This window comes from Natator depressus, chromosome 9, assembly GCF_965152275.1.
Source record: "Natator depressus isolate rNatDep1 chromosome 9, rNatDep2.hap1, whole genome shotgun sequence".
Taxonomy (NCBI): domain Eukaryota; kingdom Metazoa; phylum Chordata; order Testudines; family Cheloniidae; genus Natator; species Natator depressus.
Genome location: NC_134242.1, coordinates 80069948 through 80358305, shown reverse-complemented (window position 1 = coordinate 80358305; position 288358 = coordinate 80069948). Strand labels below are relative to the sequence as shown.

At 43.3% G+C, this 288358-nt stretch overlaps 3 protein-coding genes across 4 annotated transcripts in view; all 3 read right to left on the bottom strand.

Moving 5' to 3' along the window:
- CDX4 (caudal type homeobox 4) overlaps window positions 1–5655 on the bottom strand; it is a 9373-nt gene extending 3718 nt beyond the window's left edge. The window contains exon 1 of the mRNA XM_074963149.1: window positions 5229–5655. Within this exon, the coding sequence (XP_074819250.1) occupies window positions 5229–5655 (427 nt within the window). The remainder of the gene's footprint in view (window positions 1–5228) is intronic.
- Window positions 5656–14807: 9152 nt separating this feature from the next.
- LOC141993597 (homeobox protein CDX-1-like) lies at window positions 14808–30145 on the bottom strand. The gene is made up of 3 exons (XM_074963148.1): window positions 29698–30145; window positions 19530–19675; window positions 14808–15056 (listed from the first exon to the last, which is right to left on the bottom strand). The coding sequence occupies exons 1-3, from the start codon at window positions 30143–30145 to the stop codon at window positions 14808–14810; spliced, it is 843 nt and encodes a 280-aa protein (XP_074819249.1).
- A 72968-nt stretch (window positions 30146–103113) lies between these two features.
- Window positions 103114–288083, bottom strand: LOC141993114 (vascular endothelial growth factor receptor kdr-like). Of its 2 annotated transcripts, none has more exons than XM_074962420.1 (30): window positions 287361–288083; window positions 230305–230401; window positions 225571–225794; window positions 209601–209728; window positions 204004–204166; window positions 202147–202283; window positions 200197–200377; window positions 198896–199013; window positions 195939–196114; window positions 182527–182677; window positions 176536–176656; window positions 164714–164822; window positions 156554–156847; window positions 153085–153231; window positions 150902–151027; window positions 150020–150126; window positions 148571–148706; window positions 146934–147038; window positions 144360–144476; window positions 140326–140414; window positions 138183–138348; window positions 137405–137502; window positions 136282–136404; window positions 136061–136172; window positions 128612–128711; window positions 127901–128006; window positions 125654–125778; window positions 123270–123348; window positions 119936–120036; window positions 103114–108726 (listed from the first exon to the last, which is right to left on the bottom strand). In XM_074962420.1, exons 1-30 carry the CDS (start codon window positions 287422–287424, stop codon window positions 108522–108524), a joined length of 4005 nt encoding a protein of 1334 aa, XP_074818521.1. In that variant the 5' UTR covers window positions 287425–288083; the 3' UTR covers window positions 103114–108521. The 2 variants fall into 2 exon arrangements, with proteins under 2 accessions (XP_074818521.1, XP_074818522.1); XM_074962421.1 differs by having other exon boundaries at window positions 144360–144473.
- Between the last annotated feature and the right edge of the window lie 275 nt (window positions 288084–288358).

The following is a 288358-nucleotide window of genomic DNA, read 5'->3' as shown; positions in this document are numbered from 1 at the left end:
AAAATAAAGGCCCAGGTTTGCAGCGTACTGAATGCCTCTTGAGCTTGATATTATGGGTACAGAGTGCCTTCAATTGCTATTGGGAATTGAAGGCACATGGTAAAATGCTGGACCAGGCCCTAACATTAGTGTACAAAAACGATTTCAATGTCACCCCATCCCAAAACAAAATCAGACAAAAGATGCTCATAAGTATGCTGGATTAATATTATTACCATGTCTATTACTTGGTGTTTGGAAGATAAGCTTTCATTTTCTGTTGGTAAGATTATCAGATGTTAATACAGAGAGGTCATTCTGTAATGTATTTGTTCTCTTTAGCACTTTCCAAAGTTGATTGGGAAGGGTGGTGTGTTTGGTGTGTGGTGTTTTGTTTTGTTTTTTTTGTAAAATCCTTCTGATCTTCCCAGGTTGTTTTTGATGTGAGGGTTTTTTGGGACAAACTGTAGGACAAAGACTCCTTTAAAGTGGTTCCCTAAACTCCATTGAGGTGTTAAGATGAAGCACACGCCACACAAAAGAGCTACAAGAAGATCTTATCAAGAACCTCTTTCACATTCAGAAACACAGCCAATTGGTTTGGAATTTACAAGCCCTAAACAAATGTCAGACTCTCTTTCATCTCAGGAAAAAAAGAAAGGGACAGAAATAGATGAAGGAATATTTCTTTTGCTCATGGCTTTTTAATTTGTAGACTACAGCATGGCTGATTTGTACCTGGTGGTTTATTTAAAGTTACACAATTTAGGGTGATTCCCTAAACCCAATATTACTTTAAATAGGAAATGTTTCTATCACTAAAAGTCACATTTATTGGTGATGTTAGTTTGTTGAATATTTCAACCCATATTTTGCTTTTCTTAGGATGGCTAAAGTCCTGGCTTTGAAATATTTGCCTTAAGTGATGGGTGTTCTGTTAACAGTGGTCTAACTATTATGTTCCAATTACATTTTAAGCCATTAGTCTAACTTGTGAAAACAAGAGTTTCAACAGGGTTATTCTAACTTTTCCATAATCAGTAAATATAACCAAGATTCGAGGGGGTAGGATAGAAGGAACAGTTTATCCCATTCCACTTGGCCATAAAATTCACAGAGCATTTCTTCTGAAGACAATAAAGCTAGGAGAAGGCCTCTTTATTTGCTGTGAAAATCATCACCCTTTCCGGCAATATAACTCCTGAAGAAAAGAGGGAGAAGGAAGAGACAGGGCTGCATATCAAAGCAGAGAGAAGTGTTAAAAGGGTCTGTTGCCTCAATATGACAGATAGGCCTCAAAATCCAAGACAATGTAGCCCAGGGAAAAAATAGATGTCACAACTGGATTACAAAGTGAAATAAATTAGCATTAGAACTGGTACCTGGCCCTTTTCCTCATGGCTTCTTTCCTATTTCATTTTCCAACAGATTTTTATTGTGGTGACATCTGAACTAATTGTACATCGTGATCTATCTAAACACACACATATCTATATAACATGTGTATAATATGTCGAAACAGAAAACGTGTCTGAGGCTTGTTCCTGCAAGCCAGGCATGAATAATCTTTACTCTTAATAATCCCACTGAACTCCATGCTGATATTTTTGTGAATGTGGTTTGCCAGATTGCTCCCCCTACAATTTCCACATGCACTTCTTTGGCGGTTTGAAATACATTCTCTGGACCTCTGTACAAATGTGCCTTCCTTCCTCCCTCCGTTCCCCTTCCACCCCTCGCAGAATATAAGAGAAGGAAACACTGAGTTTCATTTTATACCATTACTTGAATTGGTTTAAAAATAAATTGGATTTAAGGTCTAATCCTACACCATTAAAATCAACAGGGATTTTGTTTTTGACTCCAGCGAAAACAGGATCAAATCTTGAGGAAATAGGGATGTGTTCCTTTTTGTTTGTGGCACCCTGTCTTGAAAGGCATACAGCTTGATTCAATTTGCATTTTTAAAAAATTCTTGTTGCATAATTCATAGATTCATAGATATTTAGGTCAGAAGGGACCATTATGATCATCTAGTCTGACCTCCTGCACAACGCAGGCCACAGAATTTCACCCACCACTCCTGCGAAAAACCTCTCATCTATGTCTGAGCTATTGAAGTCTTCAAATCGTGGTTTAAAGACTTCAAGGAGCAGAGAATCCTCCAGCAAGTGACCCACGCCCCATGCTGCAGAGGAAGGCGAAAAACCTCCAGGGCCTCTTCCAATCTGCCCTGGAGGAAAATTCCTTCCCGACCCCAAATATGGCGATCAGCTAAACCCTGAGCATATGGGCAAGATTCACCAGTCAGATACTACAGAAATAATGTGTTTCTTATTTTTAAAACCCCAACATAATTGCACTGTAGCTTTTGAAGAATGGAATTTAACATTTTCTTTGAAAATACAGTTTTAGAGGACTATATAATATGTAATTGTTTATACAAAAATATATTAATAATTACATTTCAAAGAGTCCATTATATTGGAAAGTATCAAATCATAATTTTCTTGCAGCATTTTTTTCCTGAGAATTGGTTTGGTGAGTTATCACTTTTAATGGTTTTGCTTTGGATGCAACTGAATTTAAAATATATCCAGCAAAATGTAGTATTTTGCTACAGTATGTACTGTACAAAATATATTGTCAAAATTTAATGCATTAAGTAGAAGAAGAGACTTTGACATTATTTTTGTAATCCCTGCTGATATCTTCCGCACTGCATTTAGGAAAGTTCCCGCATTTCATTTCATTTAATACATTTTGGCCCCAATCATGCAAAGACTTACATGTGCTGAAATAAAGTTGAGTTATATCAGACTACTCACAATGAGTAAAATTAAGTACATATGAAATCTTTGTAGGTCAGGGCCATATATTTCAGATATAGTTTCTTAACAATGAAATAGTCTTGGAAGAATAGTGATAGAAATCTTATTCCTAGAGTCATTTAAAACTAGACTGGACAGAGCTCTAGTTAATACATATGGGGGAGCAGTTCTACACTGGTAGAGGTGGATATGATGACTCAGCAGGCTTTTTCCTTCTTTGATTTCTTTAATTCTATAGAAGATGGAATGTTTTAAGTTCTTCTTATTGCAATATCTTCTAGAGAAAGCATTGAACAGTTAGCCTATATGATTCCCATTTAATTTTATCTCCTTTGCGTTTAGGTTTTTTTTTCTTTTTTTTAAATGTAGAGACTTTTTAGCAAATTGTTAAAACTGTATTTACATTTGGACTATTACTAGGGACATGTGTGGGACTAATAACATTAACTACCTTTTACATTCAATATTTTCCTTTTAAAAAAAAAAAAATCAAGCTTGGTGAAATCTTGTTTGGACTGTGTTATATATACATCTCACACGATATACTTCATTTTCCCAAATAGAATTTATTTTTCACAAGATTAAGACATTTTTGGACCTGATCCTGTTAGGTTCTGAGTGAACTCAAACTATTGAAGTCAAATGGGAGAGTTGAAGGTGCTCAACACCTCAAAAGATTGGGCCCTGGGAAGCTAAAGCCCTGATCAGGCAAAAACTTACCTGCTTAACTGTCCCTTAAATTGAGTCTATTCACAGGCCTCAATTCAAAGTCCATTTCTGTTCACAAAGCATGTGTTAGGTACTTTGCTGAATAAAGATGGCCTTAAGCATCTGCTTAAATGCTTGGCTGAATTGGGGCTTCAGTGCATTAAAATTAAGCCTGTGTATAAGTCTTTACAAGGTCTGGGCCTATTAATGGCTTCCGATGTTGGTAAACTTTTAAGTACTGTATGGAACTCGGCTTCCTGATTTTTTGTATCTATTTCATTCCTTAAACATACTAGTTCAATTAGAATTCAGTGGAGTTACATCAAGGATGAATTTTGTCCCATTGCCCTTTAATTCAGTCGCACCAGCTCTTTTGAGTCCATCCAACTCTTACATCCGTTTTACATGAATGAACTCTTGATTTGCACAAGAGAATGTGAGGAGAAAACCAGACCCTATTAATATGCCTAGTTTTGAGGAACCATGTACGTATGGACATATACAGGCTCCAAATGGACACTCTGTGATATCTGAAGACTGGCTTAGGTTTATTTTTAATTTTTAACAAAAATGAAATATAAAATAAACATGGACATTTTGGCTGAAAAACAATTGCAAAACTAATCTTGTTCTTGAGTGACTAGTAGCCATCTGTAACTGAATTTATGTATCCTGTAAGATTGTTCCAGTTGTAACTGCCCTTCTTTCCTTAGGCCATTTTCTTTGATGGTGTGTAACACACACTTACTATTTTTAACCTTAACAATAGATTTAGCAGCTGGCAGGCCTTGCTACACATAATCTACACCCAGCTGATCTACACAGAAAGGGTCTTCTGGCATGCAGCTTGTCACAAAATCGAGCACATCAAGCTCTGACAGTTTGAACAAGGGAGGTTTTTAAATGTCTAACTGTAACACATAACAAAATCCTGCTGAACAAGGAGATACTTTTAAAAACAACTAAAAAGAAAACCAAACCGAAATGAGAAGCTCTCCTTTTGTTGGGACTTGTCATGTCTGCAAAAAAATTTATACAATCAATAAAATCATAATTAAGGCTGATCGCTTGCCAGGGATGTATCTACTCAATTGATAAATCCACTAAGTGAAATAAAAAATATACTAACCAGGAGAAAATGGCTTAATCATCATAGTTGGAGGGGCCTAAACTGAATTCTCTTTTAAAGAATTGTTGAAAGAATAAAGCCAAACTGAAGATGTCAAAACATTTATTGCTCAATAGCTAGCAAGATAGTAACATAGTATTTTTGCAAATATGACTATTAAAAGTAAGTACATTTAACACTTTCTCATAAAACTTATTAAATGACTTTTCTTTTAGTTAAATATTTTTTGTTATGAATACTGTTTTCTGCATGTACATTAATAATATTTTGTCTACAATACATTTTATCCAAAAGGATCTTAAAGTGCATTACAGACTGTATGTGCAAAGATCATGTTATAGTTTGTGAAATGTAGCCAGATCTAAGGTAGAACACAGCAGCCATTCCACACAAGCAACATTAAAAAACATTTATAAGAGAAAAGTGAAACTAGTACGAATTCAGTTCAAACTGTATTTATAAAGTGCTACATTAAATATAATGAGCAATCCAGCTAGGTATGAGATCCAATTAAGACTCTCTATAAATGAGACCAGTGAAAGATAATAGAAAATGTTTTAGAGGGTTGAAAGTTCACTTACCTGCAGTAGTAGATTGCGTTTTTCTCATCCATTCATAAGAGCCGTGCTTTTGACTGTTGGGAGAGATTTGCTCTGCATTAATTGTATCTACAGGAGGTAAAACTCCAGATCCAGCAGGATGCAGGGAATTGTAATCAGTAGAGCTGTAGGAGACCTGCCCAGGAGACGAGCCATTGATTTGTGCAGCAGTAACTATGCTGGAGGGTCCTGGGCCATAAGTATTCCAGTCTTCCCTTTGCGTGCCATAGTGGGATCCCCAACCTCCTGAAGACTGTCCATGGTTGTCCATGCTTGGCACATGATGATATCCCATGTAATCTGAATAGGATGGAGTGGAGACAAAATTTTGCACTGGTAGGTTGTTGTTGCACCTTACGGATCCTGGATACATGCTGGTTTCTTTATCCAAAAGATAACTTACGTACATGATGGTTGCAACTGGTGAAAGAACTTTGTTAAGACATCCTGTTCATCAATGTTTTCTTTCACTCTTTAAAAAAAAAATTGTATTCCTGATCTTAATAAATGATATTCTACTTGGAATCTTCTAACTCATCCTGTATTATCAACAACTGTTTTTACCAGGTGCTGGTGGTAATGGTTTACCAAGATCTTGTCTGACGTCAGGGTAACTGCCTGCCTCATAATTACATTTGCATTCAAATGAAGGGCTGACCATGCAGGCAACCCCACCTTGCTGCTAGTTCTAGTGCTTCCTTTTTCACAGATCTTTTATGTATCCTACCCCCATTCCCACTCACCTAAAACAATTCCACCACAGCACAATGATGTTGAAATTGCTTGTGCTTCTAGAAAAAAAAATTGTTTTTTAAAATCTATATAGGTAACTATAATTGCAATTTATATGTTGCCAAAAGGATTTTGCCTCAGCTCTTTTAAAATGAGGACTTTTGTCTAAAGCATTTATTTATATAGTTTTAAGGGGGATAAAGTACACTGGTAAATATGTTTATTAAACCTTTATATTCTGAACTTCACAAATTACTTGTTTATCTTTCAACTCTTTTTAAAGGGATACTACCCACTTGAATATTTTGTAACTGTCCAGTTTCAGAGAAGTTCAATTTCTATAGACCAACCCTTTAAGTAGTATGTCTTGAATTTTTAAAATATAATTCTTTAAAAATGTGTGCTCATAGTGGTTTTTTCTTTTCTGGTGATATTTATTAGTCTTTTCAGCATGGGAGATGTTAATTCCCTAACCTTGCAATGAGCATGGCTAGACTTTTGCGCCCATATGGAGCCCCATTGACTTCACAGGGGTTTAAAGGGATTTACCGATGTAGAGTCCACTGCTGGATCAGGGGCTAACTGACTAACTTTTCAAGGTAAGCAGTGCAACAGATCAGACACAGATGGTATCAAAAGCAACCAAATGAAATAAGTGGAGTAAAAAAAAAATTTATCCAAATTTCTTTCAATTCTAGTCTTCTTGGGTGTTACTAACAGGAAATATACAATTCTGAGACAAATGTGATTTTTGAAGTTTACATTTTCTTTTCAGGTGAAATTGGTGGGACACATCTTAATTGTCAGCTCTCTGAATTTGACTTCATACCTGTATGTAGAGCACCTAGCACACCCTGGATGCTATAAAAGTAAATAGTAGTAGTAATATCAAGAAAGGGAATTTTACAAATGTTTTGATAAGGCATTGTTGAGTGTTTGTTAAACGAAGGGGATAAACCATGTCTTACTAGTTGAAAATCACCATTGTATTTTTGTATATGTTAGATTTCTGTGCAGTGGATTCCATTTCACATGTTTAGCTCAGATGCATGCCTAAATAATGAGCTATTTGTCGAGAGATATGTTTGCAAAAGAGGTGCAAATTATAATGAGATCTTTTCCTTTTCAGAGGTGTGGCTTTTCATTCAGAGCCCTTTGCACTTTGACACCATTCAGACTCACACATCCCTTCTAATTCCAGCAACCTACCTGTATACCTAATAGAGAGTGGGGAAGGGGGAGGGAAGAAAAAAGGGTTATTTTTCCAACAAATGAAGGAAAAGGAGTATACAGTATTTAAAGGCTTTAGTGGAAAATGTGTCCACTTCTTTATCAATGATTCTGTAATATTACATTTTTCTTTGCTTCTCAGGCCAGCAGAGAATACTGTGGAAAGCTGTGTCGTGGGAGGGGGTGGACAAAGATAGGGCCTTGTGTCACTAGAGCACCCGCTCTTCCTACTAAAGAGTGGTGATGATGGGGTCAGAAGGGAATCCTGTTCTCTTTAGCTGTGAGAAAGAAATATTACAACATAATCTCTCACTTTCAAGTACTATTTGCTGGTGATGGCTGGTGTTCAGTGGAGCATAGAAGGGATTTTCATGGATGTTTGTGAACATCTTTCAGATGAAACATTAAATGTTGATCAGACTGGAAATATGAGCAGACTGGAAATTTGCTCTATGCGTGAGCATCGTGCGAGATGTAACGTTGCTATACACTGCTACGTCTACCATGCTGTGCTATCAACTTAGACAAATCCAAGTAGTTGCAATTAGGTGTGGATAAAATTTCAGCTCTGTCAACTCAATTAGCACCATGGCCATAGACTTACAGTAAAAATGGGCTGTTTACAAAATTCAAGTCAAACACATTTTGCAAAGCCTGCTCCTCCTAAAAAAGGAATTTTCACACTCATATATAAATCAATGGCATTTATTTTTATAGCATGAATTGTACCTACATATGATTTTTCATTCCTGGCCTTTTCCTTCTTAGTGGCTCTATTCTCCCTTTCACACAATTTCACTATTAGCTAATCTTATATTTTTGTATCACAGAGCTTTACCCTTCTTTCTTTGTTCGTCTTTTATCTCTTGTTTTTGCTCCTCCTTTCCCTTTCTTGTTTTTGCCTGTTCTATTATCTGAATTTTCTTCAGATCTTTCAGTCCTCTCCAGAACATCTTCTTAATTAGATCAGGATATGCCCATGGCAGATTGCTGTACTGATTCGATATCAGGTTACAATAGCAGCTTTAGATAAGGCATTTTGCTTAAACAGATTTACATAAAGGATAAGATTTCTGGGTAGGACTGCAAATTTTTAGCATCCATACCAACATAAGATAACTAAACTGCCAACATACTATTGTTGTTCCACACACTGGTTCTTGTGTCTTCAACATTTCATGGCTAAGTGATGAGCATGCAGTAAAAATAAAACTAAAGGCTTCGCCAACAGGCTAGTAGCTTGAAGCCATCTAAGTTTTAGAATTTGCTGTTAATCTTGATTGGATTGGTAGGAAATTAACAGGAATCGACAGAAACCCTCCATGAGTCATGTCCTAGTCATGGGACAGTGAGGCAGCTACTGCGCTCAGTGGTATAGGGCGGACTGCTGGTTAGCTTGCCCTCTTTGTTAACTCAGTGTGTCCCTAGTGAGAACTATGGCTTACCAGCTCAGATCCAGCAAAGCACTTAAGTATGTGCTGAACTTTAACATGGAGGCTGAACTATTTGCTCACTTTTTACATTGGACCTTTCTGGAAAAGAATGGATGCATCAGGTGATGAAACTTTGCATCGGGAATTTTTGCATGTAAAATCTTTGTTAGCAAAGAGAAAGATGATGGAAATCAGCATGTCAGCTGTCCATGGAGATTTCCTGAAGGTGGCCATTCTGAATTCTATATACTTCGTTTTTTAACAACATTTCAAAAGAATGTTTCAAGCTATCAATTAGTTGTGAGAGGAGAGAGAGTGAGTGTAAGGGCCATGATAACCCTCTGTGGCTTTTCCCTTGTGTGCCTCTTTATAATAATGAATAATTTTTAGTGCTGTCTTTTCCATTTCATAAATCAATGGCATGTACATAATTCATGCAACCCAGAATGGATTTATATAAAGGGCAGGAGGGAGTGGTTCAGGACTGAAGGGGAGTCACACCATTCTAGAGTGTGGATGCTTTAAAGTACATCCTGGCAGCATGGGGTCCACCGTGTAACTGAGTGAGTATAGGTCACTTTGGCAAAGGAGATTATTTAACCCTAGAATGGAACATGCATGATATGTCCTAAAGTTACCTCTCCATTTTTTGTGACATCCAGTAGGAAAGGAGTCTTCTTCACTGCAGAGTGTACATGGAACTAATTGCACTCTTTAAATACTGGAGGAAAGGAGCTGGAATGCTTTTTGGTGATGATGCTTTGGTAACTACTTCTGCTGTCACTGTTCTGCGTTCATGTCATTGATGTTGGTGTCAATGCATGTGCTGTCAAGCAATCAGGCACATATGACCATATGACCAGATAGTGACAACTATTTTCAGTACCTAGAAAATGGGACTACATGTGATAGTCACTATTTGGCCAGTCAAGACAAATGTGGCTTTAGCATTTCATTGTGAATTACAAATGTAGAGATTTCGGTTTGGAACAAGTCTGTACTGCATTAATATATTTGAAAATTGAATAAGGGTTCCAACTGGGACCAAGACTTCCATCTCTATGCCCAGAGTAAATATATTTGCCCAAGGAAAAAACAGCTGGAATAGAAGGTGGCACATGCCTGAAATTCAACCATGTTTGTGCCTTATGCATTAGAGAATGTCCAGTTTACTGCAGAGATTGCACAGCTTAGTTTTTGAAAATCATTCAAGTTTGATGGTTTTGAATTTGCACATCTTGCTCATTTGTACCAGATCTTCCCTGTTTAATATTATTTATGCTTCCTGTTGAGCAGTGAGAATTCAAGGTTGTATCACTGAAATCATCTGAGCTTGGATTTATACAGTTTTGGGTCCAATCACAATAAAGATGAAGAGCTTCAATACCTTTGTGAAACAATCTGGTGTGTGATGATGATAATGCCTACATTGTGCTTTTCTTCAAGGCACTTTGCTAGCAACTAGTTCTTCACCACAATCTTATGGTGTTATCCACATTTTTACAGATGTGAGGAAAATGAGAGGCGATTAAGTCATCTGCCCAAAACCACAATGGAAGTTGGTGTCAGAGCTAAGATTAGCACCAGCAGTTCCTGGTTTCTGGTTCTTACTCAGCCGACTGGATCAAACCACCTCTATTGCTGATTGGCTCCGCATTTATCTGTCTCTTTTTATTTCTAATTGTGCTGATCACATATAATGTAGGCAAATATACTTGGCAAATTTCTTCATGAGAAATAATATTCCTTGTGCATTTGTGGGCAATCCATGTTATAATGAACAAAAGCACACTTAAGATATTTAGTTGAATTGATTACCTGTATGTTTTACAAAATGTTTATCGCTGGCATAACTAGAAGGTTAATGATCCCTAAAGTATTATCCCGGTTTATAGATACTGCATTTGGGGCAATAAATGTTAACCTTTGAACATTTGCTTCTGCAAATAAAATTCAGCCTCATTTTGTGTACTTAACAACCTCTGATTGGAAACGCATAGCAACCTATAGCAAGCAAGCTTTCAGCAAACTGGAACAGAAATGAGGTAGGTCTTCAAAGTGATCACTTATCTTCCTCAATAACTCTTCTGCATGTAAACAAGATAAAACAGGCTGTTTTGCCAGATCCCTCATTCTTTGAATGGCATGTTTGTCTAGTTATAAAGAACAAGCGATTGTGCTTGGGTATATTTTTCCTTTCATACAGAAGCTTTTGAGTTAGAGACTTGAATTTCTCTTCCTTTAATCCTGCAATGGAATTTTAAAGCACTTCACAGAGATGTGAAGAAAGAGTAGGTAACTATGAACTTGATCCTGCAGGGTGTGGGGCACCTTTTTGCATGATGCTGAACACCTTCATTTTCTGTTAGTATCAATAATAGTTGAGGGCAGTTAGGACCTTGCCTAAGTATCTGAGCACCTCATAGGATTGGTCCCGAAGTTACTCAATGGAGCCACAGTAGGCACAATGTTATAATTTTCAGATTTAGAATTTCAAAATGTTTTACTGTTTTGATCTCTATAGTTTGATTGTGTGTCTGTCCCCCACTTTCCTTTAGAAGGGTCCTCTTTTCTCTGTCTGTTGGAAATCAAGTGAGATCAAGCTTAAAATATAAAGAAGAAATACCATATACAGTGGAGTCTGTACACAGTGTATGTACAATTTTCCTTTAATTCAAAGTCGGATGGCTGTTGTTTGCAATTCTGATGGGCATATCTGGAAGATAATATGTCTTGATACGGTTGACATGGTTAGCAATGCAAATGATAAATCACTTTGGTAGCAAAATGCTGTAATCAAGAGCCTGCTTCCAAAGCACATTGAAATCAGTGGGATTCTTTTCATTGACCTCAGTGGACTTTGGACTCTGTCTCAGTATGCCAGTATAGACTGATTAGAGTAACTTCTTACATATTTCAATGGTAAGTGATAAATTCACCATTTTCAGGTACCAAATATTGGATATGAAATGCAAATCCAGATAATAAAATACATTACACGTAATTTTGTTAGCAGTATATGTGTCTTCATTCTGTGCCTCATTTGTGCCCAATTCTGACCATTATGGACCATGAACTTTTTCTCCATAATTCTCATAGACTTTAAGGTCAGAAAGGACCATCATGATCATCTAGTCTGACCTTCTGTACTTTGCAGGCCATGAAATCTCTCCTGTAATAGACTCCTAACCTCTGGGTGAGTTACTGAAGTCCTCAAATCATGATTTAAAGACTTCAGGTTACAGAGAATCCACCATTTATACTAATTCAGTGGTTCTCAAACTTTAGCAGCCCGAGGAGCCCCATTTTGATTTAAAATTTTTCACGGATTCCCCAAGACCCCCACTTAGCCCCAGGGCATGCCCCCACTCCACCCCTTTCCATAAGGCTCCCCTCCCGCTCCACCTCTCTCCACCCCCACTTCACCCCTGCCCCTCCTCTTCTCCGCCTCTTTCCACCGCCTCCCCCGAGCACGCCCAGTCCATGCTCCTCCGCCTCCCACCCAGCGGCTTCAGCATGCCACTGAACAGCTGTTCCCCAGCGTGCAGGAGGCACTGGGAGGAAGGGGGAGGAGTTGATCAGCGGGGCTGGCGGCCCTGCACATGATTCTGCCCCCTCCCCCAAGTGCACCCTGTCCCTGCTCCTCTCCCTCCCTCCCTCCCTCCCAGCGCCTCCTGTACACTGCTGAAGAGCTGTTCCCCGGCATGCAGGAGGCGCTGGGAGGGAGGGGGAGAAGTTGATCGGGGGGCGGCCCCCGGAGCCTCCCTGGAGTGTCTTGGGTCTGCGGACCCCAGTTTGAGAAACTCTGTCCTAGTTTAATCTGCAGGTAACCAATGCCTCCTGCTGTAGAGGAAAGCAGGATCAGTGCCAATCTGCCCTAGGCTCTCTGCCAATCTGACCCAGGGGGAAATTCCTTCCTGACCCCAAATTTAGCGATCAGTTAGACCCTGAGCATATGCGCAAGACCCGCTAGCCAGACTCCTGGGAAAGAATTCTCTGTAGTAACTCGGAGCCCTGCCCGTCATGGCAGTAGGAGCTTCCAAACCATCTCTAGGTGTTGATACAGTGAATTTGTCACACAGATTGCCATGGTGAATGACTTCCTCTTTGTGCGCTGTACCTCTCAGAACAGCAGCAGCAGTGCAGACTTCCCTCAGGCTGCCCAGCCAATCTGCCTGAACCTTGATACGGAAGGGCCACCTCTAAGGCTGAATTTAGTCTCAACACCTTATGTGGCTACTGCCAACCAGGAAGGCAATTTTAGAGGGCATTTAGAGGGCATTGTGATACAGACACATGCCCATTGGAGCTGGACTGGGACCTCTAACCTTATTTCACTTAGGCCATTGCACAACCATGAGGTATTAAAAAAAACTTTGATCTTTAATGATCTGAGCTGCACTAAAATTGGTGATTTAGACGTGACATTACCAACCGCCTGAGCCATCTTGTTCTCACCATAACACCTCCACCTATACTATATATTTAAATTTTATATCATAATTATATTAAATAACAGACTGATGATGAAAATCCTTTCTGCATTATCATTTTCTGCAGTAGGTTTAAACCACATTGGAAACACTTATTGAAAAGTCACTTTATTTTAGAGTTCTTTAGATACAAAGTAATTTTTCATTACCCACATTAGATCATCAAAATAATATTATGATATATAATTAAAAGGAAAACAAGAATGTACATACGCTTAGGCCAAGATTTGGGGTAAAATTTTCAAAAGTGCCTGTGTGACTTGGGAATCTATGTCCCGTTTCCAAAAGTGATTTAGGTACTTAAACAACAAGGAGTACTTGTGGCACCTTAGCGACTAACACGGCTACCACTCTGAAACCTGTCACCATGTTAGGTACTTAAGAGGCTTTGTCTTAATGAGAGTCAATGGGACTTAGGAGCCTGTCACTTTTAACAATGGGGCAGAGCTATTTAGGTGCTTTTGAAAATGTTACCCTTGGTGCCTAAACCTAAATAAGTAGCCACACTTTCAAAAGTGCTGAGTACCCAACAGCTCCCACTGAAGTCAATGAGATGGCACCACTTTTGAAAATCAGGCTACTTATTTAGGTGCCTAAATATGGATTTGGCACCTTAGTATTAGGGACCCATTTAAAATATTGGCCCGAGGTTTTATTCAACCAAGATATTGATTTGCTTAGTCTCCCATTAATCTGGCCTTTCTATTTTTTAATATTAATATGTCTGAAAACCAGACTAAATTTCAAGGAATTTAAACATTACTTGGATGCATTAGATGTGTCTTTATCTATGGTTTCATTGTCTCACAAAATGCAATTGTTCCCTTAAGTATATCTAAGTTTTAAGAATTTTTCTCCCTTCACTATTTCTTTAAGAAACAAAATGGACTGAAATGATCTCTTCCACCATGAGTGAAAATGGGCCAAGATTCACAGTTCCATAATGTTTCTCCGGAAACATTTATGGGATGATTTGAAGAGCGCGTGTTTGTTCTAGTATTATTTAGCCTTGGAAGTGATTTCTTTAAAAAAAAAAAAAATCAAGCTGGACCCTCCCCAACAATAACTCAGCAGTCTGTAGCCACCTTGATCTAGGTTTTCAATCAAGTCGTCCAAAGCATGAACTAGTTTTCCAGGGCCAAATCCTGGACCCATGTGCAAAGCTTGAGAAAGTGAAATTAGCACGTGGGACCTACATAAGGATGAGAAGGGGGAGGAATCTTCCCTCTTAATCCAGTGGCAGGGCACAGAGCACATGCACAGTCCCTGTTTTGCTCTCAGGAATGCAGCATTGCCTGTGGCCCACTTCATACATCTTTTGGCTAGTGGATCCACATAGTAGCAGAACAACTGGACACCCCTTGTTCCCAGCCCACCCTCTGCACTGCCATGGAAAATGCCTGCTTTGTGGCCCAGAGAGGGTCTGGCGTCCCCATGTAGCATCCAGCCAGCACACAGTAGTTCCATTGGCTTTGGGGATTTTCCACTGTCCTTTCACAGGCCCTGGGGATTTGGCCCTTAGTTGATTGTACGTGGAGCCTGTGCGCACAAGGTTGTTGTGATGCTGGAATTTCTTGCGAAACAGCTCTGGCTGTCCTGTCCCCTTTTGAACGGTAGTGCTCCATGTACTGTTGGTTTATAATGTTCTTTATAAAATAACTCTTTGAATGGACTTACTGAGAGGCCACAACCTGCTGAAGGTTCCCATTGTGCTGTAAGCTGTTCATTGGAAGCGGAGGAGGTGGCGGGGGAAATAAAGAACTGGACATTTCCGAATGAGTCTGTGGATTATGTACTGGGATGGGGCTCACTGAGCCAGAGTCACTCTGCATAGAGCCAAGGCTGGTGCCATCAAAATGAGTCATTTTCTTCTTCATTAACTTTCTTTCTTTGGCTCTGCGATTCTGGAACCAGATTTTCACCTGCAGAGGAACAAAGGAAAAGGTGTTTCAAGAGGTAACAGAATGCAGTCTGATAAGTCAGCTTCTCAGTGTTGGGAGATTTATTGTTTTTAGAGTCTTATTTTTTGGCCCTTTTATATGTAATATATTTAGGTTGTGTGTACAAAATCTTACTTAAATTCTTATGTTGCATGCGTCACTGTGATATCCAAATGCTTGAGACTGCTCTAATTAATGGTGTGGACTGACCTGGCATCAATAGCCCCAGAGATCAAGGGAGCATACAAGTAGTGTTACAGCCACCTTAGCCCCTGCCTTGGTTGTGCACTGAGTCCAGCTTGGCCAAATCAAAGGATCAGAGCCAATTTACCCAGGCCATTTTTCTCTTCTCACATACATCAAATTTACAGCAGGGTAACTCTGTTGGCTTCTGTGGAGCTGGTCCTGATTTATACCAGTTCCTCAATATGGATTTAGCTGTCTGTTTAGGCATACACATTTGAAAAGTTTGCTCATAATTTGTAAAATGACCCCAGCTCTTCCACTTGGGACAGAGAAAACAGCCTTTTTTAAAACTTACCTTTCAACCCTCTTTCTTATTAAAAATCATTTTCAGTGACCTATATTCCAGTTTAACTCAGAAATACATCTTTTAATAATTATTTCTTTACACTGGGTTGACCTCACCTTTTAGGTAAGGAGCGCTAGGCTGAGGCCTGCTACACGATTTGCATAGTATTCTGCTGTGTTCCAGAATAATGTTAATGGTTTACATTTCTGTTGTTTCTCTCAAACAGAAGGCCCCTAAAGTGCTTTACAAACAGATATGGACTAAATTCTGCCCTTCAGTATATATGTGCATACAGTCTATTGAAGTCAATGGGCAATGTGCACACATGTTGAAGGGCAGAATAACTACATACTCAATTCATTACTTCACTCTCAACTGAAATGCAGCCACGTTTGCGGTGAAATGAAGCAATGGTTGAAGAGCATGCTGCGATAACACTTACATTTTTTTTAGGGTAGGTAATAAAGAATCAGCAACAGTGTAGGATAGGTAATGAAGAATATTGTGTCCAATTGAAACTATGGGGGAAGGGGTATTTTGAGGCAGAGAATGTAATGGAATTTGACCAGGAATCTAGGGTTTACTCATTACTCTTGTGAAAAGTTCTATTGCATCTATAATGATCATGGGGCAGATCCTCAGCTAGTGTAAACTGACCCCAATTTATACCAGCTAAGGAACTGCATAAGTAGTTCTGTATGAAGTCTAATCTGTTTACTGAGGCAGAATTATCATGACAATTTAAAAAAATCTGCCATCCTTTTGATGTTCAGATCAGAAACAGAGTAGTGTTGCAACCAATTTTTTATAATCCTAGGAGAAATCTGTGAATTAATGAGAAATGGGATTCATTGAGCAATTATTTTTTGCCAACATCATGGAAAGACACAGACTGTGGTGAGCTGAGAGAAGGCAAAGCAATAAAAATGGGTGTTCTCCATAGGTGCTATGCCGAAGAATTTTTAAAATTCCAAACTTCTTTGTTTTAGAAAAACATTATATGGTGACAAAACCCAAAATAAGAGACTTATTCATTTTTAGGTAATGCTATAGCTCCCCCATTACCGTCCTGTCTAAGGGTATGTCTAAACTATATTTAAATACCTGCGGCTGGCCCATGCCAGCTGACTCGGGCTTGTGGGTCACGGACTGTGGGGCCGTGGGGCTGTTTTCCCTTGTTGAGTTGCTCTACAAATAGTTTTCTTTCTCCCAGTCTAATTCTCTCCTTCTTCTTCCTTGTTCCCCAGCATCCGCCTCAACACCCTCCACCCCTGCTCACTTGTTTCTGTCTTCCCCTAACAACAGGCCCATTTTGCTTACTACATTTCCAAAAGCAATTTCAGTTGGATTTAGTATTAATTTTTCTTGTCCAAACACTGTTCTGTAGCATTGCTGTCCCTAGGTAAATAATTGCTGTGTTTCATTTCAACACTGGCTATATTTGAGATGTGGGTAAAACAATACATATGCATCTGTGGTAAAGTTTGTAGAGTATTTTGAGATCCATCAAAGCAAAATGTTGTGTGCATGCTTTCTCTCTCTCTCTGTGTGTGTGTGTGTGTGTGTGTGTATATATATATATATATGTCATTATCATTCATTAATGTTAGTAGAGTCTTTAACCAATCACAATCACCTTTTTGTATTTTAATTTTTAATTTGCACGAAAGAACCCCTCCTCCCATCCATATGAGCTATTTCTGGGGTTATAAGAGGATCCATTTCTCCCAGTATCTCACAGGGTGAATGAATTTCCCTGCTTCCCAGATTATCAGCACCTACTGTACCAAAGCTACAAAATCTTGCCTACAGTCACTTTATGCAATGTGGCAACTATCACACACATTTTTCTCACAGGCACAACAGCCTGTCCAAAAACCATCAGTGTTATCACTGATCTAATCTAAGGTCTGTTGTACACACAGTTTTTGCACTGGTATAATTCTGTTGGGTTAGGTATGTTATTTTTTTAAAACCAAAAATATAACCTCGAATGTAGACACCGTTATAATGGTATAACAGATGCCTTATATTGGGCCTGGTCTACACTGGGGCGGGAGGGGGAGAATAGCGTAGCTGAAGTCGACGTATCTTAGATCGACTTAGAATCACTTACTTCGTGTCCTCGCGGCGCGGGATCGATGGCCGCCGCTCCCCCATCGACTCCACTTCTGCCTCTCGCCCTGGTGGAGTTCCGGAGTCGACGGCAGAGCGATCAGGGATCGATTTATCGCGTCTACACTAGATGCGATAAATCGATCCCTGATACATCAATCACTACCCGCTGATCTGGCGGGTAGTGTAGACATGGCCTTGGTACTGCTGATACCCCTTCCTGAATGGCAATAAGCTATATGAGTATAACTACATCCACAGTGGGTGGGGGTGAGGCGTTGTAACGCTGTAACCATACTGGCATAATTAAAGCCCTACATACAGCTTTTGTGATTAGAGGAGGCCTAAGATACAAGGTAACTCAAACATTACATGACTGGGCTGAATATTCACAGAAAGTGAATCTTGAATTAGTAATCGTGGGCATATCTAAATCCAGATATGAAGAATTTGTTTATCAAATCAGGGAATAAATATATATAATGTGACTCAAATGTCCAGTTAAAACAACTCAAATGTCTGGTAGTCAAATACGTGTAATGAATTACTTGCTAACTCGCTGCAGCTCAATACTTATTAATGAAATTTAAGCCTGTTTCTCCACTCCACCATATGTTGTCATTTACACCTTTGTAAATTGAGGGCAGACTGGATGTACAATGCTACCAATCTGATCTGGTAGCTTTTACATCCACTTTGCACATCACACGGTGCAAAAAAGAGGAGAGTCTGGCACATTATTCATTGAACAACTGGAGAAATCTTGATGTTTTTGCAGACAATTTGCAAACAAAACAAGGTGAAATTGTTGCATATATTACCCAACAAGAATTATTCAGAGAGCTCAATCAATAAAACTCATAATTCTGTATTTCATTGCCTAGTTTCAGTGCAATGATTAAAGGATCTCCCAGGTAACATGAAATAGAACATATTATGTTAGCCCAAGGAATAATTATATGCATTGCTCTGTGGGTGATCCAGCTAGACTTCTTATCTCAGTGTCTTGCTTCCTGGACCAGCTGGAGTTGGAGGTGTTTTAGAGCTAGAGGCCATGTTTCCAGCTCAACTGGTAGGAGGAAGAAAAGGCTGGAAGCACTGCAGGAGCAGTGCGCAGCCATTGCAAACACCTGATTTAGGAGTGTGACATTGATGGATTCCAGAGCAAACTTTATTCAGCTCTTGGCTAGAATATAGAACCTCAAGATTAGAGGATAGAATGGAGGAAATATTGAGGGAGGAGGGAATCGTCAACGTCAAGAGGAACCCAGGGGATAAATAAATACCTTCCTAAATATACTTGAGCTTGTCAACTGGACTTACTATGTCTAAACTAAGGATGAAATCCTGGCCCCACTGAAGTCAATAGCAAAACTCCCATTGACTTCAGTGGGGTCAAGATTTCACCCTAGGACTTTTTGCTAAAATTTCCCACCAGGTTAGACAAGCCCCCTGGCAGCTGCTGGTGTTTTAAGACCATCTCATCTGTCCCTATTCAGAGTAGGTCTAAACAACACTGCTTAAAAGGCTGCCAGCTGCCAGTGCCTTGTCTGTACTTGCACTAGCATCATTGCCACCACTGGTACAGCTGAGTCCATGTTAGCAATGGTGGGAAATGTGGAGATAAGGCCAGTGGGAGTAATCACACTTTGCTGAATAAGTTACTGGTTTGTACATTGCAAACAGAGTCCAGCCATGTTGTTTGGTGCTTAGAGACATTGGGATGCTTGTGTTTTTAACCAGTCTTGTCATCTCCTGATCAACAATAACAATGCATGGGAAATCCGAGTATGTGAGCCATACTCTACCTGTCTCTCGGAAAGTCTTAGGTTTGCTGCAAGTTCAGACTTCCTCCTGATTGTAATGTATCTGTTGTAATGAAATTCCTTCTCCAGTTCTAATCTCTGATGATCTGTGTAAACCACCCGGTACTTCTCTCTTGTTCTTGTTTTACCTGTTTTGAAAGAAAATAGCTTCAAGCGAAAGTTTTTAACTTCAATAGCATAAAATACCTGTTTTACATTTGAAAAAATGTTCCTGAAAATTCGAGGCGTGATTCTTCTTTCACTTACTCCAGGGTAAATCCATTGACTTCAGTAGAGTTAGTGTTGATTTACACCACATTTGAATCTGACCCATAGACTTTACTTTTGTTCTTAAGTAAACTGATGACAAATGGATGCTCAGATTTCTTTATCAACACATTTTGGGGAGGAAGTGTGGTTTTGTGATTAAGGACTGGTAGTTAGGAAATCTGAGTTCTATTCCTAGCTCTGACACAGACTTCCTCTGTGGACTTAGGTAAGTCACAAAACATCTCTATTGCTCGGTTTCCATAAACAGAGATGATACCTGCCTCAAAGAGGGATTTGTGAGGCTTCTTTCACTGTCTATAAAGCACACTGTCTGTCTGGCACTGTCTGGTGCTGTAAAAACAATCATGATGATGATTGATATGTGCCGAGTTTATTATTATAGTTTGATTGGTGGCTCTTTTTGTCCCTTGGGTTAAAAGATGGAGACAAACTATCTCTGCCTGGATGTCAGCACAAGGAATGGAAGTATGAAATATTTTCATTTGAAAATAGATAGAGATTGAGAGAATGATAATGCTTGATGTAGAGACCATGCTAAAGTTGCAGCATCCAGTGTTTTACTAATCTCATTACATCATTTCAAGTCTGGGTCCATGACATGGCTGAACATGGCTGACATGGACTGTTAAAAAGTAATTGTGAATATCAGCAGCCATTGAGGACAGATCCAGACATCTGGAATTTCTGGCCACGTGGCTGCAACTTTATTAATTCCATCAGGATAATTTCTCGAGGTAAACAGTCCTATTAGCAGTAAAAAGGGGGAGGACCATAGATGCTCCTTTTGTCACCTCCCTCCCCTCCCCTTTGTCAAAGCTTAAATCCAGTCAGAGCATCACAGACCTAGTGATTATTAACAGCAGTTTAAAACCAAGGCCTTATCAGAGTCTGCATTACCCCAACGCTAAACAGCTCCTTAAAACTAAGGTCCTCTCAGAGCCTGCATTACTCTCAAGGCCCATTATGGCCTGCAACCTGTCTGGAGAATGCACGTGCCTGGTAGGATGGCTCATGCTTACTCACAAACCCTTTTCCTGAGAAAGGTGTGTTAATGCCTGATTCTCAGGGAAAAGGGGGACTTCCCCAAAACCACCCAAAAGGCTACAACTTTATTAATTCCATAATAAGACAGCTTCTTCGGGCAGCCAGTCCTAGCAGCAGTAAAAAGGGAGAAGACCATAGATGCTCCCTTTCTCACTGGCCTTCCTCCTGTGTTAATGCTGAAGTCCAGATCATCATGGCCCCAGAACCAATCACAATGGGATCCTACTCCCTGACTAGAGCTCCTAGGTGCTACCTCATTACAAATAATTAATAAATTATATTCTGCCTATGGCTATGAATGATACCTGATATAATGAGTGTGACAGACTTGTTTTCTTCTGGGGTCTCTGTTCACCAGGATTGAAGAACACAAGGTCCTACTCTCTGAATTTTTAGCCTCCATGATACATATAGCTCAGCCTTGGGCAAGCACTATGTATTAATATGTATTTAAGTAATCTGGACATTTCTCATCAAATCTGTATAATTTGAAGACAGGCCTGAACATTTTGGTGTGGAAAAATATTTTTGTCCATGTTCATACTTATTATTCATATTTGTTTGTTTGTTTGTTTAAGAACAAGTCTGTCCATAAAGCCAAGAATACTTTCAGCCAAGTCTGACCCCTTCCCCAGAAAAGAGTCCCACTGATTCAGCTCTGAGTACATTGGTTTAAATCTATAGTAACTGCACTGAAGCCAATGTAGATAACACCAGTGTTATGCTGGAGTGAGAGCAGAGTCAACCCAATCATGCTTATTCCAATAGTCAAGTTAGCTGTGATGTCAATTCCAAAATACTACTGACAAAAAAATTAAAGAGGTCCTGAAAACCAGCAGTAATTCTCTTCAGCCTACATAGATATCAAGTACATTTGTTTTCATTCATTGGAAGTGTAAATTGTTTGTTTAACACATGGTCACCTGTGGTGCTTTAATGCCTTACTTGATATTTTTTAAACTTCTTTTGATCTCTCTGGCCTGTGTTTTTGTTTAGGTTTTTTTCCCCTTTAAATGTGAATTTGGGGTCATTCTGTGGAACAAAATGCCTAAAATGTTTCCCTAAACTCTCCATTGTGGTGTTAAGATGAAGTACACAAAAGAGCTACAAGGTGATCTTATCATGAACTCTATTCACATTCAGAAACCATAAACAAATATCAGATCCCCTTTTATCTCCAAATGTACTTGATATCTATGTAGGCTGAAGAGAATTGGAATAAGCATGACTGACCTCTCAGTTTCTGATTTTAAGTATTAAACTCTTATTATCCATCAGGAGGAATTTTTATTTGCTTTTTAAACTGAAATAGAAGCTAAATATATTTGCAGAACTCAGCACCTATTTGTCTATACATGTCTTGCTTGTTTATTATCATGCAAATACACTTCTGTTTCTTTTTAAATATGATAGTACTTTATGGTTCCTTTATTAAAGGCAGCAGAAATTTACAAATCTAGTTGAGATGGGTTGATTTTTTAAAAAGTAAATAATAAGAACAAAATTCTCTATGATTTGCCTGGTGTGGCTCTTGATTTAAATATTCTGCTTTTCCTACGTGTTCAGAATCCTTACGCACCCACTTGGAGAGGAGAATATCAGAGCTGAGGTCTGCCTGGCGCATCTAAGAAGACAATGTTTTATTGTCCATTTAAGTCAATGGGACTCTTTCCAATTCCTTTATTGGGAGCTGGGTCAAACCCCCATTATTCATACAGCATTTTATGTTGAGGGTGAAGGAATACATTTTTCATACACTTGCCAAAGCTAAATCAAAACAAACTTCCCAAACCAAAAGTTAACCCCAAACCATTTGCAAGATTATGAAAGCCCTGTAATTCCATTCATTACATTTAATGACATGTCTCTCATTCTTTCTGGGCCAAATCCTGAGGATCTTGCTCAGTTTTTACTCAGCCAAAATTCCAAGGCTGTAAAGATTTGGCCAATAAACAGCAAAGATGCTGCTGTTGGCTTTTTCACAGTCCTTTTGGAGACAATAATTACAATTTCCCCCTCTAAAGCTGAAAAGTAAATTTTAAATCCAACCTTTAGCCAACCCTCCTAATTTTACTCAGGTGAATAGTTTCACTGGAGTCTATGGAACTACACAGGTGAGTCAAGTGAGCAAAATTTGCCCTATTAGGCTTTTTTTTCCCCTGAGTCTTTTCCTGATGCCAGACTGGTATCGTCAATGTGTGGTATCGATTTAACTAGAGATGTTCTCTCTTGGGAGACTCTGTCATGGAATTGCACATGTTAGACTTGATCTAATAGGCTAGCAGAAGTCAGAGGTCTAACCTACTTTGTAATTTGCCCTCTTAGCGGTAATACATGGATAGCCTAGTACTGAAAAGCAGCTTAAGTGTAGGGAAGTTTGCAAATTCATTTGAAAATGCCTTTGGAAAAATTGGGTTCACCTGACATTTACGACTTAAACTGCACCTTGCAAAAGGGTTTTTAACAATTCCACAGAGGGAAGGCTAGTTACTCTAGCAATTTTTGTGACTCTGGTCAGGATCTAAGTGGGGGGAAGGGAAGAGCTTTCCCATTGGTCATAAAATTCACAGAGCATTTCTTCTGAAGACAATAAAGCTAGGAGAAGGCCTCTTTATTTGCTGTGAAAATCATCACCCTTTCCGGCAATATAACTGCTGAAGAAAAGAGGGAGAAGGAAGAGACAGGGCTGCATATCAAAGCAAAGAGAAGTGTTAAAAGGGTCTGTTGCCTCAATATGACAGATAGGCCTCAAACCCCAAGACAATGTATCCCAGGGAAGAAAAAAAATACTCTCAGACCTCACAACTAGTTTACAAAGCAAAATAAATTAGCATTAGAACTGGCCCGGGCCCCTTTTTCATTGCCTCCTCTCTCAGCTGTTTAGGAGCTTCTGTCTTATGTGAGCTAACATCCTTCATAAAAATCTAGCATCTACCTATGCCTATAGAGAGAGCTAGATCAATACTACAGTATCATATTAATTATAGAGGCTCATATTTTGGTCTCAGTTACATAGGTGCAACTTGTGCCAGAGGGGGGTAATGGGTGTACCTGATTAAACGGGAGGAACTGAAATTAGTAGAATGGAGAACACATTCTGGCACAAAATATGTTCAAGACACACAATTCACATCTGGATTCTTGTATAACCCACTATTTGAGGGTGACTGGATTGGAAGTATCAATTCAGTCCATTGCAAAGACAGAGGGCATTTTCAAAATTCAAATCCAAATCTGGGTTTTGATTTTGCTTGCCCTTGGATCCAGAGTTTTGCTTTGAGCCCGTCTCTAAATATGCCTGGGGTTACTTTGTAGAGTAGTGATAGAAAGGGCCAAACTCATCCTTGGGGTAACTTCCCTGACTTCAATAGAGTTATGAAATCAAAGCAGTTTTGAATGAATTAAGACAAGGAACACTTTCCCCCATTCTGTATAAGATATTCATTAATAGTTAAAATACAGGGTTAGCATCTTTCCATTTCAGAAGCATTACATTGTCCCAAACCTTCATACATGTGTATCAGTAACTTTACTCCCAGGAAAAGTCCCATTGAGTTAAGTGGGACTACACGTATGAGTAAAATTACTTATTTGCTTCAATGTTACCAGGATCTTGCCCCATGTTTTCAAAGTATAAACGAAATTCTGTCTCAGATCTGAATGGTGGGTCTGGGAGAAGAAGAGCAGCATACTGGAGTCAAGATCCATCATGAGACTTTAAGTGCAGAATTTTTCTTTTTGTTTTGTTGACTTCTGCCTGACTTGTAATACCTGGATTTTCTACTTTGAATCTAGTCTGTTGTTTTATGCTAAAACTCATGGGCCAAATTCTGTTCTTGGTTTTGCCAGTATAAACTTGGAGATACTGCACTAAGATAAACCAAATTAAATCAATTGAATCCAAAGCAGAATTGCTCTCCATTTTCCCCCCACTACCCTCTGTTGATTGAGTGGATTCCCTACCCAATATTCTGAATTTTGGCTATCAAACGTGTACAAGCTGTTGAAGGTGTGGATAGATTTGAAAGTGACCAGATAAGGAGAAATCTCCTTTTTGTGATTCTCTAAAGCCAAGGAAGCAAGGGATGAATTGAAATTCCTAAAAGTGTTACATATATTGTTTTATATGCAGTGTTGTAGCAGTGTTAGTGCTCTCTCATACATTCTTTAGACATTCAGCACCTTGCAAGATTGGGCTTTTAAAAGGAATGTGATTCTTTCCCACAATATTTTCCCCTTTCTAAAGATGGTAAGGGATGGGATTTCTATGCTCTTCAAAGATTAGATAATCTTTGTTGGTAGTGCATGTGCCAGTGATGTCATCAGCATCTCTCATCATCAGGAAGTGTAGCCTGTGTCTTAAGAAAGCTGTAATTAAACAAGGAAGATATGCAAAAAGAAAAGGAGTACTAGTGGCACCTCAGAGACTAACCAATTTATTTGAGCGTAAGCTTTCGTGTCTTCATGTGCAGGAAATTACAAGCTCTGCCCATAATCAAAGTTTCCCTCCTTCCCCTTCTTTACACCATCAGAAACCCTTCTTACCCCCTTTCTATTTAATGTCAGGTCTTCTCTTCCACCCTACAGACGTATGAAGAAATTCACACTGCTGGTGAAACTGCTGGAGAAGCAAGTTTTCACCAGTGTCACAGAAATACTTTGTTGGGGTATGGTTTCACTGCAAATTTGTTGCTATTTTTTCTAAAAACAAAAAGTGACCTTTCTTCCTCCTCAGTGAAAATGACAAAATATCTCTGTGAAAGTAGTGAAGCCAACTTGTGGTGATTTGTAATGTTTTCCAGGGTGGATTTTCTTCCACCTTCCATCAAAAATTGACCCTGTGAATACTTTTGAAAATATGGGGGGAGCTTCCATTTTTTTTCCACATAAAGCACCCTACAGTGATAGTTGGCCTGGCTTTGTTCTGTGCTCTGAGTGGTAATTTTTTGGAGGGCAGGGGGATAAGTGAGAGGAGCCTTGCTCCAGCTATATCATTGGATAAAAAATAGTAAATATTTAATATTCAGCATTTTCTCCTTGGAATTGCCCTTGAGCCTTTCTCTGAAGTCTAATACATTTTGTTTTCTTCTGCATGCTCAGCACCTTCATCCATGCAAAGACCAAGCACTCAATCCTGCATCCACTGCAGTCGATGAGAATGTTGGCATTGACGTTGGTGGGTGCTGGCTCAGAACCCAATCCCTCCAGTTCTAAAGCTGGTAAGAGAAGGCATTACAGGTCAAAATGAAGCATGTCTTCCAGCTTGAGAATGATGGACCACAGTCAGATATCTCCCGTATGGTAATGCATTCTAGCACCACAAGACTTATAGGCTGGCCTCTAATATTAAATACTAAAACCAGAGTTTCCATTGGTGTAGCATAGTTCCATTGACTTGACTTTACACCAGTAGAGGACCTGGTATTAATATTGCTTTAAAAAAAAGAAAGAAAAATGGCTTAAGGTAAGAGTATGTTGCATTCCTTTTTTTTCCTTTCCAGATCCATAGTAATGATAGGAATGAAGAACAAAAGGTGGAAAGATGACCAGGGGATAAGAGAAGAGTAGAGAATAGGTTAAACATTTTCCTTCCACATTCATCAGGGCATGAGTCCAGAAAACAACAAGGAAAACCCACCACAAAATCAGTGTAGGGCCCACACCTGTAGCCTTTACTCACATGTGTGGACTGCTCATGTGAGTGATCCTAATACAAGTAGCTCTGCTGACTTCAAAGGGAATTACTAATAGGAGTAATTTTTGCAGGATTGCAAGGTCATCTTGCAAAAATCATCTTGCTTTAATATAATTGTCTCAATAATTAAACTGTATTTTTATTGGACATGGCACTTAGCTGTATTGTTATAGTTTCACAGCATTTAAACAGCAAATAGTAATTTATTCATCTGATTCATTTCTTCCACTGGTTGAGGGACTGTAGGTAAGTCAGCCTCTGAGCCTCAAGTTTTCCATCTGTAAAATAGGGATAATACGCTTACCTACTTCACAGGTTGTTAGATTTCTAATTCAACAGTGGACCTGATCCTGCAGTCCTTGCTTAGGCAAAACAACTCTTGAAATCAGTGGTGATTTTAGCCTAAAGAGACTCCTGGATCGGGATCAGTGTCTGCACAGTACAAGGCTTTGAGGGTGCAAAGTGTAATGGATTCAATCCTACAAAGTGCTGAGCTTGCTGATCCCAATCCAGCAAAGCATTTGAACGTGTGTAACAGGACTACTCATGTGCTCAAGGGTAATAGGAAAACTCACGCTCAAAATTAAGCACATGCTGAAGTGCTTTATTGAATCATGGCCTATACGTGTTGTGTGCTGCTGCTGTTAATTTTAATCCTGCTGGAAAATGGGGAAATATTTGCTCTTCTGAAAACAAAGACAAGAAGAAACAGGATTAGGGCTAGAATCAGGGCCCCACTTAGACAGCTGTTGTATCTGAGCTGAGCATTCCTGGCTTAAAAAATAATTAGTAAAGGGAAGAGGAGGCAGGAAAGAAAAGCTGTTGTTTAGATACTATTGTTCAGAATGAAGCAAATCTTTGACAAGGACCTGATCCAATACCCATTAAGTCAATAGGCTCCCACTGAATATCAGTGGGAGTTAGTCCCCCATAGGCATTTAGGCCAGATCCTCAGAGATATTAAGGCACTTAATTCCCATTGATTTTAATGGGAGTTATGCTCCTAAATACCTTTGAGGATTTGGGCCTTGGATAATAATTATATGTATCTTTGCAAGGCTTGATCCTGCAAAGTGCAGAACACCTTCAACTCCTTTTAAGCACATAAAAGTTGAGGGCGCTCAGTGGCTTGTAGAACCAGGTGCTGTAGAGTGGAAATGTGTTAGCAGCACCCTGAATTCCTACTAGGTGCCCCATGCCTCAGATGAGTGTGATGCACCTTATAAGATCAGGCCCTGGCAGGATGAGTGTGAAAGAGCCTAAGGTTTGCTAGTTAGATGGGTGATCGGAATGTTATTGTTTGTTATTTATAATACAGGACCCACAGTATGTTTGGCACTGCACAGCCAGATAAGGAGACAAGTTCCTGTCCCAAAAAGCTTGCCGTCTAAAAAGACAGGAATAAAAATACAGGTGGGGCTCAGGGGAAGAAAGAAAAAGTAGTGTGGGGTCTGTCGGAGTTCGACAATTCTGGCTGGGGGTGGAGCAAGAGGGGATTATTTTATTTGGGATAGGTTTTCCTGCCATCTGGTGTGTTAGCGCCAACTCCCTGTAGCTCTATATTCTTGACAGCATTTCTTAGACTCCCACAGGGGCTTGTGGCAACCTGGGTTGTTACTTGGGAGACATAGTGTCACTTTTAGATTTGAGCCCCTATACTGAAAACACTTATGAGTAATCTCATTGCCTTCCCTGGGACTACTCACAAATAGGATGCACTATGCCAAGGCATAATGGCAGGATTAGGCCCCTGGTTTGCGTTTCAGTTGGGGAATGGTGAGTCAGAAGCAAATATGATTTTAAAAAAACCTGGTGCATATATTTATTTTTAGGGGGTGAATTGTGCTGTCCTTACTCATCCAGAGTAGTACCCTACTCCACAATTTATCCCACTGATTTCGGTGAGATTACTCACGGAATTAGAGACTATTCAGCATTAATAAATTTATCACAATCTGGCTTTAGGAAATGTGATGCACCATTTTAATGTATGATTTTCTGTATTTCTTTTGACTGATGATTTAAGATTTCTTTTTTGTTTTTACCCCAAAATTGACAGTTTTAATTCCTACTTTAAAAAACCCTCAACATTGCTTACAGTAGTGCATGGGGCAGAGATTGGGAGAGAAGAAAAGGAAATTTCGTGAACTGCAACTGATTGAAGGACTCTGAGCACCTCCAAGAGGTTCTGAGTGCCTCCAAGAGGTACGGAGGCCAATGGGAGCTAGGGGTGCTCAGCACTTCACAGGATCAGGTGCCTTCATAATTAACTTTTCCTTAGTTCTTTCCAGGCAGCCTTTTTGCTTCATTTTTGCTTTTTTGCTTTTCTGAATGCTTCATGACTTACTTTTACACATAAGATGGTAAATGCAACCTATTGCTTTTACTTGCTCAGTATTATAAATCAGAAATTGACCTGTCAAGGTATTTGACTAGCTGTGTAACCATGGATGTCTGTATTCCTGCCTTTTCTAAGACACCATCTATAAAGTGAAGTAAGCCCTTTCATCCACTCTCATTTATTCACTCTTGAAATGCTAATTTTTTTAAAAGGAGCTATGGTATTGACTCTGTGCTAGCGGCATGATACTGCAGATCTTATTGACTCTAGTGGGCCTATTTACCTGAGTAAGGTCTGCAGGGCCAGAGAGAGCATTTCTATTATAATCCCTGTTTCTGACACATTTCCAAATATATAGTTTTGGCCTGTATTTTTTCACGCTTACTGTGAGACCAGAGGAAAATTAATATGGAAAGTTACAAAAAAAATTCAATGCTTTTAAAACACTTGGGATCTTTAAGATTCTCACTGGAATCATATTCTTCAATGATCCACTTACTCCATTTCACATTTTATCACAAATGGAGTAACTTCCCTGCATTGAGCAGTTTTTTTACAGCCCAAAGAGGTTGCTTCCCATGTGCCCGAATACTAAAAATTAGGAATGGCAATGTAATAAATCAGCACGTGATCGAAGACATCATTCAAGAGCAGAATCAATATTTAACTGATAGTAAAAAAACCCATCAAAATGATTAGGATTCTTCCTCTCACTGCATACTTCCCAGCTTTTCTTATGAACTAGAAATGGGTAAAAAAAGTGAAAGCTCTTCTCAGCATAAACCTCAGTACCCACATACCTGTGGAAGTGGATTGCACCGTTTTCCTCATCCATTCATAAGAGCTGTGCCTTTGACTGTTGGGAGAGATTTGCTCTGTGTTAATTGTACCTACAGGAGGTAAAACCCCAGATCCAGCAGGATTCAGGGAATTGTAATCAGCAGAGCTGTAGGAGATCTGTCCCGGAGACGAGCCATTGATTTGTGCAGCAGAAACTGTACTGGAGGGTCCTGGGCCATAAGTATTCCAATCCTCCCTTTGCGTGCCATAGTGAGATCCCCAAGCTCCCAAAGACTGTCCTTGGTTGTCCATACTTGGCACATGATGATATCCCATGTAATCTGAATAGGATGGAGTGGAGACAAAGTTTTGCACTGGCAGGTTGTTGTTGTTGTTGTTGCACCTTACGGATCCTGGATACATGCTGGTTTCTTTATCCAAAAGATAACTCACGTACATGATGCTCATAGCCTGGCTTTGTCTTGCCAGGACATTCTGCTCCTCACAGTGTTTGTTTGATCTCTTCCTGCCTTCCTCTTTCTTTCTCTCTCTTTTCTAGCCCCAACTGGCTCTATAAATGACTCATGCTAGCCCTGATGTCTCTTTACTACACATGATTAACAATGGTGTTACCAGGTGCTGGTGGTAACAGTTTACTAAGGTTCTGCCTGATGTCACAGATAACTGCCTGCCCCAAAATTACATTTGCATTCAAATGAAGGGCTGACCATCCAGGCAGCCCCACCTTGCTGCTAGTTCTGGTGCTTCCTTTCTCACAGATTTTTTATGTATCCATCCTGGTCCCATCCCCTTTAATACACTCTGACCTGCCTTAGTCTTGGAGCAATGTTCCACACATAATTAACCTAAGACTTTCTTAGAAAGCTAAAGAAATAAGCTGGTTGAACACTAAGTGGTTTCTAAAGAAGTTTTTATATGAATACACTGAAAAATACAGGAAAATATGAGTAAGGAAATGCTCACCACTGTTGTTATTATTTGTTTCATGCCTGCAGTATGCTTGGTACTGCACACAGCACAGGGGAAGACAGGTCCGTACCATAAGGAGCTCACAAACAGAATTAGAGTCGAGGCTCCAAGGCTATGTTTACACCAGCGAGCTAACAGCGGCACAGCTGTATCGATGCAGCTGCGCTGCTGTAAGATCTCTCGTGTAACCACCCCCAATGAGCCGCCACCGACATAGCACTGTGCACGCTGCCACTTATGCCAATGAAACTGATATCACTCAGGGGTGTGGGTGTTTTTTCACACCCCTGAGCGACATAAGTTTTGCCGACATACGTGGTAGTGTAGAGATGGCCCATGTTACATTTGACTAAAACCAGATATCTGTCAGTTCAATAGTTCCTTCTCTGGTAAAGAGCCAGAATGTTCAATGCCAAAAATTCTCTTTTATATTGAAATCTAAGGGCTACAGTACACAACACTTACTCAGTAGCTGTGCACTTACTCACACAGGCTGTCTCATTGTCTTCAATCCTTACTCAGGTTGGTGAGTACTCACAAACCACAGCAGTTCTATTCGTTCTAACCCATATCGCATTGTTAAGGACATACATAAGAAGACACAGTGTTTACTCACAAAAAGAAAAGGAGTACTTGTGGCACCTTAGAGACTAACCAATTTATTTGAGCATAGGCTTTTGTGAGCTACAGCTCACTTCATCGGATGCATACATCATCGGATGTTTACTCACATGACTAGTCCCCTTGATGTCCGTGAGTCTATTCCTAGGTGTAAGTGCTTGCTGCTGTGAATAAGGATTGCGTAATCACACCCAGAAATTTAACAGAAAGACACTCTGTTAAGATTCAGAAGAGCCCCAAGTTTGCCGTCATCTCCACATAAGTTGTGATTGCTTATCTGTAATTTCCCTAAATAAACCCTGTTTCAGTTGGGCCATATTCTGCTACCATTACTCACAATGAGTAGCACCTTACCCCATAAGCATCAATAAGTGAAGCAGAATCTGGCCCTTTATCTTTGAAAAAAACTGTATGAGCAGCTCAACTTTCATGAACAACCCTACAATAACAAACCTATATGGTATTAATAGAGCAAAACAATGCAATTAAAAAAATTCCTACTTTTAAGCTTCTAAGGGACTGTTTATTAATCAACAGTGAGGAGAGAGGGGATAGATTTTTATAAATGAGGTGAAACACCTCGGCACTGTCCCTTATGAAAATGCATTGTATTTTAGTTTTTGGGAAAGCAGGGTCCCCTTTAATGATGTGATACTTAATTGCACCGTTATTAATGAGCTGACATGTTAAAGGGATATGTCTGTTAAACAGGTGCAAAGTATAATGATGTCTTCCTTTCTTCAGAGGTGTATTTTTTCTTTAAGGGTCTTTTGCACTTTGACACTGTTTAAACTTACAGGTCCCTCCTTCTGGTTCCCAGAAGGAAAGAATCTCATCACACACCTGACAACGCCTCTGCAGTTTCCTCTTATGAGAGATCAATAGCCTCAGGCCCTGGCCACATTAGGTCCTGGATCTGTGTTTGTGGGAATCTTTTTATAACATGAGAGTAGTGCTGGGTGAGTGGTGCAAACAATTTTCCATTACTATTTGTTAAAAATGTTAAATTAATTCACTTTGGCAGCCATGTGCCCCTTTGCAGTTTGCTTCCTGTTAGTGTGTGCATCACTGTTTTACTGACATAATTGTTGAAAAGGAATTTATAAAATCCTGGGGGTGAAAGTTTGCAGAAATTAAATTTTGCATTTGTGTATATGCATATTTATTTATCTATTTATTGTATTATCATCGCACCTAGGGCCCCAGTGATACACCAGACCCCATTGTGCTAGGTGCTCTACAATCACATAGCAAAAAGGCTCTTAAACTCATCCAATTACCTCAGGTACCCATGTGACTTATTTGGCCAAACAAATTTAACCAATAGGTATCAAATAGTTGCAAAGAACTGTTCTTGATCAATCTACAGAGTTAAAGAAAAACAGAGAGAAATGAATAATGAATACATTTGAGGAAATGGATCTGGATAATCCACAAACACAAAAAGAGGTTAAGCTTGTTAAATAAATGATGGCTTATGGGTCAAATCATTCATCTGTACATGGCAGAGTCCTGAACATGTTGTTATATGACACTTGATCCATCCATGTGAGCGGCAGGCATGTCAGTGGGGTGCCACACTGGTATAAAATCCATCTGGTTGGATTAGGGCCTTGGTTTAGAGTTCCTTGTATAGATGGGTTCAAGCTGTATTGTGGAACCATGCTACAGTCCTGGGCCATAAAGTCAGTGGAGCTGTGCCACTTCACACCATGGGAGAAATCGTCTCCTGTTGGGAGAGAATATTTTTATTATACAGTTTGGTTTTATCTTTACCAGCAAGATCAAGCCCTATTAATTTCTCTCTCTAATTACCTTTCTGGTGTTTCTAGGGTGCCAATCATTTTAGTGTCTACACATTTTGAGCCCAAAACATGATTAGGACCCTATTCTGTTAACTTCCTTCATGGATTTCTCTAGTATCTTTGCCTCCCCCTTCTAGCACCTTGGAAACAATTTTAGGATCTAGTCAATGAGAGTTGTGGGCACTTAATAGCTGTCAGGATAGGACCCTTAGCGAAATGGCTCAACAGAAAGATTGCTTGCTCTTTGCAGGAACTTCATTTAAGTTTCCTTTCCTCTAACCCCCCCCCACCTATTTTTGTACCCCTCCCCTTAAAAACACACACACAACATAACCCCCTCGAATGCAGGGGTAACAATAAATCAGTCAGAGGAAGGAGCAGCAGCTGGAGTGGAGCTCATTTACTGTAGCATTAGTCCCAGCCCTCCAGTTGCTTTCAGTATGTGTATTCAGCATTGTAGCCCTGTAACCCTTAGGAATATAATAAAGTAATGACCCACAACACCGCAGGGGAGGTTGGCCTCAGCAGCATAGTTTGGATCATGATCTGCTCTTCCCCAATGTTCTGGAATATTTGGTTTCCTAGACTGTAGCAATGCTAGAATTCTCTACACTACTGCCGTAACATTGTTGTAAGAGAGAATTGTTTTGGATCATACTGGTGGTAGCATGGCTGGCTTATTTGTTGTCCCATTTGTTATCATCATTCTGTATTTTTATGAGTAAGGAAATATAAAATTCTTTAGCTAATGCCAATCTTTTAAAGTAAAAGAGTTAAGGAAAAATGAGGTTTCCCATCAGTCTGTTGTCAGTCTTAAATCTGGAGTTCCCTATGTGGTGTAGTATAAAGATCATTGACTTGTATATAATGTTTTTTTTTAATCAATCACTTTATCTGTTATGATAATAACTCCCTGTTTTACAAGCTGGGGATAATGAGGCTTTCCACTTTCTGTTCTGGTTTTGCAACATGACTCCCAGAATCAGGAGCAAAGAGCAGCCTGTGTCTAGAAAAATACATTCCTATTGTTTATTCCTGCCTTTTTTCTGTGTCTTTGTTGTGTCACATACCCATCTTTTTATTTTCTGTTGGATTTTAGTTTATGTAGAGATGTGTAGACATATTTGTATATTTTTATCTTACCAAAAATTGCTCACATGTAGTATGACACTTCTTGAAAATCTGTCATGCTGAAAAAAATAGTTTTGGTTTAAGCTAAGAATTTTTAAAACTACAAATACTTAACATCAAAGGGATAACAGAAAGACAAAAGAGAATGCAGGAAATAGTCAGCCTGAAGGAGTTCCCTGCCACTACATAGTTTCTGTATGAAACAGTGTGTGAATCTATTTAGTTACGTTGCACTAATACAATAGATCTAAACATTGATAACATCAAGAATCACGATTCACTTCACAGAGAGAGTCAACGGATAATGTTTTTTTAGCCCCCCTGAGTTAGCCAATGTTTCTGAGGCTCTAAGACTTGATGCTATTTAGAGAGAGGCTCCTAACTGGGATCTGGAAATTGAACAGTCCAAAGTTTGGGAAATTTTGGATCCAGGGTTTTAGTTCAGGCCACTTGCAAATTTCAGATCCACATGTGGATTCTGAACTCCTCCCCTCCAAATTTGAGACCATTTGGATCTGGGGCTTTGCTTCAAGTGTTCTTTGTTCCTGTGATTTTTATATTGTTTTGGGGTGCTGAATGGCATTGATTCAGCTATATTTGACTCCTGAGGCTTCTCCTGATGAGCGTCTGTTCTCTGACACCATCTGGGAGTCCCTCTGTTGTGCTCTGTGTTGATGGGTGATCATGCTTTCATTGTGTCTGTTCCTAGGGCACTAGCTTCCTGCCCCCTACACATATGACTCAACCCAAAATAGACTGGTTAATCAAGCAGCAAGTCACCACGTTACTGTATGCAGTAACGAAGATCGCTTCAGTATCTCATCTTGAAAATAGAGCACCTTTCCCCTATAGTTTCCCACCCAAAACCCGCCAACCTTGATTAAACAAACAAAAAAAGAGATGAAAATCCAAAGCTGGTGCATTGTGCAATTTCTGGCATCTGTCCAGTTGTGGCAGGATCTTTAAGGGAAGCAGATACACTGCAGCCTCTTTCCAACCAGATGATGATTTATCCACAATTCCTATCAGAGCTGGGTTTGGCTTCTGAGGTGCCTGCAGCATAAGATATGAATGAGGTTTTTGCATTGAACCATGCTACTTCCACAGCTGGTGGATCAGGAACTAAGACTTAAACCTTCTAGGGACATATTTTATCCTCCGTCATTGTGAAAAACTCCCATAGATGATGTTAGGATTTCTGCACCAAGAATCAGGCTGTGATGTTTCACGCTTGTCTGGTAAAGTTGACCTGGGCCTTGTAAAATCTAGTAAAACATTGGTTGGTTTTTCCACTGATGAAAGAGCATGTCTGTTGTTTAGTATGGTGACCCTTCCAGCTATTCATAGCCATATCTCATCACTGGTAGGGCCTGCTGTTCTTCCTCAAAGCAGACATGGTTAGATTTAATGGGAATATATCATTAAAATCCCCTTTTTGCATGGGCAGTATTTGTTCTGATACTTTATATGGGGGAAGATATTGATCTGGTATTCCGGGGAAATGTGAGAGCAGAGAGGGACTGAGATGTTTGTTACTTGCTGGGGGAGGGGTGTCTGGGAATCTTTCTTGGTATAATTGATGCTGTATTAGCATATTTTCCATTACCGGACCAAATAGATGCTCCTTACAAGAAGCCATCCAGGGGTTTGAGGTACATGAGTGGGAGTTGCTGAGTGGAGAAAGTTCCTTCCTGAATGGAAGCTGAAGAAACTCAGCCCTTTACAAAATTGGGCCCTTCCTCCACTCCACTCCCTGTGAATATATTTTGAGGGAAAATATAACCCTAGTATTCCCTCGGTTTGTTGTCTTTGATTGGCTCTGCTAGGAAAGGGGCATATTCTGATCTAAACAATTTCATATGCTTCAGTGACCCAGACAGGCAGCTGGTATCACATCTACCTTTTATATGTGTACTATAGTGAGTAGTGGTTTCACCTTTTCCCTACTCAGAGCCTCAAGTGACACAGTGGGGAAAAAAGCTTGAGCCCTCTCTACAACACAGCTTTCACCATGCTGCCACCACACTGGAGCCGCCCTGGTTGTGAATTATGAGTCCTAATTTTACTATTGTAGACAAGGCTGTGTGTGTGAACAGCACAAGGGAGGAGAATTTGAATGTCGAGTCTGAATGTCTTTGACATTTTAGTATTTTCAAAGCTTCCAGAACCAGATTGTGTGATTGGATCAAATGCTCATCTTTCGCTCAGCATGCATGAATCTTCCCCCTGAGTTATAATATTTGTGTGACTGCTTCTGACACCCCAATACCTTTGTGTTTGGCTCTGAGAGTTGTTGACTAATTTTGATCACTGGATAGATTAGCCAATAATAGGACTGGATTGTGATGATCCACAAAAGCATGGGAAAAAATAAATCTCAAAATTAATCCGTTATTGCATTCAGTGAACAATGTTTGACTTTTTTTGTGCTTTTTAAAGGCATTCTTAAGCATTATAGCATAAAAGGACCTATTTCCTCTTTCATCTGTGGGTGTAATCCCCAAGTGTATCAAAGACAGTCTGTATTTCTCTGAGAAAACAGAAGCCCCATAGATCTAGTAAAGTGGGTAACAGGCCTGTGTTTTGGATTCATGCTGAGAAGCCAAAGTGCAGGTGGAAATGACAGATAGTCATAGAAACTGGAAAGAAAGGAATATTAAGCTAGAGATGAATCCCAAACAACCCCCAAATCCATACTCTCCCCAAATATGGAAAGTCTTAAATCCATATTTTGGAGTTTGATCATTGTCTCTCTCATTGTCATTCCTTCCCCTTCTCTGACCAAAGCAATGGCTTCTCTGCAAAACATTCTCAACTGCTTAGTTCTAAGAGTTTTAACAGTCTGGGGTTAGGAAGAAACTTTCCCCAGAAACATTTATTGAAAAAAAAAATCCTCTATGCAGGTTTTACATTTTCCTCTGCAACATCTGGTACTGACCTCTAACTGAGACAGGATACCAGACAAGATCATTACATTGGTCTGATGCAGGTCTGGCAGTTCCTCTGTTCCTAAATGACCGGGCTTCCACTGCTTCCTTTAGCTATTTCACAGTGTAATAGATCAGAAGAAGTGACTTTCTGAACCTCTGAAGTTGATCTCTTCCAAATCTCTAACCACATGAATACTCCTGGAGAATGCAGACATACACATGTTCTCCTGGGGTTCCACTTGGTTAGCTAGAAACTGGCAGCACTGTGGGATTTAAGGTGTAAATATTTATTTGTATAACTTTGCCCTCCTTCTGGTGATGTTTATATTTAGATTTTCTCCTGTCTCCTTGCCCCTTGTAAAAGAAGGAAGAGCTTTGATGCAGCTCCAATACAATAAGGCTGACATCAGATGGTGAGCTCTCTTCTGTTTCATTTTGGAAACATTGGGGCCAAATTTAACAGCAGCATAAATAAATGCAACTGGGGTGGCTCTGTGAATTTGGCCTTTATGTTCCATAAAACATTTTATAGTAGTCCTGGAAAAGCAGAAGTGACTGTCACTTTTTTTTTAAGGTGAATAAGAGAGAGAAAAATAGTTACAGGGTGTGCTGTCGGGGGGAGGAGGGGAGGGGGGAATACAACCATGGTATCTCCTTTTATTTTCTTATGAGCTGTTCACTTTCCCCAGGAGCAGCAGCAAGATGGATTTTGAAGACAGATGTTGCACTGGAAAACAAAGTCAGGGTTTCTTTCAACTGCAAGACATTGATCCTTTTACTTGTGTGAAGCAATGGGGACAGCTAGTGGTCAACTGTCTGAATCACAGGGAGACACCTCCCATGAAAGAGTGGAAACATCCCTTGTTCTGCATTTCAAAATTCTTGGTATGGTCACTGCATTCTATTCTGTTCTAATCTGTTCTGTTCTGTTCTTATACTGAAGTGCTCAGTATTATAGTGTCTGAGCACCTTGAAGTAGAGCATTAAGTAATGTGACTAACATCTGCCACTTGTTTGTTCTCTCATCCTCTTCCCCAAGGGGAGAACTATATGCAGTAGTGTTTTGTTTTGGATTTTTTTTTATTGTGGTGATTTTTGCCATGCTACTTCAGCTAAGCGGAACACGTATGTGCTGAAAATCTGAAGTTGTGCATTCAGAGAACATGGAAGGCTTTTTCAAGTTTGTCTCTATAAGTGCTTTTTTCTTCCACTAGGTGTCATCAGGTGTGAAATGTACCGAGACAGATTCTCTGATCCATAATGTCAAGCTGTCTGAGCTCCAGATATCTGCCCTGTGTGATGCAGGAAGACTTTTAAACACATAGGACTGGCACTCTCTTATCCTTCACCTTATGCAGTCATTTACAACAGTACAAACTGGGTATAAAGTGCAACCAGATGAGAACGCTAGTACAGCCACTGTGCTGTGCTGGAAATGGCTACACAAGGTGCAGAGTAATGGTGTGTGAGACCCACAATCCTGTTGCACCAGTGTTGTATTCTGTTAACAAGAAGTTGTGGTTTTGAATAATTTTTCTTCTGTTAATAGATATATACAGTTCAAAAAGGCTCTACTGTTGCTGTGTAAATGATTGAAACTTCAGAAGTCCATTGCCTCTCTCTGTTTTGTAAAGAGAGAGCTGAAATCTCTGAATGGATAGTCAGTGTGGTGTACTGGTTGTAAGACAAGAATAATCATCAGGATTCCTGGGTTCTAGTTCCCACCTCTGCCACTGACTTGTTTTGTGATATTGGGGCTGTCATTTAATTGTTCTTCAAAGTATTCATCTGTAAAATGGCAGTAAAATGGGTGTTGGTATAGTTTGATAAATGTTTATAAAGTGTTCTGAGATCCTTGGATGAAAGCTGGCGTAGAAATTTTATTGTAAGTAATTCTCTTTTTCGTTGCATGAGACAATGGGTAATAATTATATAACACAAATATTTATTGATGTAGCAGCTAGGATGCAAATGGGAAAAACAACCACATAACAATCCTCATAATGTTGCCATCTCTTTCCTTAACTGTTATTTTCAGGACATGCTGTGCTTTGAATTTTTAACACCTCATACTGGGCTGGATCTCCTCAGGCTGTGTGAGTCATGCCACTTACTTATGTGATGTGATTGAAAGTGACGGAACGCTTGCATTTGAACATGAGAAACCACTACCCAGTGTGACATGAAAACATTGGGCTCTGCCTGGTAAACTTTCCAGAACAAAGTACAGAAGGATTCGTGACCAGTGTCTGATGCCTTGTCAGTTTGTGTCTCTGGAGTCACGCTGGCCCTCCCCCAATCAATCTGATGCCCAGAGAAAGGGGTGGAAAAATCCAGCCCACAGGCAAGAGTCCCATGCAGGTCACTTTGTATCTAAAATGTCAACAAGCCTGAGGCATGAAGGCAGGCTTTTCCTCCATGTGAAGAATCTACATTCACTGGGGTGGGCTAATGGATGAATTCTGTGACCAGTGGAGCTAGGAAAAATGTGACTAACATTGTGTTGGACTGATGTATTTATGTACCCGTGTATGTGTGTGTAGCACTACTGTTGAGTAGAGGGAATGTCTCAGACCTGTGTCCGTATTTATCCAATTGGGAATAAAGCCACATTATTTTTCACATATGAGAAAGTGACACCTTGACTTTTAAATCCCATCTGCTGGGTGAAGTACTTCATGCCCAAAGTAATAGGTTGGTGGTCTCTATGAACAGGGGTATCCTTAAACCGTGAATTATGTCACCTGAGATGTACCATGAGAGCACATGTACCAGTCTGCAGTTAGATATTGGCCTTGAGATCCAAATGTGGATCGCTAGAACCTAGTTCCCAAATGCAGTGCTCTGGCACATGGAGGACCCCATCTCAGTTGCAATCAGATAGTACATTTTTTAAAAAGGGAGTAATGTCCAAAACATGGTAGTCTGCGATTAGGTGACCCACTATGATAAACTACAGATACATTCCCTATCACGGCCACTACAGAGTTACAAGGTGGGTGAGATAATATCTATTATTAGACCAACTTCTCTTAGTGAGAGATAAGATTTTGAGCTTATACAGAGCTCTTCTTCAGGTCTGGGAATCTGACTTAGAGTATCATAGCTAAATACAAGTTGGAACAGATTATTTAACATAAGTAGTTAACAGATACTTCAAGGGACAATTCAAGGTGAAGTGGTCCATTAACACCTGTCTAGTAATAAGGAGGAAAGGAAAGGGGAGAGGGAAGCAGTGGGAAGGGGTGTTGTTAGTGGGTTACAGATTGTTGTAATAAGCCATAAATCCAGTGTTTCTATTCATTCTATGATTTTTAGTGTTTGGCAAAGTAATGAATTTAAGCTCCCAGGCTCGTCTTTTGAAAGTGCTGTGCAGGTTTCCTTTGAGGATGATGACAGATAGGTCAGATATAGAGTGATGGTTTTGTGAAAAGTGTTCACCCAGAGGTGATATGGTGTTTTGTCTTTTATCATTTTCCTGTGTGAGTTCATTTGAGAGCATAATGATTGTCTGTCTGGTTTACACAGTTGCTAGTGGGGCATGTAGTACATTGTATGAGATACATCACACATTGTGATAGACATGTGGAGGACCCATGGATCTTGAAAAGGTGTGTGTGTGGGGGGGCGGAGCGGGGTGATGTTGATCATTGTAGTGTGGAGATATGGCTGCAGGTTTTGCAACTGTTAATCTGGCAGGGTCTGATGCCGCTTTAAGTAGTTGTCCTGGCCTGTGGGGAGCTTGCTTCTGATGATGGATTTGGTGAGGTTGTGAGATTGTTTGAAGGCCAGAAGAGAGGACTCAGGAAAGATTTATTTCAGGATGGGTTCCCCATCGAGTATGGGTTGTAGTAGTTTGATGATACCTCATATGAGTTCTAGTGTGGGATGGTAGTTGACAAATAGGGGTGCATGGTTGGAGGGGGTTTTTATTTCTGTACTGAAGCAGATTCTCTCAGGATATTTGAGTGGCCTGGTCCATGGTGAGATCTACTTCGCTGATGGAGTGGCCTTGTTTGGTGAAAGTGGTTTTGAGTGTGTTAAGGTGTATATCCCAGCCACTTCACCTTGAATGATCCCTTGAAATATGTGTTAATTGCGTGTGCTAAACAATCTGTCCCTCCTTGTATTTGGCTGTGACACTGAGGTCCGGTCTACACTACAGACCTATATCGGTATAACTATGTCACTCAGAGGTGTGAAAAATCCACCCCCCTGAACAACCTAATCCCCCATGTAGACAGTGCTATGTCCACAGGAGAGCTTCTCCCACCAACATACCTACCACCTCTCAGGGAGGTGGATTAACTAAACCGATGGGAGAGCTCTCTCCTGTAGGCATAGAGCGTCTTCATTAAAGTGCTACAGTGATGCAGCTGCAAAGATGCAGCTGTGCTGATACAGTATTTTAAGTGTAGACTTGCCCCAGATAAGTGTCCCAGACCTGAAGAAGAGCTCTGTGTAAACTCAAAAGCTTGGCTCTTCCACCAGCAGAAGTTGGTTCAATAAAATATTATCTTACTCACCTTGTCTCTCTAATATCCTGGGACAAATGGCAACAGCAGCACTGCATACTAGTCATTCATGAACTAAAGAACAGTCATAGAAATAACCTCTCCTTAACATAATGTTCTCCACTAGATGGCACTTTTAATACATAGCAGAGGCAAACACTCCACTTCCTATTAGGCCCCTAAATCACCTGCTCTTAGAATTAAGTAGATTACAGCTGGTAAGTGACCAAAATAAAGAAGGTTCAATTTACTGTGGCTCTGAAGCATCTTTCACAGCTGCTGGTACCATTTACATGAATCACTGATTAAATACCCAACCCAATGTTGCAGAAAGTTGAACTGACCCAAACATTAAAAACAGGGGGAAAATCATCTTGATATTGGAAAAATAAAAAAAATTGGTTCCTTCCTTCTCCACAAATCAAAGTTTGTAATGTTGTTTAAACAGCAAATTCTCTGCTGTGTGTCCAAGCAGCAGCCAAACCAGGGCACTGAGATTCTTTAGTGATGGAGGGTACATGAGCTGGCATGATATTTCACTGGCATGCTCCATGCCTCTGCTTGGCCTCTCAACCCAGCTCATTTCCCATGCTGTCTCGGCTCTACCTGCCCACTGAGGAGAGGAGGAAGGTAGAGCACGTATAAATAAAATGCTGCCCTCTGCCAAAAACTGACAGCAACAGCGGGCAGAGTGAAAAGGGAAATAAGGGAGAAAGAATAAACAACACAAAGGGAAATGGGAGGTTGAAAGGAGGAAAGTAAAAAGGAAGCCCAATAATAATAGCACATTTAGAAAGTAGTATTTTGTACTTACCTGATGTGTTTCATCCCAGTTTCAAAGCACTTTACAAACAATGCTCTCATGAAATAGACATGTATGATACCTATTTTATACATGGGGGAACTGAGAAGCAGAAAGACTAATTCATCCAAAGTCACACACCATAGAACCCAGGAGTCCCGGTTCTCTAACTCTTAAATTCCTATAATTTTCACCACTGCTGAAGCTGCACCAGTAGGAAATTTTACGAGAGAAATCAGTGAGGACAAGGAATGATTCCTGCTTTGTCTATGCTAGCCAGCCAAGCCGTGTTTGAAACTAATGTGGTTGCAGCCATGCTTAACCAGAGGACAAATTATGTTTTCAAACATGGGTCAAAGCAGAGTAGTGGACCTAGGACCTAATAAGGCTGTGTCTCCACCATAGCACAGGCACTGATCAATCTGGGAGACAGATAAAGCACAACGCTTTCACCTCTGACCAAGAGTCAAGTTTCATTGAAGTGAATTTAGTGGTAATCTTAAATCACTTTCTTGTTCCAATAAATACACCACCTCACTTCTGCCACTTAGCACTTTACAGATGATGTTCAGCGTCTTAAATTCTTTCTTTGCACAGGTACCTTAATGAGGTCAGGAAGGATGTTTTGGTGGTTAAGGAACTAAATAGTGATGTAGGAGAGCAGGGTTCAATTCCCAGCTCAACCGACAGACTTCCTTTGTATTCTTGGGCTAGTCACTTAATCTACCCTTTGCATCAGTTCTCCATCTGTCTCATCGGGATAGTACTCCCCTGCTTCACAGTGGTGGTGCGAGGATAAAATCCATTATGAACTGCGCAGAGATTACTATAATGAGGTCCATCTAAGTACCCAGACAGATAACTTCACACACACTACTGTACAATAACCGAAGAAGAATAAGATGAATTATATCTCTTTCAACAAGCTCTAGTTACAGGGGAAAACGTATTAAATTTCCAGGCCTTTTTAAGTGAAGAGTAGAGCCATGCAAATCCGCGGATATCTGCTTTATATCTGCGGACCATTTTGGCTAATTGCGGACTGGATGCGGATACAAATTTCGTATCCACGCAGGGCTTTAGTCAAGAGCTTTGCTCAGGGACTTCTACCTGAGTAGCCTGTGTAAGGAGCCAAAATTATTCATGAACCCACAAAAAGCCTTTAAGCCATTTATTTTGACAGTGTCTTTGCTGAAGGAAGCCATTCAGAGTTAGCAGGCTAGCAATTAACATGGTTAAAAATTCACTATGAATGGGATAGGATTATTAAAAATAAATCCAATACATTTGCTTCACTCATTCTGATCTGTTCAATGTCTTTCCGCAAATCCCAGGGTAAATGCATGAGCTGGAAGTATATGTGAGTTCAGTGTTGGAGTGAAATCTCCAGTGTCACCCCGAAAGAAGAAGCTGTGAAGTGTCTTGTGTAGGTGGTTTGTAAATGTACAGCTGTTGCTTAAATTGCACAGTATCTGCAAAATGAAGCAAAAGCCTGATTTAAAAATAGAAATGTGTGGGCGATGAGACAAAAATCTGCCTCTCTTGGAAGGTACCATACCTCTCTCCTTCACACAACTGCCTCTTTTTGTTGTAGCCTAAGTTTTCTAATTTTCTGGTAGCTTGGAGTCAGATGTTCAGTAACGTAGATCTAATCCTCAGAACATCAGGGGTGTCACACGAGCAAAAAAATACAGAGGCAAAACATTTTGGTTTTTTGGAAAGACATGTCCCAGAGAGCTCTCTGCTTTGCTTCAGAGGAGCCGAGAGAAGGGGCTGCAGCAGTTTTTTGCATAAGTACAATTAGCACGTAGAAGTCACTGCCACACGATAGTCTTCAGACCAAAAAGCTTAGAAAGATTCAGAAAAGGATTTGATAATTGTATGAATAATAATATTCACAGTTATTAAACACAAGTTTAAGGGATCTAAATCCTCATGCTTCAGACTTTAAGTTGCCTGGGGTTAGGTACAAATTTTCTGTATGTGTTGTGTGATTTTATTACTCATTCCTCTGGAATATTTGGTTCTGCGTTCTGACTGCTGTGAAGGATGGGATACTTGACTAAGTGAACCATTATTTTGATTGTGCAAGGCAATTCTTATGTCCACAGTTATAGGCTATAAAATAATACCTCACACTTTTATAGTACCTGACATTCCAGGATATCAAAGTATTTTACAAATAATTTTCATCTTTACACTTCCATCACCTAAATGAGTCTTTTGCTCAAACCTAATTGGTTACAGCAGAATTGACATGGCTGATGAATCAAGCATGTGATATTTTGGGAACAGATGATCACCTGCATAAACACCTCTATAAATAGCATTTATAAATAACTTGGTATAATAATATACAGCAAGGGTATTTTGGGAATAAAAAAATCATGGATATCAAAGTGTTTTTGCACATTTGCTGTGTTTAACATCCCAAATCCACTCTTCCTGAATCTGTCTAGTTACTTATATGGCCACCTTTGCTGTAGTATATGAGCACCTCACAGACACTAAGTAATTTATCCTCACAACACCCATGTAAGGTATGAAAGCATTATCTACTTTTTATGGAGGGGCAGTTGGGACACAGAGAGATTAAGTGGCAGAGCAGGGAACTCAACCAAATATCCAGAGCCCTGGTCCAATACTGTCACCACAAGTGTCTCCTCCTCTTTCACCTCCTCTCCTGCCCCCTTTCCTCCCATTGTACTTTTTTGTTATGTCACTAGTGGGTGTGTAACCATGAAATGGAGGACTTGAGCCAAGGAAGCTCTGGTGGGAGAAAATTCAGTAGCAGTTTCAACACTGCAAGTAAAAAGTAAATGTCAAAATTGCTCCACTGTATTCTACCTTCATTTTGCTGCAAACCCTTTTGACCACAGACACCACCATCCTGATGTACGCTTTTAGATTCCAGAATAGGGACTAGGGAATTCTACTTTGATAGGAAGTTTTTACTCCTGACATTGCATGAATGGAGATATCCACTAAAGATATAGGAATGAAATTCATGAGCGAGTCTAAACGATGTAACTTGCACCTTCTTCTGTTCCCCTTCAATATGTAAAATATGCCACTTTAGAATCCAGTTTGACTCAGTGGGCTGAATTTGAAGGTGATGTGGTTTTTGGGAGTCTGAGAAGTTCTAACTGAAGATGTGTCTACGCTACAGAGAATATATTAGCCTAGCTATGTCAGCATAGCTGTGCTGGCATAACCATATAGTACAGGCACAGCCTACACCGACGGAAGGGGTTTTTCGGTCTGTGTGGAAACACCACACCACCTCCCCAAATGATGCTAGCTATATTGACGCAAGCCTTGTTCCATCAATGTAACTAACCCTACGCTGGGGGTTAAGTCAGCATCTCTGTGTCAGTCAGGGGTGTGGTTTTTTCACATCCCTGACCAACGTAGCTATATTGACAAATGTAGCTCAAGTCTAAACTAATGTAATTTACATGGAGAGGATTCTAGATGAAGGCATAAATTACATCAGTTTACATTCTCTTTGATTAATTTCCAAATGTGGCCTGTAGTTCAGCATCTGAATTTAGGTTTAAGAAGGTGCTGTTTACAAATCACAGCAGTTAGCACAAGGTGGCTTTTCAGTAAGTTCTTTCTCTCTTGGTGTGTGTGTCTGCTCTGATGCTTCCTTGCCACAGAAGGGCTTAAAATTAAATGTTATAACCCCAAATCAGGCTCAGTCCCTTGCCAAGTAGCACAGAGATACGTTTCAGCTCTGTAACCAGCACAATATGGCTCTTGCCAACATGGCAGGATATCAAAGGCATTGTGTAATTAAACAGCACTCGATGTTGCTATGGCAGGCGTTTCTCAATAGCCATCAGTTTCATGGAGGAAATCTCATGAATATTGCCGAGTAAACAGAATTATTGTACCAGTGCTGTTAGTTCCACACAGCCTCCGGGGTTGAAAGGGCCGTTTGCAGCACGTGGCTGTCTCAGTTCATGAGATGCCCTCAGTGACACCACTTAGCAATGAGTCATAAATCTTAGAGAGAGGGAAGTGCAGTCCAGAGGGGGATTAAAACTTCCATACTGAGTTACAGAGTGAGGAGTCATCACAACTCAAAATGGGTATAGTGTTAAAAGCTGGTTATCAGTAAACCAGCACAGCCCAAAACAAGCTTGGAGGTCACAATGGAGACCTCTGGTGTCCTACTGCTAACTCTCCAGATATGTTCTTGGCTGTTTAAGGGTTTTAGTCTTTGGTGGGAATTATAGAAACTAGAACATGTATGCAGATAATTGCCCAGCGGGTGTTAAAACAACCATGTAATTCTTCTACTATGATGCTTACATAGCATAAGAATGCTGGTGCTTTGTAGGTGGTCAGCTGCATATACGTATGGAAGGATATACGGGTGTATCTGCAGTCTCCAAAGAGTTAACTGTGTGAGTAACAATGCTAATACATTGCAGTCATATAGCACCTTAAATCCAAGCATCTCAAAGTACTTTGCGAACATATGGAGAAGATCATATGTGTATATTTTCAGTCTTCAAAGAGTAAATACACAATAAACATTAATATTTTCACACCTCCATATTGTCTTAGATTCAAAAATGTCCAAAGTGCTTTTCAGTCATGAGTAAATTAAACCTCATAACACCCTTGTGATATAGAGATTAGCGTCATTTTGCAGATGGGCCCACTGAGTTGGCCAAGGGAACAGAGTGAATCTGTGACAGAGCCAGGAATTGAACCCATGAGCTCTGACTCCCTGCTCCTGCTAGCCACTAGACAATGCTCCTTGCTATATGATTTATTATATGCTTTACACTAGATCAACAGATGTTTAGCAACTATTCAAGCTTCTCCCATTCCCAGGTGATTGATGCCCTAGCTATTTCTCTCTGCAGGGCTTCTCAGGACCCAGCTGTGAACATCAGCTAGTGGCCTTGTTATTTTGAATTTCTGGGAAAACTAGCACATTGCAGTCCAGAATAGTTTCATTTTGAGGTGACATATCCTAATGTCATTCCTTCGCTAGTAACAGCATTCCGAATCTGCACAGCAAACCCGCCTGGACTGGAGAACTTCTTTGATGCCTGTTTGTGATTTAAACAGGCTGGATGGATTGACACTGTGTGAAGGGTCACGTCTGTAGAGTTTTCATTCCTAACACATTACAAATGACTGGATTTTTTGACCTTTGTTGTTTCTCAGACTAGACTGTTTCAGTTAATGAGGAATTGCCGTGTAATGTCTCCTCTTATCCTCTCTTTGTAGGTAGTCTGTGCTTTCAGTATCATGAGAAATTTCCTGAGCTAGTGTGGGGTCAGAAGAATGCTAACATATCTCTCTCTCTCTCTCACTCTCTCTCTCTGGAGGGGAGAGCTAAGTCCGGTCCCACAGGAGCCCCATCCATAATGATCTTTCATTGAACATTATGAAAAATGGATTATGAATATCTTAGCATCAGTTCGGTGCTGCAGTTCAGCTGCCCAAATAAATATGTCTGCTTTGATTTAGAACATATTCCCTGTGGGTGAGTTAATGAGCTCTTTTGTGAACCCCAAGGGCTCTTTCTTGTAGTCCAGCTTCCCATCATCTGACATACTTCTTGAACACCATGGGCATGGGCCATAGCAGATTCCCAACACTGCAGCCAGCTACTGTTCTCAACAACTGGGCTGAATCCATAAAATGTAGTTCTTGGAGATTATTGATCACTGACTTTATTTATTAAATACAAAGATTGGAAGCCCCCATATCATATACGTCTCTAATATGTGCAGCCATGTGTTCCTGCCCTCATCCTCTGCCTCTCTTTCTCCTTTGTTATTTTTCTCCCACTTGTCACACCTCATCCCTGTTTAACCTTAAGTTCTTTGGGGTAGAGACTCCCTTTTATTTTACACGTGAACAACTCTTGGGACAGTGGGGCCCTGATCCTGAATAGGACCTTGGAAAGCTTCTGTAATACAAATAATACATAATGATTCCACTCTGAAAAATGAATCTCTACCAGATTTGCTCCTCATGTGAGTTCAGAATCATACCTACTCATTTTAGTGACCAAAATAAAATAAAATAAAATAAAATTACAGTTTGATGTTTTTTGTCCTAGTCCTGCAGAGCCAATTTAGCTGTGGGAGAGGGAGCCGGAGTCTGTTCCTTCTTGGATATTTACCATCCAAATTGTTTTTTAAGTTCCAGTCAGTCGCACCTGTGCAAATGTTCAGAAAGCAATGAGGCTACTGAGGTGACAATGATGACCTAATCTGAAGATGATGGGATTGCATAGGTGCAACTAAGGTCCTTAATTTTGCTGCACAATCTCTATTGCTGGTGATATTGAAGTGAACAGAAAAGGACCCAGCTTGACTCTATGGGCCTGAGCTGAGTTTGCAGGGCTGTTGGTCAGAAAAAAACATATTTTTGGGGGGGAAACTCTGCACAACTAATACAGGAAACATTCAGAGACAAAGTTAGCACCCCACAAAGCCATTTTTAACAAATCACTTTTGAGAGAAGAATTGTTCTCTGTCCTGTTCTCAGGATCAATTATAGCCCTTCATTCAAAAGCTGTTAGGTTTAGACTACTATGGAGATTACTTTGGCTATTAACATCAAATGACATCTGGCAAATCTACCAACAAAAAAAAATCCATTTATTCAATACTCAAAGTATACCCACCAGCAAATAACCCAAAGCGGCACACCCGTCCAACTTTTTTGAATATTAACATATGATAGACATGCCTGATTTATTAAATACATGCAATCAGAGAGTTCACTCCATTTAATAAAATCACCAGAAACAGCGTGTTATGGGTAATGTAAAAAGCACACACTGTAATTTCAGTACCACCCTGTTAAATAGCCTGATGGATTCTATTACTGTATGTTCCTCTAAAAAAGAGCTCTCTATTGTAATGATTATTTGTGATAATGTGTAATAATGATTTGTAAATCTGTTAAAACTTCCAAAATAAATAAATAGTTTTTAAAAAATTAACATTTCTGATGATGCCATATTTAGAAAAAAGCCTATCCAAGAGGATCACCATTTGGGACGAGAACATTGTCAATATTTATTTAAGTGCTCCAAAATTATGTCAGCTGTTTGGGTCTGGGACTGTGTTTTTGTTCTGTGTTTGTGCTGCACTTAGCACAATGAGGTCCCTGTCCATGATTGGGGCTCCTAGGTGCTACTACAATAAAAATAATAATAGTAGTCCAGGTCTAATACAGAAAAGGGGCTCTCATATATAATATTTATAACCTTCCCTTTAAAAGAATAGCCATAATCATATATGTGATATTGATTCTTCAAGAACTTCATTGATCTTAACTCTCAAATGTTTTTCCTGCCATATTTCCTTCTTTGTTTAGAACAGTTTCTTTATTTCATTTAGGGCACAGGAAATAGTATTTGAGGCCCAAGTCTCTGTGGGTGTCTCTTTTTATAAAAGCCTTAAAACAGGATATCCCTTTTATCAAAATAAACATAACATTTTGTTTTTGGAAAACAGGAAGGGCAGGTCATGGACTGGATGGCAATAAAGATTGTTACTGAGATTTCCGAACCTGGATCTGAAATGTTAGCAAAAGCCGTACATAACAAAACTGTGAACCTTGTCTTTTGAAGGTTTGCAAGAAAAGGAAGCCCTAGCAGGAAATGTTAAAAGGAACCTGTTTTCTTTCCTTTGTCTAAGGATTTATCTTATCATCCACTACCATGGGCACTTCAAATGCAGACTAAGTTCTAAGCATCAGGACAATTCTTTTTATAAACCACAGGTTTAGATATTAAGTCTGCTGACCAGCACATAAATACAAACAAAACAATGTTTTCCTTTCGCAGTGACCAACCCCGTGCATCCGTTCCTGCTTTGAAAGATAAATAAATCTTATGAAAAAAACCCCAAACCAAACCAAAACTACTATAGTCTTGGTGCAGAAGTTTAATGAGCCATCTGTAGCTCATAATATCAACTCTTGGTAGGTCTGTCAAGTTGCAGGCGTATGCTCAGGTGTGGTTCTGCTCTGACAATTGACTAAAAACAGTAGCCTCTTCCTCGAGAAAGCTCTCTGCTCATGTTAGTGACATACATCAGCAATTGCTCCTTTTTCGTCCCGATTAGCTTTGCACAGTTATTGAAGAGGGGTATAGATTCCATTCTGCCTCCAGTGTCACCAATGGAATTATGCTTGGATTCCGTACTACTTCATGGATCATCAGTGGAATTTGGAGCTGGCATTTGATACATCAAGTCTCGTCTCAGGAAGGGGCTTTTGTATGTAAAATATTTTTGAGACCCATTTCCAGCTTCTAGACCCTTCCCGCTGGCTCCTCCAAAAATGGCTTGTTCTGGATCCTTTTTCCCTTTTAATTCCCTGTCCCATCCATAACTCCATCTATGTCTACTGAGTTTTGAGTATGGAGAGCACAGGGAGAGGCCACTGAGGGTTATGCGCTATTCTCTGAAAAAGTGATATTAGGAAGTGTGATGAGGAAACAGCAAGTGGATCCACCACTAAACAGATCTATGGGCCTAAACTATCCCTTTACAGGCCTCTGATACTACTACAGCCATGAGCCAATGTAACAACAGTAGGGCACATACCCACCCATGCACAAGACACCAGGTTTGGGCAAAAGATACTTTCCTCCCCAGCTCTGCTTAGATCGTCTCACACAAATCTACTTACTCAGATCTTACATAAGAATGGAGGGGTGTGGAGCATTTGACCCTAAAGTGTGGGTATGGAGTAGCGGGATGCCTAGAGTACTAGTCATAGTACATGTCATAGTGTTTGGGAACCAACTGCAGAGGAATTAAACACAGTAGTAAGTGCCATCTCTCTTTCTCTCTCTCTCTGTGCATGTGCACTGGCTGCTCCAACACAGAAACCCTAATAACATCAGTGGACTTGGTAATGCAGATTAAGAGTAGTACTGCACTTGTCCCTAGAAGAGATGAGATGGCCTGGTAATATTTCCATGCATGCAGAATATGCAGGAGTCCTTAGCAGAGAATTGAATTTGAGGGAGAGGAGGATCTTCCTTTGGGAAATATCAACTGTGACACCAGCAGGCCAGGTGCTAGCTCAGGCCAGAGACCCCATGCCTCAGTGGAGCTATGACAAATACATAGATGAAATCAGTCTGGCTCATCTGTGTGTTAGTATTGTTAAAATAGGTATTAGAATTATAAGAATGTGCTCAGTGTTTAGACTTTATTGCCGTTACATGCATTAATCTCACTTATAACCTCTATATCCCTTATTGTAAGGTAATATATGAGCACTTGTATTATGAGCCTCGGTGACTGTGCAAATCACCGGACAGGAGAGAGACATTAACTAGTGTGAAGTGGTGATCTCCAACGGAAGGTGTTATGTCTTGTCCAACAGGAAAGGTCCCTTGTGGTGGGACGTTAAAGAAGAGAGTAGACATTGGTTGTCTGCCTTCCCTGCCACAAAGATGAGTCATGTAGGTGATTCCTCTTCTCAGCTGAATTTGCAGCTCAGAGCAAAAGTGAAGAGGGGGGTAAAAACCCCTAACAAAAAGCAGTCTCTCTATGCTGTTTGGACTCTGGGGGCAAGGTTTACTAGGCATAAGCAAGAGATCTCCAGTAGCCTGGGTTAGTCCTAAAGGACATATAGATCTTGCTTATTATAGAAACTTCTATTACTTTTTGAAAATTAAGATTGTAGCTCATTTGTGTATATGTTTACCTGCTCTAACCTTGTAAATAACTCTTTTGTTTTCTTTTCCTATTTAATATATCTTTATGTCGTTTATTATAGGATTGGCTACAAACATTTTTGGTGTGAAATCTCAAGTGCAATTGACCTGGGGTAAGTGAGTCATCTATTGGGACTGGGAGTAACCTGAATATTGCTGTTTTAATTCTTGGTAAAGGACCATCTATCACAAAGGTCTGCTCACCTGGGTGGTGAGATAGATCGGAGTGCCCGAAGGGTCTGTCTGTGAGTCCATGTTAAAGCTGTTACAGTGCCTGATGAGTTTACACTTGATAATTGGTTGGTGAAATCTAAGTACAGAACTCACAACCAGTTTGGGGTTTATCCCTTGCTTCCTAAGAGTCTGCCCTGAGGTTGGCACTCATGCTTTCGAGTCACATCAGGCAGCTTTACATCAGCATCAGCTGGATGACTGATTGGTGAGGAGTCGCTAAAGAGAAAGGAGCGGGGAGTATTCATACAAACTTGGCATTCCTTATGATTCAATCCCTTTGCTGCTCTTAGGTAGCGGTAGCTCCCAAACTGGGTTTTAGGCAAAACTTACCACTTCTGTTTGTTGGGTACAACACAAAGTTCCATCATGGTGAGATTTACCTTGGCTCAAGTAACTGATGGGAAGGATGCAGCAAAGATGACTTGGAAGGCCTAGGTAGTCCTGGGGAATACTAGTGGAAAAGTTCACCTTCTTGTGGTTCTGGCTCAGTGCAGTGAATACACTTAGCCTAATATAAACAACCAACCACCCGTTCCTAACCGCTAACTAATTTACAAACACATTGCTGGAAAGAGATGCAATGAGATTTCAGGACATGCCAGAGTGCCTTTCTGGGACTGCTGAAAGCATTTCGATTTGCCTGATGAATAAGTGACACAAAAAGCAAAAAGTTCCAGCTGGCACCCACTGTTGCCTTTTCAGCAGACAATCCTGTCACTGAGTGAGGCAACAGGGAATCCCAGCTATTCACACTCACACAACTCAATCCAAACTCAGCAAAGTGGGTTTCTCATTGCCAGCTGGCATGCCCCAAGGTGATAGCAGATCTCTGAGCACTGACCGCACCTGTTGAAAGACTTATTACTGTGATTTATTTTCCATTGCATTGCCCGCGGAAATGGGAAGAATTGGCCTTGTCTGTTGATGTGGATCATGAAAAAGAATTATACTCCTGAGTAGCAGAATAAAGTAATCTCTTCCAGGGACCAAGTGGATTGTGCATGGCACAGAATTCCTGGAGTTTGGACAGGTCATCATGCAGTACTCATGGTGCTGAGAGAAAGGAACCTGTGTGCAAAGACCTGAAAGTCAGGAAACAAAGAGATGTTCCTCTGTTTATAAATGCTTCCACTGAAGTCCCCATATATGATGTGCAAAAGCAAAGAGACCTCAGGCTGGCCCAGGGTCACAGGAATTGCTGTGTCACAAGAGATCAATGGTTCTTTGAGTCTGGCATCCTGTCTCCAACTCTGGACAATATTAGATGCTTCAGAGGAAAGTGTAAAGACTCCATATGCACTAATTTGTGTTGCCTTTATACCAGCTTGAGAGTTTGTTTCATAGTGCTCCAAACACCAGCATATCATCTACAATGGCTACAACTTCATGTATCCTGGCATTATGTATGCTGTTCCATGTTGGTTATTAAATGTAGTAAGCACTGACATTTCTACATGTATTTATTTTCCAGTATTCAGATCCTCGCATACACTGGACATTAGCCAATTTACTTGTTACTGTATCAGGCATGTACCTGGTAGTATTCTTCCTTGATTCTCTTGTACATGTCTCATAGATCTAGCCACAGTCACAACTCTCCTGTGCCATGATTTCACCACTACCATCATGGAGTTTTTCTGCTCTATAGGAATTATATACCTTAGTAATTATCATCGACTTTTCCATTCTCAGAATATCTTTCATCATTTGGTCTCACAGAGCAACTGGGATTGTCCATGGAATGTGTACTATGAGATCCACAGTTGTACTCACTTTGTTCTTGTACTCCTCAGGAAAATGCTCCAAACCATGAAATGTATCTTTGTATTCTCTCATTTGGTCATCTGCTTTAGCAAGTGTTAGTGTAATATCTCCTACTGTCATTACCAGTTTGATCAGATGAAGATCCAACCACACTTTGAGACCAACTGCTGGTGGTGCCTCTGTGTTTACAATGTAGGATTTTAGACATGTTGCATCCTTGTGCTCGGACATTACAGTGTATCTGTTTCTACATCCAGTGGCTCACTTCTATAACAAAACCTGGGTAGTTGTTGTAAGGGCTTATGTGAGCTTTAACTCTTTATACAATTTCGTGGATACTACATTGACTCGTATGTTTTAGAATGTGCTTACGTCCTGGGTTAAGTGTAGTAAACAAATCTGAATAAATAAATATCTTGCAGCAGAGAGTTCTACGGGTTAATTGTAAATTACAGAAAAACAACTGATGGCTTGGTGGCATCATGCAATGGAAAAGCTGTATCCCTTTTGCACTCCCCTCTGTACACCAACTCCAGCTGAGCTAAGGGATGGACCAATGGTACTTCACTTTTAGTCAAGATGAGGTTCAAACAATGAAGAAGGTTGCTGGTCTGGGTTTTTGAACAGATTCAGCCCTTATACCTAGGTTTTGTAATACAAATAGAAATGGTATCATGAAATTAATAATAATCAGTACAAGGAGAGTATTTTTTTAAATGCAAACATCCTCCCGTATGCAAAGTTTGCAACCCAAACTCAACAGCATTGTACAAGTACACAGAAACAGACTAGGAACAAAAATGAAACTAGACCAATAAAGTGCTGTACAAAGGAAACAACACCTGGCTAACAGTAACCAGATTTTTAAAAAATATTTCCTTTTCACTATTCTGAAATAGTACAACCTGTGCAAAGAATATTTTTTAAACCATTTTTTCACTTGACAAGTTTCCTTAAAAAAATTAAATATAAATAAGTATGAGCTGCTTTAGGCTGCATGTTTCTTTCTTCTGCTTTTTTTTTTAGGGGTTACAGATGGTGTTTGGGATGTGAGAAGGAGAAAATAAAACCTCATCATGTGACCAGACTATTTTTAACTGTAATACTTTTACCTTGTCTGTTTTTGTTTAGTAAGCACATGTGATGATCAGCAAGGAAGAAGGATTCTCAGTATTCCCTGATGTCTCTGTGGTGAGAGGATTTTAATGGTGGGAATGGGATAGGGTAGAATTTATTTTCTTGCACACTCAATGTATCATGGAAGATATGGGTATTATTTTTACTCCCCTCTGGTGATTGTGGGCATAACATGAGTAACCTGACTTTCTGGACATAAGAGGGTATGCTCTTGTAGATCACCTGTAGCACCTGTAACATACAGAAAGATTGGCTTCTAGCTGGAGACTAGCTTGGCATAGAGCCCCTACAGATGTTAGTACATAGCAACATACACTATGTAAGTAGGACCATAGAGTGGGATTTCTGCTAAGTTCACTCTAATGTCTGGACACAACTTGGCAGGCTAAGATAGTCCTTTGTTGGCTTTGTAGGTCATAGAAAGGTTGGTATTTAGGATCAGAGGGATGAAACCAGGGTCCCTGTTCTTGGTTTTGTTTTCCCCAAAGGTTTGGAATGGAACCATTTTCATTTTGTGTAGGGGGTAGGGACAATAAATAGTGTCCAGATCTCCTGATCATTAGGGTGAGATTGGAAGTATTTTCCAGTTGGGATCCAGTGGATGGATCAGCAGAGTGGGTAAGTAGTTAGAGCACAAGTTTGGAAGCCAGGAGACCTCTCTTCTAGTCCTGACTCTGGCACTGGCTCATTCTGCAACCTTACACAAGTCACTTAACCTCTCTGTGCCTTAATTTTTCCATCTATAAAACAGGGATAATGATATTACATTCCTCCAAAAATTTCTTTGAGCTCTTTGGATGACAAGGGTTATGTAAATGTGAACAATCAGCATTACTGATGTATATAATAAGGAGTAATACAAACTAGAGGAGGCATGGATACTATTACTGTGACATGAAATTTCTGACGAAGACAGAGGAGTTGCAAAAGAAATCCAGGTTCTTGAAGGTACTGGACAACAAGCGCATCCCTTATAAGCTTCCAAAACAGGATTGCAAGCTCATCTGTGTGGTCATGAGCTAGGTACAAAATAATTTCCCTGCCTCAGGCACAACCACTAATAAATAAACCAACATGTCTAAAAGGGCAAAGACAGACTCTGTTTTGCAAACACTTTTCAGCTTGAATGTTTCCAAGACAGCAGTTTTATAGGTTGTGATTTAAACCTCAGGTCTGCCCTTTTAAAATCATTTAAAAAAACCCAAACTCTGTCTCCCTCAAGCTCACCATGTTGGCAGCTTCAGCCTGAGCCGCTCACTCTCCCCGTCAGCTTTGAGTCACCTCCACATCCACCCCCTCCTATCTCCACAACTAGGTGGCAGATGGTTGTTGCTGGAATTAGCGAGTCACTGGCAGTACCACCTGCTGCAAAGTTTCCTTGCTCTCATTAGCTTTGCAGTCATCCTTTCACAAAGGAGGAGCAGGAGGATGGACTTACAATGTTTGATGGGACTTCCTTTGTGCTCCCTTTCTACTGTGTGACACATATGAGGAATAGTTCCCTTTGCCATGCTCATTGGGCACTGTGGTTCACCCAAAGCAACAATGCTGTCAAGTTTCAGCTACAAGGCAGATCAATTAACGGCAGGGACAATGCATTTGTTCAGAGCAGAAAAGAGAATACAGGGGTGTGTACACGGGTGCCGGAACAATTTGTATAGTGGGGATGTTGAGAGCCATTGAACCAAACTGTACACCCTGTTTATGATGGAAACTACTTCAAGCCAGGAGGTGTGGCAGCATCCCCAGCACCTCTAGTTCCAGCACCTATGTGCTTCTTTAGTCCCACTGGAGTATGCAACCTCCTCTATAGGATGCAATAGTAGCGTTTGGACAGGGCAGATAAAGGCAATCAATGGCTGTAGTCATATTGCAACACAGGGCTTCCTTGCAGTCTCACCCTATGCCCACTTGGGGGGCAGCGGCATGGGACTCCCTTCTTCCCCCAGGAGCATTAGAATCTCCCCTTCTGAACAGCAACAGGGATTCCCTCTGCTCCCCAGAGAGGCAGGTGACCCCCAATAGTTACCCTAGCAGCCGGGTATATTGGCTTGGGTAAGTGGGTGGAGTTTTTCTCCTGCTGCCACACACAGAATTCTCTGCTGGAGAGGTACAGGCAGGGCTCTCCAGAGCAGTGGGTCATGGCATTACCATTCCATACCATTACTCTCCTCTGTCAGAGTTATTGTTTCAGGCTGTCTGCTGATGTGGGCAGACATCATTCTATCATCATGCTTTGTTCATGTTTTCAAGGTTATTTTTGAAACCACAAGGGGTTAGAAACTTTTCTTTATTAATGAAAAGGGAGATTCTGATGGGCTTATCTGACCTGAAGAGGCGGGCACTAGGCACGCACCTCTGTCTTAATCCGGCAAGATTTTATAGTAATTTACTACATTAAACAATTTGCACCCTCCCATGTGAGCTAAGTATTAATCCCATTTCACAGCTAGAAGAAACTGGGGCCCAGAGAGGGTTTGGGCATGTAACCACATAGTGATACAGTTTCAGAACCAGGATTAGAACTCAGGAGTAGAACTATGTGCAGTATTTTTGGTGAACAGTTTGCCAGAAAACGCAATTCTGGTTGACCGGCAAACATTCACAGATTGGCATCGACTTCAGCAAATATTTTTGACCAAACTGAAAAATCAAAACATTTAAAAAATGCCTAAAGAAAATGTTGTTCAACGCTTTGATTTGCTGAAAAATTTTGTTTTCGATTTGACCAAAAATGAAACTTTTTTATTTTTTGGTATTGCCAGCAAATCAAAAATCTGTTATTTCCCAGGAATTCCTGACTCCCAGCCCTTTGCTGAGATTACAAGATCACAAATCCCCATTATGCAGCTAGGTTGCAATAGTGTTCATGCTCGTTCATCTTTCTTTGAACAGACCCATTTAACATTGCAGTGAGATTGTGATAGTCTCTTCTCCTGTTTGTACAGTGTTTGTCTTAACTGTAGAAGATTGCGTTTTGTATCCAGGATGTAGACATATTTCTGAGCAGCTATTATCATTATTCTAAACACTTATTTGCCTTTTTTCAATTGCATTTCATTAAGGAATAATCCATGCACCATGTGGACAGAGCTCAGAAGAATAAGACTGTTAAAAATCTCTATTATGACAGTCTTTATTCTGTTACAATAACTGGTTAGTTTGAGACACATCCAAAAATATGAAAGTGGTTGCCAGTCATCTGAATCTGTGCAGCATTTTGTTGTTGTCCTGCCTCAGCACAGTGGGCTGGACTTGATCTGTTAAGGTCCCTTCCAGCCCTATATTCCTATGATTCTAAAGTGAAATGTCTTATTCTGTGTTAGGGGTGTTCAGAAAATACCTAGTAACTCCATGACACTGACAGTCTCTGCAGCATGGAGAGTGTCTACTATAGGTCACAGCTTTCAATATCTTTAACCAATCCTCTTGTGTGCAAGTTGTTTTGTGTGTCTTCTCCTCCCTGGTTTTACCAGAAATGACCTACCTTCACTTAGAGTGCTCCGCACTTGTACATACCCTGCCTTTATATCGATCAACCCTCCCCCAGGAGGTATTTATTATTTGTATTATAGCAGTGCCTAGGGTCAGGGCCCCAGTGTGCTAGGTACTGTACACACACAGGAAGGGCCATTGCTCCACAGAGTTTACAGTCTAAGCAGACAAGGCAGGAAAAGGGAGGGAGAGAAAAAAGAATCAGTGGCCGAGCTGGGAATAGGTTATCATCATTGTTGTAGGTAATTATTAATATTCTCATCCCCTTTTTAGAGTCTGTGCTAGGCCTCTTGGAGACAAAGCACACAACTCTCCACTTAGCTGGAGAGAAGCCTTTAGACCACCTTTGTGCCCTCCTGCTTCTGGGCTGCTCTGGGGGTCATGGTGATCCTTGGCATGACTTTGACAGCCTCAGAGGTGGAGGTGAGGGCAAAAGATCTATCTGGCTTTAAGATTAAACTCGATAAGTTTATGGAGGAGATGGTATGATGGGATAACATGATTTTGGTAATTAATTGATCTTCAAATATTCATGGTAAATAGGCCTAATGGCCTGTGATGGGATGTTAGATAGGGTGGGATCTGAGTTACTACAGAAAATTCTTTCCTGGGTATCTGGCTGGTGAATCTTGCCCATATGCTCAGGGTTTAGCTGATCGCCATATTTGGGGTCGGGAAGGAATTTTCCTCCAGGGCAGATTGGAAGAGACCCTGGAGGTTTTTTGCCTTCCTCTGTAGCATGGGGCACGGGTCACTTGCTGGAGGATTCTCTGCTCCTTGAAGTCTTTAAACCACGATTTGAGGACTTCAATAGCTCAGACATAGGTTTTTCACAGGAGTGGGTGGGTGAGATTCTGTGGCCTGCGTTGTGCTGGAGGTCGGACTAGATGATCATAATGGTCCCTTCTGACCTTAGTATCTATGAATCTAAGTCTAAGACAGGCTTTGGCATGATGAGATGAATGTTAATCTAAGTGTGGAGCAGTCAGTATTATGCTTTATTCCCACTTGGCAGCTGATCTGGAAGCTTTGTTGAAGTTGCAGTCACCCTCTTCATAGGGGGATGGATGTAGAGATCTCTGGTGCAGATCATGCGAAACCTTCAGGTAAGAGGGCCCATAGGAGAGGAAAACTCAGAGAGGCTCCCCTCACAGAGTTGCCTCTAAATTCTTATATCAGGGGTGGGGTGAAGGGATGTGTCTTGCCTCATACCTAGCTCCCTTGTAGAAGCAACAGGTCCGGCTCCCAGGCTCTACAGATCTCCCAAGTTCAGCATTGATGTCAAGGGATCTGGCAGAGGACCCAGGCATCTGAGTGGTTGCAGGCAAGAAGACAGGCTGTGAGAAATGGGCCTGGGGCTTGATACCTTTTGAGTGGCATTACTGTGGGTGCCAAGGGGATGATGCAAGTCATTTACACCATCCCTCCCCACTCATCCACATGCCTACATGCGGATCTACTCCATCACGCAGAGCTCTCCACGAGGCCCAGGCTGGGGGAAGGTGGAACAGGGCAATGTAGGCACCTGCGACACACACCTGACCCCCAGCTCCATCCCGCATATGAAAGGATGTATCCATGCAGAGGGCGGGGCATATCTTTGTGTGCAGACCTAGGGGAAATGGTCTGCTCCACAGTGACAGAAGGAAAAGGGTGGGTAGGGATATGGTCAGGGAAGGGATGAGGATCGTGTCACTCTCCCACTATCTTTGCTTCTTTGGGGAAAGGTTTAGCATTGTCACATGCCTGCGGGGCCCCCTCTCTGCACAGAACACGCCAGACCTGTGACCCCTGGGCAGAGGGGTGGGGTGGAGGACTTGTCTTTTGTTGAAAGCATGGAACAGATGTTTATAAAAGCCTCATGGAAATGCTTGTAAAAATAAAGTCATGGTAGCACCCCGACTGTGTAATGGGTGTTTGGGTGTCAGGGGCTGTAAAGGCCCATGTCACTTGGAGCTCTGCTGGTTAGAGATCAGCTGTGTAATAGCAGCATAACAGCACTCAGGAAAAAACAGTTCCAAGGGTGCTGTGTCTGGAGGGGCTGGGGTTTATATTTTTATAGTTTGACAAGCCCCATGCCTTCTTTTGGAATTCCCCCAGTGAGGAGCCTTCCCTCCCTTTTCCATGGCATCCAAGCCCTGGAAGTGATCTTCCACAGCTGTTTGCCACATTCACAAGAAATTTAATCACAACCCCAAGAAATGGTTTTTAAAGGAGAAAGAGGGGAATTCTTGGCTGTGCTGTGGGAGATGTCATATCTGGGTGGGAAAGCATCTGTAAGGCTCCCATGAGGAATGCTCATGGAGTGGGGGCACCTGCTATGCACAGCCAGCTCTGTGTCTTCCTACTGCAGGAGGCATGCCAGGGGCGCCTCAGGTGCAGAAGAGGGCAAACTTGAGGAGTTCTTACACCTTACTTATTCCCGAGTAGTGCACTGGTCCATAGGGGTCAGTGCAGTCAGGGAACAAATTAAGGCAGCTCTCAGGGTTGCTCTAACCTGCATTAGGGAATGAAGCAGCCCCAGGCTAGGGAAAGAGGTACCAGCCACCTTCTTGAGGTGCCTGCATTGCTGTCAGCACCACTACAGGGATGATTTTGCTCAGGTCATGAGTTTGTTCTATTTTTCTGTGGATTTTTTCTTCAATTCCGTTGCACCAGAAGTGCACCGGAAGTAGGCAGGCTGCCAGCATTTTAACCCCTGTAACATAGATTAACTACGAGCATGGCTAGACAATATGGTGGTTAAAAGGCCAGTTTACAGATTGTATCAGCGCTCCTGATGTTGCTACCCCAGTGGAGCTGCACCAAAGCTAATGCAATGATGTGAAATTTGAAGGAAAATGCTAGCATAGACAGTCTGGTGTGGGTGGGTGTGTTATGCAGAGATGCGTCTTCTTTCCCTTCTTAAGATTAACTTTAGCTTCCCCCTCCATTTCTCATTTTGACCACTCTTCTCTCTAATTTCACTAATATTAAATGGATTCACCTCAGCTTTTACATGACACATTGTAGCCATGGGTAGATATTTGGGGGGGGGGGAATTTGGTATAGATAGCACAAGCCAATTTAGAAATATGAGTTGTTCAAATGTTTTTATAGATGTGCATGTATATATGAAAAGCACAGTGTACATATATGGAAATACACACACACACACACACACACACATGCACGCATACAGTATGACCTTCTACCCAGTTCTCCCCAAGGGTAATGCTTGCTACTTCATCTCTCCCAGCATAACGCATAATGGAAAAAACTTGATTCAGATAGCGAGATATAACTAGTTTTGATACCTGTGGAAGGAAAGGAGAATGGATGGTGGATGCCTAGAGGATTGGTCCTCCCTGAGAAGATATATATACACACACACACACACACAGACAGTTTTTGTCAATTCTGCAGAAATTTAGGTCTTGCCCTCAGGAACACTCAGTATGACAGTGCTCTATAGCATTTCTAGTGCAGGTATAGGATGCTGCCTGATCCTTCCAAAGCAGAAGGCAAATGCTAGAGCCTCTGCCAAAGGAATAATTGACTCCCAGTTCCTCCTCCACTTATCTTCCAAGTCCTGGGTTTAGGGTGAAGCAAGAGCAGATGAAATCACTTAGGCCTAAGCCAGAACTTTTTCAGGTACTGCTCATAGAAGGCTGGGTTGTCATTCACTCTGGCTAGGGAAGGAGCCTGAATTCAATGATTACCAAATCCCTCTTCAAGAGAGTTTCTTTTATTGAGCTCTTGATTAATGTGCCCTTTGAATGCTCCACATTTAAAGTCCACATGACACAGTATGTTACTGATCTTGAATGCCGAATGAGCTCTGTGACAGAGAGTCCCTATGGTTGTAAGGAAACTCCAGGCCTGCATGTAACAGTCAGACAGCCAGATTTATCGCGGAGTTTCCTTGTTTTTATTAGTGGGTGGGACAACATTGAAGTTAATTCAAGATGTATTTTGGTTCTTGAACTTCCTCTGTTTTAGCTCATACTTCAGCAGGAAGAAAAAAATAAATTGTAGATTTCAGAATTACATAATCTTTGTTTTTTCAAATTTTTATGGTTTATCAAATGATTCAACATTTTGGGCACATGACTGCACAGACAGGCAGCATAACACACATCAGACATCCTGGCGGATGAAAATTGTAATCATAGCACACTCACCTTTGGCTGGTTCTCTCCTCCAAAGTACCTTGGCTATTTTACAGATTGAAACAAGCGAGTGGGAAGTCTAATTGTCTAGCCCCTGTTTTGATTTGCTCCTTTATTAATAAATACTGCAGCAATGGTCTGCAGTAATGCAACAACATTATGATGGTTGTAGTATTTTTACAACTGCACTATTAAAAATTTTATTTTGGTACCTTCAATGCCCAATGTAGCTCAGATTTAGGTTCTTATGATGTTCCCCTTCACACCAGTTATTCCATTAACCATCTAGCACATTTCTGTCTCCTACTCCTGCCTTCTTTCATGCTGCTCTTCTTCTACACGAGCTTTCCACGCACATTCCTCCTAAAGACTCACTTTTTCCACATAGTCAATAAACACCTATCTGAGCCAATAAAAACTATGTTCAGCTAGTGTAATGATAGTAACTGACGGCTCTGTGGGTTGTGGACTGCACTGTTACATCTCTAAAGGTGCTTTTTTCAAAGTGTCAAGCAGCAAGATTTTGAAAGACAAGTGAAAATTTCATCTCTACCCCCTGCTGTGTGAGCAGAGTCAGGCTTATGCCACGTATACTGCCCCCCAGGTGTGCTTTTGTTGAGAGGACTACAATGGACAAATGTTTCTCAGAAAATGTTTCTTTGGGTAACTGGCAGGTTTTTTTTGTTTTTGTTTTGTTTTTTTTAAATCAGGCAATTATCAATACACCTCTCTTCAGTCTGACTGCACTTGAGGTGTTAGCATTGATCATACTGTGGGTATGGGGGGAGGGATAGCTCAGTGGTTTGAGCCTTGGCCTGCTAAACCCAGGGTTGTGAGTTCAATCCTTGAGGGGGCTATTTAGGGATCTGGGGAAAAAATTGGGGATTGGTCCTGCTTTGAGCAGGGGGTTGGACTAGATGACCTCCTAAGGTCCCTTCCAGCCCTCATATTCTATGGTTCTATGGGTAATGGCAGGTCTACCATAGCTGGCTACAGGGACAATGAATCAGCACATTTCAGATTGCTAGCTATAGCAATGGCCAAAAACCAGGACTGACTTGCTCTCCAAGGGGTCCTGGGAGATTGGATTACCAGTAAATTGAAATGTATCTCCAGCAGGTAGTTCTAGTCAAACCCCAGTTGCAAGTATTTTTAAAAAGCACCTATTTCCCTTCCAGGAGCTTCCACACATTGGGCCAGCTGCTTGCCTTAATAACACCAGTGCACATGTAGTCCTTTATATTTATCTGTGTATCTACCACTGAAGTCTTATATAGATATCTGTATGCATGCATGTTTAAAAATTGTTAAGTTGCCTAGTTTCCCTTTAAATGAGCAGCCTCGGTGGCAGATTGGTGGCTTAAAGCACTGACATTACTCACGTTACAGCTGAATGCGTCCCGTGGAATTGTACTCAGCTTGACAATGGAACGCAAACAGGAGGCACGAAATGTAACAAGGGCAATGAAAAAAGAGTCCATCCCCCTCTTCTAAAATGGAGACCTGGGCCTAACAGAAAATGGAGTCTGTTGGTTAAATCATTGCGGGCTAGAGGCAAATGCTGCGGCTCACCAATCCCATACTGTGGTTTACCAGCCTCACCCTTTGGACTCTATACTGCAGCTGATAGTGACTGACATAAGCACCATTTACACTGAACTGTTGCCATTTCTTCTGGAACAAAATATCTTCAAGTTCTCTGGAAGCTGGAAATCCCAGGTAGCAGAGGGTGACCTCGGCCCAACACCTGCCTTTGAAGAAACAGTCATTCGGTCTGGATTACACTTTATTTGGTAATAGACAGACATTTCACAGATAAGTCTCATTTGGCATCCATCTGCCTTCCTGGCTAAAGCAGAGTAGTTTGTGTGAGGTACTTCTGCTGATTAAATGTTTCACTAAAGGTCCACATACAAATGACACTGTAGCAAAGCCCTGGCTATCTAGGAATGACTCACAGTTGCCACACTGCTGCACAGAGTGGTCACCTGGAACACCACAGAAAGAGCAGGCATGGAATGCAGACCCTTCTGCTCCAAAAGCACAGGCTCCGGACATTGAATTGCAGGAGAATCTCCATGAGCTGTTAGCAGTGTAGGGTTTACAACACTTTGGAGTAGTTCTGACTGTCATGTGGAAGTCCATGGCAACCATACACACTAGTCAGTACTTTACAATAGCAGAAGCAGTCTTAGACGTGGGCAAACTGGATAAGAAGTTTTGGGGACATTTTTCTCTACAAAATTCAGGCCTTCCCCTCCATTCCTACTGTTAAATACTTAGTCCATACCCACATGTCTCACTTCAGTTACTGCAACCTCCCCCCTCTTTCCTATCTCTGATCTGTGCATTACAGCCTTCAACACATTGCACTAAAATTTCTCTCATATTAGTGCTCAGACCACATTTCCTCCTCCCCCACACTCCCTGCACTACTTCCAATCTCCTTCCATATGCAATACAAATTCATCCTCCCCCCCGCCACCATCCCTGCCCCCGCAAAGTTGATTTCAGGCCTGGTCCTGGCTACATCTCATCTCCCACTACTTACTGGTTCATGCCATCTCCCCGCCCTGCTGTTTTTTTCCCCTTGACTGAATCTGCCAAGAAGTGTGGCTTCTGTGATGTGGAGACAGACTTAGACTCACCAGCTCATTTCACGTAGGACAAACAGCCCTCAGCTGTTAATGACTTTATGTCGCTGCTAACTTGCGATTGAACGGTTATAGTTAAACTGACCGAGCAACGTAGATGCCTGCTCAAGCAAGGACATATACCTTAGAGAGCAGAAAACATTACATGCATTTTTTAGACCTGTTTTTAGTTGTTCAACTTCAAATACAATTGTTCTTGGGCTATTAAATAAAGAACAAAGCTGAAACAAAATCAGTTGCTCTAAAATATAAAGTAAAAGGGGAGGAAGAAGGGTTTTGTGGGCAAAATCCTTATGACTGACCTTCTCAAAACATACACTTTGCATGTAAGTACATCCACATGTGGGACCAAGAGATGTAAACATGCACTAATTATAGGTCTTGAGAAATGCCACGCTGTATTAGTGATGCTGCAGGAACACAGGAAGGGACTACAGTGCCTCCCAGGGATAGATCTAAATTGTTATGTCTAATTTTGGCCTTGCTTGGTTTCCTGAGGTTACTGTTAGCAAGAGGCAGCAGAGCTGTGGGTGGAGCAATTCATGGGAGCAGCACTTGCTTCCCTTCTTGGCAGGTCAGCCAGAGAACCCTGCTGGACTGCACGTCATCTAGCCTCTCTCGGGCTGCCGTACAGGTGATCAGGTGTGCCAGCTGGATACTGTTCAAAAGAAAACCCAGTGAAATTTACCAGTGAATCTTTAAATAACTTTCCCTTATCCTGTTTTCTTTCGGTGTTTAGATGATGCAGGGGCAAGCCATGCTTTTCCTGCTAAGTCGTCTTTTGCCTTTCAGAAATGTCACAAAATCTCAGCCCTAAATGACCGTTATCCTGTTCTGTAATGTGTAGCTGAGGGGACTGGAAAAAGGGATATGAAGCTTTACACTCCTAGGTCACTATTTCAAACCTGGCCCAGGTAGCTAGTAGCCTAAGTGGTTGCCACCTACTAGCTGTAGAATGAGTTGGATCTCAATCCACTTGCTAGCGGTTATGAGCCCACCTAACAAGTTATTTAGCACCCATTTGTTGGTGGTTTTAGCAGATCTCTTAAGAACTGGACGGGGTAGAGAATTATCTCCCTCCTCTCTCCGAAGTAGGTAAGTCCCAAAAGGTCAAGGTGAAGGTTGTTGGGGCAGCATTGTGTGGGGGAAGCTTGCATTGCTATCAAGCCAGTTAAGCCAATACAAAGAGAATGTCAATTTCACCTTATAAGAAAGCTACATTCACTCTTTAAAATACAAAATCCTGGGTAAGGAGGGCTCTGGTTGTCTGGATGAGCGAGTTACCTCCTTTTTCTGTAGAGGTACCAGGAAATTTTTTTTCTGATAATCAGTTCTAACATTTGTTTTTTAATAAAAGAAAAAAGGACATTTAAAGGACATTCTCTAGTAGTTTTGGCCCAAAATGTAGGATCTTAAAATTCCATGAAATAATTGATTTTTTTTTTAAATTCTAACAAAAAAAAAAATTGTGTTTCAATGCAAACAATGCCAAGCATTGAAACACTGGGCTAGGGCAGGACTGCCAGGAAATGAAACAGACTGGAAACTGAGTTGAAACAAGAATGAAGACAAGTTGTCTGCTTTCTTTTTTTTAACCTTTTGAATTATTCTTATCTTGCTCCAGCTGCATACATTGGAAAGACTCAATCAGATTTTTAAAATTGTTTATTTTAGTAATCTTACCTGTTAGTAACACAGGTAAACACATTTTTTTTTGGTTTAACTGACAATGTACTTCACACTGTGACGTTAAAAATAATATACTTAAAAACACAGTTGCCATTATTTGCGTGACTAATAGCACCTGAGATTAGTGAAATAATTTTCCCTTTAAGGTGTTTTAGTTAATTGCATTGCAGTTTGTAAGTGAACACAGTTGTAGTCACCTGTAGCCATTTGTACTGTATGTGTACGTGTAACTACCTCTCCTGTGATAATCACCCAGAGCACCAGCACAGTTACAGCCTGAGAGAGTCCTTACATTCAGAAAAGTGCTTGCGTAAAAATGACACCTTTGCAGCCAACAGATCTTCTTCCTGCATGTACTCAGATTGGTATAGGTATCTGCTTACTTAACAGAGAGAATGTGCTTTTACTCCAGGTAGCCCTGCAATGTCAGCACTGCTAGGGCAGGGGTAAGGGGATTCTTAGTCTGGCTCACACATCAGCAGAATTGTTAATTACATTCCAATTGCAGGGCCAAATGCTGCCCTGAGACCTGTTTCTCCCCCTTGAAAACAATGGGGCTGCCCAATTGTACATGATGACTGAATTTGGCCAGCAGACTCTCTATTACTTGTCGCAGTGTATAAGAATCTCTATTATTGGTCATGAGAATTGACTCAGATCCCAGGCTGAGTTTGAAAGGCTAGTAGTTAAGAACATTATTTTACTTGTACATGGAGTGAGTGTGATCTTCAGATAGTGAGACTAAATAAACATGAAATCCCACTATGCAATTTTCAGACTAGAACTGCACTTTATGTATGTTTTTAAAATAATCTATATTCATGAATAAGACTATCAGACAACCTATGTCAGATGAGAGCTACCACCTCTTTACCTAGCTGGAGAGATTGTGCAGGTAAACGAAACGTACAAATTACCCACAAAAGTACACTCTGGAGAACACTTACTGATTGCTTGCAAAATGAAAGAAGTCAGTAGTTCGCTGAAGGCTGATATGAAGAAGTAATATGCTTTTACAGTTCCTATGTTTAAAGATTATACTTCTATGAACAGGTTTAAAGTCCCCGCTTCATCATTTTCCTGATTTAATGGTTTGAGTAATCTGTTTCTGCCAATGTTCATATAAACACTGACAAAATTACATTCCTGTTTACTAAGCTATAGAGTGATCATGGAGCTGTCTACATAGACGCTACAAGGTACCTAATTCAGAGACATGGGATGCAGCAAATACCATTCAGCTTTAAGGGGATGCAGACATCAAGCCACATTCTGAATTCAGTTACACTAATGTAAAAGCACTCAGTTGACTTCAGTGAGGTAACTCTATATTTACATCTACGTAACTGAAAGCAGAATATGACCAATTAACCTGTGAGAAGATCTCCATTGGCCTCAGTTGGCTGAGGTACCTATCTGGCAGTTTATAGTTGGGACTCCTGCATATTTCCCAGGTTTTCTGATACAGAACTGTCTTCTTGGATTGTTACAGATTTTTTTTATTCTATTAGTAATATTTATGTTACAGTAGTGTCCTCAGCCAGGTCAGCTCAAGACCCAGGAAGCTAAACATCTCTGTTTTGCAGCTAAAGGCTGCCCAGGCCTTCTCTGTTCTGACTTCTGCCAGTTCCCACCTGGGAGTGTGCACTGAAAAAGACTTTTATCCTTCCATCCTATTTCCCTTTGCACTGTCTTGGGTGATTTTTAGGGAAAAGAGTCCCCAAAGTAGAGGGAGAGTAAAGGACTATTTCCAGCTCAAGAACAGCAGGCACCACCAAAGTGCTCAAGGATAATCAAACCCTGATGCGAGATAGTGGGCACATTTGCCATGTTCTTTGCTAGATCAGCTTTGGTAGCATTTGCTGCCATGTAGGAAATCTGAGTATACCCCTGGACATGGGCTCATTTTGCAATCTGGCAGGGCTTGAAAGCATCCCAGAATTGGCCCAGGCATGTGGGAATCCATTACTTTGAGAGACCTGGCTACCAGCAGGTAGAGAGAAATTCAGTGACAGAAAAAGCTTGTTTCTAAGAAATTAACTATATATCTGGCTATCAGGAGGAGAGGGAGATCACCCCAGAAAAATGTTTCATGGGCAGATAAATGGTTAATATAAAAGATATAAGAAAAACACATAACCCAGACACAGTGCACTTGCTCATGACGGTCTTGAAATAGCAAGTGACAAGGCAACAGAGCCACTCAGCCACAAGTGGTGAGATCCCTCTTTGCATAAGAGCAAATGTCTTCCTCTTCTCACTGAGTAAGCCTGACCATCAGTGTAGTAACACTTTTTGTGTCTGCAATCTCAAACCCAAGCCCAATTAAATTCTGAAGGCTGAAAGTCTCTTCCCCGCACCATTGGAGTTTGCAAAGCACAGAGGAAAGAACTCATCCTACTCACAGCATGGCTCCGACCTTTCAGTGTGTTGCTACAGTCACAGCACTAGAACGTGGGATTGAACTGGGGGGAAGGGGAGAGTAGTGTTTCACTCTTGCAAACTCCACCCACAAAACCAAATTCCATCCCAAAGGATGCTAAAATGAGATGCCGCTCATTGTAGATTATTCAGATGTTCGAAGTTTGATCATGCTCTGCTGGGCTCCTTTGGCTTGCCTCCCCCCCTGGCATTGGCTACCCCTTTGGACACTGCTAAGCTCCTCAGTGTTCACTACCCTTTAGCAGGGCTTAGGTGCACCACTCGTTCTTCTGGGTTCCTTGAGTGTGCCCCAGGTGCAGATGCCTGTCTGGGCTCGTCAAGCTTAATTGCTCATTAGTGGGGTTTGGAGGCCATTCAAAGTAGACTGCAAAGATCTTCATAACCTGATCAGATTCCTTTCTTGCATGCTTTGATTTGCAGTGAATAGTTATAATTCAAACAGCAAAACCGTTAGTTGTTTGATTCCTATATTAACATCACTTTGGGATCAACAGAAGAAGCTCACACTTCTCTGAGCTATTGCTTTGGGCAGTCTGCTGACTGAATTCTCCACAAGTTGTTTAAGATTTTCTCGACTGTATTCATTATTTAAAACCATTTCCCAAACAATTTATGCAAATTCTGGTCTATAGACCAGTCATGAACAGTTTGTTGTATTTATTATTCGCCATTTGACAAAGTTACAGGTCTGCATTAGACCATTTCATTTTCAAAGTCCTTTCATACAGTTCCATCAAAATGTTGTCTTCACCCTCTAACAATCAATACCTCTTGTGATCCAAGCCTTTCCCTGTCTATAACACATGGTACCTGATGTCTGCAGTGTCTAGTGGTATTAGGTAAGCACAAGGACAAGAGAACACATATGTCCCTTTCTCATTACACTGAGGCTGGAGTGTATTTTGGAGAGTTCAGTATATAGGGTCAAATCCAGCCATTGTGTAAACAGGTGAAACTCTACTGAACTCAGTGGCCCACTTATGTCAGGAAGGGGTTTGTCCTATGATCTCAACACACACTCTTCTCAAGGAGGCTTCAAACAAACCCAGGGGAAATAAGAGAAATTTTTTGTTTTCATCTTGCTTAGCTGTTACCTTTTGTTTTTTTGGTATTATTATGGTAGCAAGTAGAGATCCCAACCAAGATCAGGACCCCATTGTGATAGGCACTGTATAGACACATAGGACAGTCCCTGCTCTAAGCTTACAATTGAAAAAGACAGATGAAGGATAAGAGAAAAGAAGTATTATCTCCATTTTACAAAGAGGGAAGTTGAGGCACAGATAGATTAATTGACTTGCGCAAAGACTCACAGGAAGACTGTGGCAGAGCTAAGAATTGATTTCCTGCATCCCAGCCTTGTGCCTCAACTACAAGACCATCCTTCCACTCTGGACTCAGCAAAAGGACTGTTCAGTGTCTTATACAGACCAGGCAGCAGCTGGTTTTGCTGAATCCTCGTTGGAAATGAGCCAGTGAAGGGAGAACCAGTAGCATATTGCTTCTGCTGCTGGGTTTAAAGTATGCACCTTTTCACATTCGCAAATATTTCCTCTTTTAGAAAAGGTTGCCTGGGTGAAAGGCCCGAGCCATTTTCTGTACAAAAGGGGAACAATGGTGGAAGAAACCCTGGGCTAGAGTGAGCACCTTTTCTTCTAAATGCTTTTATCTTCAGAGGCAAATTGCAGGCTTTGGGCTGTTGTGTGGGAACAATACTTAGGAAGATCTTGTTGAACCTTATCTCTACAGCTGAGAGCATTCAGCAGCCACATGGGTGACCTATTTTGATCTCACTGGGGTAGAAAACAACTGCATAATTAGGGCAAGTTTACCTTTAAATAGTAGTTTTCTGGATTAACAACAATATACGCGGCAGTGGATAGAATCAGGAATATATTACACTCGTGCCCACCACCAACTGAGGTTTGTTTTCTCTGTGGCAGGGTTTAATTTAACTACTCCCTGTGTTCCCAATTTAAAGTGTAGTTCAGTGGGTTTGAAATATAGAGACAATATACATCAGGGGAGTTTAGAGCAGTGGCCCATGGAGTTCTATAGCCAGGCCCATGGTTATTCATCTTTCATAGAGGGACTTCCCATGGGGGCACATGTCCCTGTACACAATCTGCCATCTTGTAACATGAAATACAGTCCTGGATCCTTCCAATTCCACCTGGCCTACAAAGAAAATGTCATTGAGTTGTACTGTACTGAGTTCCTGTACAACAGACATTTCCTTCTGGCAAGACAGGCAGAATGTGAAGGTGCCAGGACCTGCCTTCCCCTGAGGCCAATTCCTACTGGGAAAGCATTGCCGCCACAATACACCACCACAGTCGGCATTCATTGGCAGGAGCAGCAGAGGCCCAAAGGACAAAAGAAGCATGGACACCCAGCCTCCCTCTCACCCCTAGACTCGCCCATTGGATGCCCAGTACCATGGCCTGTTGGCTGGACAACGTGGGGTAGTGGGCACTGCCTATTTTGCACCTATTCTGCTGCAAAAAGAGAATTGACACTCTGGGACTGTTGGTCTGACACCGTCCACCAGCTGCAAATAAAAGAAACTGCCTGTGTCTCAAGGGAAAAGTCCCTCAGCCTGGCAGACATACTGAGTGACCCAGTCTTTTCTATCTGATGTACCAGTAAATAAGATTTGAGAGATATTTTGTGTGTTAATGTTCACAGGCTAGTTAAAGTTTTTCAGACGTCAATCCTCAAAATATGGAAGAAAAAAATACTGCAATGATGCACACCACACTGCCCTCTATTGAATAGAATCCACATTGTTCAACTCTGTGTCATAGGCCCTATGGCTAGCAGACAAAGGCGATTCTCCTTCATCTTAATTGCTAGGTATCAAGAGCATGTGAAATTCTGGGAGGCCACAGGATGCAGCACAGTGACAAACAATTTCCTGAGTGGGTCTTCCAGAGACAACAGCTTGAGCTAAAAAGCCAAGCTCTCTAGCTGAGAGCTTTAAGAAACTCATCCTTTGTGGATTGGGCACGGAGAATGGCACATAACACACTGACTGGAAGGTTACAGACTTCCCTCTGGAGAGAAGGAAGCTCATTCTGCGCAGCTGAGGCACACAACAGTTTTCCACTGAATGCATCCGATGAATTGAGCTGTAGCTCACGAAAGCTGATGCTCAAATAAATTTGTTAGTCTCTAAGGTGCCAGAAGTCCTCCTTTTCGCAAATACAGACTAATATGGCTGCTACTCTGAAACAACAGTTCAAAGTCCCTCCCGAGCTACATGTCAGGGAACTTAATTTCCCAGGAAAAAGGAGGGAAGGAATCTGTTTAAAGTAGTTCTTCCCTTAAGGAAGAGTCCTATCAAATTTTACAGGGATGAAACCAATAAAACTATACTATTGAAATATTTCTTAATACCTGTAGAGCTTCAAAGAAAGATCATTGCTATAGATTTTGTTTAAACCATCCTAAAGATAACAGATGTAGCTTTTCTTTGTCTTACACTTTACAAATTCAGGTGTTGTCTAGGCTGGAAAACTGAGGACTGGAAACACTAGTGAAATAGTGACTTCACAAGAGACAAAGTAAATGTTGAGCAATAAAGAGGGGAAATGAGTCTTAGTCACAGTGTTTAAAGTTCTTTAATTCTTTGTGTTTAACACCTGTTTAACATTAATGATGAATTAACATTGTAGATAAAGGAGGTGAGTTAAAATTCATCCCTTCAGTTAAGGGATTAGATCTCCTCATGTCTTTGAAGGTGTGTAGATTGTGTTAGCTAGCTTACTAACCAACACCTGCTATAGAGCTGTACTCAAGTCAAAGCAAGTTAGATTTTGCCATGTGTGAAACTTAGATTTTAGCTCAGCCACCTTAGCAGGAGATAAAGAATGACTAGACTTACCTTCCCTGGAGTTTTAGAAGGCTTTAGTTAGATCAAGCAACAGTCTAACATGAGACCTTTAAATCCTAGTTTAGACAAGGCTACAGAGCTCAAAGGCAAAGGAATTGAAGTATCTGATATTTCTAAGGTTAAAAAAATAAAGATGCAGAAAAATAATTTTAAAACTTTTCAGGCCTTCTTCATAAATAAGAAAATATGGTGGACGCTCAGTATTTCAAAAATCATCCCTTTAGACAACTTTTCAGAACCCACCCCCTTGGACAAAGCAATTGCGCAGGTATTGCAGACTCCCATTAAACAAATGAAGCCACAGGACCCAACTTGCAAAATTATTTTTCCTTTGGGAGCTCCAAGAGTTATTTTACTCTATGCCAAGATTTTCAAAAGTGATTATGGAGGGCAGATGTCTCAGTTCTTGGATACCCAAATTGAGACAACTTAAAAGGGTCTAATTTTTAGAAAGGAATGAGCACTCGCCCTCTGAAAATCAGGACTCTTTGAGATACCTTAATTTTTACTCCCCAAAACACAGGCTCCCTCAATCACTGGTCACTGCTGAAGATCTTGGCCTAAGTACCTGGGGAACCAGGTACCAGTAAAGAAGAAGCGCTAATGTTTTAAGAACATAGGTGGGGATAAAACTGCATAGCTCCCTCCAGTCTTTTACAGGAAACTATTTCCCTTCCACAGTAAGTGGCACAAGGAGCCCCAAATGCCAACAGGGGTTTTGTGATTTGACTTCTGAGATCTCCTATAAGTTTATGTAGTAATATAAGCTGCTCAAAACTAGAAGAAGAGGCTCTAATCTTAGACAGGAAGAGATTGTCTGAATTACCTACATGCTCAGTAAAGCACTTAGCTTTCTTGTGGACTGATGGATAGAGTCATAGACTCCATTTGCAGGTTCTGTTCCGAGGTAGCCCTAGGCAGCTTCCTCAGCTGATATGCCTTTTAAGGGCAGCCAGCTAAAGCACACTCCCTCAGGGCAGTGCCCTGCTGTTGAGTCAGCAGAATATGGGAAAGGGGAGTTTCCTCCCATACCCCTTCGTTTGTATTTATTTGCCTGAGAGTTTGGAGGAGAACAGTCAAAATGAGGAACTTTTGAAAGGAGTAAATCCCCATTTTGAAATAGAATGATGTATTGAATCAGTTTGCTTGCCTGTGCTGCAAAGCATTGTGGGAGGGGGAGGTTATAAATCTTCTGCCCCAGGAAGGGGGTGGTAGCATTATGAGCTGGGGTGTGGGGGGAGAAAGTGCTTAGAAGTTGGGTTGCTGAAAACAGAGACAAGAAAGTCTTATGTTTCCTTTGTGTTTGGTTTTGATGTGGAAATAACCCTGCCAATGATAGTGTAGGGCAAATTAGTACCAGCTGGGGGATGAGGAACCTTCTAGGTCTTTTCTATGATGCCTCAGACATCTTTATTTTTTTAGCTAAGGTCTCCATTTCATCACCAAAGGCCTTCAGTTCCCAGCTCTTGCCTTTGAACTGTCAAACACTCAGCCCTGTTCCAGAACACACTGACCCATGAAGAAAGATTTGACACTCACCTTTATATAGTTTGGCTAGCTAGTGACCAAGTGAGATGAGGGAGCACTATTAAAGGGGTGTTGAAGCATCATGAAAGGACAGTTATTATGTGGGGTAGTCCAAAGGGACTGATATAATGAAATTAAGCAAAGCAAATATAGACCTAGTATCAGGGAAATGTTGGTGCTGGTGAGGTAGGCTCAGGAAGCTGTGGAAAACTCAAGGGAAACGTTGAATTGTTTCGGACCAGACACAGCATTTGAAAACCTGCCATAAGGAATGCTTCTGCAATGGCTGGGTGGTGGAGTTGTGATCTAATAGGGTTTGTTTCATCTCTAATATCTGTTATTTATATATTCACTGTTGCCCTTTCACAGTCTTCAAGGGTCTGTAAAACTCCACATGTTGTCTATGAACAGGGTGGTGAATCCTACAACAGGGGCTCTCCTGTGGTTTGAACTGCAGACCTCTTTGGCTTTAAGCCATAGTCCTACCAGGTAAACTGCAGAAGCCCTTGCACCTCACACGCTTCACCATTAGATGTCTCTGTGACACACTGTTGCTCATCACTTCACTCAGCCCTGCATTTTACATTGCAAGCAGGGCTGGGACAGTTATTGCATTGGTTTGCGTTCCTTTTTTAGCAGCATACATGCATACAACCCTGTGGTGACAGCCACTTTAGAAATGCTGAGAGGTTAGAAGGAGGCTTTTAGAGTGGATCTTTGAAGTATTCTGCTGCTACATTGCGTGATTCAGGAGACTCTTTTCCAGTCCCAAATGTTCCTGAAATATGATCTTTGGAGATCAAATGCAATTTACTTACATTAATGAGTGAATCTCTTGGTGTAGTGCTTTGAATGTGTTAAGTGCTGAGAATGAAGATTACTGTAGCCATTGTCCATCCACCTCTCAAATCTAATATATTTGAGCTAGATTTATTGCATTTAGTGACTGCCTTCAGTATAGGATGATGCTGAGTCTCCCTGTCCTAATGGGAGTTCAGTGAGGAATTAGTCTCAAAGATACAGTCCATCCCTGGTGGGAAGGAGAGGTGTCGGGTCTGCTATATGGCAGTGGCAGTATGGGAAGTAGGTATAGGGCTTTCCCCATAATCATCGTGGGGAAATTTGCAGCTTCTGTGTGTAAGGGAGCAGTCTCTGTATTCTCATGAGTGCAGGGCCCCTGGGAAAATGCATAGAGTACATGAGTTGGGGAAGTCTAACTTGTGGTGGACCTAGATGGCTGTCAAGTTTACAAGAAACTGTTAACTTACTATAAATGCAGAAAGTCTTTTAGAAAATGTTTAGTATAATATCTGCTTTAGCCATGACATTGCATAAGGATCCATCTTCCTCCCCCGAGATTGCTGCATTTCTATGACTGGTGGTTAATCATTATAGTAATATTTATATACATACATCTTCTCTCTAACAATCTCAAAGCTATATCGATGTACGCATTATTTAAGCTCCTTGACAGCCCTATGAGGTAGATTTTATAATACCCATGTCAGAGTTGGGAACAGAACTCCAAATTCCTGAGTTTCAGTTCCTTACTCTAATCATGTATAACTACTAGATAACAACACAACATGATTCTTGTGGGTTTATTTATATATCTATATATATATCTCAAACTAGTCTGTGGGTGCTGTAGAATCCTTCTAGATGAAAAACACTCTACAATATATTATTAATTTACAGTAGTGCCATAGGGTGTACATAGAAGTGAAAGGTGTAATTATTATGTGGTCAATGAAACAAATGTGGTCCCATAGCTAACACACAAATTATGGATCTATGTTTGTTTCAATAGTGACCTATTAGCTACAGAACTACAGACACTTCAATGACAACACATTAGATATGGATCTGCATTCATTTGCATGGTGAGACATTAGCTGTAGACTTTGTTCAGTGGCCGTGGGCTAGCTAAAATATAAATCAGCATGGCTTTTTACAGCAGCTTTTTATTCTATGAAAAATATAGAAACAAATTCCTATTAAGCATTACATATAAATAAAAGAAAATTTAGAGAAATAGTTACAAAAGTCAGCAACATTATAGTTAACATAAGTAGCCTGAATAGATTTTGACCGTACTCTAACCCTACTGTGCACCTCAGTAACTAGGAATATATTTTCTTAACTCTGCAGTTCCTTGCTTTCATGTATTTTTATTAGAGCACTGCTATTTAAATAAGAGGATGTAAGTATGTATGTATATATAGTCACATGCATATCCAACTCATAAAATATTTGTGAATAAGATTTTCTGGGCATAAGATAAGAGCTCTGTTATTATTTATCTGCTGCAGTAACATGATAGCATGATAATTCAAAGAGAGGCAAATGCATTTTATTCCATATGCCTTTGTGCCATTCACCTTGGAGAAAATAAGATAGAAGACTTTGGTGGTATAAAAATAGCACACGGCTAAGGAGTAGGTGGTTGGAATTTAAACTTGGGACACTGTAGTTGATCCTGTTCTTTTTTCTTTTTCTTTTTCTTTTTCCCCCAGTCTTGCTCTGTAAATTGCAGTCCAAGTAGGATCAGAATAGTTGAAATGGTTTGTCAGTGAAGTCACTGCCAGAATGGGCACTCCATGGAATTTGTTCCTAATGAGATTATTAAGCCTGTGTTTACTCTGTGGACTCTGAATCACCGATGTAAACTAACACATTGTTATTTTGCTGCCAAGATTGCATCAGTTCATTTTCTTTTCTGAGAGTTTAAATCAGATGCAGCAGGGTCCCCCCAGGAATGTACAGCCATGGTGTATGGTACAGAATGTTTATAGCTGCAAGAGGCTGTCTTCTTGAGGAGGATCTTCGTCTTGCCCTGGGAAAATGGCCTTTACCAAATTGCCAGCCAAGTGAGTGCTTCATAATCATCAGAGGTTGGCTCTAACCAAAACCTTGGACTTTGAAATAACTGAATTTGGAATAACAGCAAACGTAGCAGGTTAGGCCTATGTCTGATAATTAAAATAGTAAATATGTTGCTATTCTTATCCCACAGAAATCTCATATAAGACCACACTGTCTTTGCTGTGTCAGTGCCGTCGGATGCTGCATGACCCAAATATCAAGTAGAAAACCCAGCTGTGGTTTAATACATTTAATTTTTAAATAAAGCTTAAGGAGTTTTAGCTTCACAGCTTCTACCTGAGGGAATAATTTCATCCACCACTGAAGTGGAGGCATCTATAGATGAAAAGGCTATGTAGGAGCTGTGTATTATTATTATGGGGAGGAATGAAAACTGCACTATGACACTATGCAGCAATTTAGACTCGGAAGTGAAGAAAGATGCTGTCTCCAATTAAAACCCCAGGGGAAATTTGAGGAAGGAAAATCTAATTACTCAAGCAGGAATTTGGCCAGGACACTGAGTTTAACATCACTATTCTTCCAAAAATGGCCATGGGATTTTAAATGACAATTGATCACTGCTGGTTTTACGTCTTATCCAAAAGATGGCACAGCACAGTGCTCCTTAACACTATACTGGGACTTTGCTTTAGCATGAAGAGCATAAGAATTGCCATACCAGATCAGACCTATTGTCCACTGCTCCAGTACCCTATCTCTGATAGTGACTGGAAAAAGATTCTTCAGAAAAGCATGCAAGAAACCCCCTGATGAACCAGTATGTAGTCAACTAGAAGAAATTGTTTCATTAATTCCAGGCAGTTAGAACAGGGGTGGGCAAACTACAGCTTGGGTGGCCGCATCCAGCCCTTCAGACATTTTAATCTGGCCCTCGAACTCCGGCCGGGGAGTGGGATTGGGTGCTTGCCCCACTCCAGTGCTCCAGCTGGGAAGTGGGGTTGGTGCCTTGCCCCGCTCCAGCTGGGGAGTAGGGTTGGGGGCGTGCCCTGCTCTGGCGCTCAAGCCGGGGAGTGGGATTGGGCTCCACGTGTGCCGTGGCTCCGCAGGGCTCCTGGAAGCATCGGCATGTCCCCCTTCCGGCTCCTACATGTAGGGGCAGCCAGGGGGTTCTGCATGCTGCCCCTGCCCCAAGCGTGGCCCCCGCAGCTCCCATTGGCTAAGAATCATGGCCAATGGGAGCTGCAGGGGCGGCGCCTGCGGACAGGGCAGCACACAGAGCCGTCTGGCCATGCCTCCATGTAGGAGACATGCTGCTGCTTCTGGGAGCTGCTTGAGATAAGCGCTGCCCGAAACCTGCACCTCTGACTCCCTCCTGTGCTCCAACCCTCTGCCCCAGCCCTGATCCCCCTCCTGCCCTCCAAACTCCTTGGTCCCAGCCTGGAGCATCCTCCTGCACTCCCAACCCCTCATCCGCAGCCCCACTCCAGAGCCCGCACCCCCAGCCAAAGCCTCCTCCCATGCCCTGAACTCTTCATTTCTGGCCCCACCCGAGAGCCCGCACCCCTAGCTGGAGCCCTCACCCCCTCCCACAACCCAACCCTCACTTTCATGAGCATTCATGGCCCGACATACAATTTCCATACCCAGATGTGACCCTCGGGCCAAAAAGTTTACCCACCCCTGAGTTAGTGGCTGATTTATGCCCCGAGAGGTTGAGAGGGTTTATATTCCATATACTTTTTTCTTTAATTTTTACTAGTATTACTGTAGATAGTCTCATTATTCATATAAATGTCCCTTTTTTGATCCTGCTAATGTTTGGGCCTCAAGAATATGATGGGACACTGAGTTCTGCAGGTTATTTATGCATTGTGTGAAAACCTATTTCCTTTTACCAGTGTTATATTTGTTGTGTGCAGTTTCATTGCATTATGAGAAGAGGGAATAGGACTGATGATGTTGGGAATAGTTAAGAAAGGGATAGATAGTAAGACAGAAAATATCATATTGCCTTCATATAAATCCATGGTACGCGTACATCTTGAATACTGCGTGCAGATGTGGTTGCCCCGTCTCAAAAAAGATATATTGGAATTGCAAAAGGTTCAGGAAAGGACAACAAAAATGATTAGGGGTATGGAACAGCTTCCATATGAGGAGCGATTAATAAGACTGGGACTTTTCAGCTTGGAAAAAAGATGAATAAGAGGGGATATGATAGAGGTCTATAAAATCATGACTGGTGTGGAGAAAGTAAATAAGGAAGTGTTATTTACTCCTTCTCATAACACAAGAACTAGGGGCCACCAAATGAAATTAATAGGTAGCAGGTTTAAAACAAACAAAAGGAAGTATTTTTTCACACAACGCACAGTCAACCTGTGGAACTCCTTGCCAGAGGATGTTGTGAAGGTGAAGACTATAATGAGGTTCAAAAAAGAACTAGATAAATTCATGGAGGATAGGTCCATCAATGGCTATTAACCAGGATGGGCAGGGATGGTGTCACTAGCCTCTGTTTGCCAGAAGCTAGGAATGGGCGACAGGGGATGGATCACTTGATGATTACCTGTTCTGTTCATTCCTTCTGGGGCACATGGTGTTGGCCACTGTTGGAAGACAGGATACTGAGCTAGTTGGACCTTTGGTCTGACGCAGTGTGGCCATTCTTATTGTCTTATGGGTGCCAATTTTTGCACTATTCATTCTTTTTTATCTCTCTACCATGTACCCATCTTATTCATCTCCTCTCTAAGCTACATAGTCCTGCCCTAATCTTTTTAATAAAGAGTGCTGTTTCTGAGGGAACAGTACTTCTTTCTGAATCACCCATACTACTTTTTGTAGGTTGGTGTTTTCCATGAGACGTTGGCTTTTATATATATATAATCTCCATAATCCAAAGAATTAAAGAGCAAGGTTAGTGTCTGTACAACGTATCAGCATTGTTATGTTCTGGGTCATTGCAGATTTATTCAGTCATCCATACAACTGGTTTATGCTTTAACCAGGTTTGATTTGGTCTATTAGGTATTAATTTGTTTTGCATCCTTGGAGGAAGTTTCACTGTCAGTGCAGGATGAATAGAGATTTTGTCTACTAGGAATTCACTCTTTAGGTCAGTTTATTCTTAACTCAATATATGTTATCTCACAGGAGCTCAAATTCCTGTAGCTTTATTAGAGAATCAAATTTACATTAAAACACAGCCACAGGTGATTTCTCTTACTTAATATTTTGTTTACAGACCTGGTTACATGGACATAACAAAATAAAGGCCCTTGGTATGATGTAGTTGTCAAGTAATAACTCAAGAGGAAATCAGCATCTCATCACAGGTAGCAGGCCCATCAATGCTAGTGTAACTCCAGGGATTTTAGCACTTAACACCAGGGCTAAGTTTGGCAAATTGTGTTGTAAGGCAGATAGTTTTCTCCACTTGTTATTTGACTGAAAATAATCTCTGTATCATCGGTGTAATTGTTTTCTCTAAGACTGAAGTAGGAAACAATTATTGCGTTTTTGTACCATGGTCCCTAGTGGACACAATGTTGTTTTTTATGTGCATACAGTTTAATTGTGGTGAGACTAATAGGCAGGAGAAGGAGATATAATAATGGATAACATGTTTTTATAAACTCTTCAGGGAAGCATGATTGAATCTATTAACCACATGGAAGCCATATGAAATGACTGCTCTCAAAATTAGAGGGAAACAGAACATAGAAACAAGAAATGTAGGGCTGGATGAGACCATCTACTCCAGCCCCCTGTGCTGAGGAAGGCCCGAGTATACCTAGGTCATCCCTAACAGGTGTTTGTCCAACCTGTCTTTAAAAATCTACACAGCCTTCCCTGGAAGCCTTTAACTGTCCTTATAGTTAGAAAGGTTTCCTAATGTTTAGGAAAGAAATTAAACCATCTCTTCTTGCCCTTTCTTCAGTGGACATGGAGAACAAATGATCACCGTCCTCTTTATAACAGGCCTTAACATATTTGAAGACTGTTATCAGGTGCCCCCTCAATCTTCTTTTCTCAGACAGGCCCAGTTTTTTTAACCTTTCCTCATAGGTCAGGTTTTCTAAACCTTTTATCATTTTTGTTCCTCTCCATGTTCTGTGGGTCGAGAGCAGTTTATGTATGAGTATAAAAAATTTCAATGGTGTGGCCTCTTAGAATGACTGTAAACAGGTGTCCCATGATTGCGGTGCTCTGCACTGAATTGATGGACAGGAGAACTAGGTTCCATGTATGATTCCTACTTTGCCTGAAGAGACAGTGTGTTCAACCTCCTGTTTCTTGGCAGTGATCACTTCCGCTGATCAAGGACTTTGATGGACTCCAAACAGAGTTCTATTTCATCCTCCTTTGCCAGAAGGAATGGGGTCTACATTGCAAAGACATCTAGGATGGAGAAAGGGTTAAAGTTGGAAGGACAAGAATGCTTGGAATTCTATCAGGAAGCAATCTCTCAGAAATAAACCACCAAAACGTTACAGCATTACACCAAACATCCTTCATCATCATCCGATGCTACAGGCACAGCTCTTCTAGTTGTTATGAAGTTTGTGGCTGAAGATGTAGTAGTTACAGGGAGCAGGTGGCCCAGTCTGCAGTGTTGCTGGAAGCTCTGTTGCTTCAGAAGGTTCTTGTTTGAGCCAACATCATGTATGTAAAGTCAGCAGGTGTTCTTCAAAAAAAGTATTATTTATTTCCAAGGTCTCTGCTCATGTTTAATCCCTGTTTTTTTGACCTGCCTAGAGTTACATAGGATTGTGTCATTGGATAACATTTTATATTTACAATAGATTTGGTACATCTGACTGGTATTAGAACCCCTTAGGACCTATCCATCTATTTTCTTTTCCCATCCAAACATACACATTGCTATGCTAAAATATGTGATGAAAGCCAGGACACTCTGAATTAAGTCTTGCACATCTAAGTTCCTTCACACAACGTGTGCTTGTATGATTTTTCAGAAAGCAACATCCCGCTCAGAAACACCCCCACCCTGAGGAACACGTAATAAAAATATGTGAGCACAGTGGGTGAGTTAAAAACTGAAGGCCATATTGCCTTCTCACTTACACCAGTAATTAATTTCCTCAGGTAAAATTGACTTAAGGAACTGGCTAAGCAAATAAAAACACAGGATGTGAGTCTCCTCTCATTTACACTGTTACTCCATTGACTTTAGATGAGCTACTCCTGATCCACACTGGTGTAAGTCAGAGGAGAATTGGGTCTTGACCTTTTATTGGTTTAAGCCAAATTCTTAACTCTGTTTTATCTGAATAAATTTCTTCTCTTAAATGGTACTTTAAAGTTAGTTTTTAAAAGAAGAAGAAATAGACCAGGGAAGCAATCTTTGCTGGAGGGGAGATGAGAATTTATGAAAGTTGAATTATTTATCTTACTCTGTATGATATACTAACAGAGCTCCATCTGAAAAGCAGCCACCTTCCCAAATGGAATGGTAAATAAAAATCCTTTTACAAGTCTAGTTTCAGAGTAGCAGCCATGTTAGTCTGTATTCGCAAAAAGAAAAGGAGTACTTGTGGCAACTTAGAGACTAACCAATTTATTTGAGCATAAGCTTTCGTGAGCTACAGCGCACTTCATTGGATTCCAATGAAGTGAGCTGTAGCTCACGAAAGCTTATGCTCAAATAAATTGGTTAGTCTCTAAGGTGCCACAAGTACTCCTTTTCTTTTTACAAGTCTAGTGCTTTCCAAACACTAACGTACTGAATCGCAATACATGCCAGTGAGGCAAGGAAGTAGTAATATCCATTTATTAAAAAGTGCAGTTATATCCCTATTTTTAAGGTGTGATAAACACAGTAATTAAACCTCACATCAATCCTTTCACATAGATAAGAATTATTATCTTATTTAAATATTTTTATTTTATTTATTTTTAGAATATATTTGAGGCTGAAAAAGGTTAAGGCCAAAAATTTTATATCATCTGCAAATCTGTCACCTCACTGTTCACACCTTTTTTCCTTTAATTTTTGAATACATTGAATAACACAGGTGCCAGCATAGATCCATGAGATCTGACCATTTATTCCAACTCTTTGTTTCCTACCTTTTAGCCAGTTATTGATCCATGAGAGGACCTTCCTTCTATCCCATGACTGCTTAGTTTGCTCAGGAGCCTTTTGTGTGGGACCTTGTCAAAGGCTTTCTGAAATCCAAGTACACTGTATCTACTGTGGTAGGTTTCTTTGGCACTTTTCCCTCTACAAAGATGTTAAATTTAATTGCATTAGGGTCACTATTACCAAGTATTTCAGCTATATTCACCTCCTGGACCAGATCCTGTGCTTTACTTAGGACCACTTATAAAGAGTACCATATGATCTTTACTTACCATGAGGTCCTTAGTTTTATAATTCTTTCAAATGAGTTGGAACGGTAAAGAAGATTAAAAAAAATATCTGGGGATAGTGGAGATCTTTCTTGCATTACTCACTGTAAATGGAAAGAATGCAACATAGTACCTTCTTATGTGGAAGAAAACCCTGTTTATGAGGTGCATTAGAATCAATTGCTGGAATATATCTTTTCCTTGTGAAAATATGTCCCTTACATAATTCCATCAAGCTGTTTGTGTTGTAGTTGTTATATAAATACCATCAAAGTCATTGCTGCTATTGAGTGTTTTGCTGCATGAAGGCCAACCAGAGGGGAAAAAATTCATTTTCATCTGGGACCCCCTAGTTTTTTCCAAATCTTGGAATATGATCTTATTTGTAACAACGTTAGAATGGAAATATCATATAATTTGCAGTGTGTGTCTGGGCCAGCGATGCTTACGGGATTCAGAACTGGAAGGAGATAGGGATAATAAACAGGACATAAGTAGCATGGCCATTTCCCTAATTGTTCATTGTCCACTGCAGGGGATTTTGATTTCAACACACCAAGATGATGAGGTTTAGAGCATTTCTGATGATTATCAAATAATTGATGAAGTCATGGCACAAACAGGTGCAGAAATTTCTGCAGGCAGTGCTCCTGGAACACTGCCAAAGTTTACATGACATTTCAGCAGAGGTAGCAAAATGGCCACTACCCACTTTGCCCAATAGACTTGCCCCATGATCTACCTCTCATTACCTTCTTCATTGCCATCTTTGGACTGAACACTCATCTGGCAAGTCTCTCACAAAAAAGCCCCACATGCTAGGCGGGAGGGATACTCATGTTGAATGTACAAGACAGGCAGTCATGTTTGGCTACATATATATTTTGAAAGCAAATCTGAGCTATACAGCATGGAAAGAAGCTCAGCTAAGAATGAAATGTTTTAAATGCACAGTGAAGAAGATGGTGGTTAAATGAGTTGGTGGCCCTGAGTCCTTTCCACAGTGGAGAGGTGACCTCATCAATGTTTGTCACTAACTGCCCTTTCTCCTCTTTGTGGTCAGTTGCAACAGAAAATCCTGGCTGGAATGGGCCATAGAGACTCCGCTTTCCCTAGAGTTGGTCCCTCCAGGACAGATTGGATGCATGTTGCCAGGGAGGCATAGCACTTACGACGTTGCTGCTATATTTTTTTCTCTGGGTAGAAAGATGGCTTCAGTTTCAAGGACTGTCAATCAGGGAACTTCAAAGCAGCACTGAATTCACTTGGAAAACAGGAATGCATGTATGTCTGTGTTCTTCCATAGGGAAGGAGAAAAAGACTATGCATGACTGTGATGCAGTTTCCCCCAAGAGAAGAGAAAAAAACTGTAATTAGAGACATGCTCCACCTATGGGGTGATTGATTGATTGCTTCCCCGCTACAGGGGGCAGATCTAGATAATCCTCCATGAGATCCCCGGGCCTTGTGAGGTGCTTGAGGGAGCTCAGTTGGAGCTGGCTATGTGGAGGAGAGTGGTTGTGTTGCATTGTGGCTAGAAAGCTGAGGCACAAGAGTGGAGCAAACTCCTATGGTGGGCTGCTGGCACAAGGGCCCAGGCACCAGAGAGACAGTCCAGGCACCAGTGTTCTGCAAGAGGAAAGCAGACTGAAGAGAAACCCAGAAGGGGCAAGACCATTGTGCTTTATGTTGTATTTGGACTCCCGGGGAAAAAGTCCAGGGGGACAGTGCCCTGAAAAGTGAGAGAAGAACTGTGAGTTGAGGCCAGGAAAGGCAACAGATCTTTTAAACTTGGGACTATGGTTGGTGGTGGAGTTTATTTTGGGCTTTGGAGTACCCTGGAATGGGACTGAACTTTTATATGACTTGGCCAAAGGGCCAAGCCTCAGAAGAAGATGCAGGCTGGGAAAGACAATAGCAGGGCCAAAGGAATGGCTGCAAGGGGATATGAAAAATTAGGACTTCTGGCAATGCTCCCTCTATATGCCAGGGGGGACTATAGCTGTATAAGCGACCGGTTATAATGACTTTTTAAAAAGAGGGGATATCTGCATTGTGAACATTCAGTGGGAATGAAGAGATTCCCCAAGTACCAGAGCGGACAGTGACGGAAAAAATTTCTTTTAGGGAAAGGTTCTTCCTATGTTCTATCAGTTTGCAGTTGGCTTATACCCTGAAGTGCAGGGGTTTTATATCCTTTATATTTTATGCTTTACCCTCTGCAGTGTAACACCGGACATTCTAATTATCCACAGATTCATAGATTCTCAGCTGGAGTCCAGTTCTAGGCACCACACGTTAACAAAGCTGTGGACAAACTAGAAAGAGTCCAGAGGAGAGAAACAACAACAACAACAAAAAGATAAAAGGTTTAGAAAACCTGACCTATGAGGAGAATTAAACACGTTTCTTGTCTTGAGAAAAGAAGACTGAGGCCTGGGGAGAAACCTGATAATGGTCTTCAAATATGCTAAGGGCTGTTATAAAGAGGATGGTGATCAATTGTTCTGTGAATCTGTGGAAGGTAGGACAAGAAGTAATTGGCTTAATCTTCAGGAAAGGAGATTTAGGTTAGATATTAGGAAGAAATTTCTAATGATAAGGATAGTTAAGCAGTGGATCAGGCTTCCCTATGCGTAGAGGAGGTAATCTGTAGAACTGCAATATTTGTCACCAGATTACCCTACCAGCACTATACCTCCTAGGAGTACATGGTACACTGGGGACAGCCTCTGCAAGCACTTCTCTAATGGCCACAAATGGAAACTACACAACTGCATGTTTGTGAAGCATATTCTGACAATGGGAGTCTCACTGCTGGGACCTGTTTTCTTCTCAGGAGAACAGGAAATGCAAGATGTTGTGGAGCTCAACCTGAGCACTCCAGTGGAGATGCCTCCTAATCCCATGGTCGGGACCCTTAAGGTATGCCTTCCTCCCCATTCTACTCTTACCTTGGGGTCTAAGGAAGATCCAGCAGGATGGAGTGGTGATAATCCTCATCACAGCCAGACTGTTTTTGTTTCCCAGTCTTCTCCAGATGTCAGCTCATACACTCATCAATATCCAATCTGTCCCATACCTCTCGACCCAGGAAACTGGCAAGGTCAGACAGCCCAATCCGGATTCCCTCTGCCTCATGATGTGGTATTTGGATGGGCATCAAACCTAGAACAGACATGTTTGGAAGCCATTCATAGCCAGCCTCAACAATAGCAGAAAGGAATCCACCAGAAAGTGTTACTTGGCTAAGAGAAAGATTTTCCATTTGGTCTTAGTGTCACCAGATGTCCCCAGAGAAATCTGTCTAAAATAGTGGGGATGTCCCTCTGCTTTCCTTTAAGACCTCAGATTTTTCCCTTAGATCCCTAGGAGTATACTTGGTGGCTATTGGTGCTTTTCACCCTCCAACTGACAACCACCCCATATAAACACATCTATTGATCATATATTTGCTAAAAGGCCTCGTTAGAACCTTCCTTCCAGTAGCTAGACCTGCTCTGATATGGGATCTTATGTTGGTCCTCTTGATGTTAACTGAGTTCATGTCTGAACCTCCAGTGACATGCTTGCTGACCAGTTTATCTATGAAGGTTGCCCTTCTAGTTGATATCACTTCAGCTAGAAGGATAGGGAAATTAGGAGCCCTTATGCCTGATCCCCCGTACACAATATTCCATAAGGATAAGGTTTTGCTGAGTCTGCATCCAAAAATTACCCGCAAAGTAATCTTGGACTTTCATAGATTTATAGATTCTAAAGCCAGAAGGGACGATTGTGATCATCTAGTCTGATTTCCTGTATAATTCAGGCCATAGAACTCCCCCTAGAGCAGATCTTTTAGAAAAACATCCAAGCTTGATTTAAAAATTTGTCATTGATGGAGACTCCGCCATGACCCTCGGTAAAGCGGCTGTGACTCACAGCTGGGACGCCAACAACCAGTATACAAACATGCAGGTTACACCCTGGCTTTTGCTGCTTAGTTACTGTTTGCAGTGTGACACCACCACTACTCTAATCTTGAATTTTCCCCAAACCATCTGCCTCTGTAGCGTCCAACCCTCTCCTGGAACACTCACAGAAGTTATTAAGTTGATTGGTCCTTTAAAGAGTCAACACACTGCAGCTTTTTAATTTAACTGGAGTTTGACAAACACTTTTATTTCAATCATAGCAATGGGTTGGTTTAGATAAAAAGTAAAAACAACTTTATTCAATTAAAAAGAGAATGGTTTTAAGTGAGTTCAGTTATAAGGGATAAAGATAGAAAGGGCTACAAACAAACAGAAGTAAAAATACGCTTTCTAATGGCTAAGACCTAACTTAACAAGCTACAGTCTTTTGTTCAAGGTAGTTTCCTCACCAATCTTCCCTTTCCAGCAATGGCTGACTAGCTTTTAGTCAGGATCCTCACAGAGTCCAAGGCACTGGTTTTCCTTGTCTCATCAGATGAAGGATAACTTAGGGGTTTGCTCCCCCTCTTTCTTTATAGTCAAGTAAGTCTTTGAAAGGTATTCTTCTCAGACACATCCCCAGATTCCTTTTTCCTGCTGGGTGTGGACACCATGGTCTTGGTGTAAACTTCACGCTGTCTTTTCCCATACAGGTGATTCTTACAATGTTTTGAGATGTTGTCCTGTTTCCTTTGTCTAGAGAAAACCTGTTTATCATCTGCCTCTGACATGCCTGGTTTAAACACATTGTAGTCACATAATTTGAGCATATCTGTATAATCCTTTGTGGGTTGATCATACATACGTCCCAGAAGAATGCTACTGATCAGCGAGTCATTAGTTTTCCAGTGATATATTACATGATGCCTGGGCCAGCTGAAACTCACTGTTAGATACCAGGGAGCCCCTTGCCTTCTGACATAGGGATGCCCTTAGGGTCACAGCCCAGTTTACCAAGCTATCTAGATCACTCTGTCCTTGTCATTTTTTACCACTCCCCCAATTTTTGTGTCATCTACAAAGTTTATCAGGGACGATGTTGTTTTCTTCCAGGTCATTGATAAAGATATTGAATAGCCTTGGACCAAGAACTGATCAATGGGCAGACACTTCTGTCAGTTACCTGTGAGACCATTTGTGAAGATACCAGGAGACAATTCAAAATTTTAGGACCTATGCTGCAAGCAGTCTACCCACCAACCCTTGTCAACACTATCCACCACTAATGTGCCTCATATCTGACCTGAACAGGACTTCATTGGGGTGAGAAGACTGTTCAATCTCCATAGCTCAGTCAGTCCTTGGCTTGTCTACTGAGACTGTCCAGAAGGCTGCCAATTGGACTCCTCTCACATGGCCACTTGTCAACCTTCTTTAAAGTGTCTTCACCTTTGTGAAAGGGTCCTCATTTAATTAAGGGTTAATTCCAGCTCCACTTCCCACTCCCTTTAAACAGAAGCTCAAAGGAACAACTATAAAAGTAGAGCTGGTTGGACAATAGCCTACATTCCGGGGGGGAAAAATCTCAAAAATGTGAAGTTGGTTTCTTTTTAAAGTGGTTGAAATGGACTAATTTTTCCCCAAAAAATGTTTATAGATTTTTTTCTATATTGTTTCTGTATGTCTATAGAAAATGTTACTGAAATGGTTATCCAAGTTTTTTGTTACCCAAGTTTTTTTCAACAACTGTACGTTTCTCTAGAGTTTTTCATCCTACAGGACCCTTCTTTATGAAATTATGTGTGCCAGGATCACTTGCTCAACCTTGGAATGCAGCTACTTCTGGGTTGGAATGTGGCTGCTAGCATCACATGGCAGATATTTAAGGAGATGAGGTGAAGAGAAATGTTTTAATTGAAAGTACAGAGAGAGTTTTGAACAGAATGTAACCCCTCATGCTTCCATCCTGCAATGGGCTCTATGAAGACCTTTGAAGTCAATGGGCTTCCATGCCAGGGTCTGCCCATGTAGAGATAATTGTAGAACTGGGGCCTGAAACTGGAGTTGGTCAGGACCCAACTGGATAGCTGTGATCCGTAGGCAAAGAAGAGCCTGTAAGGCAACCATCGCCTGGAGAACCTGTCAAAGAAGAGCCACGAGGATGATTAAAGGATTAGAAAACATGCCTTATAGTGATAGACTCAAAGAGCTCAATCTATTTAGCATAACAACGAGAAGCTTAAGGGGTGACTTGATTATAATCTATAGGTGTCTACATGGAGAACAAATATTTAATAATGGGCTCTTCAATGTAGCAGAGAAAGGTATAACACAATCCAGTGGGTAAAGATGAAGCTAGACAAATTCAGACTGGAAATAAGGTATACATTTTTGACATTAACCATTGGAACAATTTACCAATGTCAATGATTCTCCATCACTGACAATTTTTAAATCAAGCTTGGATGTTTTTCTACAAGATCTGCTCTAGGAATAATTTTGGGCAAGTTCTTTGGCCTGTGTTATACAGGAGGTCAGACTAGATGATCACAATGGTCTCTTCTGGCTTTGGAATGTATGAATGTCACTCCTGACTTGTGAAGAGGAGTTGGGTGGCTATTGGAGGGCAAGCTGTAAGTCCTTCCTTCCACCCAGGACCCAGCCAGTGCTAAGTTCACTGCGGCCATACTATCGTTCTGAAAACAGTGCAGATTTTGGTGGGAGCAAATGTCATCCAGCTTGTAGTTTCCTGTTGTGGCTCTGATGGGAGTATAGCTGGGAGGGTTGTTTGGGATTCAATAGAGAACTCATTTTCCTTGGCATTTTATGAGCTAATAACCTCAGCACATCTGTAGGAGCTATTTACTGCCAGAGGGAGATAAAATTATAATTTGTAGATTTAATATTTTTTTAAATGCTCTTTTTGTCCCCTCTGCTTTGCTGCCTTTTCATAGCATGTTAGGAATGATTTGGGTTCCCTTCCTTTTTCCATGGTAGTTTATGAACCTGCAGCTAATAAAATTTCAGGAAAATCAAATTCTATTGCAATTCATTCCTAATTCGGTTTTTTTTAAATGGGAATTTTCTTTGCACATCCTTGGTGTAACTTAGTTGACAGTGATGCGAGCTGCTTGTAAGGCTTGCTGCAGAATACATTTCATTTCTCATTCAAAGGACGTGCTGGATTTTAATAATTTCCAAGGGCAGGAGTTGGTACTAAAATAACAGGCTGCTGCTGCTGTTCCTGTCGCCTGCCCAAAGGCTTCCAGGCACCTGGACATAAATACTAGAAACATGACTGCAAACAAGGGCAGCATGCTTTAGAACCTCCCAAGAGAGGAACTGGAGAAAAACAGAAGTCCGCTACCCATCCCTGCTAAATATATAACAGCCTCCTTCAAGTTTATGAATAATGGGACCATTCCTCCATTGCATGGGGACCCATTATGGAAAAGGGGCAGAAGTGGCTCTCGGGGAATACCCCCAGAATAAGGAGTTTCTAAGTGGCTTAGGGCTGCAGCATCAGCTCTTCCCAAAGCTGCCACCATAGAGGGTGTGCTGAGGAGGGAGACAGTGTGCATATGGCATACTTTGGTCCAGCTAGTCTGGGCAGCTGGATGGTGCCTAAATGGCCACGGGAGTCAGAGTGTAAGTTAGAGCTCTGATGCTGCTCTAGCTTACCTGGGGGAGAAGGGGAGCAGACAGATCACTAAGTAGCCTGAGAATATGGAGAGTACAAAGTTGGCTCAGAGTTACTTTTGTCCCCGCTTCATTTCATGGCCTGGTCTGAATTGTTCAGGAACTGACGATGAGTCTGGAAAATGTGTCCCACAGAGGTGAATGTTCTTTGTTCAAGCTTTTCAGAGAATTCTGAGCCTGATAGTTGTTTGGGAAGGCGATGCTTCTGCTATTCAGTATTTGACATAAATGCTGTGTGGCTGGTTCCCTAAGACACACAAATGGGTGACTGCATGTTTTAAGGCAGGGTAATAACAAATGATAAGTAATGAACTTTTGCTATGTATTTTCATTCTCACCCTCCCCACCTAAGCACTGTTGAGAGATTAAATTAATGTTTGAAAAGTGCTTTGAGATCCTTGGCTATAAGATGCTATAAAATGTGAAGTGTTCCGTTTGGGGTTGTTTTTCACCCATTGTTACATTTAAGAGATGCATCCAGCCACTTGTCAGTTTCCTCTTTGTACCCATCTCAGCTCTCCAGATTAGTCTCAATAGCTGGCCAGGCTGATTGCTTATTGCCCTTGTTGCTGAGTCTGAACTTTGAATAAAACATTTCTTTGTTATTGTAGCTGATTGATGGCAGAACTTGGCTGAGGCTGGTGACTGAGAATGTTGATTTTTCCAACAAAAACTGTGTGCTGACATCATCAGTGATTTCTGCAGGGTTGAGCTGGAAAGTTCAGAGAGAATTTTCTTCTTCTGTAACATTGGTGAACTGGGACATGCTGATTCCTTCATTGGAATAGAATGAGTCATTGCTGGTTTTGTCTCTGCCCTTGGAATGAGAAATCAGATCAAGGGCCCTTTCACAAATATCTGTGTAGGTCGGAGTTAAAAGCCTAATGACATTAAAATAAACCATATAAAATATCCCAATTGTGACCAGGGTCCCAGGGGAGCCACACTGAGGTTACTTAATTAGGGCAAACTGCAAAGAATGTGGCAGACAATCCCCAAAGCTTTTGGTCATTCCAGTAATTAGATCCACCAAGCTAGCTTCAAAATAGCTTCTATAATTTGGATTAAAACATAAAATAAGTTTATTAACTACAAAAGTCTAGATTTTAAGTGATTATAAGTGATAGCAAACAGATCAAAGCAGATTACCTACTAAATAAACAAAACCGCAAACTGAGTTTAACATACTAGATAGGTAGGATATGAATTAGAAAATTCTCACCCTGAGCGATAAAGAGGCTGGCAGATTCTTAAGGCAAAGCTGCCTTGGCTTTTCAGCTTGGGTTTCTCAGGTTTTCATACACAGGCTAGAAATCTCTCTAGCCTGGGACCATCATTTCCCTGCTGTTTGGTCTTTATTTCTCAGGTGTTTCCAGGTGTATTGTTGTAGGGAAAGTGAGGTCCAGGTGTTAAACCCATACACTGGCCAGATTTGACCAGGGCAGGACGGTATTGCTCTGGGATCCTAGGCTGGGAGGCTGGAGGTTAGAGAGCCTGCGTGTAACTGCAGCTGGGTGTGTCCTTACCTGTGTGAATGTTGGTGAAAGTGCAAGCTTGGAGGGCTTTGCAACTTGCCACAGCAGCACGTGTGAGAGGGAGCCCAGGCTGGTGGGTCAGAGGGCTCAGTGGTAACCCAGTTCCAGGTGGCACCCTGCGGGGGGAACCCGTCACACCAGTAACCTGTTTCACTAAAATCAGTTTTCATGTCCACTCTTGTATGTGAGCTGTGAATGAGCTGGTAATGGCTGCTGTGCTTGTCTACATGGCTGCTATATTATTATTTATTGTTTGTGTTGTCCCATTGGTGGACATGATGCTTTACAGATTTGTAAAGGTCTAGTGTCATTCATTGCTTCATAAAGTGCTGTGAGGTACCTGGAGCAGGACTGGAATTCTCTTCTGTGTCTCTTCTCTGCATTCTGATCAGCCATCTTTCCACCCTCTAGATCACAGACACCCAGAGCAGTCATCTGGTGTATTGATTTTTGGCATGGTGTCAGTGAGCTCCCGCACTGGTTGTACAATTTTCTCATTGCCTCATCCTTGGCTGTTGTGCTTGATGAACAGACATCCGTTCACTGTAGTTCCTCTGAAAGAGGGATTGAAATGAGCCTTAGCGTTTACGAGATCATATGCCAGTGGGGATATTGTAGCATCCTAATGCAGAATCCTTTTCTCAGCTGTCTTTCTCTCTCTGCCTCCTCCCCCAACCTGAAGTGGTGAAGTTAGCACCACTGAATGTCAGAAGGCCTTGGCTGCCAGGATCTTTGCACCGTGCAATCTCATTGTTTGAGGCTGTGCGCAGACATTCCAGGGGCCAGTGTCCATTGTTGTCCTGCAGCCTCAAATTGCCCTTTTCTTGTTAGTGTGCCTTCTGGAGGATTTGGTTCAGCTTGTTCTTTCTGGTCTGTTGCACTCTGGGTTGTTACTAACTCTTCGTTGTTGGCTTGGAGATCACAACTCATGGCCTGAGGGTTCCTTTCCTGCTGCTGGTGTGCCTCAGATTCCTGAGAGCTCCTTAAAGCCATAATCAATGAGGGTTATTAGGGTACATCTACACAGGGATAAAAGACTCACGGCATGGCTGTGGCTGGCCCAGGTCAGCTGACTTGGGCTCACGATACTTGGGCTCTGGGCTGAAAAATTGCTCTGTAGACGGTCGGGCTTGGGCTGGAGCCAGAGCTCTGGGACCCTCTACCCTCACAGGGTCCTAGAGCTCAGGCTCCAGCTAGAGCCCAAATGTCTATACATCAGTTTTTCAGCCTGGAGCCCAAGCCCCATGAACCCGAGACAGCTGACTTGGGCCAGCCATGGGTTTTTTATCCCTGTGTAGATGTACTCTCAGTTATGCCTATATTGCAAAGGTATGCACACAGCACTGACCAAATGTCCAGCATCCTGTCCAAGCATGCACTGGACCAATGTGAAATCTGGGAAGAATTCTCTGTGGAGGGAGTCTCTTCTTTGGCTTTTCTAAAGTCCTGGATAGGACGTTACAATTGCCGGGTATATTTTCATGCCTTAGGCAGTGAGAGTGGGGACAGCAGCTATTGCAATGACCTCCAAGTTCCTTTTATTTACTATGTAATGTGGGTTGTTTTGTTTGTTTTTTTTTTAAATATGTTGAGACCCAGCCTGGGCCAGTATTATCCATGCCTTCCCATTAATATGATGGCCCAGGGATGTGCCTGCATGGTGCATGACAGTGTAGGAGATCTGAGTTTAGCCCTTCATTCCCTGTTGACTGAAAAGTAAACAACATGGAGCCAGCTATGTGTAAGCACATATTGTGATGGAAGTTCTGTGCTCATAATATATTCATCCCATGGTGCACTTGGGCTTATGCATTTGAGGAGTTGTGATGGGTGGTTTTATTTCTTTTGGTAAGAGTTACTTATGCATTCAACGATCTTTATCCACAAGACTGACTGTAAAAGTTAAGGAGTGTTGACTGGCAGGCCAGATTTGTACTAAGGCCTTCTGATGAACCAAAGTCCAAGATGCTTTGAGAATGCTATTAAATTGTTGTAGGATGTAGAAAATGCCAGATACTTAAAACTTTTACTGGTACCTGTTGTTTGATTTACTAAGCAATTTTTGCAAGGAATGTACTAATCACAAACATACAAACAGAAATATATCAGTAATGTACTAACAAAATAAGCTTATGAATAACCTTCTACTCTACTCCATGCAGTGAGGGTGAAGTTGCACTAATTCGTTTCTTTCTCTGCTGTCATTGAGAACTGAGGGCTGCTTGTTTCCTGCATTCTGGCAGCAGTGTGGTACCAGCCTGTATGTTTGCATAAATTCTTCTATACCATCCTTTAAGTACATTTCAATACCATGCATACTAACGCAAAAAGCCCTAGGAGGAGGTATCTCAGGATGCTTGCCTTTTGCCTTCACTTGACGTCAAAGGGCTTGTTATAGCAAATTGGGGAAGGAGGGCCCAAACTGGGAAGGAAATATCCAACTAAGCAAACGTGCCCTTGAGACACTTCTGCTTGTTTATTTCAGGTGATACAGCTTCCTTTGATCTGTGTCACTGCTGTTCCATCAGCTTTGGTTGGAGACACACTTGAATTCACCTGAGGTCCAGTTTTGAAACATGCCTTAGAGAAATGCAAGTGGCCTAGCCGCACAATAACGCCAGGCAGCAGTGCCATGAGGAAGAGTGGGTTGTAATCTGTCTGAAGGCAGCAGGATTTAACAGGATACTTGACACAAGCCAACCAACAAAATGTAACAGCTCCACATCTCTTTTCTCCTGGAACCCCTTCTTATGCTGCCCCATGTGTTCTAAACTACATCTTTCATTTTAGCCCTGCTGTTCTGTTCAGTCAGCATTAGGTAAAACACAGTGTGGTGATTTGAGGCACAGGAGAGAATGTCTCTGGATTAAAGCTGTGCCATACCCTCACTCTCCTTTTGGTCTTTCCCAGATGGTCCTTTGCCCCAGATATCTTCAGTGGGCTTCAGGGGAATTCCTATGGTTACAGATGCTAATAGAAAAAGGTGAATAGGGTTTCCCTGCCTCATCGTGTCAGGATGCTTTTCCCTCTGGTTATCACGTGGCAGTAGTTTTTTTAAAAGTTGTGAGGGCTGCTCCTTTGGTATGTCTCATCCATCATCGTCACACTCCACTGCTGAGCACAAAAGGCTTTCCACTCCAAATTGCACTGGCTCCGCCCGCCCCAGTCACTTTGGGGTCTCTGTATCCAGATTTAGTTTCACAGGTATCTCTAATGGGACTTACTGTCACCAATTATATGTCACCACTTCACAGTGAATATTCAATAAGACCCAAGTATGTTGCTTGTTTCGCTTCAGCCTATTTTAGCTTTAGTTACAAAATCAGAAGCCTTGCATCCTATTCTGCTAACTCCCCCAAGACCTCTACCAAGTAACCTCTCCCTTTTTCACTGCCAGCCCTCTGCCCTCTTCTTTGCCCTCTGGCTCTTCTAGGCATTCCCAGCCTTTCTCAACAGTTACCTAGCAATCTGTAATGCTCCCATAACCCAGCAGTTTGCCTCCTGTCTCCTTCCATGTTGACCATCCCTTTGATGTTTACCCAGACCTCTTCCATTCTTTCCCTGCTGATCTCATTTTGCTTCTTGGCTGCTGCTTCTCCATCTACAACCCTCTTTAATCTGCTACTGGCCCTTTTCTGTGCTACAGAAGATCTGATGCCTCTTCACCACTGTTCTATGCTACTTTAGATCTTTGTTGCCCTCCCAGCCTTCATATTCTCCACTGACTCTCAAGGCCCTTCCTAGATCTCTTTGGTGGTCCCTCTGGCATGTATCCACAACCTTATTTTGCTAACCTAAGCCCACTGTTGTCACGTTCTCTGCACTCACATTTGGTGGGTGAAGTTCATTTGAAGGTACCTAAAAGTATGTGACATTTCAGGATTAGACTGTGCCCTCTGTGCAGGGGCATGAGGGGAAACCATAGAAGGCATCAGGAATGCCCCAGTTCCCCAGTGTTGCACGCCCTACTCTGCAGTCTCAAGCAATCAGTTGTGTGAGGTACAGTCATCTAATCTCTAATAGATGATCCTCCCTCCATCCTCCTGAGGAAGTCACTAATTAATCCACCCTGCGGCAAATCCCATTTCTGCCTCTGAAGCTGGCGATCAGTTTATGCCTATGCATGTGGGCAAGAATCACTAGTGTTAAACAATCAAGCCTGTTCTTATTGCAAGGTACCATGGGAATCTATGTAACTATCCACATTTTTCTTGAATCCTGCTGGGAGGATGGGGTTATAATTTTCAGCCCCTGCAGGTGATGGCAAATCATGACTGCCCTATAGGCCAAAGTGTAATTCTTCTAGCTTGTCTGGCCCCTTCTTTGAGTCCTTACCACTTTGTATGAGGAATATGCAACTCCTGCTACATTAAGCACCATCAGAAATCACCCGGTATTATTCACACTTTGCATCACCAGATGAAGTGATCTTGAAACAGGAGACAGATGCAGATAAATGCTCTTAACTCCCTACCAAAATCATTGGCCTCTTGTAATTCCCCAAAGCAATTCTCCTATGCATTCTGTTAGTGGCAAATATGTAAACCTAATGCAAAAAAATCACCCTGCAGGGAGGGTGCAGGACTCTTGAAAAAAGGGCTGGATTAGCCTTGATTGAAATAAAACTTCATGAACTTCAGAGAAAACTGGAGAATTTATGAAAAGGATTACTGTCCAACTGTGCCACCCTTGAAATCAGTGGGATGGCGTTAGGAGAAAGGGACTGTTCCACATAAGGGTGGCACAATATGGCCCTTAGTGAACAAAGAGTTTGACATACTTGGGCAGCTGTATCTTGCATGAGTCCAGAGGAAACTACTGAATGTTCTTTACGTAGGGATGATCTGTTCTTGAATGTCTTCTACACCAACAGGCTTTCACGGTAACATCAACCATGGATGTTCTTGTGCCTCCTGGTCATGGTTTCAGAGAAAAACAGGTATATTGAGGTGGACAACACAAAGTCCATTCCTCTCCCGGTTTGTACTGGTGTTCCCCTGCAAGCTCCTATTACTGTTATAGGGATCTGATACAGCAGTGTAGGTGTAGGTATCAGAGAGCAGTAACTGCCTTACCCACAGTACAGCAAGTATTAATAATAGTGGTTAATAATTGCACTGGACTGAAATCAGTCAGAGCCAGCCATAGTGGCACATGGGAAAAACCCAGATTTGTCCTCAGGCCCTAGCTGCCCCTGTCTGGGCTGGCAGGAACTAGGTGTCCTGCATAGGCAAGGTGTTCTGTCGAGGAAGGGGGCAGTGCGTGTCAGATTGCCATTGTTCCTTGAAATCTTCAGGCCTGTCCTATTCATTACAGACCAAATAAATAATCCCGAATGCACCAAATCGTGGATCAGCATCATGGCACGACAGTGTTGCAACTTCTCTTACAACATTATAACTCAGCAACGTGCTGTTAGCCCAGGGTGATGCTGTGTCAATAGGTGTCATGACAATCAGAATCAGAGCCAAACAATCCCAGTGTTTGGGCAAGTGGTGGTTTGGGTTTAGCCCACTTTCCTCTCAGCCTGATGTGAGCACAGGGGCTAGAACTAGAGGTGCAGGGGGTGCTGCCACACCCCCTGGCTTGAAGTGGTTTCCATTATATACAGGGTTTACAGTTTGGTTCCATGGCTCTCAGCGCCCCCACTATAAAAATGGTTCCAGCACCCCAGGATGTGAGGCTGCTAAGTCACATTACACTTTATCTCAACCTCACAACATGCTGGTGGTTTACTGCTTGCCTCAGTAGCTCTAGGAGAGGTAATTGCAGATGTTCTGTTAGGGACAGGCAGAAAGACTGTTACCTCAGTGCAGCACATCCATGTTTCCCACTCCACACCTGCTCTCTTTGCCTTACCCCTGCTTGTCTTTGTTGGCTGCGCTCGCTGCTATGACAACTTGTGACATTCTTGCTTGGGGCATAAACAGTGGAGGACAGGATTTGAAAAATATACATGAATAAAAGGTCAAATCTCTCCCAGGAAAGAATAAAGTTTTCATTTCTTTCAATGCATAGTTATGAAAAGCAAATTAACCTTTGGATGCTTGAGGAATTCATGTTGACAACAGCACAGCTTAAAAATAAACAGGCGCTACTCCAAGCAGTGTGTCCAAAGATGCCCCAGTTTATTCTTCTGCTGATCCAGTCCTTGCCTCTGCAGATCAGAATATATAGTTCTGGCTTATAAAGGTCATGCTGGCATTGCTCATCCAGTACAGCCTAGAGGGGCAGAGGGCACAGCACTGGGTATGGGACTTGCTGGGGCAAAATTCTCCATTTATTTCAATGGGGAAATGGGGGCTGCTTTGTGCTATTAATTTTGTTCATCTTAAATCCACTGCCAGGTTTGAAAGTCTTCTCCTGCAATATTCTGGGGTGGGGTGGGGTGGGAACAAAAAAAGAGAAGAAAATATGTGTGGCAACTCAAAAAGGCAGGTGGTATACCCATTCCTGGCCTAGCTCAGAGACTGTGCCTAGTTAACAGCTGGGTTGTCCCCACTCTCCATCACTACTGACATGATGAAGTAAGGATCCCGGAGTCTCCTGCAGGGACTGCTTCCGTGTTTGACTTTAGACTTAGCACAAAGATTATGGAGACTGACAACAAAGACTTGGCCTTTGAGGATATTGCAACAGGAAAAGCCATTATGACCAGGTGACCCAGTTAGCAAATGCTGTATCATTTAGTGATGTAAATGGTGTAAGTGAACGCAAAATGATATAATTTATGTGCCAAGGAAGGAAGAATGGGTAGTAGCAAGAAAAAAACAGCCGACAGAAGATATTAGATAAAGCAGTCTCCAAGTCCACTTAGGGATGAATTTGACTCCTTGAGACCATTACCATGATGGGAGCAGGATCAGCCTAGTGTGCCTGCATGCCCTTCCTCTGTGAAAATGATTGATCCCTGTTTTCTAAAGTATCCTCTTCTGCTGTAGGTCCAGTGCTTCCTACTGCCATGTAGGGTGACCAGATGTCCTGATTTTATAGGGACAGTCCCGATTTTTGGGTCTTTTTCTTACATAGGCGCCTATTATCCCCACCCCCGTCCCGATTTTTCACACTTGCTATCTGGTCACCCTGCTGCCATGGCTCCTCTAATCAGACTCCGCCAGCAGATTTTATTCTTGTCCTAGCAGAGCTTCAGCATCTCTCACTATCCTTCCAGTCACCTTCCTTTGGTTTTGTTTCTCTCTGTTTTGAAACAACTCTGTATTTTTCTTTGGACTTTCAACTAAAATCAATCTGGTGAAATCAATAATGGGGGGGGTGGTGCAAGGCGGAGGGGGAGAGAGGGGAAGAATAAATAGGGCAGAGTTCCAGCCTAAATTCCAGTGAACTCCTTGAAGAATTGGCTGCCCTGGTTCAAGTTCCTCTAAGTTAATAAAGCCAGATACTTCAAATGTGTGGAGTATTTTCTTTCAGTAACCCTCTGAATGACATATTTATTAGGAAGACAAGGTGGATGGGTAATATCTTTTATATTTATTTATTCATGTTTATTATTATCTAAATTGACCCTACTGGGGCCTTGAACCGGAGACCTCTTTTTCTAAAACCATGAGATGCTAACACTTGAACTAAAGAAGTAAGTCTGCTAGCTGGAAGGAGTAGCAGGCTGATTTTCTCTTATGTGGGCCAGCCATTGGAGGAGGCCAAAGAGTCAGGTTCTCCTAGTATGGGTGTTGGGTTTTTTTTTTTTTTTTTACAGTGTGCTAGGTGCCTCTTACAACAGATGATCTGATATGATTCTACCCTGAGGCACTTACAAGCTAGTTAGGAACCAACAAAAATAAATACATTCTTTTGAGTCTTTGCGGGCGCTGCCTCCTTTGTGTCATCTTGTGAAGAAAATTCTACGTACCGGGGAGATGTACAGCCCTAGTCCGTGGACTAAGGACTTCTCTTTCATTGTATTCTACTACACGGAGGCAAAAGACAGTTTACTGGGAGAAGAGCTCAGATCCCTTAACTCCTTGTCTTGTGCTTTACCCACAAGACTATTCTTCCCGAAGGCAAGGCAAAATCAGGCACCTTGCAAAAGTTTAGCTGTAGCCGTGCATAATACCAGGCAATCAATAAATTATGTTATGAGCTAAAAATGAATCAAACCAAGTTAATTTTCTATATTTTCTTTCTGCCGTTTGATACATTAGCTTCATACAGGAGGAGGTGGTTCTATACTGCCTAGCAAAAGTATACGAGTGATGCATTATATAAGCCACTAAAGCATTTCATAGTTTACAGTGGAAGAGTGTTCCTGCTCATTATGTGAATAAGAGGAGACTGCTGCACTTCGCATGACATGTATCATTTAGACACATTTAGTTCCAGGACTATTTGGAACAAGGGATGGAGAGAAACTTTAAAAGGTTCCAAGTGACCGAGTGCTCTGGAGTTTTCCAAACCCAATTGTCTAGTGCAAGACCATGCCAGCTTTTAAAGTGCACAAATAGAGAAATATCTCTGGAACACAACGGATTTCTAATTAAATCCTTTGTGTGGAAAAAGAAACAGAAATGGATCTTGGCCAATCTGTCTGAAACTGGCAGATGTTCCTTAGCTGAAAAGCTATCAAATATAGTTCAGCCAATAACAGTTAACCATACCACTGAAAACGGACAGGAGACATTGGAATCTGTGATTAGAGGAATTTTACCAAATGTCAAGGCAAAGGACCTCATGTCATTTGAAGCTTTTCATTGAATTAATTTTATATATATAATTTCACATCTTATTTTTCTACATTTTAGAACCTGTCTGTAAGCTCGGTGTTCCAGATTCAGGAAAGAGCTCAGCATTTCAGTGGTCCAACTTTGGTTCAGGGGAGCCAACTTTTGAGGGTCTTTGCTGTTTATTAGAAAATACTTATTTGAATTAGATCTCTTTTGCAAAGCAGCTGTTTAAATGAAAGGGAAAACATCTTTGTGAAATGCTAAGCCACATCTCAAGAAACCCCAAATGCCACCATGTTCTGCAGTTGACTTGAGCTCTTTGTCACATAGCCCAATGTAACACATCTGAGTCTTGAAGAGCAGATAGCCATGCAGCCATGTTCAGCAAAACTCGTAAGCCTGTGCTTAACTTTCAGTCCCATTCAAGTCAGTGAGGTTTAAACATGTGCTTAAGTGCTTTGGTGAATTAGGGGTCTTATTGAGGGGCATATCTTCAGTCCCACAAAGACTTAACTTTAAGCATTTGAATAGTCCTATTGATTGGTTTGTAGGACCTTACAAAAAATGGTTTGTAGCCTTCATGTCTAATGAGTTGTAGTTATCAGCTGCCAGTGTCTATACCACACTGTGCTGTGATCATGTCAGATCTGTGGATTTACATCAGTGTAACTAAGATCAGAATCTGGCCAAGCATTTTCCCAGCATCATGAGCCTTTTAAGCAAATATGGCCATTAGACATCTTTGAGCTGTTACAATGTGGCAGGTTTATGTCCTAACCTTTGAAAACCATGAAGCAATTAATGCAAATTCCATTCCCTGTAAACCCTCTGAAAACACTGTTTCTTTATTTATTTATATTATGCTTCAAGGACAACTTCACACGAGACAACAGATGACACAAAGGAGTCCTGGGCTGTATAAATATAGAATCATTTTATTTTATTTTATTTTGGTTAATAGATACAATACAATTTTCGACTACGTAAGAAAGCGGAGTTTTCAGTGCATACATTCTTCAGCCAGACAGGGACAGGGCACCCAGACATTCCATAGTGATTTGAATAATACCATGGCACTTGCTTAGTTTATTTCCCTTAACTCCATAGTTATTGGGCTTTCCCAGCTTTCATTAACAGCTTTGACAGCTCAAGGTCTAAGGAAAAATGAATTGAATAATATAGCTGGGCTGGCTCTTGTGAAACAGGATTATCAGGCAGGCAAAGACACTATTTGGTTCCTGCATTCCATGCTAGTCTTCATGAGTAACCATATCTTTTGAGGCATCATATTTGGTTGGCATGCCAGTGAGCTCTTGCAGTTCAGCCAGGAACTGGGACTTTTTGTCCTTCTACACAATATGGAAACAACACTTGATACAAACAAACCAGAGCTGAGGTCGAATAAGGGAAATTCATACCTCTCCTCCTGTTTTCTCCCTCCAATTAATTTTAAGAAGAAGGCCCTATGTTTGAGCTCAGAATTGCATCATCTCCTACAGATCCAGTGCTTTGTAGCATTGTATCTTGTTATGGACATTTTGCTGATGATATTTCATCAGAGACGTTTTATTCCATGGGATTGCCCAGGTGGGACTTGGGAGCTAGAAACCATTAATCAAGACCACACCCTTGTAATTGTATTAAAAGCAGATAACACTTCCCAGGCGAGATGGGATGTGACAAGACAGTGCCACTGCTGAAGATGAAATGTTATTGAGAAGATTTATGTTTTAAGCTTTTGACTAGCTGGTTACGGAGTAAAGTGCCAGTGAACATTCTTCACAATAAATAGGAGGCAGAGAAGAAGTGATAAAGTGCCATGGCCTTTTGAAGGACTCCAGACAACTGCCCAACAAAGTTGCAAGAAAGAGCAGTGTTCACATTAGAGAGAGATCCAAACTGTGGAGTTTGGAGACATTTAGATTTGAATCTCAATACAGATCCAAATTTAACAGGATTTAATGTCCTCATTTGAGCCTACTACAGAGTAAGGCCTGAGACATGAGATTTTCATTTTGATTGGAGGTACCCTAGCACTCAGGGCAGGGGGAGATGGATCCAGTGTCTGAGTTTGGGCCCCCCATCTAGTTAAGATAAAGTGAAAGAGGCAAAGAGTGATCAAACTGTCTGAAAGAGACAGGGGAGACAGATAGACTTCAGCTATAAATTCACCAAATTTTAGCTTGCTGGAGAAGTTCGGTATTTAAATACCCAGAAGAGAAGAAACATATTTTGTTCAGGGAGATGCTACATGGACAGTTTCTGATAGAGATAAAAAAGTCACAGTCCCCAACTCTAGCCAATGTAGGAAGTCTTAGGATGGGAAAAGGTTAAAGTTAAAGGTGAAAAAAAAAAAGACCTGTTTAGATGATCTAGTCAATCCCCAGCAAGTACAGGATATCTGAGCAATATCAGACTGAAACCAGTTGTACATTTGATCTTAGCCAAAAGGCAGAGAAGAAGCTAGTGGGAGAAGCCAGGAGGGAGGCTAAACATGATCTGAACTTTCCATGGAATTAAGTGTTAAGATAAATGGAGAGTAAGGAAAAAGGGGAACCAGGGAATATAGATGTCAAGAAACACCAAAATAATTAGATGGGTCTGGACCACAATCAGGTACCTTATCTTTGGCCTCTTATCTGGCCCCAGGGTTCATCGGGGAGATTCTTGCCCCTGAATGCTCAGAGTCCCTTTGCCTGATACTTTGGGGTTGCTAGGGAAAAACAGAAGGGGAAAGCACCATAAAAATCCCAGCAGGTTTGCACTGGTTAATAACAGTTGTTGTTAAACTGAATCAGATTAGAAAGGCAGGCGGCCAACTGCCCTCTGGAGTCAAACAGGAATCCCTGAGACGTCTGAAAAATCAAACATTACATCACTTAGCAATTTGTCCTCCTCTCTTCCTCCTATCAGTAGATCAGCCTCGGAGTTAGACTAGAAGCTGTGAAAATCCCTCCCCTTTACCTTGAGCTGCACAGCTGATACCTGCAGGAGTGTTACAAGCCCACCAGATTCCTCCCAATCCCTGTTTTCTAACTGAAGCTACGTAACAAAGGGAATAAAGGAGAGCCAAAGATGCTAACAGCCAGAAGGAGAATCACTATAAACTGGAAATGGGAGGGTACTGTTAACCGAGCCTGGCCCGCAAGCATTAGTGAAATGTTTAGTAAAGATACTTAACTCCGTTACATCAGGGGATCTCCGTCTTTCTCTTGACTAAAATGTTACAGACATATCATATAGAGGAATTGCTATATTTGCCTCTACTGGGTAAACTATATACACCAATGTAAGGAAAAAACAATAATTAAATTAAGGGAGGAGAGGAAAGGACAAACAAAATATTAGTAAATAAAATACAAGACACATACGTGAATAATACTTGTCAGGTAATAGTTCAGCTGGTTGCATTTACCGTGAAAAAGAAAAAGAAACTTCCACTCAAATAAAAGTTGGAAACACATTTGTCCAAATCTTGGTCATTTGCAGTTTTGTTCAGGACACTTCTTAAGTGCGTTGAGGCTGACATAAAGGAACCAAACCCTCCCACCCACAGACAGGGATTAAGGGATTGTTGTCCTGTTTCTGATGAACTGGGCATCAGGCATGGCTAGCTCTAGATGCCTTCTGATCCTTGAATCACAAAGAGGTCCTCAGTTTTTAGAGGCCCCATCATGGAACCAGTGATTAAAATGGGTATAATTTTGCAGATCTCATGGAGAGTGCACAGGCCTGCATTTCTGTGTTGTCATGTGACATAAAAACAACTGTGATGGATGTTGGCTAAAAGCCATAATAAGACTCTAGATGCAGTACCCCCATAAATAAAAGCACTCCCTTGGTTCCACTTAGAACACAACCCCTGCATCACTTTGGTTTCATAAAAGCCTCTGCAAATTGTGTTCTGAAGAAAGGTGATGTGAAAAGATGCTGAGTTTTCTTGGAAGCAGTTAATTAGCACAGCAGTGTTTCCAATTTTATTTTAGAAATGGAGAGCACATTTATATACTTGCAACTGTTATTTTTTTCCCTAGGCCTCCTTATATTTAGATTTTGCAAGCAAAAGTTTTTTACACACTGTAATTTTCACAAGTTTAAGAGCAAGGTACAACAGCAAAAACTGTCTCACATTGACACTGTTAATGCTAGACCCAGCAGAGTTATATATTGGAGACATTTTTTTCCATTTCTCTTGCGAATAAATTATCTGCAAACCAAGTGCTTTATTATTTGACCAGCTCTATAGATGGTCAATTTAATGTTCACTGAACAACTGATCAAAAGAGCTTTTTGTCACTCTTTAGATAAATTATTCCCCCAATCAGTTTCTCTCATTATTTGACCAGCTCTAGTTAACACATAGTTACTACAATACAAAGAAGTGCAAAAATGACAATAAAGCAATTACAGACCACAACTTCCCAGCAGGTCAAATAGGAACAAGGGGCTTACTAGAGACTCATCTTTGTGAATTACTGCAGATCCCTTTTTTCAAATGGGAGCCTGCATGCTTTTTCCAGACTAATTCAGGAACTAAAGAGAACTGGGATTACAATCTGAGGATCCCCCCATTTCAAATGTTTTACCATTCACAGTTAAGAAGGTGCTGGGCTTGGGATTTTTTTATTTGTTTTCCCCTGTGATAATACCTGAGTCTTCTTTCATGCTTATTTCAATGTTATCAGGTCTACCTAGTAATTTGAAAATGATTCTAATGTTCTGAGAGTGTTTGGTCTGTTTTCATTATGCTGGAGGAGTTAGGGAAAGATGATCACATTTTTTGCCAGGTGCCTTTTCTTCTTTCAGTTTGTGATCATTTAAAAAGATCTGTCCTCTGAAGGAAAGAGGTAATTGCTAGTTCCAGACCTAGGAAGGGACTGGAGGGCTTTCCTAGGCCTTGGAAAAATCCCCAGGGAGAAAATTAATGTAAAGCTCCCTTTCCCAGGTTATAATTTAGGAGGTTACAGGCTTGACTGTCAATGAGCATCTTTCTCAGCCTTGCTTTAGACTTGAGATCCTAGTTGCTTTACTCCTGCCTAAATTTGTAATGTCAGCTGAGATTACTTCACAGTGCATTAAATTACAAGGATTACTTGCTTACTTGTGAGGTTGCTGAAAGGAGGACATGGGTGTGCATGCTGGCAAACCTACAACCCCCCTGCTGCACATAGCATGTGGGGGGTGAGGGGCAGGTCACTTTGAATTTCTCAGCTATATAGATCCGGGATCCAGCCAGGCCTGGATAAGCAGACTGCGAAAAGTTTTCATTTACCCGCTTAGGGCATTACACACCACACTAGCAAGGTGGTCAGGCTGCATGGGCCCCAGCAGTATGAACCTAAATGTCAGATTGCTCCTGGTGTGGTATAGGTTGGTATTCCAAAAATCAAACTGTGTTTGGCATCAGCAGTGGAATCTAGGGGAAGTGCTTTCTTTAAAGATGTGTCCAGAAGCTAAACAGAAAAATTGTGTTAAAGTGTTTGTGTCCCAGTGGTATATGGCCTGCATTGAGTGCACACAAACACAGGAAAATTTATTTATCTAAATTTATAAAGTCCCTATCCAAAGACCTAGGGTGCCGAACAATCATTATAAAATAGTGCACTAAAATAAATTGTTGTTCCCACAAAGGAAAAACCTGGGGAAATAGATGAGCTCTGTAGTGTGCCCAGAATGCAACCAAATCCAGGTTTTCTACAGGTACTCAGAGTGCCCATGCTCTGTGTATGTTGTATGGTTTCAAGGACGGATCCCAGAAGATGTACAAACACCATTAGAATACCAACCATAAGCAAAACAATTTGGATATTTCAAATACATTTTGGGAGGGACAAGGAGATCCCCATGTTTTTAAAATAATGTATGGTTTCAAAATCCACATATCAGTGTTTGGGGCTGCAGTTCTTAACTGCTCCCCTGACAGCATCTGAGTGTATAATCCTTGCAGGGTCTACGTGTGGCCAGCAGAATCAATATTGTTTCCACACCTGACTTGATTTGACCCTCAGTGACTTGTATGGAATGAGCAAAAAGGGATTGACATACCTTGCACGTCTGCAATTGCCACTGAACAGTCCCCGTGTGGGGAGTAAGGAGTGGGGGCACTTTTGGGCTGCAGCTCCTATTTTTGATTCTAGTCTGTTAACTAGATAAGCTGAAATATACCTTTAAGGTAGCTGCTCTTTAAGGGTTTCCATTCATATCAAGGACATTGTCAGTTTCCTTCTCCTCTTTTTACCCTAGTCCTTTTAAAGAGCCTGTACAAATGATGGAGGCATGTGAGAATCCAGCATTGTTGAAAGAGGTGCAAAGATGGAACTGGGCTGATTACACTGGAGGGGCAGAATAGTGGATGACGGAGTTGTAGTCAGGCGGTGGGCTGTGGCATTCCAGGTTTGGATCCATGGGCAGGAGGACTGAGTCTTCCAGTGTGAAGTCCATGGTGTCCTCATCAGTCTGTACTGCTGGCTGGTATTTCACAATCTCATGCTCTGATAACATGGATTCTTTGCTCTTGCTGACAGCTCTCTGCCTGTTTAAAACAAAGACAAACAATTCAGACCCTTTTCTTATAAAGCTTTGCTCTTATCTGTCATTGGCCTAGTATCTGTCGTTCCAGGATCTCAAAATGCATTACTGAACTGACCCTCACAGCACCCCTGACAGACACGTAACTGTTATCCCCATTTTACAGATGGGGGGACTGAGTTTGTGTCTTGCTCAAGGTTGCTCAGAGATTCAATAGCAGAGTCGGAAATAATATCTAGGAGTCCTTATACCCTGTCTCTTTCACTCACCACAAGCCACCCTGCAAGGTACTGTATGTATCTTGGTTATAAATGCTCCTGTCATTGTTCTGACATCAGGTCAGGGAATGTGACATTTTGAAAGCAGAATCATGAGCTATGGTTTTTCTTTAAGTACAGTAAAAACTGGGATTAATGAATAATCTATGACACGCTTTGATTTATAATAATGTGGAGAGCATGAGTGCACTTTACATACTTTGTAACCCTTTAAAACTACAGAACAGTCTTTCAGCTAAATTGCATGATGCCCAAACTGGTATCCTGCAGTTGGTGCTATTCAAGAGACCCCGTTTTGATTCCCAGCTGCCCTCTTTTATTCTAGAGCAGTGGTTCTCAACCTATTTACCACTGTGGGCCGCATATGGGCTCAAAATGTGTTATGTGGGCGGTATCCAATACTACCTGTATGGCCCTGAGGATGTCACCTGCGGTCTGTGCTGATTGGGCTGCAAGTGGCCCCCGGGCCACAGGTTGAGAACCACTGCTCTAGGTGATGGTGTGCGGAAATAAACAATTTATGCCGCTAAATAGCAACCCCTATTGGTAGAACTAGGAGAACTCCAAAGGGAGTGTGGACCAGTCTTCATTAGATGCCATCACATGGTGGCTTTGAAGAGAGGCTCACTTGAACCCCAAAAGGGTAATTATATGCAGCCTCAGGAATAATATTTTGCTCATCTATAGCACCTTCCACCCAAGGAATTCAAAGCATCTTTGTGGAGGAGATTTGGATAATTCAAAGATGGTGGTACTAAAGATCCAGATCTGGAAGTGGTTCTCTGAACTTGTCCACTGTTGTTAGGACTATATAACTAACTGATCTGAATCTCTTTGCAATAATCCATAATTGCAAACTGATTCTGATCACGGCATTGCTCGTGCCTCACTTCAAAATGACTCCTGAACATGCTAGGGAGAGTTTAAAATGAACCAATTATATAATGCTCAGACAGTAGGAGAACACATATCATGCGTACAGGTAAATAGCTACTTTCTAATGGCCTTGAAACAGAAACAGTCTTCAGGAGAGATTTGATTATTTATTATTATTTTATATATATTGCAGTAGTGCAGAGTGAGCCCAGTCATATTCCCAGATCCCGTAAGTGCTAGATACTGTACAAACACAGAACAAGAAGAAAGTCCCTGGCCCAAGGATCTTATAATCCAAGTATAAGAGACGGGCCAACAGATACATACAACAAACAGAGGGAGTGCAAAGAAACTATGAGATAAAACTGGTCAGTATGAAAAGCTCTAGTCACTGCACACCAGCTGTTTAATCACTGGTGCATGTTTTTGTAGGCATCGTGGTAGAGGAAAATATTGACCGCAGCATCATGAGTCAGCCTACCTCACACCCAGCACTCCTTCCCATTTGTAAACAGAGTATGGCTGATTGAGGATGGAGGTGTGACCCTGCTTTATAGAATCATAGAAATATAGGGCTGGAAGGGACGTGAAGAGGTTGAGGCAGGATTAAGTCAACATAGACCATCCCTGTCAGGTGTTTGTCCAACCTGTTCTTAAAAACCTCCAATGATGGGGCTTCTACAACCTCCCTTGCAAGCCTATTCCAGAATTTAACTATTCTAGTTAGAAAGTTTTTCCTAATATCTAACCTAAATCTCCCTTGCTGCAGATTAAGCGCATTACTTCTTGACCTACCTTCAGTGAACATAGAGAATAACTGATGACTATCCCCTTTATAACAACCCTTAACATATTTGGAGACTGTTATCAGGTCCCCCTCTGTCTTCTATTCTTAAGACTAAACATGCCGACTTTTTTAACCTTTCCTCACAGGTCAGGTTTCCTAAGTCTTTTATAATTTTTGTTACTCTCCTCTGGACTCGTTCCAATTTGTCCACATCTTTCTTAAAGTGTGGCACCCAGAATGGGACAAAGTACTCCAGCTGAGGCCTCACCAGTGCCAGGTAGAGTAGGACAATTACTGCCTGTCTCACATACGATTTTCCTGTTAGTACACCCCAGAATTATATTAGCCTTTTTCACAATTGCATCACCTTGTTGGCTCACATTCAACCTTTTCTGCAGTTGAGCAGATTTTCCCACTGTTTTCCTTCTTAAGTGTTTATGTTCTGGAACACTTGGTTGAAAAACAAACCAGCAGGAGACTCAGTTGGTCCAATGATTAGGTCACTAGTGAAGGACTTAGGAGACCTGGATTCAAGTCCCTGTTGTGCCCAACACTTTCAGTGTGACCTCGAAATGGAGATAATTGTACTTCCATGCTTCACAGGTTAAATTCATTAAAACTTGTAGGGTCTGTTCATGTACTATGGTAATCGGGACTATTTAAATATCTAAGATAGCTAGACCCAGCCAAGACTTAACAAGGAGGTTGCTGCTGGGGACAACACACTCATAATATTCCTATTTTTCATTTTCTGTTGTCCTCATTCTTCCTGCGTGTTTGTCGCCCTCTGTCTCTGGTTTCAGTACAGAGGGGAAAATGTCTTTTTCTCCAGAAAGGGAGCTAATATCTCTCAATAAATTATGATACGATAACCTTAGAAGATCTGGTCTCTTGCCTTGGAATCCTGAGCCTGTCCAGGAACTGAAGTTCGCTGTGAGCTACAGGTGTCACCAGCCTGGCTAGTAGAATCAGTATTGGTGTTTTCATTGTCAATGTTAATTGTTCTGAAGAGGTGCAGGCAGGCATGTCTTGTATATTGTATTGGCTCAGGTAATGTATCGGCTTGTGTGTATGTGCACCAGCCAGTTTATAATGGTCACTTTTGAGTCATTCAGTCCTGTAATTCTCCGTTGTTTGGTGAGTTTGTGTGTGTGTTGGATGATACTTTGCATATACCAATCTATGAAGGGATTCATTCTAAGCCAGTAGCACTTGAGATGTTGAGCCAAATTCAGCCATCATATGAAGAGGTACAACTCCCTTCGACTTCAATGGAAGATGCGCCATTTTACTGCAGGGTCTATCTTGGTCTGATGTGGTTGTCCTCCCCGAAATGTCAGTACATCCTGCTCAAACTCAAGACAGGAAAATGAACCCACGATTCCTGCATGGAGATGCAGAGATCTAACCACTAGGATGCTTCTTGCATCTCTTCAATAAACTCCAATCCTGAGACTTCCAGGGTACAGAGAAGTAAACTGTGCAGACAAACTCTGCTGTGCTGGCCTCTTAGATCTGGACTAGGAGTTGAACCCAAATTCCTTGCATGGCAATGCAGATCATTACTCACTAGGTTGCCGCTCATGGCTGAAATAAGCTATAACCCTGAGAGTTCCAGCAATGTGACAGTCTTTTATTAACAAAATCTAAATTCTCCTCTTTCTCATTGTCCAGAGGAAAACACCAGTGGGAATTTCTTCAAAATGCCATACGCTTGCCAGCTTTTCCATCCCCTCTCTTTAGATAGATTCTCCCTCTGGAATAAGTGGCAGAACTGTCTCTCTGCTCTACTGTTTATTTATGTACTTTTCTTTTATTACGTAGCCCTGTTGACTCTTGTCAGCTGACTCCACAGACATTCTGGCTTTTAATTTCCAGGTATTAAAGTTGTCAATGGAGACAAGGAGAAGCATGAAAGTATCTGTTTAACTTGGCCCCCGGCCTGTGTGCCTTGGAGTGCCAGATAAAAGAAATTTTATTAGGGTTTAGTTTGGCCACACAATGAGAAACTTTCAGACCCTTGCTGGCTTCCACCAAGTGTTCTCCTTGTGTTTCTGTCCCATCTACAGCAGGGGACTGCATCTGGGAATGGCTCTGTCTGTCACCTAAATCACACTGATGTTTGAAGAGAGACTTAAATAGTGACATTTAATATTCGCTCCCAAGCCAGAGAAATGATGAGTTTGATCTGAAGTGAGTTCTGTGATTAACCATCTATGGCAAATTGAAATGCAATTAACTTTCAAAAATGTTCCTTTCATGCAAAATGCATGTCCTAAATTAAAACAATCCAGAGGTCTTTACATTTTACCTTTTAATGCTCTAGAATGAAATGTCAGTAAATATAGTCTTTTCTTGCTCAGCAGGAGGGAAATGTACATATGCTTGGAATATATATCGTAGTGGTAGGCTGCAGCTTCCTTGTTCTGACTGTCCTTGAAATCTCATTTGCTACATAGAAACTGCCACATTGGATCAGACAGTTGGTCCATCTAGTCTGGCATCCTGCCTCCAGTAGTGGCCAGTACCCATTGCTTCAGAGGAAAGCAAAACCCCTCTTATAATTATGCTCCGAGTCAATTGTGCAATGTTGCATAGGAGGGAAAAATCCTTCCTGAGCCACACAGGTGAATAGTTTAAGGCCCAAAGCATGATGAGATTTAATTACCCATAGTATTACGTAGCTACAAATGTTAATAATGGTTCATACAATGACCTAATCCTGTTAAAATTCAGCCACAGTATTTACCTCAGTGAATTCCACAGGTTGACCTTTAAGTTGGCTGCCTAAAGAAGTATTTTCCTTTATTGATTCTGCCTTCACTAACCTTTACTTTTAAATGACCTCTTCTCCTATGAAAGGAGAGAGTAGAAAGAAGGGACTGGTTAGTTTTCACTGTGCCCTTCATAATGCTGAATATCTCAATCAAGTCCAGTGGGGAGGACTGTGTGGGGAGGGTGAGTTCCACCCACATTTTGAAATTGGCCCAAGACAGTAACATCTTATACAGGGACCAATGCAAAAATTCTTGAATTTGTGCCTGCAGGAATTTGTTACATTTTGAGAAGGGTGGTGGTGGAATCTGAACATTGCCATTTCCACACTCAAAACACGAAAAGTGCCACTTTTCTCAGGTGCAAGTTTGTATTCAGTGCTAGTTGGGGAAACGCCTGTTTCACACCCACATGATACACTTGTGAGACTGTGCCTAGCTCACATTACACACTCAGTTCTGGGCTCCTCTGCACGAGGAAGATGGCTACAAACTGGAGAGGTTTAAGTGTAGAGCAACAAAAATGATTAAGGCACTGGAGGAACTAACTTATGAAGGAAGATTAGAAGAAAGCAAATATATAGCTTGGCTAACCAGTGACTCATGGGGACATGCTAATCATGCCTTCAGGCTTTCTTTCTACAGTGCCCATACCCTGGTGCCTAAACCCTCTTTGTAAATTGTAAATACCCACAGAGGGAGTTGATAGGTTTGGTGTATAATTGTGTGTATAATTAAGGGCCTGTCTACTCTATTAATAGAAACTTGTCAGAGGACCATACTACAAAACACTTGTGTCCTGTGCCAATTACAATATAGTTAAAATTTGTAGAGAGGATGGGAACTTAACAGGGTTAATACTAGGTCATATGACTTGACAAAAGACTTGGACAAGTCCAGGTTAGCTTGATAATGTGACATGGTTAAAATATGGTTAGGTCCCTCCACACTACAGATTTTTACTGTATTCTACCTGGGTCTCCTGGCATGGTGAAGACGGGCCTTGAAAGTAGTGGGATGAAACCAAGCAAAGGAAAGTTTAGGTTGAATATTAGGAAATGTTTCCCAACGGTGAATGTATTAGGTTGGGCAGGGAGGCGGGGGAGGCTGTGCAGACTATACCATAGGGGACAATCTTGCACTAGCTACAGGGAAGTGGACTAGATGACTGAATAGGTCTCTTCCATCTCACTCTTCTCTGAACCATTGATTCTGGTTTGAAGGTAAAGAACAATTAAAACACCCCAAGAACTGGAAGCTCATTACTGGGGCTGTTTATTTTTCTGTAAGAGGGAGCCAGTTTCTAATGGCTCAGAGCTCAGTGAGGAATGCATGAGTGATGACTGGAAGAGTATTTCTTAGGGGCAGGAGACAACAGAGCTCTAAATAATTGAGGACTCCCCAGGCTTGAGGTAGAACACTCATTCCCAGTGCTGTGGAGCTGTTCACGTTGCTCTACCCAAGCACCTAGTCTTAACCAGGTAAGCCTCTGTGGCCCTTAAAAATCCTGGATGTGATCAGAGGCCTTGTTTAAGGAAAGACAAGCAACTGAGCTGTGCAGCGGCAAGTCCACCAATTTATGCCTGATGCTTACATCTTGTAATAATAACAAGTGAACTGTGGAGCCTCCTGATAGCTTTTATAGGGACTTAAGGAGACACTTTTCCGGAGTAGTAGTAGGCATTATTTCATTGAAAAAATACCAGAGGCTTTAATCACTAGGGTTGTTTTTTCTCTAATAGTTGTGAGTCTGGTTCAGAATTTGCTTCGATGAATGAGTGAGCGCTGTGCAGTAGAAATCCAATACTGCTTTCCCTCTGGCAGGATCAGTATCTCACTGGTCAAGTGGCAGAGAAATTTGAAGGGTTACAGTCAAAAATTCATGCTTTTGAAACAATCATAAGGTACCTATCTATAGGCTGGACAATAACCAAATGGAAAACAAAGCTAAAAGGAAGCCACAAGAAGACCAATTCACCACTGGAATAAGTGATTGCAGCTGTTTTGGCATCAGTGGAGTTGTGCCTGATTATGCCAGTGATGAATTTGGCCCAACCATCTCAAATATACAGCCAACTCAAATGAAAGGCTCTGGCATAGGCTGCCCCACACCCAAGATGGTCAATTCCCACTGAATACAAGGAATAGAGGGCTGAGAGGCAGTGCAGCATACCATAATGAGCACAGGAACCAAGAATATCTCAGTTCTAGGGACTCTTGCCACTGCATCACTGTGTGACCTTGGACAAGTTACTTAAGCCAAAATTTTCACTGATTCTGAGTGGTGCAAATTTTGGATAGTCCCAGTCTGGGTCACTGTGCTAGGTGCTGTACAAACATAGAGATAGGTGTAGTCGCTACCCCCAAAACATATGTACGAGTAACAAAAAAAAAAAGTCTTCAGCTGTAATCACATACATCAGCCTGGAGCAACCTTATCTCCCACCTCTATTCACCAGAAAACAGGGTGTGGCACTAGGAATTCTGTCCGACCCTTCGGAGCCACTTTCTCTGGGTGAGCAGTGGCCGCAGAGCAGGGAAGATCCCAGGGCTGCATATGAAAGCCTTCACTGTGCAGCTGTCTCTCTAAGGCTATGCCTACACTGTAAGCGACAGCTGTGATGCCCCCAGGTCAGGAAGCCATACTCGAGGAGAGCTAGCCTGAGTATAGATAGTAGTGTAGCCATGGTAGCGTGGGTGAGAGCAGTGGAGCCTTAGCCATGCCGACTCGTACCCGCGGGGTTCGGGAGGGTTTGTCCTCGGCCCAGCTAAGCTGTGCTGCCGTCGTCTGTGCTACCAAGGCTACACGACTATTCATACTCAACCGAGCTCTCCTGGAGCTAGTGTGACTATGGCCCCGTGAGCTGGGAATCACAGCCCTAGCCTGTAGTGTAGATGTGGCCTAAGGGTCGCCATTTCCTACGCTCTTTCCCCGGACACGTCATATCTGAACAGGAACGCCAGACGCTGCCAAGCGCGATTGTTTGGTCTGAACCCTGTGCACCGAGATTGCCTAAGACCAGCTCAGGCAAAGGCACAGCCCGCAGCGACAGGAGCTGGATGCTGCGTCTCGGAGCCTGCAGCACATCAGCTGAGACCCAGTCAGGGGGGGTCAGCGTGCTCAGCCAAGATTAGCCCGACTAATTGTTTCAGAGCAACCGAGCGTCATTCGATCAGACAATAAAAACCCCAAACAAACCCCATACCCAAGCAAAAGCGAAGCCTGCTATAGATCTTAATAATAACTTCATTAAAGAGTCTCCAGGAGGATTTTAAAGCAGTGCTTGGTGCTGGCATATTAATGTTACAAGATGAAACCTGACACTCTAGCCTCATCCTTATGTCCCACACTTCCTCGAATGCTGATTTAGATGTAGTCCCTCTTTTGCTCTCATAAAGCCAACGAAAAATGCTTCTGACTTCAGAAATAGTTATTACTTGTCTAACAGGATTCCCAGGCCCAAGGTATCAGACTCAGCCTCAGTAAACTCTTGACACCAGCAAGTAGTGTTGCCAACTTTTCAACTTGACAGAGCAAGCAAATGCAAGACAAATAAACAGTGAGATTTCGGCAAAAAATAATAAACGCAGCCACCCTGGTTTAGAAAACATGCTAAGCCTTTGAAAGATTTTGGGTAAGAAGAGGATGACTGTTTGAAATGGGCCCAGGGTAAATGTTTTTGATAGAGAGAGATACACAATTAACAAGGGTGACATTATCTCCCCCCCTAAACTAACACTCTTCTCTGACCTCTCCAAGCCATTTGGAGAATATTACAAGTGCTTCTCAGGGATGTTTTTCATGTTACGGGTGTGTAGGATCAAGGGATGACTTGTCCTGAAATGAAAGGATGCCAAGACCTTCCATAATTAATATCTAAATGAACATACCACTTGGGCCACAGAGATTCTGCAAGATAGTTTAAAAAAAGAGTCTGGCAAAGGGATCTTCTCAGCTGGGGTGAACTTCGAATGTTGAATGGAAAAACAGGCCAAGGACAAACACTCCTCTGTCCGCCATGAGATTGCTGGAGTCCTGAAAATGAGGTGGGTATGGATGCTGCTTGCTGCAGGCCTTGGCTCTAGATTAGATTAGATTTCTATTCAAATGCCCATGTGTGGACTGGCTGGCACAGGAAGTACCTGGTCTACAGTTACAAATGGAATACCAAAAAAGATCTGGATTTAGAAGACCAGATATCCAGCTGGGGATATTTAATTGGAGCATATATTAAATGAAGTCAGTGGAATTAAACCAATTGACACTAACTCAGGATCTGGTCCAGTGTCCGGTTCAGAAGTTTTATTTGAGGCTTGAACCTCTACAGAGCTGGGCTGGAAATCTCACAAGAATAAATTCACTTCTGGGGTTTCTAATGTGTTTGCTTCTGAATGGCAATGCCATTAGAGAGCAGCCTGGCGTGTGGGAATTTGGTGCTTCTGATGCCTGCTGAAAACCTGAAGGGGCAGGAAAGAAAAATCCACCAGCTACTCATCTGAACACTTCTGAATCTCAGAAACAAAAAAGTTTCATTCAAACATGATTCTAAAAAAATGGGCAAATGTCATCAAGGGAGGAAGGGTTTTATTTGAATCAGTGCATCCACCTCTTGTGTGCATGTAGACACAGAACTTTGTGAGGATGCCTGCTGTCCCTTTTTAGGTACAATATTGGGTCCTTAATTCTCCCGCTGTCCTGCAGAATGAATTCTGCTGAACACACTGAGTTCCTTTCCTGCAGGACAAGCGGAATTTGAAAGCTTACATCAGTTCTGCAAGGATAAAATGAGCCTGCTCTGTAACTTTTATCACATATCACAGACTGAGTCTACTCCTCCGAACGATAACTGGGGACTTCATGGAGCTGAAGTGTGAAAAGCCAAGGCAAGCTTCCGTCATCCTTCCTCTCTGTCTGTCTGTCAGGAGCAAGTCAGTAGTCCCTCTCAAGTACTGACCGTTGCGCTCCGACTGTGCACGCTCTGAAATGAGCCTGCTAACACTATACAGAAGCAGTGCAAGCTTCTCCCGATATACCACACCTCACAAAGAAGGTCAACTGTGTTCTGTGGGGAATTGTAGAAAATACCATTGTGGACAAGCTGTGTTGAATTTAATAGGGAGAAGCCAAGTCAATAGGGTTCTATCTGTCTTAGACACTACAGTATAGGTCTTACAGAAAACTCCAAGCAGTTTGGTTGAAATTCATTGTCAATTCCTAACTAACTGAACAGAGAATGAGATCCTTGCCACAGATTCTTTTGAAGAACTCTGTAGCAGAGATACTATTCTCTATTAGATTCTGTAGGCTGACTCCAAAAACCTATATAAGGGTTAATATTTTCTATAGGACTTTTTTTATAAGAGTGGAGATGGAAAAGACCTGTTCAGTCCCCCAGCCGTGCTCCCCCCCCACAATGCCTGATTGTTCTTTGCAGGGAGATGCAGAGCTAGAAGCCAAAGGCTGTTTGCTTTCTGAAAAATACCAATTCTAGTGTGATCGGTTTTAATGGCCTTTGCTACGGGTGGACAAACACCCCCTGTTCCCCCTTGGCCCAATCCCTACGTGGAACCCAAATCTGCAAAGACTGATCAATAGGCTCCTGATAGTAGCAGACGGGAGAGTGAGAGGGTGTTGGGGACTTGAGTGGGAGACCGTGGGAAGAGGGAAGGACAGGACGAGGGGATTGTCATGGAGAAGGAAGTCTGGAGATCTTGGTTCTGAAACACATACAAGCCTTTTAGTGCTTATCCCAATTTCCTCATTTTTTCATCACTAGTGTTCTGGAAAGATCCATCTCATCCTTTACATCCGCAGTAGGCTGACATATGTCTGGTAGGCACTGACATATTTATAAGGGCTTTTCCTCTGCTTGTCTCTGGTACTATAAAGTTTGGCTAGTTCTCGAAATTGTCCCACCCGTAAATAGGAACATTAGAAAGAGGCAGGGAAACGTTAACATACTCTTAATATATTCACTATCCTTATACTCCCATATTATGTTTGCCACTTGCACCACATTTGTGGCTCTTACGGGTTAGACCCTGAAATAAACCAACTTTATTTGAAAGCCTGACCCCTCTTTGAATATGATGATTCAGAAGCATGAGGCAGCTTCTCCTTTGGAAAAAGAGTTAATTTGATTAGTGGCACTTCCTGTGCTGAGGTTGATGAAATTGGTTTTCGAGCTTCATCAGACTAATTAATGTTCACACTGTGTGCAGGGAAACACATGTAGGAAAGCCCCGCTAGAGGAACAGCTTTCTTTTCAGAAAAACTGGTACCTCTTTTCTCTATGCTGTGACCAAAACTGAACTGCGCCTCTTCAGTTTGAACTGTATTAACCATCCTCTTTCTGTTGTAATCCTGAAGCCCCGAGCTGCTGGCGCTGCAGACTAAGCGTTCCATTTGGAATCAGAAGCTTTTTTTTTTTTTTTTTTTTTTTACAACCTTTTCTGGACAGGACACTGACTCCAAAGAAATGTTCCCAAAGTACTCACGCTAGAGCCATAATCCCATAAGGCCAGGAGCGGATTTCCAGCCTCTTCAGGCTTTTCATCTCATCCGATGTCAGCACCATCCCGCTATCCGACTCGCTCTCCTGTACAGTGAAAGGAACGGGACATCAGTAACATGGTAACTGCAAAGGACAGCACTGCAGCTCTTCCGCATTCACAGCAAGGGGGGAAAAGCGTGATGGAGAACTTGTACTGGGCAGCAATGAAAGCCACCGGACAAGGAAGAGCAAAGGGGCCAGTTCAAACACCAAGGTCCAGCTGGAGTCTATCCTTCTCTCACTTACTCTTCTGAAGCATTTTTTGTGCTGTGATAGGAGCCAGACTCTCAGTCCTGCAGGCTGAATTCCCTCATTTGTCCACAGAGCAGGTGAAGCCCAGGAAGGAGCAGTGCCAGGTTTCCTCATCCCTGGAGAGGCCACCCCTAGGTAGGGTTGAGGCTCCAAGGCCAGTTCAGTTACTGGCCCCTCAGGCACTGACTGCCAACAAGGAAGCCATTTGTAGAGATGATTCTTTTTTTTTTTTTCTTTAGGTACACACTAGTGTACTAGGAGCTGGAGTGAGACCTACCAACACATTCCACACACAGCACCAAAGAGTCTTCACATGGGCATTTGCTAAGCTGGGTTGGACTCAAATCAACAACCTACAGCACTAACACTCTGTATTATGGCCCCCAGTCAGCAAAAGCACCAGCACACGTACTTTAAAAACTCACCTCTATACAGCAAAGCACTTAACAACACACACAACTTTCAGCTCTTCCATAACGCCCACTGATTTTGAAGTTAAGTTCATGTTTGTGTGCTTTGCTAAATTGGGGCCTATGTTATCATTCCGCTTAGCCATCTGGGCCCCTTGGTACTTTTTGTTTGGCCTTTGAAAATTTGCCTTGTTTTTATGGAGTTAAAAATGTTATTGATCAGTTCTAAAATGGCCATAAAATGCAATGATATGCCCAGGGCTCAAATAATGTATACAGACAGAAAGACATTAATAGTGAGGGAAGATTGTGTCAAATAAAAAAAGCAAACATAACTGACGATTCTTCTTTCCTATTTTGGCTTTCTGGTATTTTAAAGAGAAATTCTACGTACACATATCACAGGAAGAAGCTTTTTGCCATTTTAAACTTGAAATCTGTTATTAAACATGATGTAGGAGTACCTTCTAGATTGTGGAGCTGAAATCTGAATGAAGGTTTATAAAGTGCACATCCATTTATAGGTCTCCTGAGATAAACGCTATCTTAAATACCTTCTAGAATTGCTCTCCCTATTAGAAACACTTCTTACTGAACTAAAGAAACTGTAAGTGTGGTACCAGATTAGACCACACGAACTCCTTGCAAGGAGTATGGCACAGTAAACATATCTTGCAGGGGTCCTTCTTTGTACTCAAGTGGACAAAAAAAATCTTTCATCTGTCCTGCGGAGTTGTGAAGTTTAGGTCTAAAAGATAAAGTGGTGTTAAAATAAAAGGGAGGGGGCTCTGATTCAAAAGCTATGATTGTTAATTATTATTCATTTTTATTATCTGCACTAAGCTTATGTCTAGAGGCCACGAATAGGGCCAGTTTGCCAGTGCGCTAGGCTCTGCATAAATTGACAGGTAGACACGGTCCCTGTTCCAAATAACTATAAAAATTTTAAAAATTTTAAATGAAAACAGGTGGGTTTTTTGAGGGGGGGGGGAGAAATTCTTTACAACTTAAATACTCCCCTTCAGTTCTGAAAAGTGGCACCAACAGCAGCTGTGCTGTGCACCTGAACCAAAAACGGAAACTAACTAGAAATGGGAATGAACCTGTGATCAGTCTGCCATCTGAGGAAGTGGGAAAGTGAACAAGTGGCATTCAGAGTGAACAGAAAATCAGACTGTTCTCGGGGGGTAGTAACACAAGTCAGAAAACGTGATTGTTTTTATTTTTTTAAATTTATGGGGTGAAATCCCAGCCCCACTGAAATAAGTGGCAAGGATTTCATGCCAGGTTTATATTTTAACAATAAGTGACCCCATAATTTATTTCTCAACCACATATTTATCTGAATTGCCGCTTTCATAGTATCTTTAAACAACTACAAGAAAACGAATAAAAAAACTACAAGTCACGAGCACTAATGCAGGACAGATGTGGTTGTGCACTTTGAACTATTTGAAATACTGACCTAATCAGTATTAATTCCTTTGGCATTTAATGTACTGGCACTAATCCTTGTGCACTCAGTAGTAAAGCGGATGACACAAGGGCTATACGTATCTAAGATACCCACTGCAATACCACTTTAATTCTGCCATTATTTTAATGTCACCCTCTTTCCTATATGTAGGAAATATATTACCACCAAATATGTACTGATTTTAGACATGCCCCTCATGATGAGGTCTTTGAAAAAGGGATGCAGATGCAGGCCGTTGGTCACCTATTTGTGATAGCTGTCTGTCCAGTGAAAGTACTTGTGTGATACAGAGAGACAGATCTGTAGAGGGAGCATATAGCAGCTCGCAGGAATTCTTATCCTACAGATCCCTAAGACTGTGGAATAGGGATGGAGGTCTAGAAACTGAATATGGCAAAGGAATAGGAAATAACAGGCAACAGTTCTGCACTGGCAAGAGGGTGGACTAGAGATCTGCTTTCTAGGATCAACTGTAGATGGACACCTCACCCTTCCCAGGAGAATATATATTCATCAGTTGGAGAAGAAACTCCCGCCCAGGGGACCATGCAGGCTGGGGAGAGCAAGCAAGCATGAGAGCACTCCCTGCCTTGGAGAGCATATGGGCCATAGGAAGAGACAAAAATGTGTGCATCCTCCCTGACCTTTACTTGCTCCACAGCCTGTGGGTGCTCACCCTCTCCCTCAGCCAGATGTTCACCTGAAGGCTTATTGCTGTGGAGTTTTTGAGCAGACAGGAGTTGCCCCATGGTGCCAGTGGCTCTGGCTCTAAGGCAGGAAGCATGGGGAGAGATTATACTGAAGTTCACAGGGAGCTGAACTACAAAAGAAGCTCTTGAGTTATTTTATATGGACGGAGAAGAGAGACAACTAGGTGCTTTGTGACCCCAGAAGAGGCCACGTGAAGTTCCTGGCACTGAGCAGAGCTGCAGTAATCATGCTTTTAGCCTTCATGTGAATTGCTCCATGAAACAAAGTGCAGGATCCCCTTTGCCCTCCTGGATCCGGGGCCAAATCCCCATTGGGGTTTCTGTCCCCTCTCCCAGAATGAAGCACACACATGCTCCAGAAACTCTTTCAGTCCCTGATGACAGCAGGCCTGCAAACCTGCTGGAAGGGGACGTGTTCACCTCGCTTACCTCATTCATTACTTTCTGCTTCTCCACTGGCACCTCATCAAATGTCTTCACACTCAGCGGTCTCTTCTTACTGTTATTACTGAAAAGGAGAAGGGTGAGAGATCAGCACACAATCATCAGCCTTGGCTGGGATGATTTAGTTGGTGTTGGTCCTGCTTTGAGCAGGGGGTTGGACTAGATGACTTCCTGAGGTCTCTTCCAACCCTGATATTCTATGGTTCTATGAACCATTCATGATGACCCTGTAACTTTCCTTCTTTCCCAAGTGGCTGCTGACCTGGCTCTGTAGCTCAAACAATATCCCTGACCCGAAGTGAGGTTCCTTCTTCAGATTTTCTTCTACATCTTGTAACCAGTTAGTAGGGCTCCGACAAGCAGCATCCATATATGAGTTATAAAATGAGACCCCCCACCCTGGAGCTGCTGACAAAATCCACACTATCAGGACTTCAGATAAAAAGGGACAGTGACATGGACAACCCATAGTATTTTAAATTATAGGATAAGGGCTAGGTTCTGGATTCTCTTGGCCTACCAGGGGAAAGTCATATGGCCATACACCACCATCATTAGCAGACATCACAAAGGACAGGACAGGGATATATATATATGTCCCCTCCCTTTCCTGATCCTTCCCTTTCTATACGGATGGCAGACCATGGTCAATGCTGGTGGGAGCGCAAGCTGCACCACCTTAAGTGCTATAGCAGTTGCGGTGTACACTTCCACTGCACCCAGCAAGGCATGCCAGCTGCCTGCCTCCTCCACACACAGAATGCAGCGCCCATCCGAGCCAGTCTGCGTCCCACAGGACAGTGGCTTCTAAAGCCGCTAGCCAATCCCGAGAGTTTATTAAATACAAAACACTGAAAACCAGTTAAAGAGCCAATCAGACCTAATATTTATTAAAGCAAAATGAGAGCAGGGCCAGAACTGGAAGCTTTGCAAAGTGTTATTATAACTCCCCGAAACCTTGGTGGTTCAGATAAAAGAGAGGCTGGATCCAACTATCCCTAGCTTTGTTTCTGAAAAACCCAATGTCCAGCTTTCTTGATCCATCTTTAGACAGGACCAAAGTTTAAGGCACAGAGGGAAACTCAGTGACACTCAAAGCAAACCCCTCTTCCCCAGAAAAGTGTTCAAAGCCAACTGATAAAAGCATGTGGGGGACTGAAACTGAAATCACAGGAGTGGGAGCTTCAGGAGAGGATGGTCCATCTAAAACACATGGGATTGAAAGCCTGCCCTAAAGGCAGCCAATGTGGCAAATCACTTTGGGGAAGGGGCAGGGGTCGGCAACATGTCTTTAGACGGACACAAGTGTCCATCCATGGTAAAATTTTTGAGGTCCGTGGGGGGCGCTCACCTCGGGCGGCTCCCCATCCCTGCTGTTGCTGGTGGAGGCGAGGCCAGGTGGCTCTACACGCTGCCACTTCCCCTCCTCCCCCGCGAGCGCTGACTCTGCGGCTCCCAGCCCATTGGCCAGAAACCACGGCCAATGGGAGCTGCGGGGCCGGTGCCTGCAGACGGGGCAGCGTGCAGAGCTTCCTGGTCATGCCTCTGTACGAGCCTGAGGGGGGACATGCCGCTCCTTCCGGGAGCTGCTTGAGGTAAGCCGCCACCTGGAGCCTGTACCCCTGAGCCCCCCTCCCGGGCCCCAACACTCTGCCCCAGCCCTGCTCCCCTTCCTGCCCTCTGAACCCCTCAATCCCAGCCCACAGCACCCTCCTGCATCCCAAAAACCCTCATCCCCAGCCCCACCCCAAAGCCTGCACTCCCAGCTAGAGCCCTCACCCCCCCCACACCCGAACCCCCTGCCCCAGCCCAGAGCCCCCTTCCACACTCTGAACCCTCATCCCCGGTCCCACACCAGAGCCTGCACCCCAAGCCTGAACTCTCACCCCCTTGCATCCCACCCCCTGCTCCAGCCTGGAGCCCCCTCCCGCACCCTGAACCCCTCATTTCTGGCCCTACCCCAGAACCTGCACCCTCAGCCCAGAGCCTGTACCTCCTCCCACACCCAACCTCCTGTCTCAGCCCGGAGCCCTCTCCCATCCCCCGCCAATGTCCGTCACTAAGTCCAGTAATTTTGTCAAGTGTCTGTTGTGCAGCATGGTGGTGCTGACCCCTGGGAAAGGGTTTCATAGCCAAGAGCCCTCAACCAGGGAAGGCCCTGCCCCTAGCCTAGTGCTGACTGAACCCAGGAACCATAAGCAGACCTGTTCCACTCCACCATAAATGCTGGTAGGCAGAGAAGACAACACATATGCCAAACTGTGGTGATCCATGCACTTACCTGCAGGCTTAAACTATTTTCCAGCTTTGACTTTCTAAATTGTCTAGAGTCTTAACTTGAAACCAAAGTAAGAAAGCAGTGTCCGTACCCTATTCCCAATGCACTCCAGCGATTAATGCAATTGCTCAAGTTTTCTTCCACTGGGCAGGTCTTTGGGTTAGATTCTCCATCAGGGCATAATGTGATGTTCAGTGGAATATAGTCTTTACCATCCTAAATAATTAACAGAAGAAAGAAAAAACCAGTCAGGATCAGTTCTTCTTCCTGATGTCCTGGACATTAGTGGCTATCAAGCTCTACTGGAACTATTTTCTGAGCAGGGCTCTGCACTACGAAAGCCATGTGGCTATTTGTTTTATTTTTGATTATTTCTTTAAGGCAGTCACGAAGTTCTTTGCAATACACTAAATCCAGCGTTAAGGGCTTTGCTCAACATTCACTGTCCTCTTATCTTTCCACAAGGCAAATCTTTCATTTTGGGGAGATCCACTATGAAGAATGGATGAAAATTCCAGTGCTGGTTGCTCTTTGTGTAGATCCTCCCTTGGAGGCATCTGAGCACTAGCGTTGCTTCATCAATCATGGCAGCAAAGTGCAAGACCTCCAGGTGCCCTCGCATTCTAGGCCATCTTTTTCAAGCTTCTTCCCTCATAGCAACAACAGCTCTGCCTATGGTGCTAATGCGTCTGCTAGGAAAACTAAACTTTTTGAGCATGCAGCAACACTGGTGATCTCTGGCTTGGGGGACACCAAGATGTTCACATCCATTAGAAAGCAGCTGGCTTTACAGGGATCCCCTGTTGCATCCTGGACAAACCTTCAGCCGATTATTTCCTATGAGTATTATTTATTATTATGCCCCAATCAGCCTCAGTTAAGTTGGGCACTCAAAAAAGAACTAGATAAGTTCATAGAGGAGAGGTCCATCAATGGCTATTAGCCAGGATGGGCAGGGATGGTGTCCCTAGACTCTGTTTGCCAGAAGCTGGGAATGGGTGACAGGGGATGGATCACTTGATGATTACCTGTTCTGTTCATTCCCTCTGGGGCACCTGGCATTGGCCACTGTCGGAAGACAGGATACTGGGCCAGATGGACCTTTGGGCTGACCCAGTATGGCCGTTCTTATGTTCTTATAGGCTCTCTCAGTTAGGCACGCAACTACATTTTCAATGTCTTGGCATCTTTGGTGATTTCCATGGGCTCAGTGTAATGGGACTCAAAACACCCAAATCCATGTTAAAGCCCCATGTTTATGTTTGGGAAAGGAGAGACCCAGACCCAGACCGCATGTGTGGCTATCACAGAGCTGGGAATTTGAAATGAGTAATGCCTATTTATAGCCTATGAGCTTCTGTTCAAATTGAGCAGTTGCAGCTAATGACAGCCATTCCTTATTATTGCAGCCTTAAACCACTTTATTTCCTGTGCTTTCATTACAGCAGTTGCCACTGCATCCTTAATATAATTCAGCACCTACCTAAGTAAGCTATGAATTCTCAGCAGCAAGTGCTAATTATTACAATTATCTGTAGAAGTGGCTCCTTGTCTTCTTAAATCCATTTATCAAAATTCCCTTCCCTTGATTTTAATTCTGAGGAGTAATTAACTGCCTTGTCCCTTATCACGATTCCTGAGTTCCCTTTAATTTCCTTTGCTTGCAGCATAAGGCTCACAAACTCTTCCCAGCTTTTGCACATTGCAAAACAAGTGTCTTTCAATGTCGCTTCCCTGATTTATGAGTTTCCAAAAGGGAAGGGGCCAGCGGAGAGAGCTTGATTTCTTCTTATAATGGAATTGACAGTTACATAACGGAGGTGTTGGGGTTTTTTTAAATGGAGAGAAAAAAGTTGATCTAACTATTATGAAAGTGACAATTATGTAATTGACTCTTTGAGCCTTAAATGGCTTCATTTTGAAGTTCCTAAAAGTAACAATGAGCTTAAATACAGAGAAAAATGGGGCCGGGGTGGGGGTGGGGGCGAGAGAGAGAGAGTTCAGACCAATTGTAGGAAGAGAACTATGCTACTGGCAGTTTGCAGTGTTGAAAACTAATTAAAATGTTTTGTGAGATAAAGAGCTATTGTTCCTCTAGGGGCAACTAAGCCTTTTTAAAATCAATGTACTGTAAGTTTCTGCTAGTTGTGGATGGATAAACGTCTCATTTTCTAACCCAAATCCCCTTTGAATATGTAGCATTTTCCGCTCCTACCCTCACACCAATAGCCGTTTTCACTGTGTTCTTTGTGGTGATGTGAAGTCATGTCTTATATTGGTGCTTAACCCTGGGATATCATCTCTGCACACATGCGACAAACCAGTCGCACAGCTGTACCTGTTGCACGTTTGCCTGGAGGAGGTCTCCTAAGCGTTCAACCAGCTCTGTGAAGGTGGGCCGCTCGGTGGCAACTCCATGCCAACAATCCAGCATAGTCTGGTAGCTACGGAAAAACACATGGATTTTAAGAGAAACTCAGTCTGTGTTTCCAAACCATTTCTTTGTGCTGCGGCTTGTCTCCATCCTCATCTAGATGACTTCCCACCTGATACCTCCAATGGAGGTGACAAATCAGATCCCTGTGTTCAGAAGCATTGCATTACACTCCCAGTCATGTCTTTTCACTCCATACTTGTGTTTCAATCAATTCTCTAAGTTGTTTACGCTGAGCTAGTTTAACTTTGGTCGCAGGCCCTGCTGATGTGGCTGATAGCAGGTTACAATTACAGCTACATAGACACTCCCACAAAACTGGAAATCAGACAAACATGATAGTTCCTTGAACTGAGATTTCATACACCACAACTAGCCTGAAATGATCTGTTAACCCCTTAGCCCTATCGACAGATTGGCCCTGCAGTTGACTTGGTGGTTTGTTATTGGTCTATGGTATCAGGGAGCCTGGGGTAGGCACAACCCCAAAATTTAATAAATGGGGTACAAGAAAGAGAATATGACAAACCCTCCCCCCACCTCAACACACAAATCAAAGTCCCTGTTACGAAGGTTAAATTCTCTGTTGTCCATGGCCGGGAGTAGAACTCTTACATTTCTGGAGTGGAATATTCTGGTGATCTCATCCGTGTTCCTTCTTTGAGGCGGCGGCAAAAGTCCTCATCAATTTGCACTCCTGGGTATGGCGAGGCACCTGCAGGCACAGACAGAGAGGGTGACCTCAGCTGGCTTGGTCACTGTCCATCTGAATTCAAAACAGCAATGGTGATTGCTGAGCATTCCAGCCTAGCTGAAAATTTGGGGCCTGATCCTAAAAGGTGCTGATGCAATGGGAGTTGCAGGTGCTCAGCATCTCTCGAGATAAGGCTCTTTGACTGTAGAAATAACATTGTGGGCCAGATTTACAAAAGAGATTTGAATTGCTTAAAACGCTTATGTGTCTAAGTCCCACTGAAAGTCATCTTTAGGCTCTTCACAAAAAATACATGAATTCTAGGTCCAAAGCCAATAGCATCCATCTTCTAAATATCAGCCCTTCATGATAATAACTTCAACTAAAGCAGTACATTGTCTGGCACATTCTGATGCTCCTAAAGGATCACAATACACATATATTTTCAGGGATGTGCGATGAAACCTAAATGGGTGTGGAGGTTCAGCTCAGTTCACAGTTGCACCCAATAGGACTTTGTTCTAGAAATTTCATTAGAACAGGAGCTCCCTCTAGCTTCAGGCTTCTGGTCAAGTTGAGCAATACATTCATACTAAAACCAGCGTCAGAATCACCCAGAAATGAAACATAGCAGAACAAAAGCAAAATGCATGTCAGTTTCATGCCTTAAATAATCTCCTGGGTTAAGAAGAAAGGTTCCTTCTAGTTCACCTAGATACATTCTGGTTTCAGAGTAATTCCCCATTCAGTCCCTGTGACATCCATGGAACTAGCTGCTCCGGCGAATAAGGCTGGGCGGTGCTGTAGGCTTTTAGCCATGTGACACAAAGGCAACAGGGACCATAGGTCAGCTAAATCCCCCCCAAGACATGCAACTGAACTCTTCTTCCTCTTGTTCAAGCCAAGTTAGTGTTGCACATGTTGGGCCGAATCCTGAAGTCCTTAGACAAAACTTCCACCGAGTAATGACCAAGAACCCTCAGAGTTTGGCCCATTATAAATACAGAAGGGGAAAAATTGAAGGTTAGGGTCCCCCTGGGAACTGGTGGAAAGAAAGTAGTTTACTCTTCCCCTAAGAACCTCAGGTACTTCAGCTTCCGCCTCTTGAGATCCCTGCATCAGACCTAAGTGGATTAACCTTTCTGGAGCCAGAGGGCTGGGTATACATCCCTGTGGGGTCTATCAACAGCCCTACTGGTGAGCTGGAGGAATTGGTAGAGGTGCAAGGCTCTCACTCCCCACTTGATGATCTCATGCCACTAGCTCAGGACCAAAACCCCAAGCAAGGTTGCTGGGCAAGGCCCAAACCCTTGTTACGTTAAGTTCCGATTGGTTAGCAGATGAACCAAACACACTGTAGGTAAAATGCATGGAAACATGTCTGTGTCAACTCACCACATTCCCCTTGTTCTCATTAGAAGCCTGTGAGGCTGTGCCTCCAATAATGACATCTGTACTAATGTGACCAGGAAACCAATGCACACAAATAAATCATGCTCCTTAATGCAACTGTCAGGGCAAGGAGAGTATATAAGTGAGCTGAGCTGCCCTGTAATAGCCCTTGTTTTCCCTGTAGAAGTTAATTCTATGTCAGAACAGCAAGCACAGCAGAGACATGCTCCTGCTGTGAGAAATGTTCATTTTCTTCCAATAGCACCTAGGTTTTCACCCCTGTTTTCTGTTTCAGTGTGAATGTAATACTAGTTCAATTTGCTGGTCTGACAGCCTGGAGACGGAAGGCCTTTGTTTATCCACAGAACAGGGAAATCACAGCCCGCAGCAGGGCAAACTCCCCATTCCACCTCCTTGCCGTTCCCTGTTTAATGTGCCTCAAACATAACCCGGAAGAACCACTTCTAGGGGAATTCTGTCTCCAGGCCCATCCAATCCTTAACCTCCAGCCAGGGGAGGGAGGCACATGGTGCCAGTTGTGACTGCATTTTTGGACGTAAACGCACTAGGAACTGGATTGACGCCACCAGCTTATTTCACATGGGTCGCCCAGCAGTCATCCGACAGAAAGAGTAATCCTCATTTTGTCCTGTTTTACATAATACAAATCATCTTCAGTGCTGTTGTATTACACCACAGACATAGGGATGGAGACTCTCTCTATATATGGTGGGACGCATCCTATTCCCTCACTGAATTGGAGAGTGGGAATTTTTAGCCAGCTACAGCCTGTTGTGTGGCATTTGTGATTGAAATTACAGCCAAAGACCACATACACAGATTGCAAAGGGACTCAGAGACCTTTCTGGGCTGAAGAGGACTATAAATTAGTGGGTATCCCTCCCACTGGAGTCAATCTGAGTTGTGCCTGCTTACACCAGAGTTTAAATTGGGCCTAGAGCTCTAAAAAGGTCCCTAGTTCATTATTAAGGATCCAGGCCAACTGGGTGAAATTCAGTGTTGGAACAAAGTCAAGGGAACTATGATAGTGGAGTAGAAGCAAAGGTCCAGAAATCAGTGGGAGTTAGGCACCTAAATATCTCTGAGTATCTGGGCCTATGAGCCTTTTTGGACATCATAGATTCTACAGCCAAGGCCCTGTAGGGTTCTCTAAGGTTTTAATCCATTTGGGGGGAAAGAAAAGGGGTGTGAGAAAGAGGCTGAGTTTACCTTTAAAAAAACATTCCCATCCCTTCCCTGAAAAAGAATATGAAATTCGCCTTCTCCTCCTAGCACCTCTGAATTCCCTCCTCCCCAGCAGAGGCTGTAATCTGTAACACAGCCATTTCTTTTCATAGTCTGGCATCCCTGAGGCTGGCTGAAGAGTTTGGAAGAACATTTAATCAGTTTTGAACAGCAGGGATTTAATGGAATCTGAATCTGGGTCCAGCTCTTGAGGAATCTGTATGTGGTTTACTTTCTATAACTTTCTATTCCTGCCTGATCTCCTGTTTTCTTCAACCTTGGGAATGCCATCATATAGTGCATGCTTGTGGGTGGGAACAAGCCATGCAGAAATATTAGAAATTGAGAGAGTACCAAAAAGTGACTATTCCCCAAATAATTTAACTGCATGGGCCTTGCCACTTGAACCCTGATATCATGCACTGCAGGGCTGGCACTGTGGAAGTAGCAAAGAGCTCACTGAATAGGCTTGGAAGGCAGTCTATGGCAGCTTCGAGTCACTTGGCCACAGTTATCTGAAGTCCTTTGGTCTGTGAATGGGGACAGAAATCCCATCAGCAATGTCACAAAACAATCAGTTCTTGGGTTTCCCTGGTTTTAGCTGAGTTGGAAATATTGTGAGACTCGTTTCTGTTGCGTATCTATAGTGCCCTTCCCAGTTTTGTCTGACATCAGGAATAATAAGAGTCATAATCAGAATGATAATGTTTAGCTTGTATGGCAATGTCATGCCAACAGACCCGGGTCGCTGGGATCAAACCTGGGACCTCTGGAGCTTAGTGCATGAGCCTCTACCAGATGATCTAAAAGCCAACTGGCTGTTAGCTAAGGCTATAGAGCAGACTCATTAATTGCACTCTAAGTGGTCTCAGTGCCACTAGATGGGCCAGAACACCACACCCAGGAGGTGTGTGGGTTACAGCAGCACCTTTCATCCACGGATCTCAGAATGCTTTTGAAGTCTTTAGCGTATGAATTAACTTGCTTACCTGAAATAGGTAAGAATGAATATACCTAGACTGAGACATGCATTGGTATGCAAGTTTTCTGAACTTCGACCCTCCGAGCTGTCATGCTAGCTGAACTGTCCATCTTCACACAGTCCATCTTGTACTTCATACAGGGCAGCTCTGAGGACTACTAATGCCGGTCTTCAGTATCTCTTAGACTGTGGAGTAGTTTCCCAAGAGAAGTGGGTAGAATCCCATTGCTTGGGAGATTTAGCACTAGCATGGACAATACACAGGACAGCATGCTGCAGGCAACAAACCTGCATTTGTGAAAAGAGGGACTACGTGACCTAGAAGTCCTTTTCCAACTCCGATTTCTGTGATTCGACACTATTGTAAGCAGAGACCTGTCCACCCAGCAGATTTTCACGTGGAGGAGCCGCATATGGCTGAGATAGTGATGAGTCATCCCAGCTGTTTTACGCTGCAAGTTTAGTACATTCCGGCATGCAAAAGAGCAATCCAAACAGACCGAAAGTCAGCTCCGCTTTGCTAAACTGCACTGGCTGCCTTATGCTAATTGTCTCTGCAGCAGAGTTTATCATAAGAAACTAGGCCTTGGTGAAGTGCTGGATCATGAAGGGCAAGATGAAAGCCATAGCCTGGTAAGTAAGCGCTGTGGACACTGTTTTGGAATATTTGGGGTCATTTCCCTGTTTTTATTTACATACATTGATTGGGGCTTGTGGGAGGTGGGGAGTTTCACTTGGTCTGGAAATCTCAGCTACTCCAGCTGGTTATAATGTGCAAAGTGAACCCTCAGCATTTGAAAGCTTGCCATTCTTGGGCACCCACTGTAGGACAGTGGTGAGAAAGAGTGGCAGGAAGGCAGGGAGGAGTGATTCTTGATATGCAACCTTTTGGCCAAGGTTGACCTCCTACCAAGTGGGGCCAGTTCAGAGCTCAAATGTATGGAGCAAAACACTCCTGCATATCATTATGGTGCATCTGGACTCTGGTATTGGTGTAATAATTTGGACTGTGTCTGCTAGGAAAGGCTGGGAAAAGTGTGGGTTCGGATGACATGACATTTCCCTTGGGGAAATTCTTCAAAACATTCAAAGATGTGGCTTGCACTGGATATTAAATAACCCTCTTTTTGAGCTCACTTTTATTTTAGTGGGCTAATAAGATGCTGATGTTACATTACCAAATGCTGGTTGTTTACATAATTACCTTTGATTGCTTTTTGAAACCCCGCAAATTTAAATTCCAGGCGAGACTGACATTCTGTAATGTGCCATGTAATTGATTTCAAAATACATTATCTGCCACCAACTGTGCTGACCCCATTTAAATAAATAGTAGCAAAACCAGCTACAATATCAAGATAAGCAATTCTTCCTCTGCAGGTTCACCTGTGCATCAACAGAACTAATGCACTCTGCCTAGCCTTTCAGAGGAATTTTGTAGGGCTTTATTTCCCGATTCAACTTTTGGCCCTGACAGGACCTATGTCCAAACCAAACTGCATTTTTTTCTAGTCAAAATCTTTCTTTTTAAAAGGTACGGAATCTGTGGGACCCAGTAAAAGCAGTGACTGTGAATGGGAGCCAAAACATTCCCTGCAGCAAAGACAAATAACTTTCTGTTCTCTGGCCCTCAATGATCTGTAAAACTTTTATATAAGAGGGTTCAATCAGTGACAGAAACCCTTAATTAAAATTTATCATGTGAGCTGCAAATGTGACTAGTGCCAAACCATGGACATGCCTGGATGATCCTTTTGAAAACCCCTCTTAGGGAAAACAACCGGCTTTTGAATCAGTGCCATGAAAAGAGGAAAGTGGTTTGTGATCTACATCATAACAGGATTATAGGAAGTCCTAAGGATGGACAAATCGTGGTGTAATTTAGTGGATTCCTCTGGCTTCAGAAAGGACAGTCTAAATTTATGTTACTTTCAGACTGTTTGTTTTAAGTGGCCCCAATTAAGCAACTTAATTGAGTAAAGGGGCTACTTAAACCAAGCAGTCTGAAAGTAACTTAAATTTATTTTTAAAAGCATTGTAAATAAAAACAGAAGAATAAAAATCTACTCACTGAATTTTGTTATTATTACTCTTGACTTTCATTTGGCACTTTCTGTATTAAAAGGCCAGTGAACAGAATTTCACGCCTGTTTCAACACCACTCTTGGGAGTGGCTGGATGTGTTTCCAGCCCAGCATCATTGGGGCTTCCTGAAGCATTTGTTGCCATTCACCAACAGCCAGTTCACTTGGGTCTTTGCAGATACCCCTATAGCGTGACTGTCCCCATTAATTGTGTCTCTACATGCTAATATACTTCCCTCGGTCTGCTGGCTGGCTGCCACATCTGGGTCATGTAGAGTTCAAGGATCTGAGTTCTAGCCTTCCTCTCACTGTGACGTTCCCAAGGGTATGTAGCAGAATGACCCTTGTGAAGCCCCTAGGCAGCCATGGATGTGTTACACTACAGCACCATAATTCTAAGTCGATACAAGGGCAGAGACATATCCAGACTCTGGAGAAAGCAATAACTCCTGGTCCTGACTTTAAACAGTGAAGTGTCTCTTTTGCATGTTAATATAAACTACAGATGAACCCGAACCAAAGCCGGAGTTCCAAAACACTCCTGAGCTTCAAGGAAGTTCAAAACAGGTTCTGAGCACTGCAGCCAGCGCTCAGTCTCCATAATGAGCTAAATCAAAACCCTGAATCTGAATAGTCCCAAACTTTGGGGAATTCTGCATCCAGCTCTGAATTTGGCATCTTGGGCTCAACGTTAATCCCAGCCAATCTATAACTTGGAGTCATTGGAAGGTCACCCAGGACTGTTTAGAACTAAGGAGCTTAACTATATGGGGTTACTGATTTCATTTGTTTGGAAATGCTTATTAGGAAGCCACTGGACAACACTGAGGAAAGAGAAGATGCCCCGCTGTGCGAGGTGGATTTGGGAACAGAGGGATCCCACTGGCTGTAAGCGACATTGTGTGGTTCAGTTTTAGCAGCCTTACCTGTTGGGTAAGGACCAGATCCCAGACTGAGCTTTCTCAGAAGTCTTGTCCAATGGCAGGATGAAGCACACAGAGCACTGATGTCCTCATTCCAAACATTCTGTGCCTTCTCAAGCGGCGTACACACACAAATACGCATTCCTACCTATTTGCTGCCAAAATGACTAACGGAGGCTGGCAGGGGCTCTCATGTCAAGATCATGATGGCTGCAGCCAATGTTTGATTTTACTCATCAACATTTTGAGGGGAAGCAGAATCAAGCCTGGGGCAAGAGCTGCCATTGTAGCTGTTAGCTCATACACAAAAATTCCCTTGTGGTTCACTGTCTACACTAGCAATGTCAGACCCTTATGTCAACAATAGCTTAATTCTCTGCAACCTATAGGTTGTGTGGTTTCTGATCTGAAGCCAGACTTCTCATGGGAAAATATAGTTTGACAGGGAAACTTTCACCACTTTAAAAAAAAATGTTTCAATCTAGAGCAGCACTGCTTTGTGTTTGCCACACACTCTCCTGGTATCGATTGTTACAAATTTAAAATCTGGGATTTTTTTTTAACATGCATTAGGAGCCAAATGTTGTCAGTCTAGACTCTAGAGTAACTGCTATTTTACATTGAATTGCTGTTAATTTACACCAGACCAGCTGAGATCAGAATGTGACCCTGTATCCTTTGCTCTTTTGTTAAAGCCCTTTGCACAATAATATCATATTAAAAAAAAGTGTAAAATGATCTTACCCAGAGAAAATATTTCCCATAGTAACACGCCAAAAGACCACACGTCACTCTGCGTAGTATAAATTTTATCAAAAATAGCCTCTGGAGCCATCCATTTAAGTGGAAGTCTTGCCTAAGAATGAAAAAGATGTGGCCCATGGCCAGTTATTCTGGTTGTTAATCTGCCCATTCCCTAGGGGGAGTAATATTGAAGATTGGCAGGTCAGGTCCTTTTCACTTACATCTCCTTTCCGTACATAGTCAGGATCTTTGTAAATATCCCTAGCCAGTCCAAAGTCACAGATCTTAACCACGTTGTTTTCCGACAGAAGGATGTTCCTTGCTGCCAAATCCCGATGAATACACTGCGAGGAAATGCGGACAAGTGAAATCAGAGGTTTTGCCTGAACATCAGGCTGCTAATGGAGTAAAAAGCCTGGAGACTCTTTGAAAAGTGAAAGAAAAACGAGCTCTTGTTGGACCTGGGTGGAGTGGGAAAATGTGTGTGGGAGCCTGCCAAAAATATACTGTCATATGATAGAAAGAAAATAACTCAGCACAAGAAGTAGATTGAGAAACATGGTGGCTGGTCATTTCTCAGACTCTTTTCATGTTAAATAAATCCTGCTCGACCAGCTAAGATCAGAATGGATTTGCAACCCCCACAGTTAAATATTAAACCCTATGGGCCAAATTTTGAAAGGAGAAGGCCCAGGGGCCAATACACCAACATTTGCATATGCAATTACCATAAGTGAGTGATTGCACATATGCAAAACTGTGCACACAATCTGATTTCTGGGTACTGTCATGATAATCATCTGACAGATCCACAATTATGAACACATTTTTGCACATGGCTTAGACTCAGACTTCTTCAAAAACCTATAGACTATGGACTGAAATGACAGTGAGGCATTCAGTTACCAACAATTACCGGCAAGCTAAACGATTAGAACTACATTCCTCCAAAGTTATCAGAGAGTTTTTTCTCCATTGTGGAAGGATATTTCCTTCCTGGAGGCAGGAGGGATTTCTTCTATATCCGTCATGGAATTCAGATGACATTGCCCGATTTTTCTTCATGCCGTCCAGCTATGGTCCCATGTCATAGTTGCTGTGTTTCCAGCCAATGACTGGTGGAGACTCCCTTTGGAGGTCTATCAATGGCACTCCTTACTTGACCAGAAGATTCAGTGGAGTTACAATAGTGTGAAATAAGCACAAGTGACAGGAGAATCAGGCCCAATAATATACTTAGTCTTTATCTCTAATAGCTATGGCTCTATGAAAGAAGCTCATCTCTTGTGGTTTATTGAATGACAAAGACATAAGAAGGAGGAGTGGTGCAGAAATAGAACTCACTTTTCTGGAGGCCAGGAACTCCATGCCTTTTGCCACCTGGAAGCTATAGCAAATCAGATCCTCCAAGGTCAGGGGTCGCTTTTGCAGATCCTCACCATCTACAAGAGAACACAGAAACATGAGAACCTAGAGGGAGAAGGCTAGACAGCTGAAAGACCTCTAGCATTAACCGTACCTCTCCAATCCTGGAGAGCACATAAAGAGGGATATTTGGGGAGGAAAAAAGGGACATTCCTTTTAACTCCATTAGATGAAGAGTTTTCTGGAAGGGCAGATTGGCAACACAAACATTCTGCTAAAATTTTGCTACCGTCCCTCCTCCATAGAAGAAGCAGCTGGTGTGTGTATGTGTGTTATTGCAGACCTTCTGTAGTGAGCATGAGGGGGAATGCATAAGGTCTACACTAGCCGTGCTTTGCCAGGATAGCTAGTGAAAGTGTGCCTATTGAGCATTCAGCTTCTATTGGCCCCAGCCGCCACAAGCAAAATAAGTTATTCCAGCAAAAGTGCAGTGTTGGTGGCATAACTGTGCCTACATTAGTGGTTATTGCTGGCCCAGATATGTAAGTCACAAATTACCCCTCATCCTACCCCCACCGGACATAGCTATGACAGTAAACATTTGTAGTGTAGACCTAGTTGGAGTCTGCCATGACCTTCAGGACTTGTCAACAAGCGAAGAGACTTTATAAAGCAAGTGACCCTTGGGGCAGGGCTTAGTCAGAAACAATGGAACCCTTTAAGACAAAGGACTCAGGAGTAGATAGGTTTCTTTTACCTTCTTCTTCCTCTTCGGAGTCACTGTAACTCTTATCTTCAATGAATCCTGAACTGGCTGAGCTTCCTGTGCTGGCCACACTCTCAAGGCGCCTCTTGATCAGCTCTGTTAAATCACTGTTGGACTCATCCAGACTTTTCTCTGCTTGGTCAGAGTTCTCCTGGGACTAAAATTCCAATAGAAATGATTTACCTTGGTGAAGTAGGATGCCCAGACAGTTCAGGGTATTTAATGGAACGACATGGCAGAGGCTGGGACAGGATCTTATGGCGACGTCCCTATAAGTGTTTTGTAAAAGCACTTTTCAAATAATACACAGGGAACTGCACTGGGTAGGGAACCAAAACTGATCACTATAGCACACAAACAATAATGGGGAGAGGAGGAATTGTGGCATCAGGGAAAATTCCCTTCTCTTACATGAGGTATGTAGCTATTTATTTTATTTAAGTGAATTTAGTGACGTGCTCTTACACCACCATGAGTTTGCTGCAGTTTCAAGCTCAACAGAGTGAAATTGCCTGTGGTGCTTTTCTCAAATTGGGAGGCTCTAGGAACATACAAAGTCCAAGGGTAATGACCACAGACACAAACATAAGTACAAAGTTTTATCTGTACTATAAGTTTTATTAAAGTCACAAGCAAGGTGATGATTACCCCTGCACATAGAAATCCTAAGAAAACCTATGCAATAATTATAACCATAGTCATCCTCAGAGATATTCTAGTGTCCGATGGACCTCTCGAAAGACCATCACTAGAGGGACAGTTCCTGCTGGGTTGTCTCTTGGGTTTTCCCACTTTTATCCAACCAGGGAACCCTCTTTTATACCGTAGTTTTGACTACACTTAACACTCTATGTATGTGCATGAAGGTGTCAACCCTCTTTTTCCTTATCTATATTTCCACACCCCATGAATATTGGGGTGCCCTATTCTTCATAGGTTGGTTGTAGTTCCTCTTATTCTCATTAGCATCTACACACAATATGTACCCTGTGGTCAGGACATATGTTGTAAAAGATGTTGCAATAAGGTATCTTGTGATCTTGTGGTTGATTTTCCGCCACATTACCTATTGGCACATCTTTCCAGTAGTCTTGTGATCTTACTGGCAAAGAGTCATTCTCTGGTCACTTACATTTGTCAAGCATTCTTAAGTCTATGGCTTGGTGTGGCTAAGCTGAAATCTTACAGGCCTTACTTGTAGGCCTTGTGTTTAAGCCCTGCTTTACTTAGATACACATTAAATACTTATCACTCGTAAATACTTAATAATCTTATACTTCTCTGATCCTACAACCTAAATCTATTTGACATACATGAATAATATGTAACATAGCATATGAGTTAATCATAACATCACACAGCACAACAATAAATGGATAATAAAATGAACTAATTGCCTACAGTTACCATATGTGCTTTAGGGTCCATGAAGAGCAGATGTGACCACAAATATTAGAGACATCTGGAAAACCCACACACAATAACCTGCATCGTACCTGGGAAGGATCAAAGGCTGCACTGATCCTGCTAGGATTTGAATCAGTGGTCCCTGTTTTTAGACAGACTGAGATTTGAAACAACCAGGCTCCCAAAGCTGCTATCCGAGTGTCGTATTTAGTCTTCTCGTGGAAAGAGGGGACTGACCTCACCTCTCCCATAACAGTTCTGGTGGCTAATCTGTGTAGCCCTCTGTGGGACAACAAGACTAGTGAGCTGCTGAGGAGGGAGATGGGATTGGGGAACCAGTGTTTTCATACCTAATGTAGAGAGACCATCCACCGCTCTTTCAAGCAGCTAGTGGCTGGTGGTGAGGAAGTGGAATCAGAGCAGTTTTTTTCTCCTCCAAGTCACATAATGGTGAATGTGCTGTTTCCATGAGCGTTTGCAATTGATTATGCAGTATGGGCTGGAGGTGAGGGAGAGGCAGGGACTGAGACCCTACAGAGGAAGGAGTCCATTCTTCCTTCTCCTCTTACAGGTTGGAATTTGGTGGGCTGATGAAGTGCCAGCCTTCAGATATAACTGAGGCCCATCTAAGGCAAGTAGAGAACAAATCCTAATAGTAAGCAGCTAGCCTCAATGATCATGAATGGCCCATCTTGCAACTGCATAAAAAGCCAGTTGTTTATTTTACCTTATATGCAACAAAGTCCCCTCGTTTTCCTCTCAGGTAATTAGACAGATTTCCATATTTGCAATATTCTACGATAACCATTAAAGGACCTGCAAAGAGAACAAAAGCAAAGTGACCTTCACAGATGTAAAAGTGGAACATACGCATAGTGCTTTTCTGCACTCCTGCCATGGAAAGGGTCTAGAGAAGGACAAAGTGTTTAACATTAATTCAGCCCCATGATTTCCCTTGTGAAGTAGGTAAATATTATAAGCCCCATTATACAGATGAGGAAATTGGGTAATAAAGTAGTGAAGTGATTTTCCAGGCTCACACCATGAGGCAGTGGCAGAGGTGGGAAACTGAGAATAGAACCCAGGAGTCCTAGCTACTACCTCCCTCTTTACCTGTCAGACACCAATATTAAGAAATTGTTTCTCGTTTCTAGAAAAAGGAACATTAAAGAGGCTAGACCAGAACATACAATCCCCCATATTACTAAATTCTTTTTTTTTTTCTGTTGGGATCCATTTCGTGGAACAGCCCTCTGGGTTTTCTGATCTCTGTGTAAATCTTTTTGTATTGTACAGGACCTCATGCCAGGGGAGGCAACACAAACACAGATTTAGATTTGTTTGTGACACCAGGTGAATCAAAAGTTTGCAAAGATATTCGATCTAAAGGCTTTGGAAGCACAAAGGGGCATGTCGATTTCTTCCTTTCTTATTCCTGGGCAAAGTATTTTTTAGTTTGATGTATTTGTTGATTTTATACAACTATGGATGTTTTTAGACATCTTTGCAACTGCTTTTGCGTTTCAGCCCAAGCCAGGAGAGAATAAAATCTGCATTTCTGTGCAATTAGCCTCCACTGCATGGTTGCTGGGTTTTAGAAACCAGCACACAAAATGCCTCAAATGTAGGGGAAGGTGAAGTCATGGGATTAGAATGTATGTAAACACCTATTATTATCCATCCTAAGTGGTCAGCCTTTCATCTCTGTAAACCTTGTTCCATCTGGAAACTTCAGATTCAGACTCTTGAGTTCAGACTTCAAAGGAAAAATGCCAAGAGCTGCATCAGGCCATTCAGTGAACATGCAAACCCTAAGCAATAAGCTCTTATCTGCATGTGTCAGAAATACACACACACAGTCTTGTGCCGTGGTGTACCTGTTTGGCTCAGTTTGACATAAATAAGTCTGAGAACATGGGATTGAAAACAGAGCAGTGGGGAAGAGTTGATGGGGAGCAAACAGGGAAGAGAGACATTTTATTTGAAATCTCTCTACTGGCTCAAAATGAGGAAGAACCGGGTTGCAATCAGCACCGGGGAATGGGTAACCCAGATAAAGGGGAGAAGATGAGGTTTTTTACTTAACTATAATATCACTGTATTATATTTCAATAGGGCCTTTCAGTTGTAAGGATCCTAAAGTGCTACCACGTAGGCACTATACGCCGTGGGCCTGGTCAGTACATGCCACTCCCATTGACTTCAGTTACAGCTGTGGGTGCTCAGCACCTTTGAAAATCAAGCCCAAGGTTCATATAGCACTATACATACACAGCACCACTCTTTGCATAAATGCAGTCACCTCTGTGGTGCCAGCTGATCTAATGTGGATATCAATGTCACCACCACAGCCTGTCTAAAGAGGGTATGGGCTGGAAGGCTATGACTGAGAAGCAGTCAGAACAGGAACTGACACACTGCAGCAAGCAGTCAGCTGCTCTGAAGTCTGCAAGCTGGGGGAGATCCAGGTGACTAGAGCTATGCAACTCATCTTTGATCCTGCCACTGGTCTTTACTGTCTCTCCTGTATCACTATGGTGCCTCCGCCACAGCGTTAGGTTACTCCCCCAAACCAGTGCTGGCTTCTTCCAGTGCAAAGAAAAGATCAGACGGAACATTGTCTCAGGAAACTAAAGTCAAATCTGGCTAGTGGATTCTCGGAAGAAATGCAGAGTCCGGCATGACTTTAAAGTGCCACCAAGTGCTTTATTCATGCCTCTGAAATGTTTCCTAGACGCAGCAGCTTCATATTTTAGTTCCTTATTATAAAGCATATTAGAGCATGCATTAGTGCTAACTGCTTAACATCAGATGCTCTGACAAGGTGTTTCAAAGTGACGTTGCAAGGGGCAGATATTGTTAAAATAATGTATAGTGCATGTTTAATGGGAGCAATTATCAAGAGTACTATTACAAGCTATATAAAACTTAACAAAGAATGAGAAAGCCCTGTGCTTAGAAATGGTATTTTAATGGAAACTCTTATCCCAGTGTCTATCTTGTGAGCTCTAGGCTATTTTTCTTCAGTTTCCACCGGCACCGTTCAAAAGCAAACAAACTAGAGCTTGCTTGTAGGCTACGCAGTTAGTGCTCTGTAATGCCATATGGGAAACCTGCCTTCCACATCCAGTCTCTTTCTTCTCCAGGTTTTAGCAGTGACTTCTTTGAGCAACTAGTAAGGTAGCACTAAAAGGGCCTATTCACCCAGAAGGATGCAGGGCAGGGAAAGAGGCTACTGAATGCTCCAAGAGGGATACTGAGGACCACCTGGGGACAAGTACACTCAAGCAATGGATAGTCACAATAGGCAAAGGATCACGTTCACTTACATGGACCTTGCTATGATTAGAACTCAATAAGGTGCAAACATTAGGGTCATATTAGTGTTCAGGTTAATGGCTAGTGGCTACAGTTGCATGCGACTGTTCTGGGCGTCTGGTTATGACAAGCCATCACACTGATATTTTACTAAGTATTATTTCCCAGTTTTCTTGGCTTGATTTGGTAGGAGGCACTACCACCATGGCTCACAACTTCCCTCCCCCCTTAATCACAGGTCAGCAGCCCAGCGTCAGGGATTGCTTGCCTGTTCCTCTGAAATCCTCAAAACATTTCAGACCAATGTGACTGTCCAGTCAGTTGTAGTTTGCAAAGCTACTGGTCTCTTGCCTCAGCGCTCCTGTGGATTCCAAATCCATGGCTTCCAGATTAGGGCAGGGTCTGCCACTTGCTGTCTCCTGCCTGTTCTACTGTGAACTGTGAATGTCTGGTTTGCGGGATAATTTATCTCCTGTCATCCTGCCAATTATCTTAGTAACATTGCTTTTTTTCCCTTTGGCTTGGCAACTAGATGTCCCTTGGGAAAATGATATCTTTAATTCCTCAGACAGTTACCAATGTGGGCACCATCTCTCTGTCTCCATTTATTTCACCCTGGTTTCTTTGTCCTCAACCCTTCTCCCTCATCGTTTGGAGATTGTTTTCAAGGTTCATCATAAACACTGAAGATACATCGATGGTAGATGTTACCCTGTAATTAAAAGCATAAAGCAAAGAGAGCCAGCACTGTTTTAAAGGGCAGGCTAAGAAGGGGAAGGATTCTCCACTGGTTAGGCAGTAGGCTAGGATCCTGGAGACCTGGGGTCAAGTCCCTGCTCTGTCAGAGACTCTTTGTGTGACCGTGGACAAGCCACTTAGAATTTCTGTGCCTCATATTCCTTTCTGTAAAATGGAGATATTAGTACTTGCCAGCCTCACAGGGGTGTTGTGAGGCTAGATACATAAAAGATTGTGAGGTGCTCAGATATTGGGCCACATAAGTACCTTAGATAGATAGAAAAGTAGAGAAAATGAAGGGAACGTATGTGTTAGGAAGGAATTCAAAAGCCATCAATTATACATTGCCAAATTCTCCCCCTACACAACTTCAGTGGCAGCTGCCAGGTTATACTGTATTGTACTGGGCACCAGCTCATGTGTGTACACTGCTAGTGCTCTATTGGTTGGAAAGTTAGACATGCATGTGTGTGCAGTATAACACCCAGTAATGGAGACCCTCCCCCAGGACATGAGCCCTAATAGCTAACGAAGATTCTCCTTTTTGCCTGAAGAGTAAGGGCCTATGTTTCTGAAGCAGAATATCCTTTGTTCTGTCCCTGCTGATGACCATGAAGATGACATGGCTGCAGAATTGCTATTGCAACCGAGCACAATTACTGAGCATGGATTTGCTGAATGCTTTGTGGGAGGATGGTTTCTTACCTCCTGCTTTGGTGCAGGCTCCCAGCAGGTTGACCACGTTCAGATGGTGTCCTATGTGGATGAGGATCTTCAGCTCGGACATTAAAGCCTTGCACTCATTTGTAGTTGCGCATTCTGCTTAAGATAAACAGGACAAAGCCATCTTTACACAACAGGATATTTGTAACAGGACACAGAAAATCCTGTTTATACTTGAAAACAAAACCCACCGAGGTTACTTGTGCTATCTCTGCCTCTCAGACTCCTAAATAGATAAGAACTCATCCGCCTGCTGTGACCTTTCTGCAATGGAATAACACTTTGCCCTCTGGGTGCCTCGTCTTCTCTGCAGTGGGTCACCGTGGATTATTATCCTGCAGTAGAACCTCTCTAATGCTACCTAGATGCTGGGAGAACCTTTGCAAAGAACTAAATTTTGCAAATTTAGCAAGTGAACAAACACATCCAAAAAAGCAAGGAGATAATGCAAGAGAAAATGTTTTTTTTCAGTGCTTGTTGGTGATTGCAGTTTAGTAGCAACTCTTTGCAATAATACTTCACAGGATCTACTTTTCAGAGGTGCTCAGCTCTCACCACTGCAAGTAATGGGAGCTCTAGTTGCTCACACATCTGAAAGTCAGGCCCCATAGTGTGCTACTCAGTGCACCCCAGAACTTTTTGTAAAATAACCAAGTCTCGGTCATATGAGACTTCACTACAGTGCTGTCGCTGGTATTAAATCATCCTTAACAAGTGGGCAGAGTGGCCATGTCTGTGTGTGAGTTGTAAAGTATGTGAAACACAGACTAACAAGATTCTGTTGTATTTCACAAAGTCAGGAGAGGGACCATAGCTCCTGAGTACTAGGCCTTGTCTGAGTTACATGGACATTTCCTCAGTATTGATCCTACTGCTGACACCATATATTTTCCATATGGTTGGCACTGTAACTAGTGATTGTCCACTATCGTCTTTGTATCATTTCCATGATTAAAACAAACAAAACAAAAAGGGGTGGATAATGCCGGGTTGTTGCGTGTTTCCTACCACTGCGCGCAGTCTGTGTGTCTGATGGTTGGGGGTTAGCTTTAGAGCTCAGTGAATAACTTAATCATTTATTTTGACAAACTTAGCCTCTTTTTCTGGTTGCAGAATTGTCTATGAACAGATTTCCCAGCATCTTTGCATTTCTTATGCCTCATAAAGAGATAAGTACTCCAAGCCTGAGTCTCCTTCAGCAGGCACCAGTTTTAACTCCATTGACTTCAGTGGAGTTCAGCCTGATTTACATGGCTTTGAGATGGGAACCAGGCCCAATAACATTTAAATTGAACATTGTCATAAAGAATTTCAAATGATCTATTACATTTACATTCTGCCTTCTATTTTGAAGGAGATACCAACAAGCTTCATGGAATTTACATTCATGGAATCACTTTAATGCTGCCACCTCTAGGGCCTTCTCCTTTCTGAATGAATAGATTCTTACCAGAGGTTCTAGTTTATTGATGGCTGCATTCACGGTGGGGATGGCATTTTGGGTGGTGATGGGGGGCCATGGATGAAGCAAGAAGGATGCAGCAGCAGCCAGGAGGAAGGTGTAAGGCACTGCCAGAAGACATACTGGGCAGGGTTAGCTGGGAGGCAGCCTGGGGGAAACTGTGGGGGGTGGAGGAGCCAGGGGAGAGTTGGGTCAATCAAGGGCCTTTGGGAACTTCAGGTCAGGTCTTGAAGAGGGGTGTAGAGTGGGACAAACAACAGCAGAGAGAGGGGGATCTGAACTCCCCATTGGCCCAATGCAGGTCCAGAGAAGGTACAGAAAGCTGGTACTGGCAAGTAGAGGAAATCTGGCACTGAGGGGAGGGGTGGGTAGTGGAGGAGCAGGCGAGGCAGCTGGCAACAAAAGCCACATTGTGGAGCTGAAGGTGTTAACACTATCACACAGCAACACTATACGGCAGGTTGGGCTAGCGAGTGTAGCCCCACCCAAAGAAAATCACTTGTATATTTGAAAAGAAACCAAGTGACCAGTTAAAACCCACAAACCCATGCACCCAACATGCCCGATGATGTATTTATTCACAAACTGTCTGCAGAGGCTTTGTATGTAAATGTCATTTGGAAACAACATATGCTCCAAGTTCACCAGCCCCCTCCCCCCTGGCTGGATGGTAAAAGCATTCCTTCATTTTAATAACTGCAAGAAAGTTGTCCCTAATTCACTCCCTTGGCAGCGCTCCTTTTCAACCCCTTGAACTGTTCCACATCTGGAAGGGCTGGGATCGATGGTTTCGACACAATTTCAGACTAATGCAATTACAGTCTGTAATCTGTTTCCCTCCTAACCCCACAGACATGGAGGCTGCTGTTTTCCTCCTCTAGGAATATAAGGCTACATCAGGGGCATAGCGTGGAGCCCACTTGTCATTTCCCACACATTGACATCCCCTGTACGGCGACTAATTGTCCCCATGTGGCAAATCCATTTCCTTCCAAACCCAATGTCCTCAGGACTGGTTTAGAGCTGAGCACTGGAAACCTTGTTACCCACATATGTCCAGAGGAACTGTCTGAGAAGCTCTCAGAGAAATGTACCTTTAAGCATTTTAACGGCAACTGTTTTGCAGGTTGAAGATTTATCGATACCAAAAGCAGATGCCTCCACGACCTTCCCGAAAGCACCGTGACCCAGTGTTTTACCTAGAGAAGAAAGAGTCAAGAATGAGCCGTAGGGGGCTGAGGACAGTCTGCATCAGGTAAGAGAGAAACATGCATTAATCTTAGCTTTGCAAAAAATATAGGACACCAGAGCCCAGGCACAGCACAGATGAATAGTCAATAATAGATGTATGTACACGTGATCTGCCCACGATACAGTATGTAATATACTTCCCAGCTAAAAATGGCTTTAAACTGGAGTTGAGGCTGATATAAGAGAAAGGTAAAAACATTACGTGCAATTATCCCCAAATCAACCCTTCCCAACCCAGAGTTCAGGTTGAAGGAGAAATCTAAAGATATTAAGGATGGAAATGCACAGTGAGGGCACCTAAAGAACGTCCACTCTCCCACCCTGCAGTTATTGACATGTACTCAACTTTAACTTCACGGCAATGTAGCTTTTATCTGGAAGCTGCTTGTTTTGAATTATTAAAAATGTCAGACATGAACACTATATAAGAAACACAAAGCGAATGGTCCCATTTGGGTTTTCCCCCTAGCCACTAGAACAGGGGTTCTCAAACTAGGGGTCAGGACACAAGGTTATTACATGGGGGGTCGCGAGCTGTCAGCCTTCACCCCAAAACTCGCTTTGCCTCCAGCATTTATAATGGTGTTAAATATATTAAAAAGTGTTTTTCATTTATAAGGGGGGGGTCACACTCAGAGGCTTGGTATGTGAAAGGGGTCACCAGTAGAAAAGTTTAAGAACCACTGGACTAGAAGATATATAGTGTGCATCTTTAAATCTTTATTTGATTTGAACAGTTAGGGTCATTTTCACCAGGACACTCTGACTGCTTCCCCTGCTCTGGAGCTGCACTAAGCAGGCAGAGCAAACTGGCCAGTTTCCCCCAGCTCCTGCCACCCACATTCCTCTGAACTCCCTTGCCTACCCCTACACTTCCCTGAACACACACCATTTCCTCCTCCCTCTGCTGCCACATGCCCCCCCCAGCCCAGTTTTCCCCTCCCTCCTAGTCTCTAAATTCCCCTGCTGGCCCCCAGGATTCCCCCCTCCCCCCTGAGTAGATTTTGTTCAATGGGTAGGTTCTGAAAAGAATTTTAAACATTAATCATAATTTTTTGGTCAGTTTCTCTTAATGGAAAGTTGTTTTCCGCCAACAAGGTGAATAACGTTCTTCTACAAACTATTTCATGAAGACCCGCCTTCTTTCAAAATGTCTGCCTTCTTCCCGGGGAGAAGAGGGTGGCTGCCAATCCTGCCAAGGGACACTGCCTTCACTGAGGACACCTTGGTTTCACTTCCACTGAGAACAACGGCAAGCGATAGCCATTTTGTAAGATGCCGTCTGTATTTTCGAAGGAGACCTTTAGCACCACTCCCATGGAGAACAATCCTTGACTCTGGAACCACTGTCAATTCTCCTCCAAGGATGGAAGAGCACTGGCCATGGGGGCTAGGGTAGCCTCTGTCATCTGCTATGGTCCAACATTCAAGGCCATAGGATATCACCATCCTTGACATTAATAATGTCTGTACTGCTTACCAAGCCGCAGCCTGTCTCTTGGGAACTCCCATTTACTGCTGTCATATGGCAGACGGTCACACTGCTCATCAAGGGGCATTTCCTCTGGGTCCATTATGATTGACAGGTATCCTGTTTTAATATCTGTGGCATCCGGCTAAAAACAGGAAAATAACCAATTCACAGGCTGTAACCTGAGAGAAAGGTGTGATCTAGTGGAATTTGCGTAGGCTTGGGTGCCAGGCCTCTCTGAGTTCTAGTCCTGGTTCTGACACTAATGCCCATCTGTGGCTTTTGAACATGTCTCGTCAACACCATGCCTCAATTTATTCATCAGTAAAATGGGGAAAATAACACTTATCTATGCTGGCCTTATGTGCGTGTTGATTGGATTAACTAATTAATGCTTGTAAAATTCCTTGAAGATGTAAAGTCCCCTAATATTATTAGTCTCTACATACATTAGAGAAACCCAACACTGCTACTACTTGTGGGAAATCCTTGAGATTAAAGCTACATTTATGAGTGCCTTATTGGACAGCTCTCCCATTCCTTAACAACTCAAGGCATCGTGCTTTAGAAACAGGCTTACATGTCAACATGGGTGCCACTGAGGGGAAAAGTCTGATTTGGGCTCCCCTTATGGCCACTTTATGCAGGTGTAAATGATGACACAAGATCTATTGGGTCTAGCACCTCTGCTGTCCTGGAGAGAGACAGAGTAAACTTGAACTTGAATGATTCTTCCCAGTTCTGTTGTAAATGTGGTGAACACTCATACAAATTACAGAAGATCAACATTAAGACTGTGGTTTGGGCTGCATCCAAACAAGAGATCTAGTATCTTGTACCATATTTTTTGTTTATATAAGCAAGAAAGAACAACCCTAAATATGATTTACTTTATCAAATACTCCTTGGACCTAATTTAGGGCCCACTTCTTTGGAGTCTCAGGAGAGAGGCCAAGGAGTAAATGAGACATGGAAACATAATGAACTTTTGTGGTTTGAGCCCAGCTTGAGAGCAAACAACAGACTGTAACATCCTACAACAATACTTAAACCAGCGCTCCCTTCACTAACTACGTTTTAGGGAAAACCTTATTTGAGATGGGCTGAAACCAGAACTGTAAGGGGTTTAGGATTTGAATGCCTGTCTCCAAACATTCTTGGACGCTTCTGAATCCATGTCAGATCCACAAGAGAAAGGGGCCTGTTTTCCTGATCTGATTGGATGCTGACCAAGATGGCAGAAATCTCATAAGTACAGCTGATCTCACAAGATGTCAAGTAATTAATCAAGAGGAATGTTGGCCTGAAATTTCACGAGAACAGCTCATACAGTTTTGTCACCATCTGTCCCAGGTTGACCTCAATCCTGAACTCTGAAGCTTAGTCTTAACTGGATCCAAGCCCAGAGCTCAGCTCTAGTCCATTTCAATTCCATGTACAATATGGAAGCTCTCTTACTTTTCTCAGTTTCCGAATGAAAAGGGTCAGAAGAAGCCAAAAAAGGGTAGCTGCTAGACCAGTGCAGACCAAAATGATAACTTCAATATTAGACTTTTCTTCAGAGCCTGTAAATTAAATGCATCGGATTTTAAATTCAGTGCGAAAATTAAATTATAAATAAATAAATAAAACGTGTAATTCCATCAACCATGCTTCATTTCAGAAAAATGGTAGCCATGAAATGCCATGACATGTGGTGGGAGCCTTTTCATTCACTTGCTGTAGGCAACGATATAGGAAACCATCTCTAACCAAGAGACACAGAGACAATGGTTTGGCAGAGGTGGGCAGGATATCCACTGAGTGCCATTACTTTATATTATCAATGCCAAGTCTTCAAAGTATGATACTATGGTTCTCAACCTATGGATCATGAACAGGTGTCACTGGTTGCAATCACGCTGTTCTTTTCCTATGGCTAATTGGAAGGTGGTCGCAGCTAACTCTTGGCTAAATAGGAGGGGACCTTAAGGAGATTCCAGTGTGAAAAGGCTGGGAACCTCTGTACTATATGATTCCCCACGAAACATTCAAGTTATATTGACCATATCTCACTTTGTGTAGCATATGTTGTGTCTGTGATAGAGTTGTTCTCAAGGTGTTCCAGACATGAAGACATTTTGACCTGCTTCAGGTCCTACATCTTTATGTGACCATGTAAACTTCCTGGAACTCAAAGGGGATTCACTTTGAGTTTTGAGCAAGGGATTAAGTCAGTTCCTACTTTATCCAAGCCTGCCCTGTATGTGTGTGTGGAGCGGGGGTGGGGGTTGAGGGCGTGGGGGCTGTATAATGTCTTTCCCCCAAATTAAGCCTGTTTCACCAAGCTTGTGAACTCACCTTGTATTTTAATAAATGCTGAAGTGCTGTCATTGCCCATTTCATTGGAAGCCCTACACTCATAGAGGCCTTCATCATCTTTTTTCACTCGTTCGATGACCAGGGTGTTATTTTCCATGGAAATTCCTGTGTTAGGGGGATACAGTTTCATTTGATTGCAGAATATATTTGTCAAGAAAGAATGTCCAACAGCAGCTGGGTTGAAAATGGCCTCACTGGCCACTGCAGCCCTGCTCTGGTAGCAGCCACAAGAGATCTTCTAGTGCTGGTATGTTATATTCACCTTCATTTGCGGTACCATGCTGCAAACCCCTCCCTGGCCACCTGCTCTCAATGCACTTGTCATGTTAACTCCACAGTGACAACTGTGCAGAACAGGTGTATTTTACTCATGCAGCCTGATACTGCTCCCATGGAAGGCAATGGGGGCATGACTGGGCCCAGAATGAGCTCACTGGGACAAATGCTGCTCTCCGTTACACCTGCAAAACTCCCAGCAGGATTTGCCTCTCCCCTTCCCAGCCCAAGAGTTGCACTGCATTTGAGGAGGTGTCATTAGAACATATTAAATACAACTCTCCTATTAACCCAGTATGCTTTTCAGGCCAGGCCGGAGGGGCACAGAGGGGCTGCACCTCACTGGGTGAGGAGTTCAAACTGAGTCCCCACCCCCACACCTGGAGCTTGCGAGCGACTGAATTGCCTGCTAAGGCACAATGCCTCTCCAAGAAGTGACCCCTCTCCTCCTCGGTGGAGGGCTGTGCCTACCTGGCACAATGTAGTGCTCAGTAGGGAAAGGAATTATGTCGATTGATCCAAGGTGGCCTGGCCAGGGCATAACGGGATACAATGAAGGAAAGGAAAACTGAGGCTAAATGTCAGTGAGACAGCAATGTCTAAGACTACAGCACTGCCTCCCAAGGGAAACGATGAGCACCCTGTCTCTTGGGACATTTAAAATGGGGACAAAGCCCTGAAGAACCCACTATTTGGCTCAATCTTGCATTCATGAGGGAGGAGATGGCCTACATGTGGCCTAACTGAGCCTTCGCTAGCTTCAATTTCTCTGATTCGGTGACACACGATTCCAGGCTCATTTGGTTTACTAAGAAGATGCCATTAACAGAACAGGGGAAATACACTGGGCCTTGAGTCCAAAGGTTTTAAGTTTGCAGTGTGTTCTGCCCATGAATTCTGTTGTTGTTAACAAGAGCTGTGCACATAACTCACCATGCACAGCGCTGAAATATTTACCCTGAGGTGGTTTTTTCAGATATATTTTTTATGTGTTCATCAGTTGGATGAGTTACATGCTTGTCCCTCTCGAATTATTTATAAAACTTCACTAGCTGTTAAGAGCTTCTGCTCAGAACGGTCTGATCTGAGTTATGGAGGATTCTAGATTTCCTAACCCAAGAAGCAAAATTAAAGTGAGAGGAACCAGTTACTAACACTGGTTTCTCCATGACATAAAGGGTATTTCAGGATAGAGGGGCCTGGAAAGAATTCCAAGCTCAGGCAAACATTCCAAGCCTGTGGCAGCACGGCACGTGTGTGTGTTGGCTGAGCTGACAGCTGTTTCTCATCATTGTTTTATGCTGAGGGAAATAAAGACACAGTATATTATGCCCTGCAGCCAGCTAAGTGATCCTTAGTAGAGACACTACCATTGACTTCAACAAGCTCCGGATCAGGCCTTAAGAACATCCAGCAGTTCAGGCTCACATTTTTAGATACTGCTTAGCAAGCGGCGAAGCGCCCTGCTTTTTGTACGCATAAAGAGCCATCTTGGACATGCCTGATGGGCAGCTGGGTGCTCAGCACCTTGATTTCCCTTGCCAGTGTCAGTTCTGCACATATATGGTCAATTCTGCAGGCACAAGCAGTGACATGTGCAAAACTGGGCACGTATAATCAAGCACTGGTTTGAAGCTAGTTGGTTATTTTGGCCTCTGTAATCCCATTTGCAAACCACATCAGCAGCCAGATGTAGATAATGTGGTCTGAGTCATTTACAGTGTCCTGGGTTGATAGCATTTGGCACTCATCATGCACTGCTGTTAACAACTCCACCAAATGCCAGGCAGGGGAGAATCCGGGACCAACACGGTTTGCAAATCTGTGCACGTTACCATTGTTTCCCTTTCAGCACCTGTTGTGGTGCAGCATTGCTCCACACTCACCTGAAGCAGGTGAAATGGGATAGCCATTTTTCCACCACGCAATATGAGGCGTTGGGGTTCCATTTACTCTGCACTCCAGCATGATCTTGCCACTGATGTTAACCTCCCGGTCTGCGAGGTTCTGCATAATATATGGCACTGCCTTTGCTGCATTCACAAAGGAAAACAACACACAATCAGTCTGAGGGCAGGTCTATACTTAAAATGCGACAGCAGTGCAACTGCACTGGTGACGCTTCAGTGAAGAAGCTACGGGAGAACCTCTGCCATGGGCATAGTTAATCCACCTCCAAGCAAGGTGGTAGCTATGTTGATGGGAGAAGCCCTCCTGTCAGCATAGCCCTGTCTACACTGGGGCTTTGGTCGGTATAAGAGCATCACTCAGGGGAGTGGGTTTTTCACACCCCTGAGCGATGTAATTATACCAATGTAAATCTATAGTGTAGACCTGGACTTAAGGAGGCATCTTCTAAAGACTTACATTTTCATCGGCACATAAAGGCCTTGTCCTAATGTGTTGGCTGCAGAAAGGTTTATTAATGAAAAAGGTGTGTGGTGAGCAAAACCAACAAACAGAGCATGTCTTTCACTAGGAATGGGCAAATTCATTTTGCTGAATTTCAAACCCACTAAGGGTATGTCTACACTACCCGCCGGATTGGCAGGCAGCGATCGATCCAGTGGGGATCGATTTATTGTGTCTAGTCTAGACGCGATAAATTGACTCCTGTACTCCAGCTCTGCGAGAGGCGCAGGCGGAGTCAATGGGGGAGCGGCAGCAGTCGACTCACCGCGGTGAAGACACCACGGTAAGTCGATCTAAGTACGTCAACTTCAGCTCTGTTATTCACGTAGCTGAAGTTGCGTAACTTAGATCAATCCCTTCCCCTTCCGCCCCCCCTGTGTAGACCAAGGCTAAGTTTCACTCAGAGTTGAATGTTACTTACTCCCTGTGAACAAACAAAGGATCAGGTTGGGGGCAGAGCAAAAACACACAAAGGGAGCATAAAGAAAGGAGCAAAGAAAAGAGAGGAAAATGCTAGGATTCTCTGTTGCCCAGTACCTTGTGTGCAGTCATTTACACCACTGCAAAGTTCAGCACGGAAGCGTTTTACCCACCCTTTGTATTCATTTTACACTGCTGTCAATGACTGCCAAAGGTGCAGGACCCCAGAGAACAAAGCCCAGAGTACACTGTAAAAAACAGCCTGAAACATGGAGAATAGCCAGTGCGCGGAGGATAAAGAGGAAGATCCAATACACGCAGAATCGGAAAGGGATATTGAAAGGCTTCATGGCTGGTTTTATATAGTGGGAGGAGAAATGTTTTGGGGAAAGTGTGCTCATGTAGCATGCTCTCAGGATGAATTTCCTCCCAGCCACTACAGACAAATAAGAAGAAACTGGTAACTCACAGAAAGACATGTTCAAAATCCCAGCTCTTCTGTATGTGTACTAATAGCCTAGCTGTTGTTCCCCCCACCCCCCGCCACTGTGTGTAGGTGTCTGTGGAGGTGGAAATCTGACTAAGTGAACAAAAATATCTGCAAGGGGAAAAGAAAATGAATTGCTTGAATGCAATGTGCAGAAAAGGACTCGGTGCCTGCACATCTGGTTGTTGTGAAAGGTGGTAAGGACACTAGTTATGGGGGAAAGGCCAGTACAGGAAATGACAGAAGGAGTCATAGTCTCTTTCCCCCCTTGGGCCGTTGGAAAGAGAAGAGTGATGCATTGATTTATTGTTTTAATAAGTCACCAAGGCACTGCCCACGCAGGCATCAGAACAGTGCTAGCTATAGCTATAGTGTGGGTGAGAATTTTTTCTGTCTTTCTCTCTGTGTGTCTGCATTTGTGTTTGTAAATCTCATGATAATGTCTCTGTCTGCACTCATGAAGGACACTGCATTGAAACTGCTAGTAACAGCTTTACTTAAACATGACTGTAGCTAGCACAATATGGGCTGGTCCTTACCAGGCAGGGGCTTACTGCAGCATGTCTGTCCCTGTCTGTCTGTCTAGTGCCTACTCGCAATAATCTAAGTGCAGAACCTAACTTAGGGATCACAGTCAAACGTGCTGTGAATAACTGTGCTCTCCACTACATGGGTAGGCACAGTTTGCTTAGGGTCTCCCCCATGCTCCACTTCTGTTCCATGCTTTTTGTTCTCCACTAGAAGACAGATGAGAATACCTGGGGCCTCACAACCCTTCTGCTGGTACCTCCTACTTCTTAGAAGTCTGAGGCCTGATTGCCCGTACTCACACGAGTATAAATCAGGAGAAACTCCACTGAAATTAGTGGGCTTACGCTGGTGTAAAACTGGGACAAGATTCCAGTCTGTCGTCTTTAGATAGCCACAGATAGCAAGGACACTGAGCTCTGTAATATTTATTGTTGACACTAAATTTAAAGAGATGGGTTCTTGGAGTCAAGATACAGAAAAGAAAAACCTGCTATTGCTTTAAACATAAACAGTGAATACCCTTCGATTCCATGCTCCTGGCCAATGTCCTTTGCAATTACATTTGACGGGCCTAAATCTTATTCATGGTTTCAGAGTAGCAGCCACGTTAGTCTGTATTCGCAAAAAGAAAAGGAGTATTTGTGGCACCTTAGAGACTAACCAATTTATTTGAGCATAAGCTTTCGTGAGCTACAGCTCACTTCATCGGATGCTTATGCTCAAATAAATTGGTTAGTCTCTAAGGTGCCACTAGTACTCCTAATCTTATTCATGTTACATATAACCGTGGTAATCATCATGGGATGTAATCTCATTGGATGTTTTACCAAAGCGTGACAGACCTTGGGTGGGCCACCCAAGGGACATGCTGGTGAGGTTGGCAAGATGGTAGGTGGTGCTCGTTCTTCTGAGTCTGCACTAAATCAATACTCCAGCGTGGAGTTAGTTGCTGCATGTGGTGACTGAAGATTCCACAGCACTTTGCATAGGAACGGGGCTGGTACTCTGGTCAGGCGCCACTTTCAGTACTGCAAACGCCAGGCTCAACCAATTCTCCCTTGTCGTCTCAAGTGGCCAGCCTATCCTAAGCTATGGTGCTTAGGCACTGCTGTGCACTGTCAAATAGCTGCAGCATGTCCGGAGGGTGGCGCAGATGGGCTAAATAATTCCTGCATGTACAGGGCCATGTCTCAATTGATGGAAATCAGTGTAGCTCGATCAAAATCAATGGAGCTATAATGATTTGCACCAGCTCAGGATTTGGCCCACGGTTTGTAAATCAGGTCTTAGAGATCTGTAAAGCCATTTGGGATCCTTTCTGATGAAAGGTGCTCCATGTATAGAGGTCATTGTAGTCAACTGTTAACACAACAGAAAAATACATCCAGGCAATACCTGACTGATCCTGAGCACCTGCCATTCCCAAGGACATCGGTGGGCATGGCAGATGCTCAGCACCCTGCTCATAGTACCTTTAGTTGTTGTTTTCAGACAACAAGGCCTACCTTTAACGTTGAGCTGGGTGTGCTGTTCTTGCACTTCCGTGCTGTTGTGTCGATTCTGAGCGCTGCACTTGTACAATCCAGCGTGTTCCTTTGTGACGTTACTAATGGCCAGTATCAAGGAAATGGAGTATCTGTCAATTTGCTCCTGCGTGAAGCTGGCAGGCACCACCTGTGCGGAGGGGTAGTACCATGCCAGGTGATTGTAAATGTATCTGGAGGCTCTGCAGGTCAGCTGAACATCACTCCCCACAATGGTGGTGATTGGTCGGTCTGTCTGCAGACCCGATTTTACGTCTAGGGGAAAGAGAAAACACACCTGGAATGAAAGCACAACTGAGAGGATTTTTGGCTGCTTGTTTTCACCTTGAGGGCCAAATTTCAAAGACCAACACAATGGGATGAGCCAGAAAAATGCAACCCCAAAAGCCTGCAATTGCACATGCAAACAAGCATTTGTGCTTGCAAATTGGGTAAATATGTGTCCACTGCCTGGTCCATGAGCCTTTCATAGTTTGGCCCTGAGTGTACTAAGAACTACACAATCAGTAATTAACTAAAATGATGTGTAGAACTAGTTAATGCGCTGAGGCTAATCGAGCTAACTTGTAATCAAGAGAGACCGCTCTCCATTCAGACTGATATGCACGCTTGAGATGCTTTCCCTCTGTCTACAATCAAAGCCACAAGATATTGTTTTATCAGAGTAAAGAAACCCACTCATATTATTGTTCTTCACAGGTAACATTGGCTTTCTCTACAATTCCACAATCTCCCCAACCCTAGAAACCTCCTTTATTTCTACTATACCAATATTTGTCTTCGTCACATCTGCCTCAAGGGGTATTTATTTGGTCACTGAACAGATGATTTAAAAATCCTTGCAGCTTTAACTTTTAATAGACTCAAATAAAGAAATATCAGAAGGTATGAAGCCAGTTCATCTGTGACAGAATCCTTGGGTCCTTACCTTTTTTGTTTTTTACTCCAGACAAAACTTCCACTGGCTAAGTGCCAATGTGAATCCCACTGAAGACAAAAGAAGTTGTTTCTGAGTAAGGACCCAGTGGTTTAACCCCAAGACATTATCCTCACCCTCTGTGTGAGCCACCAGAGAACTGGAGTGTGGGAAACATGGTCTCCTTGCCTCCCTTTTATTCTATTTCCAATGACCCGTCCATCCCAGGGCCTGACTTTCACAATTGGGGCCCATTAATAATAAACTCAGTTGGCTCTGGAATGATCTCCTTCTATCTGGCAGATCAGGATTTTGGAGCAATTGAAGTGGAGATCTCTGAAGACTCCCTTCCAGATTTTCCTTAAGAGCCAGCATATGCTGGGACAGGACAATTAGGGAGTGTCCATTCTATATAGTCCTCCAGCAAGGATGAATGTTTGCAATAAAGCTGCTTGTTCTTTGCTTTAATGCTGCTCTGTAACTATTCATTAAAGGCCTCCTAATAATTAGGATGTAACAGACAGCACTTTGGCAATGACAGAACTTAGTGTAGGAGGAGCAGCTACTGCACTTAACAGCATGACAAGTTCCACAGTTGAGAAATACCCAATCTGCCACACACATATATATATATATAATTCTAATTTTTTAATTAACATGGCCCACATTAAATGGATTAAAAGCTGGCTGATTGGTCTCAAAATGTAACTGTCAAGAGGAAATCATTGTCACAAGTGGTCAGGATGCCAGCTTTACATCTCAGCACTTAGGTCTTTTGCATTTGTGAAATGAAGAAAATGGCCATTGATTGTGGAGAGACTTTGCAGTATTAGAGTCTTAAAGTATTACTTTTTCCACAGGGTGAATTCCACTGAGTGACTGGGGGTGGGGGGAATCTCTTCCTCCAAGGTGGCTGGAATTAGAAGGCTTTGGGTATGCGCTGTCTAGGGCGGGGAGTGCTAGCTGGAAACCCGCACAGAGGTTTGAGGCATTTCCCCTGGGTGAGCCTTGAGTTCTTCTTAAGCTGTGCCTTTTTCCGAGCTAAAATCATTTTCAGTTTTCTAGCCTCCCAAATGAACTTTTCACATGCATGCTTTTCTACTAACTTAACATTCTGGGAGCACAGCGTTGGGTTGTTTTACTTTCCGTTTCTTCTGCTGACATTTTTTTAGTTAGCATTTTGAATATTTTTAGCTGGGAATTCTGTTATTTTCTTCCATCTCATTAGCCTTTCAAGAAGCTCTATCTGCTCTGATAGAATATTTATTGATTTTTAGGTACAGTGGAAAGAAAAAAAAGTTTCTCTCTTTCTCTCTCTCCCCTTTCTCCTCCCTTGTCTTGGGAGGAATTTAAGTTTTGAAAGAATGTTACAGTTTAGTCCATCTCTAGACTACTATGCGTTCACAATCCTGAACCTAAGATGTAATTAATGTCCTCTCTCTGAACAGACACTATTTTATAAGACACCTAATAAGTCTCCTGTAAGAACCAACCACGTGGCCTTTTCTCTTTTATCAGCGGTCTCTGCACATTTGTCTTCTGTATTGTATTACGGGCTAGTAGTAGCGATACTCACTCCAGTTGTGCGGGATTCCCTAACACAATTGGGAGTGCACCATTGGGGGAAGGTAAAATGTCAGCATAAATCAAAAGGGAAGTCTGGTACCATTTGTATTTACAAGGAATTAATTGGTTTTAATTTCCTGTGCTTTGCACAATAATGTATATAATTTAAAACTTCTGCTGTTTCCCAAATTCCATGTCTGAGCCTGTCAGGATAGCGGAGACGCCTCCTGTCAGCCATAGAGAGTGTAGAAAGAGCAAGAGGGGGGGTGAGCCTGACAATCTGAAGCAACGCAGATCTTTTCATGTGGCCTGTAAACATGTCAGGAATGAGCAAATTGATAGTGGCAAACATTTGTAGAATTGTCCAATTCCTAAAGCATTACAGTATTTGACAGCAGATTCTTATCTGATGTCTGAAATAGAATATTTTCTTTCGAGTAGAGATCGTTCACTCCATTTTTCTGCATTCTTGTTACAGCCAGATAAGGGTGGAGGAGGAGCTGTTGTTATTGTTTATTTATTATTAATTATTATTAATATTGAATGCAGTAGCACACAGAGATGTCAGCCAGGTTGAAGTCCCATTTTGCTGGATGCTATACAAACACATAGGGCTCGATTGTAAGTTCTCAATGCGTATGGGGTGGTATGTGGTTGACGTGCTCAAGTTGCAGACCAGAGACTAAAGGCAAGAGACTTCTCAGAACAGGAATTTCTGATATTTGCTCCTCTCGTGTTACAACAGATTCCAAAGTAGTTACTTCCAGTGGGTGTCCCTGACCAGTGGTGGGCAAGGACATGAGGCAGTCCTAAAGGTTTGATATATTGACCATATAGCATCTTCCCAATGCAAAATATTACTATGGGGCAACTAGGTGTCAAAACTGGGGTAGACAGTATAAACTGAAGACAAATCTGATATCTTATTGAAACTGTATGGGGGATTTAACTAAGTAGAATGTAAAAACTGGAGTAAGAGTTAGGACAGGACATTCCTAATTATCACAAAGTACTGTGAGTGCTTTACTTGGGCAAAGCAGTCAGGACACCTGCAGGAAGAGCCTAAAGAAGGTATAGCTCTGCCATCTACTGATATCATTTTCCCTTTAGATGGCCCCCTTCTATGGTTTGGTTTTAGAGTAATGCCCAACCCCCCTGCAATGAAATGTATTCTGCTGGCAGTGAAACATATTAAAAGTAGCTTTCAGTGCTATTTCCAGTGTCTCTGTGAGTTCTGTAGGCACCTGCCCGTAGAAGGACAAATGAATTAATCTGATATTGCAATAGGTCAAAGGGAGAGTTTTCTTTCCTTTCTGAAATGAATTTAATGTTGGTGAAAGTGCCAGGTTGGCAGCCCTGGAGTCTGAAGTATTATATTTTCACCCAGAACAGGTGCAGTCTGGACAACGATGTGCAGGTTTCCCCATTATTCCCCATTACATTGCATGGCCAAAACACTTCAACCCTGACCTGAAAGGACTATCTCTAGAGCAAGAGGGGAGTTCGGTCTCCATGACCCATTCTGTACTTGGTTCCTTGGCAAGGACTCTCAACAAGGAACCCAACTGGCCCCAGTTTGGAGGAGGTTTTGGTGATTTGGTTACTTGTTCATTTGAAAGTGGCTTGAGACTCATCAAGTCATTTCACATAGGACAATAGGAGATAATGAGAGTTCAAGATTTTTGTGCTCACTAGTGGTTGGATTAACCCCCGAGCTCTACAAATGGAAGCTGAGCAGGCGCTGGACTTTGGGTGGCTGGGATCAATTCTGTTAAATCTTCTGCTCTCTTCACAAAGGCCCATCCATCATCCCGGTGTACTTTCAAACCCTGATTCCAGCCAGTGTCATCAAGCCTCAGATTCAGGCTGCATCACACTCAGCAGCCTGACTGCTAAAAATTGGATGTTGTCTTTTGTCCTACGTCTCGTTCTGCAGCCCCCAAACTGGCAGCGTTATAGCGGGTGCTGTAACATGTTGGAAAGACTAAAACCTTACAGTGTGCGGCAGATCATGACCTGTTTTCATAGGATGTAATATTGACCTAGCATTTAGACATAGCTCCGTCTGATGCACAAGATACTCTCCTTCTCCACCTGCAATCAAGTTTCCATAATCAGGACCAGCCTTATATGCAAACAACTGCTGTGGTTCCTGTGATTATGGATACCCCAGGCACATCTCACAAACCATCTCAGTCTCTCCCTCCAGCTCTGGGACTAGATGGCGAGGCAACTCTCCATGTGATTTCTCCAGCGTCTTAGGAGCCTGCGAGTCCAAAACCCAGACATGTCTATTCCACAAAAGATGGGAAAAATTGTACGTTTCCTTCTTTGTCAGCCTTGCACAGTATGGAAGGTGGGCAGAGTTCTTCTATATGTGAATCAGGCCCAGAGTTGTTGCTCTTCTGACATCTGCAAGGGGACTGGCCTCTTTGATGGAGTCACATGCACCTCTCAGCAAAGGATCATCCCACCAAGAGACAAAGCTGCAGGTCAGACTTGGTAATATTTTACCAATGGAATCTAAACAATTCCACTTTAGGGACTGTGCTGTCTGCATTTAGCAAGATTCAGTTTACTTGTGATCCATAAATGTCATCATTCTTCCTTAAACATCTGATTTATGTGAGTCGGTTGCTATCTTTTAATTTCTCTCATTCTCCCAGGATGGCATGGAACTCATATGCTTCCCTTTAGGGGTGAGAATGTCTCTCCGAGCCCTGTTCATGATCTGGTATATTTCAGATGGAAAGAAGACAATTTTGTGATGGGAATAACCCTAAATGGTTTGATGTAAGCAGCACATGGATAACGAGGGCTCATGTCACATTGTCTCTGGAATGTTAATATGAAATGCCTTCTGGGCTGTTCTCTCTCTCTTTCCATTTTTCTTTAGAGAAATTTGTTACCAAGTCAAAACTCCTTTCAATGTAGAAGTCAAAGTTCAGCTTTCTTAGGTTTTAAGGCTAGACAGGACCATTGTGATCATATAGTCTCACCTCCTGCATAACACAAGCCATCGGACTTCCTTGAATTAATTCCTGCTTCACATCCCATAACAGTGGTTGAACTACCGCATATCTTTTAGGGGAAAAAACCCCACGCACTCTTCATTCAGTTTCCAGTGATGGAGAATCCACCGCAACCCTTGGTAAGTTGTTCCTGACTGTTAAAAATGGGTGCCTTAAACTTTTGCTCCCTGTATGGAAAAATATTGGCCTTAAACAAAATTAAAAGAAGGTTTGAAATATAAAACTTCCAACTGCTCCAGAGAAAACTAGCCTTTCTGCCAAGTTGTCTAACAAACGTCTCTGTGGACAAAACAGCTTCATTAGTGGGGTGAAAGGTTTTTACCACTAACAGGCCCATGGGTGGCTGCCACCCTTTGAACCTCATCTTGTTCCACTTGTATTTCCCACATTGAGCAGCCACAAAATTGGTTTTAGTAGAGGATGGAGAGTATTAAAAAGCATTGTGGGTGGAATAGCAATGGGAACAGACTGATTTGATCATTGAGAAACCCATCCAAACATAATATCTGGCACTACTCAGAGCAGAATGAAGCCTACATGAAGGTTCACATATGGCAGTGGTAAAGTGTATAATTAATAACTGATCTCCAGCCCAACAGGGCTGTTTCAGGGACTTCTGAGATCTGTGCTGTCTCTCTCAGAAGAGCATCCTAGGAAGAGGGAGAGTCTTTTCCCTAGACCAGAAATTATTGGAACACAGAGCACTCTGAGCCAGTGTTCCCTCTAATTTTTCCCATCCATGTGCAGAATGGAGTTTGTTATGTGCACCAATATGGAGGTGATGTGTGAGGTGTTATGTACACGTATTGGTGTATATAACAACATTCATGTGGCGGGGTGGGGCCGAGGGGTTTGGAGTATGGGAGGGGGCTCAGGGCTGGGGCAGATGGTTGTGGGGGAGGGAGGCTGAGGGCTCCGGCTGGGGGTGAGGGCTCTGGGGTGGGGTCGGGGATGAGGGGCTCAGGTCTGGGGTAGAGGGTTGGGCTGAGGGCTCTGGGGTGGGGCTGGGGATGAGGGGTTCAGGGTGCAGTGGGGCTCCCCGGGGCTATGGTGGGGAGAGAGGATTCCCCCCCACTCTCTCTCAAAACAGCAGCACCAGGGCTGATGGGGGAGAGGCGCTTCTCCCCCAGCTGCGGCAAGTCCAGGCCAGGTTGGGTTGGGCCCAGAGGAGAGGTGCCTGTCCCCTGGCCACGACAGGTTCAGGGCTGGGCTGGGTCAGGACTGGGGGAGGGGTGCCACGGGAGGTCCAGAGCTTGGGGAAAAGCATCTCTCCCCGCCGCTGCTCTGAGTGCCTGTGCGGTGCTTAATAAGCAGCTGCGTGGCCATGCAGCTTAGAGGGAACTTAGACTCTGATCACCTCTCACCTATTCCCACCCCTGACAACCCCCAGTGCCGGGGGCCTGTGCAGAAGAGTCTTGTAGGGCTGCATATATTGGCCTTATGTTGCTCCTGCATTGGAGAAATACGCCGGGGGGACATAGCCGTCCTGTTATGGCCCCTGCATGCCACCAGGTAACAGGATTGGCAGTAAGATTTGATGCACACATTCCTTCTTACCCTTATTTAAAAAATTACTGATATACTTTAGAGGCATGGTCCTAAACGACACAGTGTACAAGAGTCCCTGCAGTGTGTAGGGCTATTACTGCAGTGTAGCTGGAACTGCGTGAAGGATTCATGCTGGATAGTTTCTTCAGTGAATTTTGCCTTTTCTTGTGATCCTGGGCAGACTGCGATGCTTTCAGGGACATCTGTTATTTGGAATTATTCCTGGATGATTTCCATGAATGACTACTGTGCCTGTAGCTCCTTCCCGAGCAATATGCTGTTTGTATTCAACACTCAGCAACTGAGTTGTTTTGAATGAACAAGTCACACTGTGTGTCTGCATTCCCTGACAAGAGAGCTTCACTCTTCGTATCCATTTCCCGGTGCAAATACGAACGGTTGAGAATTTGACATTTGCTTTATATGAAGCGTCTGCAATATTTGTTTAAAATTTGCCATTTCCATGTAAATTCCTGCTGGTAGAGTGTGTCCAGAAAGGGAACTCAGAAGGGAGGGTGCACAGTTAAGATTCATTTGTTTAAACATTTGGACAAATATGCCTGGACATTTGGACAAATATGCCAGGGTGTAAAACCTTCTGATTTCACTGCTAAGGGATTCTACACTAACAGATTAAACGGATATGGGTTTGGAGTTGTGTTATTTGGAGAAATAATATAGAATCATAGAAATCTAGGGCTGGAAGAGCCCTCAAGAAGTCATCCCGTTCAGTCCCCTTAATTAGACATTAGACGTTAAGAAAAACTTTCTAACTACAACTGTGGGATTGGGTCAGGTCCAGATATGGCCCTTGCTTATCTTTGCAAACCTCATTGACTCCAATGGGATTGCACCATTGTAGGAAAGGGCTAATTTGACACCTAGGTGCCGGAGACGCCATGAAGTCTACTAGGGACTTTGCTATTGCCATTGATACTACATGGAAATTCCTTGGATTCGGTGGTGATGGGCAATGGTATGAAATCCTGAGATAGATAAAACAGTGCAACCAAGCTTTTATAAAGCAAGCACCCATCATCTGTGCGGCCTGTTATTTACCTGAGACATAGAACTTGATGCTTCTCTCCTCTTTACCAATCTTGTTTGAAGCCACACAGTAATAGATCCCTGATGCATTGCTATGTTCTGTAGTCAACTTGCTTATGATCTGCCAAGCAAAGGGAGAAAAAGAAAGGGGTTTGTTTTTAGTGGATCCATAGTGGGGCAGTGGGAAAGGGTGATAAATGCTGTAGATGAAAGTGTTATATTTTATGGTAGAAAAACTACAATTAGCAAAGGAATCACTATTAATGAATGAAGCCCAGCACCGGGCAAATGTTTTTCTCCCATCTCCGTTTATCTCGGTCAGTTCACTTCCCTTTCCCACCCCCAGCAACTCCTCCCCTTTACTTCCTCCCCCTACAAACAGGGCTTCTCTTTGCAACACACCTGTGGGACATAGACACAAAAGAAAAATTCATGCAAGAACCTGAAAATACAGGGCTTCTCGTTTATTCGGTGCCAATAACTTTTCCATCAACCTCACATTCATGATTCTTTATTTCTGCTGTAAATAATTTTCAACAAGGAGAGGATGCCAAACTTTGTGTGGACATTAGGTAACTCTGAACCTAAAAATGAGTGATGTCCCTTGGAATGAGGGACAGTTGAGAGGTATGTTCCCCTGGGGCAGGAAAGTACTTGGCCCTGTCTTTGATGAGGTTTAGTTTGTTCTTGTAGGGATTCCTTGGGTCAGAGGCTGCCTCAACACAACAGGTCTCTCCTCTGACCCCGAGGAAAATATCAGAATTTGTGAAATGTAGAAGACGCTAGCAGAAAACCCAGAAGACATTGCTAGGACAGCAAGATGGATTTCAAATGGAGGGGACTCTTTCAGCATTGGTGGGGAAGAACTTCTTTCAATGGTTCAGTCAGAGATGTGGGCCAAGTTCAAGTCCATTCTTATTATCTTGTGTTTCTGGAGATCTCTCTATGCTGCTCCGCTTTGATACATGCCCTTCTGAACAAACGGATTGTCTCATGGCTCTGGGTCATCATGATGCAACATCACACTATCATTAGGAAAAGTCAGCTGGTCTCATCTTATTTCTGGATATTTCATTGGTACTGCTAGCAAGGTGCTGAACCCCTTACAACTGAGATGCTCCTGCAAGATTACTTTGCATTTCTCTGGAGTTTTTCACCTGAGGATCTCAAAACACACATTTGGAACAAATATCACTTTCCTTGAAGTCCCTTTTAACGAGTTTGAGAGCCAGAACTTATAGCACTCCCCCTGGCCTTTTGGCCTTATCTCGGAGTGCTTTGATGTGTAGAAAAGCATCTCAGGATTTTCTTTTTAATATCCTAAACTAAATGCACACAAGACATTCCTTTTCTCCTCATAAAGTTTCACCTTGCCTGTGGTTGGAGCAGGGTGGGATGTATTTTCAGTGAGTTGCTTAAGATTTTCTGAGCTTTGTTGCTTTAAATCCTGTAGGGAAATGAGATTCAAAGGTTTGATCCCATGTGAATTTTACAGTTCACCTCTGCAGAAGAACAAGTAAATGAAAAAGTGTCTTTGTTTCTCATGGGGACATACTGTGCTGTAGTTAAGCAAAACCAGGGGAAAAATCCAGTTCCCCTGGCCTCCAACACAGGAACGGTAGTGAGCCCCCAAATGCTGCCACTGCACTTCATTTCTGATGTGTCAACAGCCATTTCATGGGAACGAAATTGCACCAAAGAGGGAACATTTTTTGTACATTTTTTCTACCAGTCCTCCCCCTCCCCCGACTATAACACTTAATAATGGCCCTGATTCTGCAAAGTACTTGAACACTTTGATTTAACATTAAGCACTTGCTGAACTGGGACCAATATCATCTGTTTTATTATCAGAGCTTATATTTATATAGGTTTTTTTAATCTCCCAAACGATTTGTGCAGGAATTGCTGCAGTCAGGACTGCGAGTCAGCAACCTCTGAGATGAAATTGGACAGCTGTTTGACAGCTCACAGCCTCACTGTCAGTTCTGCACTGGAAGTCAAGGAGAATACTAGGTAGCCAGTTAAAATGGCAGGGGGGAGGTTGCAGGTAGGCAGAACGTAATTATCCCTAGTGGAATTTGGCAAGAGCACCAAGAGAAACAACCCTATGCTTCTGAAAACTGCCATGAGATCTTACTGTCCACTTGCTGGTCAAGAATACAGGATTTAAAAAATTTAGTCTATATCCCAAGGAAAACCCTGATAGCAGGGAAAGGAGAAGAGAAGATAACTAGAAGCCTTGATATGCAGATGTCATTTATCAAGGAAGTACTCAGATGTGAAGGTGATTGGAGGGGTGGGGAAACATTCCCCATTCTTCCAATTTGGGGGAATTTCTTGGGGAAATCTTACTGAAGGAAGGAGAGAGAGAGTAATAGATTTCCTAGTTTGCATATAATGCACTCAGGTACCATGGTGATAAGTGCAGTATACTCATCTAGATATGGCAGATAAGCCCTCAGTTTAGTGTCTTGTCTTAGAAAGAACACCTCAAGAAGCCCTCCAAAAAGTGGCTTTCACAACAGCAGCATTCAGCAGAGAAATGCATAGGATTTCAGTGGGGGAAATGAAGGCTTCAAAGTGATTTTATTTAATAAGATGAATCCCTTGAAACCATTATGCATTAGCTCTTCATTCTGGCTTTATGCTTCTGGGTAAATCTCTGAGATCAGGAGTCCAATTATCTTTGCAGCATCTTAAATAAAGTTCTCAGTTGCCAGACTGCCCTAATCTTGTTTCAGTTTCCAATAAAACGATGCTCTGGAACACACAAATATTCCACCAGGGGTGTTAACCAGTTTGCACAAATCCCTCAGCCCCTCCCATAGTAAAATCAGACAGGTTTGTCTTTCACTCAGCATCATATACCTGGCTGAACCTGAATAGAGTGGTTAGGAAGCCAGTACTGGGATCTGCTTTAGAAGTAGCCATGGACAAACTCGGCAAACAGGTTCCATGGACAAGTAACCCCTATTAACCCCGAGGGTTAAAAAAAATCATTTCATACACAATGCAGATGTTTCCACAGATGTTCATCAGCTGTTATTCTAGATAGTTAAAAAAAAAACAACAGGCTGAACAAACATCACCACCATTAAATATGTCCGTGCTTGGCGTTGAACCACAGGTGGAGATTAGGGGACTGTTGCCATCCCTTTTGAATTTAAAATAATTGTAATGCACAAGAAAAATGTACAAAAGGAGGGTGAGTGTGGGGAGTGGGATGAAACTGAGCAAATAAAAACATAAGGCTAACTTCGGGGAACAGAGGCCTAACAGTGAAGCCTAGTAGATTGGAGTCATATCTCAAGTGAGGTGGAGAAGACCTATCAGTTGGGACATTTAAAACAGAACTGGGGACAAAGCACTGAAGGATATTCTGATGGAATGATCCTACATTGCTTGCAGGGAAGAGCTAAATGATCCAGTGAGTCCTCTCCATCTCATAATTTCTATGCTTAAGGTATTCAACAGGCATGGACAGACCTGGAAAATTGTACCAGGAGTAGAAGTATCCTGACCATGTTGTCATCTGCTGGATCCAAACTTTTACCCTATTTTTCTCTGAACAGATCTTTTCAGCTAGAATACCGTGTTCTCTGCTGAGTTATAGGGACTGCTCTGAAGTCAAATCTGCAATTACTTTGAAACGACCCATGTTTGTAGTGCTGTTATCATTGATGAAAGGTGGCAAATTGATACTTGAGAGACTGTAGTCTTCTGTTGTCCCTCTGTAGCAGCCCACACACAAGTGCAGTTCAAGCTTCCACAACACATTGCCCCTTGCCAGCGTGACTAGCAATTCAGTGGTGTGTCTAACGAATCCTCTGCTCCTCTGCCGAGACTGTGCATAAGCTGATTAATGACAAGGTATTGCAATGGCAGTTGTACTTCGGATACTTTTCTCAAGGGAGTTGGATTGAACCCCCATCAATCACTGCAGAGAGGCCACCAAATGCCCTGCAGGGCTGAACAATTTCTGACCGCTGGGGCTGGCTTTGAACTCACAATATAGAAGGCTTCGTTGGCCCTTACATAATCCCTGAACCACCCAGTCACTCTAGTCCAAGTGCCACAAGATTAACTAATAAATAGTTATAATAAAAGCAAGTTAACTAATTAAGTTTAAAACCCATCCACAAAAGAGATGACTGCAATCTCTAAGGCAAGTAACGAGAAGACACTGCTAAAAAGAAAAACGGACGGGAATAGTCCAATACATTCCATATGTTTAACTGTGTAATGTTCCTGCACTGATAAAAAAAAAAGAAGAACCTATTTTAGAGGCAGCCAAGATGCATTCCACAGTCACACAACATGAGTGTTCTAAGACAAGCACAGGGTAGCTCGGCTTTTTCTTTAAGCTAGAGTAAGCTGGAGCCAGGAAAAATAAATAATTTTTTCTACCCTTTGTTTTCAGTTCCTTGGTCTCATCCCTCCCTCTTCTGGCTCTAGTTAACAATTCTTCTCTCTTTCACTCCTTAGCTACATGTGGGCGAGGATGAGGAGGAGAGAAAGGGGGTAGAAAAGTGATCAGCTGTCTAACGGTGGCAGCGTGGGGAAGGAGATGGCTAGAGGAAGGTGAAATTAACAGGAATTTCACTAAAAATCCTGCAAAGAATATATCAATTAGCTCCTTATTCAGCCACTCGGAGGGCAATGGTATCATACTTGTATTTCATTGTTAAAGTTGCTGTCTTAACTATCCCAGTCAGATCTTAGCATGTTCATTTAAAAGCTGATAAAGGAAGGTGTGAGGACTAGCAATTAGATAAGGGGCCAGGGAGCGGACTGAGGACTTCTGGGCTCTTCTCTCAGCTCTATGAATGATTAGCTCTGTGTCCTTGGGCAAGTCATTTAATCTTTGCATGACTCAGTTTCCCTGTCAAACGAAGACAATACTTACCTACCTCACAGGCCAATTGGTTGGCTTACTGCTTATAAAGTGCTGTGAGATCCTCGGTGAAAGGTGCTGAATAAGCACAAAGTATTATTATCGCGTATATAAACATGGAATGAAAAAAACCCTCACTGGTGAGTTATGCATCATGTGGTTGTTTTGCTTACATTTGAGGGCCCTTTCATATAAAATACTTTGTGCCAAATTGTACTGATGGCCACTCCCACCAGGGGCCGACAATCATGCTTTGTTTGGAAAATGACTGAATGGTGCATCATTGCTTGAAAGGGCTGGCAGGCTATTGGCTCGTGGTGGTTCTGGGAAACCCACCAACTTAATTAGCAGCTGCCATTTGGAGCAAGGGAACCAGTGCTGCTTGCTCTAGACATGAACAATCACTGCAGGCACGATCATTGCATCTTTAGACCCACCTCTGCTGTGAGTAGACTAAACTGGGCCTGGCCCTAGTGCTGATGGGCAGGGGGCTGACTGTGCCTGGAGCATTCCTGTACCCCTGGAGTATCCCAAGCAAACTAGCAGGTCCTGTGCTCTGCAGGAGTGGTGAGGCTGCTTTTGCCTCTCACCCTGGGATTCACAAACAAACAAACCCAAAGTGGGCAGGGCGGCCCTTGGCATGGCTCCTTGGAGCTCACCAGGCACTCTGGGAAGAAGGCTAAGCCCTTGAAAGGGATAGTGCAGCCCACACATTGCCCTGTACACTGGAGAGCTCAGGGAGGGGTGGTGCCACTGTGTCCTGCCCTCTGCGTAAGCCAGAGCCTACATGGCACAATCTGCTTTCTGGAATTTGGATGCCTTAACAGAAATCTGGGGTGTGACTGCTCACCTGGCCCTGTTAAACAGACAAACATGCTGCTGTTTTTGGAAGCTCATTTGAAATGTGCACACGTGTGGGGTGATATTTTTAAAATATCTTGTTAGCTGTTCACCTATCTCCAGCTGACAAACTCTTCTGCAGCTCAATCCCTGTATTGTGCACCCCCAGGCACTATACTTCATTCCTCCAGGGCAGTTTAACTCTGATGTTTTCAGCTGGAGCTGCTTAACGCCCCCCTAGGTCCACCTGAAATTCATCAGCCAGATAAAATCATAAGGCTCCCCACAAAAAACACCTCCAATCAGCCGCATGAACAGGGCAAACTAACTCATCAGATTCTGAATCACATATACACGTGTGCGAGAGAAAAGACCCACAGAAACAAGGATTGCATTATCTATGGACCCTGCTATTTTTTTTTTTTACTATGACCTATTCGCCCAACTTCAGATCAATACAATCAGTTTTATAATGGGAAAGAGAATAAAGGAATATTATCCCAGCATCTTTCAACCTGAAGGGAAAATCTCAAAGCAATTTACATCCTGTGAGATGCTTCACCTGGCACTAAAATGAAGCCACCTCTGGCAGCGGCTTAACAGTTTAAGACAGGAAGTGAAGACTCCAGTGTCCAACCAAAACTGCAGGGAGAAATTAGTTGGCAGAACATAAATTGGCCAAATAGGAATTTGGCCAGGAAGTCTGAATTAATGCCCTGGTTATAGTGACATACTGCGGTGTCCAGAATAACCTTAAGGCTGAAACTCACTCATGAGTCATCAGTCTTTGGGCAGGGAACTTCACAGAGGGAGAGCGATGAAATTCCCCTCCCAATCTGTGAAAATGAATAATAACAACAGCCCTACATCCCACAAGGATAATGTAAGACTTCATTGATTTTTGTGTGCAAGGCACTCAGAGATCCTAGCAAGGCATTATTATGAGATGGTTGGACATCTCAACTAAAAAATGTCCCCTCCAGCAGCACAGAATCCCCTAGCACCTTGCTGGGTCATTGGCTCGCTACTGATGCAGGGAAAACTCAGGGCTAAAAGAAAATGCAGTAGAGCCTCAACCAAAGTTCAAAACTCAGTGCACTTGATAGAGAGCAAAATTCTGGTTTTAGGGCAGCAGCCCCAGGAATTTATGGGGGGTGGTTTCTGCATTTTGCATTCTGAAGGCAGGACCCTAAAGTATTTGTGTCACTTTACAAACATGCATCTCTGCAGGCCTTTGAGACCCTGAAACTGAAGGAGTCTGAGATAGAGTGTAGTGAAGAGCTGGAGACGAGGGAAAATTCACCCTCCCCTTTGCAGGACTTCATCTATGGCAGGACAGGCTCAAGTCACACAGGAAAAATAACCAATTTCAGCTAATCCCAGCTTCATAACACAGTCAATAAAAGCCAGGTTAACCCAGTCTCCAACATCTTTATTATTTCATCTGGCTAGTCAAATGCAGATGAATTACTTGCTAGGACATGGTGGGAATGGATTGGTACATTTCCTGTCTGTTTCATTTCTGGTGGGAATAACCACTGATAAAAACAAGAAAAAGTCTGAAGGCTACAAGATTTCATCAGTGTCTTTTAAAAATTATATTCTATTATCCAAAGGCTCCACTTAACTCAACACAGATAGCCTTGGTCTTCAGAAAGGGGGTGGGTTGGATTGTCCACAATGTAAGCTGGCAGACAAGAGGGCTGAAATCTGAGATTCACATAACCTAACTTTATTAATAGGAATAAATCTTAATCAAGACACAGTTATTAGGAAAGACTTCAGAATGCCTTTATAAGCAGCGGGCCAGGGGGAGATGAAAACGAATGAACAAATCATAAATTGTAAAATTATATAATTTATAAATGTATCTTTTAATGAAAGTTTAATAATCAAATATTTAAATGTGTACGTACAAAGGGTATGTACTGAGAGTTTGGGAAAGCACAAAAACATAAATACTTCAGCAAGACTGCAATCTAGAAAAAGCAACAAAGGCCAGAAAAGGCTACTGCAAACGGGGATCAAACAACAGCTGCAAAGTTATTTTAATAATCCCAAAGGAACAAAACAGTTTTGTTGCAGAGAGATTGCTTACAGGGAGAACGAGTCATATTTAGAAAAATAAACTTGGGTGGAGGAGCATGGATCTATGTATCCTTGGCTATGTCTACACTACTGCGGTAAGTCGGCCTACGCTACGCAACTCCAGCTACGTGAATAACATAGCTGGAGTCAACGTACCTTAGGTCAAGTTACCGCAGGGTCTACACCCTTGGGGGTTGACGGGACAAAATCTCCCATTGTCTTACCTTACTCTTCTCGTCGGGGGAAGAGTACAGAGCAATCTGCAGTCAATTTGGCAGGTCTTTACTAGACCAGCTAAATAGACTGCCAGCGGATCGATCTCGGAGCGTCGATCCCTTCCGTAGCATAGACCTGCCTCTTGTCTTCACTACCGTGCTAAATCAGCGCCGCTGTGATTGATGCAGCGATGTCGATTTAGTGCATCTGGTGAAGATGTACTACATTGACAGGTGTAGACACCGCGTTAAGTTGAAGTAAGTTACATAGCTCAGAGGGCTGTTTTTTTCACATCCCTGAGCAATGTAACTTACATCGACTTAAGCCGTAGTGTAGAGAAGGCCTTATTAAGGTACTTACATGATAGTACCTGAGCACCGCACAATCTACATGTATTTATCTTCGCAGCAGGAGGAAACTGCTATTATCCCAGTTTTACCGATGTGGAACTGATGCAGAGACACAATAAGTGACTTGCCCAAGTTTAGTTCCTTAACCACTGGACCATCCTGCTTCAGACTGTTTCAGGAGAAGAGATGGGGCCAAAGAGCATTCTGCTTCTAGTTCACTGTTCTGAATTCTACTTAATGATGAGCCATGGTTGATCAGAAGCTTATGGGAATTAAGGCAGTGGTCTCAGCCCATGGCTCCTGGACGGATGTCATCATTAAGGAAGGCACCTTTGTCAATGGACTCAGGAAGGCAAGGACTGAATGAGTCACAGAAACCATACTAGACATGGTCTGTTCTGGCCAGGGATGGGAGAAGAAATTTGCCCTGTGCTGCACCGGCTATTCCTGTTCTGAGGAAGGCTTTGTGAGCTGCTTTGAGTTGGGCTTGTGGTACTCTTCTCCCCTGTCTGGTAGACTAATGTCCACTAAAGCTCTGCAAAATGATCAACTTTCACTTCATCCGTTGTCATCGGGAGGATTATTTTTTGTGATTTTGTTCACAAGACTTTGCAGTTTTGGGGAAGGGTAATTGTTGCAGGTTTGGGCAGAGAAGGCAGCCCGAGGCTGAAATTCCAGAAACAATTGGTCAGATATTTGCCCTTGGCCAAAACTTGCCAGGTTTGCACCTGAAAGTCTTTTTGGGGAGGGAGAATGGGAGGTGGGGTGAGGTTGGGTATTTGCCTTTTGTGTGGAAAACAAAACAAAATAAAAGAGTCATGTTTATGTTTTGTTGCAGTGTTTCAGGAATCCCAGCCCGATGCACAAAGCAGCAGCTGCTGCTGAAAGACTGGTGGAGGGGGGAATTTAAAACTGTTGTAGCAACTGCAAGACACCTTATTTGCGCCGTGGCTTTTAAAACTGATTTTCAAACACGTAAAAGCCCCGGACCCAGAAGGGTCTGTTTCATGATCACGCATGTGGGGAGTCTGATTCTCTTCTCACATTGGTTTCCCAGCGCCATTTGCTTCAATGGAGTTATTCCTGCATTACACTGGCATGAAGCGAGACGGAGATTGAGGCCCTTGTCTACACTGCCATTTACTTTGGTATAACTTACATCACTCAGGTGTGCGAATAAGCTGCCCTCCTGAGCGACGTACGTTACACAGACCTAAGTGCCATGAGAGCTTCTCCTGCCGACATAGCTACTACCACTCACAGAGGTGGTTTTATTATGCTGAGGGGAGAGAGCTCTCTTGCCGGCATAGAGTGTCTTCAGCAGACTCGCTACAGTGGTGCACGTGCAGTGCTTCTAGTGTAGACTAGCCCTGAGTTTATTAGCAAGAGCTCAGCAGACCTGACATGGGTGGTGGCCTTGAGAACCACAAAAGCCAGGGACCTGAATGCTTTACAAAGGAAGAACCTTTGTGGGGACAAGCTGCTGTTATCTAAAGCAGTGGTTCTCAAAGCCGGTCCGCCGCTTGTTCAGGGACAGCCCCTGGTGGGCCGGACCGGTTTGTTTACCTGCCGCATCTGCAGGTTCGGCCGATCGCAGCTCCCACTGGCCATGGTTTGCTGCTCCAGGCCAATGGGGGCTGCGGGAAGGGTGGCCAGCACATCCCTTGGCCCGCGCCGCTTCCCACAGCCCCCATTGGCCTGGAGCGGCGAACCGCAGCCAGTGGGAGCTGCGATCGGCCGAACCTGCGGACGTGGCAGGTAAACAAACCAGTCCAACCCATCAGGGGCTTTCCCTGAACTAGTGGCGGGCCGGCTTTGAGAACCACTGATCTAAAGAGAAAGAGACTGTTGTCAGTTGCCAGAAGAGGATCTGAATTAAATAGCTTTTATTCTTCCCAAGAGGGGGTTTCCATTGTCTAATTTTCTATAAAATACAGCAGGCCAGGTTTGGAATGAGATCTCTGCCCTACTCATATGCCTCTTCCAGCAGCTGCTGAGATTCTTTACAAACAGCTGGGACTTTCTAGGTGGTTGCTTCTTCTCTACAATTCTGAGTCTAGAGGAGCAGCAAAAGACAGAGCCTATGTTAGGGTCCTGTGTTATCTAGACACATACAATCCTAAAGGCGAGGAAGCCACAGCAGGGAGACAGCTCCAGGAATGAAATTGGAATTGTGCTTTTCTTCCCCCACCCACATTTTCAGAGTTCTGCTTTAAATTACATTCAGCATTGAAAGTCTCCATGAGACAGACCAGATGGGAGAGGACTTGATTCTCCAGGGTGCTGATCTCTCTGGACCCAGTCCAGGGAAGCACTGAAGCACATGCTTATCTGTAAGCATGTGAGTAGTCCCATAAAGTTAACCATGTGTTTAAGTGCTTTGCTGGGTCAGCATCAGAAAACGAAGCCTCTTGCAGGATCGAGTCCCAACACACCTGATGCATCTCCACACCTATCACTGAACAAACAGAACTGTGACACTGCCTGGAGACCCATAAATATCCATATATATATATAATAACTAAGGGTAAAACTTGTCAGAGCCACACCACAGCCTCTTCTCCAGCGCAGTCAGAAGTCTACAGCTGTGGCGTGGAACATTTGGCAATCACCCTGGACTGGGATGTTCATGCATAAAACGTGCCACCTTGTTTTTTGAAATGTTCCAGTTTGCGGCATTTAGACCCAGACCCAGGTGGAGCTTTGGGAAGTATCCTGTCTTCTGGAGCTCCCAAGCACACACAGGGAACATGCCCGCTGTGCCACCTCCGAAGGCGTGCAACATGCAGGTCCTGGGCAGCCAGCTTTGCTGGCCAGTGCAGACAGACAGGTGTTTATGGTCTTACCTCCTTCCACCTGTTGTGGAGTCACTGGTGCCCCAGAGGGTTAGCAAACAACCACAACTCCAGTGGGAGCTGCAGGTGCTCAGAATCTCTGAAAACCTGATCCAAGTTATCTTGAAGTGGGCACCCTCAAAATGGGTGCTTCGAAACTTAGAGGGCGCTCAGGAAAATGTAGATGTCGAGGTTATTGTTATGGGGATATTAATGCTTCCATCCTTCACAGGTGTACTGTGAGCATGTTGGTGAAGCGCATTCCAGAACCAAGTGCTTTGTAAGTGAGAAGTATTTTGAGGAGCTTAGAGCTGAGTGCTATTCACAGGCCCCCTCTTGGGCAGAGCAGTCCGTACACTTTCTCAAGAGTGAGTGAGACTGGAAGGTTTTTGACCCACATGTCTTTGGAGAGTTTTAACCAGGACAAGTGACATCACTGCCAGAGACCAACATTCCTAAACAGCAGAGATTTGAAAATGATCTCAGGGCTGTGGAATTTAAAGCATGTTAGCAGTTAGCGGGAAAGCAGTGCTTGAGAAACTCAGGGAGAGATATTCTGTGTGAGTGCAGCAGCTCCTCCAAGAAACCCAGGATTATTCCAGGACATACCTTTTTTTTATCTCCATGCATTATGTATTTCTCCTCAATGCTCTCGATTTTGTTGCCTGTCCACATGTCTGCCTCACTGATGTTTTTCTGAATGACAATTCTTTTTCCACGGTGTCTGCAGCTGGAGGTGGAAAGGGGAGGATGCAATTGAAAAATACACCCATACTTTACATGGTCTATGTAGGAAGCATTCGAACAGAGGTGGTCTCTATCTGTACAGTGCCCCTGGACTTCTTGAAAGCTACTAATGATAACAAACTGATGGAGTTTTCTGTCTCCTTGTGGAAATGACCATCACTACATCTCAAACTCATTTTGGGGGCATGTTGAAATTTGGTTTAAACTTTGATCCAGTTAAATCATTTTCTGATGTGGCTTAAACCAGCCAGAACATGTGTCTAAACTATGAACTCTAGATTAGAATACAGGAAGAACAATGTGTTTGTAACAAACAACATTCATAGGTTAGAACATGGGCTGGTCCCATTCACAATGGCTGGTCAAACTGTGTTAGAGACCAGGTTAGCGTCAACATGGTTTTTAAACTGCATCTAAAGACCAGGGCAGGAGTGTTTATAGTGAGATATTCCACAGTTAGGAGGCACAAATATCAGCATTCTGCCACCATTCAAAATCCCCCAATTCTCTAAGAACTGCAAGTGATGTTTCTGCAAACTGAGGCCTTCAGACTACTGGACACTCCGGAACTCATGTGTGACAATCTATCTAGGGTATTTATACAGCCCTGTTTATCACTACAACAATGCTGTGGTATGGGGCATTTCTAGAAATCCTCCTTTTATAGATAGGGAACAGAGGCACCAAGAAGCTAAGTGACCAGCCTAAGGTCATACAAGAAGTCTGTGGTGGAGCACGGAACTAAACCAACGTGTCCCCAGCTAGTGCAGCCTCCATAAGAAACTCCACTACACTCCCCAGGAAACAGCTAAAGACAGAAAGTATGGGGTAATTAAATCAAATCACTAAAGTGTGATTTGCAAAACAGGAAATACACCTGCAGATCATTATAGTCATAGCTCATTAAAGATATCAGACACTTCCTGTATATTCTGAAATTCAGAACCCCACTCATTCAAACAGTGGGAAGTGAATGATGGCTTTTAATGTCCCTGCTTAGAAAAGCCAAGTAGGACAAATGCAGGGAAAGGGATTGGAAGGGGTGCGTACTAAGACAACAGAGGAAAAAGAAGTAGAGGTTCCATTCATAATAATAATGCATATTGAAAATTAATTCAATGTTTGCATACATTCAAAAAGGGCTCATGTCATTCTGTGGTGTATAAACAGGAGTGTTGTATGTAACATACTGGAGGTATTTGTCCCGTGCTACTCGACACTGGTGAGGCCTCAGCTGGAGTGTTGTATCCAATTCTGGATGACATGCTTTTGGAAAGATTTGGACAAATTGGAAAGAGTCCAGAGAAGAGCAACAAAAGTGATAAAAGCTTTGGAAAACCTGCCCTAGGAGGAAAGGTTAAAATACCTGGGCATGTTTAGACTTGAGAAAAGCACATTAAAGGTGACCTGATAACAGACTTCAGATATGTTAAGGGATGTTATAAAGAGAACAGTGAATCAATTGTCTCCATGTCCACTGAAGGTAGGAAAAGAAATAATGGTCTTAATCTGTAGCAAGGAAGATTTAGATGAGATATTAGGAAAATCTTTCTAACGAGGGTAGTTAAGACCTGGAATAGGCTTCCAAAGGAGGCTGTGGAAGCCCCATCTTTGCAGGTTTTTAAGAACAGGTTGGACAAACACCTGTCAGGGATGGCTCAGGTTTATTTGGTTCTGCCTCAGCGCAGGGGGCTGGACTAGATGACCTCTCAAGGTCTCTTCCAGCTCTACATTGCTATGATTCAAATATATTAGACAAATACAGAGTAGGGCGTGCTTCTTATTAATTCTGAAGTTTCATCACAGATGGCACTCTTCAGAGGGCTTCCTGGCTCAGGGGACTAGAATCTGTGCTGGGCTAGGGATCTTTTCATTTCATAGTTGCCAGTTGAAATCCAGCCTAGGATGGGAGTGAATGGAATTGTTACCATGTGATTGATGGCTGGGCAGTGAATTCAGTTCAGATCCTAAAAGACAGGTGTTTACATCACAAAGTCAACAAACATGACAGAAGTCTGCCCCCTTGTTAGCAGTTTCAGCAGAGATGCCAAGGTTTGGATGACCAGGGAGTCTGGACTTCTTCCCTCAGTCTTAGAGGCCATTGCACCAGAATAGGCTTATAGAAGGTAAAACTTGTGCAAAGTAAATGTGACCTGATTTTCAGAGGTGCAGCACACCCATAAACCCCATTGATTTGCTTAGGAGTTGTGGGTGCTGCAGTTGTGACAATCAGGCTCCCAATACAGAAGACCTCCTCTGTAAGGTGCACATTGGAGCAGGAGTGTTTTTGCCAGGAGATCACAAGACACACTTTGGATCAATAAATCTGTACTAATATTGGTGTCTCCATCCAGCACAGTCTGATATGAAGGTGCCTTGTGTGGCTTCCTACAAGTAACAATTCCCTCATAAGTCTGCATAAGGCAGGAACTCAAAGGAAACAAGTCAAATCACAGCTAGACTTGGAGTGAACAATGACCACTCATTGGGACTCCAGCTACAGCAGTGAGAGAGAGAAGGAGAGGAAATGAGACAACAGCAGGAAATGAGGGAGGGTGGGGTGTTTGTCATTTCCCACAGGAATCCTCCTACAGTTTCTGCTGAGGAGAGATAAGACTGCCTCCGAGGCCAGCAGAGGTAGACGCCGCTCTGCAATTGTATTTAAATTGATAACATCAGGGACTGAATAGCTCGGGGAGTTGGGACTGGGGTTATGCCTGGCCTTTTGCTTCCAGGTTACTGGTTCTAATCTGGACCAGGTTGGCAGTAGTGCCCCAGAGTTACTCACACACAGTGCCTGCTGTTGGTGGTATGTCAGCAAACTAAAATGCAGGGAAATGTTGTGCTTTGAGTGTGGAGTCTCGCAATCCCATCCGAGATGTAGGGCTTGGAGGGGATTGCAGGTGAGCTAGTGACACTTCCATCAGGATGGGTGATACATTACCCTGTAGTATTCCCTCTCTAGTCTTACTGAAACCCTTGTTAAACACCTTCAGTGATGGTGCCTTGAATACCCTCCATGGAAGCCAAGTGCAATATCTATCTGCTCTAACAAAGGTCTGCCAATTCCCAGCTGTTGTTTTATTCCTGGAGGGACAGTATATCTGCTGGCCAAAAGCTAAACCAATTACCAGGCTACCCTTCACGTTCTTACGTGGGTGAACATAGGACTGCTGCTGATGCTTGAATCTTAGGATCCTGGTGGCTGCTGTCCCAAGTAAGCCCACAGGTAATTTCCCTTTGGTAGCAGCTGCACTAAAATGGCCTTGTCTGGGAGATGCTCCTTGCGACCTGTCCATGTCCAGTGGCCTGTCACCAGACATGTCCTTGAAAAAGAGCTGAAACTGCAGCCAGCGTTACAAACATTTTCCACTGCTGCTTTTCAGACGACAGCAGAAAAAAAGGAGCTACACAGCACATTTCGCTCCTTATTCCCACATCTGCCTTTATCACTGAGGTGGAAAACCTGACTCCAGGCTTCTCACTGCAGAAAAGGGTTAAAGTGCAACTGGAGTTGTTACGTTTGGCTCCTGTATTTCCCTTTGGTGCTCACCAGGGGAAGCACTCCCCATTCAGATCTGAGCCCAGGGGTCTCCCCGTGGGCTACTTAGCTAATATCTCAACGGGAACAAAGGAAACGTCTATTTGTCTAAAGAATCCTCCTGAAGCATCTTGTGTTTAACTCGCTTAGTTCCTGTTTGCTGGATTCTGACCTGCCGGCTTTCTCCTGCTTCTGCAAACTCTCGGGCTGCCTCCAGTCCTTTATCAAACAGACGTTCACAGTAAGGCCCTCCGCCGTTTGCTGCACCTTGCAGTAGCGTGACATATACAGGTTGATGTGGGTGGATGACGATGCAAAGTGCACTGAAGAAGATGGCTCCCGAGGTTCAGGTTAGACACAATTAACTCCTCTGTGAAACTGAACCTAAATCTTTGAAACATTTGTCCATCAATGATCCCTGAAGGGATAGAAGGTGGGGTCTTTTCTCTGTGATTGCTGGATTTCTACACTTAAAAAGAATACACTTTTCCTTCAGATCTGCCCTTGCTGGTCGCTCACACAAATCTGCCATTCCCTTCTCAACCAACCATATATTTGGCATCCAAGGATTCACAGGAAAAAAACTAAGCTAAGTGTTTTTTTGCAAAGGGGCATTGTCAGGTTAAAGAGAATCTGGTCCAATTCTGTTACACTAAGGTGACCTATCACCATTCTGACAGTAAAAGAGGCCATAAAATGGGTGTAATTTACAGCCTGAGCAGTGTAAAATGGCCTTACTGTAACTGAGATCAAAACATCTATTAAACAAGCACATGTCCTTCATTTTGTTACTAATAACCCAGTAGACTACTGCAGCCGAATTCATTTGCAAATCCAATTGACTTTTTTGCTGTTTGTACTGTTATTTTTTGCACCTCTATTTCTTGGCTGAAACAATGCAAATCAATAGAATTAGTTTTGCTTTTGTTGCAGCACTAAGAACTTGGTGGAGATCAGACCCAATGATCATAATGATCCCTTTTGGCCCTAAAATCTACAAATCTTGTGCTTTCGGGTTGCACACTCTGCAGGGGAATGGTTATTTGTTTTAAAAGCAGCTGTTTCCATTGGAATTTAAAGACTTGTCAACTTCTCCATTGGTCATAGAATCATAGAATCATAGAATATCAGGATTGGAAGGGACCTCAGGAGGTCATCTAGTCCAACCCCCTGCTCAAAGCAGGACCAATCCGCAACTAAATCAGCCCAGCCAGGGCTTTGTCAAGCCTGACCTTAAAAATATCTAAGGAAGGAGATTCCACCACCTCCCTAGGTAACGCATTCCATTGTTTCACCACCCTCCTAGTGAAAAAGTTTTTCCTAATATCCAACCTAAACCTCCCCCATTGCAATTTGAGACCATGACTCCTTGTTCTGTCATCTGCTACCACTGAGAACAGTCTAGATCCATCCTCTTTGATACCCCCTTTCAGGTAGTTGAAAGCAGCTATCAAATCCCCCCTCATTCTTCTCTTCTGCAGACTAAACAATCCCAGCTCCCTCACCCTCTCCTCATAAGTCATGTGTTCCAGTCCCCTAATCATTTTTGTTGCCCTCCGCTGGACGCTTTCCAATTTTTCCACATCTTTCTTGTAGTGTGTGGTCATAGGTATTTGTAGAAGTTTTTTTGTACAAAACATAAATTTGGAGTAAAATGTGAATTGTGAGTGACCTTTCAAGGCAACTAGTCATGTCTGCCTTAATTTAAGAAAACAAGATGCATGATTCTTGCCCCGTATTGTAATATTCTCTCTCATGGAAGTGGTAAGGGGGTTATATGGCCTTCCCCTTCCAGATCATTAATCTGAATCCAGTTTGTTTCATAGTAACCATCTGCTCTTTGGTGATCTGTGTAAAATGAGTTGTTTGGTCTCAGAACAGTTCATAGTGGACACAGAGCCCAGCTTGGCCCTGTTGCCAGTTGAGTGAATGTCTAAACTCCCATTTGCTTTAATAGTTCAAGATCAGGCATTTGGCCACCCCTCTCAGCTGAGGGGCTAAGGATTGAATAGACCTAATAAAGTGGATCTCTCCAGGGCAGGGTTCAGAAAAATGAGCAGGGCTATAGGGGGGAGCCTGCACTGTGGTTGTCCATGCTGTGGACAGATGACTTCAAGCTCCAAGAGCTCTCTGTTGGCCTGGACTTGCCCTTTGAAAAGTATAAAGAAAGGGCACTGGTCCTATACCCAGACATTAAAGTCTTCCATGTCACAGATGCCCAAGTATATTGGCAAGAGGATTTCTCAGAAAAAGAAACAAATGATACGTAACCAGCTCACCCTCAGAAGAGAGCCCCAGGAGTGTGCACTTACAGCGTGTCTGCAGGGGCGCATGGCTCCCATTCCCACATGATCTTGGGGTCCGGAGTTCCGCTCGCAGTGCACTGAAGGGTTTGTGTGCTTCCAAGATTCACTTGTGCGACCTTGTCAAAGTCTGTCTCCTTTTCATAGATTTTGGGCCTCTCTAAAAAAAACAAAACCAAAACCCCATAAAGCGAGGTGACAAATATTGCCCATCCATAAAGCTGGAGCAGTGTCGTTCACTGGGCGGGCCTGGTTTTCAGAGGAGTGTATGTAGCTGTAGCCAGTGAGGAATGGTAAAGAAATGAGCTAGGTGCATGGTGACCAATGATACCAAAAAGGTTCCCTCATAAAAGGTGTACAGTCACTAGCCTGAATGTTTTGTGAGGTTTTACAAAACATATAAACTCCACCACATTAATCCTAGCCGCCTTCAAATGCCATGAATGTTAGACGTCTCCTGGATAAAGCTACACAATGAAATTCCCGTTGACTTCAATAGGCACGGGATTAAGATGTTACAGGGTGGTTCCTTACCCTTTAGGCAAAATCTGATGTTCTCTCCTAGTTCTTATACCCTGCTGCCCAGACTTCCAGTGTTAGTGGCTTAAGAGAATCTTATCAAACAGCTGGTGGTTTGGAACAGGGTTATCATTGTTCATGAACTCCCCAGAGCAGGGGTGGGCAAACTTTTTGGCCTGAGGGCCACATTGGGGAATAGAAATTGTATGGAGGGCCATGAATGCTCACAGAATTGGGGTTGGGGTGTGGGAGGGGGTGTGGGCTCTGGGGTGGGGCTGGGGATGAGGAGTTTGGGAGGTAGGAGGGTGCTCTGGGCTGGGACCGAGGGGTTCGGAGGGCGGGAGGGGGATCAGGGCTGGGACAGGGGTGCGGGAAGAGGTTCAGGTTCTGGCTGGGGATGCGGGTTCTGGGGTGGGGCTGGGGATGAGAGTTTTGGGATGCAGGAGGGTACTCTGGGCTGGGATCAAGGGTTTTAGAGAGCGGGAGGGGGATCAGGGCTGGGGCAGGGGGCTGGGGCATTGGGAGAGGCTCGGGGGTGTAGCCCCCGACCCAGTGTCTCCCGGAGTGGGGCCAAGCTGCGTGGTGCGGCCCCGACCCTGTGCCCTGGCTGGATGCGGCCCGCGGGCTGTAGTTTGCCCACCCCTGCCCCAGGGTCTTTGTAACAAAGTCTTTTTGATTTGGACACCTTGCCTTCCTCCTTCATTACCTTGTACCACACACAGGATACAAGGGAGAGGGAAGAATAGCAGGGATTGCAAAGTGCATGGTCCTCAGGGGGCAGAAGGCAGCTATAAAGGGGTGTGAAAAAATTCTCACCACTAGCAAAACCATTAAACGAAGCCATTTGGGTTTGCAAAAATAGAAAAATATTTCTTAGTTGCTCTTCGAATGTTTTTAAAGAAAAAATGGATTCTTTTGTAGGCAGAAAATTGTCATTTTGCTACTGTGTTCCCTCAGAATATGATAAATTCCTATTTGGAGCCAAGTTGAGAACAAATCCTGATGTTGAGATTTTGGTGTAGTGTTGAGACTCCTGGAATTCTCAGAAACATCTCTCAATCCACATGCAGGGTCTCAACAATTTAAGCAGCAGTAAGAGCAAAAAAATTGATCATTCCAATATGCGAGACATTTTCACCACAATCTTGGAAACAAGACTTTGGGTCATACTTAGTGCGGAGTGAACACTAAAATACTTGGATAAGCATCCAAAATTTTGGCAGTTTATTTGAACTTTAATAAAGACTCTTGCATCTGCAACACTGAGATCCTCTTTTGCAAACTTGACACATGAATAATCTGTAGTCAAGTGAACTGCCCCATTGAAATCAATGGACGACAGGTGGTTATACTGCGATCATCACTGTAGTATGTGAAGAATGAGCAAGACATTGTCATACGAAATCAACAGGACTGCTGGCATGACTAAGTATTATTTATGTGTGTAAAGGGTGCAAAATCAGAACTTTAGGCTGGAAATCTCATAAGATCAGGCTCAGTGAGACACTTCTAGTACCTATGGTTGCCAATGGGGAAGGGATACTTTGTGTCTTCTATTTCTGGCTCCCGCAGAAACATGCCAAATGAAAAATGGTGGCATAACCCCCCCCCAAAAGTGAACTGACCTTTTCCTAACCTCAGAAAGGTTTGGGGTAAAAATGTGGCCTCTTTCTTTATGCAGACTGCTCTGCCCATCCCAAGTCATATCTCTTTGTCCGCTTCTCATAACAGGAAATCATACAGATTTATTCGTCTGGGTCCTTCTTTGGAACCCCTCTGAGTAGCTGACTGTGGCTGCTTTAAACTGAGGGCTTTTGACAAGCTGGGAAGTGTACAATAGATTAGATTTCTGTTATTTTGGGTTGACTTCTTTTTTCTCCTCCCAAGGAGGCCCAAGAATGCAAATATGAGCTATTGCCTAACTCATCGGTCTTGGACCCCTGCCCTCTGTTTTTGTCTCTCAGCCCTCTTCTCTGACTAGGGACTGACCAGCTTTGCTTTTCAGCTCTGATCCCATGTCTCTGTGGGATCCTCATTTTCCATTTCTCATGGCTGCCAGGTCAGACTGGGAAAGGTCTTCTGACCCCATCCCTGCCTAAAATTCTATCAGCCTTCCCCCTTAACAAGTTTTGAGGAAGGGTTGTTGACTGTAGAGGGCTCAACAACATCCCAGCTCCCATGCCATAATGAGACATTAGTTGGAATAAATAACCTTAATTAGTGTTTCACTTTAGAAATGACTAACCTTCTGGTGTTAAGAGATCTATCGCATAAGTTTCAGTTTTTTCCCTTTCTCCCCGTAAGTGGCCCTAATACTAGTAGCACACACCATGCCACAAATCCACTTTCCACCCCTTCTTTCTCCCAGTAGAATGATGAAGTCGGGATTATCTTGTGGTTAAGGCACATGACTGGGAGTCAGCAGGCCTTGGTCTTACTCCTGACTGTGCCACCAACCCACTGGGTGACGCTGGATAAGCTACTTCAGTTCTCTGTGCCTCAGTTTCCCCATCTGTAAAATGGAGGGAATAAAACCTACTATTATAAAGATTAACTTGTTAGTAACCTGCTTTGAGATTCTTGGATGTAAGATGTTATTCCTAAGGGAAGAGTGTTACTGATCTGTGTTCTGCAGAGAAAGGCTACTTTTAATTGGTGTCTCTTTTCCCACCACTGAATCATTCCCAATCATAAACACCATCAAAAACCCCTGGTGGACAAGAGTCCATTTTCTATGCTCTCAGAACACTTTTCTGTTGGTTCTCAAATCGTTCATTCCGCTCGTCTGCAAAGAACTTGTACATGTGTTTTTTACCAAAGAAAGAGCATTAAGGTTAATATGAAAGGGTGCAAAAATATTGTGTTTTCTTGGGTGTGAGCTCTGAGTTTTGCACACAGACTATATGTATATGAGAGAGAGAGAGAGAGAGAGAGTGTGTGTGTGCATGCATGTGAGAGGGACAGAGAGAAAGTGTTCTTGCGTGTGTAGGGGGTTGGGTAATACCCTTCAATATTAACAGAATTGTCTGTACGCTTGGTGAAATGATGAACATATTGGATGTCATTTAAATTATCTTTCCTAACAAGAAATGGCAATTTTTGTACTTGATCTAATTAAAATAATGATTTACCGGAGCGTCAAACGAATTCCTAATCCCACAATTACTTTACTGCATGGTGCTATTAAATATTACTTGAAACCTAAAATGAGTTGAAATGATTCATCAAATGCCATAATTATTTATGAGACTTAAGCAATTATTACTTAAAACTAAAGGGGTTTGCTGAAAAAACCTCCGGTCATTTTTCCCCCTCACAGTGCCACATAACTCAATTATAGCAGAGCTCGTGATTAATTATGGGAATGGCAATTTAAAAATGAAATGTTTTTAAAAAAGCCTGGTTTTTTGTTTTGTTTTTCACAGTGAGCTGAACATTCTTTCTTCAAATGAGAGGTTGTGGTTTGTAGTTCTAGCAGGAGAATGGGAGTCAGAACTTCTGGCTTCTAGTCCTTAGCTCCACTACTAGGAGACTTTGGACTAGTCACGTCACCTCTCCGAGACAGAGGTATCCATGCCTGAAGATGTATCTGACTCCCATTGAAATCAGTGGGAGTCAAACACTTCTGAATATTGCTAGACTTCCCGGTGGGCTGCACTGGTTCTTGGAATTTCCACAGCATTATGTACTACAGGCCTGACCTCAGCCCCAGCCCCAGCATGCTCCCTACACCAAGGCTCGGAGGAGTTCCTCGGAGGACAGTCTCCAGCTGTCTACGTCTGCTGGAGGAATTCTCCTCTGTCTGGATCTGGAGCTTTTGGAGCATCTTTATGTTCTCCAGCCCTTTTATCTGGTGTAAAGGAGCCAGAATGGGAGTGTGAATCTCACCCACTCTGTTCATGGACCTAATATAATGCCCATTGAAATCAACAGGAGTGTTTCCATTCACTTTAAAGGGCACAGGGTCAGATCCTCTTTGCAGAAATTCCCCCATCAGGGAATTGCTAAAAATCTCCATCAGTGGCAGCAATCCTGGGAGGCCTAGTGTTGATAGGGCTTCTGCAGCCACTGGCGTTTGTCATCTAGTCCTGCTTGGAACAGGGTTAGATAAATGAGCATTAAAAACATTGGTGGGTGCAAGAGCCTTAACTGCCCTAGGACTCCTAATGTTAGCAATGGTGGGGATTTTTTTTTTTACCAACCCTCCTCGTGTAGACACAGCCAATGTGTTTCTCTGATAACTCCTGCCCCCCCAACACACTTCCAGAATGGGAGCTCCTTGTACCTTTGTTCATTTGTATGTGTGAAGCACATGTGGGAATCCATTTTTAACAACTGCCAGAATCCAAATATATTTCTCGTCACACTTTAAATTACACATCTCAAATACAGATTTAACAAGACAGGTCTGTGGGTGTTTTTTTTTTTTTTTAAAATATTAAACAAAATCTGGTGTGAATTTAGAGCATATGAAAGTGATAGACCAGCAACACTGAAGAGCTCATCAGGTCTGCAAGCTTCCTCTGCATGGAGCTTGGCAATGCACCTCAGCCTAGATCTGCAACAGCTCTCCATTGTTGTAGATCTGAATCCTGTCCATTCATCCGACAGCTGTGCCAAAAGCACCTTGTTTCTGACCCACAGCAGCCTCTGCTATGCCAGTTCTGGGCTCTCCCAAACAGTTCAACCAATGCACCTTGATCCTGACCAGCAGCAGCCTCCGCTGTACCAGTCCTGGGCACCCTCAAACAACTCTGCCAATGCACCTCAGTCTTGATGTGCAGCAGTCACTCCTACACCAGTCCTGAACCCTTGGGGGTGATATTTCTAAGTACACCTCTTGCTGTTTTACACCTTGACCCTACAGCTCCACAGAGATCTGTCACTGCACCTCGGTCCTCTCGATCTGCTCTGTTGGCCACCCTTCCTCCTGAGCTGAGTTTTCTCAATTTAATCAGAAATCAAACCTTAAATGTTTCCTGTTGTGTGGCCACATTTCAAACGCACAATGTTCAAGTAGATTTATAATTCATTGAGGTGGGTTTTCCTCTTCTCTAGTTTAAACTGTATTTCTAGCTCCTCTTTGCTGAGGGTGTAATTGGTGGTGTGGGAGCTGACCTGAATAACTAAAGACTTCCCTGCTGCTGCACTGCGAAGAGCAATCAAAAGCAGTTGCACTTACTGTAAATTTCAAATTGATATGAGTGATGTAAATTTCATCTTCCTTTCCAGTGCTGCATTTAGGCCTTAAGCAATAGAGAGGCCAATAATTTGTAGACAGGGTGGGCCACTGACCCCAATCATTCCCCACTCAGTGAAAGAGACTGTATCTTTATTTTATGTCAAGAGTCATTGTATGTACTAAGAGTGTTGCTGTGGGGTCACACGCTCCTCCTGCCACCTGAGAAACCCGCACATGCTGCCTGCTAAGTTTGAGGAGGTGGTAATGGAGAGTTTCCCTTGTAGAGCAGAATGTTCCAGTGACCTCTGCTTTGCTCTAGTTTCAAGGACCTGTGACTGAAATGATCCTCAAACACTTGCCCCACTTGTGACTGAACTGAGATCTAAACTCTGTACACACTAGGCACTGTTGTTGATTGATTTTACTCATTAATCACGTAGGATTGATCCAGCAAAGCACTTAAGCACATGCTTGAGTCTAGGTTTGAACAGGTGATCTAGATATATATTCATTATATATTTATACTTATTTTCTTTCCGAAAAAGAAACTTGCACAAGCGCACAGAGAGAGAGGGAGAGAGGAAAAATCAAAAACATTTTGGGCCGCATTCCATTCAAGGTTTTCAAAACACTTTCCGAACATTGAGGCCCTGCAAGCCACCTCTGAAGTAGATAAATATTATTATCCCCAGTCTACATCTGGGGAAACAGAGCTGGAGAGACTTGCCCAAAGTCACACAAAAAACACATGACAGTCACACAGCCATGAATAGAACCCAGGAGCGCTGATTATCAGGCTCCCACCCTGATGTCTAGAGCACACTCCCTCGTGTTTCTCTGGAACATGTTGGTTTGGAAAGGCAGGGCTGGTAACTGGAATATAAATTCATCAATTTTCTTATACTGTATAGCCAAAGATTTAAAAAGTTGTAGGGAGTTTTAACCCTCCAAGGACCATCCTGTGCTAAAATCACAAACAACTTTTTGGTTTTTTTTGCCTTTTAAGACAACTTTTAGACTAATTTTCTCTCTCTTAATTCTCTAATAAGGAGAATGACTCTCTCTCTCCCCAACTCCACCCCATAACAGCTCTGCTTTCCGCCTTTGATTGACTCAGCCAACTTTTTGGAAATTGAGTTTTTTCTTGTTTCCTTTTTTTTGCTAAGCAGAGTTCAAAAGCAATGTGCTCAACACTGATCCGCTTAATTGTTCCCAGAACGTGCAATTTTAGCTCTCTAGTTTTTCAAGGATTGGCACTGCCCGCTAGCCTGCTTTTCTAAAGGAAAAGGCACAAGTTAATCTACCTGCAGGGTTGGCTAGGGGCATGGGGGGCAACGTGCAAACAACATGCTGCTGCCCCCACCTCCCTGCTGTTAGACTTGGAGAGACACTGCTTCAATAAAAAGCGGGAGGAATGCTTAGGATATTTTGGCAAAACTCAAGCAGTCCCCAGTTCCCTCTTCCTAAAATTGCTTTGGCTACTTCCAATGAAATGTGCTCCCAGGAGAGCACAGAGGACTAAGTGGAGGGCTAGAGCAGGAAGCTGGCAGTTTGTGGGGATCACATAATATTAGTGAGAAAATTACTCATAATTTGCTAATAATGAGTGGAAGTTTGCCTATCGTCTTTTTTTTTTCTCCTTTTTTGATTCACTTTCTCACATTGCAATAAATAAGTCAGTAGGTGTCCAGCCCCCCTCCCCATGTCTGGCACTAGAAATTCCCCATTTGAGGGAAAAGATGGGCAGACTTCTAATGTGCCAATTATTTTACTTACGTTACTATTCTAAAGCAAGCATCCCTTCTACCATGGCCCACACCCAATTAAGCAATACAGAGAATACGGAGGAGGAAAGGGATGCAACCCAATCCACATGCTCTGGGCTTGAACAGGATTTCATCAGAAACAATGGGGCCCCTCTATTTTTGTAGTTTGTGTTTCTAGTTTGCTTAGCTGGCCCAGATGATGGAAAACAATCACTTCTGTTTCAGCTTTGCCGGGACAGCTGCTCCTCCAAAGTGATAGCAAAGAGATGGCTTTTTTGGAAATCCAGATGCTAAGGTGAGGGATGTATTAGTCACACAGATGAAGAGATGGATGGATGGATAGATATTGTTTCATTTTAGAGGCTCCTGCTTTCACATGTTTGTCTTGGTTCTCCTAATTCAGTCTTCATTTGGGATGTAGTAATAATATCAAGGAAGTGTGTGTTTTCCAGGGGCCCCTTACAGCAGTACTACAATGTCAAAACTTAGAGTGACTTCAGTGGGAGATCCACACCCACGCACCTATGACCTGATTCAGAGCTAACTAAAGTCAGTGGGAGTCTTTCCATTGACTAAATGGAGCTTTGGATGAGGCCTATCACACTGGACTTCTCTCCCCCCCGTGGTCTGATACAACTTGAATTGGCTGATCTTCACGGCCTGATGAAGACTCGTCTCTTTCCCTAGGCTTTTGCCTACGGGGCTTGTGGTTAGGATGGGGTCCTGTCTTTTTACTTGGAGGAATGTCATTTATTTTATGCAAATACCTGGCCTGGGAGGATATTATACACCGTGGTCCAACCCAGCCTGAGTTCATTGGCCTTTATGCAGGTGCTTAAGTTTATAAGTATACGGCATAGAAGTGATGAGTGGGACAGGGAACCAATTCATGCATGAACGAGAATGCTAGGCACCGTCGCCATGCTGCACCTGCCTAGTGCCGGGAGCAAAGTCTAACACAGCAGTGCATAGCTGAACACTTCTTTAGCACAACAAGGATCACGCGTGAGCCAATGTCTGTGCACGTGTGCACTCTTCACCCTCCCATCCCGGCCTCATTTCACCCTGGGGAGTGGGTACGTAAGGAGCCTGAGAATTACTACTACTGAGTGTTGAGGGGCTATTTCAAGTGCCTCACCTTGCTCTCTGACACAGCCTCCAATCTGCCTTCCCTGCTAGGCACCACACCAAGGCTGGCGGGATCAAGGACTGTACAATAAAGCTAATTCCAATTGAACGGCGCCACGCTGAGCGAATGCAATATCTGCTAGGAAACACTAGAGGGCGTTTAGGAAAGGAGTCAGATGAGAGTGGGATAGGGGAGAGGCAAGATAATGGCAAGTTATTTCTCCCATTTTGTGAGTTAACCTAATGTTTCCAGTACAATCTGCCCTCAAAATATGATGGTAAGAGGCTTCTGCATGTGGCATAAAGGGCTCAGCAAAAAGCCTGATAAATCCAGATTATTTGTGCGAGCATGAGAATGAAATGCAGCCGGCTTGACCATAAATCGATCTCCCCTCCCTCCACTTTGCTTTGTAGTCTAGCCTAGAATACCTTTCTCCCCCCCCCCTCCATTTTTCATTCTTGGCTGGCTCGGAGTTGCAGCCGCCAGCTGTTTGCTAGGATCACCCTTTTCCCTTGCTCCCTCCCCTCCAAATTCTTCAGGACATTATTCTCTTGAAGCTTTGGCTCGCAATAAGAATTTAATCAAACAAAACAAAATCACAGCAACCCGCCGTTTCTTGGACAGTATTTGATGTGTAAATATGTAAAGAAGGAACACTCTGGAAATGCGATCAGCTACCTCCTGGAGACTCAAGAGTCCTACCCTGAGCCAATGAGACCCGGCAAGGGGTGTGTGTGCTCCTGGGAGATTAAATTCCATCTGCCTCCAGGGGTGGTGGGAAAATGGGTGGCTAGTGGCATAGGCTAAGGAGGGAGTCACTTCTTAAAGGGGCATTTCTTGAATGGTAGTGGGATCCTATTGGTCATTCATCAGCAGGCCAGTCAACAATTGCTTGTTTTCGGGTGTGGAGTTTTTGCATTCAGTCAGCCTGGTTCCCATCAACGTGTGTCATGGGTAGTTAGACGTAGTGGGAATTACGATGCACAATCTGCTTTTGCCAGCTTGTGGTGAGCTGATGCCTGACCTGTAGCTCTGCTTCTCTCTTGCCAGTTGTGGATTCTATGGCCACGTTAGACTCGGGGGGAAATGGCTGGTGATGTTGTACTTGATATGGTTGTGCTCCTCTCTCTGTGTGCACTTTATGCCCTAGCTATTCTGATTGCTGCAATATAAGTGTATAGACCTCACCTCCAAAGACAGCCTGTAGGAAAAGGTAGGCATTCTTCCCACTGAGATGGTACAAAATCAGTGTCCCAGCATGATGCTGCATTGCTGAAGATGCCATCTCTCAGAGGGGATGTAAAACTGAGGCCCTGATCATTGTGTTCACTACAAATCCAGAGAGATTTCTGATGAAGAGTGTGTTAATCCCTGTGTTCAAATTCCAGCTCCAGTAATGACATTCTGCCTGCAATTCCAATTGGAGAAGTAAATCTCCATTCCCTAAACATTGCTATTTCCAGCTCAGAGGCAGCTGTGAGTCCATCCTGGGCCAGGGGATCCATTTCCTGTATAAAGTGCCATAGAGTTTTTTGGCATCCTACTGGATGGAAGGCCCAACATATAAATATCTACTTAAACTCTCAGCAATTTATCCTATTTGGAAGGTAGTGAACTTATAATTTGATGCTGATGCTAATGATTAGCACTAAGGAGTCAGGTGATTTATTTAGGAGTTTAAAATACTGCTTAGTAAAGATTCAAGCTAACAAAACCCCCGTGTTTAATTTTTTTGGAGAATGAGTTGCAAATGCCCAGGTCTGACAATGGAATGGACCCTACATTCTAACTGAAAATGAGAGTCAGGTCAGTTAATTCAAGATCAAAATGTTCTTTTTTGATCTACATGTACCCATGTAAGGTTGGCCAAAATAATCTGCCCCCTTAATTCAATACTTTAGTTAAAGTGTGCTGTGTAAGTGCATGAGGCCACGAATCCTAGACCGTGGGGACCAGCAAAGGCAGGGATGATTTGATGGGAGTTTTGTGTAAGTCATATCCATGGCAAGGCTAGTTTCCTCACTACTTGCAGCTGCCATATTAAAAACAATTGTGCTCTTTGCCAGATACTTTTCTGTGAACATTCTTCATCTGTGGGATGATCTTTTGTTACCAAAAAAGAAACACCTGCTGTTTTCCCCCCTTGCTTGTACATGAAACATCAGTCTGCACTTTACCAATCCGCAATATTCCTGGAGCTTTTGGACTTGCTGTATCATGATTAATGGCATTTTTTCACTGCAATAATTATTCCTGATTAATGCCTTCTGTTGTGTTGATCTCTGACAAAGGCTAAAAATGCACATAAGGCTCTGTGTGTGTGTGTGTGTGTATACAGTGTACTTGTGCATAACACACAAAGATGAAAATATGTGTAAAACAGCTAATAGCCATAGATGGCTGTATCCTGCAATAACATCTTTTGCTGGCTACCCATGAGCAGTCGTGCACACAGACTTTTGTTTGTATAAATGTTGGGGGAATGACTGTTCTTCATCTGAACACCCTTTTCCGCATGCAAGCAAGGAGACAGGCAGCGGTAACAGTATTCATTATTCATTGTTCTTGATGCAATCTTTTCCAGTTTAAGATGTATCATCCAGCCAGACAGGAGAACCCATACCATGTGACCAAGATGACCAGTCAGACATGAAGAGTAACCAATGTAGCACACACTCAGAATGAATACTGCAAGAATAACTGCTAAGCTGAAAATTATCCAGTCACACTACTCTACCAACAAACAGCAACTGGGATCAGCTCACAAACGATGTGCTCCAAATAACCATTCAGTAGAGGAAGATAAAGATCACAGAAATCAGACTGGAAAAGACCTACCAAGACATCTACTTCATCCCTTTGCTAGTGCAGGATTGTTCTCTACCATATATATTTTAGTGAAGGATTGGAATAGAGTAGGCTACATATTTTTGGGGACCAAGACTTATGGTGAAATTGTGGCCCCACTGAATACAATGGGAGTTTTGCCATTGATATCAGTGGGGGTCAGGATTTTATCCTTAGTGTCTCTTTATTCCTTTCCCTACTTATCAGGCAATACTCCTGTGTGAAAGGTGAAATAAGAAATGCACAATGGCTGGAAGTTGTGGGGCGTAGCAGCGCACATGCCACACAATAGTGGAATATTTTTTGGCGTAGAGAGAATAAAGGGAAGGGGGAAAAGCATTCACTATTGAAAAGAAAATAAACCAGCCTCAGTAACTTTTTCTTTGTTACAGCCTGACTGAAACTCAGGAAGCACAAAAGAAAGCCGAGCTAACTTTCACTAAACTCCTATTCTCCTTCATGATTCAGTCTCTCTCTTCCACCAAGCTAAATGGCATAGAAATGAGGTGGCAAGGCAGTGGATGCACAGTGGGATAACATGGCCCCTTTTTTCCACCTCCCAAGAGATGGAGATTAATAAATGTGATTCATGTATCTATCTCTCCATCTGTCTCAAAACCCCTGTCAATGCAAATAGCTTGCTTCCGCTTTCCCGGGACTCTCTTGAAAATGAATCTGTCTCTCAAATGTTCCTGCTAGATAAAGGACAATAAAGAAAATACAGACTTGTGAAGTATTTCTAGAGAAGGACGATTAATAGACATCTGAGACAGAGGAGCTCAGCTAGTTCCTCTGCTCCTACCAATGTGGCCCTTTTCTGCTCCTTACAGGCTGTTCTCCACTGCTTTGTCCAGGCTAGTCTGCAATATCCCAAGGGATGGAGCTTCTGGTACTTCTCTTGGGAAACTAGTCCCCAGGCTAACAGAGTTCACTTTTTAGGAATTTCCTTCCCCCCAATATTAAGCCTACATTTTCCTTTGTTCACTTTCAAACTATTGCTTTTCTCTACACAGTGCCACAGTAGTGATCACAGAGAGAGAGAAAAGATCCTGCACTCTCTGTGCCTTAGATGTAATGGTTCATTGGCAACTAATCGGCTTTATGTGACCCAGGCTTCACTTGACACATCTTACTTGTCACCTCGCTATTCTGGCATGTGTGTTAATTGCATTAAGCATAGATAGCCATGGAGTGTCATGGAGCATGTCTTGAGTGTGTCCAGTACAGGGTGACCATCTATGGCCAGACACTCTGCAATGTGAATTCTCTGTAGGGTGAAGATCCACAACCAAAGACCGTGATATATGGTGACCATCCATTATCTGACATTCTGTAATGTGTGTTACATAGCAGCCTGTGATGGTGATGCAAGATACATTTTAATACAAGATGACCAGGCACTGTGTATTATTTGTTACATATACGTTTTTCTAGAGCGACCAGAGCAATCTGGAATGTCAGACCCCGTTCTAAAAGTGCACCCCACTGTCTTAGGGCAATGTGGACTGGAACCTATTGGCATTCCCTTTTAGATTGAATTGGTTCTTGAATGAACTGCCGCTGTCCATGCATGCACTGATCAGTACCTCATAAAACTACGGAGTTTATGTGGGATGTGTTCTCCACTCCCACATACTTCAAGGTAATCCCTGGGAAAACCCTTCAGGAGCACAAAATCATCTTTAGTGGGGGCTCACAGGCCTGGAATTCATTGTTGCTTTTGCAACAGGGCAACCCTCAACTTCCCACTTCTGAGGAAGTCTCGTCAGCCCTTATCCAGCGGTACTACCTTGCCCCAGTCTGAACTCTGAAAACCCTGGGCAGCCTATGTTGGTGCTCTCTGAGTCTGACATCATATCAATTAAACAGAGAAATGTCAAAGGCTGCTCAATGTTCCCACTTGGCCTGGCGAGCAAAATGGCATCGTGAGTGAAATGAGAGAGAGCAACAGAATTATTTGGAAACATCAGGTGCTTACCTGTCACTACCAGCTGGATGGTGAGGTTCTCATGTAGGCCATGTTTAGTGTTGCTCAGGACTATGGTGTAGTTCCCAGCATGCTCTGGTCTCAAATCCCTTATGCCCAGCTTGTACTTCATTGGATCTGGTACATAGCAAGTGTGGTTCTCCTTGATTGGCTTGCCATCTTTATACCTGTTTTGAAGAGCGAGGGAAGTTCAAACGAAGACTGTCAGCACTGCATGCAGGCCAGCCCTAGTACACAGCAGAGGGGCTGGCCATTATCCAAATTCAGATTTAACTAGGTACATTGTTATTGCTGTCCTATGGGAATATCTGTAGGGAATCCCACTCTGCCATCAGTGCTTGCACTGAAAAAAACAACAACCGTACATGCACTCCCCTTACCCATCCTCGCCAAATTGATGGGAATACATTGGCTTCTTTGTTTTCCATATTTTAGCCAGCAACAGTGAAAGGAGATGATCAGAAGGTTGCCCATTCAAGGACTCTCTGTGATGAAAGTAACTGGCCTCTGTATTGAGAGCACCACTTGAACACACAAATCCTGGGCCACATACTCAAAAGTGTGTGTCCAACATTGCACAAGCAAGTTTCTAGGTGCTTTAAACTGAGATGGACACATGCCAACAACATCTGCATGTGGAAATTGGGTAGACAACTAACCCTCTGATGAGCATAACAAATATGCAGTGCAAGTGTTGCAATATGCACAGCAAATTGTGGATTTGCAAAAGCTTGGGCCACCAGTTTTGGAGTAAGCGAATTAAGGGAACAGATTATAATTAACTGTTGTTATTATTATTACTCATTATTGCAATGAGTGTGCATGGCCCTTTACAGCACTGGAAACATCCAAAGTCTGTGCCACAGGAGCTTACAATCAATTTAAAGGTGACTGAGGCCACTTTGAAAATTTGGCTGTGTACATGCAGGGGACGTGTTTTTATTCTGTTTGGACAAATATTCTGAACATCTCTGTTTCCTCCCAGGGAGCATTTGTTATTTTGAACCTTCATCAACAAAGAGTGGGGTAGAAGAATCTGAATAAGGTTCCTCTAGTTCATAGATAAAACCACCTGCAAGTAGCAGGTGATGTTGTTTGGATGCTTTTGGACTTCAAATATTTGATGGGCAAAACACTACAACCCACAGGTCAGGCTGATGAACTTCTCAGGGACTCCAGCTGGAGAAATGTGACTGTGTTCAGTCTGAGAGTTTTGAAAGTCTCCTGGACAGTAATTTAAACAACTGCACTAAAGAGGACTCCAACATCAACATCTCACTGCTGCAGCACAGAACACACAGGCCAGACAATGTTGGTGGTCTCAGACTAGTCCCAAATATGGCAATTTCCTTTCTCAACCTCTGCATGAAGTATGATCATTGCTGTAGAAAGAAAAGGGGAAAGTCCCCACTTCATCCCATAAAATATCCCCAGCTCTTTAAAAAACACCCCCAGCAACAGCTGGCTAATTTCTCTTATGATTTGAATTGAACCTCATGGAATTTCATACAATTTTACTATTTAAAAACAAAACCAAACCCCAAACAGTACCTACTCCCCCTTCTGTCTGCCAATCCTGCCACTGAGTCACTTGGACTCATCACTTCTTGTTGGCTAACGGAAAATGCATTGTGGAGGTGCCAACTCACCACAGCATCATGGCAAGGTACGCTGAGTGTGGCAGAGGGCTTTCACAGATCTGAGCATGCTTTTGAGCAGTTGTCTGGTTTCTAGGCAATGGAATAGGGGATAGAATGCTGGTGGTCTTGGCCAACATTTCCCCTCGCCATAAAAAGAGGCAGAGAGGAAGGGGAGAGAGAGGGGAGAAAGAAGTCAAAGGGGAGATGGTGGAAGTTAGTGCCCCCTATGGTTGTTGAAGTCCTGCATCTTGTATTAAATAGTGATGTGTTAGTGCCTTTGATTGGCCCATAGGATTTTGGCATGATTCCCCTTTGTTTGCTCTGTGTGTGTGTGTGTGTGTGTGTAGGGGTGTGATGGATACCACACTCTTGGCATTGGTGGATTGAGGAGAGACAGGGTGGAGTTCTGTGGATCCATCAAATGATATTGCTTGAGTCACTTAACTGAATACATAGGGGGAACAAAGGCCATAATTAAGTTCATCTATTGCATCACTGGCCATAAAGGACTTTCCTTCATTGACAGAGGAAGGTCTAATAGGTCTTTTGCCTTTCCAGCATCTATGATTTCATGAAGCAGTCTAGAAACATTTGAGCTCTATTCTATTTTGGGATGATTCTGCGGATAGATCAGTATTTCCTGCATGCCCCTTGCTTCATTATTTATTTATTTATTACTGCCTAAAAAACAGGATCCTCAGAGATCATCTGGTCCTGACTCCCCACCTGCAGCCAAAGTCCTAACCCTCTGCAGCTGGCAGCTGCAGAAAGTATTCCCACATGGATTAGGACTTCAGATGGGGAAGCAGTGGCAGGAGCAGATAGATCCACTTTCAGGAGAATGTCCTTAGTCATAAATGAGCTGAAGAGGCAGACGTTGTCATGCAGAGAATGTTTCTCACAGCGTTCCGGGAGGCACTGGCTCCTTTTAAGATCAGCTCTGCTAATGGTAACACTGACAACGCTCTCTTGTACTTTTCCCTCTTTGGTTTTCAGTGTGTTATGGGCACATGACTTAGCAGATCCTCGCATTTCTGCTATGGGGTAGGGATGTATCGTTATCCCCAGGCTGTCAGTGCAGAAACTGAGGGGTGAAGTGACTTGCCCAAGCTCATATCACACAATGAGTCTGTGGCAGTGCTGACAACAGAACCCAGATTTCATTGTTTCCTAGACCAGCAATTTAGTCACAAGGCCACCCCTCTACGTTGTCTGCCATGTCTGAAGAAAGTGGCAGGTATATCTTTTCTTATCCCTTTCAGAAGATCACATTTTCCTGATCCTGCACAAGAGGCTGATGATGCTCACCAGGTAACACTGGGGCGGGGAAAGGCATCCACCTTCACAGCTAGTTTCAGTAACTTGTGTCCTGCTACCCCCTCATAGTAGGGTCCTTTCTTATAGGAAACTCTCAGGAAAGCTTTGTCTGAAACAAATATTTTAAAAAAAGTCACACAATGGAAGATTCTTGTCAGGCTATAAATACCCACAGCCCTAAATACAATATGCTCTGGAATGGGTTTCAGCATGATAGATCAGGAGAAGCTACAGGCAATCAAATGGAATGACAAGCTGCCAGTAAGCTTCAGCCGTAGCTGTATCTGTTCTGTACACATGTACCAGAACTAGAGACAGGCTCTCGCTGCACATTTTGGTTCTAGTGGCAGTGGTGGCCATTTAAAAATCAACCACTGCCAACAGCTGCTACACAGTGGTATCTGATGATAACCCACGTTATCCATGGAACAGGAAATATTTGCAGTAACTGGGGTGTCCCTTGGCAAAAGTTGATGTTTTCACCTCAAAGGGCCAGATTTTCAAGGGCAGAGCACCCACAATGGGGGCCAGACTTTCAGAGGTGCTCAGCACCCAATTTGCTGAGCTCTTTTGAAAATCTGGTCCCAGCTGGGGAAGCTGGACCCTTTTGAAAATTCTGGCCTACCCATACACAAAGCCCATGTGACCCCTGTGATACAAGTGACTCATGACTCAATAGGTGAATTCCAGTACATCCCATTTTCAGAAGTTTACTACCTTTTCAAAAACATTTAAGAGGATAAAAACAGCTAAACCCGAACAAATTAATGTGCCTCTACTGTCCTGTATCCTGTCGCTAACAAAGACCAGTACTGTGTGTTTAAGCAGAAGATATAACCTTCCCATAACACTATAATATATTTTGTTGAAAACATTTTTTCCTGACCCCATCTGATGATCAGTTTATATCATGGTGGGCAACTTGCAGCCTGTCAGGCTAATCTGCTGGCGGGCCGCCAGACAGTTAGTTTACATTTGCACGGCTGCTTCCTACAGCTTCTATTGGCTGGGAACAGTGAACCGCGGCCACTGGGAGTTGCGGGCAGCCATGCAAATGTAAACAAACTGTCTGGTGGCCTGCCAGCGGATTACTCTGGTGGGCAACGTGCGGAACCCCGGGCTGCAGGTTGCCCACCACTGGTTTATGTCCTAAAGCATGAGGATTGATAGGCCACTCTTGTGACTGTATCCTAGCTGGTGTCATTGCTAATGGACACCTACATAATAAATATGTCCATCTCCTTAACAGTCCTGCTTCCCAGACACTATTCTGATTTAGATACGGAACTTACTGTATACTGTGATTGTAACATTGGCCTTCAGTCCCATTACATTGGTCTCCAGTCCTGTTACGTTGACTACTCTGCATACGTACAAGCCACTGTCTTCCATGGTAATGTTCTGGATGGTCAGATTACTGAAGCCTTTATACACTGACTGACTTTTGTTCAAAATTGGTATAGGCTTATGATCCTGGGTGACAGAAGAAAGAGAAAAAGAAAAGGGTCAACTTTTTGCTTATTCTGTTTCAACTACCCTTCAATTAAGAGATATAAACTCCAAAGACCTAGGCTGAAACATTTACACTTTCCCCCCAGAGAGTAGGTTACTAATAATACACAAGAAGTCACAGCAGACAGACCTTTTCAGGGAGCTTTTAATGTCCATAGACCTACAAATTAATGAAATCAAGTAGCTCTTCACTAGTACCACGCAAGTGGGTAAATTAGTGGACGTACCACAAGAACAGAACCAATCAGGGGCTAATATCCTGACCCTGTTGAAATCAATGGCAAAACTCCCATTGACTTCTGTGGGGCCAGGATTTCATCCGTGTTATTTTGGGACTCCCATCTGTAGTGTACATTTAATTCTTGGTCAGTATCAGTCTGTCTGGGGAAGAAAAAATAATACCTTAAATAGTAAAAGATCTATTTAGTAACAACATCCCAATGGAAAAGCCCTTTAGAACATGATACAGAAGTGTAAATTTCAATAGAAATTTTGACCCTATAATATTTAATAGGATCTGTACACCTCCTACATAGAACTCGAGCAGATGGTTCAAAGAAAGACGATAGAAAGAAGATCAACTTCTATTTCATTCTACAGATTTCAAAGAGAAAATTCTGTAGAACCACACTGGTTTCATCCTGATAAAAGTCTACAGGTATTTCCCACCCAGGCTGTAGTTTTTGTTATTTTTCTTTTCTTGTCTTTTTTTTTAAAAAATTCTTTCATGAGCTTTGCCAAGAACCTTTTGAGGGGTCCCAAGTCATTAGATAACATGGAACATCCTTGTTTTCTGTGCAAGGCTGTAGAAGCCCAGAAATCATCAAATTTAGGGGTTTACACAGGACAGAAATGGAATATTTTTTAAATTGTATTGAATTGGGACACTGATCTTTGGGCTCTTTCTCCACAAGGAGAACTTTTAGAATTGCTGCTTCTTAGAAATATGTATTTACCCTAATTTTAAAAGCTGTTAGTTTTAGGGCTCAATCCACATGCTGCTGCCAGTGACTTAAATGAGAATGCAGGGTGCTCAGCAGCTAACAAGAGGAGAGGTTTAATTAGGGATGAATGAACCAACCCTGAACAAGACTTGATACTATGTGGGCTCCACCCCTGTGATTCCCAAGGGGGTGTTGAAGGGGCTTAGCACCTTGCAGGAAGTGCTCAGCATGCTGTGCGGGGTCAAACCCCAAATGACCCCCCTGCCCTACACTCCATTAGCAGAGCCTGAATCCTCACTTAGAACTTGAACCAAATTTTTAGTGAGGCTTGAGAAAGGCCGTTTTGTTTTTGATTAATTTTTACACAGTGAACAAATGCCTAGATTTATGGATAGCTGGATGGTCAGACAGATAGTCTGCCACATCTGCGGCTGCTCGATTCCCCATTGTCAGCGAGGATCATACGGCGGGATGAAGTGATGTGGGAAAGGCTATTCTTTCCCTGCAGAACCAAAAATGCCTGGTGATGCTGCAAAAATCCAGTTAGGAGATTTGCAGCCCAATTTTGCCAGAGCGAAAGGCTCAGAGAGTTACCATAAGCATCCTGAGTTTTCAGCTCATCCAACCTGAAAAGACAGTCATGTGGGCCTCTCCCATTGTTTGTCTTAAGAACGACAAATGAAAGCAAAATTAGGACTTACTAAACCATAAGAACAGAACTTTCATTTCCATACAGTCGACTACCCTGATGCAACCAGAGACAGCCTTAAATTGTCAGCTACTCACTCTCCCCCCAGGGCACTGCCATTCAAATTCAATCCGTCCATTGAAAAAGGTCTCTGCGCTGCATTCCAGGCTGAGGGTATCTCCAACCAGCAGCTTTCTGAGGTTTGCTTTCAGAGCCAGGTTCTGTATTCTGCCCTCTGAAATGAAAGGAACAAAGGTAAGACTTCCCCCAATCTACTTCAGCTGAATTTAAGAGGAGACCCAAATTTCAAATCCTTCCTCAAGATCTTGCTCCTCCTATGAGGACGGCAGGACATTAGCCTGCTAATGACCTCCGTGGGAGCTGCTGGGCACTCAGGCACTTTTGAAAATGAGATCACTGACGTAGGGACCTTAATCTCATTGGTCTATTGTCTGGGTTATGCAGGAGGCCGGACAGGATGATCGGAGTATGTGCCCTTCTGGACGTAAAATCTTCTTTACTCCTGCATTCGGGGCTCCAGCCCTCGATCACTGGCCACATAATCACACTGATATCGTCCTCGTCCGTCCTTTCTTAGTCCCTGCCTAGGCTGCAATTTTCAAAAATGACTAGTACTGTTGAGCGCCTCAGTTTGGGGATACTAGAAAGGGGCCTGATTTCCACAAAGTGCTGAGCACCGGCCCTCTGAAAACCAGCTGCCCTTCACACCGGGCACTCCTAAGCCCCTACTCAATTGTTAAAATCTTGGTCTGACGTTAGCTTGTTAAACACCTTGGGGTAGGGATCATGTCCTTTTATTGACGGTGTGAAGTATCTAGCACACTCTTGAGATCAGTAAGATAGTAAGGCTACTACCTAGTTCTTACATGGCACTTTGCAAAGGTGGTCAGTACCATTATCATCCCCATTTTATAGTTGGGGAAACTGAGGTACAGAGATGGCAAGTGACTTGCGCACGGTCACACACTAGCAGAGCAGGGAATAGAACTCCTGAGTCCAGTCTAGTGCACCATCTGCTAGGTCAGGGTGCTTCCCTACTATAGGGAATAGGGGTGGATCCTATATTGGCCCTTAAGAGGTGGGCCCGATGACCTTCTTTGATTTTGTGACATATGTAGGAAATAATTACTCTAAGCACTGAAAAAAGAGCTATCCAGAACCTCCATTTGGCTGCCATACAAATTTCCTTGCCTGTTATTTTAAGCTAAATGCTAGTTGTTGAGAAGGGTACCATGACCTAGTGGAAAGGAAGTCACAGCAAACCCTGCCTAGTAAAATTTAAAATTTATGAGGAGGTGAAGAAAATATACACAAAACAAGGAGCACATTATTCGAAATGGGCTCAAACAAAGCCTCAGTCCCAAACACCTCAGTGTTCAAAATCCAGAGTTGACTTCTGCAGCTGGAGCCCATCTCGAAACACAATGGAGAGGTTGTGGTAAAGTGCCAAGAGAAACCAAACAAAAACCGTGAGGTTTGCAAATGAGCATTTACATGAGATTTTATATCATGATCTTGTAAGTTCCACAAATACCAGAAATGGGCAGACAAGGCAACTGCTTGGATTTGCAAATCCCAAAGCAGTGGTTATTTGAATGTAGGTTCCACTTTATCCAAACCAACAAAACTTTGGTGGGATTTGAGGAAAATATTTCAGTTCTGTCCCATCTCTAAACTGGGCAATTTTTCAAAACCAGGGGTGGATCAGATCCAAGTTCTATTTGATCTGAACCACCAAAGCTCAAAGGGGAAGGTGGGTGTGCATAAAATGTTCCAGTTTTGACTCATCTCTAATACATACTAGCTATAAACCCCAAGAGTTATCTTGGAACTAGGCTAACCAAGGAATAATAACCACAAGGCTTAGCTAAGCACTAGAATTGTTTCTGTTCCATTGAGTAGCAGTTACTGCTCAGCACACAGGGGTCACTCACCCACTTTCTGTGGCATGTAGTAGGATGAGGACTCAATTCCGTTTACTTTGGTTGTACACTTGAGTATGCCTTTGAAGAAGTGGAAAGGAGGAGAGGGGATGACAAATCCTCTCTTGGGGTCCCACGCCATCCTCCAGTAGCTGAACTCTGAAGAAGAAGGAAGCTGAAAAAGAAGAGGCAGATGGAGACTGCTGAGATTTTCCCCTTGCTCACACAGCAGAGAGAGAAGTAGCCATACCTCCTCTTCTTTGGAGACAAGATACATACTTAATCCATTCAGAATCAACTGTGTAATCTCAAGAGGTACAAACAAGTAAGCCCCTAAGGCAGGAATGATAGCCTTGTGTTTAAGGAACAGAGCTGGGTTCTATTCTGGGCTCCTACAGACTTTGTGTGATCTTGGGCAAATAACAGGTTAATCTGTTAGAGCCTCACTTTCCCCATCTGTATAATGAGGATAATAATACCAACCTTGCAGAGAGACTTGGGGTTACATTTTCTAAAGTGACTCAGGCACTTTGGAGCTAACCATAAAAACCTGATGGGAAGTAGGCAGTTTTAGAGATGAGTATACTAGAGCCTAACTGGACCTATACCAACCGTTGGAGGTTGAATGTTATCAAAGATTTTGTTCCACTTAAATGAGACTGAGGACCGAGGGGATGAGATTGCCTACAATGGCATGTGGCCCACCTGTGTCTGCTAATAGCAAAAATCTGCAACGGCTGGAGATGGGGCACTAAATGGGGAGGGCTCTGTATTACTACAGAGAATTCTTTTCCAGGTGTCTGGCTGGTGGGTCTTGCCCACATGCTCAGCATTCAACTGATCGCCATATTTAGGGTTGGGAAGGATTTTCCCCCAGGTCAGATTGGCAGAGACCTGAGGGTTTTCACCTTCTTCTGCAGCATGGGACACAGGTCACTTGCTGGTTAAACTAGAGTAAATGGTGGATTCTCTGTAAGTTGAAGTCTTCAGATCATGATTTGAGGACTTCAATAACTCAGCCAGAGGTTAGGGGTCTGTGACAGGAGTGGGTGATTGAGGTTCTGTGGCTTGCAAGGTGCAGGAGGTCAGACTAGATGATCATGATGGTTCCTTCTGGCCTTAGAATTTAAGAAAATATTAATTAAAAATAAAGAAAATCTAATGAATACTGTACACAAATATGTACTAAAAAAGAAAAGGAGTACTTGTGCATCCAATGAAGTGAGCTGTAGCTCACGAAAGCTTATGCTCAAATAAATTTGTTAGTCTCTAAGGTGCCACAAGTCCTCCTTTTCTTTTTGCGAATACAGACTAACACGGCTGCTACTCTGAAACCTGAGTATATGTACTATATATGTAGATTTTGTATGCTGTACAGCATCCATTTGAGCCAGACTAGCCATTTTTAGGTGGGGGATGATTGGTATTTTATGGATAACATGCAGTACAGACTTCCCATTAACTAAAAAACCTTGTGATTTTTTAAAAATCGACCTTGAAAAATTCTGGATTTAAATTGTAGAAAAAAATTAGGTATGGAAAATCAAACACTAATAGTGAGGTGGGTGGGTGGGTGGAATGACTGCCACTCACTGAGGTTCACCCATCCCTGCCCATTTTACAGCTGGGCAAATGGAGGCACAGGATGGCTAAAGGAGTTATTCAATATCGCACAGTGAGTCTCTGCAGAATCGGGAACAGATACCAGGAGTCCAGACCCCTAATCTCCAGCTCTAGCCTCTGGACCACATATCAAATGCTAAATCCATCTCCACCTCTGAGAGCAGAGACTGTTTAGAAGTGGTGGCTGGAAAGGAAGTAACTCTAGATGACAATATAACACAGGCTTGGGATGACCACAGAGCACCTGCAGTTGCCACATAATAACTAACAATGTGCCTACCCCCCAGAGAAAAGAAAGGTGCTAGTGTTTATAATGTGCCTTTCAAAACTAAATCAAGAGGAGAGTTTCACCAAGGAAGTTTTGGATTTTCATGAGCCAGCACAACAAGTGGGAACATCACTCGTGACATAACTAGTCCTGCTATTGTTCTCATGACTGTGCTGCACTTAGTTTAATCTTCTGTACCTAACAAGGAATGATTTGGGGTGGTGTGAATGACAGGTGCAATTTAAACAGTGTTTGGGAGAAATGATCCTGCGTGGAATGAATTCCAGCTCCCAACTTTGGGAGCTGTTTCTCATAATATTGGAGGTAAAATTATGACACTGATTGGCCTGACATCACGTTAGTTCACTTACTTTTCATATTCACCATGAAGCGGAACAAAGTCAAATGAGTTGTTACTGCATGGTAGCAATTAGGAAGCGGAGGTGGGATAAGACAGGTCGTCCCTTGTAGAACAATAGAGCACTAGGAATTATGGATTTCAGATCTGGATCTGAACTTCCTTAAAGTGGTTTAAGATTTGCTGTATGGATTCAGGACTTTTATAGGGCTAGAACTAAGACCTGAAGTTTGGATTAGATCTTGACTTCCACAGAAGTCAGGGGTTCAGATCCAGTCTAGATATATAGAGATGGCTCGTTGCGCAGTGGCCTTCTCGGTATGCAGGTGCCCATCTGACAAATAGCACTCTCAAAACTAGCACTTAATCGATACCTTTCTTGGCAGTTACAACAAAGAGGCCAATGACTGGGATGGGCTATGGAGGCTGGAATTGCCCTCTGAGGGTTTCCTCCAAGTTCGTAATGAGGCACATGGGCAGAGCAGTATGTGGCAAAATAAAAAAGCCACTGCTTTTGCGGTACCTGTTCAGTGGATAAATAGATCGTTCAGAGCTGTCAACTCTTTCACGCAGCATTAAATACATGTTAGAAGCTTAAATTGCAAGTCCAGCCCTGGGATTCTTGTGACTCAGATGAGATGTGGTTAGCTAGGATCTGTTTAGTATTAGCAAACTGCACCCTTTCTCATAAATATTTAAAGGAGAGAGTGCAATCATTTTAAAGTATAATGGTAATTTAAGGAACTTAATTTATGATGGAAAAAGTACATTTGCTACAAGAATAATAAAGTGTAAGAAAGCTGAATTTCATGGTTTCAGGGTATGTATGCTTGATGGCTAGAAGAAGAGAAGAAAAAAATAGCCCCACTGAAGAGACGCCTTACAGCAGTGCACACATATTACATTTCTTCATAAAATATATATTTATCCAAAAAAGAAAAGAAAAAAAGGAGCTGACCCCATGTTAAGGTTCCATTCAGTATTTTTCCTCTGTATTGCCTATTGGAGATTAATTCTGGGAAAGGATGTTCTAAATTTGTCTGGTCACTTTATTCCCCCTGCCCTCCAAGCTTCCTCTTTACACAGGAAGCAGCCACTGTGGCTCCACACAGCAGCAGGAATTTCCGAGGCAAGGGAAAACAACGAGTGGGGTTTCCATATAAGGAAGTTTGGGATGGCATGAGAGGCTCCCTAGGTGTAAACACACCTATACAAGTGGGTGCATCCTCTCTGATGGTGATGTCTCCCTCACCCACAGCCACCTTCCTTTTGGGCTATAAATTCCACTCCCACACCCATCCGCCTGTTAAAGCAGAAAAATCCTTGGATCAGATTCCTTTACAGTTCACAGAGGAAATGTGCTGAGATTTCATTCATCTCCATTGCCAAATGGGTATCATCAGCTTATAGGGAAATGAAGGACATTTGCTTGTGTACCGAGAAATGGCTGGTGGAGAGACTGACTCAAAACCAGGTGGAGAAAGGATAATGCCTTGTAAACAGGGGGATAGCCCTTCAAACCCAAGGACTTCAGGGCTTGGTCCAAGCTTATAGGGCTATGTTCATCCTTGGGGTAAGTCCAGTGAAGTCAGCAGAGATACTCCAGGGATAAATTTGGCCCTCTAATGCTTTAATAAGAGGGGACTTTCTCAATGAGCCCTCTAAGGATGAGGGGAAGGTATGGGCGAGCACTGCTTATTCCAGTCAGGGGAAGGAGCGGGATTCTGAAAGTGGAGGAGGAGGAGATGCACTCAACCCCGTTTCTCCTCACTTTATCCCCTGCCCATTGTACATAAACAGCGACGTCAGTTGGAGTTTGGCCACTGGCTTCAATGGAAGCAGGGGCGGCATCTCAGGCAATCATTTCAGGTGCTGGTTGCTTCCTGGGAGGGGGAAACATACTGCAGTCAAGAGGAGGGGAGGGTGTTCAGCACCTCCCAGGAGGGGCTCACTGTGTCACAGGATTAGGCCCTACATTTATATGTTTGGCTTGTAAAAAAAAATGCAGTTAATGCAGCAAAAAGATTTTAGTTGCACTTTCCCTGGAGATCGGGCATTTGCACCACCAAACCCACCAGCCCAGTTGGTAGCTACTGGCCCCCTTGTCAGCACTTCCAGTAGAGAGGCAGAAGATTGCACTGGCAGGGAGAATTAGCTCCTTTCCTATGCCAAGAGGAAGACTCTCCAGAACAGGCTGAGGCAGATTGGCAAGGGCAGAGTGAAGGAAATGGCACTGCCACTTCTCATGCTGTGTCTCTTCAAGGGGTGGTAGGACAGTTTCCATCTTCAGTCCAACATGCAAATAGAAAGAAGCATGATCTAGTATTTAGAGCACAAGGTAGACAGCCAGGAGACCGGAGCTCAATTCCTGGCTCTGCCTCTCCATGGGCTTCAGCTAACTCTTACTGAAGTCAATGAAGACACCTTGATTGAGTTCAGTGGGCGAGAATCAGGCTCCATGGCTTTAATCCTTTCATCGCCCTCTCTAATAGGCAAAACTGGCTCTGGACTCCTTGGACCAAATGCAGTCCTGGCATAAGCAGGTACAAACTCTAGTGAGGGCAGGAGAAGCTGCGCCAATTTACACCTGAGTTTGGCACTTTGCTGCAAAATGTGAAATAGAACAGACAGGTGTAAGAGTGCTGAGCATGTACCAGGCTACAAAACTGGCTAGCTTTCCGTCTGAAAGACAGAGCCAAATTCTTCACAGAATATTTTATTTTCCAAAATAATTAGCATCTTGTCCTCTGGCTTTGCCAACATATTTAGAAACATCAAGAAATAAGTTGGGGGAAATAATTTGCATAAACTCAGTCTAACACTAACAAAGGCCACATGTGGGGGTCAGTAATAAAGCACTGTGAAGAATTAGAAGGATTAAGGTAGATTTTGGAGGCCTTTGCCATTCTTCTAGTCCAGGTGGGCAAACTTTTTGGCCTGAGGGCCACATCTGGGTATGGAAATTGTATGGCGGGCCATGAATGCTCACGGTTCCTGGCCAATGGGAGCTGCGGGGGTGGCGCTTGGAGCAACGGCAGTGTGTGGAGCCCCCTGGCTGCTCCTACACGTAGGAACCATAGGGGGACATGCTGCTGCTTCGGAGAGGCACACGGAACCACAGCACGTGCAGAGCGGGGCAAGCCTCTGACCCCGCTCCCTGTTGGGAGCTCGAGCGCCAGATTAAAACGTCTGAAGGGCCGGATGCGGCCCCCGGACCGTAGTTTGCCCATCCCTGTTCTAGTCCCACTTTGCTTTGCTCTAAAGCTCACCCATGTTCACAAGCTCTTTTTTATAGTTGTTTACCTGGCTTTGACTCTCCAGATCTCTAAGGGGTTGGGTTAATCTGAAATTTCCACTTACCTGTCGAAGCTTGGGTTTGATATCTGGTGAGGTGACGCGGCAGGGTATGACAACCACTTCAGTAGTATTCAATACATATATCACTTTGGGATATTCAGGGTGAATCTGAACAAATGGATTCTGGTTGTCTGCAGGAGACAGAACAGAACGGTATTGGTTTGCAAAATTGTCCCTTGGGTATGATTGGCATTGCAACCTTGTCATAGTAATCTTCTGTTTAGGTAGGATCTTATAATGCGCCCACACCGCTACATTCCCTCCTTAGGCACATGAGGAGTTACACCTGTTATGGTATTACTTATTCATGGAAAGCAGTGTAGTCTAGAGGTTACAGCCAAAGACTAAAAATCAGTGCTCCTTGCTTCTAATTCTGTCTCTTACAGACTCGATATGTGACCTTGAACATGTCACTGTACCTCAGTTTTCCAGATCTGCAAAATGAGGGCAAAAATACTGACCTAACTCACAGGAATACTGAGACACTTAATGTTTGAAAAGTGCTTTGAGATCCTTGGATGGAAGGTGTTTTCCTAGTCCAAAGTTCAAAGCTGTTTATATTATTATCATCGTAAACAGAAAGCTTTGCTGAGGATTGCACTCCTGTATTGACCTAACCATTTATTTGTATCACACTGCTTTTCAAATTCACTTTGTGAATGGAAAAGCCCTATCAGCTACAGCTCTGGAAGACTGTGGAATACTCCCCATAGGGAAGTGGTGGAAGCCCTGATGCCAGAGACATCTAAAACCAGACTAGAAGAATCTGTTTTGCACTGGGAAGGGGATAAATTAGTTGACCTCGCAGATCTGTAGGGCTTCCTTTATGTTTGCTATAATGTATCAGGCTGGAGCTGACTGAATAGTAAAAATAAAAATGAAATTTGTGACTGTTTTAGCAAATAAAATTGCTGAGTTTGGTGTGCTGTGGTTCATGGGGATTTACTATTCATTATTTGTGAGTATTCAGATAAGCATCAGGGAGTCATAAAAATGTTTGTGAATCCCTAAAATTTCCTGAATTTTATTACAAATGGTGATTCATCCAAAAATTTGTATTGAAATTAGGATATTGCTTATCCACTGTCTATTATTGTCCTGTTAAAAAGTTTCAGGAACCAATCAGGTAGGAGAAACTAAATCATCTGACTTATTTGCCAACCGCACTTTACATGAATTGTAAGCTGTTTGGGGCAGAGGGCTTTTTGTTATGTGTATGTACATTGCATAGCAACATGAGGCCCTATCCTTGGTTGGCACCTCTAAGTGCTACTTTCGCACAAAATAATAACTACCATGTACAATGAATAGTGAATAACTCAAGTGAAGGGTTTGAACAACCCACAGCCTGAAAGTTATTCTGCCATAGCATTCTGTGAACATTTATGGATAATGAATTTGCCCAGAGGAAATTAGGATCTGTCTTCAAATGAATGCTTAACTACCCTAAAATGGGGCTATGTTTGGGATGAATATTATCTGTAAGGACTATCTCACAGGTCACTTTAGTCTGGTGTCCTGCCTTTAGCAGTGGCCAAATACCTGATGACAATAAAAATACCCATAGTGCACCTGGCCAGTTGGCCGATGAACTATACAAAGGGAAAATATTCCTTCCTGAGCCACTCAGGTGATTGGTTTCTGTCCTGAACGATGGAATTTGTTTACCTTTATATCTTAGGGTTCTGTTTTCTTTTCCTTATGCACAAAAGACATGAAATGCTTTTATGGAGAGGTAAAAGAGACCACTAATTAGTTTGCAGAAATACAAATGCTATTTGCCTACAATTTGTCCCAGTGCCCCATGGTCCTGTGCCAATACATTAAATAGTCTTGGGCATAATTACCAAATCAAGATGGCAACATTATTTATAAAAGTTTGGTGCCTCTTCCCACCCTCCAGCAGAAAGAGGTTTTCCAAAGAACAGGAAAGAGATAGAGTCCTTGGTGTGGTTGTTATTTGACTTTGTATCCACCTACCACATTCAGTGCTGAGGTTGTAGTATTTTTTCAGGAGGTGTTTTGCTGGACAGTTCCCCGATGTGGACCTGAGCCAGCTGCGGCCATGCTGTGGGTCTTTTATTCTGGTGTAGACATTCCCTGAATGTCTATCATTTCACTGCTGTGAACCTGGTCAGCATATTAGTCATATTTATCAGAACCAGAAGCTCAGTTCTGCTGGTGCTTGGTGGTGGTCATTAATGACCGTCAGAGTATACAGGGAATGAGATTTGGGTTGCCCTTTCCTTCCAAAAACACAATACAGGTGACAAAAGAAAACACAGAACTGTCTTGTATTTTCTCACCTGGGTTGGGTTTTCTACCCCATGACTGCGAATTCATTTGAGAATATCACTCTTCACTCCTTGGCTCAAGTGATTGTTCTTTGCTTAAAGAATGTCACTGAAAAACACAAACGCTACCACTGATCTATGGAACTAATCTTCAAATAATAACCAGCTCTCCTCTGCAGCCAGGATTCCTTCCATCTATCAGAGAAAATTCAGCTCTTAAAAATACAAGTGTGTGTGTGCGTCAGAGAGAGGAGCGTTATACAGGAAAGTGGATTTTTGGGGTTTTTTTGGTAGCTTACTTAGTTCAAGTTTTTTACTTGCTGGACTAGCAGTAGCAAGCCTAGTGATTCAGGAGTAAAGTCCAACTTGGTTACCTAGACGCAGAACCAGAGAATGTGCCGATGTGGCTACTTTTGTGTGTACCCGAAAAGGTCAAATGTATACGGACAATGCTTTACAAAAGGCACTTGGGTCGCTGTGCAAAGACCAATAACACAGGATTAATGTCCAGGGAGCTACTACAAACAGCTGATCACAAGCTCTTCAAAGCCCTATCTGTACACTTCCTGAGCAACAGTGAATTTAATGTGAGGGATCAAAATAGGAGGCAAAGAATTCAAGCCAGAATGACATCTCTCATTTCAAACGATGTCCTTTCATTTCAGCTTCCATTCTCTGGCAATGATGCAACTGATTGCTCCCTCCTTTGTGTTGGTCTATAAGGAAATACATGCTTTGGAGCAGGGGAGGGCTGAAGGAAATATTATGGACGGGATGTTAATTAGAACCAAAATCCTGGATAAAGGAAGTTTTAGGCACACGTCTGAATTTTCTGTCTGGCCCTTATCGCTACACTGGGTTGAACCAAACCATTAGCAAAAATTGGGGAAATTTAAAGCCAGATCAGAACTCCGTGGCTAGGGCCTAACTCTAGTATTCATATTGATGGGAGTGTCATCTCCCATGGAATGGCACAGCAATAGGTTGTAGCAATGAATTTTAAAGGCACATGTCCCATTTTGTCCAGTGCTGTTTTCAAAGTGGATCTGCTACATTCACATATTTAGTCATGTTATGGGGCATGTGTCCATGCTTAATATCTGCAGTGAGTTTTCATCCTACTTTGTACCTCTGCAATGTCACTCTCTGGCTAATCAGTACTAGTGAGCATCCTGCTTTAAAAGCAGGGACACCCTGAGCAAGTTGTGAAAGTCTTTTCTACCTGTAGGCATGACCTGTCCTTGTATTTAGTTATGGTAAAAACAAAAGTCAATGAGTTCATATATATTTGCACCAACAGTAAAACTACATCTGATTTCTAATTGCTTTTTAATGGCAGCCTGACCTGAATTGCCATTTTATGTACATGTCTAGCCAGTGGCTAGGATTAAACTATCCCAGAGCATGAGCTGCAGCCTCACTTGGAAGCCAAATTATATTAATCCATTCTCTGCAATGACAATCTGAAATCTGGATGATGTTTAAAAATGTCTATGGAGTTGAGTAATAGATAAGTTGGCAAAGGCGCTTTTTGGGTTATTAGTGACTTGGCTGGGAGAGGAGTTGATGACCTGAGATGGGATAGGCTGTTAATCCCAGTGTGCACTTAATCAGGATCATTATTCTTACTATATTTAGAAATGGGGAAAAAATCAGGGTGTTGATTTTTTTATGGGTGATTGTTTTTCACATGGGACAGAGAGTTTTTCTGGAGAATTACTGCCCTGTGCATTAGGCAGATTACTGGAATTCCTATCACAGTGCTTCATTCAATTTATGAAGTCTAAGCAGGAGCTACTCTTCATCACAGCTCTGCTCCTCTCACGCTGCAGTACAGTCATAAGGCCCAATCCTGGAATCTTTACTCATGCTGAAGTCAGTGGACTGCTCCTGGGTCGAAGATGCTAGTATGGATTATGTTGGCAGGATCTGGCCCCGAATACTGAATTTATGGCATAAGATTTATGGCAAGAGACCATAAACACAGGGTCGTGATTTAAGTCTGGCTTTCAGTGGAAAGTGCAGCTGGGAGTGAGGAGGAAAAGCATTACAGCCATAAATTCAGGAACTGATAGCAGAAGGTAGGATGAGTGAGGCTAGGGAGACAATGCTTTGTGCATGAAAGGTCCTCAGTGTACATCTATGAAAATCTCTCTTTAGTGTATGGGGGTGGGAAATCAGATCATGAAGACCTGAAGAATAATTGCATGGTTAGCAACAGAGCAAATCTTCATTCTGTTTGGTTCCCATTTGTCTTCTCCTGTGCTGAGTTCTGAGCACAGGCACCGACTTTCTGATATGCTGGGAGGTGCCTGACCACTGGCTCTGTCCCAGGCCCCGCCCCCACTCCACCCCTTCCCTAAGGCCCTACCCTTACTCTTCCTGCCCCCGTTCCACCGCTGCCCTGCCTCTTCCCGCCCCATTCCACCCGCTCTCCTGAGCGCACCGCACCCTCTCTCCTCCCCGCCAGTGCCTCCTGCACGCCGTGAAACAGCTGATCGCGGTGGGCGGGAGGCGTGGGGGGGAGGCGAGGTGGGGAACTGATGGGGGGGAAAATGGGGAACCATTTTTTCCCCACGGGTGCTCCAGCCCCCGAGCACCCATGGAGTCAGCGCCTATGGTTCTGAGCCTTTACTACTGCTCCTCTGGGGAAAAGCTCTATGAAGAAACGCAACCCTGCGGCAAGCAGACTGGAGGGGAGACACCCCCCCACCTGGCATAGAGCTAGAAGCTGGACACTTCACTTTACAGATAAACTAATCTGGGAGAGTTTAGCTTTGTCTACATTGGACTCTTTTACCCAGAGCTAACTGATTGCCAATTACCCTAAGGTGGTTAACATGTTTGTAAAGACTGGTGTGGACACTGCCTTTACAAACATGTTAACTACCTAAGGGTACGTCTTCACTAGCAATGTTAGAGCACTGCCACAGCAGCCATTTAACATGGCTGTGTAGTCGTGGCACAGCGCTGGGAGAGAGCTGGTGCACTGTCTACGCTGCCATGTTACAGCGCTGAAACTTGCAGTGCTCGGCGGGGGGGGGTCACACCCCTGAGCGAGAAAGTTGCAGCTCTGTAAAGTGGCACAGTGTAGACAAGGCCTCAGTTAACTGGCAATCCATGAACTCCAAGTAAAAAACAAACAAGTTGAATGTAGACATGCCCTTCCTTAAGTAAAGGATGAGTGGCTACTTGCCTTCACTCCGTCCTCAGAGAGGATCTATATTCCAAGCCTATGAGCCAGCTGGTATAAATCAGTGTAGCTCCACTGACACCATTTGAGGATCTGGGGCATGTGTACTGTGGGTATCTTCACAGAACAATAACAGAGATGCACACACTTCCTCACCCACCCACATCTTGTGAGCAGCTGCATGTACAGAAATCGATGGGAGTGGAATGAACTCAGCACCTTCCAAGACTGAGCTGATACAGAAAAAATATTGGAGAATAAATGTGCCATCTTTTATGTCAAAGGGGTGACATTTTCCCCTGCAGCCAGGCATGGCAATATCTCCTGAGTTAGGAAGGTGATTTGCTCCTTGGATTCTATCTTACAAAAACACCCTTCCATCCTATAGGATTGTAGCAGGGTGACTACCCCGCTCCTGCCCTGCAGGGGTTAAAGCAGCCCGGGAGAGGGCTGTGAATGGGAAAAGCAGGCTGATTGGGAAAGCAGCCACAGCTGTGGCCAGCTTAATCAGGATCCAGCAGGCCCTTATAAGAGGGCTGTAGGCCAGAAGTGAACCCACACACTCTCTCTAGCTTTCTAGAGAGAGAAGGACCTGGCTGCCTAGGAAGCGAAGAAGGGTACTTAGGGTGGAGCAGGGCTGGGGAAGGGCAGAGGGAGCTGAGGAGCTCCAGTTGAGCAAACCCCCAGGTTGCAGGCCTAGTGAAAGGCCTATGAAAGGGTCCTGGGGCTGCAGAGGGGCAGCCCAGAGATAGGCAAAGGCAGCTGGTCCAACCCCCGTTGCCGATGATGAGTGGTTCATAGACTGCAGTCTGCCCCAGGGAGCGGGGGCTAGATGGAGACTGGCAGTGGCCAATGAGGCAAGGTGCGGGTAGAGGGTTGGGGGATCCCCTGGGTTGTGGGTTACTGCTGGGGCGGAACCCTGACAAGGAGGTCACTGGGGTCTGGGAGGGACACGTGGGCCAGTGGCAGGCGAGACACCGGCCTGCAGAGGGCGCTCCTGGCCAGAAGAGCTAATTCCCAGAATGACTGACAGGAGGTACCGCATCGGTGAGTCGTCGCCCCGGACAAGGATCTTAAAACAAAAAGAATTTACTGTGGGCTGTAAAACTCGTTACGCATGCAGAAAGACAAGAGCTGAAGAATGTTAGTGACTTATCAGCTGTTGCTGTAGCCCCAAGGCGAGGGAAAGGCCCCTTCTCTTGGGTCCCGCAGACTGGCTGTCTAGCTCTACAGGTCAGTGGAAGTTTGCAGGAAGCTGCCGTCAGGGCAGGGTGTTACTGTTTACCCAACGCAGCTCAAGCTCCAAGCAGGAACATACTGCTTCCCCAGCTCTTCTATTTGTGTAACGGGCAGGATAGCTCAGGGGAAGAAGGCCTGGTGTCTAGCTGCAGTCACAGAGCCAGGCATAGGCGTCAAGTATGTTGCAGACAAAAGAAATTCAAAGATCAAGTGCCTACTAGACCCTTGTTTAACTTAAGACAGAAAAGCCCCTAATGTTTAAACTTTTATTACGTCCAGTAAAAGATTAATTGTTATTTGAGATGATCTTAGGGAGGGTCCCTTTTGACTCAGCTGTAGAATAGCAACTGCCAAGCCAGGGACCAAAATGTTCCCATCCCAGTTCAAGCCTTTACTCTGACAGCACGCACAGTGCGAACACAGCAAGGCCACGGCCCAGATGTGGGGCTCTTCTGGCCATTGATTACATCTGTTCTGTTGTCTGGTTCAGTGTTGTTGTAGCTGTTTTGGTCCCAGGATATGAGAGACAAGGTGGGTGAGGGAATATCTGTTATGGGACCAACTTCTGTTGGTGGAAGGGACAAGATTTTGAGCTTCATGGTGCTCTTCCTCACGTCTGGGGAAGGTAACCCAGGAGCTCAAGGTAAATACAAGATGGGACAGACTGTTAAGCATAAGAGGCTCACATGTTGTAGGAGAGGACTTAAAATGAAGTGGGTAGTAGGCAGCAGGATGTGTTATAAATTGTTGTAATGATCAATAAAACTAGTGTCTCTATTAAGTCCATGGCTTTTAGTGCCCAGCAGAGTTATCAGTTTAAGTTCCCAGGCCTGTCTTTTGAAGGTGTTCTGCTGGCTTCCTTCAAGGACTGAGAGATGAGATATGGAGTGATCGCTTTGGGGAAAGTGCTCACTCGTGGGTGAGAGGGTGTGTTTATCTTATTTCTGTGTGAAATTTGAGAGTGTGGTGATTGTCTGGTTTCATCCACGTAGTTGATGTCGGGGCATTTGACGCACTGTTGAGGTGCACCATATGTTATAATAGGCATGTGTAGGACCCATGGATCTTGAAGGTATGTTGCAGGGGGTGTTGATCATCATAGCAGTGGAGACATGTCTGAAAGTTTTGCATCTGTTCTGGCAGGGTCTGGTGCCACTTTGAGTTGGTGTGTCCTGGTCTGTGGGGAGCTTGCTTCTGATGATGAGCTTGGTGAGGCTGGGCATTGAAGGCCAGAAGAGGGGGTTCAGGAAAGATTTATTTCAGGAGGTGGTCCCCATCAAGTGTGGGTTGTAATTGTTTGATGTCGCATGTGGATGCCAGTGTGGGATGGTAGGTGACAGCGAGGGGTATGTGGTCAGTGGGATTTTTTTTTCCAAATTGAAGTAGGTTCTCTCTGCGTTTTATGGCTCATTGCAACAACATGTAACACACTCTGCAGCCTCCTACCCTCTTTTATCCTGACTGCAGAGGTGTTAATTGCCCACTTCAGTTTAAGTGGCTTCCAACAACATGTGTCAACTCCTCATGTTTAACAATCTGTCCCACCTTCTGTTTAGCTTGGGCACTCTGGTTACCTTCCCCAGACCTGAGGAAGAGCTCTGTGAAACTCGAAATCTTGTCCCTTCCAATACAAAATATTACCTCCTCACTCACCTTGTCTCTAGTTGGGTGGCATCTGCAGCCTGGGTTAATGTCTTCTGTGGACTAGGCTATAGTAAACTTATTTTCATTGGATACCTAAACCAGAATTTAAACCCTTTTTCCCCAGAAGGCTCAGAGTCCATTCCTGGCAAGTTGCTGAACCCAGTGGGACTTGAAAGCAGGCAGCATCACACAGCAAGAGCTCAGCGTCTGGCAGAATCAGGTCCCTTGTGAAGCAGTAACTCACACAGTCCCCAGGAGTCAAGAACTGAAGGCCCTGTGGTTTCAGAACTTCCTCAGAGGGGCACACAAAGGGTTTCTTGTAAGATTTTCAATATTTTGTTTCTGGTCTGGTTGCATGTACCATGAGAACAGTTTGTTTTGTGATATCTGTATCATATTTAAGGCAAGGGGATAACACCACCTCTGAGGTAGGTCAATGTAGTTAGGTTGACACAGTGTCCATGTCGACACTGTGTTGCTTACATCGATTGTTGCTGCCTTTCAGAAGCTGTCCCACAATGCCTCACACTGACAGTTAAATTGGTGCAAGGACGGGCACAGTAAACACAAGGAGTGTAGTGTGGACATGCAAAAGTGATTTAATTACCGTGGTGACTGTACGTCGACGTAACTCAGGTCGACATATTTTGTAGTGTAGACTGACCCTTAAATTTGTAGTTCTTATGAAACGTATGAAAGCTCCCTCTAATATAGAAGGGTGTTTTTTACAGTACCACTTGGCCTGGAACATCATCAGCCAGAATTTGTCTCCCAAAATGACAGCAGCCTGAGTAATTGCTAATTATGGCACAGCTAGATAAGGAGATGGAGGGGAGGGGAGGGAGATGTGTCTGATTTTGGGTGTCACTTAGATATTCGTTATCACTGAGGAGGACAGGATCACGTCCTCCTGCAGTTCAGTCAACTGCAGTCACTGACTTAGTGGCAGTAACTCATGCTGTGCTGTCTTGTCCTAGCTTACACACTAACTCAACCTGAGAGTGCCTCTTAGGATCTGAGAGACTGTTCAGAAATGAAGGTGCTCTCCTCCTTCCTGGATCAGGACAGTAATGATCCCATGCCCAGAAAGATCATATTGGCGGCCTGCAGCAAAATCTAAGCTACATTCCCATTCTGCGCAAGTCTAATTCTCACTAGAACATGCCTGCCAAACCCTTCCGTCACTGTGTGAGAACCAGCTACTTATCCGCTTGGCTCAGCGCTGAGTGAACAGGGAGCACTAGCCTACCTCGGCTGGCTGAGTGTCTGGCAGAAAAGTGCAGCTGTCTCCACAAAAACAACAAAACCAAAGAAACCCAACCCGCCAGCCTCTAGCCGCTGTTCTCATTGGTAGTCTCCACTGCAAAGCAAGCCAAAGTCAGTCCTGTCACCCTCGCCCTGTGTGTCTGCATCTCACATTCAGATTATCGCTGCAAACTGTCAAGAGAATTAGGGAGGCAGAAATCAGCTTCAAAGAATGTCAGAACCAAAGATGAGCTAATGTGAGCGGTGCTTTCATGCTCTCCCATCCTCTCCAGCCATCTTTCAGTGAGGAAGAATTGAGGGAGGGGGTTTCCTGTACCAGAACTGAAAGCATGTTACATTTGGCATATAAAGAAGAGACAAGGGTGGATTTGATCTGTTGCTTGGTCCAGTGTTTATACCCACCCCCTCCTCCCACGGTTTGCCTCAGTGGGGAATTGCTCTTGTGACTGACTGGGCATTTCTTGCTGTTCCAGCTCAGCAGCAGCAGCAGTGAGATGTGTGCTTTGGCAGTCGGCAGTCCTGGCTGGGTGTTTCCCTTCTAGCTGGCTCAGGGGGAAGGAGAGGAAAAGGGAAACTTTAGATGTTCTCTAGGAGGTTTTTTGCAAAAAGGACTGAGCTGTTCCGTGTGAAGCCAGGGTGGTGGTGGTGTAAAGGGTCAGGTGAGGTTGGAGCCTCGAGGCAAGCTGGATGGCTGGGATGCTGGGCTTTCTAAAATACCTGACAGAGTTTGAGAGAAGGAAGCCACTTAGAACTCAGCTGGTGCCTCGTGAAATGATCTGGAAGAGAACTAGAGGCACATGTGCTAAAGTGGGAGTGCAGACAGAAAAAGGAGATGGTAAAAATGGCATGACAAGGCCACATACAGATTCTCTCCATCGCTTCCCCATCCTTTTTGATCAGTTTAAAAAATCAAAGGCTGATTGTTCTACCTGCCAGCCCTACAAAGCTTGTGCTGATACCTGGAAGCCTTGCTGGGCTCATTGTGGCTCATGGCTTATCAGTGCAGCTGATCAAATGACATTCTGTGAATTATATTAGCTGTGCTTTTCCTCTCTGTCCTGCTCCCAAGTTTCCTTTCCCTGTGAGTGTCTTAATTATTCATATGAATTTACTGAGTAGTTGGAATGAACAATTTTCTGTCAGTGGGTTGTTTGCAAATGGGTTTGCGGCAGTGAGTTGCTGTTCACAATGAGTCACTGGTTTCCTAGACACATGATATTGATTTTGGTCCCTGATTGGATGCCTGAAACTTTTTTTAATAGGAAAATAATGAAAGCTGTTGTTCAGCACAGTTGCCCTAGTTCCCACAAGAAGACTGGTGTAGTCACATGTAGAGCTGTCATGGTCTAAAACAGGGGTCTCAAACTCAAATGACCACGAGGGCCACATGAGGACTAGTACATTGGCCTGAGGGCTGCAACACTGATCCCTGCCCCCGCCGCCCCCAGGGGGGGCAGGGTGCGGCAGGGGGTCAGGGTGCAGCAGGGGGCTCAGGGAAGGGGGTAGGGATGCAGGAGGGGTGCAGCGGGGGGCTCAGGGCAGGGTGTTGGGGTGCAGCAGGGGGCTCAGGGCAGGGGGTTGGGCTTTAGGAGGGGTGTGGGGTGCTGCAGGAGGGATTTGGGGGGCGGGCTCTGGCCCGGTGTGCACCGGGGGCAGGGCAGGCTGCCTGCCTGCCCTGCCCCCGCACCACTCTGCTCCGGGAAGCGGCCGGGACCTGGGGGGAGAGGGGGCACAGGGGTCTGTGTGTTGCCCTGGCCGCGCCTCCAGGCACCGCCCCCCGCAGCTCCCATTGGCTGGGAACGAGGAACCATGCCCCTGAATGGTCGCAAAGAACAAAGAGCCACGAAGAGATGCTATCCTAGACTAGACTGTTCTACTTAGTTCCCTACATGGCACCCATCCCTGTTGTGTCTAAGCTCTGATCTACGCACAGCTTTTGTCCTGATTTAACTATTTCAGGTAGGGGTGTGATTTTTCCCCTCTCCCCCCCAAAAAAAATAATTAAATCAGTACTGTGCACACAGTTATACTAGAATAGCATTTATTTGAATAAGCTATACTAGTATAAGGATCTTTATACTGAATCCACACTAGGTGGGTTTTACTGCTTTAACCACTGTATTAGCCTAGTTAAAAGCAGTGTGATTTTGTGTGTGTGGACAAGACTCAAACGGCAATTTAGAGTTTGAATGAACGTTCCCAAACAGATGGGCAACAGACTATATTCAGGCTGATTTCAAAGGGTGTCCTTAAGTTTGGGATAAACATATAAATTTCTCATTGGGGGCAGCATGACTTAGTGGAATAAGGATGGGGCTCCTGGATTCTATTCTAGGCTCTGACAGTGTGACCATGGGTACCTTCCCTGACCTCTTTGCATCTCAGTGCTTGTCTGCATCTGCAGTGCTGCTGAATCATGTTGAAACAGTTGCTATATTCCATGCCAGAGGCTGCCCCTTTACAAATGTTACACAACCTAGAGGCAAAGTGCTTAGAGACCCTGTCAGGATGAAAGACCCAATATTATTACTGTCATAGGGATGTCACAAAGCACAGAATATTTACATTCTAATCCTTCGCTAACTTTTAGTTCCAGCAGAAGTTGTGGCATGTGACAGGACTAATAACAACAAAAGAAAACCCCTGCTAATTTGCAGCTGCAGCTCGAAGCACAAAAGGCGTCAAGCAATCGTCCAGAATCAAGTTTCCAAGCCACCCTATCCAGCTGACAGTCGATGCCACTTTGAGAGACCAGGCACTAAGCTTGATCCCACCGCCACCGGGTCCTGTACAATCTGACTGATGTGCAAAGGTCAAGGCTCAGTTGCAATGGGAGGTGAGAGGGCTGCTAAATGCCCGATTTTCAAAGTGATGTGAAACTCCACCAGGGAGGCTGTAAAAACAGACGCAAGCACAGGAAATAATAGCCAATAAGCAGGACTTCCGAGACAATCATGTTCTCATTTTGGTATCAAGCAGCAAGCCAGGAATGAGGGGAAAAATCCCATTCCCCTTCCTCTTTGGTGGTAATGGCTTTGTAATCTCAGCAGAACCTCCAGCCTCTGGGGTTTGTCTGACAGTTTTCTCACCCTACCTGGCTCAGCCTCACAAACATCCATGCTGCACACTACCCAGAGCTGATCCTTCTGAACTCAGTGTGCCCCGTCTGTGTGGCAGTAACAGGAAGCTTCATTCCTTTACTTTGAGGTAAGTGATGTTCTTCTAAATGTACATAATGGTGCCCAGATACCGCAGGGACGATTGCCTAAGAAATATACGTTCTACTAAAGATGAGGATGATGATCCATGTGATGGGTGTCTGAACTATACAACATAGAGGGCCTCACTGACAATCCGCTTTCTTGGCCCAACAGCTATCCTGCCAGGGCAGGGCAAGACAGATACTTCAGGAAGAAATGAAGTGTGCGTCTTCAGGTGGCACATATGCAGAGGTATGTAAAACCAGCTAGTTTGCTGGGGGGCCCCCAGCCTGTCAGGCCATGCCCTAGAGGGAACCAGTGGTTGTTAGCTGAGCTACTTTTCAAGAGTTCTCTTCCGCACTAGATGGGAATCCTGCTCCGCACTGATACCGTAGGGCCTGGAGAAGAGACTCTCTCAACACCCTTTCCTTGCCTCACTAGTGCATCTATGTAACATAGGGCATGAATTGTCCCATGCACTCTATACTTCATTTCCTTTTCATAGCACAGGTGGATTTCAGATGAGAAATGGAGAGGAACCATGACCCAGGTGAATTAAATCTGACAGCGAGAAGATGTTTTTCAGTGATTTGGATATAACAGTCAACTAGCACTGATTTCATAGGGGTGCCAGGACAGCCAGTTCTGCAGAGCGAGGGAGGCCAACCTGCAGTGTTTATAAATTAGCTGTGTGCTGATTGCTTCCATTGTAGGCAGGGCTTTATAGCCTTAAATCTTTTCTTAAGGAAAGAGCTCAGGCAGTCCCAGGAGGTCCCACAAGATTTTCTGCTTGTGCTTCTGTCAAAGCGGTTCACATTAAATGTGGTCCCTGTAAGCCAGTGAGGGCACTGAGTCAGGACAGGGCATCGAGTTTCCAATAAAGTGCTTCCTGCAGTTCAGCTATTGGGTTGGGTCGATACAGGCGCAGGCATCTGAGTAATGTGTAATCAGAAAAGGAAACAGGTCAGCACATGAATCAGTGCAGATAAAGTTCAGGGCATAGGCTAGCAAGGAAATAGAATTTCTGACTGAGCGGGAAGGGAAATACAAAGGGAAAAAGAAAATGGATACAGGAACTAACAAGTAACACTAGAAGCTAAATTCCAAGAGAAGGAGGGACTTACTGGGAAGGAAGAATAAAGGTGGAAGATATCTATTTTAGTACAGAGAAGAGGGGAAAGAATTATCCAAATGATCAAGCAGTTATACACCAAATGGTTGAGCAATTGGGTTTTGATGTCTCTGCATATTGTAACCTCTTTTGGACTGGGAATCATGCATTTTGGGACTTCTGGGTTTCATGAGAGTTAGAAACAATGCGAGAATAATAGACGTGGGCAGCTAATGCAAAATATTTTTTGTGAATGTTCACTTCAATTTTTAATTGAACTTGCTTCAGCCATGTTCATGTCCTCTTACCTTCATTTTCCATGAACATTCAGGCAACCAAGTTTTACTGGCACAAATGTTCTTGGAGATATAATCAGTCTTCTGCATGAATCTTTGTGGGAACTAAATGATAAATTAGTCTGTGCAAGTATCTGCATCAGTTCTCACTGATGTAAGGTACAAAAACAATACCATATAACTTATCTGACTAATCACAGCTAAGCAACTCAATTTGAATTTGGAATATCTAAGATCTGTAGACTAAAAAGTGAAGAATGGAATACGTTTGAGGAACTCATGATCTTCTTGTGGGTATTCCACAAGCAGAAAAAGGCTAAATTAAATGAACACGGTATTCATTTTGAATTATTCACTTCACCATAGAGAAGAACATTGCTGTCTTCTGTTGCACAGTCCGCATGCAGTTGCAGCTGAATCCACAAAGATACTGACCAACTGGAGGGAGTTCAGAGAAGAGCAAAGTTGAGCAGTGGGCTGAAAGGAATGGCTTTTGAGAATTGGGGGGGGGGGGGAGGGGAGGCATAACCTCGGTAAGAAACACACTGGAGTTTACAGCCGAGACATCCTGGCTGCAATCAAGGAATACCCTGCTGCAGCCTTGGGGCTGTGCTAGATAAACAGGAGAAAGAAGCTGAAGGGAAGGGGAGGGGATTAGAGGCTTTGCTACGGGTTGCAGGCCCTAGCACACTCACCTGACATCGGCCCTAGAGACTTCTGATTTTTCAGACTGTGAATAGGTTTCTGTGAGACCTTATACCCTTCCTGGATGCCTAAGGGGAAAGGGAGCCAGCCTACCTGCCTCCTAGAATAATAACAGAACTAGGAACCCTGTTGTCTCGGTTTGTTTTGGAGGCCCTCTTAAATAGGACACTTTTGGTTGGTTTTGGCCTTCTACTTCTTAAATCCCATACTGAGAAAAAGATTTTCATAGCTACACTGGTATAACCTTGCTTAGCATATGTCTACACTGGAGGTAGGAGTCAGATTCCCAGCATGGGTAGATAGACTTGTACTAGTGGGGCTTGAGCTAGCATGCTCAAAATAGCAATGTAGATGCTGCTGTACCGGTGGAGACTGAGGCTAGCCACCCAAACTCAGACCCAGGGAGTCAGGTGTGTCTGTCTATTGGGGCATGGAGGCTCCCTCCTAGCTGCAGTGTAGACATACCCAAGTGATGCCTAATTGGGGTGGAGGGCAAAGTTGTCTACAAATATCTCCTAGGGGTAAATACCTAGGAGGGAGAGGAATTATTTCAGGTGGCATAAGGGGGTTTCAGTGGGAGCAGCAGGATGAAATTAAGAAAGGAAACATTTTGGTTGAGTGTTAGGAAAAACTTCCTGCCCGTGAGCTGCACAGGGTGTGAAATAGTCACTCAAAGGGAGCAGTGAAATGAGGGGTGAAAAGGAATTAGTACATCAGCTGGGACACACAGGCTGGACAATGCACTAATCCAGTCTAGGGATTGGACTAGATAGGTCTCTTCCATCTCTAACTTCTGATCCTGTGAAACCAGGAGGAATGAAAGTAAAAACAAGTCAATAAAACCTCTTTAGAATATTCTGTTTCTATTTGCTGTGATGGTGGGTGGAAGGGTCAGGAGATCTGTTAATGCATCTGAATTGATTTGCCTGCCCATAATTAGCAGGGGTGTGTCCAACAATGGAATATTAGCTGACACTGCCAATGTGGTAACGTGGAGAGAAGATCTAGAAGGATAAAACTCTTACCTGTAACAAAGACATATGTCTTGGCCATGAGGTCTTTGTTAGAAAGGAGGTGATTATAAACACAGGTGAAGTAACCAGTGTCGCTGGCTATGGCTTTGTTGATTGTGAGCCTGCTGCAGATCTGCTGTACATTGTCTGAACACTGGTGCTCGGCTATGTGCCACCTGTGTGGCACATCTTTGTGTGGTTCATTTCCCCATAGCCAGGTCAAGGAGGCTGCTCCCCTGTCAACACAACACAAAATACAGATTCTGTCACGGCCTCCGGCATAATGAGTGGAATAATCTACATTTCTTAGGCCAGGTTCTCTGTGGCCAATGTCTGTGATTCCAATTTTCATAAATGTGCCATGTGGTGAGGAATGATAACACTGTTTGTGATGTGATTTATGAGCTGTTAGCCTTTCCAGCACCTTGAGGGAGCTAAGGCTTACGATGCAGTTACTCTGCCCCCCTCCCTGTGGCACGGGACATTTCCTGAGAGAAGCAATAGCAAATGCAAGACCATTTCCTGCAGGCTGGAGGGACAATGTACTTTTCATTTTGAAGGAACAATGTGAACATGAGCTCATTTGAAGTGGCTACATTTATTGCTCTGAAAACTTTAGAAGGCATCAGATACATCTGTAAACTTCTCCTGAGTTAGGCTCTCTGCACATTTTACCAGTTAAGTTAAAATCTCCTTTTTTTTTTTTCTAACACTGGGGTTAAGGAAGGGAGAGAAGACCATTCATGTAACTCCACACCCCATGTTTTCTTTAATTAGCAGTGACTGCATCTTGATTTTGTGGAGTGTCTGGAAGTAGTTGGATTTCAGATCTTGTAATATATGCTTGCATAAGATACAGTATTTCTATTTGGCCCTTCACTGATCTTGGAACACAGGAGTTACCACAGCCTGGCAGATATACTATCTCTTCCATCTAATGTAGTGTCCTGTCTCTGATGTCCAATACATCCTACATTCTGCACTTAAATATCTAGGGCTATTAGGGCTGGATTCAATGAGTGTTTCCATTGACTTCAATTAGCTTTGGATCAGGTCCGTAATACAGTCCTGTTGCATAGGATGTGTAGAAGCGCACAGTTGCAGGGAGAGATCCTGGAGGCATTGTGTCTCAAGGAGGCATTCCAGGAGCTGTGGAGGAGCAAAGGCCAGAGTGGCCCCTGCTACAGGATTCATGAGAGCAGTTCTGTTTGATCAGCATGGAGAGGGAGGAGTCATGGACCAAACCTTCTCCAGACTCCTGTGGAGAAGCTAGGGTCAGTGTTTAGTACTAGTTTGAAGCATTTCTCTTTCTCCATGGGTGCAAGGACAGGATGGGGAGCTCTTTGTGCCTTTTCCCCTCTCCTGGGTGACTGCACCAGGCAAGACACAGTCTGGCCTTTAATTTTAAAAGGACACTGTGTTCACACTATCCTTACTCAGTGGACTGCCGTTGACTTCAGGGGGACTGAGTAATGACCTCTGGCTTTTCTTTACGGTGAGTAGCAATAGAGGGAAAACTTCAGTCAGGGCATATCCGTTCAGTGCAAAGGCACATGTGCTCCCCAAGTATTGTTACTACATCCTGCTGTGAGTTTGTGTTAGCGAGTTGCTCTACAATCTTCCTTTGCGGGTCTGGGTCAGTTGCCTCGTATATGTGTAATGGGTGCCACAAGGGAGTGTGTGTCTGCCAGCAAGGTCCTGTTGCTCCTTAATACAAACATCCTCTTGGCTCTCAACTCTGTCCTTTGTTGCTTTCCTGAAGATGATGATGGAGTTGGGCTGAAATCTGGAGGCTATTCCCAGCATGTGGGTAAAGGAGAGTGCTGGGTAAATGTGTAGCTATCCTCTCTGAGGGCAGCCTCACCCCCATCACTGGATATGCTGCACTGCACCACAGAGATGCTGAAACCCCAGCCTCATCCATCACACCAGCTTCCTGTATTTAAATGCAGAGAGGAAAGAGGCAAGGCAGACTTATTGTCCAGCCTTTTAGGGGGTGGTTCAAACTAAGGGCTCTTTTTCTGTGGAGGAATTCTGCATCCCCACCCCTTCTTCCCAGGCTCATGTCAGAATGACCACCCTTAGCAAAGGAGGGTCTCCCAGCAATGCCTGTCATTGCTCTGCCTCAAGAGGAACTGCAGAGCAACATGTGGTGCTCTGTCCCCTCATCATCTGCACTCACTACGTTACCCGGTCACTGGGGCACGTTTCCTGTCCAATGTCGGAAGAGTAGAGTAATGCCTCCAAGGCTTAGAGGCAGCCTGGTTTAATGGTTGGAGCATGGGCCTAGGAGTCAGGAGACTTGTGTTCTAATCTTGGTTTAGTGCTGATAATGGGGGCAGTGAAAGGACCCACATAGAACAGAGGGAATTTCACTCTACTCTCTACTGTGCAAACCATGCTTCTCTCTTTTGCCGCAATCCAAACCGTCCCAGCTCCCTTTAACGATAGGAATGAGTTCAGATGACGTGTTTTAGGCCAGTTCTTTAAACAGGGTTTTGTGTGTATGCAAGACATGGCACTAGGCTAATTTACACCTGCTGAGGATGTGATGAAAGTGTTCCAATATTTAAGGCACATGAATCATGGGCAGAAGTTCCCGCTTTTGTACCTAGCTGTGGCAGAGACTGGTTGCTTTACCTTAGACAAGTAACTTAACTTCTCTGTGCCTTTGTTTTCCCCATGTGGATAGGGAGAATTACACTTTTCTACACCCAGGGGTGCCATGAGGACTTATGACTTAGTGGCTCTAAGGTAGTTTGAGCTTGTGGGGGCACTACAGAAGTGTAAAGCACGTTATTTATTTATTTATTTATTCATTCTTTCATCCGACAATACATGGATGCGGTGATACTCAAATAAATTTAAAGAGCAACCAATTTAAAAAACAAAACTGAGAACCCACCTCTTTAATTAGCACCCGGGCACCTTGTAGAATTCACATCCACATAACAGCGTGAAAAGAAATAATGCAGCTGGATATTAAAGGACAGTTTAAATTTTACAGGTTTCAGAGTAACAGCCGTGTTAGTCTGTATTTGTAAAAAGAAAAGGAGTACTTGTGGCACCTTAGACTAACCAGTTTATTTGAGCATCTCTGTGTGTATATAATGTCTTCTGCAGTTTCCACGATATGCTATGCATCCGATGAAGTGAGCTGTAGCTCACGAAAGCTCATGCTCAAATAAACTGGTTAGTCTCTAAGGTGCCACAAGTACTCCTTTTCTTTTTTAAATTTTACAGTCATCACCAGTGTCCACAGCTTGCCAAGCTATAAATACTATCTTAAGGTTCTTTTGACCTCACAAGCCAGTACCAGCTGCAGGTATCAGGAAAGAATCTCCTTCAACTGTATAACAATTGGACAAATTAGTGAGTATTTGATGGGGGGGTGAGTGGATTTGCCGGAAGAAAGGGCAACACTGATTTAAATGGACTGATTGGGACAAAATCAGAGGTGACATAAATATCAGTGTAAACTACAAGTTAGTAAATCAATGAAGTGGTAGAATGAATCTAAGCTGGTGTCATTTACATGCTGAAGGAGTGAGTGTGGGTTGGTGGCTGGCAAAACAACCAACAGGATGTGTCAGGTGTAAAATAACGTGTGTGTGTGTGTGTGTGTGTGTGTGTGTGAATGACTGTTTGTAAGCAGTGGTGTCTTTTTGTTGTGTGTTTGTACAGCACTTAGCACAATGGTCTATGATTGGGCTCCTAGGTGCTACAGCAATACAAATACTAAATAATTGTGTATGACTTGCTTTAATGTCAACCTTCTCACATGCTTGTGCCAGGCTTTTAAATCTTCTCACACCCTTCTGGTGGTTATTTATTTTTGCTACAAGCCTGTCCTCCTGTTGTGTAAATCACATTCACAATTACTTACCCTGATTTATATCACCCCCTCCGGGGCCTATCGTCTGATCCAGCGGGACTAACCTTATGTTTTCACAAAGCTGAAAATTCCCCAACTCACTGTGTATTTACTACTCCGGTCGTCTGCCAGTCGACTGCAAGAGAACACCTTACAACCCAGATTTGCCAAGGCTTATCTTCCTATGAATGCAAGTCTTGATCCCAAATTTGGCCTCTTCCCTGCAGGTTTTGCACACTGTGTCAATGGGTGAAAAGTCTCCATAATTTATGACCAACAGTCTGCGTTTTATGAGGCCTGGCTATCTTTGATTTAAAGGATATGATATATTCAAACAGGAGGGGTCTTTAAATATACATATGCTGGTTGCTGTTTGTTTAATTGTCATCTTATAGGCTAGACAGCATTTGGGGTCAGCTTGTGTACACAGAGAGGGCTGATTACCGATTGTGGTCAACAAGTCTGTCACTTATTTACACACACGGAGTGAAATAGAGAATTTGCACACAGCAGAACTGAACCTTAGTTAGGCAAATCCTTATCTGAAAATCCTCAGTATCCGAAAATGAGTGTTTTGTCTCCTATATGATCCATCACTCACAAGACCATGGAAGTCTTTCCATGGACTTCAGGGGAAGTTTGACTGTGCCCATTTGCAACATAGAGGGTCCTCTTGATCTGAAGAAGTTCTCTCCCCTCCATTCTATTAGACTAAATAAGATCCTACTCCACATGAAAATGCATGTCAGGGAAAAATATAGCAAAAGCTCCCCAGCTGCGGTTGAAGAGTACCCTTTTGATCCTGGGGTGGTTTTGTGCCCAGGCAGCCAATACATATCGGGGAAATCGGACACTGCTGGGGCAAACCTCACCTGCATGTTATGGCGAAGAAATCTCCTGCATTGATTACAATTTGATCTTCTGTAATGCTTAACTCTGGTTTCAGTAGCACTTCTTCCAGAGCAAGACCTGAGCCAACATAAGGGAGAAAATACACAGTTAGGAATGTTTTCCAGGGGATACATTTATTAGAACAGACACAATCGAATATGAGGGAGGCTTTCTGTAGTTCATATCTTTGGGGCCAAATTCTTCTCTCACTAAACTCATGTAACTCCACTGTAGCCAGGGGCTACATGAGGTTAAGTGAGAATGGAATTTGGCCCTTTTCCTTTCCAATGTTTATAATGTCTTCTCTAATGTCTGAAAATAACATTTCTTTCCCCACTTCTGTTTCATCTAGAGGTGGATCCACTCCATGTTACTCCCATTTTAGGCTAGACTAAGTCTATTCATTTCCATTACACTGACATAAAAGTGGAGTGCATGAGGCCCTCAGTGAATAATTCAAGTTGTTGCATGAGACTATACATTTTAAGTGTATGGTTTCCTTTAATGAATGACATACATGGGGAAAATTTCTGGGGAGCAACTGCCTTCCCTTTATAAGTCTGCAACATCCAGCATATTAAAAAACAACACAACAATGACAAAACCTGCAGTATTCATGAGTAATAGCCACAAATACGGCAGTGACAGTTGCTTTGTTTGGGGACATTATTGTCGCAGAGTATAGCACTGTTTCATAAGGCAAATTTACAGCCGTGTTTGTGGTCCTAACACCAATGTCAGTCTGTCACATGGCTGGTGTGCAAAACTCTCTCGACAGGGCAGTCATCAGCTTTTACTGGATGCTATCCTGACCTTCAAATTCCCTAGAGCTCTTTAATAACTGGCAGTGAGGATGCTAAGAGTATGTTTTATTTTGCCCCCTGTGACAAAGTTCCTCCTCTACCTTGGTGGGTCTTGCGCTTATTGGCCGATTTGCTCGCCTCGGAGATTCATGGCAGCCCTCAGTTTGGCTGTTTTCGTGAACCCACAGTCCAGGTCAACTCCTTCAACTCCTCCTGTGTCTGACCAGGAGCTGGGAGGTTTGGGGGGAACCTGGGCCCGCCCTCTACTCCGGGTTCCAGCCCAGGGCCCTGTGGAATGCAGCTGTCTAGAGTGCCTCCTGGAACAGCTGTGCGACAGCTACAACTCCCTGGGCTACTTCCCCATGGCCTCCTCCCAACACCTTCTTTATCCTCACCATAGGACCTTCCTCCAGGTATCTGATAATGCTTGTACTTCTCAGTCCTCCAACAGTACGTGTTCTCCCTCTCAGCTCCTAGTGCCTCTTGCTCCCAGCTCCTCACACGCGCACCACAAACTGAAGTGAGGTCCTTTTTAAACTCAGGTGCCCTGATTAGCCTGCCTTAATTGATTCTAGCAGCTTCTTGATTGGCTGCAGGTATTCTAATCAGCCTGTCTGTCTTAATTGTTTCCAGAAGGTTCCTGATTGTTCTGAAACCTTCCCTGTTACCTTACCCAGGGAAAAGGGACCTACTTAACCTGGGGCTAATATATCTGCCTTCTATCACTCTCCTGTAGCCATCTGGCCCGACCCTGTCACACCCCTCAGTATTAGTAAATCATACTTAGCATTTTTCAAAGGTAGATCTCAAAGCAGTTCACACAGATTGGTTAACATGTTATCCTGGTTTTACAGATGGGGAAATGGAGGCACAGAAAGGTGAAGTGACTTTGCCATGGTCACACAGTGAGTCACTGGCAGAGCACAGAGAAAATCCGATGTTTGCTGATGCCCACAATGGTGCCCTCTGTCCATTGTGCACTGCTGCTCCTCTCTTTGGCAGAATTTGCCATTCGACTGAACTCTTAAAGTGATCCTGTCAACTGATTTCAAGGTCCAAAGGTTAGATTTTGTTTTAAAAGGGTTTTATGAGACCTAGCCTAGATTGAAATGTATGTATTCATGGTAGAGTTCAATAAATGTAAACATCACCCTCCTCTGCTATGAAGCCAAACACAGCTGCAGAAAGTGAAACTGACAAGAAACAAAAGTGAAACTGGCCAGAGCAGTTGTCTTGCCCACACTGAGGGAAGAGTAATCAGTACAACCACAAATATGCTTCGATTTGTTTCTCATTTTCCAGAGCTATGACATTAAATTCTTATGTTTTCTTTCCCTGTATGCACTTCAGATCTTCATCTTCTCCCTCACATTGAACTTGTTAAGCCAGAAATCCTTAGCTTGACTTATAACAAAGGCATTTTACTCAGCAGTGTAGCGATGGTAACATATTGAACAAAGAGAAACAGAGCTTTCAGATGGATGAAAAAGTGCTTTCCCTCCTGCCACTCCCAAATTTCTGTTTTAAAAAATTCATGTGAAATGGTCTCGGCACTGCATGTTCCTTCCGCGAAAAGTGACTCACTCCCATATACAGCAGTCTGGCTCCTTTCGTGAGCTATTCAAATTCCCGTCAGAAACTCAGCAGAGGCTAGCTAATACCTGAGAGCTCCAGCCTTCTAAAAACGTTGCTTTCTAAAGACGGCTCCACTCAAAAACATTTTGCGAGAAACCCTCAGCAGGTGATACCAACTCTCTTCCTGAACTGCAAGCTCCCTCTCAGATGAGACATTAAACCAAGGTCTTGACTACTTGTCGTCATTAGAGATCCCATGGCACGTGTTGTATGACGACTGATATTATATAAGCTCCAGGGTCCTGGCCAAATTCCAGATTTTGCATTCTACCCTGTAGTTTCAATTTTACTTATTCTTCACTTCTTTGTTTGAAAATTGTTACAGCAGGTGATGTCATGGGTGCACAGTAACTGCTGGGTTTCTAACATGTCCTTTGCATAACCACACCCACCTATGTAACTTGACACCTATTGTTACAAATCTACTTTTCAGCTACTTCAGTTCCTCTAAGACAACACATTTATCTTTTCAATAACAACTGGTCCTGTAACAACCTGTCAGTGGCCAGTAGGTTTGGAAATATTTTTCAGTTTGTCATTTAATTAGCCAGCTGAGCTTTATTTGAGTCCTGTGTGTATCTAGCTGGTTTTCTCAGGATATAGCCGCTAACGTGACTTGGGCTAGCTACATGGTGCTACTTGGCAATACTGGGTATGTAACCAGCCGACTGCGACCCGACATCATCATGACCGACAGGGAAAAGAAGAAGACCCTCATGGTGGATGTCAGGGTGCCATTCGAAAACAGGTCACTGGCTTTCCACAATGCCCGAGCTCGTAAGGTGTTGAAATACACCCCACTGGTCGACACCCTGAGAGCCCAGGGCTCCGAGGTCCAGATCCACACCCTGATTGTGGGAGCCCTGGGCGCATGGGACCCTCACAACGCGCCGGTGCTGAGAGTGTGCGGAGTCGGTCAATGCTATGCCCGGCTCATGCGATAGCTCATGGTGTCTGACACCATCAGGTGGTCAAGAGACATAGACCCGGAACACATCATGGGACACCGTCAATACCAGGTCAAGTAATCGAGACCGCTGGTCAAGGAAATATCCTACTTCCTTCCTTCCCTGACGAACCAATGGACGCACCCCACCCATGTCCTTCTTCACTACACCAATACTGACTTGGACTCTTAATACATTCTGTGGGTGGTGTACCTGAGATCACTTATCCACTGATGTTTTAAAAACTCCCGCACGCCAATCTGGGTCTATGCTAGATATGTACTATGTATGTATCTTGTGAACCTTGTAACCGATACTTGTAATCCCTCATAACCCAAGCCTGACCCCAGATGTAAAATACCTTCCCTCTTAACTTCTGTAAATTTGACTTTAAACATTAACTTTAAGAAAAATTTTAATTCTTCACCTGGTCCCTCTGGTTCCTGCAGGGCTAACATGGATCTTAAGTGGTGCATTATGCTGGCTTTGTGCACAGGACTGAATTTCATCTTTAATGAGTGAATGCAGCATTGTTGCACTGGCTCTGTAGTGCAATACCATCAGCACGTTCTTGGCTGGCACTCGCTGATTAGATCTGAGCTGCTGTTGTTACGGGTGAGCAAGGCAGTTGTGAGGTTTTCATAATACTTGAAAATGTTTTTGCAAAAGACAAACGTGTTTTTCAATTACAGTGTTTATGTGACTGAGCTACCTCTTTCACAGAGTTTGTTTTGGCTTCAGGAAGCCAAAGAACAGAATAAACAAAATGTAATTTCAATGCTTTTCTCCCCCATGCAGAGGGGGAAAATCCTTACCACACACACACACTTCATGACTGCAGCCAGGGAACAGGACAGGTATTATAAACACAGCGTGTGCCTTCTCCTACTTGCCAAAGCCATATTAGAGAGTGGACAGAAAAAAAAAATCAAAGGTGAAATGAAGAGGGTGGACCAGTGGGAAAACTGAAGCCGCATTGAATTAGAATCACTAGATGCTGAAACTAGCAAGGTGACCACTCATGGAATTTACATCCCTCCTGCAGTCCCACCAGGGCCTGACTTTTCTTCCACTTTCCAGATCATTGCCCTGTTGGCCAAGAGATCATTTTTCTTGGAGGCTGGGGGCTGCCACAGGGCCTGGTGGGAAACAAGAATGGGAGTCGCCCTATTTTAATATTTGATTTATTTATTTGGAGAGGCTCAGGGGGTTGAGAAGCCAGTGGAATTATGAAAGTAACTTCCAGCAGAGAGTGGCAGGGCAAATAAGCTAAGTCATGCTTAACAAAACATACCTGAACCTCCCTCCCCAAATACTGCATCCTAATATGAATTTCAGAGTAACAGCCTTGTTAGTCTGTATTTGCAAAAAGAAAAGGAGTAATTGTGGCACCTTAGAGACTAACCAATTTATTTGAGCATAAGCTTTCGTGAGCTACAGCTCACTTCATCGGATGTATTTAGTTAGGGCTGGATTCTGGCACCTGTATTCACACTGAACAATACCATCAATAGGATAGCGGCAAGAAGGTACTGCTCAGCTCGAGGACGGGTGGCAGAACTGAGCCCTTAGGGGTGAGATATGCAGCTCTTACTCTCCCTGGTGAGCACTTACTCACAGGAGCAGGGCCACTGATGTCAGGGTTGAGCAATCTAGCCTCAAAAGTCCTGTCAGGTCAAAGTTAAAGTCAATGTTTGCTTTCATATGAAGAAGCTTTTAAAAGTCCTTGGAAGCTTGTCCAGTGCACTGCTTATTTATTTATACTGCAACATGGTGAATTCTATTGCTGCCCTGCTCAGTGTATTCAGGTGAGCTATTTAGATTTTATGGCTCTATCAATAAATCTCTCAGCATTTACCAAAAAGATTTTTTTAATCCCCTGCACATTCAATCAAAATGTCAACCAGACACTTACAGAATCTCCCTTAAAAGGCTCCATTGTAACTCCCACAGGCCTCAATTCTACAACCCAATCTGATAGGGCAGATTGTCCCTGGACCTGAACAGGGTCCTGCTGAAGTCAATGGCCCCTGCCCACCCAGCTCAGATTGCAGAATCCAGGCCTAGAATAACTTTCTCCTTTTCCCCAGTAAATAATTCTTGTCCTTCTCTTAGTAGTACAAGGGTCATGACATTCATAACAAGTGCTCTTGCCAACTACCTCATTACCAGAGCAAACCTACAATGAAGAGGAGGCAGGAAACCCGTCTCCACTTTGCAGTACAATACATAAAAGCAACAGGAAACTCATATCAGCACCGGTGACTGCTCCTGCCATCTTCTCCTCCCTGAGTTATTGGTGGGTACACAGTACAGAGGGGAACTGCAGTGAGGTCAATACAGCCTGTATTCATTGCTCTGCAGGGTTTGGGTGGGGAAGTGGGTGGCTGGCCTGGTCCCCTCTTACTCCCACCCCTTGCACAGATCCCTGGGGTCTGGGATGGGAGGGAGGAGCCAATACTGCGGACTGGCCCCCATCCCCTTCTGCACAGTGAGGGCCACATCTGTGTACAGCATTCCCTCCGCATGCAGATCTGAGGGGAGGTGATTGGGGCCCTGGGTAATTTAGTCCAGGCTCAGCACTTAAAAGAAAAAGGGTTTACCATCTTAGCATGATAATGATTTATTTGTATTACAGTCGCATGTAGGTGTGGTCAGGTCCATTATGTTAGGTGTTGTACAGGCATAGAGTAACAGACAGCCCCAGCCCCGAACAGCTTACAGTCCAAGGCATCGTCACCAACTCTCATGATTTTTCACAAGTCTCAGGATATATGGTATTTTTTCCTAAAGCCCCACTCCCTGGAGTCAGGTGATGTGGTAAACATCTCATTAAAAAAGTCACTTTCTTGATCTCATGGTTGAAAAGAGCGTGAAAATGTGAACCCTGAGGGCTCCAACACTGGAAGATAAATAAAGAGAACTCAACATTTATCATTATTTTTTAAATCTCATGGGTTTTGATCACTTGGGATTGGCAAAACAGATGCATGGTGGGGAGGGGAGATACAGGCACAAATAGGGGATGTGACTGTGCCTAAAATCTTACAGCTGGTCGACGGTAGAGCCAGGAACAGAACCCAGCTTTCTCCTGGCTCCCAGCCAGTACCCTCGCCACTGCATCATGCTGTTTCTAAGAACTGTTTCCAGGGAGTTTTTTAAAACATTTCTCTGTGATGTTGAAAACACAACCACAACCACGTTGTGCAAGTGCCTGGAAACCAAGCTGAGTCAAATGCAAAAGGTAATCCAGTAACTGTAAAGGGAAGAAAATTGTATCCAAAATTCTTTCACTTGTAATAATCTAAGGTATCATTTGTTGTACAGGTCAAGTCAATTTTTAATTTATGATTTTAAGCATCATCTGTGCAGTGTAACTTCACAACCCCCTAGGTAGCAGTCTTGAAAGGAATACCGCAAGTGCTTGGAGAGATTGAATATGTACATGAATAGGGACAAATAATGTCAATATGAAATCTGATGAAAAGATCCATATGTCCATTCTGGTGGTGAGATATAATAGATGTGTAGGCTGCTGTTTGACTTCCAGTCCAAGCTGTTGTACTGTTGGTTGAAACTATAGTAAAGAACAAAATTGTCAGACACACAGATGAACATAATTTGTTGGAGACAAGTCAACATGGTTTTTGTAAAGGGAAATCATGCCTCACCAATCTACTAGAATTCTTTGAGGGGATCAACAAGCATGTGGACAAGGGAGATCCAGTGGATTTCCAGAAAGCCTTTGATGAGGTCCCTCACCAAGGGCCCGTAAGCAAAGTAAGCTGTCATGGGATAAGAGGGAAAGTCCTCTTATGGACTGGTAACTTGTTAAAAGATAGGAAACAAAGGGTAGGAATAAATGGTTGTTTTTCAGAATGGAGAGAGGTAAGTAGTGGTGTCCTCCAGGGGTCTGTACTAGGATCAGTCATATTCAAAATATTCATAAATGATCTGGAAAAAGGGGTAAACAGTGAGATGGCAAAATTTGCAGATGATACAAAACTACTCAAGATAGTTAAGTCCCAAGCAGACTGCAAAGAGCTACAAAAGGATCTCTCCCAACTGGGTGACTGGGCAACAAAATGGCAGATGAAATTCCATGTTGATAAATGCAAAGTAATGCACATTGAAAAACATAATCCCAACTATACATATAAAATGATGGGGTCTAGTTGTTACCACTCAAGAAAGATCTTGGAGTCATTGTAGATAGTTCTCTGAAAACATCCACTCAATGTGCAGCAGCAGTCAAAAAAGCGAACAGAATGTTGGGAATCATTAAGAAAGGGATTGATAATAAGACAGAAAATATCATATTGCCTCTATATAAATCCATGGTATGCCCACATCTTGAATACTGGATGCAGATCTGGTCACCCCATCTCAAAAAAATATATATATATTGGAATTGGAAAAGGTTCAGAAAAGGAAAGGGCAAAAAAAATGATTAGGGGTATGGAACGGCTTCCATGTGAGGAGAGATTAATAAGACTGAGACTTTTCAGCTTGGAAAAGAGATGACTAAAGGGGGATATGATAGAGGTTTATAAAATCATGACTGGTGTGGAGAAAGTAAATAAGGAAGTGTTATTTACTCCTTTTCATAACGCAAGAACTAGGGTCACCAAATGAAATTAATAGGTAGCAGGTTTAAAACAAACAAAAGGAAGTATTTTTTCACACAACGCACCGTCAACCTGTAGAACTCTTTGCCAGAGGATGTTGTGAAGGCCAAGACTATAACAGGATTCAAAACGAACTAGATAAATTCATGGAGGAGAGGTCCATCAATGGCTATTAACCAGGATGGGCAGGGATGGTGTCCCTTGCCTCTGTTTCCCAGAAGCTGGGAATGGGTGACAGGGGATGGATCACTTGTCGATTCCCTGTTCTGTTCATTCCCTCTGGGGCACCTGGCATTGGCTACTGTCGGAAGACAGGATACTCGGCTAGATGGACCTTTGGTCTGATCCATTATACCTGTTCTTATGTTCTTATCTCCCTTTTATGTAATTCAGCACAAGGAAGAAAGGAAATGTGAGCCATGACATAAAAGATGGTCTAACACCTGCATCAGATGTCAAAGAATAATTAATAATCAGACAGGAGGCTGCTATCTTGACAGCTACATAAAGCATTTTAGGACTAAGACCCTGAATCTGCAAAGACTCATGCACACAAATAGCTTTATGCACATGTTTGACCTCAATAGTCTATCCATGTGTAAAATTGCACTCATATGTATGTCTTTGTAGAATTAAGCCCCAGGAAATATAAGGTCCCACTAGAAATCACTGAAAATCAGATAGTTTCAAAGTTGATTTAGGGGGAAAATATATATTCTTAACATTTTCTTTTAATTTAATTATTGATAAGAGTTTGGGTTTTTATTTTTTAACACTAAGACATTTTATCCTAAAGTGACTTGATCCTTTTATCCAAATTAGAACGTTTGTCTCAAAGTTGAAGTGTAGACTAGAAATGTGGCTGGACTCTGAAAAGTGACTGTGAAAACACGATCGTGGGGCTGTAAAAATAACACCCTGGGTTGTGGCTTGAGTGTCATCACCGGTAGATAAAGATCCTGCAGCTCGCGCATGGTGAGGCATAGAATGGCAGCAGTTCTACTGGCGATGCAAGAGACAGAACAGACGGCAGCTCAGTCTCCTATTGCTGTTTTGCCTCGGCAAGGCTAACTGGAGTAAAAAGCAATATTCCGTACTTCTGACGGCAAAGTCAGCAAATCTGATTCTGAGAAAGCTCCTCTGATGGGTCATAAGGTGTTATTTTTACAGGGGTATTTTAATGATCATAATCACACCAAAGGAGATCCTACTCTCACTTGAGGGAGGAAGTGCTGCTATTCAGTGAATAGTTGTGTGCATGAAGACCGAACATCCATAATCGTTTGTGGATTTAGGTTCAAGGTCACCATTCATAGGAGGGCAAGAAACAGCTGTGCTACCAGCTCTCGTGATTTTATCATGAGTCTCACAATATTTGCTATGTTTTATTAAATCCCCAGCTCCTGAAGCCATGTGATCATGAAGGAATCTCAGCTTTTTTCTTTCTTTTTTTTTTAAAGTAAGTTTCTCTAGCCCTTGTGGTAATGGGGAAAGCTTGAAAAATACCAGAAGGTAAATAAAGACCGCTTATCCCAATTTTTAAAATCTTATTATTTATGCCAATCTCATGATTCTGGGGGGGATGATTTTTGAATGTTTGGGATTGGCAATACTAGAATCAGATACTAACATATAATAGGGTGAGATGCCTCATCTTCTCCATTCAGAACACATAGCTTCCACAACTAAATGGCACTATTGCTACTGCTTTGACCTCATCTGCAAGAGAGGAGGGATGGTGTTGTGGTTAAGGACCTGGGCTGTAACTCAAGAGATGAGAACATAAGAACGGCCCTACTGGGTCAGACCAATGGTCCACCTAGCCCAGTCTCCTGTCTCTGACAGTGGTCAGGGCCAGAGCTTCACAGGGAGTGCACTGAACAGGGCAAATCTGGAGATTTCGGTTTAATTCTTGACTCTGGTATAGACTTCCTAGGTGACCTTGGGCAAGTCACTTCATCTCTCTGTGCTTCAATCCTGCATCTGTATACTGGGGACAGTCTTACTCAGTTTGCCTGCCTGGTCTGTTTAGCTTTCAAGCTGTCTGTTTCCATGTGTTTGCAGAGTGCTCAGTGCAGTGGGGCTCTTTAGGTGCTGCTGTAATACAAATAACAGAGGCAGTATTAGTCTGTGTGCACATTGCCCCGCTGAACAACTCTGTCAAAGATTTCTCAGCATAGCATTCAAAGCTTATGATAAAGACATTATTATAGTGGGAATGTCATAGGAGTTAGGGGAGGTATGGTTTAGACGATGACTTATCTCAGATCTTCACCAGTATAATAAATGCCCTGCATGCCTGGTGCTGACATCCACACCCTTCTGCATGCTGCCTAAACCATGCTTATCATCAATCACCTGATTCTTCAATGCTGGGAAAAACACTCAAAGGTGATGTGAAAATAAAATACGGGCCCGGAAAACAAAGCTCCTTCAAGAAGTGAGAGCCGGTCAATAGCAACCTGCCAAACCATCAGAGCAGGCAGGAGAAGTTTCAAATGCACGTGCTTCTCAGGCACGTGGAACAGTCACATTTTTAAACAGAAGCCCAGTACCAAGCATACAGAGGCAAGGCGGCTACTTAATGGCCTCCAAATATAGGGCTTGGCTGTAAAAGAAAACTCCTAAGGAAGATCGCTGATAAGCCTTTCTCTGTAAATGCCATGAAGGTCGTGGAGATGGGCCTGTGAACCAGAGCAACGGATGTCACCCGTGTCAACCTGTATGCCCTCACGGCCATCTGGCTCGTCAGCACCACCAACACTGTTGGTAGAGCTCTGCTCTCAATATCATCTGACCATTGATCCACCTGCCCTCTTTCTTGCTCCCGGGGAAAATCAGGACTGATGTAGTGTCCTGAAGCTGGGTGCTGACAAGTAGGTAGGTTTCTGTGCCTCTTTCTGGGAGAAGCCCCCTGTGAACTCAGTTTGACAGTAGAAGGGAATGTCATTGTGGCCACATTAGAAAAGGCCCCTGATTAAAGCTTTCTACACACCATAGATTAAATGACAGGCTGCTGCTGAATGTTTCAGGTATGGAGAGAGACAGCAGACTGGCAGATGAATTTTATGTTTCAGGTACCTAATATCCTGTTGATTTCAGGGCTATGATTTCAGGGATGAGGGCTGCTCACCAAGTTCAGCTGGAGACTAGCTACAAAGAGATAAAGTACCTGACAGATTGTGTAAGGTGTGACAAGCAGGCAAACCACCAGCAGTGGTTAGTTTCTGTTTTGTCACATAAAATATGAAGCCACATTTCCAGTGAGTTCACACTACACTCACTAGAAAGAAGATTTTGCAAACAGAGGCCTATCATGGATTTTAAAGCCACACCTGATCTATGTGGTGAATTTTCACAGGTGCTGAGTACCTACAGCTCAATGCGCATCAGTTGGATGCTACACAGTTTATAGAGCACTTTGAAACTTTTTTTGAGTTGAAAGGCATTGTACAAATAGAAGCAATGTACCTTTCCCTAAGAAGTCGTGTTGATATGATTATTTATATAACAGGAATGCCCATAGACCCCAGCCAACATCTGTGCCCCATTGAGCTAGATTCTGTAGGTACACAAAACAAACAGCCCTTGCCCTGGACAGCTTACAATTTAAATAGACGAGGTGGGGAAAATGGATACAACATACAGGCAGCCGATTAGCAATTAAGGGATTAATTGATTGAACTGTTCCAGGTCAAGCTGGGAGACTCTGGAAGAGCCAGGACTCAGATCCAGGTTTCCTGAGTCCAATTACTTGTCCATGAGACCATTCTTCCCTGCACTGAAGCTACACAACTTGGCAGGAAAATTGGTCAACATTTAAAATTTTTAAACCTTTAGGTTTTGTGGGGTTTTTTTAGGGGAAATGTATAAGACAGAACACAGAGAGCCACATATTCATGGAAACTTCTGTGAGTGTAGAAGAGTGTGTGTGAGCAGAGCACTGGCAAAACTGCCCAAAGTTACAGATCCAGTTCCGAGAAAAGGTTAACGAATTCATTCAAAGCAGAGTAAAACAGTCTATAGATCTGCTTTACCGACCATTAAAAAGCTGCCAATAAAGACTCTAATCCCAGAGCTGTGTCAATGGACAAAGCAATGGGTTTCATATTTTTGCTGACTTTCCAAGCCAGGGGAGTTAATATGAATGTAGCTGATTCGTGAGCAGCGTAGTCCACACCTGTTCTTGTTTTCAGTGCTGCACAAACAGACCGCCTGGTACGGCTCGGCTAAAGGCAGTAGCTTGGGTGTGAATGTTTCCAGCATCAACAAAAATAACATCATCCGTCCCAAGTGGATGGGAGATCTCCTGTATCGCAGTAAAAACAACTGCTTAGCAGAGTCAGTGTTAAAAGATAAGAAACGTTTCTCATGGGCTTTGCTGAGTTCCTGCAACACTGTCTTACCCAGAGACACATCAGCATTTCCAGACAAACTGCCACAGGGTCACTCACACTGGTTTCCTCCTCTAATCAACAGCAGCCTTTTGGACGGGCCACTCAATTGCCTTGCGTGTTGCCGTTTGGAAACCCTGTGTTAATTACCAGGGCCTTTCACCCTTTGTTTCTCTGCTTTAGAAATGCAGCCGTCACATTCTGACCACACCTGCTTGGAGGAAACTCCTTGAGTGGCTGACACCATACGCTTTCCTGATTCTTACCAACCACTGTATCAGTTACAGATTTATGGAAAGGGGCCACAGAAAGCGGTGGCAGGTCAAGACTGCTTGGTCTTGAACTGCATCAACTCATTAATCAGAGTCATTGTCTGCTCCTTGACACCGTGGTGCATAGAGAGCTTAATAATGACAGAGACATTGCCACTCTGTGTCCATTTTGAGTTATGGAGGGGCCATAGGCATGTCCTTTCTTCATAGTTTTATGACAGATCCAGAATTTAGAACTTTCAGGCATAAGATAAACATGAGAGCTGGGAAAGGGGGTAGCACCATCTGCAATCAGCTGCAAAGTGATATTCACTCAAGCGTGGTTTGAAGTATTTGGGAAATGCAGTAATCTCGTAGCTATGGAAAAAAGGCAGGGAATGTTATTTCATGGTCAAAATGATGGCAATTCCTTTGGGAAAGAGAAGACCTGGCACAGCTCCAGGATTTAGAAATATGCAGAACCAGTGGGAGGGAGAAAGGAGTCCATGCTGATTTGATGCACGAGGGACTCTTTAGAAAAACCAAAAAAGGAAAGGGGCTGCATTAGCCTTCCCCTACCTAGTCCTCCCAAAAGAAGCTTTTAGGGTTACAGATGCAAGTGTTTCACATCTTGTTTCCCAGACGCTATTACTAAATGTGAGCTGCAGACATGTCCTTCAGTTCTTCATCCCACGGGACTGACTGTAAGGAAAAGAGGTGTCTCTTCTCAGGACAGGACTTTAGTGCGGGTGAAGTTACTTATTGACAGGCCTGGAGAATGAGGGCCACTGTTCAACTCTAGCATGGGCATAGCATGGGCAGCAGCAATGTATGATCTCACTGCCCCAATGGGTTTGACCCAATCAATGCTCATTGACATCAATGGGAAACTTTCCCTTAATTTCAATGGGGTTTGATTCAAGCCTAATATGTCTTACCAATAATGTGGAGGAAATACCACTAAGGGTGAGACAGCAGATCACGCTCCCTCCGCCCAGCCACAACCTCTCTCCGGCTGCCATTTGGACAGCAGGAGGCATTTAACAAATCTCCTCAATGATTTTGTTGCCACCTCAGCTTCACCCTACTGGAAATGCTAGAACTGGAAGTCTCTTCTAGAGTCTTGTGTAGAGACAAAAGTGGATCTCTGCCAGGTTTTTTTCCTCCTTCCCTGGAAGCACCAGGTATTAGCCACTAACAAAGGCAGGATAGCGGACCGGATAGCTCCGTCTCTAGTCTGATCTCATGTGGCCAATCCTATGTCCCTGTGTTAGCTCAGAATTCTCATAAGGGATGAGTTTTGGAGGAGGTATTTTTGCACTGATTTATCATCGCTTCTCTCGTGTGTCAGCCTGACACCTCTTCATAGATGCAGACATACTTAAACATGGGCTGCACGTGAGGGTTTCTAGTTTTCCAAAAATGCTTTGTTCACTTCCCATTAATCTAATCAGGATTGCTCTATGTGGGATCATCTGTATGTTGCGCATAGTCACTTAGACAGTTTTGGATGCTAAAGAAAGAATGTTTTAAAACCCCTTTAATTAAATTACTTTATTATTTTGAGCACTTATCAGCAGATTAGCTCATTTATCAAAGGTGACATGTGAAGCAGGAAAGTCAACAGCAGTAAGTCGCGAACTTCATGTATGTCATTACTACGGCAGTAAACACTGTGTTCGCTCACACATCACTGGGATTACATTTGGCACCTCTATATTTCTTTCAAACTTATTTGTTTTGTACAGCTGCAAATAATGAAAGCAATCGTTGCGCTGACTCCACTCCAAGAATTATTCCCCAACTTCTGAGTACGTACAGAAAGAATCACTCCTTATTGAAATATATTCTGGTAAAAAAAATAAGTGGTAAATTTGTATCTGCCCAAGCAATAATTTCTCTCCTGTTCCTACTTTGCTTTAATATTTATATTTAGGCTTGGCAGAATTTGATTTTTTTTATAGTTTCAGTTGATAATATCAATGTTTATTTTTAAGAGCTTTTACAGAATTTTTTCTGTTTAAGTTTTCACACGCGTAAAACTACGTTTTTAAAGCATTTTTTCTATTTTTATTGATTTAAATTGTCCCAGTTGTGGGAGATTATGTGGGGTGTCAAAGAATAGTTGCTCCAATCCCTCAGACAGAGACAAACACCTGCAAGATCTCTATCAAGCGTTCTTACAACTACAATACCCACCTGCTGAAGTGAAGAAATAGACTGACAGAGCCAGAAGAGTACCCAGAAGTTACCTACTACAGGACAGGCCCAACAAAGTAAATAACAGAACACCACTAGCCATCACCTTCAGCCCCCAACTAAAACCTCTCCAATGCATCATCAAGGATCTACAACCTGTCCTGAAGGATGACCCATCACTCTCACAGATCTTGGGAGACAGGCCAGTCCTTGCTTACAGACAGCCCCCCAACCTGAAGCAAATAGTCACCAGCAACCACACACTACACAACAAAAACACTAACCTAGGAACCTATCCTTGCAACAAAGCCCGTTGCCAACTGTGTCCACATATCTATTCAGGGGACACCATCATAGGACCTAATCACATCAGCCACACTGTCAGAGGCTCGTTCACCTGCACATCTACCAATGTGATATATGCCATCATGTGCCAGCAATGCCCCTCTGCCATGTACATTGGCCAAACTGGACAGTGTCTACACAAAAGAATAAATGGACACAAATCAGACGTCAAGAATTGTAACATTCAAAAACCAGTTGGAGAACACTTCAATCTCTCTGGTCACTCAATTACAGACCTAAAAGTGGCAATTCTTCAACAAAAAAACTTCAAAAACAGACTCCAACGAGAGACTGCTGGATTGGAATTAATTTGCAAACTGGATACAATTAACTTAGGCTTGAATAGAGACTGGGAGTGGATGGGCCATTACACAAAGTAAAACTATTTCCCCTTGTTTATTTCCCCTCCTACTGTTCTTGTCAACTGCTGGAAATGGCCCACCTTGATTATCACTGCAAAAGGTTCCCCCCCCACCCCACTCTCCTGCCAGTAATAGCTCACCTTTCCTGGTCACTCTTGTTACAGTCTGTATGGTAACACCCATTGTTTCATGTTCTCTGTGTATATAAAATCTCCGCACTATATTTTCCACTGAATGCATCCGATGAAGTGAGCTGTAGCTCACAAAAGCTTATGCTCAAATAAATTTGTTAATCTCTAAGGTGCCACAAGTCCTCCTGTTCTTTTTACGGATACAGACTAACACGGCTGCTACTCTGAAAAGAATAGTTATTTACTGACACTAGTTAGTCACTGAAATTCAAAAATACTAAAGTTTTATGACCATTAAAACACAACTTGTCAACATCGCAGGTCAAAATATACAAACTCGAATAAGTTCTCAAGCAGCATTTTTCTTATTTTGCCTCTCTGTACATTTCAGTTATTATTGATGGGACTATTTCTCTCCTCAGTTTGGATGTGTACAGTGAAATCGATGTAGATCAACATTTACTGACAAAAATATAATCCTCCCAACCCTATTTATGTTTGACTTTTTGCCGGAAATTCAGAAGGGGCTGCAGAACTATTTAATCAAAGAGAATGGCCGTTGTTACAAAGAGGAGCTTTCTGAGATCAGTGTTCTGCTCCAATTGCCCATAGGAGAGGTTACATCTTTCTAACTCTAACATAACAAAAATCACCACAACCACCATTTCCTCTTCTGTGTAGATACCATTATTATTTCAGACATTTTAAAAAAGCTAGATCATTGTTAATTTTTATGTTTCAATCTTAATACCTATTACACACTTGTCAACAAGCGTAGAAATATACAAACGGGTTGCCATTACATACAATTAATCCATCGTTTCCCAGAGGGTGATGTGCAACCCATAGTGGGCACTAAGGGGGCACAGCACAAGTTACCTCCACGCTGTCCTGCTGACAAGGCAGGGTGAAAATGGGTATGTGATTGATTTAATTTTTCTGAATGGGGAATCAGCTTTTAAAAATTTGAGGTGGTACAGTAGGCCTTAAAGGGACCATTTAATAATTCACCTCTACTGTCAGTAGAGGTCAGACTTTATACTGTCAACATAAATACTAGGGAAAGTTTTCTCTTAGCTAACCGGGAAGGATGTTAACAGGATAGCTGGTGTAAATTGATATAACTGTATTAAAGTGATGCTGATTTACACCAGGTAAGAATATGGCCTTCTATCTTCAAATCCCGTAGACAAAAAAAAAAAAAAAGAGAGAGAGAGAGAAGTATGTTATATACGTAAACCTATCATTATTACCTAACATCTTTGAACCATAAGTACAATTATAGAACCATCTTCAATTATACAATAACAAGAAAACATGATCTATTTGGTTGGGCATGTCTTTAAAGAAAGCCGGGATTTTATTTGGTCCAGATTGAAAAAAATCAAGGGAATTACACAGGCAAAAATGGTTAAGATTGAAAATGTAAAGGCACAAAACTCCGACGGCTGGTAAATGCGGGGTATGTCTACGCTGGAGCGAGGGGCATGATTCCCAGTCACACAGACATATTGGCACTAGCTCTCATGGAGCGAGCACACTGAAAGTAGTAGTGTCACCGTGGTAGCCCTGGCAGTGGCTAGCCGCCCTGAGTACAACCAGCCTGACCTCCGTGAGTACATAATCAGGACGGCTGGCCCATGCTGCACCTCGCTGCAGCTACACTACTGTTTTTAGTGCACCAGCTTGATGAGCGCTAGCACCAGGATGTCTCAGTGAGCTGGGAATCACGCCCCCCAGTTCTAAGTGTAGACGTAGCCTTAGGTAAGTTTCCTTGTTGGCCGTATTGCATAGATTAAAGCACTGGGAAATATTTAATTCAAAAGCTGTATGTTTAAGGGGGTCAGGTTGTCACTGTTGAGGGACATATAGCTCTGTGAGTTTAAATTCTCAGCCATCATGCTGCATTTGCACAGATACTTGGCAAGTAATAGTCATACACAACACAGCATTTCAGCAGACTGAAGAAACCGAAATACTGACCTGTATGTTAACATACCCATTTCACAATAACATACGACACTATTCGGTACTCTCCAGCAGTGAAAGGGTTTGGAAATACCCGCAATTGAGATGCTAGAGTGAATTTAAAATAAATGGGGGGAAAATTAAGAGCCCAGGTCCTGCTGTTGTACTCCGACAAACATGCATCGTGTTCATGGCAGTGAAAGGACTTTCACCATGTTCAGCCCCTGCATTGGGTGCACAAAAGGGGAGGGGGGCTCCTGGCTCACACTCAGCCCCCAAACACCTATGAACTAGATAAAACTGAGCCCTCAGTGGGAATTTCATATAATGGCCATTTTAAGACCTGAAAGAGACATCACCAGCCTGGTCCATGGACAATGGACTGACCAAAACCATGCAACGTGGATCCCTTCTAGGTCATATTTTTCCTTCCTGGAAATCTTCATACGCTGCAATGATTTGTTTGCAGCGGAGATGAGTCGGGGGGCCAGATGAGGAATAAGGAGGACTCTGGCTTACACAGCCCTTCCTTTGTTAAGCATTTGTTAAAAACTGCATCTTGACAAGGCCACCAAGGTCTTAAACTTGATAGCACCAGATTTCAGAGAGTGGAGGTTTCAGTTCAAGTGATTTGCGAGCCAGGGAGTAAGACAACCAGCCTCACATCACCACTTATGGTTCAAACCTGCCAAAGGATTAAAAGCTTCCAATGCTATTACATTTTCTTCAAAACGGAAACTCCAAGTTTACTTGCGTGTTGCCAACTATTATTTCAAAGTATCTCTATTCCTCTGTGTTCTGGGATCTTCGGACAAGTATTGAGAGCCTGAAGCTAAGGAATGAAAACTTTTAGGATAGATAGTAAAGATAGGCTCCGGATGCAAAATCTAAAACCACATTTCTAACACCTCAAGCTTCAGGGATGTTTGCCTGTAAGGTTTTGGATTCAGGCCATTATGATTGTTTTGTCAGTTTCCCAAGTGTTAAGCAAATCTAACAACACTTTTGTCCCCAATCCCCTCTTCTGCTCTGCTGTTTATTCCGCTGTCGCTGCCATTTTGTCTAAATTTTAAACTGTGAGCTCTCCGGACTGTCTTTGAGTTATTTGTTGTACTGTCTTTGAGGATGATGGGATCCTTACGTGCTACCATAACAACGATAAGGTTCTGAATGTGGATTTTGTCATCTTTCGGCCTGTAAAGCAGAATCAGAATTCTGGAGATCTGATCATGAAAGAGATTGTTCATCTGCTCCCATTGTTGCAAGATGTATGATTTTGCAGAGCTGAAGTACATCTTCTTCAGGCTGAGCTATAGCAGACCATGGAATTTGTCTCCTCAATGAAGTGGGGCCAGACCTAGCATCTGGGATATTTAAAATAAGACTGGCCAAAGCACTAAAAGGCATCCTGTAAGGAACATTCCTCCATTGAAACTAGATGAACTACAAGTAATGATCCAGACCCTCCAGTGCCCATTTAGGGCACTTTATAGTCTTTTTGTGGTCCAACAGGGCCATAGTTCTGGGTAGTACTTGCCCTATTGGGTCTTTTCCATTGATGACTTCTCTGAGGCTAGGTGGTTAAGGCATCATCATCACCAAGATTCAGAAATAGAAGACCAACACAAAGATTTCATCTCTATACTGAAGGCTTAAGTGGGACTTAAGCAGTACATAGTTCTTGTGCTGCCCCCTCTACGCAGGGCTGATTTCCCCACTCTCTGATCTTCCCTGCAGTTATTGAAAGTTATTGTGACCCTACGAGCCCCACAATGCCAATTGGGAAAGTGTTCTCTGTTCTGTAACAGCAACTCCTACCAGGCCTGGCAAACTCACTGCACCTAGTACACTGCTTTCACAGCATTTATCCAACAAAAGGTTGCGTGAAGTGTCTATAAAAAACTTATGTCATGCTGATCCGCATAAATGTTGCAAGATGTACATAGGAATGATATTTAAGGAATTGTGTGTATGTACTGAAATTGTATTTTAGAGTCTGCGTCCCAGGCACGGTAGACAAACAGGTTTTGCTGGACAAAGGGACAGATATTCACCTGCCTGCCTAGGTTCAGATGGAGATCAAACATTGTAAGCCAACACAATGGAAAACTTGCTTGGCATATGGAGTTAACATAGGCACATGAAGACAACTTGGAGCTAGCACACCAGGGAAGGAACCATGGTGGGGTCATCGTGACTCTGGGGCCAAAACTTTGGGGAAATACAAAGCGAAGCAAAAGGACATTTTGGTATCCAACATGGAGGAAGCAAAAGGATGGCACTTTTTGCATTCATGACAGGTGGATCCCAGCCATGTTGATTGATTGTTTTAGGTGCGAAACGACTTGAGACTAGGATTTGAGTCTGTTAAAGTTACGTGCAGACTCTTAGAAGCGTGTTACACTTTTTGTTTTATATGTAACCATTTCTGTTTCCATTATCCTTACTCAGTATCTCTTAAATCTTTATCTTTGATAACTAACTTAGGATTGTTTTTGCTATCACTATATCTTGGGGCTGGGAAGCTGCCAAAGTTCTTAGTCGATATGGCTTCAGTAGAGAACATCTCCTTGAAAAGAACCTCCCCGCGCGTTCATCTTACTCATTGGCCCAGAAAAGCAGCAGACAGAGGGAGTGAACTAAATGGATGTGGCGATGAAATTCTGAAGAGGGACGTGCAGGCACCGCTGAAGTAGAATGCAAATGCACCCACAATTAGCTTTCAGCCACTGTTGCTGTTATCATTCCACAAGTTATAAAAACAGAAGCAAATGAGCCAAGCCCTCCTGACATCAGCACTATTAATTTTCCATACTAAACTTTGATGTATTTGATCGAAATGCCTGGATCGTTTCTGCTGGGAATGGGAAAATGCTAAATGGTGGGTAAAACTTGACCTCGTGGGTAATTCTTTTCTTTCTTTTTTTAATACACCCATTAAGAAGAAAAGGCTTTAAAAATATCCCTTTTGACCTGACACCAAAATCTGTTTTCAATCAAAACTCTTCCGTTTGTGTTTGTCTCGTCTGTGTCCCTCTTTCAAGGGAAGTTTTTTGGGTTTTTTTGCTATTTTGGAAAGACAAAATAAGTTGTTTGTCTGAACTGGGGAGGGAGGGAAAGAACCCAACGATATTCTTAAACACCAAAAGCAGTTTCAGTTGTAGTTCCTGAGCTGCTGCAGGCTAGGTGTATTATCCACTGTTTGAAACCTCCTTGTGCAGATTGGGCTAACGAGACCTGGAAAGTGGTTTCTTTGCTGGTTTACATTAAACTGGAAAACACCAATCAGATACTGGAGATGGGCGCAAATCATTTCTGATGTCCTTAGTGACACACTCCGTCATGCTTCAACCATTTCTGTGCTGCCTCAGCCACGCCGTTACCCTTACGTGACCCCACCGTCTCCCCTGTTGGTTAGGCTTTGCGGCAGCTGTGACATAATGTTTTTGATGGCAGGGTCTGGAGGAATTCTGCTTGTGGCAAGGCATAAATCTGCTTTGCATTAGCACTCCACATATTTATCAAGTCTTTATACCACATGGCTGCCTGTTGACAAACGTCCCCCTCTTCTCCAAACTGGCTAGACTGGCTAAAGACCAGGGAAATACTCAGAGGAGAGACAGTGTCCGAACAAAGCCTAGAAACGGGGCTTCAGGTAGATGACAGGATGCGTGTGATGGCTAAATCGAAGTCCACTTCCTTAGTGCTAAATCCTGACCCATGTGTGTAATCCTAAAGGGTTTGTGGGAGGCCAGTCAGCAAAGAAATTAGTGTTCTCACTGTACATCCTCAGACCTACTCTAGCTCCCACAGCACTGTGGGAGCTAGAGCAGGTCTGGGGTTGTGCCCTGCTGTAAGGGATGGCCTGGCTGTGGAGTCCATCCAGTTGGCCATCTCCTCCTCTGAAACAGCCCAGGCAGAGACGACGAAGTTCTCGGGGAGTATGAATACACAATGGACAGGGGAGAAGTGCTGGCCCCATCTAGGCTCTCCACATCTCATTTGCATTTGTTCTGCCATAGTCAGTGATGTCCATAGCCCCAAAGAGTGGGGAGAATTGGCCCAGTAGGAGCCTGCTTTTTAAATGTGTTTTATTGTAATAACTTCCTTGAAACAGAAAATACTTCCAGGTGCCCTTAGCCCACCACTGCTCCTGTTCATGTCACTGAGTCCTTTTTACCATTAAACAGGCCCTTTGCAATGTTGCTTTCCCAACAGTTTCCTGTCCTCAGCTCCAGAGTTCACTGTAATTCCCATAAATAGACAGATCCTGTGGGTCAGTATGGATCAGCCAGCCACACTGTGGATTCAGGACCCACACCACAAGCCAAATTCATTCCCACCTTGGTTTGCTCATAGATTCAGCAAATTCAATGTTAAGAACAGCTAAGTGGAGGAAGCAGCTTCTACTTTTCAGATTCCTTTTCTGTCTATCGCCACTCTTTGAGGTGTGACCGAAGAACTAGTGAAAGGTACGATGTATGTTGCATGGCTAAAAGAAAAGGAATTACAAACATCAAATGAGAAAAAGAGCAATACAGTTTTGGGCCCCACACTACAAGAAGGATGTGGAAAAATTGGAAAGAGTCCAGCGGAGGGCAACAAAAATGATTAGGGGACTGGAACACATGACTTATGAGGAGAGGCTGAGGGAACTGGGATTGTTTAGTCTGCAGAAGAGAAGAATGAGGGGGGATATGATAGCTGCTTTCAACTACCTGAAAGGGGGTTCCAAAGAGGATGGATCTAGACTGTTCTCAGTGGTAGCTGATGACAGAACAAGGAGTCATGGTCTCAAGTTGCAGTGGGGGAGGTTTATGTTGGATATTAGGAAAAACTTTTTCACTAGGAGGGTGGTGAAACACTGGAATGCGTTACCTAGGGAGGTGGTGGAATCTCCTTCCTTAGAAGTTTTTAAGGTCAGGCTTGACAAAGCCCTGGCTGGGATGATTTAATTGGGGATTGGTCCTGCTTTGAGCAGGGGGTTGGACTAGATGACCTCCTGAGGTCCCTTCCAATATTCTATGATACTCTATGATTCTAATACCAAGACAAGCTACTGAAAGAGAAGTACCAAGAACATGTACCAAAACAAGGGCCAAAATGGCAGATCAAAGAGTGATGCAAATGTACAACGATAATTAATAAGGATCCCCGACCCTCCAAAATCACACACATCCATGATTTGCATCACTAAGAATTTTGAAGAACTAACCATTATAACAGAAAACAGATCTGAAACATACTGTGGAGTAAACAAAAAACTCAGCAAGCCAGAGCAAGCATTAGTTGGGATCCTTTATCTGATCCTCTCAAAGGTCTGTTTACTCTTAGTCTTGATTAGTCAATAAAATTTTTAATTCAGCAAATGAGTGTTGGCCTGGCACAAGTTGCCTGGGTTATTCAAGGATTTCAGCATATGCTGAGGAAAAACAAACAGGTTCCTTGTTGTCTCATACTGGATATGGTTATATATGCATGGGACATATAAAATGAGAGGGGGAAAAGGCTGTGCCCATGGGAAAGAAAAATATACATTGGAGGAGCAAATATACCACACTCCAAGCAAGACTGTTTTTTCCTCTGCTCTGGATTTACTAGGTGTCCAAGCAGAAGATTAGATTCTCATGACCACGCCAAGCTGTGGTTGGCCACCATCCCACTCTTCTGACCAATGATCTGCAACATTTTGATTTAAAGAGGCATGCTTGTCTTCCAAATGGAGAAGGAGTTTGATGATTTTCTTGCACTCTTTGGAAAAGGTTATATCAACTTAGAGCAGATTATTGGTTAGGGTGGGAGGAAAGTTGAGTTTTCAGGCTGAGGCCTTGAATGCCAAGTTGTAACCCCTGATTAAAGGCTCGTAAAGTAGAAACAACTGCATGGCATTAACTACATAGCAGTTGCTCATACAGGAGCAACAATAATAAAGGAAGGATTTATGGAGATGTTGGGGCGTTCCATTTTGGTTTTACTATGAGGCAACAGGATGAGAAAATCCTCGAGGAGTCCCCAAAAGCTCCCTCTGAAACAGAAGTGAGTTGTAAGTCAAGGATCTGATCCTGCAAAAGTAGTAGTGGTGACTTGAACAGGAGTTCAGTGGGAGAAAGGCACGCAGGGTCAGGCCCCAGAGAACTGAAAACAAAGCATCAACTCAGCAGGAGTGAATTGTGTTTAGTATAATTGTTCCTGCCAAAGAGCTGATGCCATTCCATGTGTGTGACGGTGCCCCCCATAAGGCTTTATGGAAATATGCTTATGAATGTATATATGACATAACTAGAATATGTTTTATGCTACATATGCCGTGTAACATTTCTTTGTAAAGGTTATGATCTACTGAATATATTAATCCTATTTGTATGCATGTATCATTTTTGTATTCAAAGTTATGAATATTGGCTGTGTACTTGCTTGATATTTAAGTAGCCTTTGTAAAGCATTTGGTCAGCTTCTTGAGAAAGGAATGTACAAATTAAGTGCCCAGTCAAGAAGCACTTAAGGGACAATGGATCTTGGAAGGCTCCAATCCACATAAGAAGTCTACATGAGGATGTTCAAAGTATCATGTGAGCAATGGCTGGTGCCTGTAAAAACTGAATCATGCATGGACATATGACTTGCCCAGGTGACTCTAAAACTCCATCTTGGAGCTGGACTTTGCATAGGAGAGAGGAGGGGGTCTCCACCCACAAGAGAAAGTCTATTTAATCCTGAGGGAAACCCCTCCATTTGGTCTTCAGCTGGCTCAAGAAACTGGAACAAAGGACAGTAACTGTAGGGGGTCTGAGTGATTGCTGGACTCAGACTAAAAGGAGACTAGTCTGTAAAAGGAAGCTTACTGGAGTACCACTGAGGGTGAGATTTTGTCTGTATTCAGTTTTCTTAGACATAGACTTGCGTGTTCTATTTTATTTTGCTTGGTAATTCACTTTGTTCTGTCTGTATAAACTTTAAACAGGGTAAAACAGATTTATTTGGGGTTTGGACCCCATTGGGAGTTGGGCAACTGAGTGTCAAAGACAGGAACACTTCTTAAGCTGCTTTCAGTTAAGTCTGCAGCTTTGGGGCACATGGTTCAGACCCTGGGTCTGTGCTGGAGCAGACTGGCATGTCTGGCTCAACAAGACAGGGTGCTGGAGTCCCAAGCTGTCAGGGAAAGCAGGGGCAGAAGTCGTCTTGGCACATCAGTTGGCAGCCCCAAGGGGGTTTCTGTGATCCAATCCGTCACACCATGGTCCAAGATAAAGGGGATGATGACTGGTTGGAATGAGGCTCAGAATAAATGCAGGGTCCACTCATTTAGATCCAATTGCAATACCTGGCCCTAAAATGATAAAGCACTTTCTATTTTAAGCCCAATTTTGACATACATGCACTCACATAATGCAAGAGGAATGGGGGGCATGTTTGTTTTTTCTTTTGTAGAATTTGTGGTTAATCAGAGTTGCTATTTTCAAATTATGGGTCTTGGAAAAAGTACTGGGTTTAGGGTTTTTAAATCATTATAAGTTGCTGTTCTTTTGGCTACTCAAATGCATCTCATCTTAAAGCCTTCAGAAGAGTTTTACAAGGATCTATCTATCTAAAACACCTCTAGCCAAAGCCAGCTATTGAGCTAAAGAAAATGGGATCTGATTCATGTGTGTGCGGTGGCATTTTACTGATGCTACAGCTACCATAAAAAGCTAAACAAGCAGACATGCTGATGGTTAACTCCAGCTTATGGGCCTGATTCTGATCTCATGTCTGTTTCATTGCTATCAGTGGACTTCCTCCTGATTTACATGGTGTAAGCAAGAGGCGAATCAAGCCTTCCCTGTCTAGCTTGCCTACAAAATCACAACAGTAAGCCTGACCTGCATATAATTTCAGATTTTGTATGTATTAGTAATGCTCTGTGTGACTCATTTAAACTCTCTCTTTGCAGCTCCTCAGGGCTCAACGTGCTGCGTACCTTGAACGTGTAATATTTCTAGTCTTGCTTCATTATTGCCGTGTACAAAATGGCCTTTTTTTCTTCTCTGCTTTACTGAAAAATATCTGAAACTGAATGCTGGGAAGGAGAAGAGGAAGAAAAATCTTATGTTTTCCTTTTTTGGAAATTCTGGAGATATTTTGCCTTTTTCACACAGACCTTAATCATTTTAAATATCCTCTGGCAGGGTCTGTAAAGGCTGCAACTCCAACACGGCATTTACAATTCAGGTACCAATGCTACCTCTCTGGCCTTTTCTGAGCGTCTCACCTCAGTGGTTGAGGCACAGTCCCCCAAAGCCGTTCCAACCTGGTTGTAGTATCAGTAACCCACAACTACTGACAGCACCTACACCAGATCAAAGTGTGATGTGTCACCCTGTGCCACCCAACATCATGTACCTCCCGTCTTTCTCACCCACCATCTCCCTGTATTTGATGCAGAAGGGTAGTCTGTGTGTGTGTTGGGGGGGGGGGGGGGGAAAGGTTATATTAACATACAGTACAAGACCAGAGTGTTGTAATTCATATATCCAATAGCAAAGCAGGGGAAGGCAGAGTTAAAGCTGATGTAGGCACCATAAGTATACATTTTCCCATTAAGTTGCACCAAATGAAGATATCATTTCTGAAAACCTGGATTCTGGAGCTTGGGGGAAGATTAGTGATGTGCAAGCCTCTTTTTCACTCCTCCCTGACCCCTACTCTAGCTGCACAGTTTGGGGTCTGCCGTGTTTGCTGACCCTCCAGAAAGGCAGCAGGAAGGGAGGATTGGAAACTGCTCTGTACATGGATACAAATATAAATTAGGCTTTATATTCATATCTCCCTACATTCAGGATCATTCCCAGTCCCTCCATACCAAAACTGGGGGGAGGGCACTTTTGTGTGTTTGTAACACACCAGTTACCCCCTCAAAATATAATCAAAGGGATGCACAGTTAAGAGTTTTTTTCTAGTGAAAATGCTGACTTTCCATTGCTCATTTTGAAGATGCAATTGGCTTCTCTGACTTCCATCATGTGCCTTCACATCTTCTCTTCCCTTTTTTCAGAAACTAGCTACCACCCTGCCCTGCTGTTGCACAACAACCTTCGGTCTATTTACCGGTTCGAAAGGAAATCCCATGTCACAACCCTTAGGAGCACAAGGAATAATGTCCGGAATTCCTTTATCTGTGACTAGGGTTGGCTCACAAGCCCTTTCCCGTCTCTTAAGTATACACAAATGTATTCTTTTCCTTTTGTTAAAGCAACAGTCTCCGCTTTTAATTATGCTTTTTTTCAAAAAAAGAGTCCTGCCTTGGCAGGATTCAAGAACAAATGTTTTCTGCTCTTCAGGCCCCTTTGTTGTTCAAGGTGAAGAGTAACAATGAAGAACAAGGAAAAATGAATCACTGGTCTTTGCCCTTCATAGTAAATTTGACCTCCACTGTTTTTAAAAGTACCTAAAATTGGTTTTCTAAACTAATCAAGGAAACACACTGATGAGTCTCGCGTGCTGATTGCTCTTCATAGTGATTTTGGTTGAAGTGATCAACCTCAGAAATGTGTATTTGGGTATTGATTTTTTTTTTTACTCTAAACCTTTAGGCTTCTGCAGATGCATTCACTCCAATTTTTTGCCTCATGAAGAGCCGTACTTGTCACTTGCCAGGACTGCACATAATTTGCGCCATGATTGCATGTGAGCTGGTTGCAATGGCTCTTGTTTTCAACAGAGGTGTACCGCTCTACAAGGACCAGCATGCAGTGTTCCCTTTTGAGGCAAATGTTTGATGGTAAGGGTGAGATGCTGCAAATAGTGTAAGTGGGCACTGTGCAATCGTATTCCACCGCACATACACACATGGAGCATGCTGTCAATGCTCTACAATCCTGGCCTGCAAGAACCTGGCTATCTAAGTCCCAGCACTTTCCTGAAATGACACTGCTGATCTTTCCCAATAGTGTAGTGGTTAGAGGTCTTCTGATCAGCATTGTCCTGTAGGACACCTAGCTTCCTAGGTTGGCTGCAGCTTCTTGTTTCCTAAGCTGGCTGAGGTGTGGGGTGCTGTAACATATTCAGAACCTGAAGGGGAAGAGAAAGCAGGAGGACAATCATCACTCAACATCAGCCTTTCCTGAGATTAGGGAGAGAAAAATGGCCGCGTCTCCTTCCAGGCTAGAAAGACCATCCCTTTGATTATATTTATATTTTATTTTATATAATCCCTTTGATTATATTTTGAGCAGGTAACACACAGAAGTGCCCCTTCCCTCCGAGTTTTGGCTGCAATCTGGGATATAAAATGGGGGAATCTAAATTAGGAAACTATTGGGAGCAAGCAAGTTGCAACAGCAGTGCTGGCATGAAACCCTGTGAGTGAGGGGTGGGAGAAAGAATCTGTCTAATAAAAGAAACGGCGTACCACATACTTCCAAAAATAAATGATCCGAATGTTATCGAAATGTTCTAAACGTTGGCAGCACTGGCAGACGCTGTGGCTGACCTGTTGCTCTGTTCACTAGGAACAGCCCTTTTTTTGCAGTTCATTTTAAAGAAAGTGTTTAAGATCCTTCACTTTTCAAGCATCTTTGTGCAAAAATACAGGTTTGCCAGCACACACATCCTAGGGGAATCCCCTTTTCTCACCATATGATGCACCGGCACCTTTGGCTCTTCTCCTTGACTAGTGATGACACAAGTATAAGAGCCTTGCTGCAGTAGAAATAGCTCAGCAGCTGAAAATTTACTGGCCCTTTTATTTATCCTCTGGCTGCTCACAGGCAGAGCCAGATATGCTGTCCCTGAGTCATGCACATCACCGCTGATGTCCCTCATCAGGCTCAACCCTGTGCTGAATCCAGAAATCAAGCAGTTTTTAGTAGCAGAAACACAGAACTAAATATTTAGGCAAGTCTGAGTTGGCCAAGGGCTCCTCCCCCGCCTCTGCTCCCTTCAAACCAAAATACGGGGAACACTCGGAATGCACTCACACCAAAGTCCTGCTTACGTTCGGGACATTGGGTGTGCTCAGTAGGGTGACCAGATGTCCCGATTTTATAGGGACAGTCCCGATATTTGGGGTTTTGTCTTATATAGGCGCTTATTATCCCCCAGTCCCAGTTTTTCACACTTGCTGTCTGGTCACCCTTGTGCTCACTGCACATGGAGCCCAGACACAACCATTTAAAAAGCCTCCAAGTCAGAGAATTCTATTGCAAGAAATTACATATTAGTCACTGGGGCCAAAGCAGTGACACGGAGTTGCATGGGTCAGTCCTGGTACTGGACTGTGGCACCAAATTATCCCACTGGTCCATTTTTCATTCTGTCTGTTCAATGCATGAAAGAGGCCTGTCTGGATAGCAGAGGGGTGCACAGCTACCACAGACCCTGAGAGCTGAGGGATTAGTTCCATGGCCTGCCTCACCTCCTGTTAGACAGTCTAGAGAGACACCAATTCACCTTAGCCACCGTTTCCCCCCAGTCCTCAGTTGTTGTGCCCATAAATCATGTATAAAGCAAATGTTTGAGTCTCGCCATCAATGGTGTGGGGGCTGGGGGGGAGGTAGGGAGAGAAGGAAGCATGTGCATGTTTCATTCCACCTCCACATAAAGCTCAATGAGACTCTCCATTCACAGAGCTAGTTCTTCCATATCATCCGTGTGAATAATTCTAGCACGCTCTTATCAGCATCTCCCCTAGGGTCTGGAAAATGGCATTTCTCTGTCTTGCTGGGACCCGCCACACACAGATATTTGCCACACTGTGGTATGCCTGCACCAAGGAACCTTTGTTAGTCATGTTGCCGTGACCACCACAAGCCCAGCCCCCTGTCAGAGCAGGATAACAATTAAAACATTATTCTGAAAGAATGAACTGGAATTGCTTGAACCACAAAGGAAGTTCAGGCTGAGTTAGGCTCAAGTGATAGGGAAGAGCTGGGTGGTTCTTATTTTAGCCAAGCCATTTCTCTCACCCTGAGTCAATACATCTTAATGCAGCTCATATGCCATTTATTGTACATGCACTGTACCACTTACAACTGGCAAATGCAACGGCTTCATTGAAAGCTTTGCACACCATCAGGTGGGTTTCAGAGAGATGAGTTGGAGCTGCCATATTTTGACCCTGATTTCAGACTCCCCCACCCTCCTCCAAGTGCAGAGATTTTCAGGTTTGGGAATTTGGTTTGGCCCTGAGCAGTCCATTCACAAAGTTAAAAACCAAACCAGAACTCCCTCAGAGTGCTGGCGTGATCATTATTGAGATTTTGCCTTTTACATTATGGAAAGGGCACAAGCCATGACATTCAAACACTGTTCAGCTTCTGAAGTGTGTGGGTGTGAAGGGCTGGGATTTTGTTTAGGGCTGAAACTTTACTCCCAGAAGTTGTTTATTTGAAGAGAACATGCCTGGGCTCAGACACATCTGTGTGCGATGTGGACACCTAATTAGCGCTTGCAGTTACAGTGAATGCATGTGTCCATGACCAGTTCGACATTTAACTGGTCATGTACACACACAGTTACCAAGACTGTGCACACAACCGTGGACGCTGTGTACACATATTCTGCAGGCACAATTCTGAAAACTTGGGGGTCACAGCGCACATGGAGAATTGGCCTGCTAGTAGAGCTCCCTCCACCACTACTTGTTTGCTGACATCCAGGATCACCACTGTGATTCCTAAACACAGGAAAACCCACACTAGCAAAGGCCTAATCCCCCTCTCCCTTACACAAATGTAGCTCCACTGATTTCAGTGGAGTTACTCCTAACCGACACCAGTGTGAGATCAGAATTAGGCCCAGTGTAGATTCAGTTCAGATTTATGATAGAAAGATACAGGCTTCCATTAACTCTAACGAATCCCATATGCTCCTGCCCCCTATGCAAGATATACCCAACTCTTTGTACTGTATGAGAGTTGCAACAGTTTGGGAAGCATGGTTCTGAGAGGAGAAAGGCCCATTACAAAATGGGATCCCCAATGGGTACTTTTACAGGTGCTGTAAAGAAATACATGCCTGAGAATATTGCAAAGAGATGACTCTGCTGTGCTACTAGACCTAGAAGAGAGTTCTTCCAGGAAAAGCATCACCATTTGAGCAGATCAACATTTCTGGTGTGCAAGATCATTACAGGAAACTCTGATTTCTGAGGCTGCTACTAAAGAGAGTTTAAAACCTGGCAATGCTCATATGATTTCAAAAGGTTGGCAAGTACCAGAAATACCTATCACAAAGTAACCAAAGCCCTGGCCGGGGGCGGGGTGGGGGGGTCCAGAAATACCTTCCATTTTTTTGTTATCCTGCCATTCTCCGATGTTGAAAGGAGTCACAGCAGGCTGTTATTCCCAGCAGAAGTGTCGCTGTGTTGAAAAGTGGAATTTTTCAGGAATTTTTCATTAACATTGGCTCCGGCAGATAAAATAGTGAATGTGCCAAAAACAACAAGCTTGGGAATATGTCACTCCTGAGCACAAAGATACTGAACCCATAGCGTGGTCCGAATGGATCGCTGTGTCTGACAAGCAGAATGATAGCCCTGAAAAGTGATAATGCCCTGCTAATTTTTAAATATGTAGCTGCTGTCCTCTTAATTAAATGCCAGGAGAGACTGTTCCAGGGAAAACTCATTTATGTTAGCTCCCTTTCAAGTGAGTGAAACTGCTCAGTAAGGGATTAAGCAAATGAAATTCTTAGTCTGGCTGCAAAGATCAACTTTCGACACCTCCAAATAATTTGATTGGTTTTTTAGTCTGTAAAAGGTGCCAGATTATCAGCCCTGGAAAGCAAAGCCAAATTTGTCCAAAAACCTGGCATAGTACAGAGTTCACTGTGCCAAACTTGCTCCTACCTCCGACCTGCTCTAAGGGTGAGAGAGGAATTCAACATCCAGAATCCAGTCAGTCCTCAGCCTCTCAGCTGAGACTTCATTGAGCGGGCCATACAAGGTAGTAATTCTGTGATGTGGACACCTGTCATCTGGGGATGAGGCACACCAGCATACCTGCTATGTTACGTAACCCTTTGGAGATGAACAGAAATGTACATCCTCATAAGCATTTGTCTGACTAGCCCCCTCATTTCAAGCACAAATAATCCTTCACATAGACAGAAGCGTCACAAATTGGCTAGTCCTATGTCTACCCAATGCAGCTGTCCCTCGGTAAGTTCTCCAGTGTAGCCGCCCTATGCCGAAGGGAGAGAGCTCTCCCCATGGCATTATTAAACCATCCCCCAAATGAGTGGCGATAGCTATGATGGCGGGAGAGCATCCCACCGACATAGCACTGTCCACACCGGCGCGTCTGTTGGTGCAATTTACATCGGTTGGGGGGTGAGGGTTCACACTCCTGAGTGCCATATGTTTTACTGACAAAAGTGCTAGCATCAACATAGTAAAAGCCAGAGCTGTTTGACCACCAGTACATGCATGGATTTTATTTTTTTGGTTTGTATATATCTGTGTGCTATGCATCTATTCCTGTGTTGAAGTATCTATGTACATATGCTGAGTTCACAATGTGAATGGTGCTCTAGTATCCTGTGTTCTCAAAGTCAGAGGGTCTTCTGTGGAAACTGACACCTAAAATTATATGTCAACTCTCAATTTATTTTTGGGCAGGTGCTGCTGTCAGATGAGAATGCATGAAATTGAGAAAACATAACTCTAATATGACAATAATAATTCTTGGCACTTCTTCCATCTGAGGATCTGCTGCAAAGTGCTTTACAGACATCAAGGGATTTAACCTCATAACATGCTTGTGACGTTGCTAAGTAATCTCTGCTATACACAGTAGGAAACTGAGGCACAGATAAGGAAGTACAGGAAGGTCATACATGAAGTCTGCAATAGAGCCAGGAATTAGGACCCAGGTAACTTAGCTCCCAAACTTATATCTTAACCACAAGATCCTCCTTGGAAAGACTGCCTTCAATTACAGTGGGAGTCGGACTGAGCTCACTCTATGCCCCTACACAAGGTAAGGCATGTTCCTAGTTTGTAGCCTCAAACTGTGCAATTACACAGAGCAAGGGAGAGGTTAACAAATGAAGACAAATGGAGATCAATGTTTCTTAGCTGTCTTATAGAGTGATGTTCCAATTGCAATTCATCCCTTCCAAAAAGCAGGAGGACGCAGAGAGCGTTCCTCAATAAACAAGCCCCAGATGAGTTGGATTTCTCTCTTTGCTTCCTCAGCTGTGGTGAATAAAATATTTCTTTATAAACTTGTTGCATAGGCTGACAGCAATAAGGTTATTTATGCTAGGACTAATGGGTAAGAAAGCATGCAGGCTGTGGAGAGACCAGGCCATCATCTGAGTTCAGCGTAGGAACTTGATTTCAGTGACAGCAAGAACAAGTTGATCTCACTTCAGCATCCTATGACAGCTCTTTAAGAAGCATCTCAGATGCTGGCGTACCTGGGGGATGATTAGAACAGCTAACAAACTGGAGTCCTTTAGCTGCAGCAGATACTAAAGAAACCCATTAGAGGGAGCAGGAAATTAGCTCTGAGAACTTCCCTGCGTTTGCAGACACACTTGACATAAAACTAAGACAAGTTCACAATCGAAGTGACACCTTTTATTTATTTATTTGTTTGTTTGCCCTGTTGCCCTGTTGAATGCACAATGATCATTGTCCCCCCTAGGGAAATTAGCAAACGGCATTGGAGAACCATGGACGGGGTTATGTGTGAAAAATAGATGCAAGTAAATCTTCTGGGAATGTGACCAGGGTGTTGATAGTGTGAACCTTGAGCATATACACAGCAGGCGATGCACATGGCATGCCCAGTGGCTTACCAGCCAGTGGGGGATGGCAGTGGTGGATGGACTACATGGTGTTTTATAAGATGGTGTCATGTGTTTTATAATCTGCAGAGAGCTGTTTACAGAAAATAGGATAACAATGACAGATCTATTCTTTTCTAAATCTTTTTCATCTGCTTGGCTTCATTTCTATTCAGAGTCTCCTGTGGCACAACATACTAGGTGCAAAAGAGCCATGGTCAAAACCAAGGCATGTTCCAGCCTACGCAGAGGACTGAAGAGATGCTGATTTCTTACACATCAGGATAAACTTAATGACTTTTTTTTTAGCTGGTGATGGAAGTGAGGAACTAGTTAAGGTCCTGTGATTTCCCCAGTCCCCATAAGATCAGAGCACTTCACAATCTTTAATGTATATCCTCCCAATACCCTATCGAGGGTGCTATCATCCCTGTTTTGTAGAGGGGGAACTCTGGCACAGAGAGGCTGGGACTTGCTCAAGATCACACAGGGAGTCTGCAGCAGAGCAGGGAATGGAAGCCAGGTTTCTCAAGACCTTGGCTAATGCCCTAACCACTGGACTGTCCTTCCCCTCTACCGGCGCTAGCTCTGGCCGGGCACTGTGCTAACTTCCCTCATATAGTTTCACCAGTGCACTTCAATCCTGACATGCAGCAGCCTCTGCTCTTCCGCTCCTGACCCTTCCACTCACACCATGATGTTCTGCAATGCACCTCCATCCTGGCCACCTCTTCTATTGTGGGCCTCTCTTGAACAGAGCCTCCTTGTCAAGTAATATGTCCACATATTGCACATCAAACTCACTTCAGCTGTGAAGGACCAAGCCAGATTTCGACCCATGTTCCCAAAGGTGTAAAGCTAATGCCTCAAGCAACTGCACCATCCAATTCCAGAACATCAGTGACTAATTAGTTTGTATATAATAAAATTAGTAGAAGGAGTGCTCGGTTTCCTCTTGGGATGATTAATAGTGAGTAGGCTCACAGGAGAATGCTGTGGCTTTAGCGTTAGCTCTCTTCCTACTATTTAAATTAGAACAATACTGACCAAAAAGAAAAAGGAGCCTTTCAAAACCCAGCATTACCACCTACTCTCAAGGACATCTGTTCAACCCCGGTTACCTGACCTCAGCTGACACACCAAGAACTCTTCACTAAATTGCCTGTCAATTCTCTTGTCATATACTTCGCAGATAGAAGCATTCCACTCAATAGCCTCTACTACACCCCAGCACAGCACGATCGAGGTGAGTCCTGGTCCCCAGCAGAACCCGAGGTTAGTGCTAAGATAGGAAGGAAGGTCCTTAGGGAGCTAAGATGATGGTCCTTAGGGAGGCAAGAATTTCTGCATTCTACTACCTCTTCTGTGACTTCCCTTCTAGCAGCAGGCAAGTCTGTTGCTTAGGACAATGTTTTTGAAAGTGGCTAGTGATTTAGGATGTCTCAAACAGGGCACCCAAGACTTGAGTCACCACAAAAAAATGTAAAAAAAAAAAAATCACAGGCCACTTTTGGGCCTTCACTTCTGTGCCTCCATTTCCTCATCTGTAAAATGGACCTAGTGCTGTAAACCCAGCAGCTCTTTCATGGCTTCTCAGTCTATGCCCGAATTTAAGGACTCCCTATGTGGTGACACTAGGCAGCACTGACTATGTTAAAGAACCAGAGAGAGCCACAAAGTTTGCCTGTGTCCAGAAACCTCAATAAAGATCCCTCTTTATATTCATTGCAGCCTAGTCCTGTCTCTCCTCTGCCATGAGAGACACTGAACCTATCCCACGGGAAAATTGTTAGGTTTAATCCACAACATGCAAAGCAGTATTGTTGTTATGCTTTGGAGTGGACAGGCATGCAGCATCCTAGCACACATAAGGGACCAGTTACATTCAGCACATTCTTTCCCGAGAATGCTATTCCCCCATGGCTTGCAATCCAGCAGTCAAGATCTTCTTGTTTCTGAAGCTTCTTCAGACTATGCAGGTTTTTTAAAAAAAATCATAAAATCTATTTTTGTCACTTTAAAAAATACTCCGTGACACTGAACCTACAATTTACATCTGTTAGCCTAGCTGTTCAATGTCGATAAATGCAAAGTAATGCTCACTGGAAAACACAATCCCAACGACACATACAAAACGATGGGGTCTCAATTACCTGTTGCCACTCAAGAAAGAGATCTTGGAGTCATTGTGAATAGTTCTCTGGAAACATCCACTCAATGTGCAGCAGCAGTCAAAAAAGCCAACAGAATATTAGGAACCATTAGGAAGGGGACAGATAAAAAGACAGGAACTATCATAATGCCACTGTATAAAGCCATGGTACGCCCACACCTTGAATACTGCGTGCAGTTCTGGTCACCCCATTGCAAAAAGATGTATTAGAACTGGAAAAGGTGCAGAGAAGGGCCACAACAATGATCAGGGGGATGGACCAGCTTCCGTATGAGAAGAGATGAAAAAGACTGGGACTGTTCAGGTTGGAAAAGAGACGAATAAAGGGGGACAGGATCGAGGTCTATGAAATCATGACTGGTGCGGAGAAAGTGAATAAAGACGTGTTATTGACCCCATTCAAATAATACACAACCCAGGGGTCACGCCGTGAAATTAAGAGGCAGCAGGTTTAAAACAAACATAAGGAAGTACTTTTTCACACAATGCACAGTCAACCTGTGGAACTTGTTGCCAGGGAATTTTTTTGAAGGTCAAAACTATAACTGGGTTCAAAAAAGAATTAGATAAGTTCATGGAGGATAGATCCATCAATGGCTACCAGTCAAGATGGTCAGGGATGCAACCCCACACTTTGGGTTTTACTAAGCCTCTGAAGGCCAGATGGTTGACAGGAGATGGATCCATCAATAAGTACCCTGTTCTGTTCCTTCCCTTTGAAGCACCTGGCATTGGCCACTGTCGGAAGACAGGATACTGGGATAGATGGACCATTGGTCTGGCCCAGTATGGCCATTCTTAGCCTATCTGATCTCTTTTGAAAGTTTTATTTATATTTATTCATATTTAATTAACATTAATATTTGTATTAATATTTCAACTTGCCTTTCCCATTTCATTGAGAACTACAAATAATTTCCATTTGCACTCAAGGAATCATGTATAACCAGTGTAAACAAGAGACATTTTAGACTGTACTGATGTTCACTGTTTGCTGCTTCTTGTAAATGTACACAGATATATAGTAAATCTAGAAAGCACAGGGGTTGTTTTCAATTTACTCACAATGATCAGCAGTCTGATTTTTTTTTTCTGGAAAAATGCTACCTTGTGTTGCAAAATCTCAGCTTACATTTTAAAAAAAAAGTCTCCAGGGTTTATTATTGCAAAGAAAACTAATAGCGTGGTGCCTACCCAAGCTTGCAGGTGTTACATGGTGCCCTTTGTTGGGTCGTCAGCTTCCGAGACTGAACCTTGGACTTCTGGATCTAAACACATAAGGCTCTACTGCCTGACCTAAAAGGCAAAGCTGTAAACCATGTTGTACCAGGCTCACCAACCTCCACCTGTGGCCAGTCACCACTGGTTGGGGACAAATCCATACTGAGTGGGTGTAGCTTACACAGGAAGCCTGAAACAACAGCTCTGGAAAGCAATAACTGCTTTAGTCATCACAATGAACCCTAATGCTGATGCTTTTAATGATGGCATTGTCAACTATTTCACTGCAGATCATAGCATGCAAGAAAGGAGAGGAACAATCATATTATGAAGATCTGCACACGCCACAGTGAGTTATCTCATTTTGGCATTTCAAGTGGGTGGGCTTGGTTTGTGAGCAAGGCTTGCTTTATAGGTGGGAATGGAAGATTACCAGTACCTCCCTCCCGTCTCTGATTCTATCCTATTTCTATATCACTGACATGGAGATCATTACTAGCACGTTAGGTACAGCACAGCCAGGAGTGGATTGGCCAGTTCCACCACATGGAGCTGTGTGTGTGTCACATCTCGAGTATTTGGGGAGGAGTATGCAGCTCCAGAGACTCCCTAAACCTGTAGTAGGAACCACGTGCCCCTACCTTTGATCCCTCTGGATTTCCCTAGTGCAGAGCATCGCTCACTGGACTATGGACTGAGGACCATATCTGGCCCTTTACTCAGGACAAAGGCTGGCACTCTGTTCTGATAGGGTCCATGCTGTGCACTGCATGGGGCTGGCTCCATGGCTCATGACGCTTGGTAGAGAGAGGGGTTGACCAATGCTTTGTCCCCTATCAGCTAGCCTAGGAGATGCAGAGATGACAGTGGCCTTTCCATCTGCATATATGTTCCTCTCTCCACTCTCCCTCAGAGCTGTGTATCTGGGCAGCAGAAATACTTCTTTACAAAGCAGAATAGCACCTGGTGGATGCTTTGCAGAATTGCAGTGGCATAGTTACTGGTTACTACAGCACATCTCCATGACGTGTCTTTCAGATTATTGAACTTCTCCACTAGACAGTTCTATTAATGGATAGATTTGATCTACATTGATAAGAGTTTCATGCTTAACTGTATGACTCATTTTTCTGACTTGTTTAGGTAATTCTAGTCAATCATTTCTCCAACAATGATCGGTCCTCATTGTACATCATTTCCCAAGCAATAGGCCACCTGCTGCTGAAAGAAAGATTTAAAACTGGTTTCTAGATTCTCTTGGGGTAGAAGCAGCTGTAAACCTGACCCATAGGGGGTGCTATAATCTAGTCTCAGGCAAACAGTAAAACAATGAGAAATAACCTGTGGGCTTCCATGCCAGTTAAATGGCAGTTTATCAATTTAAACTGCCTTGAGATGAATATCTTTGGACCAGAATTCCCAATTCAAGTGGGTAGCTCAGACACCAACATGATAGATAGGTATAATCTCTCCCATCAGTGTCAAACCTGTGTTGCTTAACAAAGAGACAGCAAATCAATGCCTAATGTCAAAAAGAAGGGAATTTTTTAAAGCATGTTGAAAGTGTGATGCAGTGGAGAGGAATGTGCAGAGCAGTGCCCTGCACTGAAAATGCACCTGGATTTGGGCTGGCGCTATGCAAACATTTCCACATACAAATCCAAACCAGCTCATTTTGAGTTTTTCCACCAGACCCAATCAGAGCGTGACATTTCCAGCCTTTTGCCCCAAGTTTTCTCAGTAGCACAGAACCATTTTTGCAACTGAAAACTCTGGATTATAGCCAGGCCCACCGACCAAGGTTGGGGGTGGGGGGAAATGGGCAATTGCCCAGGGGCCCTAGGCGTGAGCGAGGTGGTACCAGCCGTGGTGAAGGTAGCCAGGCGGGCATGTGGAAGCCCTGGCCATGCTGGAAGAGCGCCCAGTGACTGTTCTGCCCTGAGGCCCGGAATTGCTGTCAGCAGGCCTGGTTATAGCCAGACAAAAGACCCTCTTTTCTCTTGCTGCATCCTCCCAGCAGAAACTCTCCAAGAGTTCCGAGCCTTCTGAACTCAGGCATGAGGGATGTTTAAAGCAACAACAACAACAACAAGATGGCACACTTTCTTGGGCCTATAAAGGGAGATTCTCTCTCCAAAGGGTGTTACCCTGCACTGAAAGGCTAGTTGGGATATCCCAGCCCCTCTTTCTATCTGGCTGTGTTGCATTAGCCCTGGTCTACACTACAAGTTTAGGTCGAATTTAGCACTGTAGATCGATTTAACCCTGCACCCGTCCACATGACGAAGCCATTTTTGTCGACTTAAAGGGCTCTTAAAATCAATTTCTCTACTCCTCCCCGATGAGGGGATTAGTGCTGAAATCGACATCGCCAGATCGAATTTGGGGTAGTGCAGACGCAATTCGACGGTATTGGCCTCCGGGAGCTATCCCAGAGTGCTCCATTGTGACCGCTCTGGACAGCACTTTCAACTCAGATGCACTAGCGAGGTACACAGGAAAAGCCTCGGAAACTTTTGAATTTCATTTCCTGTTTGGTCAGAGTGGCGAGCTCATCAGCACAGGTGACCATGCAGTCCCAGAATTGCAAAAGAGCTCCAGCATGGACCAAACAGGAGGTACGGGATCTGATCGCTGTATGGGGAGATGAATCCGTGCTATCAGAACTCCGTTCCAAAAGACGAAATGCAAATATATTTGCCAAAATTTCCAAGGGCATGATGGACAGAGGCTACAACAGGGATCCACAGCAGTGCCGCGTGAAAATTAAGGAACTCAGGCAAGCCTACCAAAAAACCAAAGAGGCAAACGGCCACTCCGGGTCAGAGCCCCAGACATGCCGCTTCTGCGATGAGCTGCATGCAATTCTAGGGAGCGCCCCTACTACCCCCCCACCACTGTCCGTGGACACATGCAAGGGGAGAGTCTCACGCAACAGGAATGAAGATTTTGGGGATGAGGAAATTGAGGAGGAGGATGATAGCACACAGCAGGCAAGTGGAGAAACCATTGTCCCCGACATACAGGAACTGTTTATCACCCAGGAGCCAATACCCTCCCAACCCTCCCAAGGTGGGCTCCTGGACCATGAAGCCAGAGAAGGCACCTCTGGTGAGTGTACCTTTGTAAATATAATACATGGTTTAAAAGCAAGCATGTTTAATGATTAATTTTCCCTGAAGACTTGGGATGCACTCGCGGCCAGTACAGTCCCTCCTTTTAAATGGCCAGCCCAGTGGGTGCTTGGTATGGGAAAGGAGGGTGTTGCTGTTTGAAACCATTCCCACATGTTATGAAGGTTGAAGAAGCCGAAAGACTGTGGCTTACCATGGCTGCCTGCAAGCTGAATTCTGTTGCCCTGCCCTGCGTGTGTGATCTCTCACACCAAACCGGCAGGCCCTCAATATAAGAGGCAAAATGCAAGCTTGTACCGAAAGCACATGTGCTATGTAATGTTAACAGCTCGGTTCACCATGAAAGAGTCTACCCATTGTTCTCTAAAATGTGTCTTTTTAAATACTACTCTCCCTTTTTTTCCTCCCACAGCTGCAAATGTTTCAACACTCCCCCTATCATCTCCGTCGCAGAGGCTAGCACAGATAAGAAGGTGAAAAAACCACACTCGCTATGAAATGTACTCTGAGCTCATGCAGTACTCCCGCACTGAAAGAGCTCAGCAGAATGCATGGAGGTAAACAATGTCAGAGTCCAGGAAAGCAGAAAAGAATGTGAGGACAGGAAGGAAGAGCAAGATGAGAGGTGGCGGCAGCGTGATGAGAGGAAGCAGGGTTCAATGCTGAGGCTACTGGGGGATCAAACTGATATGCTCCAGTGTCTGGTGGAGCTGCAGGAAAGGCAGCAGGAGCACAGACCGCAGCTACAGCCCCTGTGTAACCACCCACCCTCCTCCCCAAGTTCCATAGCCTCCTCACCCAGATGACCAAGAAAGCGGGGGGAGGAGTGTTCCGGACACCCAACCACTCCACCCCAGAGGACTGCCCAAGCAACAGAAAACTGGCATTCAATAAGTTTTGAAGTGCAGTGTGGCCTTGTCCTTCCCTCCTCCCCTCATCCACCATCCCACCTGGTGCTTCCCTCCTCCCCCACCCCTCCTGGGCTACCTTGGCAGTTATCCCCCTATTTGTGTGATGAATTAATAAATAATGCCTAATTTTGAACAACAATGACTTTATTGCCTCTGCAAGTGGTAATCAAAGCGGGGAGGGTGGTTGGCTTACAGGAAAGTAGAGTCAACCAAGGGGGCGGGTTTTCATCAAGGAGAAACAAACAGAACTGTCACACCATAGCCTGAACAGTCATGAAACTGGTTTTCAAAGCTTCTCTGATGTGCAGCTCACCCTGCTGTACTCTTCTAATCGCCCTGGTGTCTGGCTGCGTGTAATCAGTGGCCAGGCAATTTGCCTCAACCTCCCACCTCACCATAAACGTCTCCCCCTTACTCTCACAGATATTGTGGAGAACACAGCAAGCAGCAATAACAATCATAATATTGGTTTCGCTGAGGTCTAACCGAGTCAGTAAACTGCGCCAGCATGCTTTTAAATGTCCAAATGCACATTCTACCACCATTCTGCACTTGCTCAGCCTATACTTGAACAGCTCCTTACTACTGTCCAGGGTGCCTGTGTATGGCTTCATGAGCCATGGCATTAAGGGGTAGGCTGGGTCCCCAAGGATAACTATAGGCATTTCAACATCCCCAACAGTTATTTTCTGGTCTGGGAAGTAAGTCCCTTCCTGCATCTGTTCAAACAGACCAGAGTTCCTGAAGATGCGAGCATCATGTACCTTTCCTGGCCATCCCACATTGATGTTGGTGAAATGTCCCTTGTGATCCACCAGTACTTGCAGCACCATTGAAAAGTACCGCTTGTGGTTTATGTACTGGCTGCCAAGGTAGTCCGGTCCCAAGATAAGGATATGCGTTCCATCTATCGTTCCACCACAGTTAGGGAATCCCATTGCAGCAAAGCCATCTACTATGACCTGCACATTTCCCAGAGTCACTACCCTTGATAGCAGCAGCTAAGTGATTGTGTTGGCTACTTGGAGCAGCCCCCGCATTAGATTTGCCCACTCCAAATTGATTCCCGACTGACCCGTAGCTGTCTGGCATTGCAAGCTTCCAGAGGGCTATCGCCACTCGCTTGTGAACTGTGAGGGCTGCTCTCATCTTGGTATTCTTCCACTTCAGGGCAGGGGAAAGCAAGTCACAAAGTTCCATGAAAGTGCTCTTACACATGCGAAAGTTTCGCAGCCACTGGGAATCATCCCAGACCTGCAACACTATACAGTCCCACCAGTCTGTGCTTGTTCCCTGGGCTCAGAATCGGCATTCCACGGCATGAGCCTGCCCCATTGCCACCAGGATGTCCAAATTGCCAGGGCCCGTGCTTTGAGAGAAGTCTGTGTCCATGTCCTCATCACTCTTGTCACCGCGCTGCCGTCACCTCCTCACCTGCTTTTGCAGGTTCTGGTTCTGCACATACTGCAGGATAATGCGCAAGGTGTTTACAATGCTCATAACTGCCACGGTGATCTGAGCGGGCTCCATGCTTGCTGTGGTATGGTGTCTGCAGGAGAGCAGAGTTGAAGCGGTGGCTAAAGACGGATACCATGAGAATAGATATTTATAGAGAACGATGAGACAATCTGTGAGGTGGATTCACGAGAGCAGGAGAGCAGAGTTGCAGCGGAAGCGGTGGAGGATGACGGTTAGCACTGCGCACATTTCCCGAGGAAGAACACACGTAGCCGGGAGCCCATGACAGAAAACATGGAGAAATTCGCTATTGAGACAATAGCAGCAGAGCAGAGTTGCAGCGGAAGCAGTGGATGACGATGGTTAGCAGACCTACTGCACCGTCTGCTGCCAGCAGCACCCAGGACACAACAGCGGTGGTGTCGGTGAGCTGAGCGGGCTGCAAGCCATGGTATGGTGTCTGTGTGGAAAAAGGGCACGAAACGATTGTCTGCCATTGCTTTCATGGAGGGAGGGGGCGACTGATGACATGTACCCAAAACCACCCACAACAATGTTTTTGTCCCATCGGGCACTGGGAGCTTAACCCAGAATTCCAGTGAGTGGCGGAGACTGAGGGAACTGTGGGATAGCTACCCACAGTGCACTGCTCTGTAAGTCGATGCTAGCTACAGTAGTGAGGACGCACTCCGCTGACTTAATGCGCTTAGTGTGGACATACGCAATCGACTGTATAAAATGGATTTCTAAAAATCGACTACTATAATATCGATCTAATTTCATAGTGTAGACATACCCTAAGACAAGTTTAGGTTTAGCCTGCTGGCTGGGGTTGGTGACCTGTGATATATAGGAGGCCACACTAGTTGATCTAGTGGTCACTTCTTGCTTTAACCTCTATGACTGTAAGTCTAGCTGGGGCAATGGTTTCTTCTGACATGTTGGAGAGTACAACTGGGAAGAGAAAGGCCAGTACTTATGGCTAATAGTAATAATAAATACTTTGCACAAACAACTCCAATAAGAATTAACGACAGCCCCCAGCAGGAGACAAAGTATGATCCATCCTCTTCATCTCATTTATTAAACATAGGTACCTGACCATGGAGTAAAAATAGTTCAAGCAGCTACATTTCAAGATCCATGGTATTAAAATCACACTTTATTATTACTGCTTGAAAACACACTGTTTTGTTTGATCAAAGGCTTCCTAACAGAATCTTACTTGGCTCACGTCAAAGGACATGAGTCACTAAGTAAGCCATCCTATTCCTCTAGGTCACCCTAACTAAAGGAATGTGTGGAACAGAGTGGATCAGTAGATAATCTAATGCTCCCATAGAGTAAGGAGAAAGAGGAGTGAGATGGCTTTGAACACATCCTCCATCTCTTGTCTAATGATAGTGACTGGTGATGAGAACATCGGTTTACAACACTGTCTGGATCCAAAAGGGGTGCAAAAAAAAAAAAAGACTTAATAGATTCTTGTGAGCTCCCTCTTCTCGCCACACTTTGGTTCCTGCATGCTTCTTGCTGGGGACTCTCCCGTTCCTGAGAATGAGTCCATCTCTTTGACCTCTACTTCTCTTTCATTACTCACAAAGTTGTTTTGGAGGGGTAAGCTACATTTTATGTGTGTGTGAAACTTACAAAACCACAATGGGCTAGAGTGTGGTGCTGACTGTATTAATTTGCCTTGGTGTGAAAACAGTGAGAAAACAGCCTGCATATCAGTGCAGCCCAGAATGCCAAGAGAAATTCCAAAAACATAAACAAATAAACCCTAAGGTCCAGTTTGTCTCTTCAGTACACAAAATCAGAGTCTGCAATAGCAGTGGATCAAGCAATTAAACTGTAAATGTAGTCATTAGCAACTTCTTGGTAATTAGCCTCTCAGTTCTCAGAGACCTGTGGTATCATTACACGTTGGAAAGTTGTCATTAGGCTGCGATGATGAAGTGTGATGAAAATGTGGCACTCTTTCCAAGCAGAATAGGCTAATCAATTTGAGATAGCCAAAGGAGACACTACCCCTAGGAATCTCTATACCAAGCCCCAGTGCATGCTGAAGTAGGACTCTGGGAATTTAGTGAATCTCTCTGGACATTCTTACAGGGCCAAATCCCAAAGACCTGCCTTAGCTGTTACTCAGCCCCTACTCAATGGGAAGTTTGCCTGAGTAAGGACTGCGTAAAACCTGGGCGTGGGATCTTCAGCACCAAAACAGATGTGAGTTAAAGAAGCAACTCCATTAGCTAGTAACAGTAGCAGGCTGTTATCCTCTATGTGGACTAGTCACATGAGGGGGACATGACACACTTTACAAGTATGTTACATAAGCAACACAGGATTTGCCAACATGATAAAAAAAAACCCATAGTTTAGAGCCCTACTAAGAAGCGTCAGTGCTTTGACTAAAGAAGTTCTCCCATCTTACCTATATTATTCCTGGAAACTTCAAATAAATTGTAATTTTTAAAAAAACCAACAACCCTGCTTTTGTTACATTAGAGCAAATCCAGAGTCACTCCATGGTGTTCAGCCAAGCTACTGTGGTTTTACACCACTGTATATCTGAGAGCAGAATTTAGCCCAATGTATGACAATGAAATAAAAACAACATCGATGCCATCCATTTGTAAAGGAAAAATGTGGAGCGGTGGGAAGGTAGATGGCTCTCTCTGTCTCTCACTGTGTAATAGCTTAACCTGTGGTTGAAAGGGTCTCCGGGTGACATCATTGGTTACAGTCACTTGAATCATCTTTTCATTGTAATAGCAGAAGAATCTTCTAACCTGGCCAAATTTGCTGTTTTGTTCTCTCCTGCGGCCTTGTGCAGCTGAAGCCATTTTTAACTTCCTTGCTCTGTGTACATCTATAGCTAGCTCTCGATAAAGTGTCGTGTCCTCACCCCATGTTATATTATTATTTCATCTGATTATTCATGACAGGCATTGGAAAAAAGTGCTCCCTATACTCCCTCCAAGATATGGCAATGGGGCTTAAGGATGGACCAATCTTGTCCCCACCTGCACAAAAGTGCAATTACATGATGGAGTGAGTTGCTTCTTTGGCAATCTCAGTCCTTCAACACAGGCAGCCCAAGAAAACTGAATCAAATGAAAATCTCAGTCTTTGGAAAGCGCAGGGAGCAATTTTTCAAATCATGTTCCTTCCCCATATGTTAGAATGAGCAGCTGAGCACAAGGTTCAGAAGTTCGGCATGGAGGCTTTATCCTCCTTATTCTAGCTGGCAGGCCAGCTCAGGCTGTCTCTCAGGGAAACTTCAGGTACTGGCTTCAGCAGGCCCAGAAGTACCTCGATGAAATCGCTTGTGCTGCTTTAGACCTTCCACTTATGGCTGAAAAAAGGCAGTTCAGGCATTTCATGATGTTTTAAAGTAGTTAACTGACTTCAGCGCTTCTTTGCACTACAGTAATGCAAATAATAACTAAGAATCAGTTCATTAGAATTTGGAGCTAACAACCATCTCAGCTGTTATTAAACCCAAACTAAATTTGCCCATCCTGAGTTAGGAAGGTTTGTTCAAACTGTTAGACTCCTCCTGCAACCTTTACTTAAGCGATTCATCTTTGCTCACCCAAGTAGTCCCATTGGTTTCAGAGGGAGAACTCGTGTCAAGACAGCTGGACTGGGCTGGTGGTTTTCAGTCTACACACTCAACAGTATTTATTACCAGCTTTTATTTTTATCTAATGCTTTGGTGGAGAGAGATACTATTGTCAGTAGCATTTGTTAGGCGCTTCAGAAAACAACCAGAAAGATACAAGGCCAAGTTCAGTGGTGCTGCATTTATGTCAGTGATGAATTTGGCCAACTGTCCCTGCTGCACGAATATTGTAATCGAACCAGACACATAGTACAATGCAGCAACGCAGAGGTCGATTCTCCTCTCACCTGGAGTACTGTCACTGAAAGCAAAGGCCTGGATTTATGTCTTGGTGATGGAGAGCAGAATCTGTCCCACTGGAATTACATGAGTGCAGGGAGAAGGGACTCTGGCCCACAGCACTCGGGGTGATCTGAAAACTTGTGTATCACAAAGTGGTGCAGGATTTTTGGTTCAGATGACTATATGCCCTCTGCACCCTTCTTCGTAAGGTGGATTCATGGAGAGAGAGCCTTCATGGGTGACATGCAATTCCAAGAGAGCTGTGACAGTGGAGAGAGTGGGTTACTGCCACACAAGGCAGGGTGGGCTAGTGACATAGGCCTAGAGATTGCAGAATATTGTGCATATGGGGGATTTATTTTTCTGTAAGAAAAGACAGAGACCTTGTGGTTTGCTAGTTACCATCCACAGGCTTTATTTTCCTCTCTGTAAACACAGGCACACACTACTGTCTTGCAACAAGCATTTCCTCTATGAAGAAGCACTGTAATTAGGACTGCAGCTAGAAAGCATTCCAAATACTACAGCATGGGCATATATTACTGGCCCATCAGGAGGCAGTTTCAAGCAGGCAGAGCACCGTGTGATGAAGCATGGAAAAAAGATCTTTTTATAGCCACTGGAGAATAAACACAGTACATTTCTGCATATTGGAGATGGGCCTGGATCACAGCCCCAGATCCCACCACTTCCAAATGTCTGGGAAGTTCAGATTCAGACGTATCACCACAGATGACCCCTCTGTCTATAAAGGGCCAAAACTAAATCTCAGTTTCTAAAGACTGAGGGAATTTGGGATCTGGATCAGAACTCTGTAGGGGCAAGCCTGTTTCTGCTGTATAGCCACAATTACTGATTGTGTCCTTCTGTGGATGGGGGATAAATCTGTTTGTTGCATCACTAGTTTTGATAAGTTCGACTAGGGTCCTGCAATGTGGTAAAAGCTAGAAAATCTGTTTTCCATTTATTGTCAGCATTTTCCAGTTGTGCACCCAGCATTAGTTGCCATCAGTGGGAACTGAGGGTGCTAAGCCACCATATAGGGTTGGCCCCTTAAACAGCAACTGTCTTCTTTTGGGAGACCTCTGTGAGAAATATATGCTGCCAAATTCTGCTTACAATTATACTGGTGTAAATCCAAAGAAACTCCATGGGAGACAGGGCTCCTATGCAAAATTTACACCAGTGTAATCATGAGGCAGAATTTGACCTATTGGGTGAAATTTCCTAACCTCCAAACCCAAGGAAGCTAACATTTTGACTGAGGTGTTTTGGATTCATGAAGGTTAAAAAAATGAACAGATAATAACAGGATCAAGCTTCCTTGACCCTCAAATGAAGAACAATTCCAGACAGCCTGCAAGCTCCCTTCTGCACTTCCTTGGCAATCTCTTTCCCACAGTTAAGAAAAACACAGGAAGATCTAAGGAAACCTATGTGGAAATGCAAAAGACGAAGGCATGTGATCTGAAAATAGAAGGAAAGTCCATACATTTCCTTTACATACTGGTCTGAGTCCAGTTTTTGGCTAAATTTTGAAATCTTTGGGACCATATGCTTTTGCCATTCCCTCTAGGGCATAATGGGAAACTGACTTGTTTGGCCCTTTATCACTTAACAGATTAGACAATGTGGTTTTCTTCTTGCCCAGTAACTTCAAGAATTCTTTCACAGTGCTAAAAACTACTACTTTAGAACCACGACAAAGGCCCTCTGCATCGGCTCAGAGCACACCGTCGGCCAGTTGTGAATCCCTTTGTGATTACACATATTAGGGAAGCTTGCAGAAGTCACATCTCATAAAGTTCAGCACGGTATGAAGACTTACTGCATCCGACTTCAGAAAGCTAAAAAGATTAAACTGCAAACCACAGGCAATCCCACATTGGCTTGCCAAACCTCTGCACTAGTCCCAACTTAAAAGGGAAGAAGCAAACTTAATTTGGGCACAAGGAAGAGAAATTGTGCAGACCTCCACTAGCAGCAGTTCTCAGAAATTCCTCTACGACTTTCAAAATGTAACAATTTTCGGAATCCTGAGACCTGAGGGTAGATTGGGTGATGCTTTGGCAGAGGGAACGGAGAACAGGACGTAGTGAGAGCAACAAAGTAGGTACTTAAAGGGCAGACTAATCAAAGGACTTGAAGGTGAGGGCACTTCAGTGCCTCTCAAAACTGTTTCTATTCACTGCCCCCTAAACACTCAATCAGAGTGTGTAGCTTTGAGTTATCCTGTTAAAAAAATGGCAACATTCTCACGGAGCAATAGGTCAACCTGCTTAGATCAGTGGATTAGTTAGTAAAAATTTGCATAGTGCTTTGAAAATACAGGGCTTGATTCAGATCTCACTCACAGTGGTTTTATATCAGTGTAACTCCAGTCACTTCATCAGCCCACTAAGTTTACTAATTCCTTCACAGTGCTGGAAGCTTTCATGGTATAGAACCACAAGGGCTTTGGTGTCTGTTTGGAGAATCAGACTCATGAAGAGTACATATGAATGCAAAGCATCATCACTATCAAATAGAAGTTTGTTTCAATGCTGATAAAGCAGATTGGATCAGGTCATATGATAAGCCCAATGATAATCATTTGCATAATTCAGTTCTGCTTTTATTCTCTTTGATGGTTCTAAGTGAGCTGTATCCCCAGCACAGAGATGTTAGATCAGCCTCACCAAGTGAGAGGCAGTCAGGTGTGCTCTTTGCACTACCATGGGGTCAAGTTGAAAACTTAATTAAAAATCTGCATAAGATTAAAACAAGATGCCACCAGCTACCTACCCATGTGCAAAGCCCGTGGGCTGGCATGTGCCAGGCTAAGCAGCAACACCCCTCTCCCCCAGCTCTTGCTCAGCTACCTGGACCTTGGATCTCGTCTGGTGCAGAGGGCAGCCCTAGATTAAACCCCCACCACCATAGAGAAGTTGGAGAGGGGTGGGTTGAGGGTGAAGCCTGGATCTGGTCCCACCCCCACCTCACTGGCCAGGTGCAAGAGGAAAATTAAATGCTGCTCTTTGCAGAAGCCAGAGCAAGACAGCAACAGGGGAAGAATTGTGACACCCTAAGGGGTTTCCCAGACCACTCCTGGCATGGTGCAGCTGCGCACTGCCTTTTACTCAGGGCTGAGCCTGAAGGTTAAGTCTAGCCCTATAGACCTAGCCACATTTTGGCTCACTTCTACTGTGAGCCCAACACTAATTATTCCCAGTACAATTAATGGGTCCGATCCTGGCCCTAGCTGCGTCTGTGGCATGGAGCCCCCAGAAGCTCCATGACATGGCCAGTTTCTGCAGCTGTGGGTGCTTTGGCAGATGTAGAAGAGGAAGTTCCCCTCCAGTGTAATCATGGCCACTCAACCCCCTTTGCTGCCCTGGGGCAGAATGTGTGACTCCACCCATCTTGAGTGTCCTTCCAGCTCAGGGCAAACCCCCAGGCCGCTTTTTCCTGAAGGTCACTGGCTCTTTACCTGCCACATCCATCTACTGAAAGGTGGGATGTTATTTTTGCATATGCTCCACCATGCTTGGGCAATGACCATTGTGTACCTTCAACTTACAGACGGTTTACATTTCTCCTCAGATGTTCTCCTCCTAGCCTCTATCCTACCAGCCTTCCTCCTTTTCCTCATTTGAGGAACAATGGGCCTGGATGCATTTTTAAGAGTCCATCTGTCATACAAAAAACATCTCCATATGGTTTGCTCTAATATTGCCTTGCAGTCCTAAGCTTTCTCCTGGTGCAGCATTGCTCCCATGGTAAACGTCAACCCTCTATTTATATTAAATGGCATTTCCAGATAATAATCTGCACTGGTTGATTTTGGCAGGTTCTGCTGTTTTCTGTGTTGCCGTACAAAAAATAAAATAGAAAATAAGTGTCTAGCCCAGTGAGATGAGAGACCATTTATTCCAGTGACCTGTATAAACTTTTACACCAGGATCTCCACTTATTTAAACAACCTATCTTGCTGGCCGGAGTGGCTGAATACAGAGCTAGGCTCTCTGCCCTATTTCTCTCCCATGTCATGAGGTACATCGGAGCAAGAATGCCTTATCAGCATTAGAAAGGCTTAATATTCTGTCAGGCACTTGAGAAGAGCTGTGAAGGAAAATGTTAGGGGGCTGCGATCTATTTTGCTCCCCGGGCTGCTGGGATAGCCAAAATGTCCTTTAATTACTGCCATTTGCAAGTCCCATTTCAGTCTCAATAATGGGGAAGTCTAGCCAGTGCAGAGGAGGAATAAAAGGTGGAGCACCCCAGGAAAATGTAGAAAATATTAAATGAATTATGCAACTACATGGGGGTTAGCCTCAATGTCCTGGCCAAACTCTCGTCTGGACAGTTAGAATCTACCTATCTGAAATTCCCCCTGGAGTTTTACAAGGTGAGCTGAAAACAGCTTCCCCATTCCACCTACATTTCAGTGGTGGAGAAAGTGACCCCTGTTGTATACAGTTTGTGAAGTATTTTGGATGAAAATGCAACAGAAGCATAAGACATTCTATTTCAATTCAATGCGTGCATACAGCATAAGAACATAAGAACGTAAGTGCAGTGTGCAGCGGCAGTCAAAAAAGTGAACAGGATGTTAGAAATCATTAAAAAAGGGATAGAGAATAAGACGGAGAATAATCTTATTGACCTTATATAAATCCATGGCACACCCACATCTTGAATACTGCGTACAAATGTGGTCTCCTCATCTCAAAAAAGATATACTGGTGTTAGAAAAGGTTCAGAAAAAGGCAACTAAAATGATTAGGGGTTTGGAATGGGTCCCATATGAGGAGAGATTAAAGAGGCTAGGACTTTTCAGCTTGGAAAAGAGGAGACTAAGGGGGGATATGATAGAGGTATATAAAATCATGAGTGGTGTGGAGAAAGTGAACAAGGGAAAGTTATTTACTTGTTCCCATAATATAAGAACTAGGGGCCACCAAATGAAATTAATGGGCAGCAGGTTTAAAACAAATAAAAGGAAGTTCTTCTTCACTCAGCGCACAGTCAACCTGTGGAACTCCTTGCCTGAGGAGGTTGTGAAGGCTAGGACTGTAACAGGGTTTAAAAGAGATCTAGATAAATTCATGGAGATTAAACCCATTAATGGGCTATTAGCCAGGATGGGTAAGGAATGGTGTCCCTAGCCTCTGTTTGTCAGAGTGTGGAGATGGATGGCCGGAGAGAAATCACTCGATCATTACCTGTTAGGTTCACTCCCTCTGGGGCACCTGGTATTGGCCACTGTCGGTAGACAGGATACTGGGCTGGATGGACCTTTGGTCTGACCCAGTATGGCCAGTCTTATGTTCTTATGTTAATTACTGTAAAATTCTTTCTGCTTAGTTTTGAATCTGGCAGTTTTAGACAGGAAAATTAGTATAACACTAGCTTTTAAAAAGAGTTCTGTACAGTTTATAACATTTTTCCACAGTGCAGCAGATATTTAGAAAATCACATTAGCAGTGGGACATAAGACTTGCTTTTATAAAAAGTGAGCAATGGTCTATTTAGTCCAGTATCCTGTCCCCAACAGAGACCAATGATGGATTCTTCTTAGAAAGGCAAAACATTAACACAATATTGCAATATTTTCCCATGGGGCTAACTTTCTTCCTGACCCCAGCCGGTGATCATTTATGCTCTGAAGCATGATGATTGGGATGGTTTCCTAGTACTGAGGTGTGTTGTCTTAGAAACATACAGGAGACGAATGACAAACCATCAATAGTAGTAATATACTATTTGTAGGTCTGGTTGAAAAATCAAAACCTATTTTCACAAAAATATTTGAAATATTAAAGGTGTTTTTATGTCAAAAAGTTCAAAATAGATCCACTTTTCATTTTTTTTTTGAAAGTTGTCATGATTTTATTTTAATATGGTTCTCAAAACCACTGGAAAATGTTATTGAAAAAGGTTACTGGGATTTTTGGCTTACTGAAAACCATTTTTGATAAAAAATATCAGGATTTAAAAAACAAAAAAAGCATTAACTTTTTCATGCAAAATGACAAATTTGTCAATGTCAGCTATTTCTTGGGAAAAAAAAGTTTTTGAAAACAAACCAACCAACCAAAACCACTTTTTGACCAGGAACAACAGCAACAACAAACACCACACACCCAAACAAATCGCTTTTCAACCAGGAAAAAAACCCCCACCTTTTTTGCCAAAAATTTCCACCAGCCCTTGTATTTAGAGAATAAAGACTGTAAATGCAATAAGAGTCAAACAGAACCATTTCAACCTTGTGCTAAGAGGAATCATAACTAAAATATGCAACAATGTCAAAGAAGGAGGAAATGCCATGACAAGCATGGCACTATTCTAGATGATTTCAGTACATCTACATATTTCGGAGCTAAGCTTTTTGGAATGGGGCTGGTGATTGCTGGGATGAGCAATGGTCTGCTTATTACCTCTTCTGATTTGAAATCAAATCTCAGCTTTGCTATGGTCAGGGTGCAGGACCTGTTGCTGATCCATGGGTATGATTAGGTTTCAGATTTCCTTAAGGGAAAATACAACCTATCAATGGTCTAGTAAGATATAACTTTTGTCCTCAGCCATCAATACAGTGACTCCTAAATGTTCTTGGATTCCCTGTGTGCCATCTACACAGGTCACGGTGGTAGTCTCCAGACCTGTGACATGAGGCTGATGGCAGAGCGATGGTGGCAGTCATCTCAAACCAATACTAATTAGCTGCAACAGAGTACTTGAAGTCCTCTACTGTGGCTGGGGTATTAGCTAAGAAAATATCCTTTCCCTTAGTGTCTGTCCCAAACAGAGGAGGAGGCTAACTGGTTTGGCAGCAGCACTGCTGAGAAGGATCTGGGAGTTATGGTGGATCACAACCTCAACATGAGTCAACAATGCAGTACTGCTGGAAAAAAAGGAAATGCAATTTAGAGTTGCATTATCAGAGGCATAGCATGCAAGTCATGGGAGGTGTTAGTACCACTCTCCTCAGTGCTGGTTAGCCCTCAGCTGGAGTACTGTGTCCAGTTTTGGTCACCACTGTATAGAAAGGATGTAGAGAAACTGGAAAGGACCGAGAGGCAAGCAACAAAGATGATCATAGGGATGGAATGCAGGCCATATGAGCAAAGGCTGAAGGAACTGGGTATGTTTAGTTTGGAAAAGAGATTAAGGGGAGGACATGATAGCAGTCTTCAAATACTTGAACAGCTGCCATAAAAAAGATGGAGAAAAGTTATTCTGTCTTGTCACAAAGGGCAGGACAAGAGGCAATGGGTTCAAACTACAGCATAGCAGATTTAGATTAAAGCTCAGGAAAACCTTCCAAACTGTAAGAACAGTAAAACAATGGAACAAACTGCTGTGGGAAGTCATGGAAGCTCCTTCACTGGAGATTTTCAAAAGGAGGCTGGATAGCCATTTGTCCTGTATGGTTTAGACACAACAACTCCTGCATCTTGGCAGGGGATTAGACTAGATGAACTTTACGGTCCCTTCTAACCCTGTGGTTCTATGATTCTATGACACACAGCTCTGCCCCTCTTTATTGTCAGACATGGATAGGGCATTCTCTCTTTCTCCCTTCTCTGTGCCTGGCTCTGAAGGGGCATGGATGAAAGTGATCTGGATGAAGTTCTTGCTAAATACAGTAGGGGTAAGACTACCAGATAAGGAGTCTATGAGAGGGTACACTGGGTGATAGCTGTCCCTGGCCCATTTCTGTGGAAGTACACCCACCCTTTTCGGTAACAGTTGCAATATGAGTGTGCTCCTGGATTCCCAGCAAAAACTGGTGGCCAGAAATGCGTTTTCCCACCTGTGCTTGGCCAGGTACTTGTTACCAATTCTCTCTGATACAGAAATTGCCGTGGTAATACATGCCTTTGTAACCTTCAGGCTGCACTGCTGTCTTATGCCCTATATGGACAAGCTCTGAAGACCATTCAAAAGTCACTGTTAGTGGAGAATACAGCTGGCTGTGTACTTGCAGTGTCAGCCAGAGGGAGTGCATTACAGCAATTCTCTGAGGACTGCACGAACTTCCTATTTGCTTCCAGGTGCAATTCAAAATGTTGCTACTGATGTATAAAGGCCAATCAGTTATGGAATCACCTATTTCCCCACATGCTCTAACAATAACTGAGGTCAGCTAGGGAACTTCTGCTACCGGTGGCTGGTGACAGGGTATTCATGACTCTTGCCTATGGAATCCAGTTCCTCTGCTGGTCAGAAGAGCTCAAACTGGCCCTTTAAGGCAAGAAGTAAAGCTCATGTTTACTCCAGGTATATTTGTGAGGAATATATGGAGCTTGTTTCTGAGTTTCTGGGCTGACCCTTGCTAGCAAGTGTTTAAAATGTTGGTACATACACCCAGAGGCACTGTGAGGGAGTGTTTTATAAGTCTCTGAATAAACCAAACCAAATATGTGGATTCTAGTAATGAAGCTCTGGTAGTTTACGGTGCTACAGTGCCTCAGCAGATCTGTCTTCCTGATAAGGCTGGTTATTGATTATTGTTCGTGGAAATTAACCGTACCCCAAGAGCCTAGAGACACACTTGATACTGACCATAAGGAGACTAAAGAACCAATAGTCTGGTGTTTTGAAATATACCCATGGTTCAAGGAACACTATGGAACACTACTGGCAGGAGAAATTCCACATCTCCTGTATACCATCTGAGGTGCCATGAATAAGTAGCATGGTAATCCAGTGAAATCCTCATGATTAATGAAATAATGGAAGACCACATGGCACATGGAAAAGCTCTTCTAAATCTCATTAGCCCAGTTATTCTCTTGCACTAGCATAAATCAGGAGTAACTCCAGACACACATTTAGAAGGAGAACACAGCATTGATGCACAACCAGGTGTAGAGGAAGGGGTGTTACAATCTAGAGTGAAGAAGATTGCTCACACAACTTCTTTACCTATGGACCTTAAGAATTGCACCCCTGAATTATTCTGTTCCCCATGAAGGAAGTGATTTCATGGATTCAGCTTGCCCCATGAACAACAGAGGGCTCAAATATATGCTATAGCCTCAGCTTTTGAAGCCTCATCTTCTTCAGGGGGTTTCAGATGATCAAATACAACTTGAAATGTTCCCATAGAGGAGAAAGATACTAAGCCCCACAAATTGCTATTTTAACTAATTGTTGAAGCCTTAAGGCCAGGGGATCAGAAGTGTTAGCTGGGGGGGGGGGGATTGGGAGGGGGTGTCCTTCAAATGCAGCAGACTTCAAGGACATTTTCCTGAAGATACATCTTTCTCTATTTCCAAATATTTTAATGAAGCGCTGACCCCTTTGAAGTATTCAAACCTGAGCTCCCATTGCTGTTGGTAAGAGAGCTGATATCTAGTGAGAGAGCCCTTGTAAACTTATTACAGGAAATTCCAGAGCCAATTCCTCACTGGCCCATTGGCCGCCGAATTAATTAGGCATTACTGTGTGGGATTTCATTGGATGTATCACATCTGCAATGGGGGTGGGGGTCTTCCAGAAGAAAGCCCAGGGCAAGGACAGGGAGGTGATTAAGAGGAAAGCTTGTTAGTTGCTCAAAGTAAATTACTAAGAATTCAGGGGCCTCTCTGAGAAAGTTCAGCTACGGCTAAAAAGAAGGTTCTTCTGGTGTGCGCCTGGGAACAGTTAGTGCTGAGTAAGTGCGAGACTGGAGAAGAATGTGAGTCATGGACCGAGAATGGAGCCTTCACTTCCCCACAGGAATCTGAGGGTCAAAGCCCTGGGATGGGTGGGGGAGAGCAAGTGGATCAGCTGCTAGGGAACCAGGAACAGGTAGATTTTAGAGCAGCGCACGCTTTCCAAGCTTGCTTTCCTTCTCTAAAATGCAAAGGAAGAGCTTGTCTGCTCCCCAGGTGAGTTCTCCCATAGCACTCACACTGCTCTCCTGAAAACCCACCTCAAAGCCATTCTTTCTCTCAACTTCAACCAGGGAAGTCCCCACCGAGGCCAGGGATTCCGACTGGCAGCGGCAAGCGCCATCTAGCGGCAGCTCCCCAGATCTGCTCCCTCAAGGCACTTGACTCCTTGCGATGCCCAAGCCCCGAGAAAGTAACTGAACCCATATCCAGGAGCGAAAACCCCAGGCAATGAAAACAACAACATAGTTGAAAGAGTTGCATCCATAAAGGAAACCAAATTGAACTCTTTGACAATTCAGGCTCCCCCACCCCCGCCCCAAGGACCGAGCCGGACTGCAAATTTCCCCTCTCACAGGTCCCCAGAGCTTAAACAGAGTCCTGGCTTTGTTGCTTCATGTCGGGTGATTCCAGATGCCCCCACGTAACGCGCAGGAGCCCATGGCGCTAGGAGGTTAGTGTACTCAGGTGCATGCCTGCGTATAGCAGGAGAAAAAAATAAATACGCGGAAAGTTCAGCCAGCCCAAGTGTTGCCTTTGGCCCCCTGTGGGCAAGGTGCTGGGCCAGGCAAGAAAACCAGGAGATAGAACCATATTGGACAGGGGCACCAACCAAGACCCACACCCACGGCGGAAGTCGTTCCTCTCCATCCCACCCAGGGGTTTATCATTATTCTTTCTTTAAATCAGCTCGCCGGCATCCAGGAGTGGCTTGTTTTGAACTGGTCCCTGGGATATGAGCCGCTTTGGCAAACAAGGTGGCTTGCTGTGAAGGGGGGAGGGAGAGAACCAGTTCCAACCTGGATACCACACCCGAGCGAGCCAAGCCAGGAGAGAAAGTTGTCGGAGCAAAAATGCACTGTGAAATCAAAGGAGAGTGAGTGAGAGAAGAGAGATTGAAAAAAACCACGTGTAAACTGCTCTTACCTTGTAGCCAAAGCAGTCCGTGAAGCACAGAAACAGCCAGGGCGGTGCAGGGCTTTGGAGTCATGTCTGGTGCAGATGTGAATTAGGAGTGTAGCCTTTATAAACGTGCAAGGAGGGAGATCTGTCAATAGGGTCAATTTCTTTCCAGCACCAAGTTTCAAAGCCTTCAGGCTGGGTAAGGGCGGGGAGGGGGAAAGAACAAGGCGTCCAGCAGTTCTCACTTGTTGATGCCAGTGAAACTGCGCTTTCCATTCACGGCTTCCCCCCTTTGCTACAGATTTTGTTTGCCTCGCTCTCTTCTTGACGGCCAAATGTTTTTTTTTTCCAGAATAACTTTATTCCTTGGTTCCCCTCCCCCCCCCCCAACTCATGGGATGATCTGGGGGGTTTTTGTTTGTTTGTTTGTTTTTGGGTTTTTTCTTTTTCTTTTTTCTAAATCGGATGAAAAGTAGAGAGATCAGTGAGAAGAGCAGATGGTATACAACTGACCAAAGGGGTTAACAAAGCAAAGTAGCAGCAACAAAAAGTTTGGGTACAAAGTTTCTTCTGCGGCTTCTGAGTTTTCTCTCCTCCCTTGGGCTGGGTTCTGTTTAAGGTGTCTGTCACCCAGAGCCTCCGCTGAGGGCTGTTTATCCAGGGGGGTGCAGGTGCTGCAGGGATCTGGAGGAAGAAGCCTCTAAACTTTCTCAGGCTTGCGAGACGGGGGGGGGGGGGGGGGTAACAAAACAAAAACGCCTGCGTCCCAGCAGCAGCTGTTGCAGCGGACACGAGCCCACGGGATCTCTGCTACATGCTGGTGGGGGAATCACAAGCCCAGGAGCAGGCGAGAGGTTCGGCTTCTTGCGAGGAGTGGGGTTTGTGCCGGGGCAAATCACAGTTTAGGTATTTCTCTCTCTCTCCCCCACCCCTCCCAGTCTGATCTGCTTTTGCTGGGATGTTTGATGTGAGCCTGGGATTTTTTATAGGGAAAGAAGAAGAGGAAGGAGAGACGTCAGCAG

Excerpts from the sequence above, each read along its gene's own strand:
- LOC141993597 (XM_074963148.1), bottom strand. The coding sequence starts at position 30,145 with ATGAGCATCATGTACGTGAGTTATCTTTTGGATAAAGAAACCAGCATG. Across the intron at positions 19,676-29,697 it reads GGTGCAATCCACTTCCACAG|GTAAAACAAGAACAAGAGAG; the intron begins GTATGTGGGTAC and ends CTTTCAAAACAG. Across the intron at positions 15,057-19,529 it reads TAAGACTTTCCGAGAGACAG|GTGAAAATCTGGTTCCAGAA; the intron begins GTAGAGTATGGC and ends GTTCCTCTGCAG.
- LOC141993114 (XM_074962420.1), bottom strand. The coding sequence starts at position 287,424 with ATGACTCCAAAGCCCTGCACCGCCCTGGCTGTTTCTGTGCTTCACGGA. Across the intron at positions 204,167-209,600 it reads TCAAACCCAAGCTTCGACAG|CTTCCTTCTTCTTCAGAGTT; the intron begins GTAAGTGGAAAT and ends CTTCTTTTTCAG. Across the intron at positions 108,727-119,935 it reads TATGGGATTATGGCTCTAGC|GCAGAGAGCTGTCAGCAAGA; the intron begins GTGAGTACTTTG and ends TGTTTTAAACAG.